Source organism: Tamandua tetradactyla, chromosome 19 (genome assembly GCF_023851605.1).
Source record: "Tamandua tetradactyla isolate mTamTet1 chromosome 19, mTamTet1.pri, whole genome shotgun sequence".
Lineage (NCBI taxonomy): Eukaryota > Metazoa > Chordata > Mammalia > Pilosa > Myrmecophagidae > Tamandua > Tamandua tetradactyla.
In genome coordinates this window covers 25,027,246-25,315,603 of record NC_135345.1, presented here as the reverse complement: position 1 = coordinate 25,315,603, position 288,358 = coordinate 25,027,246, and the positions used below count along the sequence as shown (strand labels likewise).

Genomic DNA, 288,358 nt, shown 5'->3' with positions numbered 1-288,358 from the left:
GGTTGGCAGTTTTTCTCTTTTAATAATTTAAATATATCATCCCACTGTCTTCTTGCCTCCATGGTTTCTGCTGAGAGATCTGCACATAGTCTTATTGGGCTTCCCTTGTATATGATGGATTGTTTTTCTCTTGCTGCTTTCAAGATTCTCTCTTTCTCTTTGACCTCTGACATTCTGATCAGTAAATGTCTTGGAGTACGTCTATTTGGATCTATTCTCTTTGTGGTACGCTGCACTTCTTGGATCTGTAATTTTAAGTCTTTCATAAGAGTTGGGAAATTTTCAGTGATAATTTCCTCCGTTAGTTTTTCTCCTCCTTTTCCCTTCTCTTCTCCTTCTGGGATACCCACAACACGTATATTTGTGTGCTTCATATTGTCTTTCAATTCCCTTAGTCCCTGCTCATATTTTTCCATTTTTTCCCCTGTATTTTCTTTTTCTTGCCAGATTTCAGATGTTCCATCCTCCAGTTCACTAATCCTATGTTCTGTCTCTCAAAATCTACCATTGTAGGTTTCCATTGTTTTTTTTCATCTCTTCTATCTTGCCTTTCATTCCCATAAGTTCTGTGATTTGTTTTTTCAGACTTTCAATTTCTTCTTTTTGTTCATTCCTTGCCTTCTTTATGTTCTCCCTCAATTCACTGATTTGGTTTTTGATGAGGTTTTACATGTCTGTTCGTATATTCTGAATTTATTGTTTCAGCTCCTGTATTTCATTTGAATTGTTGGTTTGTTCCTTTGACTGGGCCATATCTTCAATTTTCCTAGTATCATTTGTTATTTTTTGCTGGCGTCTAGGCATTTAATTACCTTAATTAGTTTATTCTGGAGATTGTTTTCACTTCTTTTACCTAGGGTTTTCTTGCTGGATGAATTTGTTGTCTATCTGTTCTTTGACATTCAGTTCGGTTTTATCTGGACCTCTAGCTTAAGTTTTGTTTAACAGAGGAGAATTTTTCAGTTCCTGGTTTCTTTGGGAACTCACGGTTCTGTGGGGGCTTATAGCCAGTCCAGCTGGTCCAGACTAGGGTATGCTGTGTGTCTGTTCACTGATGTGGCCCCAGGAGCTGTTCTGTACTGTTTCTGATTATTTAGTAGTTGTTCTGGAGGATGAACTAAAATGCATACATTGTTAAGCTGCCATCTTGACCCCTATATATATATTTTTATTTTGTAAAATAGGAGAAAGATGATTATGAAAATGCAGAGGGGAAAGTACAACCTCAATTGCAGGCTCCTTCTCAGGCTACCCAGTTTTAGAAAAGAATATAGAGGTTGTTAGCCTAAAAATTTATTCCTTCAAACTATCTGTGTCTGTATGCCCTAGAGATTTTTTTCAAGTCCCTCTAGGGTTCTCATTTTAAAATCCCCTGGGTTAAGATTTCCTATGAGGATCCATCATCTTTTTTGGGGAAGGAAGAGTAAGAGACTCCTGAAAAACCTTAAGCCCATGTTTCTCAGGTAGCTTACACATTACCTGCATCAGCATCACCTGAAGCACTTGTAAAAACCCATGCCAGTTTCTAGTCCACCATAGGCCATTTTGTTCTGAGGGCCTAGATCTTTATTTTAAATCTTTGGAGGTATTTTTTGTGCACTCTGAAGTTTGAGAACTACTGTGCGAAGCAATGGGTGGTCCCTAGAATAATTTACAACATGTTTATTTTTTGAAATACCTGTATGGTTGTAACAAAGAAGTTAGGGTTTTAAAAATGATTGTGATTACTGAATCATTATATAAACATTTCTCTTTGCTTTCTAGTATGTTAGAATAGCCATAAGGAAATACCTGAACTTACTGAAATGTAATCCAGCTCCTCTGATCTTTGATAATGACTGTATAAAATATATTGCCTTTATCTTATGATTGTAAAAACCTGTGACTGACCCTCATTTGTATCCCCTTATCCTGCTTTTCAGCTTTGGATTCTTAAGACAGGCAGTCCCTAATGTTTATTAGTGAAAGGCTTAAGTCAGCCCAGAACTAGCCTACTCCAGTAGGCTATCTTAATAAAAGCTAGCTTAATAGATGCCCATCATCATATTAAGGCCTCCATTTTCTTACATATGTTCTATGACTAAGTATGTAAGTAGTCTGTGCAGGCTAAATAATTAGATCATTCTCTAACCTTGTCATCTTGAGCCATTGTGCTAGAATCTGCCCATCTTTAGATACTGTAAAACTATCAGAATTACTGTAGTGTGGAGATACAGATTTTTTAGGCCTGTAGGTTATCTGATCTCCTGGTTTGTGTGTAGCAATAAACTCTTTCTCTTTGGAACCCAGTGTCTCAAGAATTGGTCATTTGAGCATACTGGGCAGAGAACCCACCACTTTTGATCAATATCAATTTTGTGACCAAGTATAGTCATGACCAGACTTGGAAATGTACTGCTTTTTTGTATATATGTTATATTTCACAATTTAAAATATAAAGAAAAAGTCATCATAAAAATAGGACTAGAACTAGACTTTGTCACTGCATTTTTTCAGCTGTACTTCCTTTTTTATTCCTTCTATTGGACCAAGTATGGAGCATGAAGAGACCAAGATTCCTGAGGATTCCAACTGCCTGAAGTTCTGGAGCACCAGTGGGATTGGTGAGCATGGTAATCGAGCCTCTTGCGGCAGCTAGACTCAGTCTAGAGATTTGGCAAGTGGGTTTTTCTGTTTTGTAGGCACTCCAGGACCTCAGTGCCTTAAAAAACTTCAAAGAAAGAAACCATTCCCAATTCCAAGTCTAGACATCAGACTGAGTGAGTGTGTCATCAAGGTAAAAGTGGGTTGAGAAGTTAATACAGAGGTTCAAGTCCTGTGGACCTGGGGCTGAGGCCCAGATTCCACTTCCAGAACGATCCCCCTTTGCTCTGCCCTCTACTCCTTTCTGTTGAGTGTATTCATGGAAAATAAGTAATCCAACAATTAATTGATATATAATGAAGTTAAATACGTGTATGATGCATGTTTAACTGTTAATTGGTGTATTACTTAGATATAGTCAGTGTTCTAATGTCTGTTTAATTGTTAATTGATGTATTTGGTCTAGTTAATTGGTGTGTTACTTAAATATATAGTATTTATTTAAGTGTTAAGTGTCTGTTTAAATTTTTTAATTGGTGTGTTACTGCATTTGTGTTGTTCAAGTATTCTAATTGGTTACTGATGAAAGAAATTCTTTCATATGGGAAATTCTAATTCTAATGGTATTCCTGAATATAGACCTGTGGGCTATATTTTGACAAATTGGGAAACTTTAAGTTATAAGCCTATGGAAAAAAATATTTTATTTCTGTAACGTAGTCTGGCCTCAAAATGATTTAGAATGAGGAAAGAAATGGCCTGAAAATGGTTCTATGGAAAAAGACACTGTATTCAGTTGGACTTCTGCAAAAGAGCAGAAATGGGATGAGATAATGTATGTTCAGTCCTTTATTTGTCTCTCTCAAATGTATATTTGTGTGTTTCTGGGTTTTTTTTTTGTGTGTGTGACCAACTTTTAATTTGTCTGTGTGCTTATTCAATGTATATTTTCATACCTTCAGATGGCAATAGCAAATTAACCAAAAATTCTTAAAGAGTTGTATTCTAATTACATAAAGATAAATAAGTGCATAAATATATATTAGTACTCCTGGAGTCCCAGAAAAAAAGGAAAAAAAAAAAACCTTCTAGGCATCAGGGTTTAAGGCATTAGTATTTGCAATTACTGTAAACAAACTGAGACATTGAAAAGAAACCACAGCCTGAAATTTCCAGAAGACAGCAGAGTGCTGCTTCAGTAAAGGACAAAAACTTTCCCAGTTGTCCAGGTCACAGCTTTAGCTGAAATACATCTAATAATTGAAACAAAAGAAGGAGTAAGACCTCTTGTCAATACTAAGGCTACCTTAGGGGTCTTAAACCATGTTTGTTCTGAAATAATTCCCCAACTAAAATTATATTTTTCCAAAAATACATTTGCAACAGAAACTGTAATATAGAAATTTTATTAAAATATAAATAGCCTTGGGATAAGGGTAATTGAATAAGATGGAATTGCCAAATTTCAGAAAGTAAAAGGAAATGTCCTCAAGAGCTATGGAAAAGTTTTTCTGGATTTATGCTTGGGTCAAATTAAACAATTGTAGCATATTTTCCAGAGCTTGATAGTCAATATGCTTTTGAGGTTGTTCATAATTTTAGGATATTATGAAAACAAGATACTTTTAAATTCTCCAGTAGAAGGAATAAAAAAGGGAGTACAGCTGAAAAACTGCAGTGACAAAGTCTACTCCTAGTCCTATTTTTGTGATGACTTTTTTCTTTATATTTTAAATTGTGAAATATAACATATATACAAAAAAGCAACACATTTCCAAGTACATTTTGACAAGTTATTATAAAACAAATTTTAAAATTTGGTATGGGTTACAGTTCTATGATATTTTTGCTTTTTTTCTAGCTGCTTGAAGACACTGGAGACAAACAGAAATATCAATATAATGATTCAGCAGTCATACTCATTTAATTCTATATTCTCTGTTATACCTCTATTAATCTAGTTATCAATCCTATCTTCTCTGTTATACCCCTCCTTCTCTTTAAATAACATTTATACATAAAAGCAATAAATTTCAATGTACAATGCAACAATTAGCTGTAGAACAGATTTCAGAGTTTGGTATGCGTTACAATTCCCCAATTTTAGGTTTTGATTTCTAGCTTCTCTAAGGTAGTAGAGGCTAAAAGAAATATCAGGGGACTTCCTGGAAGACGGCGGCTTAGTAAGACGCGCGGATCTTAGTTTCTTCTCCAGGACACCTACTAGGGGAGTAGAAACGATACAGAAAGCGCCCAAAGCCACAACAGAGATAAAAAAGACAGCGTACCCCATCCTGGAACGGCTGGCTGGCTGAGAGAAGCAGCTCGGGTGAGATCGCCGAGGTGCGCGGGCCTTACCGGGCGGGGTGGCAAGCGGCCGGAGTTACTCCCTTCCCCCTTCCCGGGCCGGCTGGGAGAATTGGAGAGGCGGTCCCCTGAAACCGCCGCGGCGGGCGCCCACACCACGCGCAGCCCCCGGACCAACTGAGAGAATTGGATCGGAAACCCCCAGGCCGCGGAGAACGGTGACGGGTGGGGGAGGCCCCTTCCAAACCCGTGACTTCCGGGGAACGTGCACTCTCCCGGGCGGGCTGCTGCCGCTGGCGCCCTCCCGCCACGCTTGTTGCCCAGGGCCGACTAGGAAATTCGGACGGGCTCTTTCCCTGGCTGCGACGACCAGCAACCCTCCCTGCGCTCGGACCCCGGCCGGCTCAAGCCGCTTTGGCTAGCGAACCCCCAGGACGGTGAGAGTTTTCCAAAGTTTAAGGTCCCACAGCACCTTTTACTGGTGGGACCCTCAGACAAACGTGTGCCACGAGTGCCACCTACTGGGCAGGATAAGAAAAACAGAACCCAGAGATTTCACAGAAAAATATTACAACCTTGCTGGGTCCAACACCAAGAGAAATCTGAATAAATGCCCAGACGCCAGCAGCAGAAGATAACTGTCCACGCTCAAAAGATTGAGAATATGGCTCAGTCAAAGGAACAAACCAATAGCTCAAATGAGACACAAGAGCTGAGACAACTAATGCTGAATATACGAACAGAAATGGAAAACCTCTTCAAAAATGAAATCGATAAATTGAGGGAGGACATGAAGAGGACATGGGCTGAACATAAAGAAGAAATAGAAAAACTGAAAAAACAAATCGCAGAACTTATGGAAGTGAAGGATAAAGTAGCAAACATAGAAAAAATAATGGATAGCTACAATGATAGATTTAAAGAGACAGAAGATAGAATTAGTGATTTGGAGGATGGAACATCTGAATTCCAAAAAGAAACAGAAACTATCGGGAAAAGAATGGAAAAATTTGAACAGGGTATCAGGGAACTCAAGGACAATATGAACCGCACAAATATACGTGTTGTGGGTGTCCCAGAAGGAGAAGAGAAGGAAAAAGGAGGAGAAAAACTAATGGAAGAAATTATCACTGAAAATTTCCCAACTCTTATGAAAGACCTAAAATTACAGATCCAAGAAGTGCAGCGCACCCCAAAGAGATTAGACCCAAATAGGCGTTCTCCAAGACACTTACTAGTTAGAATGTCAGAGGTCAAAGAGAAAGAGAAGATCTTGAAAGCAGCAAGAGAAAAACAATCCATTACATACAAGGGAAACCCAATAAGACTTTGTGTAGATTTCTCAGCAGAAACCATGGAAGCTAGAAGACAGTGGGATGATATATTTAAAATACTAAAAGAGAAAAACTGCCAACCAAGACTCCTATATCCAGCAAAATTGTCCTTCAAAAATGAGGGAGAAATTAAAACATTCTCAGACAAAAAGTCACTGAGAGAATTTGTGACCAAGAGACCAGCTCTGCAAGAAATACTAAAGGGAGCACTAGAGTCAGATACAAAAAGACAGAAGAGAGAGATATGGAAAAGAGTGTAGAAAGAAGGAAAATCAGATATGATATATATAATACAAAAGGCAAAATGTTAGAGGAAAATATTATCCAAACAGTAATAACACTAAATGTCAATGGACTGAATTCCCCAATCAAAAGACATAGATTGGCAGAATGGATTAAAAAACAGGATCCTTCTATATGCTGTCTACAGGAAACACATCTTAGACCCAAAGATAAACATAGGTTGAAAGTGAAAGGTTGGGAAAAGATATTTCATGCAAATAACAACCAGAAAAGAGCAGGAGTGGCTATACTAATATCCAACAAATTAGACTTCAAATGTAAAACAGTTAAAAGAGACAAAGAAGGACACTATATACTAATAAAAGGAACAATTAAACAAGAAGACATAACAATCATAAATATTTACGCACCGAATCAGAATGCCCCAAAATACGTGAGGAATATACTGCAAACACTGAAAAGGGAAATAGACTCATATACCATAATAGTTGGAGACTTCAACTCACCACTCTCATCAAGGGACAGAACATCTAGACAGAGGATCAACAAAGAAATAGAGAATCTGAATATTACTATAAATGAACTAGACTTAATAGACATTTATAGGACATTACATCCCACAACAGCAGGATACACCTTTTTCTCAAGTGCTCATGGATCATTCTCAAAGATAGACCATATGCTGGGTCACAAAGCAAGTCTTAACAAATTTAAAAAGATTGAAATCTTACACAACACTTTCTCGGACCATAAAGGAATGATGTTGGAAATCAATAATAGGCAGAGTGCCAGAAAATTCACAAATACGTGGAGGCTCAACAACACACTCCTAAACAACGACTGGGTCAAAGAAGAAATTGCAAGAGAAATTAGCAAATACCTCGAGGCGAATGAAAATGAAAACACAACATATCAAAACTTATGGGACACAGCAAAGGCAGTGCTAAGAGGGAAATTTATTGCTCTAAATGCCTATATCAGAAAAGAAGAAAAGGCAAAAATTCAGGAATTAACTATCCATTTGGAAGAAATGGAGAAAGAACAGCAAGCTAACCCCAAAGCAAGCAAAAGGAAAGAAATAACAAAGATTAGAGCAGAAATAAATGAAATTGAAAACATGAAAACAATAGAGAAAATCAATAAGGCCAGAAGTTGGTTCTATGAGAAAATCAATAAGATTGATGGGCCCTTAGCAAGATTGACAAAAAGAAGAAGAGAGAGGATGCAAATAAATAAGATCAGAAATGGAAGAGGAGACATAACTACTGACCTCACAGAAATAAAGGAGGTAATAACAGGATACTATGAACAACTTTACGCTAATAAATACAACAATTTAGAGGAAATGGACGGGTTCCTGGAAAGACATGAACAACCAACTTTGACTCAAGAAGACATAGATGACCTCAACAAACCAATCACAAGTAAAGAAATTGAATTGAGTCATTCAAAAGCTTCCTAAAAAGAAAAGTCCAGGACCAGATGGCTTCACATGTGAATTCTACCAAACGTTCCAGAAAGAATTAGTACCAATTCTCTTCAAACTCTTCAAAAAATCGAAGTGGAGGGAAAACTACCTAATTCATTCTATGAAGCCAACATCACCCTCATACCAAAACCAGGCAAAGATATTACAAAAAAAGAAAACTACAGACCAATCTCTCTAATGAATACAGATGCAAAAATCCTCAATAAAATTCTAGCAAATCGTATCCAACAACACATTAAAAGAATTATACATCATGACCAAGTAGGATTCATCCCAGGTATGCAAGGATGGTTCAACATAAGAAAATCAATTAATGTAATACACCATATCAACAAATCAAAGCAGAAAAATCACATGATCATCTCAATTGATGCAGAGAAGGCATTCGACAAGATTCAACATCCTTTCCTGTTGAAAACACTTCAAAAGATAGGAATACAAGGGAACTTCCTTAAAATGATAGAGGGAATATATGAAAAACCCACAGCTAATATCATCCTCAATGGGGAAAAATTGAAAACTTTCCCCCTAAGATCAGGAACAAGACAAGGATGTCCACTATCACCACTATTATTCAACATTGTGTTGGAGGTTCTAGCCAGAGCAATTAGACAAGAAAAAGAAATACAAGGCATCAAAATTGGAAAGGAAGAAGTAAAACTATCACTGTTTGCAGACGATATGATACTATACGTCGAAAACCCGGAAAAATCCACAACAAAACTACTAGAGCTAATAAATGAGTACAGCAAAGTAGCAGGTTACAAGATCAACATTCAAAAATCTGTAGCATTTCTATACACTAGTAATGAACAAGCGGAGGGGGAAATCAAGAAACGAATCCCATTTACAATTGCAACTAAAAGAATAAAATACCTAGGAATAAATTTAACTAAAGAGACAAAAAACCTATATAAAGAAAACTACAAAAAACTGCTAAAAGAAATCACAGAAGACCTAAATAGATGGAAGGGCATACCGTGTTCATGGATTGGAAGACTAAATATAGTTAAGATGTCAATCCTACCTAAATTGATTTACAGATTCAATGCAATACCAATCAAAATCCCAACAACTTATTTTTCAGAAATAGAAAAACCAATAAGCAAATTTATCTGGAAGGGCAGGGTGCCCCGAATTGCTAAAAACATCTTGAGGAAAAAAAACGAAGCTGGAGGTCTCGCGCTGCCTGACTGTAAGGCATATTATGAAGCCACAGTGGTCAAAACAGCATGGTATTGGCATAAAGATAGATATATCGACCAATGGAATCGAATAGAGTGCTCAGATATAGACCCTCTCATCTATGGACATTTGATCTTTGATAAGGCAGTCAAGCCAACTCACCTGGGACAGAACAGTCTCTTCAATAAATGGTGCCTAGAGAACTGGATATCCATATGCAAAAGAATGAAAGAGGACCCATCTCTCACACCCTATACAAAAGTTAACTCAAAATGGATCAAAGATCTAAACATTAGGTCTAAGACCATAAAACAGTTAGAGGAAAATGTTGGGAGATATCTTATGGATCTTACAACTGGAGGCGGTTTTATGGACCTTAAACCTAAAGCAAGAGCACTGAAGAAGGAAATAAATAAATGGGAACTCCTCAAAATTAAACACTTTTGTGCATCAAAGAACTTCATCAAGAAAGTAGAAAGACAGCCTTCACAATGGGAGACAATATTTGGAAATGATATATCAGATAAAGGTCTAGTATCCAGAATTTATAAAGAGATTGTTCATCTCAACAACAAAAAGACAGCCAACCCAATTACAAAATGGGAAAAAGACTTGAACAGACACCTCTCAGAAGAGGAAATACGGATGGCCAAGAGGCACATGAAGAGATGCTCAATGTCCCTGGCCATTAGAGAAATGCAAATCAAAACCACAATGAGATATCATCTCACACCCACCAGAATGGCCATTATCAACAAAACAGAAAATGACAAGTGCTGGAGAGGATGCGGAGAAAGAGGCACACTTATCCACTGTTGGTGGGAATGTCAAAGGGTGCAACCACTGTGGAAGGCAGTTTGGCGGTTCCTCAAAAAGCTGAATATAGAATTGCCATACGACCCAGCAATACCATTGCTAGGTATCTACTCAAAGGACTTAAGGGCAAAGACACAAACGGACATTTGCACACCAATGTTTATAGCAGCATTATTTACAATTGCAAAGAGACGGAAACAGCCAAAATCTCCATCAACAGAAGAGTGGCTAAACAAACTGTGGTATATACATACGATGGAATATTATGCAGCTTTAAGACAAGATAAACTTATGAACCATGTAATAACATGGATGGACCTAGAGAATATTATGCTGAGTGAATCCAGCCAAAAACTAAAGGACAAATACTGTATGGTCCCACTGATGTGAACGGTCATTCGAGAATAAACTTGAAATATGTCATTGGTAACAGAGTTCAGCAGGAGTTAGAAACAGGGTAAGACAATGGGTAATTGAAGCTGAAGGGATACAGACTGTGCAACAGGACTAGATACAAAAACTCAGAAATGGACAGCACAATAATACCTAATTGTAAAGTAATCATGTTAAAACACTGAATGAAGCTGCATCTGAGCTATAGGTTTTTGTTTTGTTTTGTTTTGTTTTGTTTTGATTTTACTATTATTACTTTTATTTTTTTCTCTATATTAACATTCTATATCTTTTTCGGTTATGTTGCTAGTTCTTCTAAACCAATGCAAATGTACTAAGAAATGATGATCATGCATCTATGTGATGATGTTAAGAATTAATGATTGCATGTGTAGAATGGTATGATCTCTAAATGTTGGGTTAATTTCTTTTTTTTCAGTTAATTAAAAAAAAAAGAAAAAAGAGAAGGGATAATTGGAGATGAAGGGATACAGACTGTACAACGGGACTGGATATAAAAACTCAGAAATGGACAGCACAATACTACCCAATTGTAATGCAATTATGTTAAAACACTGAATGAAGCTGCATGTGAGGTATAGGTTTTTTGTTTTTGTTTTTTTTTCTTTCTATTATTGTTTTAATTCTTATTCTGTTGTCTTTTTATTTCTTTTTCTAAATCGATGCAAATGTACTAAGAAATGATGAATATGCAACTATGTGATGTTATTAAGAATTACTGATTGTACATGTAGATTGGAATGATTTCTAATTGTTTTGTTAATTCTTTTTTTAATTAATAAAAAAAAGAAATATCAGTATAATTATTCAACAATCATACTTCATTTGTTAAACCCAACCTTCTCTGCATAACTCCACTATCACCTTTGACATTTCTCCCACTCTTTAGGGGTATTTGGGCCATGCCCATTCTAAATTTTTCATGTTGGAAAGGGCTATCAATAATATGGGCTAGGGGAATGAAACTAGTTGATACTCTGGAAAGGTTGAACCCCTGCATTTCAGGACTTATCTGGTCTAGGGACCTACTTGGAGGTTATAGGTTTTGGAAAGTTACCCTAGAGAATAGAACCTTTGTAGAATCTTATATAATGCCCTAGGTATTATTTAGGATTGGCGAGAACAGTTTGGTTGGGGTTTGGCAAGTTATGATAGGTAGCAATGTCTAACTAAAGCACGAGTAAGAGGGAATTCCAGCATAGTCTCTCAACTCTACCATAACTCTCTGAGCTACTGATACATTATTTGTTATACTTCTTTTCCCCCTTTTGGTCAGGATGACATTGTTAATCCCACAGTGCCAGGGCCAGACTCATCCTTAGGAGTCATCTCCCACATTGCCTGGGAGACTTTCATCCTTGAATGTCATGTCCCACGTGGCGGGGGGGGCAATGATTTCACTTGCAGCATTGGGCTTGGAGAGAGAGAGGCCACATCTGAGCAACAAAAGAGGTCCTCTGGACATGACTATTAAGCATATTTATAGGTGGGCTAAACTTCAAGATCAAGGGCTTGGCCTATTGATTTGGGTATTCTTAATGTTTGACACAGTGTCTGAGGTTTCCCTGGTGTAAAGTTTAATAGTTTCATAATTTTTCTCCCATCCCTCAAGGGACTTTGCCAATACTTTTTTATTATCTGATTAATATACTCTGGTATGTATCCTGGCATTACATTAATTAATTATACAGGATTAAAGGCTTTCATTCTTATCCTGAGTTCCCTGTGTTTGGGTTGTTTAAATGATCTATCCAGACAGGTTGAGTTAGACTATGTGCTAGAGAAAATTTAGTTTCTAGACATAATAAAACTTTCTTCCTTTGGTCTCAAAGAATAGGTTAAGTTCTAAAATACAGGTAATGTCTTCCTTACCCCTGTATTAGGAATTACCTTTTATAATGACTTTTAAATCAAACAAATATGATTTTATTCTACTTAAGTATGTTCTTCCTAAATATATACAAGTTTATTGATGTCAGGAACCAACTCAAGGAGTGGCCACTCTGGTCTGGTAGCAAACTGAAAGAAAGCACAAGGAGCTGCTGATAGAGTAGTCATCTTTAATTATTCCCCTCTGCTTTGATGCTTACAGAGCAGTAGTCCCTTATATACTAAACTACACAAAAGTGGCATTTTACCAACAGGTGACATCATTCATAGCATATGTGATTGGATACATGTATGTTACATCATTGGTTATATAACAGGTGCTAATTCATGGTTATAGGCTATGCTGTATCATGATCCCCTGGAACTTCAGACCTGAATGCACTTATGGAGGCCATCTTAGCAGGCTGTTTATAATGATTTCTTGGGCCCCACAACTGATAAAATAAGCTAGCATTACATCTTTTATATCTTTATTATAAAAAAATGTAAGTTTATGTTTAATGAAATTAAGTTATTTTAAAAATTGTGTTTTGTAAAATGTTTAAAGGCAGATCAAAGATCTTTCTGGTAACTTAAAGTATGCAGATAGGGAAATTTACAAGATGTGTTTTGTTGAAGAAAAATATGTAGTTTTATTCTTGAGAATGTGTAGGACAAAGCCGGAGTGAATATGGAAGGTTTCAAAGGTTTATGACAGTGAATTTTATTTGTTGCAGTCATTGTTGACTGGAAGTCCTGAATGAATATGGAATACTGTGGAGGTTTGTGAAAGTAAATTTTATTTATTGCATTCAATGCTGCCTAATAAGCTTGATAAGCTTGTTTAAAGGAGTATTGTTTTCCCTAAAGTAAAATACCTAATTTTATCATGTAATAAAAAGACCTTAAAAAAAAAAAAAGACCTTAATGGATATGGAAAGTTGTAGAAAGTCTTTGAAAGTGAATTCGGTCTGGCATAGTCAATGCTGACCAAAATGATAGGCTTGTTTATATTATTTTTAAAGAACTTTTATGTCAAACTGTATTTATACCAAACTAGAGTTTAGTTTTTCCTCTCTTAAAATAATGTGGATTGTCTCCTCTTAATGAAAGGTTATAAAAGCTTTTCTTAGCCATCTAGGTACTCTGTCTAGTAGATGAGGATATTATATTATATGAGAATGATATCCTAGTTGATCTTTATGTTGAACTTATCCTTTATTTCAGAAGATAAGTCTTCTTACTTTTATAGGAAAACTGTTGCAATAAATTTGTTCTTTCACCTTATAAAAGTGAAGTGCTAAAATAGTTTAACATATTGCATAAATAGTGTTTGGGAAGTATTACAATAATTAAAAGGATTTCCTATCCTTCTGTTGGCTAAATTTGTATGGGTAAAATATTATTCATATATTTAAAGATTGCAAAAATTCTTAAAGACCTGACAATGTTCTCACTGTCCATGTTATATCCTGATTATTGATCTGTATGGTTGTAGACAACAGTATGATATTGTTAGTCATGATTTTAGTTATTCTTAAAAGAGGGTTACAGACTTATTTGTCAGTTATACTATTTTGCTCTAATGCTGTTCTAAAAGTACATATAAGTCAGAATATCATCTTAAACAAAAAGGGACTTTAAAAGAGAAGTAAGGCAAGTATATAAATTATGTTCAACCTGTTAATTAACATAACCTGGCATGCTGGTTTGAAATTGCCATGTGCCCCAGAAAAGCCTTGGTGTTTAATCTTCATTCAATATTACTGGGTGAAATCTATTTGATTGTTCCATGGAGATATGACCCACCGAATTGTGGGTCCATTTTGGAAAAAGCTTCAATGCTGACAGAGCCCACACAGCCAGAGATCTTTGTAGATGCAGAAGGAAAATACCCCTGGGGAATCCTTATGAAGTGAGAAGCCAGGAGAGAAAGCTTGCAGACGTTGCCATGTACCTTCTGAGCTGACAGGTGTCCAGAAGCCAAAGACCCCAACAGATGCCAGCCACATGCCTTTCCAACTAACAGTGATGTTCCAGAAAGCATCAGCCTTTCTTGAGTCCAGGTAATCTCTTGCTGGTGCCTTAATTTGGACATTTTCATGGCCTTAGAACTGTAAACTTGCAACTTAATTAAATCCCTTTTAAAAGCAATTCTGTTTCTGGTATATTGCATTCTGACAGCTTTAGCAAAATAAAGCACCTGGTAAATATGTAAAGTTAAGACAGGAAAAAACTGCTGCTATGGTTTGTGGTTGATGACTTGAATATAAGCCAATGTCCAATGTTTTTATTTCTGTAAATAACTTCATTTGAAAATGCTTATAAGAAAATTAGGGCCTAGATTGTAAGCTTTTACAATAATCATATTTACTCCTGAGCTTTAACTATTATTTCTAAATTCTGAGATGCTTTTCTCTTTGCGTATAACCGGTAGTTTCCTAGACCTATGGCTCTCTGTATGACACCTGAGACTCAGAGTTAGACTTCTCCAGCACTGAAAATCAGCATAGTTCCATACAGAAATTGTTAAAGAAACAACTGTTTTTTAATCCTTATTCAATAATGTAGGTTGGAAACTAGATTAGGTTATCTCCATGGAGATGTGACTCACCCATTTGTAGGTATCAACCTTTCATTAGAGGGAGATGTGACTCAACATATTCTGGGTGGGTCTTGATTAGTTTACTGAAAACCTTTTAAAAAGGAAGGATTTTAGAGAAAACTTCAGAACAACAGGAGAGCAGCATAGCAGAGTCACAAGAATGATGAGAGCCAGATCCCTTGTAACCAGAGACCTTTGGAGATAAAGAAAGGATACGCCCCTGGGAGAGCTTCATGAGATAAGAAGCTGGAAGAGAAATCTAGCAGATGCTGCCATGTTTGCCATGTGCTTTTCCAGTTGAGAGAGAAATTGTGAACATCATTGGCCTTCTTGAACCAAGGTATTTTTACCTAGATGCCTTAGATTGGACATTTCTATAGCTAGGAAATTTTCATGGGTTCAGAACTGTAAACTTGCAACTTATTAAATTCCCTCTTTTTAGAAGCCATTCTTTTTCTGGTATAGTGCATTTCAGTAGCTAGAAAACTAGGACACAGGGTATGTGGTTTGGAACTATTACATATCCCAGAAAAGCCTATGTTTTCTAATCCAATCTTATGGGTGCAGACCTATTGTTGGGTGGGACCTTTTGATTAGTTTGTTTTCATGGAGATGTAACTGTACTCATTCAAGGTGGTTCTTAATTCCTTTGCTGGAGTCCTTAATGAGAGGATAAATAGCAGAGACATTTTGGAGTGAGCTCAGAGAAAGAAAAGTCCCAGAGATACAAGTAAGGAGCTGAGAGAAGCTGAGAGAAAGAAATCCTCTGGGAGGAACAAGCAAGGACACACAGAAGCACAGAGGCATTTTGGAGAGAAGGGCCAGCAGATGATGCCATGTGCCTTCTCATGTGACAGAGGAAACCCAGATGCCATCAGCCTTTCTTCAAATTCAAGATATCTTTCTCTGGATGCCTTAATTTGGACATTTTCATGGCCTTAGAACTGTAAACTTGAAACCTAATAAATCCGTTTTGTAAAATCCAATCCATTTCTGGTATAAGACATTCTGGCAGCTTTAGCAAACTGAAACACAGGGTAAAAGGTGATACTGTTTGTATTTTAAAACTTTACATTCTATGTGAGACTATAGGAAGAGATGTTTATTTTGTCCAAAATTTAAATTTCCTGTAGCACACTATCTAATTTAATCCATCTGGTCAGTTTTTAAAGCAATCTAATTACATGCAACATAGAATAGGGAATGAGATCTTGATATTCTGTACAGATGAAGGTAATACCCTGATGCATTTCAGAGTATTTTAGGCAGATATTGAAAATGTATTTCCAAAGTCCCTGAAGGGACTGGAGAACAAAAATTGTGGAACCTATTACATTTCCCCCACCTGACGAATTCCCACTATTATTTTAAGCAATAGAGGCACCCAATTTAATAAGCCAAGCCCTTGATCTTGAGGCTTATGACACTTATTTCTGTAATATGAAGCTAAGTCTCCTTATAATTATGCTTAAGAGTCACTCACAGAGAACCGTTTTTGTTTCTTAGATATGACCTCTCTCTCTAAGCCAATCTCTGCAAATAAACTCACTATCTTTCCCCTTATGTGGTGCATGACTTCCAAGGGTATAAGTGTCCCTGGCAATGTAGGGCTTGCTCAGGGATGAGCCCAGCCTTGGCCTCATGGGCTTGGAAATGTGTTCTTGATCAAAAGGGGGAAAGAACTAAAACAAAATAAAGCTTCAGTGGCTAATAGAGTTCAAATAGAGTCGAGGGGTAATTCTGCAGTTACTCTTCCTCTTTTTTTTCTGATTTAATGACAATACATTTATTCAGGAAAGAGTGAGGTAATTGGGATGCTCCAGTTGTAACATCACATTGGAATACAAGAGTTTGTGAAAAATTAATGCAGAAAAAAACAGGCAAATTGGACTTCTGTATACTTAAAAAACTTTTATACCTCTGCAGGTATTTTCAAGACAACCTACAGAACAGGATAAAATAAATGGAAATCATATATCCAACAAACACTTACCATCCAGAATATATAAAGAATTTCTACAATGCAACAAGATAAATAACCCAATTAAAAAATGGGCAGAGGACTTGAATAGACATTTTTCCAAAGAAGTACATAAATGGCCAATAAGCATATCAAAAGGTGCTCAACATGACCAAATATTAGGGAAGTGCAAATTAAAACCACAATTAAATGACACCTCCCATTCTACAAGAATAGCTATTATTAAAAAATGGAAAATAAGTGCTGATGAGGATGTGAGAAACAGGACATTGTTGGTAGGAATGTAAAATAGTGCAGCTGTCATGCAAAATAGTTTTGCACCTCCTCAGAAAGTTAAGCATAGAATTTTCTAGGTATATACCCAAAAGAATTGAAAGCAGGACCCAAACAAACATTTATACACCAATGTTCATAGCAGCATTATTCAAAATAGCCAAAGGGTGGAAGCTAACCAAGTATCCATGAGCAGAAGAATGGAAAACAAAATGTGGCATATCCGTATAATCAACTAGTACTCAGCCATCACGTAGATTGAAATAAGTCAGATACAAAGGGACAGGTACCGCATGATTCCACTTGTATGACATATCTAGAATATGCAAACACAAAGAGACAGAAGGTAAAATACAAGTTGCCAGGGGCGGGGTCCAGGGAAAATGAGGAGTTAACACGGAATGGGTATAGGTATTCTGTTTAGGGTGATGGGAAGTTCTGGTAATGGATGGTGATGAGGGCACTGCAGAATTGTGAATGCGAATAATCCCATTGAATCTTATGCTGGTAATGGTTGAGATGGGGAAGTTTATGTTGTATATATATTTTCACAATCTACATTTACTCTTTTGCAAGTTTGAGCCAGATATTGCCAACTGCCACAGTATATCAAGTCCCAATCAACAGTGTTCCTGAAAACCCTAAAGAATAACCTGGGCTCTAAAACCTTATAAAATTTTTACCTGTTAAGTTTATTTTTCAGCAACTTAAATCCTCTGGAGGTACCAGTCTCCCCTCCCTGAGAACAACCAATTTCATCCCTTTACCAATAATATTGATGCCCCTTTGTAGCATGCAGAAGTTAGAATGGTCATTGTCCAGATATCCTTCAAGACTGAGAAAGTGATAAAATGAGAGGGAGGAGTTGTAACCAAGAAGTTAGGATTTTAAAAATGATTATAATTCCTGAATCATTATATAGATTTTTCTCTTTATTTTCTAGATATTAGAGTAGCCAGGGGGAAATACCTTAAGTGATTTAAGGGAAGAGAAGACATGCCTGCAGTAACAGTGCCTACCATTTACAGAGAATCTGCCACACAGCAGGCACTGCACATTGCCTCTATCTTTACACCATCATCCTCATTGTACATATGAGGAAACTGAAGCTCAGAGAAGTTGAATAGAACATTCATGTTCACATTGTTCATAAGTAAAAGAAATGGAATTTGAACCCAGGTTCTTAGTATCCAGAGCCCATGATTATTTTGCCTTTACAGTATTATATCCCATCACCTCATATAACTTAAATTTTCTTAGACACTTATAAGTGCTACTGGTCCTTGTAAATATGCATAATTCTATTACTTTTCTCTATGCTCATTCTGCCCTGGCTGGCTGGCTAATTAATTTGTCATACTGTGTGAAAGAAGTCACTATGCTAAAAGGAGGATTTTCTTCCATTTAACTAATATTTGTTGACCACAGACTGTGTATCAGGATGTTTGCCAGTCACTGAAGATACAAAAATCAGTTAAAATATTCCAGTCAAAGATATTACAGTTGGGCTCAGAGGTTGGAGAGGAGAAGGGAGTACACAGAGAGGCACATTTATACAAATATATATACAATATGATTCATGAAGAATTATGTAGTAAAATGGAAACACACAAAGCCAGTATCAGAAAGAACAGCTGTACTTTCTGTCTGGAGTGGGCTTTAACTCTGATTTTATTCAGGGAGTTGCCCAATCCCAGGGAAGAAATCATGACTAACCCTAACTAATTATGGGACTCCCATTTCCCTCTGTCAGAGTCTTACTTTTCCATTCTCCTTTGTCATTTTCACTGTGGCCATGTGACCCAGCTATAAGATGAAAGGAAAATTCTGCTGGGGTTTCTGGGAAATATTTTCCTTCTGGATAGTAGAAAGTTCCCCTTTCTTCCACTTCCTTCTTTACTGCATGGGAAGTGGATGTGAAGATGTGATGCTCGGAGTTTCAGCAGTCTTTTTTTTCAGTGAAGAGCAAGTAAAACCATGTCATTAACCAAGTTTACAGTCTTATGGAAAGAGAGACAGGAAACTAATGATTATGCAAATAATTCTTAAATTAGGATTTTTTAAATAAGTGCCATGAAGGAAAAACGTGGTGTGTTGTGAGAATGCATAAGACTAGGACCTGTCCAGAAGTGACCAGGGAGGTCTTTCTTGAAGAGGGCTTATGTAGGTGCAAAAGGGGGACAAGACTTTCAGGTAGAGAGAGAGAAAGTAAGTAAGCAGCCATTTGGAACAAAGTAAGTTAGAAGTGTGACATGAGGTAAGAATGGAGAAATAATGCAGGGACCAAATCTCAACTGATTATAGGAAAGATCTTGGGCTTTTTCCTAACAGCAATAGGAAAAACTGGTGATATAGGATTCTACTACTGGGAATGAGATGGTTGTGAGGGTTTGTATCAGTTTCCTAGGGCTCCTGAAACAAATTACCATGACCAGATGGCTTAAAATGACAGATGGTTATTGTCTTACAGTTCCGGAGGCTAAAGTCCGAAATCAAGGAGGCAGCAGGGCCATATTCCCCGTGTAACCTGTAGGAGAGAGTCTTTTCTTGCCTCTTCTAGCTTCTGGTGTTTATTAGCAATGCTTGGCTTTCCTTGACTTGTAGATGTATTACGCGCTCTCTGCTTCCATCTTTACATGACTTGCTCCCATGTGTGTCTATGTCTCTATGTCTCTTTTCCTCTTCTTATAAGGACACTAGTCGTATTACATTAAGGGCCAACCCTACCACAATCATTTTATAACTAATTATATCAGCAATGATACTACTTCCAAATAATGTACATTTGGAAGGGCTGTGAGTTAGAACTTCAATATATCTTTTTGGGAAACACAGTTCAACCCACAACAGGGTTGAAGAGCGAATAGTTCCGAGTGGCAACAAATGATTGAAGATGGGAAGGAAGTAGAGTTATGATGTTCTCTGCCACCTGACTGGGACAACTGTTACTAATTGGTTACTCTGTATAAGGGAATCTTACATAACCCTACTGAGGGAAATGATTAACTTGGAGTATATACACTGGGAATATATACATTGAGAATATCCAACACAATAAGAATAGATTACCTTAAAGCCAAATTCTAATACCAGGATATAGGATTGGCCACTGAAACAGAATTAATTAAACAGTGGATTAAATGAGAGGGAAGCTTGTTTTTTCCTTTAAAGTCTAAGGTGCAAGGTGTCTCTGCTTTGCAATGTCAGAGACCCAGGCTGCTTCTCTTTTTGTTCTGGCCTCTTTATGGTTGCTTTGGTCGGCTGTTATAACATGACTGATCAGCCATTCACACTGCACCCAGAGGAAGATGGGGTGATTCAGGAGAAGACTCTCCACTTCTGCTCACAGAAAGACCAGGAAGTTATAGACCTTAAATTCAATTGGCCACAACTTAATCATATGGCCATGGGGAGGACTGGGAAATAAGGAAACTGAGACTCAAAGAATCTAAATAACTCATCATGTTCCCATTGCTCATAAATAGAAGTAATGGAATTTGAAACCAGGCTTCTTAGTGTCACTGTCTGAGAGGCCAAGCATCAAGCTAAAAGCTCCACTACCTAGATGAGGGGGGAAATGGATAACAGGTGGACAATGATGAGTTTCTGCCATTGAGCCTCATATTTTTTGGTCTTTTAGATCCTGAGCATCAGCTCTGAAAAGAGCAATTGTTACCATATCACATGGATGCTGGGATAGCATAGAATGTTTCCTGTTTCATGCAACTTGAATTCTTAATTGATGAGGATATCCTTGTGTGGAGAAATGACGAAGGTGACATGTAGTGTCAGTGAGGCTTGAGAGCCTTGTAGGGGATGACTGCCTGCTTAAAATAAATCTGTACATCCTCTCTGCCATGATGGACCCTCTAGCAATCATCACAACTTCCAGTTGAGAAGCAGAGCTTCTGAAGGATAGAATGCACCTCAGGAAGAAAAAAGGAAGAGAGGTGGTCAGCCCTTTGGTCCAAAATGAGCATATAGAACAGAAGCCTAGTTCCTCAAGACCACCTCAGAAGTGAGTCAGGAAAAGGGTTGCCAGATGTCCTCTTCCAAAATTCTGGTCTAAGATAGCGATGGGTTGGTTCATGGGATGCAAGGCTGTTGTGGTGATAAAAACTGTATGCTTTTAATTAAAATTTTCTAAAATTCTCTATAGATGTTTGGTTTGCTAAAACTGCCAGAATGGAATATACCACAAGTGGATATTTTAAAATTTTTATTGTATAATATAAAGTATATACAAAGCAAAGGAAGAAAAAAGCAATAGTTTCAAAGCACTCCTCAACAAGTAGTTATAGAACAGGTCCCAGAATTTGTCATGGGCTCCCATACATTATTTCAGATTTTTCCTTCTAGCTGCTCCATAACATAGGAGGCTAGAAGGAATATATATATTTTTATCATCACAATCGACTTTTATTTTCTTTTTTGTGAAAAATAACATATAAACAAAAACAATAAATTTCACAGCACATTGCACAATTAGTTGTAGAACAGATTTCAGAGTTTACTATGGGTTACAATTCCATAATTTTAGGTTTTTACTTCTAGTTGTCCTAAGATTTTGGAGACTAAAAGAAACATCAATTTAATGATTCACCAAACATATTCATTTGCTAAATCCTACCTTCTCTGTATAACTCCACCATCACTTTGATTTTTCTATCCTACTCTTTAGGGGTATTTGGGCTATGGCCATTCCAACTTTTTCATGTTGGAAAGGGATATCAATAATATGGGGTAGGGAGATGAAACTAGCTGATTCTCTAGAGAGTCTTGGCTCTCTAGGTTTCAGGACTTATCTGGTCTAGGGACCCATCTGGAGATTGTAGGTTTCTGGAAAGTTACCCTAGTGCATGGAAACTTTGTAGAATCTTATATAATGCCCTAGATGCTCTTTAGGATTGGCTGGAACGGTTTTGGTTGGGGTTTGGCAAGTTATGATAGATAGCAATGTCTAACTGAAGCTTGCGAAAGAGTGACCTTCAGACTACCCTCTCGACTCTATTTGAACTCTCTCAGCTACTGATACTTCATTAGTTACACTTCTTTTCCCCCTTTTGATCAATATGGCATTGTTGATCCCACAGTGCCAGGGTCAGACTTATCCCTGGAAGTCGTCTCTCATGCCACCAGGGAGACTTTATCCCTGGATGTCATGCCCCACATAGGAAGGAAGGCAATGATTTCCTTTGCAGAGTTGGGCTTAGAGAGAGTGAGGCCACATCTGAGCAAAAGAAGTCCTCCAGATGTAACTCTTAGGCATACTATAGGTAGGCTAAGTTTCTCTGCTACCTACATAAGCTTCACAACGGTAAGCCTCAAGATCAAGGGCTTGGCCTATTGATTTGGGTGGCCCTAAGTCGGCTACTATATCAGGGCTTTCCCCAGTGGTAAAGTTTAATAGTTGCATATTTTTTCTCCCAGCCCTCAAGGGACTTTGCCAATACTTTTGATTATTTGCTTAATATATTCGAGGATATATCCAGCCATTATATTAAGCTATATAGGATTAAAGGCCCTTATTCTTATTCTGGGCTTGCTGTGTTTCAATTTGTTCAATGATTTATTCGGACAGGTTGAGTTAGATTATGTGCTACAGAAAAGTTAGGTTCTGGACAAAATAAACTTTTCTTCCTTTGGTTTCAAAGAGTTCGTGTGGTTTTAAAATACAGACAATGTCCTCCTTACCCCTGTGTTCTGAATTACATTAATCCTGACATGAGCAGCCTCATTCTAATCTCTAAACATCAGGTTATATATATATATATATATATATATATATATATAAAACTGCATCTCAAAATCCAGAAATATTAATTACCACTCCGGACTAATTACCACGTGTCTGCTACAAGAGCTTACAATCTAGGCCATGTTTTCTTATAAGCATTTTTAAAGGAGTTCATACAATAATTGTTCTTTCATTTCTGGCTTGTTTTGCCACATCAAATGTTCCACAGGCTCATTCACATCGTTGCATGCCTCACTACTTCATTCCTTTTTGTAGCCGCACAATATCCAATTGTAAGTATACACCATCATTCACCAACCTACTTCTCAGTCAGTGCATCCTTCAGCCATCTGCATTCATTAGGCATCATGTATAATGCCCAAAGTCCACAGTCCCACAACACTGTCAATTTTAGATAATTTCATTGTCCCCAAGGGAAAGAAAACCAATAAACACACCCTCACCAAATAGGGAATTTAAACCTTCCCTTAACTTTTGTCCCTCTGCCTATTATTTATCCCTGGTGATGCTGCGGTACTGCTGATGTTTTCCTGTTAAACATAGCCCATAGCATCCAATAGCAGTATTCCCCCTGTACCCTGAACTTAAGCACTCTTTGTACACAAATCATACCTTTGAAGTAGTTCTTGCAACTAAATATAAATATAAATATTTATATTTCTAGTATTAATCAGTGGGACACATAGGTCTGTATAACCCCTTTCAACATGTTTATCTTCAATATGCTATTACTTATACACCCACTAGAGAACAACCTTCACTTCTATCTATTCCCTTACATTTGAGTGCAACCTCATTAGCTAACTGTTCACCCATTTCTAGTTTCTGTGTACTTCGAGACTCTGTATTTTGCATTATAAGCCTCCAATTTTACCTTTACCGTGGTCATAAAATTGGAATCACACAGTATCCTTTTGTGTCTGGCTTATTTCACTCAGCATTATGTCCTAAGGGTTCATCCATCTTGTCATGTGCTTCAGGATGTCATTTTGTCTTACAGCTCCATAATATTCCATCGTATGTATATACCACATTTTGTTGATTCACTCGTCTGTTGATGGACATTTGGATTGTTTCCATCTTTTGGCAATTGGGAATAATACTGCTATGAACATCAGTGTGAAAATGTCTGTTCGTGTTACTGGTTTCAGCTCTTCAGGGTATATGCCAAGTAGTACTATTGCTAGGTCATAAGATAACTGGATATTTAGTCTCCTAAGGAACCACCAAACAGTCTTCCATAGTAGCTGTACAATTATACATTTCCACCAGCAGTGCATAAGTGTCCCAGTTTCTCCACATCCTCTCCAACATTTGTAGTTTCCTGTTTGTTTACTAGCAGCCATTCTTAGAGGTGTGAGGTAGTATCTCATTGTAGTCTTGCTCTGCATTTCCCTTATAGCTAATGAAAATGAGCATCTCTTCATGTGCTTTTGAGCCATCTGTATTTGCTCTTCAGAAAAATGCCTAGTCATATCTTTAGCCCATTTTATAACTGGGTTCTTTGTTATTTTTTTGTTGCATTGTAAGATTTTGCATATATAGGATATTAAACCTTTGTCTGATGTGTTATTTCCAAATACTTTCTCCCATTGAGTTGGCTGCCTCTTCACCTTTTTCACAAAGTCTTTTGAGATGCAGAAACATTTGATTTTGAGGAGTTCTCATTTGCCTATTTTTTCTTTTGTTGCTTATACTTTGGGTGTAAAGTTTAGGAAGCTACTTCCTGTTACTAGGTCTTGAAGACGTTTCCCTACATTTTCTTCTAGCAGCTTTATGGTGCTAGTTCTTATATTTAGGTGTTTGATCCACTTTAATTTTTGTGTAGGGTATAAGATAGGGGTTCTCCTTCATTCTCTTGGCTATTGTTATCCAGTTCTTCCATGCCCAATTATTGAAAAGGCTATTTTGTCCCAGTTCAGTGGATTTGAGGACCTTGTCAAAAATCAGTTGACCATAGATTTGGTGGTCTATTTCTGCACTTCTCAATTCAATTCCATTGGTCAATACTTCTATCTTTGTGCCAGTACCATGCTATTTTGACCACTGTGGCTTTATAATAAATTTTTAATTCAGAAAGTATTAATCCTCCCATTTTGTTTTTCTTTGGGATGCTTTTAGCTATTTGGGGTCTCTTTCCCTTCCAGATGAATTTGGTAACTAGTATTTCCAAGTCCTCAAAGGAGGTTGTTGGAATTTTGATTGGTACTCATACATCCCATACCCTTCACCCCTCCCTCTCATTGACCACTAGATTTTAATCTACCCAATTTTTTAAGGATCACCGATTCAATCCATGATTTAGGCCTATATAATATATATTTTTTGTATTCCCTACTTAGGTTTTTTATATTCCCTACTTTATTGTATTTCCTACTTAGGTTTATTTATCTTAGTGGATTGTTCAGCAAAATATGAAGATAACAGCTTGTTTATTCTGCTCCTACCATATGTCAGCCACTATGCTTGTGACGTAACACTCATTTTCTGTGATTCTTTTAACAAACCTATAGAGGCAGGAATCATTTACCTAATTTTACATAGATGGGAATTTAGACTTAGAGAGGTTATGTAACTTACCCACGCTCCTAGAACTAGTTAAGCAGGAATTTTAAATCATCATGTGAATTTGATTTTTACTAAAACAATATAAACATTTTATAAGTCTAATTATGTCTACTGAAAATTATGAGTACAACAGACTTAATTTTCACTGATAGTTACAACCATAAAATTATACATCTTCCTTTAAAAATGATCCTTAGTAAATTCCATTTGAATTTATTTGAAACTATATTTGAACTTGAATGATTTATGTATATATTTTTCTCAGGACACACAGCTCTGGAGTTTCTCAGACTTCAAGATGGCCATGTTAACTACAGAGAGGTATTGAGCTTGCTTTTTCTTTTATTTTGTGTGCATTAACTTCCTTCCATGGGGCAAAGAAAAGTCTTAGCAGACATTTAAACATATTCAAAGAATTATCTTAAGAGTCACTTTGATGCCTCTACAAAACATTAATATTAATCATATTTAATAATATTAGTTATATTAATATTGATATTTTGGGTTAAAAGATGTATATCTGGGAGAATGGCTTCCCCCAACAAGCTAGTTGAACGTGATATGCATTACACACACACACACTTTCATCTAAATAACACCATTTAAATATTTTAATAATATGAATCAATTTTGAAAAAAATTCTCAAAGGTAGTATATATATTTTTTTATTAATTAAAAAGAAAGAAAAGAAATTAACACAACATTTTGAAATCATTCCATTCTACATATGCACTCAGTAATTCTTAGTATCATCACATAGATGTATGATCATCATTTCTTAGTACATTTGCATCGATTTAGGAAAAGAACTAGCAAAACAGCAGAAAAAGATATAGAATGTTAATACAGAGAAGAAAATTAAAGTAATAATAATAATAAAAAAATATATATATAAAAATAGGAAAAAGGAAAAACAAAAACAAAAGATACAAACAAACAAACAAAAAAACTACAGTTCAGGTGCAGCTTCATTCAGTGTTTTGACATAGTTACAGTACAGTTAGGTATTATTGTGCTGTCCATTTTTGAGTTTTTGTATCTAGTCCTGTTGCACAGTCTGTATCCCTTCAGCTCCAATTACCCATTATCTTACCCTGTTTCTAACTCCTGCTGGTCTCTGTTACCAATGATATATTCCAAGTTGATTCTCGAATGTCGGTTCACATCAGTGGGACCATACAGTATTTGTCCTTTAGTTTTTGGCTAGACTTACTCAGCATAATGTTCTCTAGGTCCATCCATGTTATTACATGCTTCATAAGTTTAGTCTGTCTTAAAGCTGCATAATATTCTATCGTAGGTATACACCACAGTTTGTTTAGCCACTCGTCTGTTGATGGGCATTTTGGCTGTTTCCATCTCTTTGAAGTTGTAGATAATGCTGCTATAAACACTGGTGTGCAAATGTCCGTCTGTGTCTTTGCCCTTAAGTCCTTTGAGTAGATACCTAGCAGTGGTATTGCTGGGTCGTAATCCATTCTGCCAGTCTATGTCTTTTGATTGGGGAATTCAGTCCATTAACATTTAGTGTTATTACTCTTTGGATAATATTTTCCTCTACCATTTTGCCTTTCGTATTATATCTATCATATCTGATTTTTCTTCTTTCTACACTTTACTGCATACCTCTGTCTTCTTTCTTTTCGTATCTGACTCTAGTGCTCCCTTTAGTGTTTCTTGCAGAGCTGGTCTCTTGGTCACAAATTCTCTCAGTGACTTTTTGTCTATAAATATTTTAATTTCTCCTTCATTTTTGAAGGACAATTTTGCTGGATATAGAACTCTTGGTTGGCAGTTTTTCTCTTTTAATAATTTAAATATATCATCCCACTGTCTTCTAGCTTCCATGGTTTCTGCTGAGAAATCTACACATAGTCTTATTGGGTTTCCCTTGTATGTGACAGATTGTTTTTCTCTTGCTGCTTTCAAGATCCTCTCTTTCTCTTTGACCTCTGACATTCTAACTAGTAAGTGTCTTGGAGAATGCCTATTTGGGTCTATTCTCTTTGGGGTGCGCTGCACTTCTTGGATCTGTAATTTTAGGTCTTTCATAAGAGTTGGAAAATTTTCAGTGATAATTTCTTCCATTAGTTTTTCTCCTCCTTTTCCCTTCTCTTCTCCTTCTGGGACACCCACAGCACGTATATTTGTACGCTTCATATTGTCCTTCAGTTCCCTGATCCCCTGCTCAAGTTTTTCCATTCTTTTCCCTATAGTTTCTGTTTCTTTTTGGAATTCAGATGTTCTATCCTCCAGTTCACTAATTCTAGCTTCTGTCTCTTTAAATCTACCATTGTAGGTATCCATTGTTTTTTCCATCTTTTCTACTTTGTCCTTCACTCCCATAAGTTCTGTGATTTGTTTTTTCAGATTTTCTATTTCTTCTTTTTGTTCAGCCCATGTCTTCTTCATGTCCTCCCTCAATTTATTGATTTTGGTTTTTGAAGAGGTTTTCCATTTCTGTTCGTATATTCAGCATTAGTTGTCTCAGCTCCTGTATCTCATTTGAACTATTGGTTTGTTCCTTTGACTAGGTCATATCTTCAATTTTCTGAGCATGATCCGTTATTTTCTGCTGGCGTCTGGGCATTTGATCAGATTTCCCTGGGTGTGGGACCTGGCTGGTTGAAAGGTTTTTCTGTGAAATCTGTGGGCTCTGTTTTTCTTTTCCTGCCCAGTAGGTGGCGCTTGTGGCGCTCGTCTGTCTGCGGGTCCCACCAGTAAAAGATGCTGTGGCTCCTTTAACTTGCCAATCCGAATCTCGCAGTCGGCCCCGGAAACCGCGTGTGGAGGGGGGGTCGCCGGCCACCGCGGCTTGGGGGAGTGCCGGTCCAAATTGCCCAGCTGGCCCGAGATGCCAAGCATGGTGGGAGGGCCCCGCTATCCAACGTTCTCAGTCGGACCAGGAAGCCACGTGTGTGGAAGGGACCCTGGTCGCCAGCCGCCCCGGCCCGGGAAAGCATGCGCCCCTCGGGTATCTCACCGCAGCTGATTCTCCCTGCCCGTTCAGCCGTTCCAGAATGGGGTACACTGTCTTTTTGGTCTCTGTCTTGGCTCTGGGAGCTGTTTCGTATTGTTTCTGTTTCTTTAGTTGCTCTTCTGGAGGAGGAACCCAGTCAGGTAAGTTCTTGTACCAAATCTCCGCTTAAATCAGCTCAGCTTCAGGTTTCCTTCATCTTCCCATGCAGCTCTGTTCCAAGGGAGACCTGGCTCTGGAGCTCCTGAGGGCGCCTTCTTTCCCAGGATCAGGTCCCTGCCTCGCAGACGCCAGCGCACTGCTGCTTCTCCTCCGCCCACCAGAATGTTGAATTTTGTTGAATGCTTTTTCAGCATCAATTGAGATGATCATGTGATATTTCCTTTCAAGTTGTTAATGTGGTGTGTTACATTTATTGTTACAGTTATTGATTTTCTTATGGGGAACCATCCTTGCATTCCTGATATAAACCCCACTTGGTCGTGATGTTTAAATCTTTTAATGTCTTGCTGGATTCATTCTGCTAGTACTTCATTGAGAATTTTTGCATCTATGTTCATTATGGAGATTGGCCTGTAGTTTTCTTTTTTTATAGAATTTTTGCCCTGTTTTACTACTAGAATAATTTTTGTTTCATAAAATGATATGGTAGTTTTCTTTTCCTCAATTTTTTAGAAAAGTTTGAGCAGGATTGGTGTTAGTTCTTTTTGGAATGTTTGATAAAATTGCCCTGTGAAGCCATCTGCCCCTGGGCTTTTCTTTGTAGGAAGATTGTTGATGACTGATTGAATCTCTTTACTTCTGATTGGTTTGTTGAGATCTTCTATTTCTTCCTGAGTTAGTGTAGCTTGTTTGTGTGTTTCCAGGAATTTGTCCATTTCATTTAAGTTGTCTAGTTTCTTGGCATATTGTTCATAGTATCCTCTTATGATTTCATTTATTTCTTCAGGGTCTGTGGTAATGCAGCCCTTCTCATTTCTGATTTTGTTTATTTGCATCCTCTCTCTTTTTTTCTTTGTCAGCATGAGAGTGGCCCATCAATTTTATTGATTTTCTCAAAGAACCAACTTTTGGTTTTGTTCTTTTATTCCTCATCTGTGCTCTAATCTTTGTTATTTCTCTTATATTTGCTTTGGGAATAGTTTGTTGTTCTTTATCAAGTTCCTCCAGGTGAGTAGTTCAGTCCTTGACTTTGTCCCAGTTCAGAGGACTTGGGGCCTTTGTCAAAAATCAATTGACCATAGATTTGGTGGTCTATATCTGCACTGTCAATTCAATTCCATTGGTCAATGCTTCTATCTTTGTGCCAGTACCATGCTGTTTTGACCCTGTGGCTTTATAATAGGTTTTAAAGTCAGGGAGTGTTTATCCTCCCACTTCATTCTTCTTTCTTAGGATGCTTTTAGCTATTTGGGGTCTCTTTCCCTTCCAGATGAATTTGGTAATTAGCTTTTCAAAATCTTCAAAGTAGATTGTTGGAATTTTGATTGGTACTGTATTTAATCTGTAGGTCAATTTTGGGAGAATTGTCATTTTAACTATATTTAGCCTTCCTATCCATGAGCAGAGAATGTCTTTCCACCTACTTAGATCTCCTTTGATCTCTTTTAGCAATATTACATAGTTTTCTGAGTACAAGTCCTTTATGTCCCTAGTTAAGTTCATTCCTAAGTACTTGATTCTTTTACTTGGTATTTTGAATGGAATTTTTTCCTTAATTGACTCCTCAGTTAAGGTGAAGTTGCTTGTGTATAGAAATGTTACTGATTTTGCACATTAATTTTACATCCTGCCACCTTGCTGATTTTATTAGCTCAAGTAACTTGGCCTTAGATTTCTCAGGATCTTCCAAGTGTAGTTCATATCATCTGCAAATAGTGAGAGGTTTACTTCTTCCTTCCCAATTTGGATGTTTTATTTCTTCATCCTGCCTGATTACTCTAGCTAGAACTTCTAGTACAATGTTGAATAATAGTGGTGACAGTGAGCATCCTTGTCTCATTCCCGGTCTTAGGGGAAAGTTTTCAGTCTCTCTCCATTGATTACAATGCTGGCTATTGGTTTTTCATATAGTCCCTTTATCATATTGAGGTAATTACCTTTGATTCCTATCTTTTGGAGTGTTTTTTATCAGAAAAGGTTGCTGAATTTTGTCAAATGCTTTCCCAACATCAATCTAGATGATCATGTGATTTTTCCCTTTCAATTTGTTAATGTGTTCTATTACATTAATTGATTTTCTTGTGTTGAACCGTCCTTGTATTCCTGGCATAAACTCCACTTGGTCATGTTGTATTCTTTCAATGTGCCATTAGATTCGATTTGCTAATATTTTGTTGAGAATTTCTGCATGCATGTTCATTAGGGAGATTGTCCTTTAGTTTTCCTTTCTTATAGCATCCTTACCTGGCTTTGGTATTAAAATTATGTTAGCATCATAAAATGAGTTAGGTAGTGTTCCTTTTTTCTCAATTTTTTGGAAAAGTTTGAGCATGATCAGTGTTAGTTCTTTTTGGCATGTTTGATAAAATTGCCCTTGTGAAGCCATCTGGCCCTGGGCTTTGCTTTGTAGGAAGATTTTTGATGACTGATTTAATCTCTTTACTTCTGATTGATTTGTTGAGATCTTCTATTTCTTCTTGAGTCAGTGTAACTTGTTTGTGTGTTTCCAGGAATTTTTCCATTTCATCCAAGTTGAATAGTTTGTTGGCATATAGTTGTTCATAGCATCCTCTTATGATTTCATTTATTTCTTCAGGGTCTGTGGTAATGCACCCCTTCTCATTTCAGACTTTGTTTATTTGCATTCTCTCCCTTTTTTTTCCTTTGTCAGTCTTGCTAGTGACTTATCAACTTTATTGATTTTCTCAAAGAACCAACTTTTGGTTTTGCTTCTTTCTATTGTTCTTTTGTTCTCCCATTCATGTAATCTCTGCCTTAATCTTTGTCATTTCTCTTCATCTATTTGCTTTGGGGTAAGTTTACTGTTCTTTCTCAAGTTCCTCCAGGTGTGCTGGTAAGTCCTCAATTTTTGCTCTTTCTTGTTTTTTATTATAGGCATTTAGGGCAATAAATTTTCTTCTCACCACAAGCTTTGCTGCAACCTGTGAGTTCTGAAAAGTTGTATTCTCATTTTCATTCATCCCCAGATAGCTATTGATTTCTCTAGAAATTTCTTCTTTGACCCACTGGCTGTTTAAAAGTGCATTATTTAATTTTTCTATTTATTTTTTCAAATTTCTTTTTATGCTCTTCTACTGTCTTCTTGATATCCTTTATGTCATTTGCCATCCCACTTATTTTATTTAGTAGAGCTATATGAACATCTTTGATTAGCTGTTCCAATGTCTGTGTCTCCTTTTTTATTTTAATTTTGCTGTTAGGCAGGGCTATATCTGTCTGCATCATGATATGCTTAGTGATCTTCTACTGTCTTCTTGGCATGTAAATACCTTGATTGGTTTACTGTGGAAGTTGATTTCCTTTAATAGTCTAAAAGCTTTTTATTTGTGGGATGGCTGTGGAGCAGGATGCGGGGCCTGGAGTGGGGCACAACAGTGTGGTGATGCGTTGCATAGCACATATAGGTACAGGTTGGGTATGCTACACTGGTGCCTCTGAGTGTGGGTGCCCAGCAGAGGTAGAATGTGGTTTTGCAGGTACACAGGTCTGGGGGTTGGGTCCCTGTTGTGTGCTGGTCTAGGGTGCACATGCTCAGAGCTCAAGGCAATGAGTCAACAATTGGGGGAGGATATGGCCTGGTTGTGCAGGTCAGCACTTGCCCATAGCTGGGGGTCATGCCTGGGGCCATGCTCATGTACAGATATGGGAGTACTGTAAACTCATGTACACATGCGCAGAGTTCAGAGGGAATGGGTGGAGTTCCACAACTGTATGGGCTGGGGGCAGGTATGGCCTGGATATGGCGGTAAACACTTGTAGACTTTAGCCCTGGCGACTGCCTGCAGGGGGTAAGTAGGGGGACGTAGGGATCAGACGCCGCAGGGTGAGACTGTGCCTGCACAGGAAAGGTGGATTGGAGCAGGTGTGCACAGGCTTGGGTTGGGGGTGTGGGTGTGGGTATGTGTGCAGGGCCATTGGCAGGGCGGGGCCACTTGGAGTATGGAGAGGGGGATTGGATGATGGGGTTCAGGTACATGGGGTATGAGGTGAGTTGTGGGTTGTAGGGCTTCACCAGTGAGGGCAGGGCATTCAAGGAACATGGCTTGGCTTACCTCCTAGTTCCCGTCTTCCCATCCATGTACTCGTGAGTCCTCCAGGCTTCTGAGTTAGGCTGTTTGCACCAGCAGGGCGGTCTCTGCTTCTCTGTTTCTCAGTTCCTCAGGTTTTCCAACCAGGGCCTGTCTACGTCATACAGAAGACCCTCCCAGGTCACTTACACCCTGGAATCGCCATCTCAGTCACCCTTCCATCTCTTCTCTAGGAGATTTATTAGGTTACAAATTTACAGTTCTAATGCCGTGAAAATATCTAAATTAAGATATCAACAAAATGATACCTGGATTCTGAAGAAAGGCTCCCAGCATCTGGAACACCTCTGTCAGCTGAAAAGGCACATGGTCAGAGTCGGCTGGTCCTTGCTCTTGGTTCGTTGCTTTCAGCTTCTGATTTCAGTGGCTCTCTCACTCTATCCTGTAAGTTTTCTCTTAACCTCTCTGGGGTATTTTTCTCTCTAAGCCTTTATTGGGTCCTCTTTTAGCTTCTCTGGGGCAAACTCTGGATTTTTTTCTTAGTTTTGCATCTCCCAGGGTGTTTTCTGTCTCCAAGTATCAGTGCTTTCCCCAAAACGTCTCTCTCTTAAAGGACTGCATGTATTAGTCAGGATTCTCTAGAGAAACAGAACCAACAGTAGATATCTGTGAATCTGAGATTTATAAAAGTGTCTTATACAATGATGGTGATGCAAGAGTCCAAAATCTGTAGGGCAGGCCAGATGGCTGGCAACTCTGATGAAGGGTCTTGATAAACTCCACAGGAGAAGTAGAGAAGTGAAAATTCTCTCTTCTCCCTTGATAAGTCTGCAACTGATTGTATCAAATCCAACTGATTTGATCCTCTCATTTGTAGAAGACAACATTAATTGCTTGTAGATGTAATCAGCCATAGATGCAATCAACCGACTCATGATTTAATCAAGCAGTCTTCTGGCTTGTTAATTAGGTACAAAATATCCTTGCAGTAATTATTGGGCCAGTGCTTGCTTGACCAGACAACTGGACACCATCACCTGGCAAAGTTGTCACGTGAAGCTAACCACCACATTCCAATAAGCAGGTTAAGACCCACCTTGAATGGGCAAGGTCACATCTCCATGGAAACAACCTAATCAAAATGTTCCACCCAACAATAGGTCTGTACTCATTAGATTGGATTAAAAGAGCATGGCTTTTCAGGGGGTATATAAGTTGCATGCAGACCAGCACAGTACAAGTATATATTTCTTCCCTCCTAATTGGACTCCCAGGGATGTAAATCTCTCTAGCCATGTGGGACAGAACTCCTGGGATGAGCTGGGACCTGGTATCTTGGGATTGAGAAAGACTTATTGACCAAAAGGGGAAAGAGAGAAATGAGACAAAATAAAGTTTCAGTGGCTGAGAGATTTCATAGTCAATAGTTATCCTGAAGGTTATTCTTATACATTATGTAGATACCCCTTTTTAGTTTATGGTGTATTGGGTGGCTTGTGGGAAGTATCTGAAACTGTTGAGCTGTACTCCAGTAGCCTAGAGTCTTGAAGACAATTGTAGAACTTATAACTTTTACAGTGTGACTGTGTGATTGTGAAAACATTGTGTCTGATGTTCCTTTTATCCAGGGTATGGACAAATGAGTAAAAAAATTGAATAATGGGGGGAAGAGTAAAAAATTGGATAGATTCAAATACTAGTGGCCAATGAGAGGGATGGGTAAGGGATATGGGATGTATGACTTTTTCTTTTTATTTCTTTTTCTGGAGTGACACAGATATTCTCTGATGAATGAATACACAATTATGTGATGATATTGTGAGCCATTGATTTTAAACCATGTATGGACTATTATGTGTGTGAAGATTTGTCAATAAAAATATTTTTTAGAAAGTATATGCTTCAATTTTTGTTTGATTTTCATCTTAACACACAAAATGCTAAAATACTCAGAAAGCAATTTAATTTCAGGTGCTTGAAAATTCTAGTCAGTAACTAGAGGGCAGGGAGTACAGTTTAACAAGTTTGATAACTTTGTAATTTCCCTAGCATTCTTATTCTGGAGTTGCTTGTCTGCTTGCTTGCAGAAATTAGTAAAAAAGGAATTAAACTAAATAAAAGACTGAGATTGTCTGCAGGAAAGTGGGGAGTTGGGAAAATTTTGCAACACTTGTTACTGAGCTTGAGTGTGACCAAGGAAAAGAGAAGGGGTGATGGGCACAAGCTGACAGAAGTGGAAAATAGGCCAAACTCTTAAAACCCAGGCAGAGAAAGAAATATGGTACAGAACAGGTCTAGGACTGCAGAGAGACCTGAGTTCAGTCCCTTAAAACTTGTATTAGTTTCTTAGGACTGCCATAACAAACTATCACAAATGCTTCTCTACCAAACTGATCTCACATTTCTGGAGGCTAGAAGTCCAAAATCAAGGTTTCACCAAAGCCAAACCCACTCTGAAGGCTCTAGGAGAGAATACTTTCTTGCCTTTTCTTAGCTTATGGTGGTTCCCAACAATCCTTGACTTATAGATGTATCACTTCAATCTCTGCCTCTTCATGTTCCCTTCTGTTCTGTGTTCTTCATGTCCTCTTCTTTAAAAGGACAACAGTCATTGAATTAGGGCCCACTCCTACTCCATTCTGGCCTCCTCTTAAGCTAACTAATAACACCAAAAAGACCACATTTTTAAATCAAATCACATTCTTATGTTCCAGGTGGAAATGAATTTTTGAGGGAAACTATTTAACCCACTATGAGACTCCAACACACTAGCTATTATTTTCAGATGGAAGGTCCCCATCAAAACATCAGTGTGTCTATTAGCATACCTCTTACAGAATTTGTGACTATTGCAGAGAGAACAGCTGAACAAAGCTAGGTAGTAGGTACAATAAAGTTGTAATAAACATAAGGAACACCACGTCCCATATGTGACAAGATTTATGCTCTAATGTGGATGAAGAGAACAGGATCCAAAATTTCAGACAGCAAAAGCTCTTTTTTTTTAAGAAAACCTGCCAGATCACCTGTCTATGAAACAGCACATCTCTAACTCATTTCACTAATGCTTCAGCATGGCTTGAATGTGCTCTGAGGATCAGCACAATCCATTCTCTAACGGTTTGTGAAGGTCTAGGTCCAATGCGAGGGAGAGAAGAGGATGTTCATACTTATAAACATAACCAAACCTATCCAGGGCACTGTGTAAGATGCCTAGCTACAAAAAAAGATATCAGAGGACTCCCTTATGAGCTTATTCCTCTGTATTCTTTCTCATCAAGCTGGTCTCAGGGTAAAAGAAAAATGCAATTTGTTCAAGGAAGCTGTGCAATTTGAAAGGGAGCAATTATCATTTTTAGGTCTGTGCACAGTTTTCTCTGAGGAAACACTTGAAAGCTCCTACACAGTGGTTTCTGCTCCTTGAGTTAGATTATAGACTCTGACATATATACTATAAAAATTACATGCTGATACTATTTTTAGCTTCTATCTCATTAGTATTGTTGGCCAATGAATAAAATACAAAAGTACATCAGAAGCATAATTATGATGATTCATAATTATGATTATGATTATCATAATTATGATTCTCTTGAATTCATCCACTTCTCTTTCTTTCCAACACTACCACCCTAGTCCAAACCAGAATTATCTCCAGCTTGAATACTGTAATAGCTTCCTAATTAGAATCACACTTCCACTCCAACCTCCCAAATAGTCTGTCATGGGCAGCAGAGCCAGAAACCACAATTCAAACTGGCTTAAAAAAAAAGTTGGTATCATACACAAGAAGAAGGTTCACGATAGGACAAGTGTAAAAGCAGGTTGACTCAGTGGCTATCATTATCATTAGGAATCTGGATTCTATCTTTTAGCTCAGCAATGTTTAATTTGTCAGCTTTATTCTTAGGTTTCCATCCCCATGAGAAAAAATGGCTACAGCAGTTGCCAGTGAGATCACATCCAAACATGGCCATATCCACATATGTCTAGAATCAGAAAGGTACCATCTTCTAGTGTATTCCTACATTTGAGGACACCTTTCCTAGAAGCTTTGCACAATAGACCTCCTCTCATAACTCAATGGCCAAAAGTAGGTTCACATATCCACTAACAAAAGGAATGGGACTACCTGCACTGACTTAGACCATCAGGATCTACCCCTGGATTTAGGAACATAATCCAATTTTTCTGAGCCACCTGGGGAAGAAATGGACACAAAATAAAATGATAATTCTTCCCACTATGGGGAAGGAGGAAAAGATATTGGGGAATCAAAACTGCAAATTAACTCATTGCCTTTCTCCTACATGGGACATGACTTCCAGGAGTGTAAGTCTCCCTGCCACATGGGACATGACTCCCAGGGATGAGCCTGGCCCTGGCATCATGGGATTGACAATGCCTACCTGACCAACTGGGGGAAAAGAAACATAACAAAATAAAGTACCAGTGTGGCTAAGAGATTTTAAATACTCTAGAGGCTATTCTGGAGGTTGCTCTTATGCAAGTTTCAGCTGATATTGCTAATTGCCACAATACACCAAGCCCCAACCATCAGTATTACTGAAAACCCTAAGGAATACCCAGGATTTTATAAGTTTATTTTCCAGAAACTTAAAAATTCCATATTGTTTCTATACGAGATAAGCCCTGAAATCCAGAGACACCAATCGCTCCAAGAACATCTAGTTGTACTCCCTTACCCCATAGAGTCAAGACCCCTTTTCAATATGAAGAAGTTGCCCAAATATTCCTGAAGATTGGGAAAGTGATAAAATGAGAGGGAGAAGTTGTAACAGAGAAGATAGGATTTAACAAATGATTGTGACTTCTGAATCATTATTATATTTCTTGTCAATCTTCAGTATATTAGAATAGCCAGAAGCAAATACCTGAAACTGTTGAACCGTAACTCATACCATACTTTGAAATTTGCTCTATAATTCCTTGTTAAACTCTGTATTTTGAAATGTATCATTTTTCTGCATGCATATTGTATTTCATAATAAAAAGTGTTAAAATTTTCTAAATCCTATCAATAAAATATTCAGGTCAATATATTTATAATTGCAAATAACAAACATTTTTATACTTTCATTAAGTCCACACAGCCCTCATTGTCCTATCCTGAAACCTGGTCAAACAAATGCCTCAGTTTTTTTTTTTTTCCAGTCCACCTTGGTCATAAGCAATTATTGACAATGGGCATTTACAAAGATACTATAAAATCACTTTGAAAAAAAATCACTTTGATAACATTCAAACTACATATTCAGAAGTGACATTTTGAAGTGTTTTTTCAATAAATGAATATGGTATGTCTGTCCATTTAAAAAAAATGATATTGGGCAAGCAACAAAAGGTGTCAGCCAGCTCCCCTGCCCCAAATCTGTTTTTTGCACAACAGCCAGAGATTTTCCCAAAATATACTTCCAGTCATGTTATTTATCTGCCTAAAGCTTCAGAGGCTTCCCAGAACAGATAGAATATAATCCAAAAGCCATGTTTGGGCTTACAATTCCCTGCAAATTCTGAACACCGGCCTCCTCACTAAATGTAAGACAGTCCTTCTGGCTTCGTCTGCATCTTGGGGCTGAGATCTATGCTTGCATTGTAACACTCAGGGTTCTCCAGAGAAACATAATCACCATAACCAAAAGGGCATATATATATATATATATACACACATGTATATATACAGGGAACAATTGCAAATATAAAATTTATGAATGTGTCTCACGTGACCGTAGAAACGCAGAGCCCAAAATCCACAGGGCAGACTGCGAAGCCGATGACTCCAATGGATAGCCTGGACGAACTCCACAGGAGAGGCTCACCAGCCAAAGCAGGAATGAAACCTGTCTCCTCTGAGTCCTCCTTAAAAAGCTTCCCATGATTGGATTTAGCATCATCATATATATATATGATCTATTTTAAGGAACTGACTCATACGATTGTGGGGACTAGCAAGTCTGAAATTTATAAGACAAGCCAACAAGCTGGAAACTCAGGCAGAAGTTGATGCCCCAGTCTTGAGGCAAAATTCCTTTTTCTCCAGGAAACCTGTTAGTTGCATGTTTTACATCCCAGTACTTGCCATGCATGTAGAGGCAGCTCACAGAACTCTCTTACAAAACACTGTAGAACAGTCAAATGCCACTGCCTGGGGTAAAGGATTGCTGGTGTGAGACATACAAGGTAATACTTTACCATGATGAAACTCTATTTCTTAGGAGAAAGAGAACATGTGGATCTGTGTTAACAGGGAAATTCTTGCCCAAAGCAAGATGCATGCTCAAAAAAGATAGATGATTTTGCATCAGGAAGTTCTCTAAACTTACTGTTAGGATAGCCAAGCTCTGAAAGAGAATACATGCAAATGCCAATTGCCAAAGACTGAGAAAGGTGATTCTTTGGTTGTCATTTTTTTTGTCAGCTCCTGGTATTCAGGGAAATCTCTGTCATAATAGCTGGATCAAAGCTTAAGGAACAGATAGTTCAGAGTCTAAATTCCAGACATAGCACTTAAAATATCAAATGTGCACAGTATAACAAATGATTATGAAACATACAAAGAAACAGAAAATGATGGGTCATGCAAAGGAGAAGGGTAACGCATTAGAAACCATTGATGAGGAAGGCAATATCTTTGATATACCAAACAAAAACTTTCAAAAATTGCTCCTAAATATGCTCAAAGAGCTAAAGGAAATCATGGACAAAGAACTAAAATAAATCAGGAAACAATAGATGAACACAAATAAAATATTAATAGAGAGATGGAAGTTATGAAAAGAATCAAATAGAGCTAAAGACCGTAGTAATAGAAATTAAAAATTTCCTGGGTGGGGAGTCAGAGGCAGATTGGACATGGCAGAAGAAAGAATCAGTAAAATTTAAGATAAAACAATTGAAATCATTCAGTCTGAGGAATAGAAAGAATAAAGAATGAAGACAAATGAACAGAAATTGACAAACCTGTGGGATGCCATCAAGTTCACCAATATGTGCACTTTGAGTTGCAGAAGAAAAGAAGGAGAGAAAGGGGCAGAGAGAAAATTAGAGATAATTGCCAAGAACTTCCCCGATTTAATGAAAGACATGGATATACCCAGTCAAGATGCTCAAGGACCTCTAGATAGGATAAGCCCAAGTAGACCTACACTGATACATATTATAATAAAGCTTTTGAATGCCAAAGATAAAGAGAATTCTGAAATCCACAAGAGAAAGCCTTGTATCATTTACTCTTTTTTTTTTATTTTTTATTTTTTATTTTTTTATTTTTTTATTAACGGAAAGAAAAAAGAAAAAAAATAAAAATAAAAAAGAAATTAACACAACATTTAGAAATCATAACGTTCTACATATGCACTCAGTAATTCTTAACATCATCACATAGATGCATGATCATCGTTTCTTAGTACATTTGCATCGGTTTAGAGGAACTAGCAACACAACAGAAAAAGATATAAAATGTTAATATAGAGAAAAGAAATAAAAGTAGTAATGATAGTAAAAAACAACAACAAAAAACCCTATAGCTCAGATGCAGCTTCATTCAGTGTTTTAACATGATTACTTTACAATTAGGTATTATTGTGCTGTCCATTTTTGAGTTTTTGTATCTAGTCCTGTTGCACAGTCTGTATCCCTTCCGCTCTGATTACCCATTATCTTACCCTGTTTCTAACTCCTGCTGGACTCTGTTACCAATGACATATTTCAAGTTTATTCTCGAATGTCCGTTCACATCAGTGGGACCATACAGTATTTGTCCTTTAGTTTTTGGCTGGACTCACTCAGCATAATATTCTCTAGGTCATCCATGTTATTACATGCTACCTAAGTTTATCTTGTCTTAAAGCTGCATAATATTCCATCGTACGTATATACCACAGTTTATTTAGCCATTCTTCTGTTGATGGACATTTTGGCTGTTTCCATCTCTTTGCAATTCTAAATAATGCTGCTATAAACATTGGTGTGCAAATGTCCATTTGTGTCTTTGCCCTTAAGTCCTTTGAGTAGATACCTAGCATTGCTGGGTCGTATGGCAATTCTATATTCAGCTTTTTGAGGAACCGCCAAATTGCCTTCCACAGTGGTTGCACCTTTTGACATTCCCACCAACAGTGGATAAGTGTGCCTCTTTCTCCGCATCCTCTCCAGCACTTGTCATTTTCTGTTTTGTTGATAATGGCCATTCTGGTGGGTGTGAGATGATATCTCATTGTGGTTTTGATTTGCATTTCTCTAATGACCAGGGACATTGAGCATCTCTTCATGTGCCTCTTGGCCATCCGTATTTCCTCCTCTGAGAGGTGTCTGTTCAAGTCTTTTTCCCATTTTGTAATTGGGTTGGCTGTCTTTTTGTTGTTGAGTTGAACAATCTCTTTATATATTCTGGATACTAGACCTTTATCTGATATGTCATTTCCAAATATTGTCTCCCATTGTGTAGGCTGTCTTTCTACTTTCTTGATGAAGTTCTTTGATGCACAAAAGTGTTTAATTTTGAGGAGCTCCCATTTATTTATTTATTTATTCAGTGCTCTTGCTTTAGGTTTAAGGTCCATAAAAACACCTCCAGTTGTAAGATTCATAAGATATCTCCCTACATTTTCCTCTGTTTTATGGTCTTAGACCTAATGTTTAGATTTTTGATCCATTTTGAATTAACTTTTGTGTAAGGTGTGAGATGCGGGTCTTCTTTCATTCTTTTACATATGGATATCCAGTTCTCTAGGCACCATTTATTGAAGAGATTGTTCTGTCCCAGGTGAGTTGGCTTGACTGCCTTATCAAAGATCAAATGTCCATAGATGAGAGGGTCTATATCTGAGCACTCTATTCGATTCCATTGGTCGATATATCTATCTTTATGCCAATACCATGCTGTTTTGACCACTGTGGCTTCATAATATGCCTTAAAGTCAGGCAGCGCGAGACCTCCAGCTTCGTTTTTTTTCCTAAAGATGTTTTTAGCAATTCGGGACACCCTGCCCTTCCAGATAAATTTGCTTATTGGTTTTTCTATTTCTGAAAAATAAGTTGTTGGGATTTTGATTGGTATTGCATTGAATCTGTAGATCAGTTTAGGTAGGATTGACATCTTAATTATATTTAGTCTTCCAATCCATGAACACGGTATGCCCTTCAATCTATTTAGGTCTTCTGTGATTTCTTTTAGCAGTTTTGTAGTTTTCTTTATATAGGTTTTTTGTCTCTTTGGTTAAATTTATTCCTAGGTATTTTATTCTTTTAGTTGTGATTGTAAATGGGATTCGTTTCTTGATTTCCCCCTCAGCTTGTTCATTACTAGTTGTCATAGTTAGGGACAGGTGTCAACTTGGCCAAGTTGTGGTACCTTATCATCTAATTGGTCAAGCACTGGCCTGTCTGTTGCAATGAGGACATTTCATAGGATTAGGTCATGATCACGTCAGCTACATCCACAGCTGATTCCATTTGTAATCAGCCAAAGGGGAGTGTCTTCTGCAATTAGTGATGCTAAATCCAATCATGGGAAGTCTTTTAAGGAGGATTCAGAGGAGACAGGTTTCCATTCCTGCTTTGGCTGGTGAGCCTCTCCTGTGGAGTTCGTCCAGGCTATCCATTGGAGTCATCGGCTTCGCAGTCTGCCCTGTGGATTTTGGACTCTGCGTTTCTACAGTCACGTGAGACACTTTCATAAATTTTATATTTGCAAGTGTTCCCTGTTGATTCTGTTTCTCTAGAGAACCCTAACTAATACACTAGTGTATAGAAAAGCTACAGATTTTTGAATGTTGATTTTGTAACCTGCTACTTTGCTGTACTCATTTATTAGCTCTAGTAGTTTTGTTGTGGATTTTTCTGGGTTTTCGACGTATAGTATCATATCGTCTGCAAACAGTGATAGTTTTACTTCTTCCTTTCCAATTTTGATACCTTGTATTTCTTTTTCTTGTCTAACTGCTCTGGCTAGAACCTCCAACACAATGTTGAATAATAGTGGTGATAGTGGACATCCTTGTCTTGTTCCTGATCTTAGGGGGAAAGTTTTCAATTTTTCCCCATTGAGGATGATATTAGCTGTGGGTTTTTCATATATTCCCTCTATCATTTTAAAGAAGTTCCCTTGTATTCCTATCTTTTGAAGTGTTTTCAGCAGGAAAGGATGTTGAATCTTGTCAAATGCCTTCTCTGCATTGATTGAGATGATCATGTGATTTTTCTGCTTTGATTTGTTGATATGGTGTAGTACATTAATTGATTTTCTTATGTTGAACCATCCTTGCATACCTGGGATGAATCCTACTTGGTCATGATGTATAATTCTTTTAATGTGTTGTTGGATACGATTTGCTAGAATTTTATTGAGGATTTTTGCATCTGTATTCATTAGAGAGATTGGTCTGTAGTTTTCTTTTTTTGTAATATCTTTGCCTGGTTTTGGTATGAGGGTGATGTTGGCTTCATAGAATGAATTAGGTAGTTTTCCCTCCACTTCGATTATTTTGAAGAGTTTGAGGAGAGTTGGTACTAATTCTTTCTGGAATGTTTGATAGAATTCACATGTGAAGCCATCTGGTCCTGAACTTTTCTTTTTAGGGAGCTTTTGAATGACTCAATTCAATTTCTTTACTTGTGATTGGTTTGTTGAGGTCATCTGTTTCTTCTTGAGTCAAAGTTGGGTGTTCATGCCTTTCCAGGAACCCGTCCATTTCCTCTAAATTGTTGTATTTATTAGTGTAAAGTTGTTCATAGTATCCTGTTATTACCTCCTTTATTTCTGTGAGGTCAGTAGTTATGTCTCCTCTTCCATTTCTGATCTTATTTATTTGCATCCTCTCTCTTCTTCTTTTTGTCAATCTTGCTAAGGGCCCATCAATCTTATTGATTTTCTCATAGAACGAACTTCTGGTCTTATTGATTTTCTCTATTGTTTTCATGTTTTCAATTTCACTTATTTCTGCTCTAATCTTTGTTATTTCTTTTCTTTTGCTTGCTTTGGGATTAGTTTGCTGTTCTTTCTCCAGTTCTTCCAAGTGGACAGTTAATTCCTGCATTTTTGCCTTTTCTTCTTTTCTGATAAAAGCATTTAGGGCAATAAATTTCCCTCTTAGCACTGCCTTTGCTGCGTCCCATAGGTTTTGATATGTTGTGTTTTCGTTTTCATTCGCCTCTAGGTATTTACTAATTTCTCTTGCAATTTCTTCTTTGACCCACTTGTTGTTTAAGAGTGTGTTGTTGAGCCTCCATGTATTTGTGAATTTTCTGGCACTCCGCCTATTATTGATTTCCAACTTCATTTCTTTATGATCCGAGAAAGTGTTGTGTATGATTTCAATCTTTTTAAATTTGTTGAGACTTGCTTTGTGACCCAGCATATGGTCTATCTTTGAGAATGATCCATGAGCACTTGAAAAAAAGGTGTATCTTGCTGTTGTGGGATGTAATGTCCTATAGATGTCTGTTAAGTCTAGCTCATTATAGTAATATTCAGATTCTCTATTTCTTTATTGATCCTCTGTCTAAATGTTCTGTCCATTGATGAGAGTGGTGAAGTCTCCAACTGTTATGGTACATGTGTCTTTTTCCCTTTTCAGTGTTTGCAGTGTATTCCTCACGTATTTTTGGGGCATTCTGGTTCGGTGCATAAATATTTATGATTGTTATGTCTTCTTGCTTAATTGTTCCTTTTATTAGTATATAGTGTCCTTCTTTGTCTCTTTTAACTGTTTTACATTTGAAGTCTAATTTGTTGGATATTAGTATAGCCACTCCTGCTCTTTTCTGGTTGTTATTTGCATGAAATATCTTTTCCCAACCTCTCACTTTCAACCTATATTTATCTTTAGGTCTAAGATGCGTTTCCTGTAGACAGCATATAGATGGATCCTGTCTTTTAATCCATTCTGCCAGTCTATGTCTTTTGATTGGGGAATTCAGTCCATTAACATTTAGAGTTATTACTGTTTGGATAATATTTTCCTCTACCATTTTGCCTTTTGTATTATATATATCATATCTAACTTTCCTTCTTTCTACACTCTTCTCCATATCTCTCTCTTCTGTCTTTTTGTATCTGACTCTAGTGCTCCCTTTAGTATTTCTTGCAGAGCTGGTCTCTTGGTCACAAATTCTCTCAGTGACTTTTTGTCTGAGAATGTTTTAATTTCTCCCTCATTTTTGAAGGACAATTTTGCTGGATATAGAAGTCTTGGTTGGCATTTTTTCTCTTTTAGTAACTTAAATATATCATCCCACTGTCTTCTAGCTTCCATGGTTTCTGCTGAGAAATCTACACATAGTCTTATTGGGTTTCCCTTGTATGTAATGGATTGCTTCTCTCTCGCTGCTTTCAAGATCCTCTCTTTCTCTTTGACCTCTGACATTCTAACTAGTAAGTGTCTTGGAGAACGCCTATTTGGGTCTATTCTCTTTGGGGTGCGCTGCATTTCTTGGAACTGTAATTTTTGGTCTTTCATAAGAGTTGGGAAATTTTCAGGGATAATTTCTTCCATTAGTTTTTCTCCTCCTTTTCCCTTCTCTTCTCCTTCTGGGACACCCACAACACGTATATTTGTGCGGTTCATAGTGTCCTTGAGTTCCCTGATACCCTGTTCGAACTTTTCCATTCTTTTCCAGATAGTTTCTGTTTCTTTTTAGAATTCAGATGTTTCATCCTCCAAATCACTAATTCTATCTTCTGTCTCTTAAAATCTATCATTGTAGGTATCCATTTTTTTCCCCATCTTTTCTACTTTATCCTTCACTTCCATAAGCTCTGTGATTTGTTTTTTCAGTTTTTCTGTTTCTTCTTTATGTTCAGCCCATATCTTCTTCATGTCCTCCCTCAATTTATCGATTTGGTTTTTGAAGAGGTTTTCCATTTCTGTTTTTTGGTTTTTGAAGAGGTTTTCCATTTCTGTTCGTATATTCAGCATTAGTTTTTTCAACTCCTGTATCTCATTCAAACTATTGGTTTGTTCCTTTGACTGGGCCATACTTTCAATTTTCTGAGCGTGATCCTTTATCTTCTGCTGGCGTCTGGGCATTTAGTCAGATTTCCCTGAGTGTTGGACCCCACAGGTTGTAAGATTTTTCTGTGAAATCTCTGGGTTCTGTTTTTCTTATCCTGTCCAGTAGGTGGCGCTCGTGGCACACTTTTGTCTACGGTATCCACCAGTAAATGTTGCTGTGGGTCCTTTAACTCTGGAAAACTCTCGCCGTAGGGGAGGTTTGGCAGCCGAAGCATCTTGGAAGAGTGCCAGCTGGCCCGGGGGTCCAAACGCGGGGAGGGTTGCCGGCTGCCGCAGCACTTGAGAGCGTCTGACCAAATTTCCTACTTGGCCCGGGGCGCCAAGCGTGGCGGAAGGGCATCAGCTGTTGCAGCCTGGGAGAGTGCACTGTTCCCAGGCGGACCGGGGAGTCACATGTTTGGAAGGGACCCCCTGGTCACCGTTCTCCGCAGTCTGGGGATTTCTGACCCAACTCTTTCAGTTGGTCTGGGGGGCCTCGCATGGTGGGGACGCCAGCCGCCGCAGCCTGAGGGGACCGCCTGCCCAGTTCTGCCAGCTGGCCTGGGAAGGAGGAAGGGACGGACTCCGGCCAGTTGCCGTCCCGCCCAGGAAAGCCCGCGTCCCTCGGTGTTCTCACCGGAGCTGGTTCTTCCAGACAGTCAGCAGTTCCAGGATGGGGTACACTGTCCTTTTGATCTCCGTCTTGGCTCCGGGAGCTGCTCTGTATTGTCTCCACTCCCCCAGTAGCTGTTCTGGATGAGGAAAGGTGAGGGCAGCAAGGCTGTCGAGGCTGGTGGCGGAGGAGCCGGTGAAGGCGGGGGAAGAGGGCACCGTGGTGGTTGGAGAGCCGCCAGAGCAGGAGGGGGAAGACCCGTGGCGGCGTGGGCGCCGCGGGGCGTGGGCGCCGCGCTGCGGGCCGGCGGAGAAAGAGAGGGGAGAAGGAGGGCGGGCGGGTCAGCTGCTGCGGGGCGTGGGTGCCGCGCGGTGAGCCGGCGGAGAGAGGGGAGAAGGAGGGCGGGCGGGTCGGCTGCTGCGGGGCGTGTATCATTTATTCTTAATATCAAGTGCTGATTTCTCATCAGAATCCATGGAAGAAAGAAAGGAATGGAATGACCTACTTAAGTGCTAAAAGAAAAAAAATTGCAATAATTCTGTATCTGGCAAAACTATCTTTAAAATTGAGGGAGAGATTAAGGTAAACAAAGATAAGCAAGATTCAAGATAAGCACAGCTGAGGGGTTTGTCCCACTACATCAACCCTATAAGAAATGCAAAGGGAGTTCTTCAGGTTGAAAGGAAAGAACACCAGACAATAGGTAAAGGGCACATAAAGAAATAAAGACCTCCAGTAATGGTAATGACATGGGTAAAAATAAATTCCAGTACTATTGTGTGCTGGCCTGAAACTGTTACGTACCCCAGAAAAGCCATGTTCTTTAATCCTGCTTCAATACTATATGGTGGGATTTCTTGATTAGGTTGTTTCCATAGAGATGTGGCATACCTAGTCATGGGTGTGGCCTTTTGATTAGATGGAGCTAAGTAGATGTTGATCAGCTTACTGGAGTCCTTAAAAGAGCCAACACAGGGAAACATGTTAGAGGAAGCTCAGATGCAGACATCTGGAGATGCTTGGAATGCTGACAGAGATGCAGATGTAGACACAGACGTTTGGAAATGCAAAATTCCAGGGAGACACAAGGAACTGAGAGAGCTGTCAGAAGCTAGACAGGAACCAGAACCAACAAAGACAGAGACATTTAAAGATGCAGAAAGAAAACTTCCACAGGGAAGCTGTTTGAAACCAGAAGCCAAAGGATGAGCAGATGCCAGCCATGTGCCTTCCCAGCTGACAGAGATGTTCTGGATGCCATCGGCCTTTCCTGAGTAAAGGTATCTTTCTCTGAATGCCCTAGTTTGGACATTTTTATGGACATTTTTATGGCTTTAGAACTGTAAACTTGTAACTTAATAAATCCCCTTTATAAAAGCCAACCCATTTCTGGTATATTGCCTTTCTGACAACATTAGCAAGCGAAAGCATACTGTATTTTTGGTTTGTAACTGTGTTTTTACTTCCTACAGGATCTACAATGCAAATAAATAAAAAGAATAAAAATGTAATTTCTAGCAAGAGGTGAGGGTATAGAGGGATTATAAACAGTCTGTGTATGCTATTGAAGTTAAATTGCCATGAAATCAAATAGTCTTGTTAGAGATGTAGGATGTTAACCTTAAGCCCCATGGTAATCACAAATAAAATACCATAAAATTATGAGTAGAGATTCTAAAGACTTCACTATAAAAGATCAACTAAATAAAAATGTAGGCAATAATGGAAGAATTGAGGGCAAAAAGGATATAAGACTTACAGAAGCCAAAGAGCAAATTGACAAATACTGCATGATCAGTAATTAATTCAAATGTAAATGGATTAAACTCTCAAGTCAAAAGGCAGAGACTGGCAGAATGGATGTCAGTGTAACCCAATTATATGCTGTTTACAAGAAACTCACCTAAAATTAAAAATACAAGTAGGTTGAAAGTGAAAGGATGAAAAAAAATAGTAAGCAACAGAATTTGGAGGTGGTTTATACTAATGCCAGACAAAATAAACTTCAAGCCCTGCTGAAAGGGACAAAAAAAGGGTACTATACATTGGTAAAAGGATCATTTAACAAAGAAGATATGATAGTTATAAGCATATAACTAAAACAGATCTCCAAAATTTATGTAATGAACAAAGATTTGTAGGGACAAATATACGGTTTTACATTAATTTAGAAGACTTGAAGACACCACATTCAATAATGGGTAAAACATCTAGAAAGAAGATCAGTAAGCAAACAGAGGACTTGAACAATAACATAAACCAACTAGTCCTAACAGAGCTATATATAGAACATTTCATCCAACAATAGCAGAATATACATTTTTTTCAAGTGCACAGTGATTATTCTCTAGGATGAACCATATGTTAGGGACAAAAGAAGTCTCAATAAATTTAAAAAGACTGAAATTATGGGAGGGCCACAGTGGCTCAGGGGCAGAATTCTTGCCTGCCATTCCAGAGACCTGGGTTTGATCCCCGGTGCCTGCCCAAGTGAAAGAAAAAAAAAGATTGAAATTATAGAAACTATCTCTCTGGTCATAATAGAATCAAGGTAGGAAAACTTTTGTCAATTTCTACTTCTCCAAACAATTTAAATGCCCCTCCTTGTGCTTCCAGTGCATTCTGTACTCTGTACTTAATCCTAACATTACACTATTTATGTAATAGACTGTTAACCTGTCCATACCACCAACTAAAACATCAGTTTGAAGTTGAAGCTCACTGTTTTGTTTTGGTTTTTTTTTTTTTTTTTGCTCACTGTTGCGGCCCCATCACCTAGCATAGAACTTTCCACATTTTGGCATTCAATAAATGCACACCAAGTGAATTCATCTAGTATAACCAAGCTTTCACAGTTGAAGTAATAGGTTTAGAGGTAGTAAGCCTTTTTTCATGACTACCCTATAAATCAGTAGCTGATTTATGGCTTCAGACTAGAGCTCCAGGATCCTTCCTGCTTTGCTGTTATTCTTTGTGCCTGAAGGTTAAGATCTCTAGATGTGGGGTGAGGTTTACTTTCCAGGGTGTCTATGTATTTTGTGTTTGTGTGTGCATACCAGTGTGTATGTGTGTGTGTGTGTGTTCAGTTCTTTTGAATGAAAAAGAGAGGTCCACACACGTTACCTCAAGTAATAGGGTTTGTTTTTTTGAAGTATCCTGATAAAGAAGACAGAAAACCCATTTGACAGAAACTACCATCTGGCTAGGACCGAAGGCACTGTGAACACAGTCCACTCCTTGCCCCTTGGCAGCAAGGGCTCACCAATCTCCTGCCACTGAGCTGACTCAGCTTTGCCCTATCTCTTCTTCCTGCTACCACTCACCAACTACTCACCCTCTGTATATGCCTTCTTGATCTCAAGGTTACTGCTTATCAGTACAAGGGCTCACTCATGGCTTTTCTTTGCAGCATCTCTTCCTGTTGTCCAATTGAAATTCTTTTCATTTTTTCTAAATATAATTTCTGATTGAGACACTAGTGGTTGGCTTCCTGCATTACTATCTTTCCTGTTTGATAGATCTCTTCATGCCTGGCCACTTTATAGGTCAGACCAGGAACTGAATGCTTTTAGGTCCAATCAGCTGTGACGGGAAGGTCAGAAATTGGATATGTGGAAATGAGCATGGTTTCCTGGAAGACGCTATGGTTGAGGTATTTTTTTTTCTTTTCAAGTAACTGAAAGTGAGGCAGTCATCATCATCAGTTTGTTCAGTTCAGCAGAAAAAGATAACCATAGTTTTGGAGAAGAGTCTTAAGTGTTATCTTATAATAAGGTACAGTAGTAATTTTGAGACTCAGGCTCCCTGATTTCTGTGAAATTTTTTCACAGGAAATTTCTAGATTTTCCTTTCCAGGTAAGAGGATGGGGGTAAAACATGCTGGATGTGGTTGTGGAGAAGAAAATGGGAATAAGTAAAATAACCCTGAGATTATAACATTATTGGACTTCGACAATAACAAGTGAATTTAAATGCAGCTAGATCTCAATGTGATTTCTATGAAAACAGACAACTAGTTTCATTTTTCTTTCTTTCTATCTTGATTTTTAAGATTTTAATTTAATCTGGTAGAAGTGGGAGAAAATAACTCAACATTCTGAAAATAAATTTCCCAGAGGAGGCCATTAAGGCAGCCTTTTGTTTCCTGTCATATTTTGAATCAGTTACAAGGACAAACTCTATTTGCTTGGGTACATTAATTTTGTTCAATGGCCTTTCTATAAAATGAGCATCAAATTGATGGGACTGGACTTCAATAAAGATGAAGTTCCAATTTTCCCTGGATGGATTGTTCTGGACGTGCTGTGGAAAATTATTATTAATAGCAATTCATGTTCACTATCCAGTGAGCACGAAAGGAAGATGGAATTTAGAAATGCAGCTGTATCCAATGAAGCACTAAACACCAAAGGACAAATTACCAGGGAGTGACACCCCACAATATTTAGTGCCCGTATGGTTAGATTATTTGGCTCACTTTGGGTGTGTTGGAACATAAGGTTTTTCTGGCTGTGGTTTGGTTCAGGAAATTCAAGGAAGCAAGAGATTGTGTTTTTTTGTTTTGTTTTGTTTTTTTAAATATTTTTATTGACAAATCTTCATACATGTATAGTCCATAATGGTGTACAATCAATTGCCCAAAATATCATCACAAGTTGTGTATTCATCACCATGACCATTTTTAGAAAATTTGTATTACTCTAGAAAAACAAATAAAAAGAAAAAAGAAAAAACTCATACATCCCATACCTCTTACCCCTCCCTCTCATTGACCAGTATTTCCATCTACCCGATTTATGTTAACCCTTATTATTTATAATCTTTCATCCATTTTTTTTTTACTCATCTGTCCATACCCTGGATAAAAGGAGAATCAGACACAAGGTTTCACAATCACACAGTCACATTATAAAAGCTATATCATTAGACAATTGTTTTCAAGGATCAAGGCTACTGGAACACAACTCAACAGCTTCTGTTACTTCCCTCCAGCCACTCCAATACACCATAAACTAAAAAGGGATATCTATATAATGCATTAGAATAATCTCCAGAATAACCTTTTGTCTTATTTCTCTCTTGCTTCTTTTGGTCAAGAAGGCTTTCTCAATCCCATGATGCTGGATCCTGGTGAGTCTCAGGATTTCTGTCTCACAAGCAAGAAGTTTTTGATATGTTCTAGTCATTTGGGTTGTCTTCTTTTAGGTACAGTATGGTGCTGATATCCTGGATACATTCATAAGTTTATTTTCAATCATTCAACTGGGTAAACGTTGAGGGTGAGCAAACATACTCCTTACCCTAATGGAGCTTATATTCTAGTGCTGGTCTGATTCCTAGGTTTTCCTGATTCTGACTTAGCTCTTCAAAGGTCAAACCACACAAAGGCATATTCTGTTCTCTTTCTCCTGGAGCTTACTCAGAGCCCAGCTTAATCTCTTAGTTGGAGTGTTATGGAGAATTGTTAACATCCTCATTCTCCATAATGTAAATAACTTTACCATTTGCATTCTGCAAGCTAAGCTTATGCCTGAATCCATTTCTCTTTCTATTCTTATCATTTTATGCAGGTTTCTTCAGCTATGTTAACTTTTATATCTTTTGTCTTAAGCATATTTCTAAATAATCAACTCTGCAACATTTATGGTACATCTTCAAAAAACCTTCGATTAAACAATAATGTCTGTTCAATGAATAAAACATTTAAAAAACTGAGATAAGCAAAAAGAAATGTAATTTCATAATGTCCCACCAACTATATTCCTGCTAACAATTTGCTGCATGCTTTTTCTTTGCATATTTACGTATCACTATAATCCCATAGAAATTTATATACTCATAATTCTCTTATCAATAGTTATCAGTGTGTTTCTCCCATTGAGGGTTTTCAAAGATGGGGAATATTTCTTATTTAATCATTTAGTCTCTGAAATTTACACCATGCATTGAATGTGGTGATATGTTCAATAAAGATTAATAAATATTAATTAAAATTAATAAATTAATTATTAAATTGAATGAATCAAAATTCAATTTATTTTGCACCATATGAAGTTATCTTCTATGTAAATTCAGAAATGATCAAATAATGGCAATTTCATGTGGTTAAATCTAATGGATGGATGGGTGGGTGGATGGATGGATGGATGGGCAGAGGGATGAAGGATAATGCCCTGACTATTGTCAATTCTATTCCACAGAACTACTGATTTAAGCATCAAAATTCTGAATAAAAGCACTATGGCCTTTTGAGAATGTTTGGGAAAATTCTGACTTCTCTCAAATTAGCTATTTCTTCCATCTTTCTATCACTTTTAATTAGCTAATTACTGAATAGCAGTGTCAATCTTTTTATCCATATGTGTATTCAAATTTTTTTAATAAAACTTCACTCAGCCTGTTATAAGTAGATGGATCATTTTTATTTTTCAATTATTTGAGCTTCAGCTTAGTGCTTGGGGTAATGGTTTTGCAAGACATTGATTAGAGAATTCTTCTTTCCTGATAAGAAATATGTATTGCATCTTCACTCCAGCAATGTTTTATTTGTATCTAGCTATTGTGGATTTAAATATATGCGGATTTAAATATGGTGATGTGTTACATACTATATTATTGGAATTTTTCAAATAACAAAATAGTTTAAAAATTATTTCAAAAGGTTGTTATTTGTCAGACTAAGGCTTCTTGAAGTAAATCTTAAGTAAAGTGAATTGTTTTCAGTACAACACTGTAACAACAAATCATTGTTCCCAGCTCCTATTCAATATAGACATACCCTAGAGATATTGTGGATTCATTTCCAGTCCACTGCAATAAAGCAAATATTGCAATAAAATAAGTCACACAATTTTTTTGGTTTTCCAGTCCCTATAAAAGTTATGTTTATGCAATACTGTAGCCTATTAAGTGTGCAATAGCATTATCTTGAAAAAAGTACAGACTTAATTTAAAAATATTTTATTGCTAAAAAAATGCTAAACATCATCTAAGCCTTCAGTAATTTGTAATCTTTTTGCTTGTGGAGGGTCTTGCCTCGATGTCGATGGCTGCTTACTGATCAGGGTGGTGGTTGCTGAAGGTTGGGGGGTGCTGTGGCAATTTCTTTACATAAGACAACAATGAAATCTATTGCCTCGGTGGACTCTTCGTTTCATGAAAGATATCTCTGCAGCATGTGATACTGTTTGATAGCATTTTACCCACAACAGAACTTCTTTCAAAATTGGAATCCTCTAAAACCTGCCACTGCTTTATCAATTAAATTGATTTGATATTCTAAACCCTTTGCTATCCTTTCAACAATGTTCACAGCATTTTCACCATGAGTAGATTGCATTTAAAGAAACAAATTTCTTTGCTCACTCATAAGAAGCAACACTTCTTCATTCAAGTTTTATTATGAAATTGCAGCAATTCAGTTACATCGTCAGACTTTACTTCTTATTCTAGCTCTCTTGCTATTTCTGCTACTTCTGCAGTTACTTCCTACACTGAAGTCTTAAACCCCTCAAAATCATCCATAAGGATTGAATTCACTTCTTTCAAACTCCTTTTAATGTTGATATTTTGACCTTCCATGAATCGCAAATGTTCTTAATGGCATCAAGACTGGTGAATCTTTTCCAGAAAGTTTTCAGTTGACTTTTCCCAGATCCAAATCACTATCTATGGTAGCTGTGCCAGTTTGAAAGGATTTATGTGCCTAGAAAAGCCATATTTTAATCCTAATCAATCTTGTGGGAGCAACGGTTTCTTCTAATCCCTATTCAGTACTATAGGTTGGAAACTTGATCAGGTTATTCCATGGAGATGTGACTCAATCAATTGTGAGTATTAAAATAGATTGGAAGGAGATGTGTCTCCACTCATTCTATGTGGGCTTGATTAGTTTAGTGGACTCCTATAAAAGAGGAAACCAACATGAGAATGAGAAGATTCTGAGAAAGCACAGAATGCCTCAGAACCACAAAGCAGAGTCCACCAGCTAGTGACTTTTGGAGATGAAGGAGGAAATCTCCTCCTGGGGAGCCTCATGAAACAAGAGTCCTGGAGAGAAAGCCAGCAGATGCTGCCATGTTCACCCTGTGCCTTTCAACTTCAGAGAGAAACACTGAACATCATCAGCCTTCTTGAACCAAGGTATCCTTCCTTGGATGCCTTAGATTGGACATTTTAATAGACTTGTTTTAATTGGGGCATTTTCTCAGCCTTAGAACTGTAAACTAGCAATTTATTAAATTCCCCTTTTTAAAAGTCATTCCATTTCTGGTATATTGCATTCAGCACCTAGTAAACTAGAATAGTAGCTATATCCTTACAAATGTATTTCTCAAATAATATGACTTGAAAGTTGAAATGACTCCTTGATCCATGGGCTGCAGATGGACGCAGTGTTAGCAGGCATGAAAGCAACATTAACCTCATTGTACATCTCCATCATAGCTCTTGGGTGGCCAGGTGCATTCTCAAAGAGCAGCCATATTTTGAAAGGGATCTTTTTTCCTGAGCTGTCTCAACTGTGGGCTTAAACTATTCAGTAAACCATGTTATAAACAGATTTGCTGTTATCCAGGCTTTCTTATTCATTTATAGAGCACAGGCAGAGTAGATTTAGTGTAATTCTTAAAGGCCCAAGGATTTGCAGAATGGTAAATTAGCACTGGGTTCAAATTAAAGTCATAAGCGGCACTTGCCCCTCAGGAGAGAGTCAGCCTGTCTTTTGAAGCTTTGAAGCCAGGCATTGCCTTCTCTCCATGTATGAAAGTCCTAGATGGTCTTTTCTTCCAATAAAAGGCTGTACATTTAATTGAAAATCTGCTATTTAGTGTAGCCACCTTCAACAGTGATCTTAGCTATATTTCTGGCAACTTGGTACAATTTCTACATCAGCAATTGCTGCTTCACCATGTAATTTTATGTTAGGAGATGGTTTTTTTCCTTAAAACTCATGAACCAACCTCTGCTAGCTTCAAACTTTTCTTCTGCAGCTTCCCACTTTTATAGCACTTCACAGAATTGCAGAGAGTTGAGGCCTTGCTCTGTAATAGGCTTTAGCTTAAGGGAATGTTGTGGCTGGTTTGATCTTCTATCCAGACTATTCAAACTTTCTCCACAGCAATAAGTCTGTTTTGCTTTCTTATCATTTGTGTGTTCACTGGAATAGCACTTTTAATTTCCTTCAAGAACTTTTCCTTTGCATTCACAACTTGGCCACCTGTTTGGTGCAAGAGGTCTAGCATTAGCCTTTCTTGGCTTTCAACGTGCCTTCCTCACTAAACTTAATTATTTCTAACTTTAGATTTAAACTGAGAGAGCTGCAACTCTTCTTTTCACTCGAACCCTGTAATAACAATTATAAGGTTATTAACTGGCCTATTTTCAAAATTGTTGTGTGTTGGGTAGCTGATGGCTGGTTAGGTGAGGGCTGGGGGTAAGTGGCTGTACTGAGTCAGTCACACAGACACAGGGCACACAACACACGACTCAGGAGACAACCCTCAGGGGTGAGTGGAAGGCGACCGCTTTATTGAGGAAGTGCACAGGCTTATATAGGCTGGGAGCATGCAGGGACATGTGTCAGGCTGGGATTGGTCACTGTTGTTGCTTGGGTGGAGGGCAGATTTCTGGGATTGGTCACCGTTGTTGCTAGGGTGGAGGGCAGATTTCTGGGATTGGTCACCGTTGTTGCTAGGGCAGAGGGCAGATTTCAGGTCAGCCACTTTGTGTTGCCTTGCATCAGCCACGGCAGCCATGTTGGTGATATTTTATGGCTTCTCCAACAGTTGTGTCTGAGGGAATAGGGAGGCCTGAGGAGAGAGAGATGGAACAACTGCTTGTTGGAGCTATCAGAACACATACAACATTCATCGATTAAATTTGCCATGTTATACAAGTGCAGTCCGTGGTGCCCAAAACAGTTATAATATTAATGTCAAAGATCACTAATTACAGATCTTTATGACAGATATAATAATAATGAACAGTTTGAAATATTGTGAGAATTACAGAAATATGATAAAGAGACATCAGTGCCATTGGAAAAGTGGCACCATAGACTTGCCTGATGCAGGCAATCCTTCAATTTGTAAAAAATGCAATATCAGCAAATAAAGTGAAATATGGTATGCCTGTATTCCACCTATTGTAATATCTGCATAAAGTATCTACAGAGGAATTGTCACATAAATTGTATCTGCTGTCCTTAGGACTTGGGTTTTTTTTTTGCATGGGCAGGCAAAGGAAGGACTTGGTCTCCAATCAAACTTTACAGTTGGTAGTTCAACATGGTGGGTTGGAAGGCATATTCTGCGGTCCTGACTTTCCTCTCCTCCAGCTCTGTCTCTTATGGGTTCTCCAACTTAGGCAAGTTACCTGCCTCCTTGTAGCTCAGTTGCCTCCTGTGTAAAATGGCGACAATATATCTAATGGGAAATAATCATTCAATATACATTTACTTATGTGTCAGGCCCTATCCTAGGTAGTACTATTGAGTGTGCATCCCATGTACAATACCACCACATTGCTTTTGTTAAAGAAAAAAATTGCAGTTGACAATGATAAACAGGCAAAGAAGACTTTAGGCAAAACTAGATGCAATAGAGAAGAGAGACTGGAAGAATATTGTAAGGGGTGGTGTGGAGACTAGAAGATTTATCACAAAAGGGAAGAGAGAGGGCTCAACTCCCCTGAAGCAGAGGGATTAAGGTCAAGGATGAGCTAGTATAAGAAGACTGGAGGGAGAGGTCAGTCAATCGGGTATGACAATTACAAGATGTTATCTCCTGACTTTACTGCTGAGGCCAGGCAGAATACGTTCTGTATGGATTTTGTAAAGGGGCAATATGAGGGAGGTCAGTGGCCTAACAACAAGGAGAAGCTTGTCTGGCTAAGAAGGAGTTAAGGCTGTCTCGGTCAGTAACACGACAGGTGGTTTGTAGGTTTATTAATCTATGCTCTTTTCCAAGATCACAGGGTTCAGGTAAAATTAAACATGGTCACTTTTTAGGTTGAAATAATGGGGAATGAGAGAGGCAAGTCTTTCTAAAATTTTCTGTTCTAGTGAAATATCATTGGCAACTCAAAGATATGTCCAATATCAGCATGTTCTAGTTAGAGCAAGGGATACTTGAGTTCAAGCCTGCCATTGAGTTTGGGAAACCATTTTATGTCCCTTCTTAATTTCCTCCTTGGTAAAATGTAAATGATGAGTTCTGCTTCATTTACCTCATAGAATTGTCTAGGCAGTTACTACTGATGAAATTTTAAGTACATTATCTTAGTTAAATGAAATCATCACTGTAGATTATCTCCACAAGTGCCCTTTGTAAACTGTAAATATGCACACTACTGTTAAAATTTCTTTAAAAAAAAATCAGGTTGGTTTGAGAAATGCAGGGTTTTTGTTTATTTAGTTGGAGCTAAATTATCCCAGAGATTTTTGGAACTCTTTCCTTCCTTTGGCCTAGGAAGTTTATCCACAGCATTGGCCTAAGGCATCACTCTCCACCTCGCTCATTAGCATTAACTGGGAAGCATCTGAAAAACTACCCATGCATGGGCCTCACCCAAAAAAACTGAATGAAATTTCAAGGGGTGAGGCACTCGCATTGGCATTTTAAAAATTGCCCCAAATGATTTTAATGTGCAGCCTGAGCTGAGCAGAACAGCCCCCATGTAATGCTTTTCTAATCTAATACCTGTGGTTTTGCTAGAAACACTTAAGCATTAAACTTGTTCTCTGTGGGTGGGTAGTCAGCCTTCCTCCCACTTGTGGGAAGGTAGTGGGTACTGCAGTAAAACTTGAAAGGTTTGGCAGTTGAATAAAAGATTTCCTACCCTCTGCCAATACAAAATGGCATTGCTAGCATTTAATATGTTTTACAGTAGTAATAAAATCACCTTTATAATTGAAGTGTTTCACAGATTACAGAGTGCTTTCAAATGCATCATCTCATTGAAATAAATTTATTACTTTTTCCCCTATAAAGAAGCATATGATTCTATAGGAGATTACTGAAAAAGCTGAAAGACATTCAAAAACTCCCAAATCCTATTACTCAAAGACAACCATTGTTAATATTTTATAAATTTCTTTCTAGTTATTTTCAACAAATTAGTTAAATTTTTATCATAAAAATATGTAGGTTCATTGTAAAAAAAAAAATCAGATACAGACTTATAAAGCAGAAAATGAAAGTCCCAGTTCTCTCCCCACTCCCCCACTCCAATGCAGCCCCCACTCCTACCTGGCCAAATCATACCTTTCAGGGTGAGACACTGCTAATGGTTTTTACATACACGTTCACTTTTTCTTTTTATATGCATAAGTTTTGAAACTTTTGTTTTACATGGCTGTATTCTTAAAGTACTCAATTTCTATTTAGTTTTATATCATGAGGTTTCTGGGCATAATTTTTAATGGCATGCTAAATATTGAATATTCTGTTGAATATATGTATTATAATTTGCTTAATTATATGCAATTGAATAATTAGGTTGTTCAGCTTTTCACTATTATAAATTCTATAGTGACTATCTTTTTTGTACCAGTTAAGGAATTTTCTGTAGAAATGTAAAAAGATAGTCACTAGACTTCTACAATTTTAAGTTTTTCCTTCTAGACACTAGAGATAAAAGAAATATCAATATAATGATCCAGCAGTCATATTCATTTGTTAAAGCCTATCTTCTCTGTTTAACTCCTCCTTCTCTTTTGATCTTGCTCCCAATCTTTAGGGATATTTAGGCAATGCCTATTCTAAGTTTTTCATGTTGGAAGGGGCTTTTGATAATATGGGATAGGGGGATGGAGTTAGTTAATGTTCTGGAGAGGCTGGCCCCTCTGGGTTTACTGGAGTTATCTGGCCTAGGAACCCGTCTGGAGGTTGTAGGTTTCTGGAAAGAAATCATAGTATGTGCAAGTTTTATAGAATCTCAGATAGCATCCTACGTGTTCTTTAGGGTTGGCAGGAATGGTTTTGCTTGGGTTTGGCAAACCATGGTAAATAGCAGTATCTAGCTGATACTGTAGCAATGTTGTGTTAGAGTAGCCTCCAGAATAACCTCTCAACTCTATTTGTTTGACCTCCTTTTTAAAACACAAAACAAGTATGGTATCATGTCATCTGCAAATAATGAAAAATTTACTTTTTCCTTTCCTATTTGCATACTTTTTTTTTTTTTTTTTTAAAGAGAGAGGGAGGAAAGGAAGGAAAGAAAGACAGAGAAGGAAGGAAGGATGGAAGGAAGGAAGGGAGGAAGAAAGGGAAACATTTTCTTATTTTATTATATTTTGTTTGTTTGTTTGTTTTTTACATGGGCTGGGGCCGGGAATCGAACCGGGGTCCTCCGGCATGGCAGGCAAGCGCTCTTGCCCGCTGAGCCACCGCGGCCCGCCCCTCTATTTGCATACTTTTATTTCTTTCTACTGTCTACTCGCTCCAGCTATGACTTCTAATACAATATTGAATAATAGCAGTGACAATGGGCATCCTTGTCTTGTTACTGATCTTAGGGGGAATGCTTTTAGTTTCCCAAATTAAGTATGATGCTGGCTATGGGTTTTTCATATATGCCCTTTATGATATTGAGAAAGTTTCCATTGATGCCTAACTTTTGAAGTGTTTTTATCAGGAAAGGATATTGGATTTTGTCGAATGCTTTTTTAGCATCAATCAATATATCATGTGATTTTAGGTGGTTAAAATTTTCATATGTTAATTGTAAAAACATTTGTATGTTTATATTTTCCTGAAATCAGGAAAATGTTTAGTAACATAGATCATTACCGTAGCAACGTTGATATTTGTAGTAACTTTCTACTTGATATTCTGAGAACATTCAGTTTTGACAGCTGATCAAATGGTTAAGTTAAAGTGCTTAACATTTAGGATTTAAGAAAACTCTGCTATCTGGATTTGTAGATTTTTTCATTTTTGCCTTAATTTTAAATTGGCTTATGAAATTTACTGTGCAAACACAGATTTTACAATGATTATTTGAAATACTTGTATTTAAATATGCCTACAGATAAGTGAAATAAGAAATCCATTTTTGGTAGTTCTGGGTGTATTCTTTCTTTTCTTAAATAAAAAATATTAAAAAAATACACAAAACAAAACTTTTTTTTTTTTTGCATGGGCAGGCATCAGGAACCAAACCCGGGTCTCCAGCATGGCAGCTGAGAACTCTGGCTGCTGAGCCACCGTGGGCCTCCCACAAAACATTTTTGACCTTTAAAAAATTGATACATAACATATATGTACATGTAAGATGTACATATATTAAGCATACAGTTCAGAGAAATTTTTACATATGTAACTACATATAACCGTCACTCAGATCAAGACATAGAACATTTCCTTCACCCCAGAAGATTTCCTCATGCCCCTTTCCCATCAATAACCATCTGATCTGTCCACAGGTAATCACTGACTTCTAGCACTATGAATTCATTTTTCCTGTTCTTGAATTTCATTTAATGGCATCAAATAGTATGTATTCTTGTGTGTATGGCATCTCTTGTGCAACATAATATCTGAAGTTATGTTGAGTAATAAAAGTTTTTTGAAAAATATTGTGTAGAAATTTAATGTATGCATATACCAATATTTATTTATCTATTCTTCAGGTGATGGACATTCGAATTGTTTCAGTTTGGGAAAGCTGTTCTGAACACTTTTGTTTGTGTATGTGGTAGATACATACATTCTTTTCTCTTGGATATAAACCTAGGAGTGGTACTGATGGGTAATAGGATAGATGAATATTAGCTTTGGTAGATATTTCCTTTATCTTCTATGAAGACGAGTTTCAAAAAGCTAAAATCATTCATTGATTCATTCAATAAATGTTTGTGAATTGCCTACTATGCTTGTGGGGGATTTGGAGGAAATGTTCCGGGATTAGTAAACTGAGAGACTCAAAGATGTCATTCAGCACCATTTCCCTTTTCATTCTCTTTAGAGTGTTTCAGAGTACTTCTTTTCATCCTCAGGTTTGTACTCTCATAGTCTCAAGATGGCTGCTGAAGCTCCAGGTTTCATATCCTTATGATGTCTCATTCAAAAACACAAAGAAGGGGAAAGGAGTTCTTGCATGTATGTGTATTTTATTATTTCTTTCTAATTAGTAAGGAAAACTTTTCCTCAACCCCTTAGCAGACTTTCCCTCAGGCCCAACTGGCTAGGTTGGGTCATTTGCTAACACCCTCACTGCAAAGAAGTCTGGGAAAAAAAGCTTCTAGCATTTTCAGTTTATAATGAAAAACATGTCCATCCAGCAATGTAGAAGAAGAAAAATGGATATGAACAGGCAACCAACAGTTGCCATCTTTTAACTGGTTAGCTTTGGGCAAGTGACTTATCCTCTTAGGATTTCTCATCAGTATGATGAGTGTGTAACACCTGTTTTAAAGTTGAAATAAAATTACATGTGATTTGATGGGCACATAGTAGGTGCCAAATAAATGTGAATCCTCTCCCTTTATACTTTTTCTTAAGCCCATGAGTGCTCAATGTTTGTGGAGACTTCAATAGGAATTGTTAAAAGGAAAGACCAACTTTAAAAAGTGAGGGGAAGAAAAGAGAATATATTTCGTGTTATGTCTATAAAATTTACAAATTATGTGACTAGAGAAATTGTAGAATCAGTTACAGGGAGATATATTGCGGCCAACCAAATTTTGTTGCTCCACAAATACATGAAAATATATGATCATTTGAAAGATACTGGATACCAAATGGGCTTTATTTTTAAGTGTTTGTTTTAATAGCTCATGAAAATATGGTGGTGCTTTTTATGGCTGTAATGAATTTTAGGAATATGAGACTTCATTGCAGCTTTGTAGCTTTATATTTTTTTGTTGAGGAGATGAGACAATGTTTCCCCTTTTATCTTGGCGGCCAATTCCTTCTTCTGCTGCTATTCATACTTTTCTGAAAATTGCAGGGTGTGGGTATGAGTAGAACAGGTGATAATTTCAGGAATTGGTACCCAGAATATTGCTAGAATCCCCCATGAGTTTCATTCTACCTTTCTTAGGTTGATTCTCAGTTATTAAATACAAATCTTTCTCCCTTTCTTGGAGGAAAACCATGGACCAATGTAGTCCATTTTTTTTAAGCCAACCCATTGCATACCATTTGTTTTAGCAGTTGGGAAGCTAAAACAAATAAGTGTGCCTTATTTTTTCTTTTATCATAAAAGCATATACAGTTCATCTATAAATTATAAGAAAATTTACACATATATCCATTCTTTAAATTTTGGGAAGTCAAAACTACAATTCCTCTTAAATATCACTTACAATGAAGATCTTTTGAGTTGCTGAGGAGATAGTATTTCTGGCAGTGCAGCCATTTTCTTAAAATCCAGAGCTGCTACCCTCCTCCCAAAATCCAGGGCAGCCTCAAAATGGATTCTGCATTGAAAGCAATCCAGAGACATCTGAGAATTTAGCCCTAGACTACTCTTCAGAACTTTTTCCTTCCTAGAGACTTGAAAACCAAGGGCGATCTTCCTAAGTTAGATAAGGTAGAGGAGTATTTAGGGAAATTAACCAAAGTAAAGGACTGAGCCACCAGCCCTGAATGACTGCCTCAAAGCCTCTTCCTTTCTCGTATATCACGCTGCCTCTCATACAGGCTTAATTTTACATCCAGGATCAGCAAAGAAGAAATGGCCTCAGATTCCTGACAGAACTTCTACATTTTACTTTCAACCGTTACTCTATTTTTTCTCCTCAAAAAGGAAAAAAATTTAAAACAGTATTATTTAATGAGCATCACCTGGAGTGACTATTCAGAAAGGAACAGGATGACCTCACTCACTTGTCTGGTTTCTTGGAAAGGACCGCTGGAGGGACAAGGCTTAACTGGGCCTTGTCAGCTGTAGGCCTTATGCAAATCATCCCCAGCATGGTGGTCTCAGATTAGTCAGACTTCTTACATGGCAATTTAGGGCCCCCAGGGAATGCTCCAAGAACCAGGAAGAGGATGCTTTCTGTCCTAAACCCATAAACAGGCATTAAGTGAGATTCTGCCATACCCTATTGATTAAAGCAGTCCACACAGTACACCTAAATTCAAAGGGAGGGTACAGAGACACCGTCTATTGATGAGAAAAGTACTAAAGAATTCTTGGCTGTTTAAAATTTGTTTGTACCATTTAAATCAGAGGAGGCTAACAAATACAATGACTCAAGTAGAGAAGAGTCTAAATTTCATAGCAATCAGGTCTGGGAGGGTTAAATTACTAACATAGTTCTAGGCAGAGCAAAGATTGAGGTCCCAAGGAGTTAGTATTATCTAAATCTAGAAAGTGAAAGAGAGAGTAATAGATTCAACTGAACAAATATTAAAACATTTGAATAGAAAAAATAAACAACATGCAAGAGGAAATCATAACATGTTAAAGAGATAAAGGGTTACTATTCTTTTTTTTTTTTTTTTTTTTTTGGCATGGGCAAGCCCCGGTAATTGAACCTGGGTCTTCAGCATGACAGGTGAGAATTCTGCCTGCTGAGCCACCGTGGCCCACCCATACTATTCTTTACAAAGAAAGAAATCTTAAAATTATTAGTAGATGGCAAATGATGGTACATATATATGATCGAATATTGTGCTGCTATAAGAGGAATGAAGTTGTGAGCTATGCAATGTTGTGAGTGAACCTGTGGGATATTTGGTGCGGCAAAATAAGCCAGAAACAAAAGAGCAAATATTGTATGGTCTCATTTAGAAAATGCTTATAAGAAAGCAGGGACCTAGATTGTAAGCTCTTATAACAGTCACATTTAGTCTGGAGCAGTAGTTGTTATTCCTGGATCTTGAGAGGCTTTTTTATATATGTATAACCTGGTAATTAGAGCTAAGAACAAAACCAATCAGTTTGGGATTAAGGTAATTCAGAATACAGGGATAAGGAAGACACTGTCTGTATTTTAGAACTTCATCTACTCTTTGAGACCAAAGGAAGAAAGGTTTATTCTGTCCAGAACCAAAATTTTTGTAGCACATAATCTAACTCAACCTGTCTGGATAGGGAGCCCAGAATAGGAATGAGGGCCTTTAATTCAATCCTGTGCATCTTAATGTAATGCCTGGATACATCCTAGAATATTATTAAGCAGATAATCAAAAAGTATTGGCAAAGTTCCTTGAGGGATGGGAGAAAAATATGGAACTCTTAAACCTTACCACTGGGGAAAATCCTGATACTGTGTCAAACATTAGCGATACTCAAATCAATAGGCTAGCTCTTGTGAAACTTATGTATATAGTGATAAAGCTTAGCCTACCTATAGATATGCCTAAGAGTAACTTCTGGAGAACCTCTTTCATTGCTCAGATGTGGTCTCTCTTTCAGCCCAACTCTGTAAGTGAAATCAATGCTCTCTCCGCTACCTGAGACATGACATGCAGCAGTGAAAGTCTCCTTGGCAGCATGGGAGATGATTCCTAGTGATGAGCCTGGCCCTGGCACCATGAAATCAACAATGCCATACTGACCAAAAAGGGGAAAAGAAGTGTAATATATAAGCTATCAATGACTGAGAGAGTTCAAACAGAGGTAGGAGGCTACTCTGGAGGTCACTCTTATGCAAGCTTCAGTTAGATATTACTACATATTACAGCTTACCAAACCCCAAACAAAACCATTCCAGCCAATCCTAAAGAACACCTAGAATATTATATAAGATTCTACAAATGTTCTATGCACTATTGTAATATTCTGAAACCTACAACCTCCAGATGGCTCCCTGGACCAGAGAACTCCTAAAATGCAGAGGGAACAGCCTATCCAGAACATCTGTTAGTTCCATGCCCCTCATTCCATATTATCAACAACCCCTTTCAACATGAAAAATTTAGAGTGGGCATAGCTAAAATACCCCTAAAGAATGGGAGAGAGATCAAAGATGATAGTGGAGTTATACAGAGAAGTTCAGGTATAACAAAGGAGTATGATTACCGAATTGTTATATTGACATTTCTTTTAGTCTCCAGTATCTTAGAACAGTTAGAAGTAAAAACCTAAAACTCTGAAATCTGTTCTACAACTAATTGTTGCGTTGTGCCTTGAAATTTATTGTTTTTTAATATATATGTCATTTTTCACAAAAAAGAAAATAAAAGTCAATTGTATGATGAAATATTTGTAGAACATAAAATAAAATTTAAATTAAAAAATAATAGTAGAAAAATTCTTGTGGAAATGTAAGGGACCCAAAATCACTAATACAATCCCCCAGAAAGAAGACGAAAGTTGGCAGACTCAACCCTCCCGATTTCAAAAATGACTATACTCAATATACAAAAGTTAATTACATTTCTATTCATTTACAATGACCAATCTGAAAATGAAATTAAGAAAACAATTTTATTCACAATAACATTAAAATGAATAAAATACTCAGGAATAAGTTTAACACAACAAGGGCAAAACTTATACTCTGAAAACAACAAAACACTGTTGAAAGAAATTAAAGAACTAAATAAATGGGAAAACATTCTGTGCTCAGATTGAAAGAGATATTTCAAGAGACTCAAAATAATCCTAAAAATCCTGAAAAAGAAGAATAAAGTAGGAGGATTAATATTTCCTGATCTCAAAATGTACCACCAAACAACAATAATCAATACAGTGTGCTACTGACATAAAGATAAATATACATATCAATGGAATAGAATGGTGAATCAGAAATAAACCCATGCATCTCTGGTCAGTTGATTTTTGACAAGTGTAAAGACCATTCAATGGGAAAAGAATAATCTTTTCAATGAAAGGAACTGAGACCGTACACACGAAAATGAATCAGAGACCTAAATTATAAATTCTTAGAAGAAAACATAAGGGCAAATATTTATGACCTTGGATTAGATAATGGTTTTTAGATATGGCACCTAAAGCATGAACAACCAAATAAAAAAAGTATCTAAGATGGACTTCATGAAATTTAAAAACTTTTATTCTTTGAAGGACACCATCAAGAAATTGAAAAAACAAACCACAGAAACAGAATGGGAGAAATATTTACAAATCATATATCTGATAAGGAACTAGTATTCAGAATAGATAAAGAAATCGTACAAATCAATAAGAAAATGACAAATAATCTGATTAAAAAATGGACAAAGTATTCGAATAGACATTTATCCAAAGAAGATATATCAATGTCCGTTAAACACATGAAAAAAATGTTCAACATTATTATCTATCAGGGAAATTTCAATCAAAGCCACAGGAAACACCATTTCATATGAACTAAGATGGCTTTTTAAAAAAGGTGGAAAATATTAAGTGCTTATGGGGATATGGAGAAATTGGAATCTTCAATCATTATTGGTAAAATGAGGGAAAAATAATGCAGTTGCTTTGGAAAACAGTCTGGAAGTTCTTCAAAAAAGTTAAATAGAGTTACTCTAAGACCCAGCAATTCTCCTAGGAATACCCAAGAGATCTGAAAACATATCTTCACATAAAAGTTGTATATGAAATTTCATAGCAGCATTATTCATAGTAGCCAAAAAGCACAAACAACCCAAATGTCCATCAATTGATGAACGGATAAACAAAATGTGGTATACCCATACAATGTAATGCTGTTCAGTCCCCAAAAGGAATGAAGTGCTGATACCTGCTACAACATGGATGAACCTTGAACCATAAGTGAATAAAGGTAAACAAAAAAAGGCCACATATTGCATGATTCAATTAATATAAAATATCCAGAAGAAGTAAATTCAAGAGACAGAAAGTAATTTAGTGGTTGCTAGGGGCAGTGGGGAGTGGGAAGTGGGGAGGTGGAATGGCGAATGACTGCTAAGGGTTCAGGGTTTCTTTTGGGTATGAAGAAAATATTCTGGAATCAGAGAGTGGTGATGGTTGCACATCTGTGGGTATATTAAAAACCTTTGAACTATGCACTTTAAAAGAACAAATTTTATGGCATTCTTTTAATAGTTGAATTGAAGCCCAATAGAAAAATGGATTAAAGTCATGACAGATAATTTACAAAAGAAGAAATGAAAATGGATGATATATATATGATACAAAGTTTATCCTTACTACTAAAGTAATATAACATTATTAAGGCACTGTTTTTAACCTATCACATTGACAAAGAATGATAAGTGGCAAATGGGCTGGGAAATGGTCATTCTCATATAATATTGATGGGAATAATTGGTACAGTATTTCTGGAGAGCAGATTACAAATTTTTATCACCACTTTAAATTTACATACGCTTTGACCCATAAATTCCACCTCTGGGAATATACTCGAAGGAAATTATATTCAGGTAAGACTGCAAAATATATGTACAAGTTGTTCACTGAAGTATTGCTTAGTAAAATTGGAAATAACAAAAAAAAATCTACCAATGTCATTGATGATAATACATTTTCTATTAAAATACTATATGAATATGATAGCTGAAAAATATACTTATCCTAGCTGAGCTTAGCAATCTACTCTTTGTACTTAGTTCCCAAGATATTAACTAAAATTTCTCAGTTCTGCTTACAGAAATAAAATAAGAGAATACCATCAAAATACACTGTAGCCCTGTGAATCAATGACTTCCTCCACAAAAGACAAAAGGTTGGCATTCCTGAGTATTTTAGTTGCTAAATGCTGGAATGCAATATACCAGAAATATATTGACTATTATAAAGGGGATTTATGAAGTTATAAGTTTACAGTTTGTTCTAGTTTGCTAGCTGCTGGAATGCAATATACCAGAAACAGAATGGCTTTTAACAAGGGGAATTTAATGAGTAGCTTGTTTACAGTTCTAAGGCCGAGAAAATGTCCCAATTAAAACAAGTTTATTGAAATGTCCAATCTAAGACATCCAGGGAAAGATACCTTGGTTCAAAAAGGCTGATGAAGTTCAGGGTTTCTCTCTCAAATGAAAAGGCACATGACAAACACAGTCGTCAGGGCTTCTCTCTTGGCTGGAAGGGCATGTGGTGAATACAACGTCATCTGCTAGCTTTCTCTCCTGGCTTCCAGTTTCATGAAGTTCCCCAGGAGGTGTTTTCTTTCTTCATCTCCAAAGGTCGCTGGCTGCTGGACTCTCTGCTTCGTAGTGTTGCTCTCTCTGAATCTCTTTCTCCAAAATGTTCCCTCTTCTATAGGACTCTAGTAAACCTATCAAGACCCACTCAAATGGGTGGAGACATGTCATCCCCTAATCCAGTTTAACAACCATTCTTGACTAAATCACATCAACAAAGGAGATGATCTTATTACAGTTTCAAATATACAGTATTGAATAGGGATTATTCTACCTTTAAGAAATGGGATTTATATCAAAACATGGCTTTTCTTAGGGGCCATACTTCCTTTCAAACCAGCACACAGTTCTAAGGCCATAAAAATGTTCAAACGAAGGCATCCATAGAAAGATACCTTGACTTCAAAGAACAGCTGATGTCTGTCACATGGTAAGGCATATGGCTGGCATCTGCTAGTTCTTGTTCCCGGCTCTGTTGCTTCCAGCTTCTGATTTCCAGTGGCTTCCTCTGTAAGTATCTGGTGGATCCACACTTAGCTGCTCTCTGTCAAAACTTTGAGTCAACTTTTAGGGTAGCACTTCCCAGGGCTGGAAGTTTCTTTACTTCAAGTTCTGGCTATTTCTGTGAGTCCTTGCCTAGCACCCAGTCTATTTCTGTCTCAATCTCCAAATGTCTGCATGTATGTTTTTTCTGAGCTTTCTCCAAAATGCTCCCCCTTTTGTAAGATTCCAGTCAACTACTCAAGACACACCTTGAATGGACAGTCGCATCTCCATCTAATCAAAAGGCCACACCCACAATTGGGTATGTCACATCTCCATGGAAACAACCTAATCAAAAAATCCCACCTTACAATATTGAACAGGATTAAGGAACTTGGCTTTTCTGAGGTACATAACAATTTCAAACCAGCACACTGAGATCAGCTAAGGAAAGAGTCAGGAAGACCCTGCACGCAAGAGTTTGCACATCAATATTTAAAGCAAATCACTGAAGCTGAAACAACTACATGTGCTTGAGACAATACAGGATTAAGAAATTGCCTGTGCCCTCTTCACAAAGATCCAACATCATCGCTGGCCAGTGAAGAATTTATCATGAGGACATTACTTAGTTTTGACCCCTACCTACTTCCCATTACCTATAAAATCCCTAACTCACATCCGCACTTTGAATTGGTTTGGGTAAGATTCCTCCAGTTCCTTGCAAAGTGCATGTTCAATAAATCACATTCACAATGAGAGATGTGTTTCTTCTTTGTAGTGCCAGGTCAGGTGGACCCTTCTATTGGAAAGAGCCATGCTCGCAAGTATCAAAGGATATTGTGTGTTGCTGGGCCTATGTCCCTTTTTATCCCATGATTTTTCCCTTTTTTTGTGGAGATGGAATGGACAGACTGGAACAAACATCTATTTTTCTTAAACTTCTCTGCACCCAATTTCCAGGAGTTGGCCCACATATTGGAAACAATGGAGGAGAGTTTGTGATGTTTGCAAATTCTTGTCTTTTTTTTTTCAACAGTTGCTTTTTGTTGGTATTTATGCTGAGTTGCTTTCTATGTTTCTATTTGAGAAGTGGAAGAAAGATGCCCCTCAGTGTCTCGAATGAAAGAAGAGACTTGTGATTGGGAGTGATCAAAGCTTCTTATAAATAAGATCTTAGAAGTTGTTATTTGTTATGGTGAAGTCAAACTAAACCAGGATATCCCTTGATTCAAAAAGACTGGAGTACTTATAAGCAGAAGAAATTTGGACAAGGAGTAGGAGACAGAAAGAAACAGAAGGAGGCAGAGATTGGGTTATGGGTTGCCAGCATGCCACGACCAGAACACTATGGACTTCAGAGAATGCATGGCTCTGCCAACATCTTTGATGTTGGACTTCTGGCCACTGAAATTGTGAGAAAATAAATTCTTGTTGTTTAAGTCAACTAGTCTGTTGTCCTTTGTTACAGGAACCCTGGCAAACTAGGACAGTCAGGTACATATTACTGACAGGTGGACTCTGGAGCATGACCAGTCAAAGATGACACGTGGAAAAGCATACAACACAAGGGTGACTCCAGATTGCAGGGCAGAGGGTGTGCACTTTCAATCTCACTTTCTAGTCCTTCCTAGATACTGGTGGTCATTTCTCCACCCATGTTATGTGGAGGTTAAAGGGATATCAGAAATCAGTCTGCTAAATGGCGGATGTTGTCTCTTTTTTTTTTTTGTGCCTTACTTCAGAATACCTTTCTTCAATAAATATACCATAAGAAAAACCTTAACAAATAAGCTGTCTCTTTATGATTTTTCATTGTTATACTTTTAATATTAGAATGATGACAGGCAGTATAAAGAGAGAAAACATATAATGCCTTGATGAAATATTTTTTATATGAAACATAAATATTGTCACAGAATTTTGTGTCTTGGTTGATCTGTGTAAATATAAAGATACTTTTAAAATTTAGTAATTACAGTTTGTTTTTCAATTGGTAAAGGAATGATAGTTATTGTTTTCCTAACAGTTTGGATGTAACTACACAACCACATCCAATTGCAAATAGATTTCTTTGATATTTTTTGGTTGTGAATTCATTCATTTCAACACATATTTATTGCTACTGAAGATAAATCATATTTTAAATATACTATAGAACTATTTGGTCCCCTTACTTTTGGTTTCATAGGTTTAGAATATTTGTAAAATGCTGTTCTGTACTAATTTGGGTACAAAATTATTTTTACTTTTAAAGTCATACTTATAAGAAAGTACTTTTCAAACATAATAAGGAAACGCTGGCCAAAATAAATGTAAAGGTAATAACATCATTTATCCACCGCTTATTGTTCACTAAGTGTTTTGATATATAGTAACTCATTTATATTCTTTTTTTCATGAATGCACTCTATCTTACATTTTATTTTATTTTACTAATTAAAAAGAACAAAAGAAATTAACACAATTAGAAATCATTCCATTCTCATATGCAATCAGTAATTCTTAACATCATCACATGGATGTATGATCATCATTTCTTAGTACATTTGCATTGATTTAGGAAAAGAACTAGCAAAACAACAGAAAAAGATATAGAATGTTAATATAGAGAAAAAAATAAAAATAATAATCATAAAAAATAAAAATATATATAAAAAAAGGAAAAAGAAAAAACAAAAGACACAAACAAACAAAAAAACTATGGCTCAGATACAGCTTCATTCAGTGTTTTAACGTAATTACATTACACTTAGGTATTATTGTGCTGTCCATTTCTGAGTTTTTGTATCTAGTCCGGTTGCACAGTCTGTATCTCTTCAGCTCCAATTACCCATTATCTTACCCTGTTTCTAACTCCTGCTGTTCTCTGATACCAATGATATATTCCAAGTTTATTCGTGAATGTCAGTTCACATCAGTGGGACCATACAGTATTTGTACTTTACTTTTTGGCTAGACTCACTCAGCATAATGTTCTCTAGGTCCATCCATATTATTACATGCTTCATAAGTTTATTCTGTCTTAAAGCTGCATAATATTCCATCATATGTATATACCACAGTTTGTTTAGCCACTTGTCTGTTGATGGACATTTTGGCTGTTTCCATCTCTTTTTAATTCTAAATAATGCTGCTATAAACATTGGTGTGCAAATGTCCGTTTGTGTCTTTGCCCTTAAGTCCTTTGAGTAGATACCTAGCAATGGTATTGCTGGGTCGTATGGCAATTCCACATTCAGTTTTTTGAGGAACCACCAAACTGCCTTCCACAGTGGTTGCACCATTTGACATTCCCACCAACAGTGGATAAGTGTGCCTCTTTCACCACATCCTCTCCAGTACTTGTCATTTTCTGTTTTGTTGATAATGGCCATTCTGGTGGGTGTGAGATGATATCTCGTTGTGGTTTTGATTTGCATTTCTCTAATGGCCAGGGACATTGAGCATCTCTTCATGTGCCTTTTGGCCATTTGTATTTCCTCTTCTGAGAGGTGTCTATTCAAGTTTTTTTCCCATTTTGTAATTGGGTTGGCTGTCTTTTTGTTGTTGAGTTGAACAATCTCTTTATAAATTCTGGATACTAGACCTTTATCTGATACGTCATTTCCAAATATTGATTCTCATTGTGTAGGCTGTCTTTCTACTTTCTTGATGAAGTTCTTTGATGCACAAAAGTGTTTAATTTTGAGGAGTTCCCATTTATTTATTTCCTTCTTCAGTGCTCTTGCTTTAGGTTTAAGGTCTATAAAACCGCCTCCAGTTGTAAGTTTCATAAGATATTTCCCTACATTTTCCTCTAACTGTTTTATGGTCTTAGACCTAATGTTTAGATCTTTGATCCATTTTGAGTTAACTTTTGTATAGGGTGTGAGATACGGGTCCTCTTTCATTCTTTTGCATATGGATATCCAGTTTCTAGGCACCATTTTTTGAAGAGACTGTTCTGTCCCAGGTGAGTTGGCTTGACTGCCTTATCAAAGTTCAAATGTCCATAGATGAGAGGGTCTATATCTGAGCACTCTATTCGATTCCATTGGTCGATATATCTATCTTTATGCCAATACCATGCTGTTTTGACCACTGTGGCTTCATAATATGCCTTAAAGTCCAGCAGCATGAGACCTCCAGCTTCGTTTTTTTTCCTCAAGATACTTTTAGCAATTCGGGGCACCCTGCCCTTCCAGATAAATTTGCTTATTGGTTTTTCTATTTCTGAAAAATAAGTTGTTGGGATTTTGATTGGTATTGCGTTGAATCTGTAAATCAATTTAGGTAGGATTGACATCTTAACTATATTTAGTCTTCCAATCCATGAACACGGCATGCCCTTCCATCTATTTAGGTCTTCTGTGATTTCTTTTAACAGTTTTTTGTAGTTTTCTTTGTATAGGTTTTTTGTCTCTTTAGTTAAATTTATTCCTAGGTATTTTATTCTTTTAGTTGCAATTGTAAATGGGATTCGTTTCTTGATTTCCCCCCCAGCTTGATCATTGCTCGTGTATAGAAATGCTACAGATTTTTGAACATTGATCTTATAACCTGCTACTTTGCTGTACTCATTTATTTTTTTTTTATTATTTTTTTTTTTATTAACGGAAAGAAAAAAAAGAAATTAACACAACATTTAGAAATCATACCATTCTACATATGCACTCAGTAATTCTTAACATCATCACATAGATGCATGATCATTGTTTCTTAGTACATTTGCATCAGTTTAGAGGAACTAGCAACACAACAGAAAAAGATATAAAATGTTAATATAAAGAAAAGAAATAAAAGTAGTAGTAATAGTAAAAAACAACAACAACAAACAAACCAACAAGCAAACAAAAACAAAAAAAAACCCTATAGCTCAGATGCAGCTTCATTCAGTATTTTAACATGATTACTTTACAATTAGGTATTATTGTGCTGTCCATTTTTGAGTTTTTGTATCTAGTCCTGTTGCACAATCTGTATCCCTTCAGCTTCAATTACCCATTGTCTTACCCTGTTTCTAACTCCTGCTGAACTCTGTTACCAATGACATATTTCAAGTTTATTCTCGAATGTCCGTTCACAACAGTGGGACCATACAGTATTTGTCCTTTAGTTTTTGGCTGGATTCACTCAGCATAATATTCTCTAGGTCCATCCATGTTATTACATGGTTCACAAGTTTATCTTGTCTTAAAGCTGCATAATATTCCATCGTATGTATATACCACAGTTTGTTTAGCCACTCTTCTGTTGATGGAGATTTTGGCTGTTTCCATCTCTTTGCAATTGTAAATAACGCTGCTATAAACATTGGTGTGCAAATGTCCGTTTGTGTCTTTGCCCTTAAGTCCTTTGAGTAGATACCTAGCAATGGTATTGCTGGGTCGTATGGCAATTCTATATTCAGCTTTTTGAGGAACCGCCAAACTGCCTTCCACAGTGGTTGCACCCTTTGACATTCCCACCAACAGTGAATAAGTGTGCCTCTTTCTCCGCATCCTCTCCAGCACTTGTCGTTTTCTGTTTTGTTGATAATGGCCATTCTGGTGGGTGTGAGATGATATCTCATTGTGGTTTTGATTTGCATTTCTCTAATGGCCAGGGACATTGAGCATCTCTTCATGTGCCTCTTGGCCATCCGTATTTCTTCTTCTGGTAGGTGTCTGTTTAAGTCTTTTTCCCATTTTGTAATTGGGTTGGCTGTCTTTTTGTTGTTGAGTTGAATAATCTCTTTATAAATTCTGGATACTAGACCCTTATCTGATATGTCATTTCCAAATATTGTCTCCCATTGTGTAGGCTGTCTTTCTACTTTCTTGATGAAGTTCTCTGATGCACAAAAGTGTTTAATTTTGAGAAGCTCCCATTTATTTATTTCCTTCTTCAGTGTTCTTGCTTTAGGTTTAAGGTCCATAAAACCACCTCCAGTTGTAAGATCCATAAGATATCTCCCAACATTTTCCTCTAACTGTTTTATGGTCTTAGACCTAATGTTTAGATCTTTGATCCATTTTGAGTTAACTTTTGTATAGGGTGTGAGATACGGGTCCTCTTTCATTCTTTTGCATATGGATATCCAGTTCTCTAGGCACCATTTATTGAAGAGACTGTTCTGTCCCAGGTGAGTTGGCTTGACTGCCTTATCAAAGATCAAATGTCCATAGATGAGAGGGTCTATATCTGAGCACTCTATTCGATTCCATTGGTCGATATATCTATCTTTATGCCAATACCATGCTGTTTTGACCACTGTGGCTTCATAATATGCCTTAAAGTCCGGCAGCATGAGACCTCCAGCTTCGTTTTTTCTCCTCAAGATACTTTTAGCAATTCGGGGCACCCTGCCCTTCCAGATAAATTTGCTTATTGGTTTTTCTATTTCTGAAAAATAAGTTGTTGGGATTTTGATTGGTATTGCGTTGAATCTGTAAATCAATTTAGGTAGGATTGACATCTTAACTATATTTAGTCTTCCAATCCATGAACACGGCATGCCCTTCCATCTATTTAGGTCTTCTGTGATTTCTTTTAACAGTTTTTTGTAGTTTTCTTTGTATAGGTTTTTTGTCTCTTTAGTTAAATTTATTCCTAGGTATTTTATTCTTTTAGTTGCAATTGTAAATGGGATTCGTTTCTTGATTTCCCCCCCAGCTTGATCATTGCTCGTGTATAGAAATGCTACAGATTTTTGAACATTGATCTTATAACCTGCTACTTTGCTGTACTCATTTATTTTTTTTTTATTATTTTTTTTTTTATTAACGGAAAGAAAAAAAAGAAATTAACACAACATTTAGAAATCATACCATTCTACATATGTACTCAGTAATTCTTAACATCATCACATAGATGCATGATCATTGTTTCTTAGTACATTTGCATCAGTTTAGAGGAACTAGCAACACAACAGAAAAAGATATAAAATGTTAATATAAAGAAAAGAAATAAAAGTAGTAGTAATAGTAAAAAACAACAACAACAAACAAACCAACAAGCAAACAAAAACAAAAAAAAACCCTATAGCTCAGATGCAGCTTCATTCAGTATTTTAACATGATTACTTTACAATTAGGTATTATTGTGCTGTCCATTTTTGAGTTTTTGTATCTAGTCCTGTTGCACAATCTGTATCCCTTCAGCTTCAATTACCCATTGTCTTACCCTGTTTCTAACTCCTGCTGAACTCTGTTACCAATGACATATTTCAAGTTTATTCTCGAATGTCCGTTCACAACAGTGGGACCATACAGTATTTGTCCTTTAGTTTTTGGCTGGATTCACTCAGCATAATATTCTCTAGGTCCATCCATGTTATTACATGGTTCACAAGTTTATCTTGTCTTAAAGCTGCATAATATTCCATCGTATGTATATACCACAGTTTGTTTAGCCACTCTTCTGTTGATGGAGATTTTGGCTGTTTCCATCTCTTTGCAATTGTAAATAACGCTGCTATAAACATTGGTGTGCAAATGTCCGTTTGTGTCTTTGCCCTTAAGTCCTTTGAGTAGATACCTAGCAATGGTATTGCTGGGTCGTATGGCAATTCTATATTCAGCTTTTTGAGGAACCGCCAAACTGCCTTCCACAGTGGTTGCACCCTTTGACATTCCCACCAACAGTGAATAAGTGTGCCTCTTTCTCCGCATCCTCTCCAGCACTTGTCGTTTTCTGTTTTGTTGATAATGGCCATTCTGGTGGGTGTGAGATGATATCTCATTGTGGTTTTGATTTGCATTTCTCTAATGGCCAGGGACATTGAGCATCTCTTCATGTGCCTCTTGGCCATCCGTATTTCTTCTTCTGGTAGGTGTCTGTTTAAGTCTTTTTCCCATTTTGTAATTGGGTTGGCTGTCTTTTTGTTGTTGAGTTGAATAATCTCTTTATAAATTCTGGATACTAGACCCTTATCTGATATGTCATTTCCAAATATTGTCTCCCATTGTGTAGGCTGTCTTTCTACTTTCTTGATGAAGTTCTCTGATGCACAAAAGTGTTTAATTTTGAGAAGCTCCCATTTATTTATTTCCTTCTTCAGTGTTCTTGCTTTAGGTTTAAGGTCCATAAAACCACCTCCAGTTGTAAGATCCATAAGATATCTCCCAACATTTTCCTCTAACTGTTTTATGGTCTTAGACCTAATGTTTAGATCTTTGATCCATTTTGAGTTAACTTTTGTATAGGGTGTGAGATACGGGTCCTCTTTCATTCTTTTGCATATGGATATCCAGTTCTCTAGGCACCATTTATTGAAGAGACTGTTCTGTCCCAGGTGAGTTGGCTTGACTGCCTTATCAAAGATCAAATGTCCATAGATGAGAGGGTCTATATCTGAGCACTCTATTCGATTCCATTGGTCGATATATCTATCTTTATGCCAATACCATGCTGTTTTGACCACTGTGGCTTCATAATATGCCTTAAAGTCCGGCAGCATGAGACCTCCAGCTTCGTTTTTTCTCCTCAAGATACTTTTAGCAATTCGGGGCACCCTGCCCTTCCAGATAAATTTGCTTATTGGTTTTTCTATTTCTGAAAAATAAGTTGTTGGGATTTTGATTGGTATTGCGTTGAATCTGTAAATCAATTTAGGTAGGATTGACATCTTAACTATATTTAGTCTTCCAATCCATGAACACGGCATGCCCTTCCATCTATTTAGGTCTTCTGTGATTTCTTTTAACAGTTTTTTGTAGTTTTCTTTGTATAGGTTTTTTGTCTCTTTAGTTAAATTTATTCCTAGGTATTTTATTCTTTTAGTTGCAATTGTAAATGGGATTCGTTTCTTGATTTCCCCCCCAGCTTGATCATTGCTCGTGTATAGAAATGCTACAGATTTTTGAACATTGATCTTATAACCTGCTACTTTGCTGTACTCATTTATTTTTTTTTTATTATTTTTTTTTTTATTAACGGAAAGAAAAAAAAGAAATTAACACAACATTTAGAAATCATACCATTCTACATATGTACTCAGTAATTCTTAACATCATCACATAGATGCATGATCATTGTTTCTTAGTACATTTGCATCAGTTTAGAGGAACTAGCAACACAACAGAAAAAGATATAAAATGTTAATATAAAGAAAAGAAATAAAAGTAGTAGTAATAGTAAAAAACAACAACAACAAACAAACCAACAAGCAAACAAAAACAAAAAAAAACCCTATAGCTCAGATGCAGCTTCATTCAGTATTTTAACATGATTACTTTACAATTAGGTATTATTGTGCTGTCCATTTTTGAGTTTTTGTATCTAGTCCTGTTGCACAATCTGTATCCCTTCAGCTTCAATTACCCATTGTCTTACCCTGTTTCTAACTCCTGCTGAACTCTGTTACCAATGACATATTTCAAGTTTATTCTCGAATGTCCGTTCACAACAGTGGGACCATACAGTATTTGTCCTTTAGTTTTTGGCTGGATTCACTCAGCATAATATTCTCTAGGTCCATCCATGTTATTACATGGTTCACAAGTTTATCTTGTCTTAAAGCTGCATAATATTCCATCGTATGTATATACCACAGTTTGTTTAGCCACTCTTCTGTTGATGGAGATTTTGGCTGTTTCCATCTCTTTGCAATTGTAAATAACGCTGCTATAAACATTGGTGTGCAAATGTCCGTTTGTGTCTTTGCCCTTAAGTCCTTTGAGTAGATACCTAGCAATGGTATTGCTGGGTCGTATGGCAATTCTATATTCAGCTTTTTGAGGAACCGCCAAACTGCCTTCCACAGTGGTTGCACCCTTTGACATTCCCACCAACAGTGAATAAGTGTGCCTCTTTCTCCGCATCCTCTCCAGCACTTGTCGTTTTCTGTTTTGTTGATAATGGCCATTCTGGTGGGTGTGAGATGATATCTCATTGTGGTTTTGATTTGCATTTCTCTAATGGCCAGGGACATTGAGCATCTCTTCATGTGCCTCTTGGCCATCCGTATTTCTTCTTCTGGTAGGTGTCTGTTTAAGTCTTTTTCCCATTTTGTAATTGGGTTGGCTGTCTTTTTGTTGTTGAGTTGAATAATCTCTTTATAAATTCTGGATACTAGACCCTTATCTGATATGTCATTTCCAAATATTGTCTCCCATTGTGTAGGCTGTCTTTCTACTTTCTTGATGGAGTTCTCTGATGCACAAAAGTGTTTAATTTTGAGAAGCTCCCATTTATTTATTTCCTTCTTCAGTGTTCTTGCTTTAGGTTTAAGGTCCATAAAACCACCTCCAGTTGTAAGATCCATAAGATATCTCCCAACATTTTCCTCTAACTGTTTTATGGTCTTAGACCTAATGTTTAGATCTTTGATCCATTTTGAGTTAACTTTTGTATAGGGTGTGAGAGATGGGTCTTCTTTCATTCTTTTGCATATGGATATCCAGTTCTCTAGGCACCATTTATTGAAGAGACTGTTCTGTCCCAGGTGAGTTGGCTTGACTGCCTTATCAAAGATCAAATGTCCATAGATGAGAGGGTCTATATCTGAGCACTCTATTCGATTCCATTGGTCGATATATCTATCTTTATGCCAATACCATGCTGTTTTGACCACTGTGGCTTCATAATATGCCTTAAAGTCAGGCAGCGCGAGACCTCCAGCTTCGTTTTTTTTCCTCAAGATGTTTTTAGCAATTCGGGGTACCCTGCCCTTCCAGATAAATTTGCTTATTGGTTTTTCTATTTCTGAAAAATATGTTGTTGGGATTTTGATTGGTATTGCATTGAATCTGTAAATCAATTTAGGTAGGATTGGCATCTTAACTATATTTAGTCTTCCAATCCATGAACACGGTACGCCCTTCCATCTATTTAGGTCTTCTGTGATTTCTTTTAACAGTTTTTTGTAGTTTTCTTTATATAGGTTTTTTGTCTCTTTGGTTAAATTTATTCCTAGGTATTTTATTCTTTTAGTTGCGATTGTAAATGGGATTCGTTTCTTGATTTCTACCTCAGCTTGTTCATTACTAGTGTATAGAAAAGCTACAGATTTTTGAATGTTGATCTTGTAGCCTGCTACTTTGCTGTACTCATTTATTAGCTCTAGTAGTTTTGTTGTGAATTTTTCCGGGTTTTCAACATATAATATCATATCGTCGGCAAATAGTGATAGTCTTACTTGCCCTTTCCAATTTTGATGCCTTGTATTTCTTTTTCTTGTCTAATTGCTCTGGCTAGAACCTCCAACACGATGTTGAATAATACTGGTGATAGTGGACATCCTTGTCTTGTTCCTGATCTTAGTGGGAAAGTTTTCAATTTTTCCCCATTGAGGATGATATTATCTGTGGGTTTTTCATATATTCCCTCTATCATTTTAAGGAAGTTTTCTTGTATTCCTATCCTTTGAAGTGTTTTCAATAGGAAAGGATGTTGAATCTTGTCAAATGCCTTCTCTGCATCAATTGAGATGATCATGTGATTTTTCTGCTTTGATTTGTTGATATGGTGTATTACATTAATTGATTTTCTTATGTTGAACCATCCTTGCATACCCGGGATGAATCCTACTTGGTCATTATGTATAATTCTCTTAATGTGTTGTTGGATTCGATTTTCTAGAATTTTGTTGTGGATTTTTGCATCTATATTCATTAGAGATATTGGTCTGTAGTTTTCTTTTTTGTAATATGTTTGCCTGGTTTTGGTATGAGGGTGATGTTGGCTTCATAGAATGAATTAGTTAGCTTTCCCTCCTCTTCAATTTTTTTGAACAGTTTGAGGAAAGTTGGTACTAATTCTTTCTGGAATGTTTGGTAGAATTCACATGTGAAGCCGTCTGGTCCTGGACTTTTCTTTTTAGGAAGCTTTTGAATGACTGATTCAATTTCTTTACTTGTGATCGGTTTGTTGAGGTCATCTATTTCTTCTTGAGTCAAAGTTGGTTGTTCATGCCTTTCCAGGAACCTGTCCGTTTCTTCTAAATTGTTGTATTTATTAGCGTAAAGTTGTTCATAGTATCCTGTTATTACCTCCTTTATTTCTGTGAGGTCAGTAGTTATGTCTCCTCTTCCGTTTCTGATCTTATTTGTTTGCATCCTCTCTCTTCTTCTTTTTGTCAATCTTGCTAAGGGCCCATCAATCTTATTGATTTTCTCATAGAACCAACTTCTGGTCTTATTGATTTTCTCTATTGTTTTCATGTTTTCAATTTCATTTATTTCTGCTCTAATCTTTGTTATTTCTTTCCTTTTGCTTGCTTTGGGGTTAGTTTGCTGTTCTTTCTCCAGTTCTTCCAAGTGGACAGTTAATTCCTGCATTTTTGCTTTTCTTCTTTTCTGATATAGACATTTAGGGCAATAAATTTTCCTCTTAGCACTGCCTTTGCTGCGTCCCATAGGTTTTGATATGTTGTGTTTTCATTTTCATTCGCTTCGAGATATTTACTAATTTCTCTTGCAATTTCTTCCTTGACCCTCTCGTTGTTTAAGAGTGTGTTGTTGAGCTTCCACGTATTTGTGAATTTTCTGGCACTCCGCCTATTATTGATTTCCAACTTCATTCCTTTATGATCCGAGAAAGTGTTGTGTATGATTTCAATCTGTTTAAATTTGTTGAGACTTGCTTTGTGACCCAGCATATGGTCTACCTTTGAGAATGATCCATGAGGACTTGAGAAAGAGATGTATCCTGCTGTTGTGGGATGTAATGTCCTATAAATGTCTGTTAAGTCTAGCTCATTTATAGTAATATTCAGATTCTCTATTTCTTTATTGATCCTCTGTCTAGATGTTCTGTCCTTTGATGAGAGTGGTGAATTGAAGTCTCCAACTATTATGGTATATGTGTCTATTTCCCTTTTCAGTGTTTGCAGTGTATTCCTCACGTATTTTGGGGCATTCCGGTTCGGTGCATAAATATTTATGATTGTTATGTCTTCTTGTTTAATTGTTCCTTTTATTAGTATATAGTGTCCTTCTTTGTCTCTTTTAACTGTTTTACATTTGAAGTCTAACTTGTTGGATATTAGTATAGTTACTCCTGCTCTTTTCTGGTTGTTATTTACATGAAATATCTTTTCCCAACCTTTCACTTTCAACCTATGTTTATCTTTAGGTCTAAGATGTGTTTCCTGTAGACAGCATTTAGAAGGATTCTGTTTTTTAATCCATTCTGCCAGTCTATGTCTTTTGATTGGGAAATTCAGTCCATTAACATTTAGTGTTATTACTGTTTGGATAATATTTTCCTCTACCATTTTGCGTTTTGTATTATATATATCATATCTGACTTTCCTTCTTTCTACACTCTTCTACATACCTCTCTCTTCTGTCTTTTTGTATCTGACTCTAGTGCTCCCTTTAGTATTTCTTGCAGAGCTGGTCTCTTGGTCACAAATTCTCTCAGTGACTTTTTGTCTGAGAATGTTTTAATTTCTCCCTCATTTTTGAAGGACAATTTTGCTGGATATAGGAGTCTTGGTTGGCAGTTTTTCTCTTTTAGTAATTTAAATATATCATCCCACTGTCTTCTAGCTTCCATGGTTTCTGCTGAGAAATCTACACATAGTCTTATTGGGTTTCCCTTGTATGTGATGGATTGCTTCTCTCTCGCTGCTTTCAAGATCCTCTCTTTCTCTTTGACCTCTGACATTCTAACTAGTAAGTGTCTTGGAGAACGCCTATTTGGGTCTATTCTCTTTGGGGTGCGCTGCACTTCTTGGATCTGTAATTTTAGGTCTTTCATAAGAGTTTGGAAATTTTCAGTGATAATTTCTTCCATTAGTTTTTCTCCTCCTTTTCCTTTCTCTTCTCCTTCTGGGACACCCACAACACGTATATTTGTGCCCTTCATGTTGTCATTCAATTCCCTGATCCCCTGTTCAAATTTTTCCATTCTTTTCCCGATAGTTTCTGTTTCTTTTTGGAATTCAGAAGTTCCATCCTCCAATTCACTAATTCTAGCTTCTCTCTCTTTAAATCTACCATTGTAGGTATCCATTGTTTTTTCCATCTTTTCTACTTTGTCCTTCACTCCCATAAGTTCTGTGATTTGTTTTTTCAGTTTTTCTCTTTCTTCTTTTTGTTCAGCCCATATCTTCTTCATGTCCTCCCTCAATTTATCGATTTCGTTTTTCACTAGATCATTCTCTATTACACACCTGGATCACTCAAAAAACATAGATACTGACAAACCGAATTCTTCAGAGGGAGCATAAGAATAAGGTGACACATTCTAGAGCAGTATTTTTTGTTTTTATACCCTTTAGGTAGCAAGACAGTACCAGCACATAGTAAACAGAGATCCACAATACAACATACAGCCTCTCTCCACCCAATGCCATCTCCATCATTTGGACTAACAAACGGCAATCCTAAAACATGGTTATAGTGAACAATTGGCATTTCCTTATCTTCCCAGTCAGTAAAACAGAGAAAACAGTTTTTTTCCATGCCTTCCTTAGTCAGCAAATATCTCCAGTTCTTAGCACAAAACCTAGCTTAGTTCACTTATTCCATTCTCTCTTCAGGATCAGCATTGTCTCTATCATGGCGCAATGGTGAGGAACCTGGTGAGTTTTAAAATCTATAAGAAAATCGACTTCTGTTCTTGAACCCCAAACATCAGGTGTGCTGGCTTGTAAATATTTTTGTACCCTAGAAAAGCCGTATTTTAATCTTTATCTACTGGGAGCAATGGTTTCTTCTAATCCTTATTCAGTACTATAGGTTGGAAACTTGATTAGGTTATCTCCATGGAGATGTGTCTCAACCAATTGTGGGTATTAAACTTAATGGAGATGTGTCTCCACCTAGTCTATGTGGGTCTTGATTAGTTTACTGGAGTCCTATAAAAGAGGAGACATTGTGGAGAGAGTTCTTTTGAGAATGAGGAGAGGACGGCAGAACCATGACAGAATGACGAGAGAACCACAGAGTCCACCAGCCAGTGATCTTTGGAGATGAAGAAGGAAAACGCCTTCTGGAGACCTCCATGAAGCAAGAGTCTTGTAGAGAAGGCTAGCAGACATCGTCTTATTTGCCACAGGCCTTCCCAGTTGAGAGAGAAATGCTGAACTCATTGGCCTTTTTTAGTAAAGGCAACCTCTTTGTGCCTTGGTTTGGACATTTTTATAGACTTGCTTTAATTTTCAGATATTCATGGCCTTAGAACTATAAACGTGTAACTTACTAAATTCCTCTTTTTAAAAGCCATTCTCTTTCTGGTATATTGCGTTTCATCAGCTAGCAAACTAGAACATCAGGCAACAGGGATAGAGCAAGGCTTACAGCATTTAAATAATTTCATGGAATTTGGATGGGGGTTGTATGGCTCCAGATAGGTTGGCTCCCACCAGTTGTTATTCATAAATGGGTAGTCCCAGGCAAGTTGCCTGTCCAATTGTCAGTACAAATATTAATGCATCTCCTAGTTCATGAACAATAACCATCCATACAGCCTTTAATTCAGCCCATTGGCTGCTTTGCATAGTTCCAGTTTTCTACCATATAGTGTTCATTCATGCATCTTTGTGCTTAAAGGGCTGTTATTGACCACAATTCAGCTTCTTTCTAGAGCTGAGCCCAAAAGTCAATGGAAACTCACTTTTCCTGTTACCTTTGCCACAAGCCTAACCCAAAACCAATATCAGTACTGGCCACATCTGGATCCATTCCCCGTAAAGCCCAATAGAGTATGATAGCCCATTTGGCTTTTTCAAAAGCAGACTGCTGGGAGGTATCCCATTTCCAGGGATAGCTTTTCCTAATCAAAACATACACTGGTTTTTAACATTTGGGCTAAGTGAAGAATGAAAAGTTTCTAATACTCCAACAATCCCAAGAATTTGACGGCACAGCCAAAGCGTTTCAATTTATTCAATTACCCATCCCAGACTCCGAAGTTGAAACAACAATGAGCCTGAGGCTTCTTTTACTGTGGCAGATGATCAGGCCATACAAATACCCTCATGAGAGCATAATGAAAATCCTTTATTCTTTTCCAAGGTGAAGATCAAAACAAGCTGACTGTCCTTATTTAAGGGAATACTAGAGAATTAAATATGAATTCCATGCAGTAAAGAAGTAACCTTTGGGATCGCTGCACACAAAGAGGGCATCACTCCACCCCTTACCTCTCAAACTCCTATTTTCTTTCCTCATTTTTTGGTCAGAATCTACATCCTACTCTAGTGACCTGGTTTCAAGCTTAGTAAACCTCTGTTCGTTTGGAATATGACTGCCCATCAGTATCCTCAATTTTAGTTCCAGCAGCTATTAGATTTGTCCACATTTCTTTTCATAACAAGCAGTTCAGAACATCACATCCGCTTGGGGGGTGACCCATAGTTCCAGCTCCAACTTCCTTTCATCTTAGGCAATCTTATGCAGTCATTTAGGCAACCTGTGAGATGGGAAGTCCTATAAGTGGGCTGAGAATGAGCACCATAGTCCCATACTACTGATTGTAAGTAGTATATAGATTTATCTCATTTATTCTGCAGTATAATTACACTATCTAGCCCAACAGCACCCAGAGAGTATATTGCATGCTTCATCCCTAACCCCCTTAATACATCTTGTAGTTCATCAGTGGTATTCTGATAGGGAACTTGATGGGGCAAATTCCCCCTATTTGGCCCACACCTCCTTATACTGGAATATGAGCCAACTAAGCAGCAAATTTGTTCCTGTTTTAAGGGCTTACAAATATATGTGTTGATGCAAAGAAATTTACTCATCTCATACCCTGAGAGCAGTATACCATCTGTATCAGTATCCCACAATCACACACAGTAGCAAATTTGATAAAAGTTCTTTGTTTTTATCACATATTGAGTCCCAGTCTCTTGCCATTCAGAGGCAGTAAAATCTCTTACTGTAACATGTATTCTTTGCTCAATGGGTGTGGCTGGGGCTCTGACTTAGTCTTACTTTGGACCAAATGGTGAAAAGATATACATCCTTCATCTCCCTCCTCCCTGTCAGACTGGGAATCATCATATGAAGAAAAATCCACTGGGTCCCAGACTTTGGGATCCCAGTCAGGGGAAATTAAAATATATCTTACTTGAGCCTTAGGTAACTTCTGCCTTCTTATCCTAGAGAAATGACAAGCTAATGTTTGCAAATTTTCATCTACTCAGTGCAGCCTCTCACTTAAAGTATATTTCCATTCCTCTTGGGCTACCTGCATATCCCTCTCTAATTTAAGTTCCTTCTCTAGGTGGCAAACTGCCACTTTAGCCTTCAGGACCTCAACCCTACCTGATCACACAGCTTCCGAAAGCAGCCAAGCCACAGCTGTAGCAGCTTGGCAGTTTTCCTGTTCTTATGAAATGCTAACTTTCCTGTAGTCTGTTGCAGGAAGGCTACTAGTCCAGCCAAGGAGTTATAAGGATTTCCACCCTCCCTAGGTGGTCCCTATTCATCTAAGAGAGTAGCCACCACCCCAACACAGATGTTGCAGGCCACCCCTTTCCTAGTACTCATGCCTTTTACAGCTGGAGCTCTTTGGTTCCCTGGCTGGCTGTCCAAGTGTTCCAGACCAGCTCAAGCTGGAGACCAAATAACACACCAGGCAGAAGTTCCCCATGAGTTTAATTTGGGACTTTCTTACAGCAGATGACTCTTTCTCAATGGTAGTCAGTAGGGAAATAGAAATCAGTGACCCACAAAAAACAAGAGGAATGAGAGTGCATTCCATATAAGAGCCTCACAAGACCTGGCCACAAAGAAGTCTCAGCTGAGTCTTATGAAAGTTGATTATCAACAGTGATTAGGCTCAGTGACTTTCAAATCTGTGTTCTGGTCACTCAGGCTGCTGCGTGTTCAAGGCTCTACCCTTTTACCTAAGGGAGGAAGGTCCCAACCCCTGGCCTGCCACAATGATCAACTTTGCTGCTTGTAAATTTTTTACTTCAAGTCTATTTTTTTTCTGATATTAGTGTGGCCTTCCCACCTCTCTTTTTTTACTGCTTGTCTGGTATGTTTTTTCCCCCATCCCTTCACTCTCAACTTAGGTTTATCTTTGGATTTAAGGTGAATCTCTTGCAGACAGCATATAGTTGGGTCATGCTTTTTTTTATCCATTCTGCCAACCTCTGCCTTTTGACTGGAAAATTTAGTCCATTTACATTTAAAGTCACTACTGATAATGCAGAACTTTATTCTACTATTTTGCTATTTATCTTTTGTAAATCTTATGCCTTTTTTGTCCACACGTCTGTTAATGCCTACCATTATATGTATATGCTTTTTTGGATGGTACCGTATTGAGTGCCTTATCATTTCTGTCTGGATATATTTTTTCATCTGTTTTCCTTGTGGTTACCATGGGGTTAAAATTTAGCATCCTAAATATATATCATATTTGGTTTGATACCAATTTAACTTCAATAGCATGCACAAATACTTTTCCTATATATATTTTTGCACTTGTTACCACTTATATCTTTGTATACTCTATGTCTAAAAACCTAGATTTATCGTTACTTTTTATGCATTTGTATTTCAGTACCTGTGGAAATAAGAAATGGAGTTACATCTGAAGTAATATAATAATTCTGGCATTTATAATTACCTAAGTAGTTGCCTTTACTACAGGTCTTTATTTCTTTATTCTTCTTTGAACCACTGTCTAATTTCCTTTCCTTTCAGTCTGAAGTACTCCCTTAATTCTAGGACAGGTCTAATGGTGATGAACTCACTCAGCTTTTATTTTTCTGTCAATGTCTTCATCTCTCCCTCATTTTCTTTTTTTTTTTTTTTTACATAGACAGGCACTGGGAAACAAACCCAGGCTTCCAGCATGGCAGGCAAGAACTCTGCCGCTGAGCTACCATGGCCCACCCTCTCCCTCATTTTTGAAAGAGAGTCTTTCTGGATATAAAATTCTTACCTGACAGTTGTTTTCCTTCAGCATTTTATGTATTTCAACCTTCTTACCTCCATGGTTTCTGATGAGAAATCACGCTCAATCTACCTGGATCTCCTTTGTATGTAGCATGTTGTTCTTCCTCTTGCAACTTTAGAACTGTGTCCCTTGTCCCTTGCATTTGATAGTGAAATCAATATATGACAGGGTGTGCTTTCTTCATGTTTTTATCCTGTTTGGTATTCTCTGAGCTTCTTGGGTGTGCATAGTCACATCTTTTGCTAAGTTTGGGTTGTTCTCTGTCATTGTTTCTTTGACTATTCCTTCTGCCCCTTTCTCTTTTCCTTCTCCTGCTGGGACTCCCATAATGCCTATATTGGTGTCCCATAGCTGTCTTAGACTATTTTCACTTTTAATATTTTCATTTTTTCTTCTGCTCCTCAACCATACTGATTTCAAGTGTTTTGTCTTCAATTTCACTGGTTGTTTTTCTTAACAGCTACAATCTGCTCTTGAACTCTACTGGTCATTTTTTGTTTCAGTTATTGTGGTCCTAAATTCCAGTAGTTCCATTTGATTCATTTTAAAAACTTCTATCTCTTTACTTAGACTCTCATATTGTCCACTCATTGTTTTCTGTTATCCTTTATTTCTTTCTGTTTTTTCTTCATCTCTTTGAGTATTTTTAAGATCAATTTTTTTGAAATGTTTAAAATGTTCACATTCTCCTCTTCTTCAATGCTGTTTTCTGCATTTTTATCCTCTTCCTTTGGATGGGCCATCATTTTATTTTTCTTTGCTTTGTATTCTTTTACTGCACACTGTACATTTTAAAACTTTATAATGTTAACTTTGGGATTTATCCCCTGGGTTGTCTGTTTCTTGGTCTTATAACCAGCTGTTGATAAAACAGAGATTTCATTGAACTTCAGCCTTCCTATTAGGAAGGTCTGCCCAAAGTAAATGCAGTGTGCTGAGTTTTTCCTCTTTCTGGGCTTCTGTCATGTCCTGGGTTTTTGCTTATTAGCTGTTTTGGAGTTCCCCTACATACAGGATTTTGGTTGTCCCCCGTTTCCCAGAGACAAACCTCCCTCTCCTGGATATTTGAAGCCAGCTGGTCCAGACTATCCAACTCTGTGGTTTTTTACACTCTTGTTGTCTTACATGTCTTTTGCCTGGAGAACAAATTCTGGGAGATGGGTTGCCCCAGAGAGGGCTTTCTCAAATTAGTCTTTCCCAGCTGAAACAGGATGAGGAGCCCATGAAGAAGGCCCCATCTAGTTTCAAAGAGCCCTGGGGAGGGGATCAGGTAGGGCACCAAGAACTTCTTTGATGGCTCCCCAAAGCTGAGTTTTCCTGGACTGCCCAGCAAATGCAGCCCTTCCACTAACTGTTCATCTGAAGCCCTGAGGAGGTTTTGCATCTTTACATTTCTACTGCTTCTATCCCTTTCTGGGGGTTGGGGGGCATTGAAACAGTGTTTGCAGTTGCCTTTGTCTGGGGAAGTGTTGAAATAATGGCTGCTGCCTCCTTTGTCCAGGGTGGGTTAAAACATAACTGCCCTCAGAGCCAGGACCCAGTGATACGAATTCACTAATCAAAAGTAGTGATTGGTGATTAGCTGTGTCCACTCCTGTTTTTGGTCAGAGGGTTTTTATGTCCCTTTCTGTTACCAGCAGCTGGCCAGGGACTGAACCCCATGGCTGTCTGCTGTGAGAGTTGGGGATGGACACCAGTAACTACTGTGCAGAGAGAGCAACCTACAGCTCTTTACTGTAATGCATCAGCCATTTCCTCCCGCTCTTCTCTGAATGCTGTACAGTGTTCTTCTTGCCCTTCAAGTTTCAACATAGTTGTTTCACAGACAATCCCTGTTTATTTAATAGCTGTTTTGGTGAAAGGACTGAGTCCTGCAGTTCTCTACTCTTCCATCTTCTCTGGAAGTTCCCTAGGACTGTTTTGTTAGTCTTTGTCTAGTATGGCCCAGGTCTAGTCCTCCTCATTGATGGTTTCTAATGCTCTACTCTTTTCTATGCTTGGGCCATTGTACCTCTTTCTTTGTATGTTTTGTAATCTTTTGTTGAAACCTGGATATTTTGATATAATGTGTTATCACTAGAATTTATACTCGGAAGTGTCTATTCCTTAAGCCTGTATCCAGCTAGTGTTATGACAGAGCTTCCCTTAAATGACAAGTGCTAAAGAGAGAGAGAGAGAGAAAAGAACACCTCTTTCCCAGTCTTTTGAGATTGACTTGAGCAAGTGCACTTCTTCAGGGGTTATCTATACAATGAGATTAAAGAATAGCTTGAGGCCGAAGCTTAGGGGCATCCCCAGTCCTTTTTGCACATCTATCTGGTCTTGAGTATGCATGCAGCCCTAGGAATTCCTCCATTTATATGGTATTGTGGTTTGTAGTTGTTATGTACCCCAGAAAAGGTCATGTTCCTTTTTTTTTTAACGTTTTTTATTGTTAAATATAACATTTATACAAAGAAAAGAAAGAGAAAGCATTGATTTTCAAAGTACACTTCGACAAGATTTCAGTTTGTTTTGTGTTATCATTCCACTATTTCAGATTTTTCCTTCTGGCTGCTCTGATACACTGGAGGCTAGAATGACTTTTTTTTTTTTCTTTTTTGTATAGATACAAAAAAGCAATAAATTTCAAAGTAAATTTTTTTTTTACTTTGTAAAATTAGTTGTAGAACAGATTTGGGAGAGTTTGGTATGAGTTACAATTCCACAATTTTAGGTTTTTACTTCTAACTGCTCTAAGATACTGGAGACTAAAAGAAATATCAATATAATGTTTCAGCAATCATATTCATTTGTTAAACTCTAACTTCTCTATATAAGTCTATCACTTTTGATCTTTCTCCCACTCTTTAGGGATATTTAGGCTATGACCATTCTAACTTTTTCTCGTTGGAAGGGGCTGTCAATAATTAGAAAGGGGATAGAACTAGTTGAAGTTCTGGAGAGGCTGGGCCCTCTGCATTTCAGGACTTATCTGGTCCAGGGACCATCTGGAGGTTGTAGATATCTGGAAAGTTGCACTAGTGCATGGAAACTTTGTAGAATTTTTTATATGGCTCTTGGTGTTCTTTAGGATTAGCAGGAATGGTTTTGGTTGGGGTTTGGCAAGTTATGGTAGGTAGCAGTATCTAACTGAAGCTTGTGTTTAAGAGTGAACTTCTGAGTAGACTCTTGACTCTATTTTAACTCTTTCAACCACTGATACCTTATTTGTTATACTTCTTTCCCCACTTTTGATCAGGATGACATTGTTAAATCCACAGTGCCAGGGCCAGACTCATCCCTGGGAGTCATCTCCCATGCCACCAGGGAGATTTTCACCCCTGGATATCATGTCCTACATGGGGGAGGACAATGATTTCCCTTGCAGAGTTGGACTTAGAGAGAGATCAAATCTGAGCAGCAAAAAAGGTCCTCTGGAAGTTACTCTTAGCTATGACTGTAGGTAGGTTAAACTTCTCTATTACATACATAAGCTTCACAAGAGCAAGCATCATGACAAGGATCCGGCCTATTGATTTGGGTATACCTAATGTTTGACACAGTATCAAGGTTTTCCCCGGTATTAAGGTTTAATAGTTCCATAATTTTTCTCCCATCCCTCAAGGGACTTTGTCAATACTTTTTGATTATCTTCTTAACATACTCTGTGATGTATCTAGGCATTACATTAAACTGTACAGGATTAAAGGCCTTCATTTTTATTCTGGACTCCCTGTGTTTGGATTGTTAAAATGATCTAGCCAGACAGGTTGTTAGATTATGTGCTACAGAAAATTTACGTTCTGGACAAAATAAACCTTTATTCCTTTGGTCTCAAGTGAGGTTCTAAAATATAGACAATGTCTTCCTTACCCTTGTGTTTTGAATTACCTTAATCCCAACTGATTGACTTCATTCTTATCTCTAAATACCAGATTATACACATATAAAACAGCCTCTCAAAATCCAGAAATAACAATTACCAGACTAAATATGACTGCTATAAGAGATTACAATCTAGGCCCTAGTGTTCTTATAAGAGCCATGTTCTTTTAATCTATTTCTGTGGGTGCTGGCCTATTGTAGGTGGAACTTTTTGATTAGATTGTTTCAATTGAGATGTGTCATACCACATTCAATATTTTTTTTACATGGGTAGGCATCAGGAATCGAACCTGGATCTCTGGCATGATAGACGAGAACTTTGCCTGATGAGCTTCCACGGCCCGCCCTCAAGATAGATATTTATCCCTTTACGGGAGTCCTTTATGAAAGGATAAAAGATAAAGAAATATCTTTGAGAAGCTGAGAGACAAGGACGCACCCATAGAAGCTGAGCGAGCCACTGAAGTCAGAAACTGAATGCTTTGAAACCCAGGAGAGAAGGACCAGCAGATGCTAGCCAGGTGCCTTCATACATGACAGGGTATCCCACATGCTTTTCTTCAGAAAAGTCATCCTCCTACTGATGTCTTAATTGGGACATTTTCACAGCCGTAGAATTGTGACTTGTAAAATAATGATTCCCCAATAAATGCCAGTCCATTTCTGGTATATTGCATTTCTGCAGCTTTAACAAATTGAAACACATGAATATGAATGCTTCTTCTTCCCTAGGTAATAGTTTTTTCATGGTCCCAGGTACTGCTCTATATGTGCAAGTCTTTGCCCCATGTAGCCAAACTTGACGGTTCTCCCCCAGTATTCTGTAGGAGTACTCTATGAATGGTGTTTCACATGTAGGGTAAGTTCTAGAATGGCAACCCTGCAACCATAGTTGTGGTAGTGGGCAGTCCTAGCACAGCATGCCTCCTTTCCTTGGGACCCACAGATACATCCTCTGCTCAGGACCATGTGTCAGCCTGGCAGGATAAAACACAATTCCCTATGTATGTATTTGCTGGAGACATATGTATATATTTGCTGGAGACAGGCTAACTTGTTGGGCATGTTTTACCCCAATATCTGTCTTTCATGGGGAAGGAGCAGAAGTTCTTCCACTGTGACAACACATGAACACAAGACAAGTGCTGTGCATAGAATTCTCCCTGTGTCACCTGCTGGCTATGGGAAACCAGCACCCATTAGTGAAGCTAACCTTGCTCTGTCTCTTCTCTGTGTGAGTAAAACATCAGAGTCTGGCATGAATCATGTGTTTGCTAACAACCCCAACACCTGTATTAGAGTGGGCTGACTTCTCTTTAGGTGTCTCTCCATCTGACTAGTAAGTGTACTGGTTCAGTCCCTTAGTCCACCACCAGACATATGAGGCCAGATATACATGTTCCCAGTACCTGCTAAAGGGTTATTCTGCTCCCTGTAGAACCGGCACTGTGGACCTGCACTGGGAGTATGGGCCAGCTTCATGCTGAGCTGGTAAGGGGATGGGGAAAGGGCCAACCAGGGCTAGAAATCCTATCACTTTTAAATGGCCTTTTTCTTGATTTAGCACTCACCCTATTACTGCAATCTTTAACTGTTTTCTGGAATTTGAGAACTATGTTTCTGCAAGTTCTCATTCTGCCATCTTGATCAAGGCTGTTCTTTTCATTTTTGAGTCTGAATAATATTGGAGATATCTGTTTTGACTTCCCCAAAGATAACAAATCTTTTCTAAGATAATATCATTCCCATACATTATTCAGAAACAATGAGGCATTCAAATGTCCATGACAACTTTTCAGAGTGAATAAATTGCTGATGCAGTATTAAAAAACAAAGCCAGAGGCACATACAGATAAGTATCATTCCAACCAGTTCTGAATAAGCCATTCTTACCTAATTTGTTATGACATTGCGTATACACTCATTCAAATGCATTTGGTAAGTACTTACTGTGCACCTACCTAGCGAGTGCCAGGCATTTTACTAGATGCTAAAGGGTCAAAGATGAATCACATATTGTGCATATGATGGGGCAGGGAAACTCAAGTAGGGGGAACTCCTAACCCAGGTGGAAGGAAGAGGGGGCAATGTGGCCCAGGCTGAATCTTGAAGGGTTGGCTAGCTGGATTGAAGGCTGAGACACATTCCCAGAGGAAGAAGCAGGTAGGCACATAGAGTTCTGGGAAATCAGAGTCAGTATGTCTGAATTGGAGAATTATATTGTGGAAAAGCTGGAGAAGCAAACAGGGACATGATGGTACAGGGTCTTGGTAAGGGATCTGAATTTTATCAATAATACAATGATGAACCATACATATGTTACTGAGAGATATGAGCAGATTGCTGTTTAGAAACAGTAACCTACTGATGTGTGGATGCTGGATCAGAATGGGGCAGGGATAATCAGGGAAACCACATAAGAGGTTGTGGCTGTCATGCAGCCATTATGAAAACCCCACAGTGGCAACAGAGATGAAAAGGAGGAAAAAGTCGGCAGAGGGTAATAAGTGGGTAGTCCTTGGGACTAGATCTGGGAGTGGGGAAGGGAAAAGTAGCCTTCCAGCAAGACTCTCCGTAGTTTGTGAGCTCCTGAAAGGTTAGTACTGTCATTACATTCATGTCAGTGCCGGCCCAGCCACTTGTACAAAATAAGTCCTCAATTTGTTAGTGACTGAATCAAATTTCCCAATTTTCTATTAGAAACAGAGATTCCAGGTACTTCACACAGGGACTCCTGGAATACCCTTCACTTTCAAGTATATAAAGCTGTTATGAGAGATAATTTACAGCTCTCAGAAGGGCTTCTGTTTTCGTTAGACTGCCCATTTAGCAGCTTCTTACTGGATTAATGGCCTGGTGCATGTATCACTGTGACTGTTCACGTGGAGTTAGTTGCTGACAGGAGATTTCTGGGTGAGAGTCTCTGATGCCACCTTGAGCCCCAGGCAAAGGTCAGCCATGTTTGAAGACCTCCCTCCCCCCTTTCCCAGGTCTGTCATAAGCATTGGTAACATATATATTCGTTCTGTGGAAAAGCATCCCATTCAAGTCCCTCTAGCAACAATCTGTAAGGAAATTCCTACAACACCGCTGATTGAAGCTTTTTAAAACCTTCAGACAATAGTCTGACTAAGCAAACAGTTTTCTGTGCTCATTTAATACGGATACAACAGAATAGCATACTTGCTTACTAAAATTAGGATGCCTTCCTTGTGCTTCTACAGACAGGCTTTTACACCAAGAAGATGAGAAAACAAGGGAATATAGGACTGAAAGCTGAAGCACCAACGGAGGTAGTAATGGCAGTAGTCATTCAAGAAGAAGCAGTAACTTGGGGAGAGAAAGCTTCACAGAGGAGAGGAATTGAGATGGGCCTCTAAAGATGGTTAGGATTTAGCCAAAGTTTTAAGGTGTGTACTACTGTAACAGAGTGCTAACAAATATAATCATAGTTACTGAATCATAATCTAAATGCTTTCTAACTTTCTGATACATTATAGTGTAGCCAGAAGCAAATATCTCTAACTCTTGTAACTTACTGACCTGTAACCTAGGTGCCTTGTTTCTTTAATGTGGATGCTTTGTTTTGAAACTGTATCATCTTTACCCTGTAATTGTATAGTAACAAGACAACTTGTGACTGGCTCTGCTTGTATCCCCTTATCTTGTTTTGCAGCCTTAAAGTCAAATGCCCTTGCTTGTAGCCCCCATAATGATTATTAATGAAGTAACATAAGTCAGTCCAGAACTGACCATGTTGCTCATTATCCTAAGTCTTTCTGCCTTTGTTTGAATGCTATAAAACACTGAAAGTTTCTCCAGTTCAGGGAGACAGATTTGAGGAATTATTTATCCTCTGGTCTCTGCAAGCTAGCTTTTCCTAAATAAAATTTTTCTCTTCTCAAAATCCTGGTGTCTACCTGATTAACTCTGTGTGCATCAGGCAAGAATTCACTTTTGAGCCATAACACTGGTCATTTTGGGCAGGACATTCATTGTATGAGTGTACTCCAGGCATCACATGATGTACTTTCCTGGATGATGAAACACTGCTGGATAGCAAAGAAGAATCTGGGAGGTGTTTCAAATGGAGGACATGTAGGTGTGGAGGAGTCACACCTGAGCCTCATTCATAGTCCACTGAGAGGACACCCTGAGTGTGGTGGAAGATGGGACAGGAAAGCAATGTCTAGAACAATGCAGAAATGAGCTTTATCATTAAATGCCAGCAATAAGATGTTCAGATGACTGAAAAAGACCATGGTAAACACTAACATCAGTTTCAATGAAGAAGTCAAAGGCCTGTAAGGGATACCATATTACCTTCAAACTCAAGCCAAAATTGAATACCAGTTTATTGCTTACTGATGTTACTTTGAGTAAGTTATGTTTTCTCAGCCTGCTTTGTCGTCTTCAAAATGAAGATCATAATTCCTCAAAGAGTTCCCTATTTGTATTAACATTAATTCAGGATCTTACAAGTTACAGGAACATGAGAAAGTGAGCAGAAAGACTATAAATCATTCAGTGAATCAACAAAATCTAAGCGGAGTTTTATTATTATTGTGCTATCATCATTTGATCAATATCCATTTGTTCAGTATAGCATGTGGGCTAATAATTTAGTCAATCCCAACTTGCCAAGGTAGCCTTTATTATATTCATTTTGCAAATGAGGAATATGATACACGGAGAGGTTAAATAAGTTGCCTAGTATAGAAACATGTGAACCACACAAACTCCTACCTCACACTGCACACAAATAGTAATCTGGGGTGGATAATAGAACAAAAGATAAAAGCTGTAACTATAGAACTTCTAAAATATAACATAAGAGAATATCTTTGTAACCTTGGGGTAAGATTTCTTAGAAAGAGCACAGAAAGCACTGACTTTAAAAGAAAAGGATTGACATATTGGACTATCAAAATTAAAAAGTTCTGCTCATCAAGTAACACGTTTAAGGAAATATTTTTTTTCAGAAAGGACACAAAAAGCACTAACCATTAAAGAAATACCTAATATATTTAACTTCATAAATATTATACACTCTAGATCAATTATTTAGTGCTAAAGGAATGCATAATTGCAACAGGACTGATTGTGATAATTAAAGATGGGTAGCACAATTTCCTAATATAACTTATGCAGACAATTTAATTGAGCACCATAAGTACATGGAACATTCAGTAGGGTATCAGAGTTTGTAGGTTTGTCCAGAGTGATACCCTGATAGATCCCACAGTGATTTGAACAGTGAATAAAAAAGTATTTGCAAAGTCCCCTTGGGGGAATAACAAGAAAGGGGGAACATTCAACTTCCCCATGTGGAGAATTCCAGATATTCTCACAAGCAGTGGGGACAACCAAAGCAATGGGCCCAGCTCTCAATTTGGGGGTTTGCTCATATGAAACTTATCCCTGCAAAGGATAGGCTAAGCCTGCTTAAAATTAGGCCTAAGAGTCACCCCCAGAGAACCTCTTATGTTGCTCAGATGTGGCCTCTCTCTCTCAGCCAACATGACAAGCAAACTCACTGCCCTCCCTCTTTCTACATGGGACATGACTCCCAGAGGTGTAAACCTTCCTGGCCATGTGGGACAGAAATCCTAGATGCTGGTACTCAGCATCAAGGGATTGAGAAAACCTTCTAGACCAAAAAGGAGAAGAGAGAAATGAGACAAAATAAAGTTTTAATGGCTGAGAGATTTCAAACAGAGTCAAGAGGTTATCCTGGAGGTTATTCTTACTCATTATATAGATAGCACCTTTTTAGTTAAGTTATTTGGGAGAGGCTGAAGGAAAGTGCCTGAAAATGTAGAGCTGTATTCCAGTAGCCATGTTTCCTGAAGATGATTGTATAATGATATAACTTTCACAATGTGGCTGTGTGATTGTGAAAACCTTGTGTCTGATACTCCTTTTATCTACAGTATGGACAGATGAGTAAACATATGGATTAAAAATAAATAATATGGGGAACAAATTTTAAAATAAATTTAGTAGATTGAAATGCTTAAAAAAAAAGGATAGCACAGTAGGACTTCTGGGAAGATGGCTGAATAGAGTAGCTCAAGATTAGCCCTGCTCCATGTAAAAGTTAGAAAAGGGACAGGAGGGCGACTGAGGTCGCGATTCAGGAGTGCAGTTGACCTGGGGGGGCCTTCTGCACCACATGGGGCAGCGCGAGTTGCAGAGACCAAGGAGCTGAGAGGTGGAAGGCTGGAACCTAGTACGGAGGCATGGAACCATGGAGCATTCAGGAGTGCATGGACAGGAGCTCGGGACTGGGAAGTAAGCCAGGCCATGTTCCTTGGGTGTGCTACCCTCACCAGCACAGCTCCAAGACGGGTGACTCACTCCACACCCCACATACCTGAACCCCATCACCCTCTCCCTTTCCTTGCATTGCAGGTGCCCCCACCCCACCAGGCTACATTACACATACATGCTCCACACCTCCACCCCAAGTGCAGCCCAGACCACCTCTCCTGCATCCCTCCCAAGCACTGCCTCCCCCTCCCTGTTCCCTGAAGTTTGTTGCCAGCGCATAAAGGCTGTAGGCACTGACTTCCACACCTAGGCTACCCCTGCCTCCTGCCCACAGTGTCACACAACTTCATTCCGCCCCCACCCCCCTGAGCTCTGTGCATCCATTTATGGCACTTCCAGGCTCACAGATATGCATGAGCCTCCAATCACATCATTCAGCTCTGGGAACCGCACTTTACAGCAGTCCTAGAACCACACATGCACAAAGCCCTCAGCCACATTTCCCAGCTCTGAGAAAGTGCAGACCTGCACAGCCAGGTCACATCCACCCCCAGTATACAAAGGCATAAGGCCGATCTGCTGCCACAGCTCTACGCATGTGCGCAAAGGGACCCATGCCTTAGACCAGCACACACTAGGGTTACGACCCCCAGACTGGTGCATCCACACAGCTACATCCTCCCTGGCAGTTGAGCACCCATGTTCACAAGCATCAGTGTAGCATCCCCAACCTGTGCCCATACCTGCCCTAGGGTATCACTACACTGAGTACTCCACCCCATGCCTTGCTCCCTGCTTTACAACCATCCCACACACACAAGGCCTTACACTACTGAAAGAAATTAACTCCCAAAGTAAATCAATCAAGATATTTACATGCCACAGAGACAGCAGAAGATCACTAACCATACCACAATTCAGACAGATATAGCCCTGCATAATGACTAGTTAAAACACTAGAGGAGATGCAGACATTGGGACAACTAATCAAAGATATTCATTCAACTCTACTTAATAAAATAAGTCGGGTAGCAAATGACATAAAGGAGATCAAGAAGACAGTAGGGGGAATTTGAGAGAATAAATAGAAAAATAGCAGATATCACAGAGATTAAAGACTCTGTTGACCAAATAAAAAACATACTAGAGCACACAACACCAGATTTAAGGTGACACAGGAAAGAATAAGTGATATAGAAGACAGAATAATTGACTTTGAAGACTCAAAACAACAAATGGCAAAAAAAGATGGAAAAAATTGAATCGGAACTCAGGGAAATGATAGACAAAACAAAGAACACAAATATAAGAATCATTGCTGTCCCATAAGGAGAAGAGAAGAGTAAGGGCTAGGAAGAGTAGTTGTGAATATAATGGGGGAAAACTTCCCAACCCTCAAAAAGGACATAAATATACTAGTCAAAGAAGCCACCAAACTCCAAACAGAATAAATCCAAATAGGCCTTCCCCAAGGCATATATTAATCAGACTGTCAAAAGTTGACTAGAAGCAGAAAGTCCTGAAAGCAGCAAGAGAAATGCAATCTACTACATACAAGGGAAGCCAAATAAGACTGAGTTCAGGCTACTCAACTAGTACCCTGGAAGCAAGAAGGCAGTGGTATGATATATTCAAGATCCTGAAAGGGAAAGATTTCCAGCTAAGAATTCTGTACCCAGGCAAAATATCCTTCAAAACTGAGGAAAGATTAAAGTTTTCACAGACAAAGAATTCCTGAAAGAATTTGTCAACAAGAGACTGGCCCTATAAGAAATAACAAAAGGAATTCTGCTGGCTAAAAAAAAAAAAAAAGACAAGAAGGGAAGGTCTGGAGGGGGGCACAGAATTGAAGAGTACGACTAAGGGTAGTTAAAAGAACACAAAGAGAAAGAGGGAAAAGAATATATAGATCTGACAAATCTATATATTTAATCTAAAGATTAAAGCAGAGATAAATGAATGGGAGAACAACAGAAAGAATCAATAAAACCAAAAGTTGTTTTTTTGAGAAAATCAATAAAGTCGATAGGCCACTAGCAAGACTGACAAAGAAAAAAAGAGAGAGGATACAAATAAATAAAATCAGAAATGAGAAGCTGTGTATTACCATATACCCTGAAGAAATAAAAGAAATCATAAGAGGATACTATGAACAACTATATGCCAACAAACTAGACAACTTAGATGAAATGGACAAATTCCTGGAGACACACAAAGAAGCTACACTGACTCAGGAAGAAATAAAAGATCTCAACAAACCACTCACAAGTAAAGAGGTTCAATTAGTCATCAAAAATCTTCCTACAAAGAAAAGCCCAGGGCCAGATGGCTTCACAGGGGAATTTTATCAAACATTCCATAGAGAACTAACACCAATCCTGCTCAAACTTTTCAAAAAAATTGAGGAAAAAAGAACTCTACCTGACTCATTTTATGAAGCTAATATCACTTTAATACCAAAACCACATATAGATGCTATAAGAAAGGGAAACTACAGGCCCATCTCCCTAATGAACATACATGCAAAAATTCTCAACAAAATATTAGCAAATAAAATCCAAAAGCACGTTAAAAGGATTATACACTATGCTCAAGTGGGGTTTATACCAGGAATATAAGGATGGTTCCATACAAGAAAATCAATTAATGTAATACAGCACATTAACAAATCAAAAGGGAAAAAATCACATGATTATCTCAATTGATGCTGAAAAAACATTAGACAAAATTCAGCATTGTTTTCTGATAAAAACACTCCAAAAGATAGGAATCAAAGGTAACTACCTCAATATGATAAAGGAATTATATAAAAAACTGATAGCCAGCATCATACTCAATGTAGAGAGACTGAATGCCTTCCCCCTAAGATCAGGTGCAAGACAAAAATGCCCACTGTCACCACTATTATTCAACATTGTGCTAGAAGTTCAAGCTAGAGCAATCAGACAGGGCAAAAATATAAAAGACATCCAAATTGGAAATGAAGTAGTAAAACTCTCATTATTTGCAGATGATATGATAGTGTGTTTGGAAGATCCTGAGCAATCTACAGCCAAGTTACTTGAGCTAATAAAAAAATTCAGCAAGGTGGTGGGATATAAAATTAATGTGCAAAAATCATTAATGTTTCTATACACAAGCAATGACCTAACTGAAGAGTCAATTAAGGAAAAAATTCTATTCAAAATAGCAACTAAAATAATCAAGTACTTAGGAATAAACTTAACTAGGGAGATAAAGGACTTGTACACAGAAAACTTCATAACATTGTTGAAAGAAATCAAAGCAGATCTAAATAGGTGGAAAGACATTCCCTGCTCATGGATAGAAAGGCTAAATGTAGTTAATATGTCAATTCTCACTAAATTGATCTACAGATTCAACAAAGTACCAATCAAAATTCTAATAACCTACTTTGAAAATTTGGAAAAGCTAACTACCAAATTCATCTGGAAGGGAAAGAGACCCCAAATAGCTAAAAGCATCCTAAAGAAGAAGAATGAAGTGGTAAGATTAAACTCCCTGACTTTAAAACTTATTATAAAGCCACAGTGGTCAAAACAGCATGGTACTGGCACAAAGATAGAAACACTGACCAATGGAATTGAATCTAGAGTGCAGAAATATCCCATGAAATCTATGATCAACTAATTTTTGACAAGGCCCCCAAATCCTCTGAACTGGGATAAAACAGTCTTTTCAATAACTGGGCATGGAAGAACTGGATATCAATAGCCAAAAAAGAAAAAGAAATGGACCCCTATCTTACACCTTACACAAAAATTAACTCAAAGTGGATCAAACACCTAAATATAAGAACTAGCACCATAAAACTGCTAGAAGAAAATGTAGGGAAACATCTTCAAGACCTAGTAATAGGAAGTAGCTTCCTAAACTTTACACCCAAAGCACAAGCAACAAAAGAAAAAAATAGATATATGGGAACTTCTCAAAATCAAATGCTTCTGCACCTCAAAAAACTTTGTGAAAAAGGTGAAGAGGTAGCAAACTCAATGGGAGAAAATATTTGGAAATCACGCATAGGAAAAAGGTTTTATGTCCTGTATATAGAAAGAAGTCATACAACTCAACAACAAGAGAACAAATGACCCAATTATAAAATGGGTTAAAGATATGAACAGGCATCTTTTCTGAAGAGTAAATACAGATGGTTCAAAAGCACATGAAGAGGTGCTCATTTTTATTGTCTATAAAGGAAATACAGATCAAGACTACAATGAGATACCACCTCACACCTCTAAGAATGGTTGCTATTAAGCAGACAGGAAACTATAAATATTGCAGAGGATGTGGAGAAACTGGGACACTTATACATTGCTGGTGGGAATGTATAATGGTGCAGCCACTACGGAAGACTGTTTGGCAGTTACTTAGAGAACTAAATATCGAGTTGTCCTATGACCCAGCAATAGCACTACTTGGTATACACCCAGAGGAGCTGAAAGCAATGACACAGACACCTGCACACTGATGTTCATAGCAGCATTATTCAAATCACCAAAAGATGGAAACAAACCAAATGCCCATCAACAGACAAGTGGATCAACAAAATGTGGTATATACATACAATGGAATATTATGCAGCAGTAAGACAAAATGACATCCTGAAACACATGACAAAATGGATGAGCCTGGAGGACATAATGCTGAGTGAAGTTACCCATATACAAAAGCAAAGATACTGTATGATTCCACTTTTATGACCAGCATAAAGGTATAATCAGAGTCTTATAATACAGAATATAGGGGACTTAGAGATACAGAGAAGTTAGAAATGGGTGAACCATTAGCTAATGAGGTTGAACTCCAATGTAAGGGAATAGGTAGGAGAGAAGGTGGTTCCCTAGTGGGTGTAGAAGTAATATTACCAAATTAAAGATTTGGCAATATGTGGCCATAAATATCAGGTTATATATATAAAATGCATGTGAACTTCATGTGTTGCTGATTACATCTGCGGTCACTAGGAGGTGTGCCTACTGCAACGAATGATGTTTGATTTAATTGGTTGTTGCTTAAATGAGAGAGCTCAACATAGCACAGCCCAAGCAGCTCAGCATACCTCATCTCAGCATTTGCAGCTCAGCCCAGGCCTTTGGAGAAACAGAAAGGAATCACCCCTGGGGAAGTTCTTGGAACCCAGAGACCTGGAGAGAAGGCCAGCAGAGATCACCCTGTGCCTTCCCGTATAAGAAAGAACCTCAGGTGAAAGTTAGCTGCCTTTCCTTTGAAGAACTAATGAAATAAATCCCCTTTTATTGAAACCCCATCCATCTCTGGTGTGTTGCATTCCTGCAGCTAGCAAACTAGAACACAAGATTGAAAGGGGTTTTATAGACCTGTCCCACTGACTCACACTAGAAATATGAATAAGTTCTTGTAAGAATTACTTCAAAGATACAATTCTTCTATAAAGAGTGTTTAAGTCAAGGGTACAGGAGAAAACTGCTGTTACCTGCTATGAGCTATGTTCAAAAGGAAACCATCAGCGCTACCACAGCAACAGCAGAGGTAAATAATGGGGGGAAGGACAAGAGTAAAGAAGGTGGGCCACGGTGGCTCAGCAGGCAGAGTTCTTGCCTGTGATGCCAGAGACCTGGATTTGATTCCAGGTCCCTGCCCATGCAAAAAAAAATAATAAAATAAGAGAGTTAAGAGGAATTTTAGATCTCCTATTTAATGAGGTTGTGTTTACTGGTTTTCTTTCTCTTGGAAACAATGAAATTATCCAAAATTGAGAATATTGATGGACTGTGGATGTTTGGTACTCTAAATGATGTCTATGAATGCAGGTGGCTGAAGGATGCACTGATGGAGAAGCAGACTGGTGAACGATGATGTATACTTATGACTGAAGGTTGTGGTGCTGCAAAAGGTAACAAAGTCTTGAGGCAGGCAATGATATGAATGAATATGTGGGACATTTGGTGAGACAAAATAAGGCAGAAAGAAAAGAACAAGAATGGTATGGTCACCTTTAGAAAATGTTTATAAGAAAACAGGGGCAATGAAACCAAGACCGCCCTTGGGAAATGAAGGGTTAATATCACTGAGAGGAGTAGTCCTCCTGATCGCCTAGAGAAGCCACACCTAGCAAGGAAGACAGTGATCTGGTCTGTGGTTACCTGGGTGTGTTCACCTTGTGCTATAAGGTTGGGCTGTACCCGTTTCTACATGTATCTTTTTTAAACAAAAGTATGTAACTATAAAAAAGAGAGAGAGAGAAAAAAACAGGGGCCTAGATTGTAACCTTTTAGAGCAGACACATTAAATCCGGAATGGTGATTATTATTTCTGGATTTTGAGAGACTGTTTTATATATATAACCTGATATTTAGAGATGAGAATGAAGCAGAAGAGATTGGGGTTTAAGTAATTCAGAACATAGGGGAAAGGAAGACAGTGTCTATATTTTACAACCATACATACTTTTTGAGACCAATGGAAGAAAGGTTTATTTGGCCTGGAACTGAAATTTTCTGTAGTGCCTAATCTAATTCAACCTATCTGTATAGCTCATTTGAACAATTGAAACCCAGGGACCCCAGAATAAGAAAAGGTCCTTTAATCCTATATAGATTATTGTAATGCCTGGATACACCCTAGAGTATATTAACCAGATAATCAAAGAGTATTAGCAGAGTCCCCTGAGGGATGAGAGAAAAATAGGGAAGTATTAAACCTTGCCATCAGGGAATCCTCTGATAATGTGTCAAACTTTAGGGACAGCCAAATCAATAGGCCATACCCTTGATCTTCAGGCTTCTTGTGAAGCTTGTGTAGGTAGCAGAAAAGTTTAGACTTCCTATAGGCATGCCTAAGAGTTACTTCTGGAGGACCTCTTTTGCAGCTCAGATGTGGCCTCAGTCTCCATATGTCCAACTCTGCAAGTGAAATCATTGCCCTCCCCGCTAAGTGGGACGTGACATCCAGGGTGAAAGTCTCCCTGGTGATGTGGGAGGTGACTCCCAGGGATGAATCCAGACCTGGCACTGTGGGATCAACAATTCCATCCTGACCAAAAGGGGGAAATAAATGTAATTAATAAAGTATCAGTGGCAGAGAGAGTTCAAATAGAGTCAAGAGGCTACTCTGGAGGTTGTTGTCTTGCAAATTTCAGTTAGACCTTGCTGTCTATCATAACCTGCCAAACCCCAACCAGGACCATTCCAGCCAATCCTAAAGAACACCTAGGGCAATAGATAAGATTCCACAAAGGTACAATGCACTAGAGTAACTTTTCAGAGACCTACAACCTCCAGATGTCTCCCTGGTCCACATAAGTCCTAAAACCTATCCCAGCCTCTCCAGAACATCAGATAGTTCCATCTCCTTACCCCATATTAGTGACAGACCCTTCCAATATGAAAAATTTAGAATTGCCATAGCCCAAACACCCCTAAAGAGGGGGATGGAAAGATCAAAGGTGATGGTGGAGTTATACAGAGAAGATAGGATTTAATGAATGAATATGAATGCTGAATCATTAAATTGATATCTCTTTTAGTCTCCAATGTTTTAGAGCAGCTAGAAGTAAAAACCTAAAATTGTGAAATTGCAACCCCTATTAAATTCTGAAATGTGTTCTACAACTAATTGTGGTGCTGTGCTTTGAAATTTATAGCTTTTTTGTGTATATGTTATTTTTCACAAAAAAGAAGGAAAAAAAGTCTATTGTGATGATAAAAAATAATAATAATTAAGCCCTCTAGCCTCCTACATTCTGGAACAGCTAGAAGGAAAAATCTGAGAGGATTGTATGGTAGCCCATGACAAACTCTGGGGATCTGTCCTGTAACTGCTTGTTGAAGAGTGCTTTGAAAACAACTGCTTTTTTATTTCTTTGCTTTGTTATACTATATAACAAATATATTTTCTTTGTATGTTATACTATACAATAAAAAAAGTTTAAAAAATGGATAGCACAATACTATCTGATAGTAGCACAATAATATAAGTAAACTGATTGAAGCTGAATGTGAGTATGATTGAGGGAGGGGGTGGGGGGGCATGTGCCTCAGCAGAAGGAACGATAGAGAATAGAGACTGAGATGGTATAACTTAGGAATGCCTAGAGTGGACAATGATGGTGATTAAATGTACAAATATAAGGATGTTTTTGCAGGAGGGAGAACAAATGAATGTCAATATTGCAAGGTGTTGAAAATGGGATGGTATACAGGAAAAAATACAATCAATGCAAACTAGGGAGTATAGTCAATAGTAACATAGTGATATGCTTCCACTGAAAGTAACAAAGTCATTATGCCAAAACAAAATGCCAGCAAGAGAGGGATATGGAGGAGAGATATGGATTCTTTGCAAAAGAAAAGGAAATGACTTCATATAGATTATGGTGGTAAAAGCATAGCTATTTATTTAGGTTGGATTGTATGATGTGCAAATAAAACTAAAAATGAACAGAGAGAAACAAGTGCTGGAGAAAATGTGGAGAAAGAAATGTAACTATTCATTGGTGGTAGGGAACCTGAGAGTTGCAGCCCCTCTGGAGGGTAGTGTGGTGGTTCCACAGAATGTTAAGGGTAGGGTTGTCTGATGATCCTGCAACCCTGTTGCTGGGTATATACCTGTAGAACTGAAAGTGGTAACACAAATGGATATTTGCACACTGATGTTTATGGTGACAGTGTTCAGATTTGTAATGGATGGAGGTAGCCTAAGGTACAACAACTGAGAAATGGAAGGGGAGTCTGTGATATTTATATACAATGGACTACTGAGTGGCTACAAGAAGGAATGAAATTATGAGGCATGCAGCTAGGTGATTGAAACTTGAGAACAGGATGTTGAAAGAAATGTCAGAAACAAAATGACAAATATTATCATGCTTCATTCATATGGACTAACTATAATATATAAACTCAGAAAATTGAAGTTGAGAGCATGGGTTATCAGGTTGGGGCCTACTGTAAAGAACTTTCCTAGGTTGTAAACCCTTAACAGCAGTTACATATATTCAGGAGTTTTAACTGTTATTTCTATTCTGAGATTCTGTTATTTCTATTCTATCTGTATATAACTTGGTCGTTCCCTGAAACTTCAGGTATTCATGTGATACCTGAAACTCAGAGTTACAGCACTGAAGTTGTGTAAGTCAGCATTACCCCATACAGCAACTGTTCAAAAAGTTGATAAAGTGATCAGACTTTGACTAGAGATGTGAATAAAGCTGATCTGGAAAGGACTAATCAGAATACAGGGTAAAGGATGATATGGCCTATATTTTAAATTTTCAACTTGTGTATGAGACAAAAGGGAGAAATGTTTAGTTGGTACAAAATTTATCTTTTGGGTAGTCCATTATCTAACTTAATATGTATGCTTAGTTTATTTGAACACCATAATTACATGGAATCTTGACTAGGGCGTGAGATCTTGTTAGTTTGTATAGATTGGTGTGATGCCCTGATCCATCTCAAAAAAATTTAGGCAGAGAATAAAGAAGTAATTACAAAGTCCTCTTGGGGGACTGGGGAGAAAGAAGGAAATATTCAACTTCCCCATCTGGGGAATTCCTAATATACTTGCAAGCAGTGGGAACAACCAATTCAATAGGCTGAGCCCTCGATCTGGGGGTTTGCCCCTATGAAAGTTATTCCTGTAAAGGAGAAGCTAAAGCTACTTATAATTATGCCTAAGAGTCACCCCTAGAGAACCTCTATTTTTTTTTTTCGTATGCTGTATGGTGAGGTCACATTTCATTATTTTTCCGTGTGAGCATACCATTATTGCAGCACCGTTTGTTGAATTTTTATTTGTTGTATTTTGTTTGTTTGTTTTGCTAGTTTGTGTTTGGGGAAGTGAATGGACTGGAAATTGAATCTGGGTCTCCTACATGCAGGTGAGTATTCTACCACTGAACTAACCTGGCACACCCAGAGAACCTCTTTTGTTGCTTAGATGTAGCCACTCTCTCTAAGCCAATTCAGCAGATGAACTTAATACCTTCCCCTGCTATGTGGGACATGGCTCCCAGGGGTGTATCCCTGGGTCCTGGGATGAGCCGGGACCCAGCATCATGGGATTAGAGAGGCTTCTTGACCAAAACAGGGAAGAGAAAAATGAGACAAAATAAAGTTTCAGTGGCTGAGATTTCAAACAGAGTTGGGAGGTTATCCTGGAGGTTGTTCTTATGAATTACATAGATATCCCTTACTAGTGTATTGGTGTGGCTAGAGGGAAGTATCTGAAATTGTTAAACTGCATTCCAGTAGCCTTGATTCTTGAAGATGATTGTATAACTATATAGCTTTTACAATGTGACCATATGATTGTGAAAAACTTGTGTCTGATGTCCAAGCTATGGACAGATGAGTTAATAAACAAAAAGGATAAAAAAATAAATAAATAATGGGGAGGAGATGGGGTAAAAAGAATTGGATAGCTTGAAATACTACTGGTCAATGAAAGGGAGGAGTAAGGAGAATAGATGTATGAGTTTTTTCTTTTTTCTTTTTATTTCTTTTTCTGGAGTGATGCAAATGTTCTAAAAATGATCATGGTGATGAATACACAACTATGTGATGATATTGTGAGCCATCGATTCTATACTTTGGATGGACCATATGTGTGTGAATATATTTCAATAAAAATATTAAAAAACAAACCCAAAAAATATTATACACTCTGCTCTTTGAAAGGCACCAATAAAAATATGAAAAGGCAAGTCATAGATTAGGAGAAAATATTTGTAAAACATATAACTGACAAAGGGCTTTTATTCAGAATATCTAAAGATCTGCTATAATCAATATTTAAAAAAAATTAATGAACATATAGGAAAAAATGTTAGTTCACAAAAGAAGATATACAAATGGCAAAAATTCAACAAAGCCATAATGCAGTGCCATTTTATACCCACTAAAATAGCTAAAATGAAAAGACTGACAACACAGATGTTTATGAGAATGTTGAGCAATTGGAACTTTCATACATTGCTGGTGGTTCTATAAAATGACAGACCCACTTTAGAAAATTTATTGGCAACTTCTTATAACGGTACACTTAATCTCTGAACCAGTAGTTCTATTCGTAGGTATTTACCCAGGAGAAATGAAAGCATCTGCCTACAAAAAAAGACATGCACCAGAATATTTAGATCAGCATTATTCATAATAGCCAGAAAGCTAAAAACAACCCAATGGCTATCATTAGGGAAATGGATAAATTGTGGTCAATTCATAGAATGGAATACTACTCAATATTAAATAGTAATAATAATTGTTATTAACAAAAACTACTACATAGTAAAGAATTTAACCTTGCCCAAAGAGAGGTCTGGCTTTTGCCCTTTGCTCCTGGAAGGCAATCTCTAAACCCTTGGAATTCCCTGGCTGTTAAAGGTATCTTTGTTTACCTGGGGCTGTGGTTCATGCCAAAAAATCTAACAATGTGATTAATAGTGACGGTTTTGAGACATGCAGAATCACCTCAGCCTCAAGAAGAGCTGGAGACTGAGGTCAGTCACCTGAGCAGTCAATCATATCTACATGATGGAGCCCCAATAAAGACTCTGGACCCCAAAACCTGAGTAAGTTCCCTGGTTGGCAGTATCTATGTGCATTCCTTAACTCCCCTGGAAGTTCCGTGTTTGGAATTTTGCTGGACTCTGCCCTCTGTATCTCTTCCCCTGGCTAATTTTAATCTGTAATCTTTAATTATATATAATTGTAATGAGGAGTATAACAGCTTTCATTGAGTTCTGTGAATCCTTTTAGTGAATTAGCAAAACTGAGGGTGGGCTCAGGGATTCCCTAGACTTGCAATTTGTGTCAGAAATGAGGGCAATCTTGGGTACTCAGCCCAATACTGCAGCTGGGGTCAGAAATGAGCATGCTCTTGTGGAGACTGACCCCTACCATTGCCACTACTCATACATGCGACAATATGGATGAATCTCATAATATTGAGGTAAAGAAGTCAAATTCAAAAGAGTTCATACTATATGATTCCATTTATATTGTTTAAGGAATAGGCACTAGAAATCAGAACACAGGTTACCTATGGGAGTGGGAATTAACTGGAAAGGCAAGTGAGGAAGTTTGGGGAGTAATGGAATGTTCTGTACTTTTGGGGGTGTGGTCTACATGGCATATACATTTGTTAAAACTCTGTGAGGAATATACTTATAATCTTTGCATTTCACTGTACATAAATTTTACCTCAAAGAAGTAAATCAGTAAATAAACTGGATGGGTTTGGCAGACCTCCCCCTTGTACTTCCAGCTTCTTCCATAGCCTCATTTTCAAGTCACGATATGCACATGCAGCAAAGAGAGCTCCTACCTTAAGTTTGAACAATAATCTATAATTATCCATCTCTATTTCTTTCCCTTTCTAGAATTGCAAAGTGTGTATTTAATGAAAATTAAGCACCAAATATCTGTTTCTCAAGAAAATTGATGATCACGATATACTTGCAGTTAATGTTTGTTGGCATTCACCATCATTATGAGGGCTGAAATGATATCCCTAATCATGTGAATAGTGTCACATTTGTGAAGAAGTCTCGATCCCCAATTTAGAAATTATTTTATCATAAATACGGATAGCTGCAGAAAGTGGATTTATTCATCACCCTGTGAGGCATGGTGCATTAGTTAGGGTTCTCTAGAGAAACAGAGTCAGCAGGGAACACTTGTAAATATAAAATTTATAAAAATGTCTCACGTAACCATGGGAATGCAGAGTCCAAAATCCGCAGGGCAGGCAGTGAAGCTGATGATTCCGATGGAGGGTCTGGAAGAACTCCACAGGTGAGGATCGCCAGCCGAAGCAGGAAGAGAGCCTGTCTCTTCTGTATCCCCCTTAAAAGGCTTTCAGTGATTAGATTAAGCATCACTCATTGCAGAAGACAATCCCCCTGGCTGATTACAAATGGAATCAGCTGTGGATGCAGCTGATGTGCTCATGATTGAATTCCGTGAAATGCCCTCATCACAACAGACAGGCCAGCAATTGCCCAACCAGTTATCACCACTTGGCCAAGTTGACACATGAACCTGACCATTGACACAGGGCTTTTCATTTAGGTTAAACACCATATGGTAAATGCTTTTGTTCATTTTTTCTCCATGTTTCCCTGTGTATATAAAAGAAGTGAAGTGTTAGCAGTAATAATGTGTGGCTCCAGTAAAGAAGAAATATTTCACAAGCTGTTAAATTGTACCAGTTTTATATCACTGTCATCAGGTGCCTCATATAGAAAACAAATTTAGTGCAAAAATTGTTCAATTTTTTTTTCATCCAGTTCACAGAATCAAAGCTTTTTGGAGTTCATCCTGTTAAAGGTGAACTATATAAAATTATTATGTCTGTTATGGTATATCCAGTTAAAAATTTCAACACTGAAGGAAAAATGATTAGTTTTTGTGGTGATAATATAAATACAATTTTTAATAAAATCCACATACTTGGTGAAATCAGGTAACACCAATATGGATTGTATGTGTGTGAAGATTTGCCAATAAAAATATTTTTAAAAAAGAATATAGCTTCCGGAGAAGATGGCGGCTTAGTAAGATGCGCAGGTCTTAGTTCCTCCTCCAGAACAGCTACTAGAGAAGTAGAAATGACTCAGAACAGGTCCCGGAGCCACGAAAGAGACCAAGGAGATGGTGTACCCCATTCTGGAATGGCTGACTGGCTGGGAGAACCCGCTCCAGTGAGATCGCTGAGGGGCACGTGCTTCCCCGGGCCGGGCTGGCAGGCAGCCGGAGTCCCTCCCTCCCTCCTTCCCGGGCCGGCTGGGAGAATTGGACAGGCGGTCCCCTCAAGCCGCGGCGGCTGGCGGCCCCCCCCACACGCAGTCCCCTGGACCAGCTGGGAGAATTGAATCGGAGATCCCCAAGCCGCGGAGAACAGCGACTGGGGGAATGGTGGATAGACACTTCCCCAAGCCGCGGCGGCTGGCGTCCCCCTGCCACACTTGGTGCCCCAGGCCGGCTGGGAAATTTGGATAGGCGTTCCCCCAAACCGTGGAGACCGGCGACCCTCCCCATGCGTGGATCCCCGGGCCGGCTGAGAGATTCGGATTGGCACTACCCCAAGCCACTTAGGCTGGCGAACCCCCCCACAGCGAGAGTTTTCCAAAGTTAAAGGGGCCACAGCATCTTTTACTGGTGGGACCCGCAGACAGATGAGCGCCACGAGCGCCTCCTATTGGACAGGACAAGAAAAACAGAGCCCAGAAATTTCACAGAAAAATATTTCAACCTGCAGGGTCTTACACCCAGGGAAATCTGATTAAATGCCCAGACGCCAGCAGAAGATAACGGATCACGCTCAGAAAATTGAAAATATGGCCCAGTCAAAGGAACAAACCAATAGTTCAAATGAGATACAGAAGCTGAAACAACTAATGCTGAATATACGAACAGAAATGGAAAACCTCTTCAAAAACGAAATCGATAAATTGAGGGAGGACATGAAGAAGACATGGGCTGAACAAAAAGAAGAAAGAGAAAAACTGAAAAAACAAATCACAGAACTTATGGGAGTGAAGGACAAAGTAGAAAAGATGGAAAAAACAATGGATACCTACAATGGTAGATTTAAAGAGACAGAAGCTAGAATTAGTGAATTGGAGGATGGAACATCTGAATTCCAAAAACAAACAGAAACTATAGGGAAAAGAATGGAAAAAATTGAACAGGGGATCAGGGAATTGAATGACAACATGAAGGGCACAAATATACGTGTTGTGGGTGTCCCAGAAGGAGAAGAGAAGGGAAAAGGAGGAGAAAAACTAATGGAAGAAATTATCACTGAAAATTTCCCAACTCTTATGAAAGACCTAAAATTACAGATCCAAGAAGTGCAGCGCACCCCAAAGAGAATAGACCCAAATAGGCATTCTCCAAGACACTTACTAGTTAGAATGTCAGATGTCAAAGGGAAAGAGAGGATCTTGAAAACAGCGAGAGAGAAGCAATCCATCACATACAAGGGAAACCCAATAAGACTATGTGTAGATTTCTCAGCAGAAACCATGGAAGCTAGAAGACAGTGGGATGATATATTTAAATTACTAAAAGAGAAAAACTGCCAACCAAGACTCCTATATCCAGCAAAATTGTCCTTCAAAAATGAGGGAGAAATTAAAACATTCTCAGACAAAAAGTCACTGAGAGAATTTGTGACCAAGAGACCAGCTCTGCAAGAAATACTAAAGGGAGCACTAGAGTCAGAACCAAAAAGAGAGAAGAGAGAGGTATGGAGAAGAGTGTAGAAAGAAGGAAAGTCAGATATGATATATATAATACAAAAGGCAAAATGGCAGAGGAAAATATTATCCAAACAGTAATAACACTAAATGTTAATGGACTGAATTCCCCAATCAAAAGACATAGACTGGCAGAATGGATTAAAAAACAGGATCCTTCTATATGCTGTCTACAGGAAACACATCTTAGACCCAAAGATAAACATAGGTTGAAAGTGAAAGGTTGGGAAAAGATATTTCATGTAAATAACAACCAGAAAAGAGCAAGAGTAACTATACTAATATCCAACAAGTTAGACTTCAAATGTAAAACAGTTAAAAGAGACAAAGAAGGACACTATATACTAATAAAAGGAACAATTAAACAAGAAGACATAACAATCATAAATATTTATGCACCGAACCGGAATGCCCCAAAATACGTGAGGAATACACTGCAAACACTGAAAAGGGAAATAGACACATATACCATAATAGTTGGAGACTTCAATTCACCACTCTCATCAAAGGACAGAACATCTAGACAGAGGATCAATAAAGAAATAGAGAATCTGAATATTACTATAAATGAGCTAGACTTAACAGACATTTATAGGACATTACATCCCACAACAGCAGGATACATCTTTTTCTCAAGTCCTCATGGATCATTCTCAAAGGTAGACCATATGCTGGGTCACAAAGCAAGTCTCAACAAATTTAAACAGATTGAAATCATACACAACACTTTCTCGGATCATAAAGGAATGAAGTTGGAAATCAATAATAGGCGGAGTGCCAGAAAATTCACAAATACGTGGAGGCTCAACAACACACTCTTAAACAACGAGAGAGTCAAGGAAGAAATTGCAAGAGAAATTAGTAAATATCTCGAAGCGAATGAAAATGAAAACACAACATATCAAAACCTATGGGACGCAGCAAAGGCAGTGCTAAGAGGGAAATTTATTGCCCTAAATGTCTATATCAGAAAAGAAGAAAAGCAAAAATGCAGGAATTAACTGTCCACTTGGAAGAACTGGAGAAAGAACAGCAAACTAACCCCAAAGCAAGCAAAAGGAAAGAAATAACAAAGATTAGAGCAGAAATAAATGAAATTGAAAACATGAAAACAATAGAGAAAATCAATAAGACCAGAAGTTGGTTCTATGAGAAAATCAATAAGATTGATGGGCCCTTAGCAAGATTGACAAAAAGAAGAAGAGAGAGGATGCAAACAAATAAGATCAGAAACGGAAGAGGAGACATAACTACTGACCTCACAGAAATAAAGGAGGTAATAACAGGATACTATGAACAACTTTACGCTAATAAATACAACAATTTAGAAGAAACGGACAGGTTCCTGGAAAGGCATGAACAACCAACTTTGACTCAAGAAGAAATAGATGACCTCAACAAACCAATCACAAGTAAAGAAATTGAATCAGTCATTCAAAAGCTTCCTAAAAAGAAAAGTCCAGGACCAGACGGCTTCACATGTGAATTCTACCAAACATTCCAGAAAGAATTAGTACCAACTTTCCTCAAACTGTTCAAAAAAATTGAAGAGGAGGGAAAGCTACCTAATTCATACTATGAAGCCAACATCACCCTCATACCAAAACCAGGCAAAGATATTACAAAAAAGAAAACTACAGACCAATCTCTCTAATGAATATAGATGCAAAAATCTTCAACAAAATTCTAGCAAATCGAATCCAACAACACATTAAAAGAATTATACATCATGACCAAATAGGATTCATCCCGGGTATGCAAGGATGATTCAACATAAGAAAATCAATTAATGTAATACACCATATCAACAAATCAAAGCAGAAAAATCACATGATCATCTCAATTGATGCAGAGAAGGCGTTTGACAAGATTCAACATCCTTTCCTATTGAAAACACTTCAAAAGATAGGAATACGAGGGAACTTACTTAAAATGATAGAGGGAATATATGAAAAACCCACAGCAAATATCATCCTCAATGGGGAAAAATGGAAAACTTTCCCCCGAAGATCAGGAACAAGACAAGGATGTCCATTATCACATCGTGTTGGAGGTTCTAGCCAGAGCAATTAGACAAGAAAAATAAATAAAAGGCATCAAAATTGGAAAGGAAAAGTAAAACTATCACTGTTTGCAGACGATATGATACTATACGTCGAAAACCCAGAAAAATCCACAGCAAAACTACTAGAGCTAATAAATGAGTACAGCAAAGTAGCAGGTTACAAGATCAACATTCAAAATCTGTAGCATTTCTATACACTAGTAATGAACAAGCTGAGGGGGAAATCAAGAAACGAATCCCATTTACAATTGCAACTAAAAGAATAAAATACCTATTAATAAATTTAACTAAAGAGACAAAAAACCTATATAAAGAAAACTACAAAAAACTGCTAAAAGAAATCACAGAAGACCTAAATAGATGGAAGGGCATACCGTGTTCAAGACTAAATATAGTTAAGATGTCAATCCTACCTAAATTGATTTACAGATCAACCCAATACCAATCAAAATCCCAACAACTTACTTTTCAGAAATAGAAAAACCAATAAGCAAATTTATCTGGAAGGGCAGGGTGCCCCGAATTGCTAAAAGTATCTTGAGGAAAAAAAACGAAGCTGGAGTTCTCACGCTACCGGACTTTAAAGCATATTATGAAGCCACAGTGGTCAAAACAGCATGGTATTGGCATAAAGATAGATATATCGACCAATGGAATCGAATACAGTGCTCAGATATAGACCCTCTCATCTGTGGACATTTGATCTTTGATAAGGCAGTCAAGCCAACTCACCTGGGACAGAACAGTCTCTTCAATAAATGGTGCCTAGAGAACTGGATATCCATATGCAAAAGAATGAAAGAAGACCCGTATCTCACACCCTATACAAAAGTTAACTCAAAATGGATCAAAGATCTAAACATTAGGTCTAAGACCATAAAACAGTTAGAGGAAAATGTAGGGAAATATCTTATGAAACTTACAATTGGAGGCGGTTTTATAGACCTTAAACCTAAAGCAAGAGCACTGAAGAAAGAAAGAAATAAATGGGAGCTCCTCAAAATTAAACACTTTTGTGCATCAAAGAACTTCATCAAGAAAGTAGAAAGACAGCCTACACAATGGGAGACAATATTTGGAAACGACACATCAGATAAAGGTCTAGTATCCCGAATTTATAAAGAGATTGTCCAACTCAACAACAAAAAGACAGCCAATCCAATTACAAAATGGGAAAAAGACTTGAACAGACACCTACCAGAAGAGAAAATACAAATGGCCAAAAGGCACATGAAGAGATGCTCAATGTCCCTGGCCATTAGAGAAATGCAAATCAAAACCACAATGAGATATCATCTCACACCCACCAGAATGGCTATTATCAACAAAACAGAAAATGACATGTGCTGGAGAGGATGCGGAGAAAGAGGCACACTTATCCACTGTTGGTCGGAATGTCAAATGGTGCAACCACTGTGGAAGGCAGTTTGGCGGTTCCTCAAAAAACTGAATATAGAATTGCCATAAGACCCAGCAATACCATTGCTAGGTATCTACTCAAAGGACTTAAGGGCAAAGACACAAACGGACATTTGCACACCAATGTTTATAGCAGCATTATTTACAATTGCAAAGAGATGGAAACAGCCAAAATGTCCATCAGCAGAAGAATGGCTAAACAAACTGTGGTATATACATACGATGGAATATTATGCAGCTAAGACAGAATAAACTTATGAAGCATGTAATAATATGGATGGACCTTGAGAACATTATGCTGCGTGAGTCTAGCCAAAAACTAAAGGACAAATACTGTATGTTCCCACTGATGTGAACCGACATTCGAGAATAAACTTGAAATATGTCATTGGTAACAGAGACCAGCAGGAATTAGAAACAGGGTAAGATAATGGGTAATTGGAGCTGAACGGATACAGACTGTGCAACAGGACTAGATACAAAAACTCAAAAATGGACAGAACAATAATACCTAATTGTAAAGTAATCATGTTAAAACACTGAATGAAGCTGCATGTGAGCTATAGGTTTTTTTTGTTTGTCTGTTTGTTTGTTTGTGTCTTTTTTTACTATTATTATTATTTTTATTTTTTCTCTAATATTAACATTCTATATCTTTTTCTGTTGTTTTGCTAGTTCTTTTCCTAAATCGATGCAAATGTACTAAGAAATGAGGATCATGCATCTATGTGATGATGTTAAGAATTACTGATTGCATATGTAGAATGGAATGATTTCTAAATATTGTGTTAATTTCTTTTTTTCTTTAATTAATAAAAAAATGCTTATAAAAAAAATGAGGAGGAGATCAAGAAATTCCCAGATAAACAAATCTGAGGGAGTTTGTCACTATTAGACTGGCTCCACCAGAGATGCTAAAGGGAGTTCTGCATGTTGCTAGGAAAGGACATTAGACAGTAGATCAAAGCTGCATAAGAAATAAAAGTAAGGGCAGCAGTATGGGTAAATATGTATGACAATACCATTGAATTTTTAGTTTGGAACTCTATCTTTACTTCCTACAGGATCTAAAAGGCAAATTCATACAATGTAATGATAAATCAGTGGTTTTGGACCAAGTGTTTATTTTGTATCATTGAAAAAAAGTCTTTGGGCTAATCAATTCAAATACATGATGGCTGAGAAGTGCCCAGACGGTTGTAGGGTCACATCATCCCCAATCACGACTCCCTGGACAAGTGGTGGACCCTGCACTCATGAGGGCTTTGACAGCACTGCATTTGCTTGTCTTGTGCCCAGAAATATACTATTTCCTGGTTATCAAAAAAAAAAATTCTTTGTTTTATATGTCTATAGTCTGCTCTTCGTTGATGGTTTCTGAATTTTATACTGTTCCTTTGGATGGATGTTTGATTAGAATCTTTTGACACACACACTGTATATTTTAATATTTTTAAGTGTTAACTCAGGGATTTAGTTCCTGAGCTGCTTGTTCCTTAAGTTTGTATCCAGATTGTGATGTGACAAGAGATTTCCTTGAGTGCCAGGAGGTAATATAAAAGCAAGCAAACCCATGCAAATAATTTTTTTCAAATTGGTTCTGTGTCGGCAACTGCTATCCAGAGTTCAGCCCCACCTATCAAAAAGAACAACCTGAGGTAATTAAGAAATGCAGGGTCCTATCTGTCTTTTCTTATTCTATGTTTGAGTCTGTGTCATCTTTGTGCTTTCAAGTTCCCTTAGGAATCTCCCCATTTACAGTCGAATACTCCCTCTACTCCTTATGAAATAGACTTTCTCTCTTTCTTGGGTGCTCAATGGTATGACTTGAAGCTGGTAAGTCTTTGCCCCAGGCTGCTTTGACTTGTTTCTTATACTACTTTGGCAGTGATCACGGATCCTACCACACAGCCCTTGATTTTGGAGGAGTAGCTCTTTATATCACACCCTGGCACCAGCCGCTACTCCAGTGGACCCCATTGTTGCCTGCCATGATGCTATGGGATGAGAGATAGTAGCTGCTGCATAGAAGGTGAAATCATGAGTATTTACTGCAATTTACCAGCTTTCTCCTCCTGCTCTTCCTAGGATGCTAACCAGTATTTCACTAGACACCAGAGTTTTAAAATAATCGATTCAGACAGTTCCTACTAGTTTAGTAGTTTTGAAGGTGGGGCTGATTTCCGAAACTTTCTACTTGGCTATCTTCTCCAAATCCCCCCACTCATAATGTATAAACATGTAATTTGTTTAAAGAACTGCGTAAAGGTAGGGGATGGAGAGGTATAGGAACATAGTTTGTGTATATTATTGACGTTAAATTGGTTTTAAAACAAAGGAGGTTTTTAAATTGATTTAGGATGTTAAATTTAAGCCCCATGATAACTACAAAGAAAGTATGGGAAAATATGCAAGCCCACAGAGACAGAAATTGGAATACATGTAGCAAGGGGCAGAGGGAGTAGACAGGAGGAATGGGGAGTTAATGAATAATGGGAGTAAGTTTTCCATTTTAGGGAGATAGGAAAGTTTTAGTAATGGAAGGTGATGAGGGTATTGCAACACTGTCAAAGTAATTACTCCCCCTGATTGATATGCGTGGGAAAGGTTGAGATGGGAAAGTTTATATTATATATATGTTTCCACAATTAAAAAAAAAGAGCAACTAAAGAGACAATGACAATTAAGTGCATGACATGATCCTGGTTAGGCTCTAATAAGGGAGGAGAGGAGCCCAAAACGACATTTTCGAGCATATGAAAAAATTGGAATATCTTCTGTTTCTTATAAGACCACTTGTCACTGGAATTAGGGCCCATCCAGATAGCCCAGGATGATCTTATGTTGAGAGCCTTAACTTAATCACAGCTGCAAAGATCTGTTTTCCAAATAAGGTCACATTCACAGGTTCTAGGGATTTACAGTGTGGACATGTTTGGGGGAGAGAGAGATGACACAATTCAACCCACTAAAATTGTAAATAATAATTTTAAACACGTTCATAAAAGCCACTGTGATGGAATTCCAGTAGGTTATATGATTATTTCACTTTAATTATAAATAGCTATTTTGAAATGTTTGAAAGGTTTTTACCTTTTAAAGGAGGCTGCAACTGGGTGAATAAATGAATATTAAATGGTAGTGCCATCTACTGGTTGCTAAAATTTACAACTGGCTGGGCTCAGAGGTAATAACAGTGAATGTAGAATGGCATATGGCAACACAGATAATGAACCTAAGTACGTGGTCCCTGTTAACATAATTGAAAATGTAAAATGACTATTCAAATACATTGGATATGTTGAGCCCAGTGAGAACACTTGGCAAATTTATTTTTCCCTTGTGTTTTTGACCCATGTGTTCAGAGGAATAAGCATAGGAGCCATTTTTCCCTTTCCCTGAATTACTGATATTCTGCATTCATTTAGGAAGAAGCAAGGACAGGCAGATTAACACTATCAGAATCCTTGAGCATCAATCCGAGTCCAATCAAAAAGGATCAAATACTATTATGCATCAAACAATATTATGCATCAAATAGTATTATGGTGTCATGAAATCAGTCAATTCATCTTGTCCTGGGGTTGTCATACCCCTGGACTAGATTTGGTCCACAGCCTATTTTTGTAAATAAAATTTACTGGAACAAAGCCATTTCCATTCATTTGCATATTATTTGTGGCTGCTTTTACACTACTCAGCAGAGTTAAGTATTTGCAATTTGTGATATATGGCATGCAAATCCAAAAATATATGCTGTCTGATCTTTTATAGGAAAAGTTTGCCAAACTCTGATTCTGGTAAATCAGTATTTAACAATTTTGAATACATACTATGTGCTAGATTGTATTGTGTTAGATGCACTGTTTTGGTTAATTCGTTTTATTCTCAAAGCTACATTATTAATTAGTTACTATTTATATTTTATAGATGAGGAAACCAAGGCTTATAGGAAATGTAACTTGTCCTAGATCACACGGCCCCTGAGTAACAGAAGTGGGACTTGAACTAATAGCCGTTTGATTACTGTACTAATGTTTTCATTCAACAAACAAACTGAACGCAAAATTAGTGCCTCTTAATGACCTAAATATTCACAGAGGAATCTTACACACTGAGGACCATAAGAAACACACTACGTATTGGTATATATTTGTTGTTACCTTTTTTCTCATATAAAAGTGCTTTTTAAGCCTTAATGCAACAATATTGAAAAATAAGCTAAAGAATTGTCTTAATTACAAAGAGGCAATGAATTGGCTTGTGAAGTGAGCCCCTTTTCCTTGGTTATAAGCACTATTAAAGGGAGTTCTCATTCAAAAACTATACATAGGATGGAATCTTGGCCAACAAACTTCATATAATATTGTGGTTCTTTTGGCAAGACTATCTTTGCAGTGGAGAAGAATGTTTCAAGTCATAGATCTGAGGACCACTTCTAAACCTTCCCCATTTGACTATGCTCACCTCAGTTCTGCCGTTAACAATCAACCTACTGATTATTCAGGGTCATTGCACTGCACAGTTGGGGGTGGGGGACAGATATCATTTACACTGCAGCCCCTTGAATGGCATCCCCAATGAATTCTGCAGTGCACAGCCTGTTCAACTGTATGCAGATGGCCCTTGGTAGCATGAACAAGTCTTGTCTACACCTATACTTTTAGTGAGAGTCATGTCACTCATGAAATAAATCAGCATTTTGCTTATCTGTATCGCTATCTGCAATTTTTTTTTTAAGTGCATGTTTCCATGAGAGCATTCTACCACTGAACCACCCATATACCCATAACAAAGGAAGGTTTTTGGTTTGTTTTTTATTTTTTTGCATATGCAGGCTCTGAGAATCGAACTCGGTCTTTGGCAAGACAGGCAAGAGCAGGCATGCCTCCTAGCCGACTGCGGATGTAATCAGCAACAGATGAGGTTCATGTACCATTGGCTCGTGTCCACAGCAACAGAACTAGGTGCCTTCACCTGGCCAAGTTGACAACTGAATCTGACTACCATAGAGGGGCAAATCTTTATCACTGTATCGTTATCTTATCTGTGAACCTGAATTAATGTGTGTTGACCACCGAGAGAGTGATCCATTTTCTATGGACTCCCACCATAATAGTTTTGGTTCTGGCAGACAGAGGATCGGTCCCTGGGGTGTTTCCAAGTTGCCCAGGAAATAGATGCCATATTATGAGGTCTGTTGGGAAAGAGCCATAGACTTCTTTGGCATTACCATGATTTAACCATACATCTTATCATTTGTGGAGGACATTTTGCTGTATCACTCAGATTCCACTTTGGCAGTGAAAAACTCTTTCCGCAGCTGCTGGAAGTGCTGCTGGTAGCCAGCCCTCAGCTGTCTAAGGGGAGTTTCTCAGCAAAAAGTGTTGCCTTGTCTTCTCTCCAATTGGGACAGCTCCAAAGGGTTGATTAATCTTCAGAACTTCCTGTAGTTGGCTAAAGCTTCTACTGAGGGGTTACAGTTCTACTTTTCCATCTGCCCAATCCTGCTTCCTTCCCTTCCTTCCACAGGTATGATAAACTTCCTACATGCTAATCTCCACCTCCAAGTCTATTTTCCTAGAGACCCAAACTGGGATACGTTAAGCATTTGCATTGCAGATCTACAACATCAGAGACTGGAAATTATAATGAAGAAATGTCTACTAATCTGACAAATATTTATTGAGCATCTATTATGATTCAAGTACCTTTCAGGCACTAAGAAGTAAAGCAGTGAATGAGAAAAATTTGTTTTTCTGGAGAATCTAGTGTGAGGGTGTTCTAGTTTGCTAGCTGCCGGAATGCAACACACCAGAGATGGACTGGCTTTTAATAAAAGGGGATTTATTTTGTTAGTTCTTCAGATGAAAGGCAGCTAACTTTCATCTGAGGTTCTTTCTTACGTGGGAAAAGGCTCAGGGTAATCTCTGCTGGCCTTCTCTCCAGGACTCTGGGTTTCAACAACTTTCCCAGGGGTGATTCCCTTCTGGATCTCCAAAGGCCTAGGCTGAGCTGCGAGTGCTGAGATGAGGTATGCCGAGCTGCTTGGGCTGTGCGACAATACACTCTCTCATTTAAGCACCAGCTAGTTAAATCAAACTTCATTCATTGCAGCAGGCACTCCTCCTAGCTGACTGCGGATGTAATCAGCAACAGATGAGGTTCCTGTATCATTGGCTCACGTCCACAGCAACAGAACTAGGTGCCTTCACCTGGCCAAGTTGACAACTGAATCTAACTACCACAGATGGGCAAACAAAAATAGATGGCTAATGCCAGGCAGAGAGATGGACTTGAAGAAAAATAAAACAGGGTGAGAGGTTAAAGAGTTCTAAAGTACAGATGGGCTGCTGTAGGGTAGTCAAGGAAGGTCTTTCTGAAGAGGAGACATTGAGCAGAGACAGACCCAAAGGACATGAAAAAGTGTGTATGGTAGATTGAATTATGTACCCCAACAGACACATTAATCTTAGTCTACATTCCTGTGGGTGTGAGTCCATTGTAAATAGACCTCTTGAAATGTTATTTTAGGTTAAGTTGTAGCCTGATTGCATGAGGGTGGGGTCATAACCCATATTACTGGAGGCCATAAGAAGCCAAAGCCAGTAGTTAGAGAAGGCCCTTTTATAAATTGGGTTGTGTCTTTTTATTGTTAGATTGTAGGACTTTTTTCAAATATATTCTGGATATTAACCCTTCATTGGATATGTGGCTTTCAAATATTTTCTCCCATTCTGTAGGCTATCTTTTTACTTTCATGATAAAGTCCTTTGCTATTTCTACTTTTGATGAGGTCTAATTAATATACTTTTTCTTTTGTTGCTTTTTTTGTGGTTGTAAAGTCAAAAAAACCATTGCCTAATTTAAGGTCCTGAGGCTGCTTCCCTGCTTTCTTCTAAGAATTTTATAGTTTTGGTTCTCACATACAGGTCTATGATCCATTCTGAGTTGATTGTTGTGTATGGTGTGAGGTAGGGGTCCACCTTCATTCTTTTACATATAGATAACCAGTTTTTACAACACTATTTTTTGAAGAGACTATTCTTTTTCAGTCGAGTGAAATCTTTGTAAAACAAGTTAGCCATATGAACCCTCAATCTTGGGGTTTGTTCATATGAAACTTATCCCTACAAAGGATAGGATAAGCCTACTTAAAATTAGGCCTAAGAGTCACCCCCAGAGAACCTCTTTTGTTGCTCAGATGTGGCCAAATGCTCTCTGTCAACATGGCAAGCAAACTCACTGTCCTCCCCCTCTCTATGTGGAACATAACTCCCAAGGATGTAAAACTTGTTGACAATGTGGGACAGAAATACTACAGTGAGCTGGGACTCGGCGTCAAAGGGATTGAGAAAACTTTCTTGACCAAAAGAGGGAAGAGAGAAATGACACAAAATAAAGTATCAGTGGCTGAATGATTTCAAGCAGAGTGGAGAGGTTATCCTGGAGGTTATTCTTATGCATTATATAGATATCCCCTTTTTAGTTTAAGGTGTATTAGAGAGGCTATAGGGAAGTGCCTGAAATTGTAGAGCTATGTTCCAATAGCCATGTTTCTTGAAGATGATTATATAATGATATAGCTTTCACAAAGTGATTGTGAAAACCTTGTGTCTGATACTCCTTTTATCTGTGGTATGGACAAATGGGTAAAACATATGGATTAACAATAAATAAATAAATAAATAAATAAATAGGGGGAACAAATGTTAAAATAAATTGAGTAGACTGAAATACTAGTGATCAATGAAAGGGAGTGGTAAGGGGTATTGAAAAAAATAGGGGAAACAAAAGTTAAAATATATTGGGTGGATGGAAATACTGGCAGTTGACGAGAAGGAGGGGTAAGGGGTAAAGTATGTATGAGTTTTTTCTTTTTTCTGTTATTTCTTTTTCTAAAGTGATGCAAATGTGAGAAATGATCATGGTGATGAATAGACACTATGTGATGGTATTGTGAGTCATTGATTATATACCAAGAATAGAATGTTCTTATGTTGAGAATGTTCGTGTTTGTATGTTGTTATGTTTTGTCAACAAAAAAAAAAGTTAGCCATAGATGTTAGGGTTTATTTCTGAACTCTCAATTTGATTTCATTAGCCTATATATCTGTCCTTGTGCCAGTACCATGTCATTTTGATTACTGTGGCTTTGTAACAAGTTTTAAAATTGGAATGTATGAGTCCTCCAACTTTCTTCATATTTTTCAGGATGGTATTGGCTATTGGGGCCCCTTATCCTATCAAATAAGTTTAATGATTGGATTTTCCACTTCTGCCAAGAAAATTGTTGGGATTTGATTGGTTTAACTCTAATGCTTAAGTCTTTGATCCACTATGAGTTGATTGTTTTATAGGGTGTGTGTTGATTTAATAATATTATGTACCCCAGAAAAGCCACGTTTTAATCCTGATTCAATCTTGTGGAGGCAACCATTTATTTTAATCCTAATTTAATAATGTAGGTTGGAATCTTTGATGAGATTATCTCCATGGAGATGTGACATGTCCGATTGTATTAACTTTTGATTAGATGGAGATGTGGCTCCACCCATTCCAGGTGGGTCTTGATTAGATTACTATAGTCTTTAAAAGGGGAAACATTTTGGAGAAGTGTCAGGAATGGCGAAGCCTAGAGAAATGACAGACGCCTCAAAGCTAGCAACAACTTCACAGCAGAGCTGATACAGATATGAACATGTGGAGAACAGGGACACAGATATTTGGAGATACTTGGAGCCCAGCAGATGTTGCCATGAAATGTTAAGCAAGCCAGAACCTGGACAGAGCAAAAGGAAGCCAAGAGATGAAAAGCAGCCCTGGAGAAGTGAGGAAACTTCACAGGAACAGAGGCTGAAAGCAACGGAGCCCAGGATCAAGAGACCAGTGTGCTCTTCCAGCTGAGAGAGGTGTTGCAGATGCATAGACCTTCCTTGAATTAAGGTATCTTTCCTTGGATGCCTCAGCTTGGAAATTTCCACAGGCTTAGAACTGTAACTTGTAACTTATTAAAATCCCCCTTATAAAAGCCATTCCAGTTCTGGTATATCACATTTCAGCGGCTTGCAAACTAACACAGGGTGTGAGATATGGATGCTCTTTCATTGTTTGGCATATGGATGTCCAGTTTTCCAAACACCATTTATTGAAGTGGGTGTTCTGTTTCAGGTGGGTTGACTTGACCGCTTTCTCAAAGATCGGTTGTCCACAGATGAGAGGTCTATTTCTGAACACTCAAATCAATTCCATTGGTCAGTATACCTTTTGTTAAGCCGGTATCATGCTGTTTAGCCACTGTAGCTTCATAATATGCTTTAAAGTCAAGTAGTGTGAGACCTCCCACTTCATTTTTCTTTGTTAAGATAATTTGAGCTATTTGGGGCACCCTACCCTCCCAAATAAATTTTGTTATTGGTTTTTCTACAAAGTAAGTTGTTGGGATTTTAATTGGTATTGCATTGAATCTATAAATCAACTGGGTAGAATTGACATCTTAACTATATTTAGTCTTCCAATCCACGAACACAGTGTGCCCTTCCATTTATTTAAGTCTTTCATGATTTCTTTTAGCAATTTCTTGTAGTTTTCTGTGCAGAAGTCTTTTGTATCCTTAAATTTATTCTTAAATATTTGATTCTTTTGGTTGCTATTGTAAGTGGATTTTTTTTTCTTGATTTCCTCCTCAGATTGCTCATCACCAGTGTATAGGAATACTACTGATTTTGGGGAGTTAATCTTGTACCCTGTCACTTTGCTGTACTCATTTATTAACTTTAGTAGCTTTGTGGTAGATCTTCTGGGATTTTTGACATATAATATCACATCATCAGCAAACAATGAGAGTTTCACTTCTTCCTTTCCAATTTGGATGCCTTTTATTTCTTTTTCTTGTCTAATTGCTCTGGCTAGAACTTCCAGCACAATGTTGAATAACATTTGTGATAGTGGGCATTCTTGTCTTGTTCGTGATCTTAGAGGGAAAGCTTTAGAAATTCTGACTGGGATGGCATTGAATTTGTAAATCACTTTGTGTAGAATTGACATCTTAGCAATATTTAGTCTTGCAATCCATGAACATGGAAAGTCCTTCCATTTATTTAGGTATTATTTGATTTCTTTAAGCAATGTTTTATAGTTTTCTATGTATAAGTCCTTGACATCCTTGGTTGGATTTATTCTAGATATTTGATTCTTTTAGTTGCTATTGTAAATGGATTTTTTCTTGATTTCTTCTTCATCTTGCTTATTATTAGTGTATAGAAATGCTACTTATTTTTGCATGTTGATCTTGTACCCCACCACTTTGCTGAATTCATTTATTAGATCTAGGAGATTTGTTGTGGATTTCTCAGGATTTTTTGCATCATGTCATCTTTAAATAGGGCAAATTTTACTCCTTCCTTAATGTACTGGTTTGAAAGATTATGTACCCTAGAAAAGCCATGTTTTAATCCTGATCTAATCTTGTGGGAGCAACTGTTTCTTTCAAACCCTATTCAGTACTGTATGTTGGTAACTTGATTAGGTTATCTCCACGGAGATGTGACTCACCTAACTGTGGATATGAACTTCTGAATAGAGGAAGGTGGGACTCTACCCATTCCAGGTGGTTTTTGATTAGTTTACTGGAGTCCTTTGAAACAGGATGCATTTTGGAGGAAGCATGAAAGCAGCAGAGCGATGAAACAGAGAGCCCATGCTGCCAGAGACCTTTGGAGATGAAGAAGGATTACTCCCCTGTGGGAGGTTCATGAAACAAAAGGCCTGGAGAGGAAGCTAGTAGACATTGCCATGTTTGCCATGTGCCTTTCCAATTGAGAGAGAAACCCTGAACTTCATCGACTTTTCTTGAGTGAAGATAACCTCTTGTTGGTGGCTTAATTTGGACATTTTTATAGACTTGCTTTAATTGGGACATTTTCTTGGCCTTAGAACTATAAATGAGCAACTTAATAAATTTTCCTTTTTAAAAGCCATTCCATTCCTGGTATATTGTATTCTGGCAGCTAGCAAACTAGAACAATTCCCAATATGGATGCTTTTTTATTTCTTTATCTTGCCTAATTATTCTGGCTAGAACTTTCAGCACAATGTTGAATAACAGTGATGATAGTGGACATTCTTCTCTTAGAGAGATTTTAGAGGGATAGCTTTTAGTCTTTTACCAGTGAGCAGGCCATCAGTTGTGGGTTATTCATATATACTGTTTATCATGTTGAGGAAGTTTCCTTCTATTCCTAGTTTTCTAAGTGTTTCTATCAAGAAGGGTGCTGAATTTTGTGAAATGCCTTTTCTGAATTAATTGAGATAAACTGAGATAATCATGTGTGGTTTTTTTCCCTTTCTCTATTAATGTGGTTTATTACATTAATTTATTTTCTATATTAAACAATCCTTGAAGGTCGGGAATAAATCCTAGTTGATTGTGGTGTAAAATTATTTTAATATGCTGTTGGGTTCAGATTGCTAGTGTTTCATTGAGGATGTTTGCATCTATATTCATGAGATATTGGTCTGTAGTTTTCTTTTCTTGTGGTATATTTTTCTGGTTTTAGTTTCAGGGTGAAGTTAACCTCTTAGAATTACTTAGGGAATTCTCCCTCCTCTTCAATTTTTTGGAAAATTTTTGCAGAATTGGTGTTAATTCTTCTTGAAATGTTTGGTATAATTCACCAGTGAAATCATCCTGGGCTTTTCTTTATTTGGAGGTTTATGATTATTGATTCAATCTCTTTATTAGCCATTGGTCTGTTGAGAGCTTCTATTTCTTCTTCAGTCAGTGTAGGTAGTTTGTGAATTTCTAGGTATTTGTCCATTTTATCTAGGTTATCTAATTTGTGAGTATACAGTTGTTCCTAGTATAGTATTATATTCCTTTTTATTTCTCTGGGGTTGGTGGTAATTTCTGTCCTTTCATTTCTGAGTATAGTTATTTGTATCCTCCTTCTTTTTTTGTCTTTGTCAGTCTAGCTGAAAGTTTATTCATTTTATTGATCATTTCCCAAAACCAATTTTTGGCTTTGTTGCTTTGCTCTATTGTTTTGTTTTGTTTTTAAGTTTTCTATTTCATTTATTTCTACTCCAACTTCTGTTATTTCCTCCCTTTTCATTTTGGATTTAGTTTGTGTTTCTTTTTCTGGATCCTCCAGCTGTGAGGTTAGGTGTCTTATTTGATAATTTTCTTCTTTTTTGGTGTAAGCCTTTAGAGCTATACATTATCTTCTCGTCACTGCCTTCGTTGCATCCCATAATTTTTGGTATGCTGTGTTTTCATTCCATTTGACTCAAGATAGTTCCTAATTTCTCCTGTGATTTCTTCTTTGACCCAGTGGTTATTTAAGAATACATTTTAAATTTCACATATTTGTGGATTTTCCATTTCTACCTCTTTTATTGATTTCTACGTTCATTCCTTAGTGGTTGGAGAAGATACACTGTATGATTTCAATATTTTAAAATTTATTCAGACTTGTTTTGTGACCCAACAAATGGTCTTTTCTGGAGAATGATGCATGTGCACTGGAGAAGAATGTGTATTCTGCTGGTGTTGGGTGAAATATTTTACATATATATCTGTTAGGTCTAATTGGTTTAAAGTACCATTGAAGTCTTGTATTTCCTTATTGATCTTCTGTCAATCTTTTATTGAAAGTGGGATATTTAAGTCTCCTAGTATAATGTAGAAATGTCGATATCCCCCTTGAAATCTGTCAAAATTTGCTTCACATATTTTGGGACTTTGCCAATAGGTACACATATGTTTATAATTGTCATCTCTTCTTGTTGACTTGACCTTTTTACAATATATAATGACCTTCTTTTTCTTGTAACAGTTTTTTAATTCATGCTTATTTTATCTGATATTAATATAACTATCCAAGTTCTCTTCTGGTTACTATTCACATGGCCTCTATTTTCCCCATCCTTTCACTTTCATTCACTTGGGTATTTAAAATTAAAGAGTCTCTTATTAATAGCAAATAATTAGGTCATGCTTCTTAATACATTCTGTCAATATCTGCTGTTTGACTGGAAAGTTTAGTCCATTTATATGTAAAGTAACCACTGACAATGCAGTACTTTCTTAGGCCATTTTGTTATTTTGTCTTTTTAAGTCATATCTTTTTTTACCTCAATTCTTCTGTTAATGTCTACTTTCATATTCATTTGTTTTTTTTGTTGTGCCATTTTAAGTTCCTTCTTATTTCTTTCTGAATATATTTCTCAAGTATTTTCTTTATGGTTAATTGATATCCTAAATTTATAACAATCACATTTGATTTGCTACCAATTTAACTTCAATACCATAAACATATGCTTTTCTTATACTCCTCCCTCCGCCCCCCACCTTTTTTTATACTTGTTATAAATGATATCTTTATAGATTTCATGCCCAACACCATAGATTTATCATTACTTTTATGTATTTGCATTTTAGAAACTGTGAAATAAAAAGTGTAGTTACATACCAAAAATATAAAATTATTTTTCCTGGCATTTGTTATTACCCATATGGGTTAACTTTACTAGAAGTCTTTATTTCTTTATGCCACTTATAGCCACTGTATAATTACTTTCTTTTCAGTCTGAAGAATTTCCTTTAGCTTTGCTGTAAGACCAGTGTAGTGGTGACAAATTCTTTCAGGTTTTCTTTATCTGGGAATATCTTAATTTCCCCCTTATTTTGAAAGAAAGTCCATCAGATATACAATTCTTGATTGGCAATTGTTTTCTTTCAGCATTTTAAACATTCAACCTTATCCTCAACTTCTTGGTTTTGCTGAGAGATTTTAGACTTTCAACTCTAGGCTAAATGGTCCCCCAAGTATATCTCATCTGTTTCACAGACTTTGTGGAATACTTAGCTTGTAATTTTCTATCAAATTATCAAAATGTTAACTATATATATATATATATATATATATATATATATATAAAACAAAGTATAATACCACCATTTGCAGTAGTTTGTTTTAGCTGCCTGAATGCAGTATATCAGAACTGGGATGGTTTTCAAAAAGGGAATTTATTAAGTTGCAAGTTTACAGTTCTAAGGCCGTAAAAATGTACAAATTAAGGTACCAACAAGAGTTTACCTTCACTCAAGAAAGGCTGATGCCATCTGGAACACCTCTGACAGCTGGGAAGGCATGTGACTGGCGTCTGCTAGGGTCTTTGGCTTTTAGACATCTCTGTGACCTTAGAAGGCACATGGCAATGTCTGCTAGCTTTCTCTCTTGGCTTCTTGTTTCATAAGGGTTCCTCAGGGATGTTTTCCTTTGACATCTCCAAAAGTCTCTGGCTGGGTGGGCCCAAAAACGTTTTCCAAAATAGTTCCCTCTTAAAAGGGGTCCAGTAAGCAACCCCACCTTGAGTGGTTAGAGACACATCTCCATGGAAATCATCTCATCAAAAGGTCCCACCCATAATTGGGTGGGTCACATCTTCATGGAAACAAATTAATCAAAGAGCTCTTACCTAACAATATTGAATGAGGATTAAATTGCAGTTTGCTTGTTTCTTTGGTTTTTTATTGGGGGGGGTGCATTGTCCGGGAATTGAACCCGGGTCTCCCATGAGTATTCTACCACTGAACCACCCACGCACCTGGAATGAAGATTAAAGAATATGGCTTTTCTAGGGTACACAACAGTTTCAAACATAAACAGTTTCAGCACACCAGCATTTCTTGAATTGTTCATCTTCCCTTCTCTTGAGATATATTTTTGACTTACTCTTTATTTCAGTTACTGAACTTCCATGAGTAATTTCCTTAATTACTTAGTTAATTATGGATTAATGCCACCAATGTTACAGATGAAAATATGGATGCCAATTTGGTACTTTTTCCTCTGTAAATAACACATTCTTTCTGCCTGCACATTTGTAGGTTTCCCTCTTTCTCGAAGGTGTTCAGAGACTTCCCCAGCATTTCATTTGTGTACATGGATGCTTTATTCCCCAATTTATCCAGCCTGAAAAAAAAGGACCTTTGAAAGTACTTTCAATCTGAAGTTGCAGGTCACTCTAGCTCAGTGAAGTTTCCTTTCATCATTTCCCTTACTATTATTTCTCCTTCTGTTTACCATTTTTCTTTTGGAAACTACAATAATTGTCAGTTACCTATACATGGAATATTTAAATCCTATAAGAAATCAGGTACTTAACTTAGGTCAATATCTGATAGAAGTATATTAGTTAAAAGTGGCTTAGTAGGTGCATATTTCATAGTCAAGTGTGAGAATTTTTCTGCATTTGAACTGAAATTAACTTAGAGTCTTCCTCAATCAAGAAATTAAATCTTGTCGGTTCTAAGTAAACCTAGTCATTTTTGGATTTTTAACTTGATCAATTCAGGATATAAACTCAGTCAAATCAAGGAAAGAAGAGAAGGGAATTCTATTTTTCAGCTACTGTCTCTTTTCTCTTTTCCTCAGGTTGGGAAGTAGAGTTGTAGAGTTTGTGAGTTCTGGGACTTTGTTGTCACTTTGGACTGGGGAAATAAGTCTGGTCAATGGCCCATGTCTATGCTAGTTTGAAACATGCAACCCTCAGTAGTCTTTTGATATTGGCATATTTGTTCCTGCTGAAATGTCCTTATCCTGCACGTTTTCTGGAGTATTTCTAGGTCCATATGGGTTACTCTGCATCCTCTCATCTTGCTATGAGGTCCTTCCATGTCCATCACATGCTCTTAGCAATTCCCTACCCTTCTCAGAGGTATGGTAAACTTATGGATGTTTTCCAATAACTCTCTGGCACTGTGAGAGATTTAGGCTTGGCTAATACATACTTGGCTTCCATTTCTAAATTAATGCTATAAAGCCTTGGAGATATGAGAAAGTTCTCCATGAGAAAATCAAGTACAAATCTTTGTATTTTGAAGACTTCCACAAACCCATATCTGAGGTTTCTAGCATCACCTTCAACTGTTACCATCAGAAGCTTGGTCTGAGGACAGAGGCAGAGTACTAGGTCCCCTTCAAGGATCCAGCAGCTAAATAATAGTTGCAATGCTTTATCTTCTCTCCCTTGTCCCATCTACTGATTTTGCTTTCATCTCTTTTCCAGCAAGAAAATTAGCCTTAAATCTTCAGGCATTCTTTCTCATTCTATACATTATTCTCTAATAACTTATATATAGAATAATCTCTGAATCCTCCAGACTGTAAGCTTTCTGAGGCTTAAAAAAGGTTTCTTCTACTTTTCAGGTCAAACCATCCCTGTAACAATCATTGAACTCTGATATTGTAGCATGAAAACAGCCATGGATAATATGTAAATGAATGGGCATGGCTCGGTTCCAGTACAACTTTATCATAACAGGCTGTGGGGCCAAGTTTGGCCCACTTACTATAGTTTGCCAACCCTGGGCTAGAGAGTAATTTTACTTTGAATTCACTTGTGATGTTTTAGAAAATACTGATTATCCATACAATGGAGGGTAGAATAATTTTGGAAAATGAATTGTGAATGAAGTTTCACTCTAGCTACACAGTTATTACTGGAGAAAGAAGCTTTGGAATCTACTAAGGAAAGGAGAGAGTCTGTGATCTTACCCAAAATGAGCTTTATGACTGGTGGAGCTGAGCAACAAGGATCTCTGAATGTGTGACTGGTAAACTTGGGCGTCTTTCCTACCCATGGGTTCAGAACCACCCCTTACTGGGACTAGGTCTCTTTTTTTTTTTTTAAGAAATAAAAAGACAATAGAAAAAGAAATAAAATGAACACAGGAAAGATAAAAAAAAAAAAAAAAGGATTATACCTACCATACCCCTTACCCCTTGCTTTCAGTGATCACTAGCATTTCAAACTAAATTTATTTTAGCATTTGTTCGCCCTATTATTTATTTTTATTCCATATGTTCTACTCCTTTGTTGACAAGGTAGATAAAAGGAGCATCAGACACAAGGTTTTCACAATCAGTCACATTTTGACAGTTGTATCATTAGTCAATCATCCTCAAGAAACATGGCTACTGGAACACAGCTCTACATTTTCAGGCAGTTCCCTCCAACCTTTCCATTACATCTTGAATAACAAGATGATATCTACTTGATGCATAAGAATAACCTCCAGGATAACCTCTTGACTCTGTTTGGAATCTCTCAGCCATTGACACTTGGTCTCATTTCCCTCTTCCCTCTTTTGGTTGAGAAGGTTTTCTCAATCCCTTGATGCTAAGTCTCAGCTCATTCTAGGGTTTTTCTCAATCCCTTGACGCTGAGTCTCTGTTGATTCCAAGATCTCTGTCCCACGTTGCCAGGAAGGTCCACACCCCTGGGAGTCATGTCCCACGTAGAGAGGGGTAGGGTGATGAGACTACTCATTGTGTTGGCTGGAGAGAGGGGCCACATCTGAGCAACAAGAGGTTCTCTTGGGGGTGACTCTTAGGCCTAAATATTAAGTAGACTTGACCTATCCTTTGCGTGGTCAAGTTTCATATGAACAACCCCCAAGACTGGGGGCTCTGCCTATAACTTTGGTTGTCCACACTGCTTGTGAGAATATCAAGGATTCAACTTGGGGAAGTTGAATTTCTCCCCGTTCTCACCACTCCCCGAAGGGGGCTTTGCAGATACTTTCCACTCACTGATCGAATCACTCTGGGATTCATCGGGGCATCACTCTGTACAAACCAGCAAAATCTCATCTCCTACCTGAGATTCCAAGTATTTATGTCCCCAGCCCTCTTCCCTCTATCATTCTCACATGCAGCTTCATTCAGTTTTAACATAATTACATTACAGTTAGGTAGTATTGTGCCGTCCATTTCTGAGTTTTTGTATCCAGTCCTGTTGCACAGTCTGTATCCCTTCAGCTCCAATTACCAAATATCTTACCCTATTTCTATCTCCTGATGGTCTCTGTTATGAACAAAATATTCCAAGTTTATTCACTAATGTCAGTTCATATTAATGAGACCATACAGTATTTGTCCTTTAGTTTTTGGCTAGTCTCACTCAGCATAATGTTCTCAAGGTCCATCCATGTTGTTACACACTTCATAAGTATACTGTGTCTTAAAGCGGCATAATATTCCATTGTATGTATATACCACAGTTTGTTTAGCCTCTCCTCTGTTGATGGACATTTTGGCTGTTTCCATCTCCTTGCAATTATAAGTAATGCTGCTATAAACATTGGTGTGCAAATGTCTGTTTGTGTCTTTGCCCTTATGTCCTCTGAGTAGATACCTAGCAATGGTATTGCTGGGTCATATGGCAATTCTATATTCAGCTTTTTGAGGAACCACCAAACTGCCTTCCACAGTGGTTGTGATATTCCCACCCACAGTGAATAAGTGAGCCTCTTTCTTCACATCCTCTCCAGCACTTGTCATTTTCTGTTTTGTTGATAATGGCCATTCTGGTGGGTGTGAGATGATATCTCATTGTGGTTTTGATTTGCATTTCTTTAATGGCCAGGGACGTTGAGCATCTCTTCATGTGTCTTTTGGCCTTTTGTATTTCCTCTTCTGAGAAGTATCCGTTCAAGTCTTTTTCCCATTTTGTAATTGGATTGGCTGTCTTTTTGTTGTTGAGTTGAACAATCTCTTTATAAATTCTGGATACTAAACCTTTATCTGATATGTCGTTTCCAAATATTGTCTCCCATTGTGTAGGCTGTCTTTCTACTTTCTTGATGAAGTTCTTTGATGCACAAAAGTGTTTAATTTTGAGGAGTTCCCATTTATTTTTTTCTTTCTTCAGTGCTCTTGCTTTAGGTGTAAGGTCTATAAAACCACCTCCAATCATAAGATTTATAAGATATTTCCCTACATTTTCCTCTGTTTTATGGTCTTAGACCTGATGTTTAGATCTTTGATCCATTTTGAGTTAACTTTTGCATAGGGTGTGAGATATGGGTCGTCTTTCATTCTTTTGCATATGGATATCCAGTTCTCTAGGCACCATTTATTAAAGAGACTGTTCTGTCCCACGTGAGTTGGCTTGACTGCCTTATCAAAGATCAAATGTCCACAGATGAGAGGGTCTATATCTGAACACTCTATTCGATTCCATTGGTCGATATATCTATCTTTATGCCAGTACCACGCTGTTTTGACCACTGTGGCTTCATAATATGCCTTAAAGTCAGGCAGCGTGAGACCTCCAGCTTCGTTTTTTCTCCTCAAGATACTTTTAGCAATTCGGGGCACCCTGCCCTTCCAGATAAATTTGCTTATTGGTTTTTCTATTTCTGAAAAGTAAGTTGTTGGGATTTTGATTGGTATTGTGTTGAATCTGTAAATCAATTTAGGTAGGATTGACATCTTAACTATATTTAGTCTTCCAATCCATGAACACGGTATGCCCTTCCATCTATTTAGGTCTTCTGTGATTTCTTTTAACAGTTTTTTGTAGTTTTCTTTGTACAGGTTTTTTTTCTCTTTAGTTAAATTTATTCCTAGGTATTTTATTCTTTTAGTTGCAATTGTAAATGGAATTCGTTTCTTGATTTCCCCCTCAGATTGTTCATTACTAGTGTATAGAAACACTACAGATTTTTGAATGTTGATCTTGTAACCTGCCACTTTGCTGTACTCGTTTATTAGCTCTAGTAGTTTTGTTGTGGATTTTTCAGGGTTTTCGACATATAGTATCATATCATCTGCAAACAGTGATATGATCTTCTTTTCCAATTTTGATGGCTTGTATTTCTTTTTCATCTTAGGGTCTATGTCTCTTTAAGATGAAAACAAGTCTTGCCTCTGCACCATGATCACTGGAACCACTTTTACAATTCTTTTCCACATCTCTGAAGTATTGTTCAATGTTACTTATACTTTTTCAGACATGGGAAAAAAGTTCATAGAGATTAACAAAGTAGCCTGATTCAGTCAAAGAGTCTCAATCTCTGGGCAATCATTTGTATCTCTGGCATACTGTCTCTCTGAGGGAGTTTTCTAGATCCTGTTTACTGTCAGATGAATTATGTTAGTGATGATTTTGCTCTTGAAAATATAGCTACCATTGTGTGTGTGGAATCTGAGGCTATTATTTCTGAGGGATAAATGTACCCTAGAAATCATGACATTCTGGGTGTTTTAGCCTTATAGAGGAGGTACAAGTGACCTGGTACATGGGCATCAGAATATTAATTATTTATGCTCCATTCCTTCAGAGATGAAGTGAGGGACTAAGGCAGCATAAAGAGACCTGACTATGTGGACTTTTGCACAAGGCAGAACTGGGTTCAAATTTCAACTCTGCAACTGACTGGCTGTATCACCTGAAACAAGGTGCTTCCCCACTCTGAACTTCAGTTTCTTCATCTACAAAGGTGGGCATTCATTCACACATTCCTTCATGTACTGAAACACAACTACTTGGGTACCCAATATGTGTGTGTTTGTGGCTCATGATGTAATAGTGAGCAAACACAAACATATTTCCTACAGATAATAATTCCTATTTCATAGGAGTGTTGTGAGATGGGATAATTCAATAAAGGGCTTAGTGCACTAGATATTGGTATTCTTATTATTAACCTTGAACTGTTTTTCTCCCAAGTGCCTAATTAGAGGGGCCTGCCTTGGAACTTGTCCTTATTTATAGAAAATCTTCAGCTTAAAAAAAAATACTTGTTGGTTCAAACTCTGTGCTATTCCCTCTGGCCTCCAGAAGACTACCACCTCATCTACTGGGTTAGCTCTTAAAAATATTAGTACTTAAAATTATTAAGTACTATGAATTTCAATGCATAAGAAAGGAAAGGGCCTGAAGATACACTTACCTTCCCCTTGTCCATTCCAGTATGAACTTCCCTTGGTCAGTGCATTGTAGAAGAGAGCATTCATTCTTTCAACATTATTGAACATCTTTTATACATTGGGTAATGTGATAAATATTGAGTACACAAAAACAATAAACTATGGTCCTTACCTTTAAGGAGCCAAGAATATTCCACATCCAAATTCTAAAAATGGCCCAGGCAGAACTCAGTGTCTCAAAGAGTAAAAAGAAGAGTACTCTTCATTGAATATTTGGGCCACTGTTTGGCAAAACATAGATCTTGTCATTTTTTTTCTTTTTTTTTATTAATTAAAAAAAGAATTAACAAAACAATTAGAAATCATTCCAATCTACATGTACAATCAGTAATTCTTAATAACATCACATAGTTGCATATTCATCATTTCTTAGTACATTTGCATCGATTTAGAAAAAGAAATAAAAAGACAACAGAATAAGAATTAAAACAATAATAGAAAGAAAAAAACAAAACAAAACAAAAAAACAAAAAACCTATACCTCACATGCAGCTTCATTCAGTGTTTTAACATAATTGCATTACAGTTGGGTAGTATTGTGCTGTCCATTTCTGAGTTTTTATATCCAGTCCCGTTGTACAGTCTGTATCCCTTCAGCTCCAATTATCCCTTCTCTTTTTTTTTTTTAATTAACGGAAAAAAAGAAATTAACCCAATGTTTAGAGATCATACCATTCTACATATGCAATCATTAATTCTTAACATCATCACATAGATGCATGATCATCATTTCTTAGTACATATGCATTGGTTTAGAAGAACTAGCAACATAACCGAAAAAGATATAGAATGTTAATATAGAGAAAAAAAAAAAGTAATAATAGTAAAATCAAAACAAAACAAAACAAAACAAAAACCTATAGCTCAGATGCAGCTTCATTCAGTGTTTTAACATGATTACTTTACAATTAGGTATTATTGTGCTGTCCATTTTTGAGTTTTTGTATCTAGTCCTGTTACACTGTCTGTATCTCTTCAACTCCAATTGGCCATTATCTTACCCTGTTTCTACCTCCTGCTGGACTCTGTTATCAAGGACATATTCCAAATTTATTCTCGAATGTCTGTTCACATCAGTGGGACCATACAGTATTTGTCCTTTAGTTTTTGGCTAGACTCACTCAGCATAATGTTCTCTAGGTCCATCCATGTTATTACATGCTTCATAAGTTTATCCTGTCTTAAAGCTGCATAGTATTCCATCGTATGTATATACCACAGTTTGTTTAGCCACTCTTCTGTTGATGGAGATTTCGGCTGTTTCCATCTCTTTGCAATTGTAAATAATGCTGCTATAAATTTGGTGTGCAAATGTCCGTTTGTGTCTTTGCCCTTAAGTCCTTTGAGTAGATACCTAGCAATGGTATTGCTGGGTCGTATGGCAATTCTATATTCAGTTTTTTGAGGAACCGCCAAACTGCCTTTCACAGTGGTTGCACCCTTTGACATTCCCACCAACAGTGGATAAGTGTGCCTCTTTCTCCGCATCCTCTCCAGCACTTGTCATTTTCTGTTTTGTTGATAATGGCCATTCTGGTGGGTGTGAGATGATATCTCATTGTGGTTTTGATTTGCATTTCACTAATGGCCAGGGACATTGAGCATCTTCTTCATGTGCCTCTTGGCCATCCGTATTTCCTCTTCTGAGAGGTGTCTGTTCAAGTTTTTTTCCCATTTTGTAATTGGGTTGGCTGTCTTTTTGTTGTTGAGATGAACAATCTCTTTATAAATTTTGGATACTAGACCTTTATTTGATATATCATTTCCAAATATTGTCTCCCATTGTGAAGGCTGTCTTTCTACTTTCTTGATGAAGTTCTTTGATGCACAAAAGTGTTTAATTTTGAGGAGTTCCCATTTATTTATTTCCTTCTTCAGTGCTCTTGCTTTAGGTTTAAGGTCCATAAAACCGCCTCCAGTTGTAAGATCCATAAGATATCTCCCAACATTTTCCTCTAACTGTTTTATGGTCTTAGACCTAATGTTTAGATCTTTGATCCATTTTGAGTTAACTTTTGTATAGGGTGTGAGAGCTGGGTCTTCTTTCATTCTTTTGCATATGGATATCCAGTTCTCTAGGCACCATTTATTGAAGAGACTGCTCTGTCCCAGGTGAGTTGGCTTGACTGCCTTATCAAAGATCAAATGTCCATAGATGAGAGGGTCTATATCTGAGCACTCTATTCGATTCCATTGGTCGATATATCTATCTTTATGCCAATACCATGCTGTTTTGACCACTGTGGCTTCATAATATGCCTTAAAGTCAGGCAGCGCGAGACCTCCAGCTTCGTTTTTTTTCCTCAAGGTGCTTTTAGCAATTCGGGGCACCCTGCCCTTCCAGATAAATTTGCTTATTGTTTTTTCTATTTCTGAAAAGTAAGTTGTTGGGATTTTGATTGGTATTGTGTTGAATCTGTAAATCAATTTAGGTAGGATTGACATCTTAACTATATTTAGTCTTCCAATCCATGAACACGGTATGCCCTTCCATCTATTTAGGTCTTCTGTGATTTCTTTTAGCAGTTTTTTGTAGTTTTCTTTATATAGTTTTTTTGTCTCTTTAGTTAAATTTATTCCTAGGTATTTTATTCTTTTAGTTGCAATTGTAAATGGGATTCGTTTCTTGATTTCCCCCTCCGCTTGTTCATTACTAGTGTATAGAAATGCTACAGATTTTTGAATGTTGATCTTGTAACCTGCTACTTTGCTGTACTCATTTATTAGCTCTAGTAGTTTTGTTGTGGATTTTTCCGGGTTTTCGACGTATAGTATCATATCGTCTGCAAACAGTGATAGTTTTACTTCTTCCTTTCCAATTTTGATGCCTTGTATTTCTTTTTCTTGTCTAATTGCTCTGGCTAGAACCTCCAACACAATGTTGAATAATAGTGGTGATAGTGGACATCCTTGTCTTGTTCCTGATCTTAGGGGGAAAGTTTTCAATTTTTCCCCATTGAGGATGATATTAGCTGTGGGTTTTTCATATATTCTCTCTATCATTTTAAGGAAGTTCCCTTGTATTCCTATCTTTTGAAGTGTTTTCAACAGGAAAGGATGTTGAATCTTATCGAATGCCTTCTCTGCATCAATTGAGATGATCATGTGATTTTTCTGCTTTGATTTGTTGATATGGTGTATTACATTAATTGATTTTCTTATGTTGAACCATCCTTGCATACCTGGGATGAATCCTACTTGGTCATGATGTATAATTCTTTTAATGTGTTGTTGGATACGATTTGCTAGAATTTTATTGAGGATTTTTGCATCTGTATTCATTAGAGAGATTGGTCTGTAGTTTTCTTTTTTTGTAATATCTTTGCCTGGTTTTGGTATGAGGGTGATGTTGGCTTCATAGAATGAATTAGGCAGTTTTCCCTCCACTTCGATTTTTTTGAAGAGTTTGAGGAGAATTGGTACTAATTCTTTCTGGAACGTTTGGTAGAATTCACATGTGAAGCCATCTGGTCCTGGACTTTTCTTTTTAGGAAGCTTTTGAATGACTAATTCAATTTCTTTACTTGTGATTGGTTTGTTGAGGTCATCTATGTCTTCTTGAGTCAAAGTTGGTTGCTCATGTCTTTCCAGGAACCCGTCCATTTCCTCTAAATTGTTGTATTTATTAGCGTAAAGTTGTTCATAGTATCTTGTTATTACCTCCTTTATTTCTGTGAGGTCAGTAGTTATGTCTCCTCTTCCATTTCTGATCTTATTTATTTGCATCCTCTCTCTTCTTCTTTTTGTCAATCTTGATAGGGGCCCATCAATCTTATTGATTTTCTCATAGAACCAACTTCTGGTCTTATTGATTTTCTCTACTGTTTTCATATTTTCAATTTCATTTATTTCTGCTCTGATCTTTGTTATTTCTTTCCTTTTGCTTGCTTTGGGATTAGTTTGCTGTTCTTTCTCCAGTTCTTCCAATTGAACAGTTAATTCCTGCATTTTTGCCTTTTCTTCTTTTCTGATATAGGCATTTAGGGCAATAAATTTCCCTCTTAGCACTGCCTTTGCTGCATCCCATAAGTTTTGATATGTTGTGTTTTCATTTTCATTTGCCTCGAGGTATTTACTAATTTCTCTTGCAATTTCTTCCTTGACCCACTCGTTGTTTAGGAGTGTGTTGTTGAGCCTCCAGGTATTTGTGAGTTTTCTGGCATTCCGCCTATTATTGATTTCCAACTTCATTCCTTTATGATCCGAGAAAGTGTTGTGTATGATTTCAATCTTTTTAAATTTGTTAAGACTTGCTTTGTGACCCAGCATATGGTCTATCTTTGAGAATGATCCATGAGCACTTGAGAAAAAGGTGTATCCTGCTGTTGTGGGATGTAATGTCCTATAAATGTCTGTTAAGTCTAGCTCCTTTATAGTAATATTCAGATTCTCTATTTCTTTATTGATCCTCTGTCTAGATGTTCTGTCCATTGATGAGAGTGGGGAATTGAAGTCTCCAACTATTATGGTATTTGTGTCTATTTCCCTTTTCAGTGTTTGCAGTGTATTCCTCACATATTTTGGGGCATTCCGGTTCGGTGCATAAATATTTATGATTGTTATGTCTTCTTATTTAATTGTTCCTTTTATTAGTATATAGTGTCCTTCTTTGTCTCTTTTAACTGTTTTACATTTGAAGTCTAACTTGTTGGATATTAGTATAGCCACTCCTGCTATTTTCTGGTTGTTATTTGCATGAAATATTTTTCCCAACCTTTCACTTTCAACCTATGTTTATCTTTGGGTCTAAGATGTGTTTCCTGTAGACAGCATTTAGAAGGATCCTGTTTTTTAATCCATTCTGCCTGTCTATGTCTTTTGATTGGGGAATTCAGTCCATTAACATTTAGTGTTATTACTGTTTGGATAATATTTTCCTCTGCCATTTTGCCTTTTGTATTATATATATCATATCTGACTTTCCTTCTTTCTACACTCTTCTCCATACCTCTCTCTTCTGTCTTTTCGGTTCTGACTCTAGTGCTCCCTTTAGTATTTCTTGCAGAGCTGGTCTCTTGGTCACAAATTCTCTCAGTGACTTTTTGTCTGAGAATGTTTTAATTTCTCCCTCATTTTTGAAGGACAATTTTGCTGGATATAGGAGTCTTGGTTGGCAGTTTTTCTCTTTTAGTAATTTAAATATATCATCCCACTGTCTTCTAGCTTCCATGGTTTCTGCTGAGAAATCTACACATAGTCTTATTGGGTTTCCCTTGTATGTGACGGATTGTTTTTCTCTTGCTGCTTTCAAGATCCTCTCTTTCTCTTTGACCTCTGACATTCTAACTAGTAAGTGTCTTGGAGAACGCCTATTTGGGTCTAATCTCTTTGGGGTACGCTGCACTTCTTGGATCTGTAATTTTAGGTCTTTCATAAGAGTTGGGAAATTTTCAGTGAAAATTTCTTCCATTAGTTTTTCTCCTCCTTTTCCCTTCTCTTCTCCTTCTGGGACACCCACAACACGTATATTTGTGCGGTTCATATTGTCCTTGAGTTCCCTGATACCCTGTTCAAATTTTTCCATTCTTTTCCCTATAGTTTCTGTTTGTTTTTGGAATTCAGATGTTCCATTTTCCAAATCACTAATTCTATCTTCTGTCTCTTTGAATCTATCATTGTAGGTATCCATTGTTTTTTCTATCTTTTCTACTTTGTCCTTCACTTCCATAAGTTCTGTGATTTGTTTTTTCAGTTTTTCTATTTCTTCTTTATGTTCAGCCCATGTCTTCTTCATGTCCTCCCTCAATTTATCGATTTCGTTTTTGAAGAGGTTTTCCATTTCTGTTCGTATATTTAGCATTAGTTGTCTCAGCTCCTGTATCTCATTTGAACTATTGGTTTGTTCCTTTGACTGGGCCATATTTTCAATGATTTGAGCGTGATCCGTTATCTTCTGTTGGCGTCTGCGCATTTAGACAGATTTCCCTGGGTATTGGATCCAAAAGTTTGGAAGATTTTCCTGTGAAATCTCTGGGTTCTGTTTTTCTTATCCTGCCCAGTAGGTGGCGCTCGTGGTACACGTTTGTCTGCGGGTCCCACCAGTAAAAGGTGCTGTGGGACCTTAAACTTTGGAAAACTCTCGCCGTCCGGGGGGTTCGCTAGCCGAAGCGGCTTTAGCCGGCCCGGGGTCCAAATGCAGGGAGGGTTGCTGGTCGCCGCAGCCCGGGAAAGAGCCCGTCCAAATTTCCTAGTCGGCTGGGGCGACAAGCATGGCGGGAGGGCGCCAGCGGCAGCAGCCCGCCCGGGAGAGTGCACGTTCCCCGGGAGTCACGGGTTTGGAAGGGGCCTCCCCCACCCGTCACCGTTCTCCGCGGCCTGGGGGTTTCCGATCCAATTCTCTCAGTTGGTCCGTGGGGCTGTGCGTGGTGTGGGTGCCTGCCGCCACGGTTTCAGGGGACCGCCTCTCCAATTTTCCCAGTCGGCCCGGGAAGGGGGAAGGGAGTGACTCCGGCCACTTGCCACCCCGCACGGTGAGGCCCGCGCGCCTCGGCGATCTCACCCGAGCTGCTTCTCTCAGCCAGCCAGCCGTTCCAGGATGGGGTACGCTGTCTTTTTTATCTCTGTTGTGGCTTTGGGCGCTTTCTGTATCGCTTCTACTCCCCTAGTAGCTGTCCTGGAGAAGAAACTAAGATCCGCGCGTCTTACTAAGCCGCCATCTTCCAGGAAGTCCGATCTTGTCATTTTTATAACTTCAAATGCCACATAGTGTCACATGGCATAGAGTTTTCCTTGACATCTTAATCATCTGCTAACCAGATTTGTGTTCACTTTTACTTCCACTGGACATCTTCTAACATCCTGAAAAGGAAATATTTCTAAGCTGCAAAGAACTTGGAATGCATTTTTTAAAAGTACATTTTCATCATTCCAGGAATTTCAGGAACTGTACCATTTGCCTAAGGGCAGAAGATTTAAAATATCTCTCTTGTGATAGCTTCAAATAAGTTGGTGATTGGAAAGCTGATGCATGAAAATAAGGCATTATTATTCTACATTGATGTTTCAGAGGAGGAAGCTAGTCAGGGGAATATTTTCCTCCCTAACATTTTATCCCTGCTGAAATAAGTCAAAATACCCAATGTTCTTTGTATTCGAAGGTGACACTGATGCCAGCATGACTGTCAGCTGCTGTCAATCCCCAGCCTTTGGAAGCAATGTCATGGTGCTTTTACTTGCTGTTCAGTTTGCTCAGCATGTCTTTGAAGCATCACCTCTACTAATCTCTTCTACAGCTCACTGTTCAGCCAAATTGTACTACTTCAGCAGGAAATCAGCTAAATCCTTAAAAGCCAATGGGCCAGCCTTCTGCCTTGGTAAGGATTTAAGGCTGTGTTTTGCAAAGAGTCAGGTGGCATCACTAGTCCCTGGGGTGCTTGTAACATTGCAGATTCCTCTACCTTGTCCCCTGACTGAATCAGTCAGGAGATCAGGTAATCTGCGTTTAAAAAAAAATGCTCCTGGTGATTCCTGTGCACTGGTGGTTAAGGCCTCTGAACTGGGGCTTCATTAGTCATCATGTTTTGGTTGGGCCACATGTGTGTCTTTATATACAGAGACACTGTATTAGTCAGAGTTCTCCAGGGAAAAGAACTGACAGTATATATAAAGTACTATGAGATTTATTATAGGAATTGGATTGGATTGGCTCCCTTGACTATGGGGATGGGTAAGTCCAACTTCTGTAGGAAAGGCTGCAATCTGGAAACTCTGATGAAGATTTTTAGTGAATACCCCAGGAGAAGCTGGCTGGCTGAAGTAGAGATGGAAATTCTCCCTTCTGACTGCTGAAATCATTACTTTTCCTTTGAAGGCCTCAACTGATTGGATAAGACTTCTCTCAATTGTTGAAGGCAAACTCCTTCCTCAGTTGATTGTAGATATAAACAGGCATAGATGCAGTCAACTGCATCTATGCATTTAATTCAACTGCATTTAATTCATTATGGATGAATTAAATCCACAAAATATCCTCACAGCAACAATCAGGCCAGTGCTTGCTTGACCCAACAACTGGACACCATCACCTGGTCAAGTTGACACATGAACACAGCCATCCCAGACATCAACAATTTGCAGAATCCTATTTTCAGAATGTATCTGGACATCTCCACAAAGGGCAGATCTATTATTATGATCCAAATCTTCCAAGAAAAGTTTGTGGCCCTTAAATATATTATGACATATTTGTAAAATGTCCCACTTGCAATTAAGGACATCTTTTTAAATGGCTATGTAAATCCTGAATAAAGACAGAAAACAAATCAAATTCCAAACATTAACATACCTTTAGGGCGGGCCACGGTGGCTCAGCAGGCAAGAATGCTTGCCTGTCATGCCAGAGGACCCAGGTTCTATTTCCGGTGCCTGCCCATGTTAAAAAAAAAAAAAAAACCTTGAAAGAAGAGGAGTTCAAATAGTGGGAGTAGAATTATAATCTTTAACAGGAAGGGAAAAGCCCTCAGCTTGGCTAATACACAGGGCACAATCTCTTTCAGCTATATTTTAAGAAAATTAAAAAAAAAGTGTCACCATCTTGGGGCTCCCGAAGGAAGGGAAGCTCCAGGCATGCTGCACTTCCTCCTTGGCTACCTAGATGCAGCCCACTGCTTAGAGCTCCACTTCTAGGTGCATTGCTTCTAAGACCACATACAGCAGTTTTGTTTCACTTTTTAGTTTGGAATAATTATAGATTTATAGGTAATTGCAAACAATGTACAGGGACGTCTTTTATACCCTGCATCCAGTTTCCCAAATGAAAACATCTTGCACAACTCCAGTATAATCAAAATAAGGAAAGTGACAGTGATACAATCCATAAAGCTTATTCAGATTTCACAAGTTTATCTATGCACGTGTATGTGCATAGTTTTATGCAATTTTTATCACAAATGTAGATTAGCGTAACCACTATCACATCTAAACTACAGAACTAGTCCATTCACCACACAGTTCCCTTGTACTATTCCTTCAAAGCCATGCCCACTCCCTGCTATCCCCATTCCTCACCCCTAGCAACCACCAATCTGTTCTCTGTCTCTGTAATTTCACTCAATTATTTTTAATAGCATTTTTAATAGCCCTTCAGGCAATCTCTAACCATGCTGAGCTTCCTGCCTGGACTGTCCAAGTTATCTCTCAAGGTACCAATTACTGATTTTATTAGTGCACTAGTTACAAATATCTATGAGTTTTTAGTGGCCTGACTATAGCCCTAATTTTCCTATAGACATTATTTTTAATGTACAATTTTGCTGAAATGTAGTTTTTCAGAAATATCTATTCTGTGTCACACCAGAAATATCTATAAAATGGCTCAAACATAACAGAAGTTTATTTTTTGCTCACAGAAGAGTCCAAGAAAGATATTCTGTTTGGCAAGCATCTATCCCCACATTGGCAATCAAGTCCACCCAGAAATCTTTTACTTTGTAACCCCTGCCATTCTCTAGAGCCATGTCATAGTTGCATCTATCTAGTGGAAGGGGACAGAGAAAATGGAAGGGGCACACTTGCTTCTTCAAGCTTCAACTAAGAAATAGCACACCTCACTTTCACTCATGTTCCACTGGCTAGAAATCAGTCAATGGCCACACCTAACTGCAACAGAGACCGAGAAAAGTTATATGGGCCTGTAAAAGAAGAAATGGAATCTTGGTGAACACTTGACTGCCACTCAATTGGAAATTTCCTTTGTCTGTCTGCTATTCCAAATTCTACACATTCCTTAAGGCAGTGCAGCCTCATTAATCGCTCTATCCATCCAGAACTTTTCTTTTCTTTGGGTTCCAGTTACATTCAGAATTAGGGCAAATGATTCTGCCCATCTATGCTGGTTTGTCACTGGAGTTTTTTTAAAATAGGATTTTATTTTTATATTTTCACTGGATCTCAAGTGACTGGGAAGTTTAGGATGAACGTGGAGAGACACCTGTGGGCTGACTTTGAGTCCAGGCTTTCTGTAATTTTCACAGAATTGTTAGGCAAAGTAGTTGGACCACTTAAGGCTGTGCTGACTACTACCCACCAATGTCACAGCTTCAGTCCAAGTGGTACTGACACATATAAAAGGCTTTAAACATCACTAATAGAGGACAGCCTTTCCAGGGGGGTATTTTCAGTTTTCAGGTGGTGGCAACTGACATGATCCTGAACATCTCATGCTATGAACACAATTGGGACATGTGGAAAGACTAATAGGATGAAGGAGGTACTCCGAGTAACAATTTCAGGAAACTGCTACCTCCAAAGGCTGTCTGCCCCCCTTCAGGGTTCAGGCTGCTCTGCAGAGCAGCTGATTTGAAATACAGGCGTGTCTGCCATACATCCAGGGATAGACTGCATAATATTTTTTATTGAATCATCTGTGAATAGAGGTTTTGCACGCAGTCCAGTTATAGGTGCAGCCCCACTTAGACATTTTAGCCATTTCAACATGACACTTTTCTATGTGTCATAACCTCCAATGCGAGGGATGGGGGAAGTGGTGGCAAACAGGAATTTTCCTCAGGTGTCTCTCATTTATTATCAATGAAGGGTATTCACAAAGTAGCTCCCCAGCAGACTTCTCACTTCATATCATTGGTCAGAGAGGTATCACATGACTACCTCTTTTCAGTTAGGCTCCCAAATGAATGAAAATAAATGATTATGAATAAGCCACATGCAGATAATTATGAGTTGACTCATAAGTGCATGTTTGTCCACTTGTTCAGACTGCAAATCAGGAGTAGGAGAGGGTCTTGGGGTTAATGGCCTTTCTCAACTCTACCACAGATTTTGGCCTTACATAGACTCTAGAGGTTTACAAATTTTTCTTAGTTCTCTTAAGGATACCAAGGTCTGTTAAACTCATTCATTATAACCAGACTTATGAAAGGCTTTAAAAAAAAAAAAACAAAAAAAACCCCAGACCAGCATGCTAATTTATTAGTGTTAAGGAAACTAAGTTAAGACAGGAAAGTTGGTTTATTCCCTGTTCCTTACAAAAAGGATTTGAGTCCCATTGAGAGGGAGCTGGCTATTTTTAAGAAATACAGTTACTAATGAGGCATGGTGAGTCATTCTCGATTAAAAGGCTAAATCTGTTAAGCTGATGGAGGACTCATATTGACTCACTGGCACTCTACCTCTCCTGGACAATGCTGGAGAAATTCTTTTCTCTCATCTCTCCATTTTCAATATTCTATGAGAATGTGAGGATTGGGTTTCACCTTGCCGTGAATTCTGCTCTCTCATCTCTGATTATTTCTTTCTCAGTATTATAGTTGCAGTTTGGGTAGCTATCACCATGGCATGGCAATGCCTTAGGCTTTGCTTATATAAGAACAGAGTAATCAGCCAGCCTTTCTGTAGGTGTGACTTATTTAGGAAAAAGAACAACACTACCAGGTGAAGTGAACAATTGTTTCCCTAAAAAAATATTTTCACTTACAAAAAAATGTGCTACATAATTGAGATTGTAAGAAATGCAAACGTCTAAAGGACTTAACGAAGGAAATAAAATCTTTACAAAAATCACTGGAAGGTCTGGAAGTGTAGTCTTGAAGCTGAGCTTCTAGAAATGACTCTCAGAGTAGCAGAACTTATGTACCAGAGGAGATACCACCTCTTTTTTTTTTTTTTAACTTTTTTTATTGTATAAGATAACATAATTTTTTTTTACTGAGAAATCTTCACACACATACATTCTATACATGATGTACAACCAATGTCTCACAACATCATCACATAGTTGTGTAGTCATCACCACGGTCATTTTTTAGAACATATGCATCACTCCAGAAAAAGAAATAAAAAGAAAAAAGAAAAAACTCATACATGCCATACATCTTACCCCTCCCTCTCATTGACCACTAATGTTTCCATCTACCCAATTTATTTTACCCTTTGTCACCCTATTATTTATTTATTTATTATCCATATTCTTTACTCATCTGTCCATACTGTGGATATAAGAAGCATCAGACACAAGGTTTTCACAATCACTGTGAAAACAGTTACACTGTAAACATAATATGTTTATACAGCCGTCTTCAAGAATTTAGGCTACTGGAACACAGTTTAACAATTTTAGGTACTTCCCTCTAGTCACTCCAACACAACATAAACTAAAAAAGGGATATCTATATAATGCATAAGAATAACCACAAGGATCACTTCTCAACTCTGTTTGTAATTTCTCAGCCACTGAAACTTTATTTTGTCTCTCATTTCTCTCTTCCCCTTTTTGGTCAAGAAGGCTTTCTCAATTTCTTGATGTCGGGTCCTGGATTATCCTAAGTTTTCTGTCCCATGTTGTCAGGGAGATTTACACCCCTGGGAGTCATGTCCCACAAAGGAGAGAGGACAGTGGGTTCACCTGCTGAGTTGGCTTAGAGTGAGAGACCACATCTGAGCAACAAAAGAGGTTCCCTGGGGGTGACTCTTAGGGCTAATTTTAAGTTGGCCAGCCTATCCTCTGCAGGAATTAGTGCCATAGGGTCAAACCCCAAGATTGAGGGCTCGGCCTATTGATTCAGTTGTCCCCACTGCTTGCGAGAGTATGAGAAATTCTCCAAATGGGGAAGTTGAATATATCCTCCTTTCTCCCAATCCCCCCCAAGGGAATTTGCAAATACTTTTTTATTCACTGTCCAAATTACTCTGGGATTTATCGGGGTATCACACTAATCTGGATAAACCAACAAAATCTCACACTCTTTTCAAGATTCCATGCACTTTATAGTGTTCATATAAACTGACCATACAAATTAAATTAGGAAATGCACTACCCAAAATACAGATTTTTCACTCAATAAACATCTCTCTCTGTAGTCTCACCCAGAAATTGAAGTTTTTAAAATGGGTGATATATTCCTTTACCCAGTCTTCTGATATATCTTAGTCCTATCCAGATCAGCTCTATTCATATTTCTACTCAGTGTCTGATCACTTTGTCAACTACTCACTTTCCTAGCTTCAGAGCTCTAACTCTGAGTCTCAGGTGTTATACAAATACTAGAAGTTTTTGGGAAAGACCATGCTATATGGAAACAGCTCAGTATCTCAGAATTTAGAATTAACAGTTATACTTCCTGAATATATGTGACTGCTATAAGAGCTTACAATCTAGGACCCTTTACAATAAGCCCCAACCTAATAACCCATGCTCTCGACTTTAGTCCACCTAATTTTTATATTATAGTTAGTCCATATGTTTGAGGCATGATAATATTTGTCTTTTTGTTCCTGACATTTCATTCAACATACAGCTCTTAAGGGTCATTGCGTGCCTCACATCTTCATTCCTTCTTGAGGTCACTCAGTAGTCCACTGTATGTATACACCATAGTTCCCCTTTCCATTACTCAATTGTTGTACCTTTAAACTACCTCCACTCATTGTGGATCAGAACACTGCTGCCAGAAATACTAGTGTGCAAATGTTCATTCATGTCCCCACACTCAGTTCCTCCAGGTATATACTGAGCAATGGGGTTTCAGGATCATATGGCAAACCCATCCTTAGCTTCCTGTGGAACCACCTCACTGCCCTCCAAGGGGTTGTGCCTCTCAATTTCTCTATCAACAGCGAATAGGTACATCTCTTTCTCCACATTTTCTCAAGGACTTGTTTCTCATATTCATTTTTTTCAACTTTTTTTTAATTGTATAATATAACATATATGCAAAACAAAGAAAGAAAAAGACAATAGTTTTCAAAGCACTCTTCAACAAATAGTTATAGGACAGATCCCAGAGTTTGTCATGTAGTATGATACCATCATTTCAGATGCATCCTTCTAGCTGCTCCAGAACACTGGAGGCTAGAAGGAATAAACATTTTTTATCATCACAATCGACTTTTATTTTCTTTTTGGTGAAAAATAACATATGCCGCTGATAGCTTCAGCCGGGCCGCGTGACCGGTACACTGGGTGGGTTTGGGGCGAGCTCGCAGGGAATTAACCTGGGTAAGCTGGAGCCGGCGCTTTCCCCAGCCGGCGGTCGCGAGAAAAGTCTTCACTGAGGCCAGATTCGGGTTAACGCTTTTATTGATACACACCGGGATGGGCCACCCGGGAACCCGAGGAGTGAGACGTCTGGGGTCCGAAGACCCCGGGGCTCGGACGACCCAGAGCTCAGAAAGCGCAGGGCTTAAGTACATTCGGGGAAGGGGTGGAGTTTCGGGCTCACACGTCAGGAGGTGACAGCCAATCACACAAGCTAGGAGGCAGTTGCTAAGCTTCAGGCAGGTGTAGAGCTAGAATTAGGGGTAGAGAAGGGAGGAGAAAAACAGGAAGGGTTGTGGGTTTGTGGCGAGCTACGGAAGTGGGCGGTCTACGACAAGAGGGGGAAGGGGGAACAGAGAGCTAGGTCACAGATAAGGGGGAAGGGGGTGAACATAGAGAAGGATTAAAATTTTTAAGTATGGCTAGGCTCCAGTCCCTGAGAAATATGCCACAATTCCTCTCCTTTTTCTTTTAAAAGAGCACACTTGTGTGACAAGTGGCGGGCATGAACCTTTGCTGGGAGGGGTAGGGATGAGATTCCCCTTGCACTTGAGGCTCAGAATTTCAGGGGAAGGGTGTGTGCTGAGCCGACCCTTATGCAAATCTCATGTGCCCCAGAAGAGCCAGAGGAGGCCTGATAGATTGGCCCTCTTCTGTGACTACTTTGTGTCGCACCCAGCGGTGCCCATCTGGTAGCCGTACGGCGGCCCCAGATGCACGTACTCTGGTAATGTGCAGCCCCCGTGGGGGAATGGAGAGGACACAGAAGTGGCGGAAACACACGGTAAGCATGGCCAGAGCTACAACAGCATGATGCAGGCTCCACAAGAGGACCAGTCCCGGGAGCAGCACCAAGACCCCAGGGTGGTCAGTCCTGGGGGTGAGCCACACTGGCCAGCCAAACCTGCGCCTGCCGACGGTTGTCCGCATTGGCGAAGGGATTTTGGAGTTTTAGAGCAGCCAAGGCGAGAAGTTGAGTTTGTTGATGTTGTTTAGAGAGACGCTGACATAGACATTTGAGTATGATGAAAAGGAGGATGATAGCTAGAAGCACTATACCATAGGAAATGAGATTGGAAGGATTGAAGAAAGAAGTAAACTTGGATAGAAGGTCATTTAAAAGAGAGGCAGAGAGTTTAGGGACCACCGTGCTTTGGAGATTTAGAATGTGAGCTTGAAGCTGGTGTGTATGATTTCAATAGGAGGCATTAAAGGCAGTGAAAATCCACTCACGCAGGTTAAGGCGGGGTTGGGAGTGATTGACAGGAACAGGAGTTACGTCTATTTGCTGCTGCAGATTGAAGACAGCTGCATGCAGAAGATGAATGATGTTTTCTTGGGCGCCGGCTACTTTGGCTGTCGTTTGGGATACGTTGAGAAGGACTTTAGCTGTGGTGGAGGTTTGAGTGAGAGCGATGGCTGCTACTGTACTGGCGGCGACTGCAGCGACGATGGCGGTGGCAATAGCAGCAGAAATGCCGAAGTCGCGTCTGGATCGGTGGTGGGTTTCTGTCCCTAGCGTATAAGGGGTGTAAGGAAGTTGGGGGGCCACCCAGGTGGTGGCGTTGACTGGAATCCACAGTAACCTAGGCTGAAGCACAATCAATGCATAGGGAAGAAATATGGGGGTCTGAGAAAAAGGTAGGTAGTTATATTGATGCATTGCTCAATTTTGGGCTCTGGTCGATGGCTGAAAGAGTAATTGAAAGTTTTATTACAGAGACTGCAGTCTTGAAGACAGACTAGAGGGCAGAGATTTAGACATGCATGTTTGCTGCAAGCGAGGTAGGAGGAGAATAGAGGGGTTCCGAAATAAACGTCAGCTGTGGGGCGAGGAGAAGAATGAGAGGCGTCAGACGGGAAATAAGCGCATAATAAGGTGTAACTTGGAGCGGCTTAGGACGATGGCATTTATGCCAGTGAAGTTTTAGAGGAAGCGACTTGGGTTTTTTGACTTTAGCTGGGTGAGGGGAACTACAAGGGGATCCGGGGGGAGAGGAAGGTGTGACATTAGGGGAGGTAGCGTTAGGAGGGACGGGCCACCAGGCGGATCTTAGAAAGATGCCCGGGAGGTTAGTATTGCTTGAGGTACCGTAATTGGAGGAATCTTTCATGTAAAGGTCAGAGCCATTATTAAAAGGAGGAGGACCGGCGGCGGGAGGAGGGGCGGAAGGAATGGGGGAGGGTTTAGGATGTTTTGCCTCCACACCCTTAGGGAGGGCGGGGTAAAGGTTGTGACTCTTTTCCGGTCTGGGTAGTGGGGAAGAAGGCGGAAGGGTGGAGTTGGTCTTTCCGCCATTAGCCTCTCCGCCATAGTCCTGTAAGGGCGGGTGCCTCTTGAGTCGCTCTTAGATGGGGCTGCCGTTAACTTAAGGGAGAGGCTTCCGCAGCGGCTGCATTTACAGGCTTGGATCGGCCGTCTGTGGGAGGCAATGAGCCTTGAAGGCAGGAACGGATGGTGATGAGGGTGGGGAGAAGCCCCGGAGGGAAACGCTTGCCCTCATGCTCCATTTTGTTTGTTACTCTGGCAATAAGTTGGTCATAAGTGGCGGGAGTCCATAAGGGACTCGTCAGCAGCCAGGGGTTAAAGGGCAGCAGAAGGTCCCAATATACTTGAAGCTGCCGGGCAGAAACTTTACATTTATGAGTATCCAACAGGGCGGCTAGGGCGTGAACCTGAGGGACTTGACTCTTAGAGAGGGTGTGACCCATGATAAAATTTGGAGGGGACTACTCACTGCTTGTAAAGACTAGGACTGCGTTTATTTAAGCAGGAGAGTCTAGTAGGCTTACCTTGGTTCAGAAGAGAGGTCCTAGTGTCTCCAGTGTCCAGTCGGGGATGGAAGGTCCCTGTTCGGGCGCCACTTGCCGCTGATAGCTTCAGCCGGGCCGCGCGACCGGTACACTGGGTGGGTTTGGAGCGAGCTTGCAGGGAATTAACCTGGGTAAGCTGGAGCCGGCGCTTTCCCCAGCCGGCGGTCGCGAGAAAAGTCTTCACTGAGGCCAGATTCGGGTTAACGCTTTTATTGATACACACCGGGATGGGCCACCCCGGGAACCCGAGGAGTGAGATGTCTGGGGTCGGAAGACCCCGGGGCTCGGACGACCCAGAGCTCAGAAAGCGCAGGGCTTAAGTACATTCGGGGAAGGGGTGGAGTTTCGGGCTCACACGTCAGGAGGTGACAGCCAATCACACAAGCTAGGAGGCAGTTGCTAAGCTTCAGGCAGGTGTAGAGCTAGAATTAGGGGTAGAGAAGGGAGGAGAAAAACAGGAAGGGTTGTGGGTTTGTGGCGAGCTACGGAAGTGGGCGGTCTACGACAAGAGGGGGAAGGGGGGAACAGAGAGCTAGGTCACAGATAAGGGGGAAGGGGGTGAACATAGAGAAGGATTAAAATTTTAAGTATGGCTAGGCTCCAGTCCCTGAGAAATATGCCACAAACATATATACAAAAAAGCAATAAATTTCAAAGCAGAGAGCAACACTTAGTTGTAGAACAGATTTCAGAGTTTCATATGTGTTACAATTCCAAACTATTTGGCTGCTCTGAGATAGTGGTAATTAAAAAGAAATATCAATTTAATGATTCAGCAATATATTCATTTGTTAAACTCTACCTTCTCTGTATAACTCCATTATCACTTTTTATCTTTCTCCCACTCTTTAGGGGTATTTGGGCTATGGCCATTATAACTCTTTCATGTTAGAAAGGACTGTCAATAATACGGGGTAAGGAGATGGAACTATCTGATGTCTGGAGAGCCTGGCCCCTCTAGGTTTCAGGACTTATCTGGTCCAGGGACCCATCTGGAGGTTGTAGGTTTCTGCAAAGTTACCCTACTGCATGGAACCTTTGTAGAATCTTATATATTTCCCTAGGTGTTCTTTAAGATTGGCTGGATTGGTTTTGGTTGGGGTTTGGCAAGTTATGATAGGTAGCAATGTCGAATTGAAGCTGTGTAAGAATGACCTTCAGAGTAGCCTCTCGACTCTATTTTAATTCTCCTAGCCCTGATTCTTCACTTGTTACATTTCTTTTCCCCCTTCTGATTAGGATGTCATTGTTGATCCCATGGTGCCAGAGCTGGATGCATCCCTGGGAGTTATCTCCCACACCACCAGGGAGACTTTCACCCCTGGATTTCATGTCCCATTTAGGGGGGAGGACAATGATTTCACTTGCAGAGTTGGGCTTCGAGAGTATGAGGCCACGTATGAGTAACAGAAGAGGTCCTCCAGAAGTAACTCTTAGGCATACCTATAGGTAAACTAAGCTTCCTCCCTACATACATAAGACTCACAAGAGCAAGCCTCAAGACGAAGAGCTTGGCCTATTCATTTGGGTGTCCCTAATGTTTGACATAGCATCAGGGGCTTCCCCAATGGTAAGGTTTAATGGTTCCATATTTTTTCTCCTATCCCTCAAGGGACTTTGCCAATACTTTTTGATTATCTGCTTAATATATTCTAGGATGTATCTAGGCATTACATTAAGCTATATAGGCCCTTATTCTTATTTTGGGGTCCCAGTGTTTCAATTGTTCATATGAGCTATCCAGACAGATTGAGTTAGATTATGTGCTGTAGAAAATTTAGGTTCTGGACAAAATAAACCTTTCTTTCTTTGGGCTCAAAGAGTAGGTGAGCTTCTAAAATATAAATAATGTCTTCCTTATCCCTGTATTCTGAATTACCTTAATCCCAATCTGATTGGCTTAGTTCCTATCTCTAAATGCCAGTTATATATATATATATAACAGTCTCTCAAAATCCAGAAATAATAACTATTACTCTGGGTTAAATGTGACTGCTACAAGAGCTCACAATCTAGGCCCTTGTTTTCTTATAAACATTTTCTAAGGGAGAGCATATAATAATTGTTCTTTCATTTCTGGCTTATTTTGCCTCACCAAATGTCCCATATGTTCATTCACAATCTTGCATGCCTCACAACTTTATTCCTTTTTTTAGCAGCACAATATTAGATCATATGTATACACCATCGTTTGCCAATCTACTGCTCAGTCAACACGTCTTTCAGCTATCACCTCTTTGGCTACTGATTTCAAAAACCCACTGTTGAGGCTGTGTTCCTGGTAGCAGGAAGCTGCAGTCAAGAAGCCACACTTCCACCTCACATTGCTTCCAGATACCCAGGAAGCCAGAAAATGAACACTGTAAGGCTATGGTGAAAAGTTTCTACTTCCTTGTTTGTCAATGACAATAATCAAAAGCAGTAGGAAGATGGTCTCCACTGCAACACCTTCCAAATCTCATGTGAGCATACCTAATTGGCCAAACTCAACTTAGCTTCTAAGGATGCTAGTTGGGAAGGAGCCTGGAGAATGTAGTTTATAGTTTTCCAGCCTCTGGCATATGGTAAGGCACATGAGAAGGTGGTTGAGTGAGCCAGACCATTCTGTGCCCCCCTAGGATCAAGAGATTCACCTACCTCCCATCTGTGCTACTGGTAGCAACAGCCATAAGGATCCCTGCTATTTCCTGAGTGCTCTTTCTGTGCCACATACTGTGCTGAGTGCGGGAGGAGGAAAAGAAGCCGGGTTTTGAACCCCATCTACCAGATTCCAGAGACCATACTCCCCACTACCACTTGACCACCCAAATACCTGCTGTTCTAAGTCAAAGGCTTCTGAAACTCTTCCTCACTCTGTGTTTCAAGTGTCAGTAAGCCCCAGGCTCAGGGGCTCCACAGACTCCTTACCAGTCTCCTGAAGTTTTTCTCTTGCTCCTGCTTTTATGGGGAATTGCAACTATCGCTGCAGTTTTAGTGCTCGGAGGAAGCTTTCTCTACCTACCATCCTCCCTCTGGAGAGAGAATTGCCTTACTCATCCCCAGGGAAGGTCTTAAATTAACTTCTGCTACTTCCATATCTACTTTTATGTCATCTCCCACCACTAGAAATAGAGAAGATGAAGTTGAGACCATACTGCCTGAATTCTCTTAAGTTCAACAAAATGCAATTACTGCATTTTGTTTTGTTTTGTTTTCTGATCACAGGAGACTTCTGGGAGCAAACCTAGTTACTGAGGCCACTGCTCCCTCACTCACCCTTTCCAGCTGCTCTTGGAAGCTTGGCTTTGATGTGGAAGTTATTTCATTAAATTGCTTAAGAAGCCTCATTAAGGAGTTTGGTGACAGCTAGATCCTGCCATGCCTCTTGACTCTTCATTTTCTCTTCCCCTGTATTTCAAAATACATGTGAATGGAATGTTAAACCCATGTGATCATTCCTTGTGTATTTCCATCTGTCACTGAAAAACAACTCTTCCTCAATTTAATATATTCTGATACCAGGAGGCTTCCTCTTTGTTCCTGGTCCCTGCTCTCTCCCCTATCTCCACATTTGGGTTCACTCAGCAACCACTCAAATGGTGTACAATCTTTGGGACTCAAACTTCTTATTTATTCATTTAACAAATGTTTAGTGAATGTTTATTATAGGAAGAATAGGTGAATTGCCAGAGACCCTGACTTCCAGAAGCCTTCAATTCAGGCATTAGATAAGTCATAAAAGCACTTGAACTGAATATATATGGCATTTAATTAAAACTAAGTTCCTATTTAGAAGGGTAGTGGAGGAAAGTTTCTCTGAGGAATTGACTATTGAAAGACAAATTGGAGTTGAGTTTGCAGATTATAGCATTTTATTTGGGATACCAAAAGTTGTGCTGCAGTAAGAAAGCCGGATCACTTGCAAAAATGAAGAGCTTTGAGCTTCTAAGGATGACAAGTAATTTTTATAGACATAAAAAGGAAGTTAGCTTGATTCCTATAGATTGGACAGGGGGTTGTCTATCTTATAGGGGAAGATTTAGGGCAGGTGGGCTTTATTTTGCTTGAGTCAAATGTAATGAACTGGTCAGGAGTATGCCTTGATGGGGATTTTAAATATCAAAAGTTATTAAGAGGAAACTCAGAAGGGACTTCAAAGAGGAATTATGATCTTTTTTTTTTTTTTTGCTCTGACTGGTCCCCAGGGCCTTTTCTATATAATTGTATCATGGCATTTTATGGAAGGTAAAGTAGGAATCAGCCATGCAAAATGAGGAGGGGAAGGAGGATGTATTGAAGGGTTTTAAGAAGTGATTACTTAAAGATAATTCTTACTGCTGAGTGGGGATGGGACTGGAATGAGGGGATGATAGCAAGAGCGGAAGCAGAGAGTCCATGGCAGTTGCCCAGTGGGAAACGACAGAGGCCTAGGCTAGGTGGTGGTGTGGGAGGTAGGGAGTAGGGAGAGGGGGTGAGGCATGAGACTTGCCAATAGATGAGATGTTAAGTGGCAGTGAAGTAGAGAAATCTATGATGCTTTGTTTTTTCTAATGCTGTTGAGGCTGTTCTAGTTGCTAGCTGCCGGAATGCAACACACCAGAGACGGATTGGCTTTTAATAAAAGGGGATTTATTTTGTCAGTTCTTCAGAGGAAAGGCAGTTAACTTTCATCTGAGGTTCTTTCTTACATGGGAAGCCTCAGTGTAATCTCTGCTAGCCTTCTCTCCAGGACTCTGGGTTCCAACAGCTTTCCCCAAGGTGATTCCTTTCTGCATCTCCAGAGGCCTGGGCTGAGCTGTGAGTGCTGAGATGAGATATGTCGAGCTGCTTGGGCTAAGCTCTCTCATTTAAGCACCAGCCAATTAAATCAAACGCCATTCATTGCAGCAGGCACACTTCCTAGCCAACTGAGGATGTAATCAGCAACAGATGAGGTACCATTGGCTCATGTCTACAGCAACAGAACTAGATGCCTTCACCTGGCCAAGCCGACAACTGAATTTAACTACCACATAGAGAACTCTATTCTGCTTTGTTTTTCCCAATGCTATTGAGGCTCTGCATCAAGAATCCTGCCACCAGTCTGGCTGGGAGCTTTCTTGTCCCTCGGGGGTTAATGGGCTTTGGGACTTAATAATATGCCTTCTGGCAACTGTCCTTTCTTCCCTTCTAGCTATATTCTTATTCCATTTGACTCCTGATGGATAGGCTACCTATCTAAAGCTTAGACCATGAAATGTCACCTGGCTCTGACAGTATGGGAGAGTGGTCAAGAGCACAGTCATTGAAGCAGAAGTCTGAGCCAAATCCTTGAAAGTTCCTGCTCTTAATCTGGCTTCTCTGAGGCACAGCTTCTTCTGTTGTAAAATGGGGTGCAGATACTAGTACCTACATCATAGGCTTGAGGGGAGGATTTGATGAGCCCCTGCAAGTAAAGTCCTTGGAACAACCTGGCACACAGGTACAGGGTTAGTTCTTATTAGGATAGATCAGGAAGACTAAGCACGTTTGAACTGCCTTTATTTTACTCTGCATTCACACTTAAAGCAGGATTTAGTGCTTTGAGGCATCCTTCAAATAGATTGAACTGCACAGTGTATTAAACAAGACTATTTTACTCTTACCCAGTATTTCATGAAACCATAGAGGATGGGGTTTTCCTCCAGAGTGCACAGCATTACATTTAAAATACTTTCAAAAGACTGATGTCTTTTTTCCCTCTCTAGCCACATGCTGCCAAGGCTGCCTCCCCTGTTGTTCCCCTTGCAGTCTCCCTATCCTCTGGGACAGTACTCTTCTCCCCACTTCATCCCTTAGTTTTTTTTTTACAGAAACCAATGATGGCTTTGTTGATTCTGCATTTCCCTTATTTTTGGTCTAACATTATTTCTTTCCTTCTATTTTGTTTGGGTTTAATTTCTGTTCTTTTGCTAACTCTAGATAAAATCTTAATTCATAAATGGTTAGCTTTCTTTTTTTAATTTTTTTTTTTTTACTTTTTATTATATAGTATAACATATATACAAAGCAAAGAAATAAAAAGCAATAATTTTCAAAGTACTCTTCAACAAGTAGTTACAGGACAGATCCCAGAGTTTGTCAAGGGGTTAGCTTTCTTTTTTATTTGTTTCTATTATAAGCTTTTAAAGTGATACATTTACCCCTAAGCATGGATTTAGTTGCTATCCATAAGTCTTAATACATGGTATTTTTATCATTTGGTTTGAAATACTTTCTAATATATATTATAATACTTTTGAAAAAAATACATTTTATTTATTTATTCATCAACTGATGTACACCTGAGTTGCTCCCATCTCTTGGCAATTGTGAATAATGTTGCTATAAACGTTAATATGAAAATATCTGCTTTCAATTCTCTTGGGTATATACCTAGCAGTGAGACTGCTGGGCCATATGGTAATTCTGTGTTTAACTTTCTGAGGAGCTGCCAACTTGTCTTCCACATTTCTTTAGAAGAATACTGATTAATTTCCAGGTATAGTTTGTTTGTGTTAATGATTTTTAGTTTAGCTGCAGTATGGTCAGAGGATGTATTTTGCATGATTTTACTTTAAAATTGCTTATGACTTGCTTTATGGTCCAGCATACAATCAATTCTACAAAATGTTCCATACGAGTTCAAAAAGAATGTGTGCTCTGTACCTGCTGGGTACAGCATTTTATGAATGTGTATTAGGCCAAGTTTGTTAAACACGGTGAACCTTGAATTGAAGGCATCATGTCAAGGGAAGTAAGCCAGGCACAAAAAGACAAATATTGTATGATCTCATTTATATGAAAAATTTAGAATATGCACATTCATAGAGATAGAAAGTAGAGTATAAGTTAAGAGGAGCCAAAGTGAGGGGATGAGGACGTATTCCTTAATGGATACAGAATTTCTTTTCAGAGTGTTGAAAAGTTTTGGTAATAGATAGTGTTGATGATAGCACAACATAGTGAATGCAATTAATACAACTAAATTGTATACTTGAAAGTAGTTAAAAATAGAAATTTTAAGTAGTATACATGTTTAGTATAATACAAATTTTTTAAAAAAATTGTTCTGCCAAGGTATTTTAGCTCAGGCAAAGGGGCTATTTCCCATTCTAATTTCTGCTTTTGAATTGGGTTTCCAATTTCAGATTTAATGGCACTGTCACTTTCGTGAATTCCCTAATGTTGTCTGAAAGTATTTTCTAGTCTTCTCTGAAAATGTCCTGTAGCTTTATCTTTTCTCGGCATGATTGGATTATGGCCCGATAAATTTTTTTTCGAAATGTTTTGGTGATGGTTTTTAGGAGACTTTGACTGTGGAAAGAGGGACCCTGTAGATCCCTTTCACCACCAGTCCAACCAGCTTTAAATTTTTTTTCAATTAGGGAAGTTGTACAGAAAAATCATGCATAAAATAAAGAGCTTTCATATCCCAACCTATTAACACATTGCATAACTGTAGTACATTTGTTAAAATTCATGAAAGATCATTTTTATAATTGAGCTATTAACTATAATAAAACTTTTACCACAGGGTTTACTATTTGTGTTCTACAGTCCTATGATTTCTTTTTTAAAATTTTATTCTAGTAGCATAGATACAACCCAAAATTTCCCCTTTTAAGAACACTCAGATATATAATTCAGTGCTGTTAATTATGTTCGCAATGTTATGCTACCATCATGACCATCCAAACCAAAATTTTTCCATAAACCCAAACAGAAACTCTATACAATTTAAGCACTAACTTTCCATTCCCTAACCCCAACCCAGCCCCCAGTAAGCTATATTCTAGTTTCTGACTTTATGAATTTGCTTATTCTAATTATATCATATCAGTGAAATCATAAAATATTTGCCCTTTTCTGTCTGGCTTATTTCACTCGACACTTCTTCAAGGTTCACCCATGTAGTTGTATGTATTAGAACTTCATTCATTTTTACGGCCAAGTACTATTCCATTGTATGTATATATCGCATTTTATTTATCTGTTCATCAACTGATGGACACTTGCATTGCTTCCATCTCTTGGTCATTGTGAATAATGTTGCTATAAACATCAATATGAAAATATCTGTTTGAGTCCCTACTTTCAATTCTCTTGTGTATATACCTAGTAGTGAGATTGCTGGGCCATATGGTAATTCTGTGTTTAACTTTCTGAGGAGCTGCCAACTTGTCTTCCACAGAGGCTGCACCATTTTATGTTCCCACCAACAACAAAAGAGTTTTCTTATTTTTCCACATCCTCTCCAACACTTGTAATTTTTCACTTTTTTAAGAGAAAATCTTTTTTTTAATTTTTTATATTTTTTCATGCATGTCTTCATTACTCATCTACCCATATACTGGATAAAGGAAGCGTCAGTCACATGGTTTTACAATCACATTGTCACACGATAAAAGCTATATATTTATATAATTGTTATCAAAGATCAAAACTACCGGATTACATTTAACAATTTCAGGTATTTCTTTTGGCCATTCTAACACAATAGAAACTAAAAAGAAATATCTATATAATAAGTCAGTAGTCATAATCATTTGTTAAATCCTAATTTTTCAGTTACCCCTCCTCTCTCTCATTTGACTGTTTTCTCAATCTTCAGGGATATCTGGGCAATGACCATTTTAGCTTCTTCTATTGGAAATGGGTATCGACCTTACGGGGTACAGGAAAGAAACTGGTTGATGTTCTTGTTAGAGACTAGTACCTCTGGGTTTCAGGGCTTATCTGGCTTAGGAACAATCCAGAGGTTTCTGAAAAAAATAAACCTACTAAGTAAAACATTTATAGAGTCTTAGACAGAGCCCAGGGTATTCTTTCAGGTTTTCAGGAGTACTGTTGGTTGGGGCTTGGCATACTGCGACAATTTGTAGTATCTGGCTGAAGCTTACATAAGAGTAACCTCCAGAATGAACTCTCAATTCTAATTGAAATCTCTTAGCCACTGAAAATCTATTTCATTTCTTTTGCCCCTTTTGGTCAAGAAGGCATTCTTAATCCCAAGATGTCCCATGTTGTCATGTTGCTTGTGTTTTGGATGTAAAGGCTAAGAAGCCATTGCCTAACACAAGGTCTTGAAGATGCTTTGCTGTTTTGATAAATGCCTTAGAAAAAAAAGGGAATAAGATCTTTCAAGTTCACTGTGTAGCAGTTGTGTACAATTAAAGATTGTATACAATAAAAGATTCTTTGGTCAAAGCTACTAAGTAATTTGGCCAACTTAAGCAAAAATGAAATGGTTTCACTTCCTGGTAAATCACCATCCTTGTGCTGCCATTGCTTCCCTGTATCCTACTCTCTCTCTTCCTCCTCATCCTCCCAACCTACCTGTTTCTGCACCACCCTCAACACTGCTGACTTCTTCAGTTTATGTAAACCCCTAACTTTTCCCAGTAGCTTTTCTATGACTCGCAAATGCCAGTTGCCTCTAAAGAATCATCTCTCCCATGAGCCAGGTATTAAGGCAATGAGAGAGTTTAAACATTGAACCTAAGATGCCCACTCCCCAGAGCAGAGTGCACAGCTGACCTATGTCCTCAGTGCCTCCCGGTGGCCCAAGGGCAATGCCAGGCTGGAGCATGTTCCAACAGCCCTCAGAGGCCTCTTCTACCCCCTTGTGACCATGAACCCCTGTGTGTAAGCTGCAGGAAAGTCATATATCCCACAGAGAAAGACTACCCAAATGAGAACAAATGGAGGCTATTTCTTCAGAACTTGCTATGACAAGGGAGCCAGGCACCTTCACTAGCATTTGAGCAATGTATTAGTTTGTCGAGGTGCTGGAATGCAATATATCAGAAATGGAATGGCTTTTATGATGGGAATTTATTAAGTTACAAGTTAACAGATCCAAGGCCATGAAAATGTCCCAACTAAGGCATTCAGAGAAAGCTACCTTGGCTCAACAAGGCCCATGGGTCTGGAACACCTCTGTGAGCTGGGAAGACACATGGCTGGTATCTGCTGGTTCCTTGCTCCTGTGCTCCATTGCTTTCAGCCTTTGTTTCCTGTGATTTCCTCTCTAAGTGTCTGTGGGCCTTTACTTAACTCCTCTGGGACACAACTCTGGGTACTGTCTTGCTCAGCATCTCATGGGAAGGCACATGGTGACGTCTGCTGCACCCTGAATCTGCAAAGATCTGGGTCTTGTGTTGGCTCTGTCAGCTCTAAAATAACTGTTCTCCACATGTCCTCATCTGCTCTCTCTGTCAGCAGTCCAAGCATCTAAGGTTTCTTTAAAATATTTCCCCCTTTAAAGGTCTTCAGTAAACTAATCAGGACATCTCCATCTACTCAAAAGGTCACACCCACAATTGGGCATGCCACATTTCTGTGAGTATCATCTAATCAAAAGATTCTGTCCTGAAATACTGAATCAGGATTAAAAGAAATGGCTGCCACACAAGTTTGGATCAGGATTAAAACATGGTTTTTCTTGGGTGCATAAATTTCAAACCAGCACAAGGAGAGACTCAAAGGCAGGCTTTTGAAGAAAAGCTTCAGGTGTGCTCTGATTGAATGTGTGGACATGGGAAGCTGAAGGCGGGCTAATCAGAAGGAAGACATTCTATATGATTCGTTTGGGGAGCATATTTGGTCCTCTAGGTTGGGTCTCAGCTGGCAACTGGAACAAAAAAAATCGAGAATCTGGCAGTCATTGACCAAGACCTACCATTTTGGAACAATTGCTGCAAAGGTTGTGGTTTGGCTTCCTGGCCTGATTGCTGCAGATTGTTGTGTGTCAGAAATCTATTGTCATATCTGGTCTGGCCATTATCTGTTTGTATATTCAGTCTCTCAAGAGGGAGGACAATTCATTGAGCAATTACTCTCATTTAATCACCATAACTGTCTTCTCATGTCTCTATTTAACAGACGAGGAAAACAAAGTTCTAGGAATATTAGTACATATCCGAGGTCATACAACTAGTGACACAAGCAGAATTCAAACCTACATGTCACACCTAAAGGACCATGTTCCTTTAACCATGTTTTACCCTTTAAAGACCAAAAAATTATTCTCTTCTTGCTCTGTTAAAAATTGGCTGCTCAATAAATACTTGTTGCTTGAGTGAATGGATGGATGAAAATAATTGTGGAACACTTCACTCTGAAGATTGCCTTCAGAGCCTGCATTAAAAAAAATGTCTTTGGTGAAGTCAAATCTTGATGACAGATTTACTTTTTGGAAAAAGACAAACATTTTTCTGAATTAAGGCTGTTGAATAATATGAGCGAAACAGTTGGCTCAAAACTTAGTGTTTTTATTTAGTAAGAAGATGGATCTTTGAATTTTTGCATCTTTGCATGTGATTGACGTGGCTTTGAAGGCATTTCCAAAGGATAATTTGCAAAAACAGTTGCATTTCAGGATAAGAACTCAGCCTTCCAAAAGCTTGAAGGATACTGCTGTTTTTAAAATAGTTTAAATTCCTGATATTTGTGATTTCTGTGTGATTTTCATAGTTTTCAAATTGTCTACATTATTCAACAGATATCCCTTTTCAACCAGACGCTCACAGTCTATTGAGGGAGATGGAAAATTAACAACTGTAATGCAATGTAACAAATGCCATGACTGATAAATGGTTGGATGCTCTGGGAACCAGTGGTAGGAGCAGTGGTGTGCTGGAAATATTTCATAAATGACCCTTGGGTCATTGGAGGAGGAAGGGCCTGATTTGTAGTGTCTGCTCATTTCCAAGGTACAAATATTCCCACCATGATGGATTTCAAGCTGCCAACATGACGCTACTGAATGGGGAGTTTGGAAAAGATGTACAGTAGTGGAATAGGATACATAGGAGCTTGCATTCTTTATTGGGATTTGGGTGAATAGATAAAAATTCTGCAGTGTAAAGGGAAAAAGGAGTTGGGGCATTGCTATTTTATATGGGGTTGTCAGGGAATAATAAATGCTGAAATTTATGAAGGTAAGGAAGAAAGGTTCTGGAATCTGACAAACATGGACTGGGTTGAGCTGGAGTAGTGCAGTAGGACACGACTATATTGTGTTTCATCATACAGACTCAATAGATGTAAATATCCCCTAGAGCACAGATGATAGTAAAATGTGGTAGTTAGGCATCAAGGGATTGAGAGAACCTTCTCGACCAAAAGGGGGAAGAGTGAAATGAGACTAAGTGTCAATAGCTGAGAGATTCCAAACAGAGTCAAGAGGTTATCCTGGAGGTTATTCTTATGCATTAAGGAGATATCACCTTGTTGTTCAAGATGTAGTGGAGAGGCTGGAGGAAACTGCCTGAAAACGTAGAGCTGTGTTTCAGTAGCAATGTTTCTTGATGATGATTGAACAATGACATAGCTTTCACAATGTGACTCTGTGATTCTGAAAACCTTGGGTCTGATGCTCCTTTTATCTACCATATCAACAGATGAGTAGAACATATGGAATAAAAATAAATAATAAGGGAAACAAATGTTAAAATAAATTTAGTTTAAATGCTAGTGATAAATGAAAGCAAGGGGTAAGGGGTACGGTATGTATAATCTTTTTTTTCTGTTATCGTTTTATTTCTTTTTCTGTTGTCTTTTTATTTCTTTTTCTAAATCGATGCAAATGTTCTAAGAAATGATGAATATGCAACTATGTGATGATATTAAGAATTACCGATTATATATGTAGAACGGAATGATGAAAAAAATGTGGTAGTTAGGGCATGAGGAATTTTGAGTATTTATTACCATTGTTTTTATTTTTTTTATTTTTTATTTTTTTATTAACGGAAAGAAAAAAAAAGAAATTAACACAACATTTAGAAATCATACCATTCTACATATGCACTCAGTAATTCTTAACATCATCACATAGATGCATGATCATTGTTTCTTAGTACATTTGCATCGGTTTAGAGGAACTAGCAACACAACAGAAAAAGATATAAAATGTTAATATAAAGAAAAGAAATAAAAGTAGTAATAATAGTAAAAAACAACAACAACAAACAAACCAACAAGCAAACAAAAACAAAAAAAAACCCTATAGCTCAGATGCAGCTTCATTCAGTATTTTAACATGATTACTTTACAATTAGGTATTATTGTGCTGTCCATTTTTGAGTTTTTGTATCTAGTCCTGTTGCACAGTCTGTATCCCTTCAGCTTCAATTACCCATTGTCTTACCCTGTTTCTAACTCCTGCTGAACTCTGTTACCAATGACATATTTCAAGTTTATTCTCGAATGTCCGTTCACATCAGTGGGACCATACAGTATTTGTCCTTTAGTTTTTGGCTGGATTCACTCAGCATAATATTCTCTAGGTCCATCCATGTTATTACATGGTTCATAAGTTTATCTTGTCTTAAAGCTGCATAATATTCCATCGTATGTATATACCACAGTTTGTTTAGCCACTCTTCTGTTGATGGAGATTTTGGCTGTTTCCGTCTCTTTGCAATTGTAAATAACGCTGCTATAAACATTGGTGTGCAAATGTCCGTTTGTGTCTTTGCCCTTAAGTCCTTTGAGTAGATACCTAGCAATGGTATTGCTGGGTCGTATGGCAATTCTATATTCAGCTTTTTGAGGAACCGCCAAACTGCCTTCCACAGTGGTTGCACCCTTTGACATTCCCACCAACAGTGGATAAGTGTGCCTCTTTCTCCGCATCCTCTCCAGCACTTGTCATTTTCTGTTTTGTTGATAATGGCCATTCTGGTGGGTGTGAGATGGTATCTCATTGTGGTTTTGATTTGCATTTCTCTAATGGCCAGGGACATTGAGCATCTCTTCATGTGCCTCTTGGCCATCCGTATTTCTTCTTCTGGTAGGTGTCTGTTTAAGTCTTTTTCCCATTTTGTAATTGGGTTGGCTGTCTTTTTGTTGTTGAGTTGAACAATCTCTTTATAAATTCTGGATACTAGACCTTTATCTGATATGTCGTTTCCAAATATTGTCTCCCATTGTGTAGGCTGTCTTTCTACTTTCTTGATGAAGTTCTTTGATGCACAAAAGTGTTTAATTTTGAGGAGCTCCCATTTATTTATTTCCTTCTTCAGTGTTCTTGCTTTAGGTTTAAGGTCCATAAAACCACCTCCAGTTGTAAGATCCATAAGATATCTCCCAACATTTTCCTCTAACTGTTTTATGGTCTTAGACCTAATGTTTAGATCTTTGATCCATTTTGAGTTAACTTTTGTATAGGGTGTGAGATACAGGTCCTCTTTCATTCTTTTGCATATGGATATCCAGTTCTCTAGGCACCATTTATTGAAGAGACTGTTCTGTCCCAGGTGAGTTGGCTTGACTGCCTTATCAAAGATCAAATGTCCATAGATGAGAGGGTCTATATCTGAGCACTCTATTCGATTCCATTGGTCGATATATCTATCTTTATGCCAATACCATGCTGTTTTGACCACTGTGGCTTCATAATATGCCTTAAAGTCAGGCAGCGCGAGACCTCCAGCTTCGTTTTTTTTCCTCAAGATGTTTTTAGCAATTCGGGGCACCCTGCCCTTCCAGATAAATTTGCTTATTGGTTTTTCTATTTCTGAAAAATAAGTTGTTGGGATTTTGATTGGTATTGCATTGAATCTGTAAATCAATTTAGGTAGGATTGACATCTTAACTATATTTAGTCTTCCAATCCATGAACACGGTATGCCCTTCCATCTATTTAGGTCTTCTGTGATTTCTTTTAGCAGTTTTTTGTAGTTTTCTTTATATAGGTTTTTTGTCTCTTTGGTTAAATTTATTCCTAGGTATTTTATTCTTTTAGTTGCGATTGTAAATGGGATTCGTTTCTTGATTTCCGCCTCAGCTTGTTCATTACTAGTGTATAGAAAAGCTACAGATTTTTGAATGTTGATCTTGTAGCCTGCTACTTTGCTGTACTCATTTATTAGCTCTAGTAATTTTGTTGTGGATTTTTCTGGGTTTTCTACATATAGTAACATATCGTCTGCAAACAGTGATAGTTTTACTTCTTCCTTTCCAATTTTGATGCCTTGTATTTCTTTTTCTTGCCTAATTGCTCTGGCTAGAACTTCCAACACAATGTTGAATAATAGTGGTGATAGTGGAGATCCTTGTCTTGTTCCTGATCTTAGGGGGAAAGTTTTCAATTTTTCCCCATTGAGGATGATATTAGCTGTGGGTTTTTCATATATTCCCTCTATCATTTTAAGGAAATTCCCTTGTATTCCTATCTTTCGAAGTGTTTTCAGCAGGAAAGGATGTTGAATCTTGTCAAATGCCTTCTCTGCATCAATTGAGATGATCATGTGATTTTTCTGCTTTGATTTGTTGATATGGTGTAGTACATTAATTGATTTTCTTATGTTGAACCATCCTTGCATACCTGGGATGAATCCTACTTGGTCATGATGTATAATTCTTTTAATGTGTTGTTGGATACGATTTGCTAGAATTTTATTGAGAATTTTTGCATCTGTATTCATTAGAGAGATTGGTCTGTAGCTTTCTTTTTTTGTAATATCTTTGCCTGGTTTTGGTATGAGGGTGATGTTGGCTTCATAGAATGAATTAGGTAGTTTTCCCTCCACTTCGATTATGTTGAACAGTTTGAGGAGAGTAGGTACTAATTCTTTCTGGAATGTTTGATAGAATTCACATGTGAAGCCGTCTGGTCCTGGACTTTTCTTTTTAGGGAGCTTTTGAATAACTAATTCAATCTCTTTACTTGTGATTGGTTTGTTGAGGTCGTCTATTTCCTCTTGAGTCAAAGTTGGTTGTTCATGTCTTTCCAGGAACCTGTCCATTTCTTCTAAATTGTTGTATTTATTAGCGTAAAGTTGTTCATAGTATCCTGTTCTTACCTCCTTTATTTCTGTGAGGTCAGTAGTTATGTCTCCTCTTTCATTTCTAATCTTATTTATTTGCATCCTCTCTCTTCTTCTTTTTGTCAATCTTGCTAAGGGCCCATCAATCTTGTTGATTTTCTCATAGAACCAACTTCTGGTCTTTTTGATTTTCTCTATTGTTTTCATGTTTTCAATTTCATTTATTTCTGCTCTAATCTTTGTTATTTCTTTCCTTTTGCTTGCTTTGGGATTAGTTTGCTGTTCTTTCTCCAGTTCTTCCAAGTGGACAGTTAATTCCTGCATTTTTGCCTTTTCTTCTTTTCTGATAAAGGCATTTAGGGCAATAAATTTCCCTCTTAGCACTGCCTTTGCTGTGTCCCATAAGTTTTGATATGTTGTGTTTTCATTTTCATTTGCCTCTAGGTATTTACTAATTTCTCTTGCAATTTCTTCTTTGACCCACTTGTTGTTTAAGAGTGTGTTGTTGAGCCTCCATGTATTTATGAATTTTCTGGCATTCCGCCTATTATTGATTTCCAACTTCATTCCTTTATGATCCGAGAAAGTGTTGTATATGATTTCAATATTTTTAAATTTGTTAAGACTTGCTTTGTGACCCAGCATATGGTCTATCTTTGAGAATGATCCATGAGCACTTGAAAAAAAAGGTGTATCCTGCTGTTGTGGGATGCAATGTCCTATAAATGTCTGTTAAGTCAAGCTCATTTATAGTAATATTCAGGTTCTCTATTTCTTTATTGATCCTCTGTGTAGATGTTCTGTCCATTGATGAGAGTGGTGAATTGAAGTCTCCAACTATTATGGTATATGTGTCTATTTCCCTTTTCAGTGTTTGCAGTGTATTCCTCACGTATTTTGGGGCATTCTGGTTCGGTGCATAAATATTTATGATTGCTATGTCTTCTTGCTTAATTGTTCCTTTTAATAGTATATAGTGTCCTTCTTTGTCTCTTTTAACTGTTTTACATTTGAAGTCTAACTTGTTGGATATTAGTATAGCCACTCCTGCTCTTTTCTGGTTGTTATTTGCATGAAATATCTTTTCCCAACCTTTCACTTTCAACCTATGTTTATCTTTGGGTCTAAGATGTGTTTCCTGTAAACAGCATATAGAAGGATCCTGTTTTTTAATCCATTCTGCCAGTCTATGTCTTTTAATTGAGGAATTCAGTCCATTGATATTTAGAGTTATTACTGTTTGGATAATATTTTCCTCTACCATTTTGCCTTTTGTATTATATATATCATATCTGACTTTCCTTCTTTCTACACTTTTCTCCATGTCTCTCTCTTCTGTCTTTTTGTATCTGACTCTAGTGCTTCCTTTAGTATTTCTTGCAGAGCTGGTCTCTTGGTCACAAATTCTCTTAGTGACTTTTTGTCTGAGAATGTTTTAATTTCTCCCTCATTTTTGAAGGACAATTTTGCTGGATATAGGAGTCTTGGCTGGCAGTTTTTCTCTTTTAGTAACTTAAATATATCATCCCACTGTCTTCTAGCTTCCATGGTTTCTGCTGAGAAATCTACACATAGTCTTATTGGGTTTCCCTTGTATGTGACGGATTGTTTTTCTCTCGCTGCTTTCAAGATCCTCTCTTTCTCTTTGACCTCTGACATTCTAACTAGGAAGTGTCTTGGGGAACATCTATTTGGGTCTAATCTCTTTGGGGTGCGCTGCACTTCTTGAATCTGTAATTTTAGGTCTTTCATAAGAGTTGGGAAATTTTCAGTGATAATTTCTTCCATTAGTTTTTCTCCTCCTTTTCCTTTCTCTTCTCCTTCTGGGATACCCACTACACGTATATTTGTACGGTTCACATTGTCCTTGAGTTCCCTGATACCCTGTTCAAATTTTTCCATTCTTTTCCGGATAGTTTCTGTTTCTTTTTGGAATTCAGATGTTTCATCCTCCAAGTCACTAATTCTATCTTCTGTTTCTTTAAATCTGTCGTTGTAGGTATCCATTGTTTTTTCCATCTTTTCTACTTTATCTTTCACTTCCATAAGTTCTGTGATTTGTTTTTTCAGTTTTTCTATTTCTTCTTTATGTTCAGCCCATGTCTTCTTCATGTCCTCCCTCAATTTATCGATTTCGTTTTTGAAGAGGTTTTCCATTTCTGTTCGTATATTCAGCATTAGTTGTTTCAGCTCCTGTATCTCATTTGAACTATTGGTTTCCTCGTTTGACTGGGCCATATGTTCAATTTTCTGAGCGTGATCCGTTATCTTCTGCTGGCGTCTGGGCATTTAGTCAGATTTCCGTGGGTGTTCGACCCCACAGATTGAAAGATTTTTCTGTGCAATCTCTGGGTTCTGTTTTTCTTATCCTGCCCAGTAGGTGGCGCTCGTGGCACACGTTTGTCTACGGGTTCCACCAGTGAAAGTTGCTGTGGGTCCTTTAACTCTGGAAAATTCTCGCCATAGGGGAGGTTCGGCAGCCGAAGCGTCTTGGAAGAATGCCAGCCAGCCTGGGGTTCCGAATGCGGGGAGGGTCGCCGGCCGCCGCAGCACGGGAGAGCGTCCGGCCGAATTAGCTAGTTGGCCCGGGGCACCAAGCGTGGCGGGAGGGCGCCAGCTGTCGCAGCCCGGGAGAGTGCACTATTCCCAGCCGACGGGGGAGTCACGCGTTTGGAAGGGATCCCCCGGTCACTGTTCTCCGCAGTCTGGGGATTTCCGACCCAACTATCTCAGTTGTTCCGGGGGGCCTCGTGCGGTGGGGGCACCAGCCGCCGCGGCCTAAGGGGACCGCCTGTCCAATTCTACCAGCTGGCCTGGGAAGGTGAAAGGGAGGGACTCCGGTCGCTTCCCGTCCCACCCAGGAAAGCCCGTGCCCCTTGGTGATCTCACCGGAGCTGGTTCTCTCAGATAGTCAGCCGTTCCAGGATGGGGTATGCCGTCCCTTTGATCTCCCTCGTGGCTCCGGGAGCTGCTCTGTATTATCTCCACTCCCCCAGTAGCTGTTCTGGAGGAGGAAAGGTGAGGGCGGCAAGGCTGTAGAGGCTGGTGGTGGAGGAGCCGGTGAAGGCGGGGGAAGAGGGCACGGTGGTGGTTGGAGAGCGGCCGGAGCAGGAGGGGGAGGAAGGGGGAGAAGGAGGGCAGGCGGGTCGGCTGCTGCGGGGCGTGGGCGCGGGCCAGGCGGAGAAAGCTTATTACCATTGTTTTTAATCTAGTTAATATAATAACAAACTTATATGATTTCATTTTTAATAGTGGCCATGTTTAAAAACTACCTCCCATAGTTCCTGACAATTTAACTGTCAGCTCTTGCTAGCTAGTCCAAGACAGTACAAGTGGACTCCAGCACACCACTAGGTAAGAGCAACGTCAGGAATTTTTGCTGGTTCTCCTGAAGTGAAGAATGCAAGAAAATGGAAGGCAGAGATTTTACCTTTTCATTTCTGAACCTCTGGCACCTAGTGCTAGGTTCTTGAATTGTCAAAGTAATTTATTCATTAACTATTTAACACTTTTTAAAAATTTTTTAGCTTCTGCTATAATCTGGCCACTGTTCTAGGCACTTAGGGATACCCAGCAAAAGCCACTAAGTGCCTGCCTTCAGGAAACTTGCATTCCTTTGGGGGTTTGTGGAAACGTCTGTCAAGGCAGGGGTTGCCTAACAAGTATTATGGATAAAAATTCTGCAGTGTAAAGGGGAAGAGGAGCTGGGGCATTGCTATTTTATATGGGGTTGTCAGGGGAAAATAAACGCTGACATGTATAAAGATATGGATGAAAGTTTCCGGAATCTGAATACACAGACGAGGTCGGGCTGGAGGTTAGACTCCGTGCAGATCTCAACTCTCCTACAGGATTTGAACACAGGAAAACTTAGGAACCTTACTTTCTTCACAGAAGCCCGTCCAACTTACATTTTCCTGCCTTCAGCCTCTGCATGCGTGCAAAGCTCTTGCTTCAAGTCCGTCTCAGGAACGCTAGGGTGTAAATCGACCAATCAGGTACAGTGAGGAGGGGCTGATTTTGGGGCCGCCTTTTCCTCTGGTGAGAGACGTTAAAGTCGCGGACTGCTTTACGCATGCGCAAATCGTGCCCTTTCCTCCCTTGCGCGCCACTTGAGGCGTCCTGCGCATGTGCGGGAGCGAGCCGCGGGTTCCTGTTCCCTGCCCCTGCTGTACCGCCCCGGCGGCGAGCTGCATCCTGGTCCGGTCGCCTTCGCGGTTCTTGCGGCCGGGTTCTCCCGCGTACACCCGGCTCGCCGCCGCTGTTGTCATGAACCGCGAGAGCCTCGCGGCGAGCGAGCGGCTGGTGTCGCCGGCTTACGTGCGGCAGGGCTATGAGGCCCGTCGCTCGCATGAGCACCTCGTACGGCTGCTTCTGGAGAAGGTACCGAGGAGTCGGTCCCCTCTCCGGCGGGCGCGGCCGCCTGTCTGCGGCGTCTGGTCTCCCTCGCTACTCAGGCAGGTGGAGACCTGGCCCCAGGGTCTTTTTTCCTCGGCTCGGCCAAAGCTCACCACTGAATGTTATTGGCGTGCGTGCGGAGGGGAGGTCTTGAGCCTAGATTTTTCTAACTTTAGCATGCGGAAGTAAGGGAAAGTCTCAATTGTTTTATCTTGTTTTGTTTGCCTGAAGAGCAAAGTTCGCACCAGTCCTTCATCACTCCCGAGGCCTCAGGAACACGTTTTATTTGTAAACCACGATAAATTAACTTGAACTAAGTGCAGCCGTAGTTTCACAGGTCTCGCCCCTGCCTATATTCCTGGAGTTTAATTTCACTAGTTTGACAATCCCTAGTTGCAACACCCTACTTGAAGAGTCTTCCTTGAAGATGCGGCTTATAGGTTTTCAGTTGCTTTAATTTACTGAGTACTTTAAAATCTGAATAAACCTCATCTCATGCATTTATCATCGCCCCCTGCATGTAATTACAGTAGATAACGAATTATCAAATGGAACACACGTTTTGCCTATGTGTATTCTCTTCACGGTGCTCGATTTGTGTATGAATTTTTGATAAGGAGCGTGGGAAAATACACATTAAAAATTTTAAAAAATTCATTGAGAAAGATTCTATGGGACAATCATTTTTCTTAAATATGAACTTTTTTTTGTTGTTTTTTTTTTTGAAGGGCAAGTGTCCGGAGGATGGTTGGGATGAAAGTACACTTGAACTCTTTTTACATGAACTTGCAATCATGGATAGCAACAATTTCCTGGGCAATTGTGGTGTAGGAGAACGGGAAGGGAGAGTGGCATCTGCTTTAGTTGCTCGCCGTCATTACAGGTTAGTTTTTTAAGTAGCATGTGAAAACATTTTTTCCTTTTTTTTTTTTTTGTTAAAACACTGAACAGTGCCGATCATATTAAATTAGAAAATGTCTGTTTGTAATCAAGTTCTTCCCAGTTCACCTGGGCATGTAAACCAACTACAGCAGGGAGATGGAAACAATTTATCCAAGCAGGGGTTTTTCAAAGACAATAAGGGTTAAGATTCTAGTAGGTAGTGGTTACCCTATAAGATTATAGTACCAGGTGGTTTGGTTTTTACATTTTGTTGAAATGTTTAACGTAATACCCCTGTTTGGTGATAAGAGTTTAAAGTGTTTTATGGACTCAGTTGTATTAATGTTGTATATAGTTTTCCATATTTCTTTTCTAGCATTGTGGGATTTTTTGGGAAAATTATTTATAGGGAGAACTTTAAAACATTGTTCATCTGCATCTAAACTGAATCCCACCTAAAATATACTTTGCTTTGTTGCAGATGTAGAAAAAGTATATTAAATTTAATTTTAGATTATCAAATCATTCTTTTATATTATTTCAGAAAGCTTCTCATCAATTCTGATAACATCCGTTTGATAACCATTTAATTGATAGGGGTTCCTATACATGGTTCTCATAACCATTTTATTGTTAGTGGTTCCAAATATGATAATTTTTTTCTCTGTCTTCCAACTTTTTTGTAAAATATGGGTAAACTCTTTTAGGAACTCCACGTCTTCTGTGATTTTAACTCATTGAATTCTTCTAGGGATAGTAGAATTTTATTTTAACCAAAACCTTTGCAATTTGGAAATGTTGCAGGGTTAGAATTAGGGCAGCGGCTGACTAAGCAAAGGACAAAGTCCAAAAAGCGGTTAGGTCTCAAAGAGAAAGATTATTTCTGAGAAATACAGCAACAGACAGCACCTTGGGGCCAGACTACCCCCCACCTGAGTAAGTCATCTGAGGAGAAGGGTAGAACCAACCTAACTACATAAATGGATTATCTACCACCAGGCACTATCCTGGAAAGAAAGGAGGGAAAGAGAAAGCCTGGAACAAGGAAGTGAAAAGGGGAATAAGTAAAGCTAATCTATAAAAGCAAATATTTCTTGGTACCTGCCCATGCAAAAAAAAACCAAATGGCCCCCCATTACCTATTGTCTCTTGTCACTATCATTTTGCGAGAGTGCCCACATATTCTCTTAGATGTGTATCTAATAAATTTCCAACGTACTTGCTCTAAAAGAAAAACAAGCCATTGCAATCAAAACTAATGATAGTATATAACTTGGATGAAAAATTCATGGTCAACAATGGGTTAACATAGTCAATAATATATGGAAAAGTGCTTTGTACATGTCAGATTTCAGTGGTAATGAAGTTCAGTGTTCTGCAATAATCCTAGGATACAGAATTTCTGATGATACATTAAAAGCTATTCAAATTACAAAAAAGAATTTTGAGTTTGAAGAGTATTCAGAGTTATCTTCAAATAGTGCATAGTATCATCAGATTTAAAATGATTGAATTTGAACAAAAAATTTCAAGGAGCATATAGTTCTTTTAAAATTGAGACAATCTTTAAACATCAACTCATTTCCATCGGAACTCTGCTATATTTTAACCCACTGCTCTGATTAGGGAAAAAGGAAAAAAAAATGGGAATTTAATGTTGAGTTGTTCCAGTTTTCTATTGATGCCTTCCAAACCACCCTAAAACTTATGGGCTTAAACCAACCATTCATGATTCTATAGGTTAACTGTGTTCAGCAGATTGATTCTTGCTTTGTTTTTCTGCAGTTGTAGTCAGATGTTGGCTGAGAGTTTAGTCATCTGCAGAGTCCAAAAGGATTTATTCACATGACTTGGATATCAGATGATATCTCCATGTGGCTTGAGCTTCCAGCATAGTAGCCAGATTCAAAGAGGGAGCACCCCAAGAGCAAGCCCTTTAAGAAGCTAGGTGGAAACTTTAAGGATTCTCACAGCCTAGCTTCAAAAGTTCTGTATCATCACTTCTGTTAGATTTCACCTGACCAAATCATTAAGGGCAGCCCAAATTCAGGTGGTGGGGGATTAAATTCCTCCTCCTAGTGTAGGAGGAGCAGATGGTGTAGGGTAGAAAGAAATTGATGGTGGCCATCTTTGGAAACTAATAGCTACCACCACATAATAGATGAGGTAATTTTGATTTAAGTAGGATATTTTCACATTGCTAATAGTTTATGGTGTATGTCTCTAACAGCCAAGTATTGCTTCTGGTGTTTTGGATTATGGTATTTGTATACTTATACATTGGATTATTTAGAATAGTGAATATATTTTTCCAGTTCTTGGCCCATTTTTTGCTTAGGTTCATTCATGGAATTGGAAGATCGGGTGATATTTCTGCTGTGCAACCAAAAGCTGCAGGTTCTAGCCTTTTGAACAAAATTACCAATTCTTTGGTCCTGGACATCATAAAGTTGGCTGGTATGTACCATATTAATCAATATTTTTGGCTGACCAGCCATATTCATCTTTGGCTAATTTCTTTTTTTAATGCCTCTTTCCAAAAAGAATATGAGCAGTTTTTGAAAGGCATATATATAAAAGATTTTTAGAATAAGATAGAAAATCCCAGCTTTAAGCTTATAGGATCAGTTTGGCAGTGATTCCTGAGAACCAGTGCAGAAAAAGAAGCATTAGGGCTACAACTCTTATATTTGAGATAAGAAGCGTATCATTCCTTCAAGAGGGATGCTACTTTTTCAACAGAATGACTGATTTCTGTTTTACTTCTTATTTATAGGTGTCCATACGGTGGCCAACTGCTTTGTAGTTCCTATGGCAACTGGTATGAGTCTAACCTTGTGTTTCTTGACATTACGACATAAGAGACCAAAGGCGAAGTATATTATATGGCCACGAATAGACCAGAAGTCTTGCTTTAAATCCATGATTACTGCAGGTAAAAGAATAGAAATGGCATGTGTAGTGTTTTAAATTTCATAGTTAGAAAAGTTGAACTTTTTATATAGAAATAGATCATTTAAAAAGAAACTAAACTTGTTCCCAGCTCTTTAAAATGGGGGATATTATTACAAGATTGGCTTGAGGTTTAAATGGATAATATGTGAAAATACCCTACAGCTATCGGTGGAAGATGAAAAGATGCTTCAAGGTTTGTTGAATATACATAAGTGGAGCATGTGTAAATTCTTGCTATGAATCAAAGTGCAAGGATACAGGCACTTAAAATGTACATGAGATAAAATTTTTAGATTGTTATTTCAGTACATTGTCCTGTGAAAGTCAACCTTAGGTTATACATTTAAGAATTTAAGGTTAGTTTTGAATGGCTTCAGTCTGTTGTATGAAATAAATTGTATTGGACTATAATTCAACTCCATAAAAAATCCTAAAGATATAAAGGAATTTATATTAAGGGCATATAGCAGAAATTGATAGACTCTTTTTCTTTTTTCACATGGGCAGGCACTGGGAAGTGAACCCGGGTCTCCGGCATGGCAGGCGAGAACTCTGCCAGTGAGCCACCGTGGCCCACCTAGAAATTGATAGACCTTTAAAATATATAATGTTCATTTTAAGTCACATGAAGTTGTCAAGTGTGTTACTTCATATCCTGTTAACCAAGAACTGATAATCAAACTCATGGAAAAGATAGAGATACTGATATTTGAACTGCAACTTAGATTATTTTTTTTAGGATAAACTGTATCTTTAGGAAGCAAGCAAAAAAACTTGTGTTTTAATCATTTGCAGCAAAACGGGATTGAGTCTAGACAATTTGAGAAATAATAGAAAATTAGCTGTTCTTAGGAATTTTTTTTATTGTAGTAACATATGCACAGCATAGCATTTCCCATTTTAACCACCTTGTCCTTCCCATATTTAATTTAAATGAAGTTTTGTTTGTTTTAATAGTTGTTTAAACATCTCTGAACCAGCATATTTGAGAAGGTAGCCAACAATTGATTTTATAGTGGTCAAGGTTTTACATTTCTGTAAATAGAATATACACAATTTGATTTGGATTCTTAAAACACCAAAGAAAACTAGTTGAACTTCACTTTGCTTTAACTTGTGTGACCTTTGGGAAACCATTAATCTGCCTGAATTTTTGTTTCCTTATCTTTGAAATAAGTGACTTGAATTAAATGGTTTACAGCTCATAAATCCATGAATCTAACCTGTTTCTTTGGTGTTTGGATTGTATGGACAGTGACAACATAAAAACTAAGTGCAATATTTCTCAAGTTTATTTCCTATCCAGTTTCTAAGACTTAAACCTTAAGATTTAACTTTAACCACTAAGTATTCTTAATTATTTGGTATACATATTGTTTTCTACAACCTTTAAGCTTATTGGATACCTAAATATTTACTGTAAAATAATACATAATTGTTATTTGGGGAGACCTTTGATTATATGCTAGTTAATGAACTCTTTAAACTGAAAATTTGAAAACAGTTTTTATATTTAAATCATCGAAGGCTCTTGCAAACTATGAGATGAGTCAATGATTCTCAGGCTACTTAAAGTCATTACATTTTTCTTCAGAGCTAAAACATTACGTTGGTGTTTGTGATTTGTTTCAGCATTTGAATTATACTTTTATTTATGTCTGTTTACAAAATAAAATGAACTTTAAAATAAAATGAGTGTAGCAAGAAAATGAGCAGATTTACTTTTTTATGAACTGAAATTGAATTGGGCTAAGCGATCCTTTTAGCCATTAACTATTACATGTATAGATATTTATTGAACTTTTTTTATAGATATTTATTGAACGATTGTTTTCTTTACATTCTAGAATTCTACTTTCCTGTAACATCAAGTGTTGAATTGATTTGTTTGACCTGCCTTTGACCAATACCAGTATTGACTGAGATCTTTATTTCAGGGGGAGGACTCATTGACTAAAATACATAGAGTTCTTGTGTAGAAAATAGCACTTGCTTCCTAGAGTCTGGGACATTCCGGTGTTCTGTTACCCACTGATGTTTTGATTTCTTATTGGCTTGGTTAGGTTTTGAGCCTGTGGTGATAGAGAACATTTTAGAAGGCGATGAGCTGCGCACAGACCTGAAAGCAGTGGAGGCTAAAGTCCAGGAACTGGGGCCTGATTACATTCTGTGTGTTCATTCTACTACATCCTGTTTTGCTCCAAGGGTGCCTGATAGGTAATTGATTTGTCACTATTGTCCTTTAGGAGTTCATCAGGCTTTTAAATAAAAAGCAGATCCTAATTTTCAAATATACTTAAATGTCATTTGATAGTAAATAAGTGAATTGAGTGTCCTAAGAGAATAAATTGACATTGTGGAGAACAGCATGAGCTTGAGAAAATAAATATTTGACGTAGAAGAAGGAAAAACAACTACTACCTTGCAGAGATCTGTTATTACTCATGGAAATGCAGAACATCTCTATTTTCTTTATCTTTAGCTTGTCTCTTAGCTCTTTTTTTTCCTCATTGTTTGATAGAGATTCCTTTCCTAAGCTAAATGTTGGATGTACTTTTCTTTGCTATTATCTCCACTTCTTTGATTTTACAATTACTTTTCATATGTGGGAGCTATCAGTAGTAACAGATTTCAAATAGAAAATTTTAGCATTATTCATATTACCTTGAATTTTTTGTTATTCCAAATTAATTGAGAAATTAACTGAGACGTACACAGTGAATTGTCTTGGCATTGTCCGCTTAGATGTACACAGTGGATTGTCTTGGCATTTTGAGAAAAATGGAAATATTTAATAATAAAAGCAAAAAGGAAAAAAACAACAGTTACTTTTCTAAATGATTGCTGCCACAAATTTTTATTCTGAAAAGTAATAGGCTTAGATCTAGTAATACAGATTTCTAGTTTTAACTTTTTTCTTTTTTTTTTCACTTTTAAGATTTTGAACAGAAGCGCTTATAATTTGTAAGAAATACATTGACTTTGGACTTTTCTTGTTGCATAAAGTTATACTTCAGTTTTAATTCATGAACTCACATAATTTGGCACTAATGAATTCATGTTAGCTTTTATTATTTTGTGATTTTAAGAAACAATTTTAAGCCATGCTTGGAAATTTACCTTGCCACATTCAGGAACCTAGAAATTCCGATTTAAGATAATATTGAATATGCATTTATAATTTAATCATTGCTTATCAATCAGATTTTTTTTAATATGTATTGAAATATTCAATTAAAAGTTCTATTCTTCTTTGATTTTGATATCTAGAAAAATTTTAATGTTTTAGAAATAAATCACATTTTGAAAAACAGCCTATGGGGTACATAACCAGTTCAGGGGTAGAATTCTTGCCTGCCATGAGGAAAGACCTGAATTCAATTAACTCCCCCCCGAAAAAAAACAGAAAAAACCAGCCTATGGATATCTGTATTTGTTAGACTATTTATTCTTGAGGATAGTTTTGTTTTTATTTATTTTGACTGACTTTTTTTAAATACAGTTTGCTTGGCACATGCTAAGTATTTACATTGCTATTTCCTTTGAAAAAGCTGTTTTCTCAGCAAAATTCTCATCTGTCACTTTTTTTTTTTTTTTTTTTTTTTTTTTTTTTTTTTTTAAAGACAGAGAGAAGGAAGGAAGGATAGAAGGAAGGAAGGAAGGAAGAAAGGGAAACATTTTTAAACATTTTCTTGTTTTATTGTATTCTGTTTCTCCGTTTTTGTTACATGGGCTGGGGCCGGGAATCGAACCGAGGTCCTCCGGCATAGCAGGCAAGCACTTTGCCCGCTGAGCCACCGCGGCCCGCCCCTCATCTGTCACTTTTTAATTGGTATTATGTAATGAATGTTTTTGATAAGGGTAAACTTTAGAAAAGTGATGCATAATTATTAGAAATATGTTTGAATTTCTGATTTTCATTAAATTAAAAGAAATATAATTGACTTTTTATATCAAGTTCATTTATAGTTTAAATTGAGTGGATAAAGAGCATATTTTGTTTTTATTAGTTAATTAACTAGAAAGAGAATTTTGTAGGGGAAAATCAGTCAAAGGAAAAGTTATAAAAGGAGAGTATCATTTCTTCTGACAAATACTTTAAATTGGCTTGTAAGTTAGAATACAGGTTCTTTCACATAGAAGATATTTTTTCTCTTCTTCCTTTTCATTTAATACCTTTTTACATATCCTAATTATTAGCAAATTTGAACAATTACAAGTGATTTTTTAAATTTATTTTTTCTTTTTAAAATAGTACTTTATGTTGTTATAGTTCCTTACCTTCATATTCTTTATTAAGAAATGCTTTCATTAGAAGACAAACGTAAAAAAGGTACCTTTTATCTAATGAAGAAAATACTTGTGTGTGTCTTACACGGCCTATTTTCTTAGAAACAATATCAGATTAGTTTCAGTAACAAAAAGGCATTTCTGTTTCGATTTGTGAGGTTTATAAAAATGAGTGTAAATGAGTTGGGTTTTTTTTTTTTTTTTCTTGCATGTGCAGTCTCTGGGAATTGAACTCATGTCTCCAGCTTGGCAGGCGAGAATTCTTGCCACTGAGCCACCATTGCACCACCTTATATGAGTTTTTAATACTTAAAACTTCAAGGAAACGTGAAAACTTCTGACAGAGGAACACAATAATGTTCTTAATTGTAATTTACTAGAAATAGAAAATGTAATATGTAAAACTGTGTAATAAAACTACATAACATATATTTGAAATATATCCTTTTGGAAAACAACTTTTATTGCATAAAATTGTTTCTTCCAAATTCTTAATATTGCAGAAAGAAAATTGAAAAAATTAATTTTCTCAAACTATAGATTTTTGTTTTAGTTTCATATCATGAAAACATTTCAGTTACAGATGACCTCACAGATGATGTCTGATTTTGGGGAAAAAAACATTTATTATGCACTAATAGAAATTTATTACCTTAAAAAGTTTACTTTCAAGTTATCTTAAAATGAGACATGTCAAATGACAATCTGAGTGGATTTAAAACTGGAAGCTGATTTTTCTCTTTAGTATCCAATTAACAAATTTGTTAAGTATTATTTTGATACTGAAACATTTAATATTCTGTATTTTTAGTAACATTAAAGTGTATTTGGAAGTGTATTTTTTATTTTATGTAATACGTTTTATGTGAGATTTTTAAAGATTTTGGATATGCTGATTTTTTCTTTTTAAACCTTATTCATTGTAGAATATAACATATATACAAAGCAAAGAAAGAAAAAAACAATAGTTTTCAAGGCACTCTTCAACAAGTATTTACAACACACATCCCAGAGTTTGTCATGGGCTACCATACCATCAATTCAGATTTTTCCTTCTAGCTGATCCAGAACATTGGAGGCTACAAGGGATAAATATTTTTTTATCATCACAATCAACTTCTTTGTGTGTGTGTGAAAAATAACATATATACTAAAAAGCAATAAATTTCAAAGCACAGCACAACAATTAGTTGTAGAACAGATTTCAGAGTTTGGTATGGGTTACAGTTCCACAATTTTAGGTTTTTACTTCTAGCTCCTCTAAGATACTGGAGATTAAAAGAAATATCAATTTAATGATTCAGCATTCATATTCATTTGTTAAACCCTACCTTCTCTTTATAACTCTACCATCACCTTTAATTTTTCTATCCTCCTCTTTAGGGTATTTGGGCTATGGCCATTCTAATGTTTTCATATTGTAAGGGGCTGTCAGTAATATGGTACAGGGAGATGGAACTAGCTGTTGTTCTGGAGAGGCTGGGCCCTCTAGGTTTCAGGACTTATCTGGTGCAGGAACCCATTTGAGGTTGTAGGTTTCTGAAAGTTACCCTAGTGCAGATATGCTGATTATTATACAGAAATTAGTTTTAGTGTGATAAGCAACCAAAAGCATTTAAAAATTAGCATATCACCTTGTGAAGGGGTCATCATAAAGAATCTGCTTGTTTTTTTGTATAGGAAATTTTAATATTGTTTAAAAGCTATTGTCTACTTAAGTTTTTATAATTTAATTGACAAAATTAATTTAAATGATGTTTAGACTTATTCTGAAGCACCTGCTATATACTTCCAAGCTGCCAAATTATATGCTAGAACAGTGCAGTAGAAATTTCACAGTCATTTTTTTTGCCTTGTATACATGAAGAATAACTATTACGTTTTTTAAAAAAGTTTTACACTGTAATTTATAAAGCACAATGAGTATGTCTTTGATTATTTATGTTTATAGATTAGAAGAACTGGCTGTGATTTGTGCTAATTATGGCATCCCACATATAGTCAACAATGCATATGGAGTGCAGTCTTCAAAGTGTATGCACCTAATTCAGCAGGTAAGAGAGTTTAAAAAGATGTCAATGGGGTATGAGGGTAGTTCAGTGATAGAATTCTCGCCTGCCGTGTGGGATACCTGAATTTGATACCCAGCCCATGTACTTCCCAAACAAAGAAACCACCAAAAACAAACAACAACCGCAAAATTCAGCAAGTGGTACTGCAATAACTATATACTCACATGGAAAAAGAATGAAATGTGACCCTGCCATACAGCATACAAAAAAAAAAAGACATCAAGAAAAAGCCGATTTTAACATTTTTTTAAGATTATTACTTTTTTTAAATCACCTTATATAGTAAAAACACTTTTCTGGCAGACTTGACTTCAGGGAGCATGAGAAACTTGCACAATACTCTGTGGTCATGTGATGCTAATTGGACCAATAGCTTTGGTTGTCCACATTAACAGAAATACTTCAGTGCTTAGTTTCTAACTTTCTCGGAATGTTTCATTGTTAGGATCCTTACATTTCTAATATACTGGATTATGGTATTTTAAAAGTTTATCAGTAATTTTATTCTGTATTTAATATTTAAGGAATCACTTTACCATATTATCCTACAATGCAAATGGCTAAATATCCTTACCTTTAACTATGAATTTGCAGTCTTATTCATTTATTTATCACCTAGATTGAGGTCATCTGTTTTAGATTCTAATTTTGAAACTATGCTTTTTCTTCCCATTCCACTCCGAGTAAGGTTAGAGCCATGCCCTGCAAGGCCTTGTGTACTCAAGCCTCTGCTGCTTCTCTGATTTCGTACCCTACTGCTCTCCCCCTTACCCGCATTCCTCCAGGCACACTCACCCTCTTTCTGTTCTTTCATCAAGCTACATGTGTACACACACTGGGCTTTTGTTCTTGCACATCCCTCTCTCTGGGAAACTCTTCATGAGTGTTGCATAGCTTTTTCCCTTTCTTTCTTTAGGTCAATGAGACTTTCAGACACTCTCTCTAAAATAAGACCTCTTCCCTGATGGCTTTCTCTGTCCCCCTTTCCCTGTTTTACCATATTCATCAATTTTAAGGTGCATATTATTCTACATATTAACATCTCTGAAATTAGATCTTATAATCCTGTAATGATATGTGATTTTATGATCTTATAATCAATAGTATTTTACAATATTAATTGGCAGAGTTTTTTCTTACTACTGATATGTAAAGTTATGCCTGTTAGAATTGATAATATATGGGATTTTTTCCATAGCACTTATTACCATGTGCTATAATATTTATTTGTTTATTGTCTAGATTATTGACAGTAGTTAAAATGAAGATTCCATTAGGGGAAAGGCTTTCTTTTCTTTACTAAAGAATAGTATCTGGTATATAATTGATACTCAATATGTAGTTTCTGAAAACATGAATGAATAAATGAACTATTATTTTAATTTGCAGCAATTAATTATACTCTATTAGGATATGAATAGATACTGTGTTCGATATGGGTTATGTACTTTGAGTGCATAATGGTGTCAATTCACATATTCAGGGTTAACATGCATGTAGTTTGTGTTATGTGGACATAAGTTATCTGTTGCTTTCTCCAGCGTGCTGAATGCCCAGTAGATCCTATCTAGTAAAACGTTTTGTATATTATCATCTTGAGTATGTTAGTATCACCTTTTATATAAACATAGTTAATGTAATCGCCGATTTGCTTAATTTACTTTCTCAAATGTTGTGCCGCTTAGAATATAATTGGCTGCAAGTAACAGAAACCAAACTCAAATTTGGCTTAAAGCAGTAAGGAAAAGAATAAATTTATGTAGCACAGGAAGTCTAGAGGTGGAGTGAGTTGTAGGCATGGTATGTCAGGGTTTAAGAAACCCCTAGAGGAGACTGTTTACTTTTTCCTAGATATCCTTTCCATTAATCCATAACTCTTCATCATAATCCTAGACTAGACTATGTCTAATGTAATTTGAATGGAAGCAGAGGAAGACTGTACAATTCTTTTCATGGGAAATCTTGAAAAACATTTAAATGATTTCATTTTTATTTCTTTTTCTTTTTTTAGTTTTTAATATTCTCAATTCTCTCAAAGATCAAATATGTCAACATTAGTTACCCTAGCAAATAGTCATAATTTGTCTATTCCTTTTTCTTTCAATATATGAACGTATTGTTTTTGTATAGTTGAATTACATTTAATATTAATTTTTAAACTTAATGTTCTGTTTCTGTATTTTCCACATACCCAAGTCTTCATAATTATTAATAGTTCTAAAAGTGCTCAGTGTTTTGGTGCTCATAGCTTTTGTTAATAAACTTTTAAATTTTGAAATAATTTCAAATTCACAGAATAATTGAAAAAATAATACAAACCCCATATACAGATTTCTCATATAACATACCCCCACATGCCAAGATACCCATATCCACCAGTTTTAACATTTTGCCACCTTTGCCATATCATTCTGTCTATCTGTCTGTCAATCCATTTTGGAGTATAGGTTGTATACTTTGTGCTCCTTGAACATTTAATTCTGTCATGTAACATATCCTAGGAACAAGGATATTCCTTTATGCAACCACCTTAAGTGCAGTTACCAAATTCAAGAAATTTTACATTGATAAAAAGCTTGCATTCTATGTTCTAATTTTTTCTTATGTCCCATTAATATCCTTTTTTTTTTTTTTTTTTTTTTTAGAGAGAGGGAGGAAGGGAAGGAAAGACAGAGAGAAGGAAGGAAGGAAGGAAGGAAGGAAGAAAGGGAAACATCTTTAAACATTTTCTTGTTTTATTGTATTTTGTTTGCTTGTTTGTTTTTTACATGGGCTGGGGCCGGGAATCGAACCGAGGTCCTCCGGCATGGCAGGCAAGCACTTTGCCCGCTGAGCCACCGCGGCCCGCCCCCATTAATATCCTTTTGAGCCTCTTCTCCTCTTCTTAGATCTGATATCATATATTGCATTTAATTGTCATTATATCTTTAGTTTTCTTTCCGTTTATCTCTCTTATGAAAACATAGATTCAACATGAATCTCTTTTCAAGCGCACCATTCAGTGGTAGTAATCACATTCACATTGTTGCAGTACCCTCACCTCTGTCCATTACTTTGTCTCTCGCTTTACCCTAAACAAAAATCCCGCACTCATTTTGCTTTAACTCCCCATTGCCCTTTTCCTCCAATCCTGGTAGCCTGTACTCTACTTTTTGTCCAGGAGTTGACATATTCTCCGATTTTTTCTTTGTAGTTACCAAGGACTTGAATTTAATGTCCTAAATCTATAGCAATCTCATTTGCTTTGATGCCAACTTAACTTCAATAATAATAATACTGTATTCCTATATATCTTGTCCCCCACCTTCATGTAGTTCTTGTAACAAATTGCATGTTTATACATTGAGTCCAAAACCACTGGTTATCGTTACATATTTAGATCCTTTAGGAAGTAAAAAGTGGAGTTACAAACCAGAGATACAGTAGTACTTGTGTTTATATTTACCCATGTTAGTATCTTCACTGGAGATCTTTCTTCATGTGGCTTCAGTCAGTTGTATAGTGTACTTTCAGTCTGCAGCACTCCCTTCAGCATTTCTCACAGGTCCAGTGCAGAGGTGACAGTCTCCCTCAGCTCTTGTTTATGTCTTACTCTCTCCTTTTTTTTTTTGCATGGACAGGCACTGGGAATTGAGCCTGGGTCTTTGGCATGGCAGGCAAGAACTCTGCCTGCTGAGCCACTGTGGCCTGCCCTCTCCCTCATTTTTGAAAGACAGTTTTGCTGGATATAGACTTAGTCGACAGTTATGTTGCTTTCAGCACTTTAAATGTGTCTTCCAACTACCTTCTTGTCTCCATGATTTCTGAGGAGAAATCGACACTTTATCTTACTGGGCTCCCTTGTATTTGGCAGGTTGCTTCTCTCTTACAGCTTTCAGAATTCTCTTTATCTTTGACAATTGACAGTTTGATTATAATGTCTCGTGGTATGGGTCTACTTGGGTTTATCCTATTTGAAGTTCATTGAGCATCTTGGATGTATATATCCATGTCTTTCATTAAATTTGGGAAGATTTCAGACATTTTTTCTTTGAATATTCTCTTTACTCCTTTCTTTCTCCTCCTTCCAGATTCCTCAGTGTGTATTTTGGTATGTTTGATAGTATCCCATAGGTTCCTCAGGCTCGATTCACTTTTCTTCATTCTTCTTTCTACTACTTAGACTGGATGATTTAAATTGTCTTATTTGTAAGTTCATTGATTCATTCTTTTTCTAACTCCAATCTGCTGTTGAACCCCTGTAAGAAACTTGAAATTTTTATTATGTGATCTTCAGCTTTGTTTTGTTCCTTTTCCTAATTTCCGTCTTTCTATTGGTATCCTCTTTGTGTTCATCGGTTTCCTAATTTCCTTTAGTTCTTTGTCCATGTTTCCCTTTTTGAGCATTTTTTGTACTTCTTTTTTTAAGTCTTTGTCTGGGATACCCCAGGTATGATCCTCCTAATTGATGGCTTCTAACGTTTTATTTTTCTCTTTTGCTTGCACCATTGTTTCTTGTTTTTGTATGTTTTATAATCTTTTGTTGGAACCTAGAAATTTAAAAACAATTTTTTTAACTTTTTATTTTGAAATAATTTCAACCTTGCAAAAATAATACAAACCCTATACAGAGAACTCCAACATACATTCACACTGACCCCCATGCCCATATCTACCAATTTTAACATTTCACCACTTTTGCCATATCATTCTATCAATCATCTATCTTTCTGTCTGTCTATATGCCTGCTTATCTATTTTCTGAATATGTGAGAGCAGGTTGTGCACAGTGTACTCCTTGAACATATAATTCTTCCATGTACAATTCCTAAAAACAAAGATATTCACTTATGTAATCACCTTAAGTGCATTTATCAAGTTCAAGAACTTTAACATCAGTATACAACTTTTTAATATGTTATTGTTGAAACTTAAACTCTGAAGTATCTTCTCCATGAGCTTTTATCCAGCCAGTGTTATGAAGAGCTTTCCTTAAATGCCAGGAGCTAACAAAAAAACAAGAGGGAAAAAAAAAGAAAACGGCTTTCCTAGTCTTTGTAGGTCTAGGGAGACCTGTGAGTGTTCTCCTTAGAGTTTGTCCATGCAGTGAGTTTAGGGAATTGCTCAAGCCAAAGCTTAGGCTGATCCTTTCTGTGAATGCCCCTTGTCTTGGGTATGCTCATGTGACCCTAGTAATTCCCCTGTTTATAGGAATAAGAATGTCCCCTCTTCCTTAAGAAACAGTTTCCCCTCAGTCCTGGGCACTGCATTATATTTTCTACAACCAGCTGTCCCTTGTCCCAGGCAGCACAACTTGACTTCTTGTCCAGAGCATTCTGCAGGAGAGCTCTATGTCCCTCCTTCTATATGCAGAAGGAGTTTTAGTATGGTGAGTCTGTCAGGCCACCGCCAGACAGGTTGGGCCTGACATATGTGCTCCCACCGTTTGCGCAGGGGTTACTTTGCTCCCTCCAGAACCAGGACCAGAATCCAGTTTGGAAGTGCTAGCTGGTTCCATGCCAGGTGAATGGGGGAGGGGCCAGTCAGTGCCAACATGAGATTCTCACACTTTTAAGTAGGCTTTCTCTTGATTCAGTGCTCACTAGGTTACTGCAGTCCTTTAACTGTTTTCTGGAGCTTTGAGAAAGATGTTTTTGTCAGTTCTTATTGGCCATTCAGAACTTCTATGGGAGGATGGAGCCCTGAAGCTTCATACACCGAAATCTTGATTGGGACCTCATGACATTTTTAAATGCAAGAAAACTTGGTGGTATACTTGAAGAGATTCACCAAAAGGAAATATACTTCAGGATATGATATGAAACGTGCCCTTGGGCTTATGTATCATAGATACCCTGCTTTGTCACCTCTGTGCATTTGTGAGGTACTGTTACTGAAGTTTTAACTGGAAAAGTAACACTTTAAGGTGAGTTTTTTTTAAATACAGATAATGTATTTTTGCAGAAATGGAATTACCTTCTAAAATTGACATTTCTTAAAAAAAGAAAAAAACAGTACATACACATTTCTGTTTTTCTCAGAATTTGAAGAGGTTGTAGTGCTGTTGTTTTAAATGAAATAAAGATGGGATCTTGTTGAGTGCTAATTGCTATTTCATGACTTTGTAAAAATGAAAATTAGCCTTAATTCATCTCAGTGAGTAATAAATACCATTTACTGAGTACCCATCACGTGTCACACACCCTGCTAATTTCTTCAAGTTTATTAATTTAATTCTGACAACGAAGTTATACTTTTTATGGTTCCAGTTCTACATCTGAAGTAACAGAAACTCAGCGGGATTAAGCAGCTTGCCCAAGGTCCCCTACCTACAGAAGGGCCCATCTTGTTCAGTGTGACTCCAGAGCACCATGTTTTTCTTAAAAACAAACAAACAAAAAACCCCAACGACAAGTACTCAAGCCCTGAGTCCTTTCTTGAGAAAATAGTACAACAATAATTAAGCAAACAATGAAGAGCTATAATTAAAACATATTGAATTTTTAAATTCTTTATTTTTCTTTTGAAGATGCCCTAGAATGGCAATGCTGAGCATGTTGAATATTCTGATACACACATGGAGAGCCAAGGAAAGTTAGCTTTGGAGAACCCACACGTCTGTTTATGTACTAAAATGATTTGTTTAGGAGGCTCATGGAGTATGGATGTTATAGCAGATTAATTGAGAGGGAGGTAGTTGAGTCACAAATGTATATAGGATTAAATATTTTAGAGTCAGAAGATGTTTAGAGTCAGAGTTGTGAAGATCCAAAGTATGGGAAACAGCAGCTTCGTTTATTAAGAATTTAAGAGAAGTAAGTGTTGTGACTACTTATTAACACTCCTAATTGTCAGTTCATTTAACAAATATTTATTGGGTTCCCACTTGTGTGCTAGGCACCAGAGTAGGTACTGAAAATACAGAATAGAAAATAACAAAATCCTTACCTTCTTAGAGTGTACTGTTTTTGCAGGAAAACTGACAATAAACATCGAAGACAAGTCTTGATAAATTCTCTGGTATTTGGGGGAGGGAAGGTTAGAGTAGATGGAGTGATTGGGGCATGGGGTGGTGTGGCTCTTCAAGAAATAAGATTGGGACAAAGTGCCACGTGACATAAAGGAGTGAGCCATGCAGCTCCCTGGAGAAATTTCAAACAGAAGGTAACTGCAAGTGCCAAGACTCTAAGGCAGGAGTGTGCTTGGAACGTGTGAGGAAAAGCAAGGAGGCCAGTATGGCTGGAACAGAGTGAGGGAAACAATGGTAGTACATTAAGTCAGATTTGAGATGCATTAAAAACTTGGTATTTTATTCTTGGTTTGGTTGTCAGCCACCAGAGGGTTTTGAGCCGGAGAGGGACATGCGATTTACATTTTTACCATGCTCTGGCTGCTCTGGAGAATAGACTGGAGGGAGACAGGTGTATGCAGATGTCTCTTGTAGCAGCCCAGGTGAGGTGTGTTGATGGCTTGGGCCAGGTGGTAGCTGTGAAGGTGGTAAAAAATGGTTGAATTCAGATGTATTTTTGAGAGGAGCTTATAAGATATCCTAGTTTATAAGATATAGGGTTTGAAAAAATAAGAATTCAGGGACTTCAACCCATTTGGCTTGAGTAGCTGGTTTAGTGCCATAGGAATAATGCTTTATCTTTTAAACATAGGCTCTTCACCCATACTTCTAGATTCTAAACTCTACTGTGACACTCATTGCCTGGGTGACCTTTGGCAGGGTACTTTAACTGGCTGGATTTGAATCCCAGTTGTGCTATTAACCTCCTGTCAGAGCTTGGGCAGGTTTCTTTAATACTGTTGTGCCTTCATTTTCTCATCTTTAAAATAGGTATTATAGTAACATCTACTTCAAATTGTTGTTAAGGTTAAATGAATTATAAGTGTTAAGTGCTCAGAGTAGTACTGAGCATATTGTAAGTGTTCAGTAAATTCTGACAATAATTATTAGATGAACAATTATCTATTTTATTCACTGCTGCTATCCCCAGAACCTGGAATATTTTTCAGATTATTGGTGTTCAATGAATAAATGAGTAAGTGAATAAACTGATCAGTGTTCTACTTCATAGAACATGCTACTATATTAATAGTTTATTTAGGCTCCCCCATTGTTCTAGTCTTGTTTTTGTTGTTGTGTTGTTTTGTTTACTTCCTCATGAGTAACCTCTGACTTTAGTGGGTGCAGTGAGGTCTGCATACTAGCTCTTAGATTGTGTTCGTCCTGTTTGTTTTGCTTTCTTGCCACAGGGTCTACAGCCCTTTGAATGCTTTCTGTATTTCACTGAAGAATAAGTTCTAGCAAAGTCTTGTGTAGTGATTCTCTCTTAGTACTCCTACTCCTGATTTGGTTTGTGTTTCTCTCAGGAAGCCTTAGACTGTATTTCAATGATAATCAAAGGACAACTCTGTTCCACTTTATTTTTAAGTGCTGCTACTTTGTATGCTTTTCCATTATTTATTCCGTTAGCCTTATTTGCTTCTCTCTGTTTTCTTATGATATGGCGAGATTTTCTCTGATCATAATTTATTAGGAAATTAGAAATAGGAGTAACAGAGGAAGGTTAAGATTTAAACAATGATGCAGTAACCTTTAAAGTAATCGTTCTCCTTCCTAGTTCTTGCTTCTTCCACCTTTTGCCTGGTCTGGTCTCTTAGATTAGGCCAGCTATCTGCACCTCCTTTTCTTTCTGAGATATGGATGTGCAGAGAGGGTATGTGAAGATGAAGGTCAAATGTGGTTATAATATTAATAAGAATGTAGATTGTGAATACAGATTGAAAATCTGTGGCTACAGATAAAGAGAAAAACTATCTTAGTTGAAATTTAGATAGTATCGTATTTTTAAGAGGAGAAGATCAGAAGTACATTAAACAGAAGGTCATAGACTCTGTTGGATGGGAACCAGAACTAAGTTTTACATTTCTGGTAGTTAAGCATTCAGTTTTTCACCAGAATATTAGATTTCACTTGAAGTTTATGTGCAATTGAATGAGATCATCAAAGATTATAGCATTAGGGAACATGAATGCAAAAACATTGCTTTTCAAATTGCCAAGAGTATACAAATAAAATTTACATTAGTTGGTTAAGAAAGAAATTTTGCTTATCTCTTTTGTTACGTGAGTCATGGTAGGAGTAGAGCTTCTTGCTTAAAGTGGTGTCCCATGCAGGTGTCAGATTGTCCAGGCAGCAAAGAGAGGTGATTAAATGTATAACAACTGATTAGCAACTCTGGTAGCTGGACTCCCTTAGATTATAGGTGACTGCTCTTGAACTCAAGGAGGATGTTTAAAACTACTTGATGGTTACAGGACCCTGTTGACATGTATTGTCAAATAGAGTATCACAAATGAGAGGCATAGGTGGAATCCACTCTTTGTTACCTAATTGTTTTGGTTTGATAAAACTGCCGAAATGCAATATACCAGAAATGGACTGGCATTAACAATATTAGCTTACAAATTTACAGTTCTAAGGCCACAAAAATGTCCCAATTAAGGCATCATCAAGATGGCACCTTCTCTGAAGACAATTAGCTGGCATCCAGAATACCTCTATCATGTGGAAAGGCACGACTGGCGTCTGCTGATCCTCTTCCAGGTTTTGTTGCTTTCAGCTGCTGGTTCCATTGGCGGTGTCTCTGAACTTCTCTGAGGCTGTTTTTTATGAGCTTCTCTTAAATTCATCTCTAGCTTCTCTGAGCTCTCTGGGGTTTTTCTGTGTCCTTTAAGCTCTTATAAATGATTCTGGTAAGAGGATTAAGATCCATCTTGAATGGGGTAGGACACATCTCAATTGGAATAATCTAATCAAAAGGTCCCACCTACAGTAATTTCTGCACCCACAGGAATGGATTAAAAGAACATGAACTTTTTTGGGTTACAGTAAATGTCAAACCATGACATTAATTTTTAAAAATTTTTTATTGGGAAATATCCCTGCACATACAGTCCAACTATATTTTATAATCAGTGACTCACTATATCATCACATAGTTGTGTATTCTTCACCATGATAATTTTTAGAACATTTGAATCACTCCAGATAAAGAAATAAAAAGAAAAAAAAAACTGATATATCCCATACCCCTTAACCCTTCCCTCTCATTGACCACTAATATTTTAGTCTACCCAATTTTTATTCTTTATCTCCAGCTATTATTTATTTGTTTTTTATCCTTATTTCTTTTTACTCGTCTGTCCATACCATGGGTAAAAGGCACATCAGACACAGTTTTCACAATCACACAGTCACGTTGTAAAAGCTATATAGTTATACAGTCCTCTTCAAGAGTCAGAGCTACTAGATCACAGTTCAGCAGTTTCAGGCTCCCTCCACCCACTCCAATACATCATAAACTAAAATGAATATCTATATAATGTATACGGGTAACCTTTAGCATAACCTCCAAACGTCTTTGAAATCTCTCGGCCACTGAAACTTTATTCATTTCTTTTTTCCCCCTTTTGGTCAAAGAAGGCTTTCTCAATCCCTTGATGCCAGGTCCTGGCTCATCTCGGGATTTCTGTCCCATGATGCCAGGGAGATTTACACCCTGGGAGTCATGTCCCATGTAGAGGGAGGAGGGCAGTGAGTTTACCTGCCAAGTTGGCTTAGAGAGAGAGGCCAGATCTGAGCAACAAAAAAGGTTCTCCAGGGATGACTCTTCGGCATAATTATAAGGCTTAGCCTTTCTTTTGCAGGAATAAGTTTCATAGGGGCAAGCCCCAAGATCAAGGGCTTAGCCTACTGATTGGTTGTCCCCACTGCTTGTGAATATTAGGAATTCCCCAGATGGAGAAGTGAAATATTTCCTCGTTTCTCCCCAGTTCTCCAGTGGGACTTTGCAAATACTTTTTTATTCTCTGCCCAAATTACTCAGGGATATATCAGGGTACAAACCCACAAGATCTCTGCCCTATTCAAGATTCCATGTAATTATGGTGTTCAAATAAATTGACCATACAAGTTAAATTAGTTAATGTGCTACCCAAATATAAATTTTGCACTAAATAAACATCTCTCCCTTTGATGACATTAACTTTAAGGTAAAACTCTGTTTCAGTACAGTTCCCTCTTGAACTTCATATGGTAGTTGTAAGGATTAAATGACTTATGTGTGAAAGCAGGTTGTGAACTGTAAAGTGCTTTTCTAAATATGAGGCACCATTTAAAAACTCAGTTTAATACTAAAAACATTTTATTAACACCGTTACAAAGAAAATAACATTTTTGATCTGTTTTTTATTTCTATGAATTGTGTTAATACAAATAATTGTATTTATTTGTTAATAGTAGTTGCAAATCTGGTGTTTTCCTGGTAACTATTATGTTTTCTACATGTTGCTTGATTCTAGGGGGCTCGGATTGGTAGAATAGATGCTTTCGTTCAGAGCTTGGACAAAAATTTTATGGTTCCAGTAGGTGGTGCTATAATTGCTGGCTTTAATGATTCCTTCATTCAGGAAATCAGCAAGATGTATCCAGGTAGGTAAATCAGTTGCACTTCAGTAAACATAATTATCAAACTAAAGCCCATTTGTACATAGGCTACTATGATAAATCTTAACTTCAAAAGCGCTTATTCTCCCTGAACGTAGTTTGTTCATCTTTATTTCAGGAAGAGCTTCAGCGTCACCTTCTTTAGATGTCCTTATTACTTTATTATCACTTGGGGCAAGAGGCTATAAGAAGCTATTAAAAGAAAGAAAGGTAAGTTTTCCCTTTAGATATAAAATAACACTCTTGACTAGAACAGTGCTCCAAATCATTGGTATTTTTACCTACTGGTTTTTATATCAGGAGCATAGATATTTAGTACAGTCCTAGGAAATTTACTTGGATCTGGAACCACCCTAGGTGGTTTTCAGTTAGTCATTGCCATCCTTATCTATCCAATTATCCTGAGGAATCTTGGAGAAATTATTTTGCTTTTTTTTTTTTTTTTTTTTTTTTTTATGGGAAACACCTGCATCAGGGATACTTATTGGTTCAGTAAAATTCAGTTCATCTATTATTTCAAGATAGAATCTCCTGAAAGACAAATGGACGTCTTTTCTTTTTAGTTTTTGGAAGCCTGAAGACTTTTCTTGGGTATGAGATGTCAGCCACAGGAGAAAGAACCAGGTGCAGAGTTAGACAGCTTTTCATTCTAAAATGATCAGTCTATCTCTTGCTATTATTGGAATGCTGAGTGTGTTGGTCCTGTTGACTATGAAAAGAAAATGACGTTTTATGCTTAAAGATTGGGCTCTGTCTCCAACACTGAAAACTAGCTTAATTCAGGAAAACTCCAAAATTTTAGACAAAGATGGTACTGGCAGGGCAGGGCAGAATAAATTGTTTCATTCATCTTCAATAAGATCTAACAATAGTCACTTAGATTTATAGTAATACTTAGCATATTTAAAACCATTTTAATATTTATTATTGTAAGATCTTCACAACCGCCTAATGATAAATACTTAACTGAAGCTTAAAAAGATTTGTGTCCTTTTATACCCTGCAGTTCACCCTCCCCCACTTAATTCAGCCCGTGGGAAAATAATTCTATAATTTTTATTGTAAGGCCATTTCTTTCTTTCTTTGTTTTTTTTTTTTAATATTTTTATTGACAAATCTTCACACCCCTACAGCATACAGTCCATACATGGTGTACAAACAGTAGCTCACAATATCATTACATAGTTGTGTATTCATCACCATGATCATTTTTAGAACATTTGCATCACTCCAGAAAAACAAATAGAAAGGAAAGTTAAAAACTCATACATCCCATACCCCTTACCCCTCCCTCTCATTGACCACTAGTGTTTCAATCTACCCAATTTACTTTACCCCTTATCCCCATTATTTATTTATTTTTTATGCATGTTTTTTACTCATCTGCCCATTCCCTGAATAAAAAGAAAATCAGACACAAAGTTTTTACAACTATACAGTCACATTGTAAACGTTTTATCTTTATACACTTATCTTCAAGAATCAAGGCTACTGGAACACAGTGCAACAGTTTCAGATACTTCTACTTCCCTTCAGCCACTCCAATATACCATAAACTAAAATGTCTATGTAATGCATAAGGATAATCTCCAGGATAATCTCTCAGCTCTGTTTGAAATCTCTCAGCCAACAAAACTTTATTTTGTCTTATTTCTCTCTTCCCCCTTTTGGTCAAGAAGGCTGTCTCAGTCCCATGATGCTGGGCCCTGGCCAGTCTTTGGAGTTCTCTCCCACATTGCCAGGGAGCTTTACACCCCTGGGAGTCGTGTCCCACATGGCGGCGGGGAGGGGCAGGGCAGTGAGTTCACCTGCTGAATTGGCTGAGCAAGAGAAGCCACATCTGAGCAACAAAAGAGGTTCTCTGGGGGGTATAATTTTAAGTGGGCTTAGCCTGTCCTTTGCAGGAATACTTTTTGGGCAAAACCCAAGATCGAGGGCTCAACTTTTTGATTTGGTTGTTCCCACTACTTATGAGAATATCAGAAATTCTCCAAATGGGAAAATTGAATATTTCCTGATTTCTCCCAAGTCCCCCATGGGGACTTTGCAAATTCTTCTTTATTAACTGCCCAAATTACTCTGGGACATATCGGAGCATCACACAAACATGTACAAAATTCTAAGGCCATTTCTTTAAGATTTATGTGATATATGAAAAGATAGTCACATCATTATCATTAGGAAAATGCAAATTAAAACCACTGTGGGTTACCACTACTCAGCTATTCAGATGGCTGACTTTAAAAACAAAACAGAAATTAAAAAATTAATTAAAAAAAAAAGAAAAGAAATTCTAGTGATCAGTGAAAGGAAAGGGTAAGAGGTATGGTACGTATGATTTTTTTTTTCTGTTGTCTTTTTATTTCTTTTTCTGAATTGATACAAATGTTCTAAGAAATTATGATGATGAATATGCAACTATGTGATGATATTGTGAATTATTGATTATATATGTATACTGGAATGATCATAAGTTAACAATGTTTGTGTTTGTTATATTTTTAAAAAAATAAAAAAATTAATTTAAAAAAAACAGACACTGACAGTACTAAATGCTAGCAGAGATCTCAACAAACTAGAACTCTCATACATTACTAGTGCAAAGTTTCAGAAACTTTGGAAAATAGTTTTGCAGTATCTTATCAAGTTAAACATATACTTGCCATTTAAACCAGCAGTCTGACTTCTACATATTTACTCTAGAGAAATGAAAATTTGTGTCTGCACAAAAACCTGTAATGACTGTTTGTAGTGGTTTTGTTCATAATTGCCCAAACCTGGAAACAACCCCCATCAACTGGTGAATATACAAACAAACTGTGGTACATCCATACTTGGTGTAAAAAAAATGAGCTAGAGAAGTTTCCAGGTAAGATGGGAAAGTAGGGAGCTTCAAGTCATAGTTCATCTTCCAGGGCAGGTAGTATACAGTCAGAAAATGTTGAAACAACTTTTCAGGGATCTCTGGAGACCACAACATTACTGTAAACCATCCAGGGAAGAGCAGAAGGAATAGTTGATAATCTGAGTTGAACAGCCGTGAATAAAACTCAGAGGCCACCCTGGGATTCAGTCCCTAACTGGAAATTTCAAGTCCTCTTCTCCAAGAACCTGGGAGGGGAGAGTGGGGGGTTCGGGGAGGACATAGTCAGGCACTGACCATGGATTTTTTTTTTTTTGGCATGGGCAGGCTCTGGAATTGAACCTGGGTCTCTGGTGTGGCAGGGGAGAATCCTGCCACTGAGCCACCATTGCACTGCCCTGACTATGGCTTTTGATTAGTGAATTTGGAACTCTGGGTCTGGCTCTGAAGGCAACTACAGTTTCAACCAGCAAGGACAAAAAACAGCTACTAGCCTCTGTTTCACCCCCATCCTAGATAAATGTGAAAGGGGGTAATTTAGAGACCTCCCTGGGGCTGGGGAGTTTTGCTGAAGGGTGGCTCTTCCCCAAAAATGGGGGAAGTACAGCCGAGCACCAATCATGGCTTTTATTGAGAAGGAAATTTATAGCTCTAAATGCTTACATTAAAAAAAAAAAATGAAAAAAGAGTGACAGATGTGACCTCATTCTCTAAGACCACTTGGTAGGTGAACTCATCGCCCTCCCTCCTATGTGGGACATGACTCCCAAGGGTATAAATCTCCCTGGCAACATGGGACAGAAAGCCTGGGATGAGCCAGGATCTGGCATCAAGGGATTGAGAAAACCTTCTTGACCAAAGTGGGGAAGAAATGAGACAAAGTTTCAGTGACTGAGAGATTTCAGATAGAGTCGAAATATTATACATTATATAGATATGTATAAGGTTATTCTTATACATTAGATATCCCTTTTTAGTTTATGGTGTATTGGAGTGGCTGGAGGGAAGTACCTGAAACTGTTGCACTGTGTTCCAGTAGCCTTGATTCTTGAAGATGATTGTATAAACATACAGTGTTTACAGTGTGACTATGTGAGTATGAAAACCTTGTGTCTGATGCTCCTTTTTTCCAAATTATGGGAAGATAATTTTTAAAAATGGATTAAAAAAATAATGGGTAAAATAAATTGAGTAGGTGAAAATACTAGTGGTCAATGAGAGGGAAGGGTTTGTATGGTATGTATGAGTTTTTTCTTTTTTATTTCTTTTTCTAAAGTGATGCAAATGTTCTAATAAATTATCATGATGATGAATACACAACTATGTGATAATATTGTGAGTCATTGATTGCACACCATGTCTGGAATGTACGTGTGTGAAGATTTCTCAATAAAAATATAAGAAAAACCAAAGAGCTGAAATCAAAGATGTAACTGTGTACCTGGAGGAACTTGAAAAAGAACAGCAAACTAATCCCAAAGGAATCAGAGGCAAAAAAAATAATAAAGATTAGAGGAGAAATAAATGAAGTTGAGAATAAAAAAACACTAGAAAGAACCAACAGAAACAAAAGTGGACTCAGCTCTTTGAGAAGATCAATAAAATTGATCTAGCTAGACTGACAAAAGATACAAATAAAATCAGAAATGAAAGGGGAGACGTTAACACTGATGCCACAGAAATAAAAAGGATCATGAGAGGATGCTATGAACAACCATATGCCAACAACTTAGACAGTTTTAGATGAAATATCCACATTCCTGGAAAGGCAGGAACAACCTACACTGACTCTGGAAGAAATGGAAGATTGAACAGACCAATTAATTATAAGAGATTGAGTCAGTCATCAAAACCTGCCAACAAAATAAAGCCCAGGACCAGTTGGCTTCATACATGGATTCTACCAGACCTTCCAAGATTAATAGCAGTCCTGCTCAAACTCTTCCAAAAAATTGAAGAGGAGGGAACACTACTTAACTCATTCCATGAGGATCACTCTAATACCAAAGCCAGATGAAGGTATTGTAAGAAAAGAAAATTAAAGATTAATTTCTTTCATGAATATAGATCTAAAAATTCCCTCCCAGATTCTTACAAATCAAATTCAACAGTACATTAAAAGAACTATACACCATGATCAAGTGGATTTTATCCCAGGTATGCAAGGTATTATTTTACACATACTAGAATGACCACTATTGAAAAAACAGAAAACTTTGTCGGAGAGATTATGGAGAAATAGGAATACTCATTCCCTACTGGCAGGAATGCAAAAAGTGCAGCTGCTGAGGAAGGTGGTTCAGTGGTTCCTCAGACAGCTACACATACAGGGGGTGCAAGGGTAGTTCAGTGGTAAAATTCTCGCCTGCCACATGGGAGACCTGGGTTAAATTCCTGGCTCATGCGCTTCCCCAAAACAAGCAAACAAACTAAATTTTTACAAGTGGTACTGCAATAACAGGATACTCACAGGAAAAAGAATGAAATATGACCCCTGTCCAGCAGCATACAAATTTTAAAAAAGCTAAATATAGAGCTCCATATAATAACAACAATCCTGCTAATAGCTGTATATCCGGAAGAACTGAAAGCAGGAACATGAAAAGACATTTGTGCACTGATGTTCATAGTGGCATGATTAACAATTGCCAAAAGACGGAAGCAACACAAGTGTCTCTCAATCGATGAATACATAAATAAAATGTGATATATACATATTAATGAGATATTTTTCAGCTGTAAGAAGGGTTGAAGTCCTGAAAACATGTAACAAAATGGATAAACCTTGAGAACATTGAAGGAAATAAGCCAGATATAAAAGGATAAATATTGTATGAGCTCAGGAATATGATCTAATTATAATTAAACTCAGTTTAAATCTGAAATATAGGTTACCAGGAGATAGAATGAGGGTAGAGTATGGGGAGCTGATGCTCAGTTTGTGCAGAATTTTTAATTAGGTTGGTTGTAAATGTTTTGAGATGGGTAGGGGTAGTGGTAACACTTTATTGAGAGTAATTAACAGCGTTAACAGTGATTGTGTTTCAAGGTGAAGTGTAGGGTTGTGTATATCACTAGAAGGAGAGCTAGAGGACAAAACGTGGGACTGTATAACATTGAACCTTGTTGTGGATGATGACTGGAGTTAGAAGAAGTATAAGAATGTCCTTTCATCAACTAAAACAATGTACATCACTATTACAAGGTGTTAAAAATGGGGTTGTTTATGGGTAAAACATACATCTAATGTAACTATGGGCCATAATTAACAGTGATATTTTAATGTTCTGTCATTGGTAACAAAGGTACCATGCCAGTGCTATGTGTCAGTAATAAGGGGATATAGGGGGCATTATGTTTTTCTTTTATGAGTAATGAGATGTTCTAAATTTTGGTGATGAATACACAATTCATTATACTATTAACTATGTACATGAATATACTGCAAGCCTTGGATTGTACACTTTGGATAGATTTTATGGTGTGTGAATATATCACAATAAAACTTTTAATAGAAGGTAGAGTAAAAAAAAATGGGGCGGGCCATGGTGGCTCAGCATTCAGAATTCTCACCTCCCATGCCAGGGACCCGGGTTTGATTCCCGGTACCTGCCCTTCCAAAAAATAAATTAAAGTAAAAAAAAAAATGAATTATTGAGTGATAGAATACTGTAGATAGATCCTTTTTTTAAAAAAAATTTTATTGACAAATCTTCACACATCCCATGTATGGTGTACAATCAGTGGACCACGATATCATCACATACTTGTATATTCATCACCAGGATCATTTTTTAGAACAGTTGAATCACTCCAGAAAAAGAAAAAACTCATACATTTCATATCCCTTATCCCTCCCTCTCATTGACCACTAGTATTTCAGTCTATCCAATTTATTTTATCCCTTATGCCCACTATTTATTTTTATCCATATTTTTTTACTAATCTGTACATTCCTTGGATAAAAGGAACATCAGACTCATGTTTTTCAGAATCACACAGCCATATTGTAAACATTGTATGTTTATACAATCAACTTCAAGAATCAAGGCCACTGGAACACAGTTCAACAGTTTCAGATACTTCCCTCCAGCCACTCCAATACACTATAAACAAAAAAGGGACGTCTATATAATGCATAAAAAAGTAACGTCCTGGATAACCTCTCGACTGTGTTTGAAATCACTCAGCCACTGACTCATTTCTCTCTTCCCCCTTTTGGTCAAGAAAACTTTCTCAAGCCCTTGAAGCCAGGTCCTGGCTCATCACAATTCTGTCCCACGTTGCCAGGGAGATTTACACCCGTGGGAATCAGGTCCCATGTAGGAGGAAGGGCAGTGATGCACCCGCAGAGTTGGCTTAGAGAGAGAGAGGCCACATCTGAGCAAAAAAAGAGATTCTCTGGGGATGAATCTTAGGCTGTTTTAGTCTGCCAGAGCTGCCACAATGCAACACACCAGAGATGGATTGGCTTTTAATAAAAGGGATTTATTTACTTAAAAACTATAGAGTAGAAAAATCTCTGGCCACGAGGGAGAAGATGGCGGCTTAGTAAGATGCACGGATTTTAGTTTCTCCTCCAGGACAGCTACTAGGGGAGTAGAAACGATACAGAACAGCTCCCAAAGCCACGACAGAGATAAAAAAGACAGCGTACCCTATCCTGGAACGGCTGGCTGACTGAGAGAAGCCGCTCTGGTGAGATCGCTGAGGGGCGCGGGCTTCACCGGGTGGGGCAGCCGCTGGCACCCACACCACGCGCGGCCCCCCGACCAACTGAGAGAATTGGATCGGAAATCCCCAGGCCGCTGAGAACGGCGACGGGGGGGGGGCCCTTCCAAACCCGTGACTCCCCGGGAACGTGCACTCTCCCGGGCGGGCTGCTGCGGCTGGCGCCCTCCCGCCAAGCTTGGCGCCCCGGGCCGACTAGGAAATTCGGACGGGTGCTTTCCCGGGCTGCGGCGGCCAGCGACCCTCCCCGTGTTCGGACCCCGGGCCGGCTGGCACTCTTCCAAGCCGCTTCGGCTAGCGAACCTCCCGGACGGCGAGAGTTTTCCAAAGTTAAAGGACCCACAGCACCTTTTACTGGTGGGACCCGCAGACAAACGTGTGCCACGAGCGCCACCTACTGGGCAGGATAAGAAAAACAGAACACAGAGATTTCACAGAAAAATCTTACAACCTTTGTTGGGTCCGACACCCAGGGAAATCTGACTAAATGCCCAGACGCCAGCAACAGAAGATAATGGTCCACGCTCAGAAGATTGAGAATATGGCCCAGTCAAAGGAACAAACCAATAGTTCAAATGAGATATAAGAGCTGAGACAACTAATGCTGAATATACGAACAGAAATGGAAAACCTCTTCAAAAATGAAATCGATAAATTGAGGGAGGACATGAAGAGGACATGGGCTGAACATAAAGAAGAAATAGAAAAACTGAAAAAACAAATCACAGAACTTATGGAAGTGAAGGATAAAGTAGAAAAGATGGAAAAAACAATGGATACCTACAATGATAGATTTAAAGAGACAGAAGATAGAATTAGTGATTTGGAGGATGGAACATCTGAATTCCAAAAAGAAACAGAAACTATCGGGAAAAGAATGGAAAAATTTGAACAGGGTATCAGGGAACTCAAGGACAATATGAACCGCACAAATATACGTGTTGTGGGTGTCCCAGAAGGAGAAGAGAAGGGAAAAGGAGGAGAAAAACTAATGGAAGAAATTTTCACTGAAAATTTCCCAACTCTTATGAAAGACCTAAAATTACAGATCCAAGAAGTGCAGCGCACCCCAAAGAGATTAGACCCAAATAGGCGTTCTCCAAGACACTTACTAGTTAGAATGTCAGAGGTCAAAGAGAAAGAGAGGATCTTGAAAGCAGCAAGAGAAAAACAATCCATCACATACAAGGGAAACCCAATAAGACTATGTGTAGATTTCTCAGCAGAGACCATGGAAGCTAGAAGACAGTGGGATGATATATTTAAATTACTAAAAGAGAAAAACTGCCAACCAAGACTCCTATATCCAGCAAAATTATCCTTCAAAAATGAGGGAGAAATTAAAACATTCTCAGACAAAAAGTCACTGAGAGAATTTGTGACCAAGAGACCAGCTCTGCAAGAAATACTAAAGGGAGCACTAGAGACAGATACAAAAAGACAGAAGAGAGAGGTATGGAGAAGAGTGTAGAAAGAAGGAAAATCAGATATGATATATATAATACAAAAAACTATAGAGTGGTGCAGCAGGCAGAATTCTCACCTGCCATGCCAGAGACCCAAATTCAATTCCCGGTGCCTGTCCGTGCGAAAAAAAAGAAAAACAGCTTTATATGTTATAGTTCCTCAGAGGAAAGGCAGCTAACTTTCATTTGAGATTCTCTTACATGGGAAGACACAGGGCAATGTCTGCTGGCCTTCTGTCCCTGTTTCTGAGTTCCAACAGCTTTCCGCAGCATGGGTCCTTTCTTCATCTCCAAAATCTCTGAGCTGTGAGTGCTGAGATGAGGTATTCTGAGCTGCTTGGGCTGTGCTACATTGAGCTCTCTCTTTTAAGTCTCTAGCAAATTAAATTAAACATCACTCATTGCGGAAGGCACTCCCTTTAGTCGACTGCAAATGTAATTAACTGTAGATGAGTTTCACATGCTAATGATTCAAGTCCACAGCAACAGAACTAGACACCATCACCTGGCCAAGTTGACACCTTAACCTAACTCCCACATAGGCATAATTATAAGTAAGCCTAGCCTTTGCAGGAATAAGTTTCATAGGGGTGAACTCCAGGATTAAGGGTTTAGCCTATTGATTTGATTGTCCCCACTACTTGCGAGAATATTAGTAATTCTTCAAATGGGGAAGTTGAATATTTCCTCCTTTCTCCCCAGTCCCCCAAGGGGACTTTGCAAATACTTCTTTATTCATTGCCCAAATTACTCTGGGATATATAGATGGGCGTTAAATGCATTATGGTGAATGAAAGAAGCCAGACTGAACAAGTGACACACTTTATGATTTGATTTACATGCCATTCTGGAAAAGGCAATAAAATATAGAAACAGAAAAAAGATCAGTGGTTGCCAGAGGCTAGAGATAGGGGAGGAGGCTTTTTGGGGTGTTGGAGTATTCTGTCTTGATTGTGAAAGTAGTTTCGTGGCTGGGTTGTTTGTCAAAATTGATACCTGAAAGTGGACAACTGAGAATTTTGCTGCATGTAAATTGTTCCTCAAGGAAACTTAACAAATGTACATGATAAGAATAAAACTCCCATTTTCATAAATTCCCTGAAGTTATCATCGTGGTCATAGATTATCATAGCCAAGAGAAGAGACCTCAGCAAATCTTTCAAGGAACCTCCATGTAACAAATAAAGACCTTATTTATAGATAAGGAAAATCTGTTACCTGTTCATATGAAGGTTTAGTTGAATTAGGAGCTACTGGATATTAGCTCTCCTATAAATAATCTTACCATGGAAAAATTGGACTCTCATAGTCTTTCAGTGCAGGCTTTGTGTTGTTTACATAAATACTATATATATATATGGAATAATAATACCTAATACTGAGCACTTATGTGTGGCAGGTACTCTTCTAAGCGTTTTTCATGTATTCGTAATATTAATTGGCTTTCTTGGTGTAATCATAAACAAATTGATGGCTGGCATAATTGTAGAACTCTTAAAAGGTATTTTTATACTGAGGCTATGGAAAAAAGTACTGTGGTTATTGAAGAGTTTATATTTTAGAACACATCTTCAGATTAATGTGGTGGTTTCCTTTAGAGTAGATTCAGATTCAGCAGGTCTGAAGCAGGTGGGGCACAGACAACTGTATTTTTTTAAAAAATTCCCCTGATTTATGTGAGAAACACCAAAATTTGAGACCTGCTGTTTGGGGGTGCACAGGTCATTAATATCTATAACAAAAACTTGGTAAGGAAGCATAATATCATATATTATGTTTAAAAATATCATAGTATTTTATTACTTATAAATAGGTATTTAAGATTTTATGGGGTTTGAGATGGACTGGATAAATATATCCAAATATCAGAGTTTAAAAATATAACTTATTTGTTTATATTTGTTTCTGATCTTTTTTAGTTGTTGGAGTTGCAGTCTTTGTTCTTATATTGCCGCAGTTCTTTTTCTTATATTCTTCACTTTTGCGGATTTGGCTAAAATTCATTTTTAAATGGAATATATAATAGCTATAACAAAATACCATTACACAAAATTTTAAAGTTAATCGTTTTGATTAAAATGTGTGCTTTATTATGTGGATAGAAATTTTTAAAAGAATTTTGTATGCTCTTATAGCACCAAATAAGGATACTATTTACTATTTCCTGCTTTTGTTCTTTTTTTGTATAAAACTATAAGTGACAGTTAATAGATATTAATAAAGTAACACAGCTTGAGTAATTTAGGATTAAATTTATTTCATTAGAAAATTACACTGATTATTTGAGAATATGGTGCCCCCAAAATACCATGACTTGTTTAAAATGAAACTTTGATCCTTAATTATGGCCAGTCTGGTAGAATATTGCCCACCTTGAAGTTTCCCATTCATCTTTCTATTCTTAGCATCTAGTGCTTGAGAGATAATAATAGATGCTTATTAAATTAACAAATTCCCCTGAATATAGTTTTACAGTTTCATGTATTTCCTTCTAGCCGTTATAATACACTAACAACTAAAAAGAGATATCTCTATAATACATAAGAATAATCTCCAAGAATGACCTCTCAACTCTATTTAAAATCTCTCAGCCACTGAAACTTTGTTTCATTTCTTTTCCCCCTTTTGGTCAAGAAGGCTTTCTCAATCCCATGATGCCAGCTTCAGGCTCATCCCTAGGAGTCATGACCTACATTGCTAGGGAGATTTACACCCCTGTGAGTCACACCCCATATAGAGGGGAGGACACTTGAATTTACCTCAGAGTTGGCTTATAGAAGCCACATCTGAGCAACGCAAGACATTCCCTGGGGGTGATTTTTGGACATAATTATTAGTGGGCTTAGCTTTTTCTTTGCAGGAATAAGTTTCATAAGGGCAAGCCTTAAGATGGAAGACTTGGCCTATTAAATTGATAGATCCCAATGATGGAAGACTTGGCCTATTAAATTGATAGATCCCAATGCTTGCAAGAATATCAGGAATTCCCCAGGTGGAGAAGTTTAGTACTTCCATTTTGCTCCCCAGTCCCTCAGGGGGACTTTACAAATACATTTTTATTTTCTGCCCATATTCCTCTGGGATGTATCGAGGCATCACACTAACCTGTACAAATGAACAAAATCTCACTCCCTATTCAAGGTTCCATGTCATTATGGTATTCGGATAAACTGATCATACATGTTAAATTAGATAATGTGCTACCCAAAATATAAATTTTGCCCCAAATAAACATCTATTCCTTTGGTCTCACACAGAAGTTTAAATTTTTAAAGCCAGTCAATATCATCCTTTACCCTTTAGACTGATTTACCTTAGTCCTAACTAGATCACCTTCATTCATATCTCTAACTAAAGTCCGATCTCTTTTTTGGCTTTTTAAATAGTTGCTGTGTGGGGTAATGCTGACTTTCACTGTGCCAGAACTCTAGCTCTGAAACTCAGGTGTCACACAAATAACCAAAGTTCCAGAAGGCAACCAGTTATACAGAGCTCAGCATCTCAGAATTTAGAAATAACACTGACAACTTCAGAATAGTTGTGACTGCTGTAAGAGCTTACAATCTAGGAACCTTTACAATAAGCATCCCCTTGATAACCTGTGCTCTCAAATTTAGTTCTCAGAGTTCACATGTTATAGTTAGTCCATATTAGTGAAGCATTACAGTATTTGTCTTTTCATTTCTGGCTTATTTCACTCAACACCATGTCCTCACAGCTCATTCATCTAGTTGCATACCTCACAACTTCATTTCTTCTTGCAGCTGTTCAATATTCCATTGTATGTGTACATCACAGTTTACCCTTTGGTTCATGAATCGATGTACCCTTAGGTCACCTCCCTCCATTCCAAATGTAAGTACTGCTGCCATAAACACCAGTGTGCAAATGTCCATTCAGTGTCCCTGCTTCAGTTCTTCCAAATATATACCTAATAACAGGGTTGCAGGATCATATGGCAGCCTTATACTTAGCCTACTTTTGAACCAACATACTGCCCTCCAGCGGGGCCACACCATTCTACTTCCCTACCAACAGTGCATAGGTACATCTCTCTCCTCATTTTCTCCAGCACTTGTATCTTAAAATGTTAAAGTTTTTAAACATTTTTATTCACACACCATACAAATCCATCCTAAGTAAAGAACCAGTACTTCCCAGTATAATCACATAGTTATGCATTCATCGCCACAATCTACATTAGGACATTTCCATTTCTTCTGCAAAGTAAAAGAAGAAACGAATGAAGAATAAAAAATAAAATAAAAAGGAGAAACAGTAATACCACCACCAAGAATCCTATACCTCTCCTTTTTTACCCCCTCTTACTGACATTTAGCTTTGTACATTGCTTCTGTTACATTTATGGTAGTGTATTACAATATTAACTATAGACCCTAGTTTGCATTGATTGTATTTTTTCCATACATTCTCCCATTTTCCACACTTTGCAATGTTGACATTCATGTGTTTTTCCCCATTTAAAAACATTCCTATATTTGTATGTTTAATCACCATCATTGTTCACTCTAGGTTTTGCTAAGTTATACAGTCCCAATCTTTATCTTCTATCTTTCCTATTGGTGTCATATATGTCCTTAGCCTTCCTCTTTCAACCATACTCACACTCAGGTTGTTCAGTGTACTTATAATGTGATGCTACCACCAGCTTGTATTATTGTTTACATTTCTGGATCCTTACAATCAATCCTTTTGAACATTCTGTACTCCTGCAGCATCAAATGCCCAACTTCTGCCTGCTTTCTGTCTCCTCATAATGTTCTCAACTTTAACTTTCAAAGTTGGCTCATTAATGTTAGTTCATCTTAGTGAAACCACACAGTATTTGTCCTTTTGTTTCAGCTAATTTCACTCAGTGTAATGTCCTTAAGGTTCATCCATGTTATTGCATGTGTCATGACTTAATTCTCTACCCTTACTAATAGTCTTCATTTCTACACTCTTCTCCAAAACTTCTCCTGTCTTTTCTTATCTGCCTATAGTGCTCTCTTAAGTATTTCTCGTAGAGCAGGTCTCATGTTCACAAACTCCCTCAGTGTTTGTCTGAAAATATTTTAAAATCTCATTTTTGAAACACAGTTTTGCTGGATATCAAATTCAGCATCTTAAATATATCATGCCACTGCCTTCTCGTCTCCATGCTTTCTACTGAGAAATCCACACATAGTCTTACCAAGAGTCCCTTGTATGTGATGGATCATTTTCTCTTGCTGCTTTCATAATTCTCTCTTTGTCTTTGACATTTGACAGTCTATTTAGTAAGTGTCAGAATAAATTCAGATCTGTTACGTTTGGGGTATGCTGCGTTTCTTGAATCTGTAATTTTATGTCTTTCATAAGAGATGCGAAATTTTCAGTGATTATTTCCTTAATTATTCTCTCTGCCCCCTTTCCATTTTTTTCTCCTTCTGAGACACCCACGACATGTGTATTTGTGCACTTCATATTGTCATTCAGTTCCCTGATACCCTGCTCATATTTCTCCTTTATTTTCTCTAGCTGTTCTTTTGTATGTAGTATTTCAGATATCCTGTCCTCTAGTTCATTAATCCTTTCTTCTGCCTCTTCAGAGCTGCTATTGTAAGTCTCCATTGCGTTTTTCATCTCTTCTATTGTGCCTTTCATTCCCATAAATTCTGCTATCTGTTTTTTCAAGATTTCAAGTTCTTATGGTCACCCAATGTCTTCTTTACATCCATCTCTTTGCCCTATCACTCAATTTGTTGTTTTTATTTTTTAATTTGATTTAACATGCTTGTTTGAACATCTTTAATTAATTGTTTGAACTCTTTGTTTTGTTGGAAACTATTAGTTTGTTCCTTTGACTGGGCTACATCTTTACTTTTCCTAGTATGGCTCCTAATGTTTCCCTATTTAAAAACATTCCTATATTTGTACATTTAATCACCTGATTTCCTTGATTAGTTTATTCTGGAGATGATTTTCACTTTCCCTAGGATTTTCTTATTGGTTGGCTTTGTTCTGTAACTTCTTGGCATTCAATTCAGCTTATTCTCGAGTTCTAGCGTAGCTTCTGCTTAACTGGTTAGAATTTTTCAGTTCTGGTTCTTGCCTTGCCTATATGGAATCTTTTTTTTTGAGGAGGGTCCCCACAGGTATGATTGATACAGTCATATTTTCCAAGACCACAGAATCTTGGGTCTTAGGAGGAGGGTGTAATCAGTATCAAGTTTCCCTAAGAATGAGACCCAGCAGATTGTCAGACTTTTCTTGTGATGCCTCTTGGCTCTGTGTTTTTCCAGTTCTGCCCAGCAGGTAGTGCTTGTCAGCCCACAGCTCCCCACCAGCCTAAGGTGGTGTGGTACCTTTAATTCTCAGCTGACCTTGTCTCTGCCAGGGGCATGGTTGAGACACAGGCTGAGGGAGAAGGCAGGTTTTAACTGCTTTTCTTTTCTAGCCCCTGGGGCCTGGGTTCTCTGAATGAGAGCTGCCACTTAAGCTGGGCCCTGCCTCCCACTCCATTTTTGGGAGGAGGGGGAAAATATGCCCTTTAGGGAATTATCACCTTCACCAGACAAGTTACTTTGTCTCTCAGACCTATGTTAACTTCACCCTTGCTTGGGTCAGTGCTGACAATTGAAAATGCCTGAGGCTTTCTCTAATCAGTTTCTTAGAATAACTAAAAAAAAAAAAAAAGAGAGACAGAAATACCTTTTCAGAACCAGTCCCCAGCCCCTAAAATTTGCCAGTCAAGAGCTGGAGTCGGTACCTTGCTGTCTGTGCCCCATTTCTTCAAACACAGTCCTTTTTCCATATTCTGAGCTTGGCCAACTCCAAAAGTTCCCCCCCCACACCCCTTTTTTATCAGCCTGCCTCCTTTCTGCTAGGAGAGGCCTCAGGGGTACTCTCTTGCTTGCTCTGGATTTACCTATGCTTGATTTATCTGTATTCAGCAATCCAGATTTGTTAATTAAAACCATAATTGGGGAGGGGAAAGAAGTGTAACAAGTTATCAGTGGCTGAGAGAGTTCAAATAAAATTAAGAGGGTACTCTGGAGGTTGTTCTTACACAACCTTGACAAATCCCAACCAAAACCAATCCAGCCAATCCTAAAGAACACCTAGGGCAATATATAAGATTTTACAAAGGATCCATGCACTAGTGTAACTTTCCAGAAACCTACAACCTCCAGATGTGTCTCTGGACCAGATAAGTCCTAAAACCTAGAGGACCCTGCCTTTCCAGAACATCAGTTGGTTCCATCTCCATACTCCTTGTTATTGGCAGCCCTTCCAACATAAGGAAGGTGGAATGGACATGGCCCAAATACCCCTAAAGGGTCAGAGAAAGATCAAAGGTGGTATTGGAATTATACAGAGAAGGTAGGGTTTAACAAACAAGTATGATTGCTGAATCATTATATTGATATTTCTTTTAGTTTCCAGTATCTTAGAGCAGCTAGAAGTAAAAACCTAAAATTGTGAACTTGTAACTCATACCAAACTCTGAAATCTGTTCTACAACTAATTATTGTGCTGTGCTTTGAAATTTGTTGCTTTTTTGTATTATGTTATTTTTCACAAAAGAGGGGAAAAAAAAGTGATGTTAAAATACATATATATATATATTCCTTCTAGTCTCCACTGTTCTGGAGCAGCTAGAAGGAAAAATTTGAGATGATAGTATGATGGCCCATGACAAACTCTGGGATTGTCCTGTAACTACTTGTTGAAGAGTGCTTTGAAAACTATTGCTTTTTTTCTTTCTGTGCTTTGTATATATGTTATACAATAAAAAGAGTTAAAAAGAAAAATAAACACACATAATTGGCGCTTGATTGAGCTACCTTACCTTGCTCCTGGTCAAGACTGCTTTTTTTCCCCCTAGCAAAGTGTCTCCAACATAGCCTGCCATGTCAGTGGGTGAGGGGTGCCAGCCTCTGCGCTATGGGGGCTTAACTTATAATTCTGTGATCTGGCCCTTCCACCTGTTCCATACTCATGTACAGTAATGTTTCCAGTCACGTATGTCCACCAAACAGTTTTTCCAGACAGTTGCTGGCTGTACTAGCTGTTTAGAGGACTAACTAAATTCCACACCTCCCTATGCCACCACCTTGCCCTGCCTTCCTAATACTATTTTTTTTTATTAATTAAAAAAAGAATTAACAAAACAATTAGAAATCATTCCAATCTACATGTACAATCAGTAATTCTTAATAACATCACATAGTTGCATATTCATCATTTCTTAGTACATTTGCATCGATTTAGAAAAAGAAATAAAAAGACAACAGAATAAGAATTAAAACAATAATAGAAAGAAAAAAACAAAACAAAACAAAAAAACAAAAAACCTATACCTCACATGCAGCTTCATTCAGTGTTTTAACATAATTGCATTACAATTGGGTAGTATTGTGCTGTCCATTTCTGAGTTTTTATATCCGTTGTACAGTCTGTATCCCTTCAGCTCCAATTACCCGTTCTCTTTTTTTTTTTTTAATTAATGGAAAAAAAGAAATTAACCCAACATTTAGAGATCATACCATTCTACATATGCAATCATTAATTCTTAACATCATCACATAGATGCATGATCATCATTTCTTAGTATATTTGCATTGGTTTAGAAGAACTAGCAGCATAACCGAAAAAGATATAGAATGTTAATATAGAGAAAAAAATAAAAGTAATAATAGTAAAATCAAAACAAAACAAAACAAAACAAAACAAAAACCTATAGCTCAGATGCAGCTTCATTCAGTGTTTTAACCTGATTACTTTACAATTAGGTATTATTGTGCTGTCCATTTTTGAGTTTTTGTATCTAGTCCTGTTACACCGTCTGTATCCCTTCAACTCCAATTGCCCATTATCTTACCCTGTTTCTACCTCCTGCTGGACTCTGATATCAAGGACATATTCCAAATTTATTCTCGAATGTCCGTTCACATCAGTGGGACCATACAGTATTTGTCCTTTAGTTTTTGGCTAGACTCACTCAGCATAATGTTCTCTAGGTCCATCCATGTTATTACATGCTTCATAAGTTTATCCTGTCTTAAAGCTGCATAGTATTCCATCGTATGTATATACCACAGTTTGTTTAGCCACTCTTCTGTTGATGGAGATTTCGGCTGTTTCCATCTCTTTGCAATTGTAAATAACGCTGCTATAAACATTGGTGTGCAAATGTCCGTTTGTGTCTTTGCCCTTAAGTCCTTTGAGTATATTCCCAGCAATGGTATTGCTGGGTCGTATGGCAATTCTATATTCAGCTTTTTGAGGAACCGCCAAACTGCCTTCCACAGTGGTTGCACCATTTGACATTCCCACCAACAGTGGATAAGTGTGCCTCTTTCTCCGCATCCTCTCCAGCACTTGTCATTTTCTGTTTTGTTGATAATGGCCATTCTGGTGGGTGTGAGATGATATCTCATTGTGGTTTTGATTTGCATTTCTCTAATGGCCAGGGACATTGAGCATCTCTTCATGTGCCTTTTGGCCATTTGTATTTCCTCTTCTGATAGGTGTCTGTTCAAGTCTTTTTCCCATTTTGTAATTGGGTTGGCTGTCTTTTTGTTGTTGAGATGAACAATCTCTTTATAAATTCTGGATACTAGACCTTTATCTGATATATCATTTCCAAATATTGTCTCCCATTGTGTAGGCTGTCTTTCTACTTTCTTGATGAAGTTCTTTGATGCACAAAAGTGTTTAATTTTGAGGAGCTCCCATTTATTTATTTCCTTCTTCAGTGTTCTTGCTTTAGGTTTAAGGTCCATAAAACCGCCTCCAGTTGTAAGATCCATAAGATATCTCCCAACATTTTCCTCTAACTGTTTTATGGTCTTAGACCTAATGTTTAGATCTTTGATCCATTTTGAGTTAACTTTTGTATAGGGTGTGAGAGCTGGGTCTTCTTTCATTCTTTTGCATATGGATATCCAGTTCTCTAGGCACCATTTATTGAAGAGACTGCTCTGTCCCAGGTGAGTTGGCTTGACTGCCTTATCAAAGATCAAATGTCCATAGATGAGAGGGTCTATATCTGAGCACTGTATTCGATTCCATTGGTCGATATATCTATCTTTATGCCAATACCATGCTGTTTTGACCACTGTGGCTTCATAATATGCCTTAAAGTCAGGTAGTGCGAGACCTCCAGCTTCGTTTTTTTTCCTCAAGATGTTTTTAGCAATTCGGGGCACCCTGCCCTTCCAGATAAATTTGCTTATTGGTTTTTCTATTTCTGAAAAATAAGTTGTTGGGATTTTGATTGGTATTGCATTGAATCTGTAAATCAATTTAGGTAGGATTGACATCTTAACTATATTTAGTCTTCCAATCCATGAACACGGTATGCCCTTCCATCTATTTAGGTCTTCTGTGATTTCTTTTAGCAGTTTTTTGTAGTTTTCTTTATATAGGTTTTTTGTCTCTTTAGTTAAATTTATTCCTAGGTATTTTATTCTTTTAGTTGCAATTGTAAATGGGATTCGTTTCTTGATTTCCCCCTCCGCTTGTTCATTACTAGTGTATAGAAATGCTACAGATTTTTGAATGTTGATCTTGTAACCTGCTACTTTGCTGTACTCATTTATTAGCTCTAGTAGTTTTGTTGTGGATTTTTCTGGGTTTTCGACGTATAGTATCATATCGTCTGCAAACAGTGATAGTTTTACTTCTTCCTTTCCAATTTTGATGCCTTGTATTTCTTTTTCTTGTCTAATTGCTCTGGCTAGAACCTCCAACACAATGTTGAATAATAGTGGTGATAGTGGACATCCTTGTCTTGTTCCTGATCTTAGGGGGAAAGTTTTCAATTTTTCCCCATTGAGGATGATATTAGCTGTGGGTTTTTCATATATTCCCTCTATCATTTTAAGGAAGTTCCCTTGTATTCCTATCTTTTGAAGTGTTTTCAACAGGAAAGGATGTTGAATCTTGTCAAATGCCTTCTCTGCATCAATTGAGATGATCATGTGATTTTTCTGCTTTGATTTGTTGATATGGTGCATTACATTAATTGATTTTCTTATGTTGAACCATCCTTGCATACCTGGGATGAATCCTACTTGGTCATGATGTATAATTCTTTTAATGTGTTGTTGGATACGATTTGCTAGAATTTTGTTGAGGATTTTTGCATCTGTATTCATTAGAGAGATTGGTCTGTAGTTTTCTTTTTTTGTAATATCTTTGCCTGGTTTTGGTATGAGGGTGATGTTGGCTTCATAGAATGAATTAGGCAGTTTTCCCTCCACTTCGATTTTTTTGAAGAGTTTGAGGAGAATTGGTACTAATTCTTTCTGGAACGTTTGGTAGAATTCACATGTGAAGCCATCTGGTCCTAGACTTTTCTTTTTAGGAAGCTTTTGAATGACTAATTCAATTTCTTTACTTGTGATTGGTTTGTTGAGGTCATCTATGTCTTCTTGAGTCAAAGTTGGTTGTTCATGTCTTTCCAGGAACCCGTCCATTTCATCTAAATTGTTGTATTTATTAGCATAAAGTTGTTCATAGTATCCTGTTATTACCTCCTTTATTTCTGTGAGGTCAGTAGTTATGTCTCCTCTTCCGTTTCTGATCTTATTTATTTGCATCCTCTCTCTTCTTCTTTTTGTCAATCTTGATAAGGCCCCATCAATCTTATTGATTTTCTCATAGAACCAACTTCTGGTCTTATTGATTTTCTCTACTGTTTTCATATTTTCAATTTCATTTATTTCTGCTCTGATCTTTGTTATTTCTTTCCTTTTGCTTGCTTTGGGATTAGTTTGCTGTTCTTTCTCCAGTTCTTCCAATTGAACAGTTAATTCCTGCATTTTTGCCTTTTCTTCTTTTCTGATATAGGCATTTAGGGCAATAAATTTCCCTTTTAGCACTGCCTTTGCTGCATCCCATAAGTTTTGATATGTTGTGTTTTCATTTTCATTTGCCTCGAGGTATTTACTAATTTCTCTTGCAATTTCTTCTTTGACCCACTCGTTGTTTAAGAGTGTGTTGTTGAGCCTCCAGGTATTTGTGAATTTTCTGGCATTCCGCGTATTATTGATTTCCAACTTCATTCCTTTATGATCCGAGAAAGTGTTGTGTATGATTTCAATCTTTTTAAATTTGTTAAGACTTGCTTTGTGGCCCAGCATATGGTCTATCTTTGAGAATGATCCATGAGCACTTGAGAAAAAGGTGTATCCTGCTGTTGTGGGATTTAATGTCCTATATATGTCTGTTAAGTCTAGCTCCTTTATAGTAATATTCAGATTCTCTATTTCTTTATTGATCCTCTGTCTAGATGTTCTGTCCATTGATGAGAGTGGGGAATTGAAGTCTCCAACTATTATGGTTATTTGTGTCTATTTCCCTTTTCAGTGTTTGCAGTGTATTCCTCACGTATTTTGGGGCATTCTGGTTCGGTGCGTAAATATTTATGATTGTTATGTCTTCTTGTTTAATTGTTCCTTTTATTAGTATATAGTGTCCTTCTTTGTCTCTTTTAACTGTTTTACATTTGAAGTCTAACTTGTTGGATATTAGTATAGCCACTCCTGCTATTTTCTGGTTGTTATTTGCATGAAATATCTTTTCCCAACCTTTCACTTTCAACCTATGTTTATCTTTGGGTCTAAGATGTGTTTCCTGTAGACAGCATATAGAAGGATCCTGTTTTTTAATCCATTCTGCTAATCTATGTCTTTTGATTGGGGAATTCAGTCCATTAACATTTAGTGTTATTACTGTTTGGATAATATTTTCTTCTGCCATTTTGCCTTTTTATTATATATATCATATCTGACTTTCCTTTTTCTACACTCTTCTCCATACCCCTCTCTTCTGTCTTTTCGGTTCTGACTCTAGTGCTCCCTTTAGTATTTCTTGCAGAGCTGGTCTCTTGGTCACAAATTCTCTCAGTGACTTTTTGTCTGAGAGTGTTTTAATTTCTCCCTCATTTTTGAAGGACAATTTTGCTGGATATAGGAGTCTTGGTTGGCAGTATTTCTCTTTTAGTAATTTAAATATATCATCCCACTGTCTTCTAGCCTCCATGGTTTCTGCTGAGAAATCTACACATAGTCTTATTGGGTTTCCCTTGTATGTGATGGATTGTTTTTCTCTTGCTGCTTTCAAGATCCTCTCTTTCTCTTTGACCTCTGACATTCTAACTAGTAAGTGTCTTGGAGAACGCCTATTTGGGTCTAATCTCTTTGGGGTGCGCTGCACTTCTTGGATCTGTAATTTTAGGTCTTTCATAAGAGTTGGGAAATTTTCAGTGAAAATTTCTTCCATTAGTTTTTCTCCTCCTTTTCCCTTCTCTTCTCCTTCTGGGACACCCACAACACGTATATTTGTGTGCTTCATATTGTCCTTGAGTTCCCTGATACCCTGTTCGAATTTTTCCATTCTTTTCCAGATAGTTTCTGTTTGTTTTTGGAATTCAGATGTTTCATCCTCCAAATCACTAATTCTATCTTCTGTCTCTTTGAATCTATCATTGTAGGTATCCATTGTTTTTTCTATCTTTTCTACTTTGTCCTTCACTTCCATAAGTTCTGTGATTTGTTTTTTCAGTTTTTCTATTTCTTCTTTATGTTCAGCCCATGTCTTCTTCATGTCCTCCCTCAATTTATCGATTTCATTTTTGAAGAGGTTTTCCATTTCTGTTCGTATATTCAGCATTAGTTGTCTCAGCTCCTGTATCTCATTTGAATTATTGGTTTGTTCCTTTGACTGGGCCATATTCTCAATCTTCTGAGCGTGATCCATTATCTTCTGTTGGCGTCTGCGCATTTAGACAGATTTCCCTGGGTATTGGATCCAAAAGTTTGGAAGATTTTTCTGTGAAATCTCTGTGTTCTGTTTTTCTTACCCTGCCCAGTAGGTGGCGCTCGTGGCACACGTTTGTCTGCGGGTCCCACCAGTAAAAGGTGCTGTGGGACCTTTAACTTTGGAAAACTCTCGCCGTCCGGGAGGTTCGCTAGCCGAAGCGGCTTGAGCCTGCCCGGGGTCCGAACGCAGGGAGGGTTGCTGGCCGCCGCAGCCCGGGAAAGAGCCCGTCCGAATTTCCTAGTCGGCCCGGGGCGACAAGCGTGGAGGGAGGGCGCCAACGGCATCGGCCCTCCCGGGAGAGTGCACGTTCCCGGGGAGTCACGGGTTTGGAAGGGGCCTCCCCCACCCGTCACCGTTCTCTGCGGCCTGGGGATTTCCGATCCAATTCTCTCAGTTGGTCCGGGGGGCCGCGCGTGGTGTGGGCGCCAGCCGCCTTGGTTTCAGGGGACCGCCTCTCCAATTCTCCCAGCCGGCCCGGGAAGGGGGAAGGGAGTGACTCCGGCCGCTTGCCGCCCCACCCGGTGAGGCCTGCGCGCCTCGGTGATCTCACCCGAGCTGCTTCTCTCAGCCAGCCAGCTGTTCCAGGATGGGGTACGCTGTCTTTTTTATCTTTGTTGTGACTTTGGGTGCTTTCTGTATCGTTTCTACTCCCCTAGTAGCTGTCCTGGGGAAGAAACTAAGATCCGTGCGTCTTACTAAGCCGCCATCTTCTCCGGAAGTCCTAACACTTTTTTTTAATTAAAAAAAATTTTTATTAGAGAAGTTGTCAGTTTATAAAACAATTATAAATAAAGTTTAGGATTCCGATATACACCAACACCTTGCATTTGTTACAGGTGTGGAACATTTGTTACATTTGATGACAGCACTTTTTATACTGATACTATTTTTTTAACAGTGATTACCTTTTTTACAATTGATGAAAGATTATTAAAATCATACAGTTATCTATAATAATTTACATTAGGTGTATTTTTCCCCATATACCACCCTATTAATAACACCTTGTATTAGTATCATTATAATTTATGAAAGAACATTCTTGTACTATTAACAATAACCCATCATTTACAATAAGGTTTACTGTTTTCTGTAGTCCTATATCGTATCTTTTAATTTTTATTATAGTAGTATATACATCCAAACCTTTCCGTTTTTCACCACATTCACCTCTGTAGATCAGTTTTCTTGAATCATCTCACAATAACATGCTGCCATCACCATCATCCATGTCCAAACCTTTATCATCAACTAAAGAAAAATCCTGTACAAGTTAAGCAACAACTCACCATTCTCTAATTCTGCTCTACCTCCTGGTTACCTATATTCTAGACTCTAGCTCAATTAATTTGCTTGTTCTAATTATTTCATATCAGTGAGATCTTAAAATATTTGCCCTTTTGTGACTGGCTTATTTCAGTCAACATGATGACTTCAAGGTTTATTCTCTTTTAATGGTTGAATAATATTCCTTTGATGTGTCTACCATATTTTATCTATCCACTAATTGACTGATGGACGCTTGGATTGTTTCCATCTTTTGGCAGTTGTGACTAATGCCGCAGTGAACATTGGTGTACTGTTCAAGTCCCTATTTTCAGTTTTTCTAGGTGTGTATCTAGTGGAGGGATTGCTGGATCATGTGGTAATTCTATACTTTGCTTCCTGATGATCTACCAAACTCTCTTCCAGAGCAGTTGTAACCATTTTACATTCCCACCAACAATGAATGAGTGTTTCTATTTCTCTACACTTCTCTAACATTTGTAGTTTACTGTTCTTTTTAATAGTGGCCATTCTAGTGAGTGTAAAGTCATATCTCATTGTGGTTTTGATTTTCATTTCCCTAATAGATAGTGATGAGCATCTTCTCGTGTACTTTTTCACATTTGTATTTCTTCTTTGGAAAAATACCTGTTCAAGTTTTTTGGCCATTTTTGAATTGGGTCATTGGATTTTTTTATCATGGGGTTGTAAGATTTCTTTATATATTTTGGATTTTATACCCTTATCAGATATGTGGTTTCCAAATATTGTCTTCCATTGAATAGTTTTTCTCACTTTCATGAAAAAGTTCTTTGATACACAAAAATTTTTAATTTTGAAGAGATACCATTTATTTATTTATTTTATTTTGTTGTTTGTGCTTTGGGTGTAAAGTGTAAGAAACCATTGCCTACCAGAAGATGTTGTTGTTGCTTCCCTCAGTTTTTTTCTAGAAGTTTTATAATCTTGGTTGTTTTACATTGGTCTTTGATAACATTTTGAGTTAAAATTTTTAATGCAATTTTATTGTGATACATTCATATATCATACAAACCATCAAAGTATACAATCACTGGCTCCCAGAGTTGTGCATACATTGCCATGATCAAATTTAGAACAGGTTCATTACTCCAGAAAAGAAATAATGAAAAAGAAAACCCAAATCCCTCTATACCCATTACCTGCCCCCCATTATCGATCCATAGTCTTCCTGTGGTACATTTATTACTGTTGATGAAAGAATATTAAAATGTTACTGTTAACTATAGTCCATAGTTTCCAATAGGTACATGTTTTCCCGTATACCCCACTATTGTTAAGTACTAGTTTTAGTGTTGTGCATTTGCTCTACTTCAGGAAATAATATTGTTACATTTGCACAGTCAATAATGGACATTGTCCACCATAAGATTCTCTGTGTTATACATTCCAATGTTTTAACCTTCACCTTTTCTTCTGGTGACATACATGACTAAACTTTATTCTTAGTCCGCATTCAAACATCATTCAGCACTGTTAATTGTTCTCACAATAACATGCTACTGTTCACCTCAGTTCATTTCCAAATGTTTAAGATTGAACTAGTTAAACAGTCTGCACACATTAAGCAACTGCTCTCCATTCTTAGCCTCATTCTATATCCTGGTAAACCTATATTCTATATTTTATGTCTCTGAGTTAACCAATTATATTATAATTTGTTCATATCAGTGAGATCATACAATATTTGCCATTCTGTATCTGATATATTTCACTTAAGATAATATCTACCACATTTTATCTACCCTTCTGTATTAGTTAGGGTTCTCTAGAGAAACAGAATCAATAGGAAACACTCGCAAATATAAAATTTATAAAAGTGTCTTACGTGACCGCAGGAATGCAAACCCAGAATCTGCAGGGCAGGCTGTGAAACTGATGACTCCGATGGAGGGTCTGGATGAACTCCACAGGAGAGGCTCACCAGCTGAAGCAGGAAAAGAGTCTATCTCTTCTGAATCTTCCTTAAAAGGCTTCCCGTGATTAGATTAAGCATCACTCATTGCAGAAGACACTCCCCTTTAGTTGATTACAAATGGAATCAGCTGTGGATGCAGCCGACGTGATCATGATCTAATTCTATGAAATGTCATCATTGCAACAGACAGGCCAACACTTGCCCAACCAGGCAAACAGGTAGCACCAGTTGGCCAAGTTGACACATGAACCTGACCATGACACCTTCTGTATCTGGTATATTTCACTTAACATAGTATCTACCACATTTAATATCCTGAAGGTTCATCCATGGTGTCATATGCTTCAGAATTTTGTTCCTTCTTATTGCTGGAAATATTCCATCGTATGTATATACCATATTTTGTTTATTTTTGTTGATCGACACTGGATTGTTTGCATTTTTTGGCCATTGTGAATAATGCTGCTATGAACATCAGTGTGCAGATGTCTATTCGTGTCCTTAATTTCAGATCTCCTGGGTATATCCTATGTAGCAGAATTGCAAGTTTGTAAGGGAACTCTCTCTGTAGCTTCCCAAGGAGCTGCCAAACCATCCTCCACAGCAGCTGTGCCATTTTACATTCCCACCAGCAGTGAATAAGTGTTCCTATTTCTCCTCATCTTCTCCAATACATGTAATTTCCTATTTGTGTAGTAGCAGCCATTCTAGTAGGTTTTGGATGATAGCTCATGGTGGTTTTGATTTGCATTGTCATAATAGTGAAGCTGAGCATTTTTCATGTGCTTTTTAGCCATCTATATTTCCTCTTTGGAAAAATGTCTGTTCATGTCTTTTGCCCATTTTTTTTTTTTGTTTTTTAAACTTTTTTTTATTGTAAAATATAACATATACAGCAAAGAAAGAAAAAAGCAATAATTTTCAAAGCACACTTAAGCAAGTAGTTACAGAACAGATCCCAGAGTTTGTCCAGGGCTACCATTCCACCATCTCAGATTTTTCCTTCTAGCTGTTCCAAAACACTGGAGGCTGAAAGGAATATTAATATAGTGATTCAGCAGCCATATTCGTTTGTTAAATTTCATTTTCTCTGTTATGCCTCCTCCTTCACCTTTAATACTTCTCCCAATTTATGTGGGTCTTTGGACACTGCCCCTTTTGATGTTTTGATCTTGAGAAGGGGTGTCCACACTAAGGGATAGGAAGATGAAATTAATTGATAATCTTGGAGAGGCTGGTCCCTGAGAGTTTCAGAATTTATGTGACCTTAGGAACCCTCCGAGAATTATATGTTCCAGGAAGGCAAACCTAGTGCATGAAACCTTTATACTCAGTTCAAGCCCTATCAATGTTTTTAAAGGAGTTAACAAGAGTGATATTGAGTTTTAGCAAATCATGGCAATTAGCACTATTGAACTGAAGCTTGTGTAAGAGTAGCCTCCAGAATAGCTTCTTGGCTCCATTTGATCTCTCTAGTCCACTGATGCCTTATTTTATTACACTTCTTTCCCCCATTTTGGTCAGGAAGGCATTGTTGATCACATAGTGCCAGAGCTAGACTCATCCCTGGGACCCACACCCACATTGTCAGAGTGTTTTGCCCATTTTTAAATTGGTTTATTTGCCCTTTTATTGTTGAGTTTAGGATTTCTTTATATATTCTGGATAGCAAACCCTTATCAGATGTGTGGTTTCCAAGTATTTTCTTCTGTTGAGACAGTTGGCTTTTCATCCTTTTGAAAAAGTCTTTTGAAGCACAGAAGTATTTGAATTTGTGGAGTTTCCATTTATCTTTTTTTTCTTTAATTTCTTGTGCTTTGACATAAAGTCTAAGAAAATACGACCTATCACTAGATCTTAAAGATGGTTCTCTGTGTTTTCCTGTAGGAGTTTTATAGTAGCGGTTCTCATATTTAGGTCTTTGATCCATTTTGAGTTAATTTTATATATGGAGTGAGAATGGGGGTCCTTTTTTTATCTTTTCCACATAGATATCCAGTTTCCCCAACACCATTTGTTGAAGAGATCATTCCTTCCCAGTAGAGTTGACTTGGCAGTCTTGTCAGAAGTTACTGCTTGGCCATAGACGTGAGGTGAGGGTCTATCTGTTTCTGAAATAACCAATTTACTTACATTTGTCGTTAATATGTCTTTATGCCAGTACCATTCTGTTTTGACTTTTGTAGCGTATTATTATGTTTTAAAGTCAGAAAGTGTGAGTTCTCCACCCTCCACTTCTTTTTCAAGATGTTTTTGGCTATTCAGGACCTCTTACTCTTCCAAACAAACTTGGTTATTGGCTTTTTCATTCTTCAAAGTAGGTTGTTGGGATTTTGATTTAGAGTCCTTTCCAGCTTGTATTCTTTTTATTTCTTTCTTTTGCCTAACTGCTCTGGCTAGAATTTCTAGTAAAATGTTGATTAACAGTGGTGACAGTGGGTATTCTTGCCTTGTTCCAGATCTTAGAGGGAAAGCTTTCGGTCTTCCACCATTGAGTATGAAGTTAACTGTGGATTTTTCATAGATGCCCTTTTTCATGTTGAGGTAGTTTCCTCTTATTCCTATTTTTCTAAGTGTTTTTTTTTTAAATCAAGAAAGGATGTTCAATTTTGTCACGTCTTTTGTTCATTAATTGAGATGATCATGTGGTTGTTTCCCTTCATTTTGTTAATGTGATATATTACACTAACTTCTATATATTTGTGAATTTTCCAGTTCTGCACCTGTTACTGATTTCCATTTCCATTCCATTATGATCAGAGAAAATAATTTGTATGATTTCAGGCTTTTTAAATTTAGTGAGGCTTGTGTTGTGACCCAGCATGGGCTGGATCCTAGAGAATGATATTTGTTCACTTGAGTAGAATGTATGCCCTGCTGTTTGGAGTGCAATGCTCTCTATATATCTCTTAGATCTAGTTCATTTATCTTATTCAAATTCTCTGTTTCCTCTGTTTAGATGTTCTATCTATTGGTGAGAGTACTGTATTGAAGTTTACAGCTATTATTATAGAGATGTCCATTTCTCCCTTCAGTTTTGCCAGTGTTTGCTTCATGTGTTTGGGCACTATGGTTGAGTGCATAAAATTTTTATTGCTATTTCTTCTTGGTATATTGCCCCTTTTATTGATATATAATGTCCTTCTATGTCTCTTATAACAGTTTTGATTTAAAGTCTGTTTTGTCTTTATATTATATTAGAATAACTACCCTAGCTCTTTTTGGCTACTGTTTACATGGAATATGTTTTCCCAACTTTTCACTTTCATCCTATTTGTGTCTTTGTGTCTAAGGTGAGTCTCTTGTAAACAACATAGTTGGGTCATGCTTTTTCATCCATTCTACCAATATGTATCTTTTGGTTGAGGAGTTTAATCCATTAACATTCAGTGTTATTATTATAAAGGCAATACAGTCTTCACCCATTTTATCCTTTGATTTTTATATGTCATATCTTATTTTTGTCTCTCTTTTTACCCTTTTTGTTACCCTTACTGATAATCCTCATTTCTTCACAGTACTCCAAGCCATTTTCTACTGTAGTATTCCTTCAACCTTCAGAACTACCTTGAGTATTTTGTGTAGGACAGGTTTCTTGTTTACAAACTCAGTTTCTATTTATTGTGGATATTTTAAACTCTCTCTCATTTTTGAAAGACGGTTTTGCCAGATAAAGAATTTTTGGCTGGCAGTTTTTCTCTTTCAGTACCTTAAATATATCTTCACTACCTTGTTGCCTACATGGTTTCTGATAGGGAAATTGGCACTTACTTAGTCTTACTGAGTTTCCCTTGTGTGTGACAAATCACTTTTCTCTTGCTGCTTTCCTTATTCTCTCTTTACCTTTGCCATTTGATATTCTGATTAGTATGTCTTAGAAAAAGTCTATTAGGATTTATTCTGTTTGGTGTGTGTTATGCTTCTTCAACATGTATATACTTTCGTTTTTCATAAGAGTTGGGAAATTTTTGACCGTTGTTTGCTCACATATTCTTTTTGTCTCTTTTTCCTTCTCATCTCCTTTTGGGACACTCATGATGTGCATGTTTGTGTGCTTTACGCTGTCACTCAAATCCCTTAAACACTGCTCAATTTTTTCTATTCTTTTCTCTCTCTGTTCTTCTGTGTTTAAGATTGCAACTGCCCTGTCTTCTAGCTTCTGATTCTTTCTTTTGCTTCTTCAGATCTGTTGTTGTATGCCTCTAGTGTAGTTTTAATATCTTCTATTATGTCTTTCATTCCTATCATTTCTGTTATGTTTCTTTTTATGTTTTCAGATTCTTTATTGTGCTCATACAGTACCCTTGATCTCTTTAGCAATATTTTCCTTCATCTCCTTGAATTGATTTGGGAGATTTATTTGAACTTCTTTGTTTTTCAAATTCTGCATCTTCTCTGAAGTTTTAATTTGTTACCTTTACTGGGCCGTATCTTCCAATTTCTTGGTAGGACTTGTAATTTTTTGCTGGTATCTAGGCATCCTATTATCTTGAGTTTCCTCTAAGTGTCAGTTTCTCTCTCTTTCCTAGGGTTTTATTGTTGATTGGCTTTGTGTTTAGGCTCTTCTTTGATACTCAGTTTGTCTTATTCTAGATCTTTAGAATGGACTGTGTTTAACTGGTCTGATTTTTATACCTCTTCTTCATCTGATTCTTGCCCTGGATATGTGATATAGTTTTTGGTATTGTACTTTTTGTGCAGTTCTTTCACCTCCAGGAGAAAGCTTCTTTTCCTCTGTTCTTTCTCTGAATTTCTGTTTGTTTTTGTGCAGAATTTTCTCCCCAGTTCCTATGATTTGTTTAAATTATCTCTCTCACTCAGTGCCCTCTTTCTTTACTCTTCAGTTCTAGAAATCTCCAGTCTTACTGCAGTTTAATTTTAAACTACCTTCCCCATCTTTATTCTCTCCCTGAGGCTTTTCTGCCCCATTTTCTTCCCAGTATTCCATCCTGGGGGCCAGGTAAGGTCAATCTGGAAAGCTGAGTCACTCCAGAAAAGTTTGTTTGGTGTTTAGGTGGTCCAGCCAATCAAAGTGAATTGAGTTTGTATAATGCTTTATAGCATGACTTCTCCATCTGCCCCTGGTGGGTGCTTTATGCATGTGGCACACCCAAGTGGCTCGTATTCCACCCTGCGTCCCTGCAGACTTGGGACCCAGTGCCTGAATAGGCGTGTGGTTTTAGCACATTCCTGCAAGTGGCTCTAAAGTCTGTGATTGCAGTAAAAGAGATCCTGGTGTTTGGGTTTGCTAAAGCTGCCAGAATGCGATATACCGAAACAGATTGCCTTTTATAAAAGGCATTTACTAAGTTACAAGTTACATTTCTAAGGCTGTGAAAGTGTCCATAGTAAAGCACCAACAAGAGGATACCTTCTCTGAAGAAAGGCCAGTTACTTCTGGGGTTTCTGTCAGGTGGGAAGGCACTGTCTGGTATTTCCTGGTCCTTTGCTCACTGGTGGTGTTGCTTTCAGCTTCTAATTCCACTGCCCCTCCAAGTGTCTGTGTCTGTCTGTTGTCTGTATTAGCTCTGAGCTCTTTCTCCATGAGCTTTTTAAAGGACTCCGGTAAGCTATTAAGACCCACCTTGAATAGGTGGAATCACATCTGCATATAAATAACGTAAAAAAAGGTCCCACACACAATATGTCTGCCCTCACAGGACTGAATTGAAAGAACATAGGTACATAACAGCTTCCAACCAGGACACATGACCTCTTTCTCAATGAGGGACTCCCATGCTTTGAGGGACGGAATGATGGGAGGGAGTGGGACCAGCATTCCAGGACAGCAGTTTCCTACCTGGTACTTTTCTTTTTCTTCAGTGTTTGTGGAGTTCTTTTCCAATCTGTACTGTCCGCCAGAGTTTTTCGTTTTGTTTTTTAATGAAAACTGATTTAAAGTACTTGAAGAATAGTCATAGTGAAAAGAAATTATATTCTTTAGGGCTCTACACACAAATAATAATTAGGACCAGAAGGTAGGGAAGCAAATATTAGGTCAGTATAAGAAAGTCTTTTTTTTTTTTTTTTTTTGACATGGGTGGGCACCGGGAACCAAACCCAAGTCTCCGGCCTGGCAGGCAAGAGCTCTGCCTGCTGAGCCACCATGACCTGCCCAAGACTTTTCTTTTTAAGACTCTGTTTATCAAAGTAATACATACACATAATTTAAAGAGGCAAATAATGCTACAAATGATATATTAAAAACTGCAATTGCCCTCTCCCTCCGTACCCTATTTGTTCCCCAGAGATAATCTCTAGGAAGTATTTTCATGTATTTTTCTGGTATTTCCTTCTTTTTTGGGGGGGGGGGGTGCATGGTCTGGGAATCAAACCCAGGTCTCCCACATGAAAGGTGGGCATTCTAACCACTGAACTACCTGTGCACCCTATTACCTTCTATTTTGTTTTAAAAATGAAATCTAATGACATACTACAGAAAGTGAGAATTTAGTTCTCTATCACCCTTTCCCCTAATATATTAAGTAACTTTTTTTATTAAGTCAGCATCCAGGGTATACATTATATAAATAGTTCATGACTGAACCACACAATCTACTATGATTATATTTTGTCTGGTACAACTTTTTTTTTTTCCTTGGAATTAATGAGTGTCCTATTTTTTTGTTTGCTCCCCTGCACACACACCCCTATCTGCCCAAGGACTTTCTGCTAATCCCTCTCCAAACTCTGAGCTGCAAGTCTTCAGTCAGTATAGTATAGTATAGTATAGTATAACACCATTTTTCCTTAGTAAAATTCTCTCTGGAGACAGGATCCCAAGCTTCATTTTGATGCAGATGTCCTTATAATTTTCTTTACCTCTCTTTTTAAACCATTCAGTATCCTTTTTCTTGTTCTATTCCTCTTTCTTTTTTTCTTTATATTTTTACTGATAAAACTTAACATACAAAACTACAAGCATTCTTAACATACGGACATTTTTCATTTTTTTATTTTTTACATGGGCAGGCACCGGGAATTGAACCCGGGTCCTCGGGCATGGCAGGCAAGCACTCTTACCTGCTGAGCCACCGTGGCCCACCCCGGACATTTTTCATACATGGTATACAGTCACTGCCTCACAATATCATCACACAGTTGTTTATTCATCACCATGATCATTTTTTCTTGAATATTTGCATCACTCCAAAAAAAGAAAAAACTCATACGTACCATACCTGTTCTAGTTTGCTAGCTGCCGGAATGCAGTATACCAGAAACAGAATGGCTTTTGAAAGAGGAATTTAATAAGTTGCTAGTTTACAGTTCTAAGGCTGAGAAAAAGTCCCAGTTAAAACTAGTCAATAGAAGTGTCCAATCTAAGGCATCCAAGAAAAGATACCTTGGTTCAAGAAGGCCGATGAAGTTCAGGGTTTCTCTCTCAAGTGAGAAGGCACATGGCGAACACAGTCAGAGTTTCTCTCTCATCTGAAAAGGCACATGGTGTACACGATCAGGGTTCCTCTCTCATCTGAAAGGGCACATGGCGAACATGGCATCATCTGCTAGCTTTTTCTCTTGGCTTCTGTTTCATGAAGCTCCCTGGGAGACATTTTCCTTCTTCATCTCCAAAGGTCTCTGGTTGGAGAAGTCTACTTCTCATGCTGTGTCATTCTGCTCTATTCTCCCTGAATCTCTTTCTTTCTCCAAAGTATTTCCTCTGTTATAGGACTCCAGAAACTTACCAAGACCCACCCAGATGGGTGGAGACATGTTGTCACCTAATCCAGCTTAACAGCCCCTCTTGATTAAATCACATCATCCAGGGAGATGATCTGATTACAGTTTCAAGTATACTGTATTGAATAGGGATTATTCTGCCTTTATGAAATGAGATTTAGATTAAAACATGGCTTTTCTAGGGGACATACATCCTTCCAAACCAGCATAATACCCCTTACCATCCCTCTCATTGACCAGTAGTATTTCCATGTACTCAATTTATTTTTTTGGAATTTTTTATTAATGTTTTTTTTTTTTATTTTTTTAAAATTTTTTTTTTACATGTACAATCAGTAATTCTTAATAACATCACATAGTTGCATATTCATCATTTCTTAGTACATTTGCATCGATTTAGAAAAAGAAATAAAAAGACAACAGAATAAGAATTAAAACAATAATAGAAAGAAAAAAACAAAACAAAACAAAAAAACAAAAAACCTATACCTCACATGCAGCTTCATTCAGTGTTTTAACATAATTGCATTACAATTGGGTAGTATTGTGCTGTCCATTTCTGAGTTTTTATATCCAGTCCCGTTGTACAGTCTGTATCCCTTCAGCTCCAATTATCCCTTCTCTTTTTTTTTTTTTTAATTAACGGAAAAAAAGAAATTAACCCAACATTTAGAGATCATACCATTCTACATATGCAATCAGTAATTCTTAACATCATCACATAGATGCATGATCATCATTTCTTAGTACATTTGCATTGGTTTAGAAGAACTAGCAACATAACCGAAAAAGATATAGAATGTTAATATAGAGAAAAAAATAAAAGTAATAATAGTAAAATCAAAACAAAACAAAACAAAACAAAACAAAAACCTATAGCTCAGATGCAGCTTCATTCAGTGTTTTAACATGATTACTTTACAATTAGGTATTATTGTGCTGTCCATTTTTGAGTTTTTGTATCTAGTCCTGTTGCACAGTCTGTATCCCTTCAGCTTCAATTACCCATTGTCTTACCCTGTTTCTAACTCCTGCTGAACTCTGTTACCAATGACATATTTCAAGTTTATTCTCGAATGTCCGTTCACATCAGTGGGACCATACAGTATTTGTCCTTTAGTTTTTGGCTGGATTCACTCAGCATAATATTCTCTAGGTCCATCCATGTTATTACATGGTTCATAAGTTTATCTTGTCTTAAAGCTGCATAATATTCCATCGTATGTATATACCACAGTTTGTTTAGCCACTCTTCTGTTGATGGAGATTTTGGCTGTTTCCATCTCTTTGCAATTGTAAATAATGCTGCTATAAACATTGGTGTGCAAATGTCCGTTTGTGTCTTTGCCCTTAAGTCCTTTGAGTAGATACCTAGCAATGGTATTGCTGGGTCGTATGGCAGTTCTATATTCAGCTTTTTGAGGAACTGCCAAACTGCCTTCCACAGTGGTTGCACCATTTGACATTCCCACCAACAGTGGATAAGTGTGCCTCTTTCTCCGCATCCTCTCCAGCACTTGTCATTTTCTGTTTTGTTGATAATGGCCATTCTGGTGGGTGTGAGATGATATCTCATTGTGGTTTTGATTTGCATTTCTCTAATGGCCAGGGACATTGAGCATCTCTTCATGTGCCTCTTGGCCATCCGTATTTCCTCTTCTGAGAGGTGTCTGTTCAAGTCTTTTTCCCATTTTGTAATTGGGTTGGCTGTCTTTTTGTTGTTGAGATGAACAATCTCTTTATAAATTCTGGATACTAGACCTTTATCTGATATATCATTTCCAAATATTGTCTCCCATTGTGAAGGCTGTCTTTCTACTTTCTTGATGAAGTTCTTTGATGCACAAAAGTGTTTAATTTTGAGGAGTTCCCATTTATTTATTTCCTTCTTCAGTGCTCTTGCTTTAGGTTTAAGGTCCATAAAACCGCCTCCAGTTGTAAGATCCATAAGATATCTCCCAACATTTTCCTCTAACTGTTTTATGGTCTTAGACCTAATGTTTAGATCTTTGATCCATTTTGAGTTAACTTTTGTATAGGGTGTGAGAGCTGGGTCTTCTTTCATTCTTTTGCATATGGATATCCAGTTCTCTAGGCACCATTTATTGAAGAGACTGCTCTGTCCCAGGTGAGTTGGCTTGACTGCCTTATCAAAGATCAAATGTCCATAGATGAGAGGGTCTATATCTGAGCACTCTATTCGATTCCATTGGTCGATATATCTATCTTTATGCCAATACCATGCTGTTTTGACCACTGTGGCTTCATAATATGCCTTAAAGTCAGGCAGCGCGAGACCTCCAGCTTCGTTTTTTTTCCTCAAGATGTTTTTAGCAATTCGGGGCACCCTGCCCTTCCAGATAAATTTGCTTATTGGTTTTTCTATTTCTGAAAAATAAGTTGTTGGGATTTTGATTGGTATTGCATTGAATCTGTAAATCAATTTAGGTAGGATTGACATCTTAACTATATTTAGTCTTCCAATCCATGAACACGGTATGCCCTTCCATCTATTTAGGTCTTCTGTGATTTCTTTTAGCAGTTTTTTGTAGTTTTCTTTATATAGGTTTTTTGTCTCTTTAGTTAAATTTATTCCTAGGTATTTTATTCTTTTAGTTGCAATTGTAAATGGGATTCGTTTCTTGATTTCCCCCTCCGCTTGTTCATTACTAGTGTATAGAAATGCTACAGATTTTTGAATGTTGATCTTGTAACCTGCTACTTTGCTGTACTCATTTATTAGCTCTAGTAGTTTTGTTGTGGATTTTTCTGGGTTTTCGACGTATAGTATCATATCGTCTGCAAACAGTGATAGTTTTACTTCTTCCTTTCCAATTTTGATGCCTTGTATTTCTTTTTCTTGTCTAATTGCTCTGGCTAGAACCTCCAACACAATGTTGAATAATAGTGGTGATAGTGGACATCCTTGTCTTGTTCCTGATCTTAGGGGGAACGTTTTCAATTTTTCCCCATTGAGGATGATATTAGCTGTGGGTTTTTCATATATTCCCTCTATCATTTTAAGGAAGTTCCCTTGTATTCCTATCTTTTGAAGTGTTTTCAACAGGAAAGAATGTTGAATCTTGTCGAATGCCTTCTCTGCATCAATTGAGATGATCATGTGATTTTTCTGCTTCTATTTGTTGATATGGTGTATTACATTAATTGATTTTCTTATGTTGAACCATCCTTGCATACCTGGGATGAATCCTACTTGGTCATGATGTATAATTCTTTTAATGTGTTGTTGGATACGATTTGCTAGAATTTTATTGAGGATTTTTGCATCTGTATTCATTAGAGAGATTGGTCTGTAGTTTTCTTTTTTTGTAATATCTTTGCCTGGTTTTGGTATGAGGGTGATGTTGGCTTCATAGAATGAATTAGGTAGTTTTCCCTCCACTTCGATTTTTTTGAAGAGTTTGAAGAGAATTGGTACTAATTCTTTCTGGAATGTTTGGTAGAATTCACATGTGAAGCCATCTGGTCCTGGACTTTTCTTTTTAGGAAGCTTTTGAATGACTAATTCAATTTCTTTACTTGTGATTGGTTTGTTGAGGTCATCTATGTCTTCTTGAGTCAAAGTTGGTTGTTCATGTCTTTCCAGGAACCCGTCCATTTCCTCTAAATTGTTGTATTTATTAGCGTAAAGTTGTTCATAGTATCCTGTTATTACCTCCTTTATTTCTGTGAGGTCAGTAGTTATGTCTCCTCTTCCGTTTCTGATCTTATTTATTTGCATCCTCTCTCTTCTTCTTTTTGTCAATCTTGATAAGGGCCCATCAATCTTATTGATTTTCTCATAGAACCAACTTCTGGTCTTATTGATTTTCTCTACTGTTTTCATATTTTCAATTTCATTTATTTCTGCTCTGATCTTTGTTATTTCTTTCCTTTTGCTTGCTTTGGGATTAGTTTGCTGTTCTTTCTCCAGTTCTTCCAATTGAACAGTTAATTCCTGCATTTTTGCCTTTTCTTCTTTTCTGATATAGGCATTTAGGGCAATAAATTTCCCTCTTAGCACTGCCTTTGCTGCATCCCATAAGTTTTGATATGTTGTGTTTTCATTTTCATTTGCCTCGAGGTATTTACTAATTTCTCTTGCAATTTCTTCCTTGATCCACTCGTTGTTTAAGAGTGTGTTGTTGAGCCTCCAGGTATTTGTGAATTTTCTGGCATTCTGCCTATTATTGATTTCCAACTTCATTCTTTTATGATCCGAGAAAGTGTTGTGTATGGTTTCAATCTTTTTAAATTTGTTAAGACTTGCTTTGTGACCCAGCATATGGTCTACCTTTGAGAATGATCCATGAGCACTTGAGAAAAAGGTGTATCCTGCTGTTGTGGGATGTAATGTCCTATAAATGTCTGTTAAGTCTAGCTCCTTTATAGTAATATTCAGATTCTCTATTTCTTTATTGATCCTCTGTCTAGATGTTCTGTCCATTGATGAGAGTGGGGAATTGAAGTCTCCAACTATTATGGTATTTGTGTCTATTTCCCTTTTCAGTGTTTGCAGTGTATTCCTCACGTATTTTGGGGCATTCTGGTTCGGTGCGTAAATATTTATGATTGTTATGTCTTCTTGTTTAATTGTTCCTTTTATTAGTATATAGTGTCCTTCTTTGTCTCTTTTAACTGTTTTACATTTGAAGTCTAACTTGTTGGATATTAGTATAGCCACTCCTGCTATTTTCTGGTTGTTATTTGCATGAAATATCTTTTCCCAACCTTTCACTTTCAACCTATGTTTATCTTTGGGTCTAAGATGTGTTTCCTGTAGACAGCATATAGAAGGATCCTGTTTTTTAATCCATTCTGCCAATCTATGTCTTTTGATTGGGGAATTCAGTCCATTGATATTTAGTGTTATTACTGTTTGGATAATATTTTCCTCTGCCATTTTGCCTTTTGTATTATATATATATCATATCTGACTTTCCTTCTTTCTACACTCTTCTCCATACCTCTCTCTTCTGTCTTTTTGTATCTGACTCTAGTGCTCCCTTTAGTATTTCTTGCAGAGCTGGTCTCTTGGTCACAAATTCTCTCAGTGACTTTTTGTCTGAGAATGTTTTAATTTCTCCCTCATTTTTGAAGGACAATTTTGCTGGATATAGGAGTCTCGGTTGGCAATTTTTCTCTTTTAGTAGTTTAAATATATCATCCCACTGTCTTCTAGCCTCTATGGTTTCTGCTGAGAAGTCTACACATAGTCTTAATAGGTTTCCCTTGTATGTGATGGATTGTTTTTCTCTTGCTGCTTTCAAGATCCTCTCTTTCTCTTTGACCTCTGACATTCTAACTAGTAAGTGTCTTGGAGAACGCCTATTTGGGTCTAATCTCTTTGGGGTGCGCTGCACTTCTTGGATCTGTAATTTTAGGTCTTTCATAAGAGTTGGGAAATTTTCAGTGAAAATTTCTTCCATTAGTTTTTCTCCTCCTTTTCCCTTCTCTTCTCCTTCTGGGACACCCACAACACGTATATTTGTGTGGTTCATATTGTCCTTGAGTTCCCTGATACCCTGTTCAAATTTTTCCATTCTTTTCCCGATAGTTTCTGTTTCTTTTTGGAATTCAGATGTTCCATCCTCCAAATCACTAATTCTATCTTCTGTCTCTTTAAATCTATCATTGTAGGTATCCATTGTTTTTTCTATCTTTTCTACTTTGTCCTTCACTTCCATAAGTTCTGTGATTTGCTTTTTCAGTTTTTCTATTTCTTCTTTATGTTCAGCCCATGTCTTCTTCATGTCCTCCCTCAATTTATCGATTTCGTTTTTGAAGAGGTTTTCCATTTCTGTTCGTATATTTAGCATTAGTTGTCTCAGCTCCTGTATCTCATTTGAACTATTGGTTTGTTCCTTTGACTGGGTCATATTTTCAATTATTTGAGCGTGATCCGTTATCTTCTGTTGGCGTCTGCGCATTTAGACATATTTCCCTGGGTATTGGATCCAAAAGTTTGGAAGATTTTTCTGTGAAATCTCTGTGTTCTGTTTTTCTTATCCTGCCCAGTAGGTGGCGCTCGTGGCACACGTTTGTCTGCGCGTCCCACCAGTAAAAGGTGCTGTGGGACCTTAAACTTTGGAAAACTCTCGCCGTCCTGGGGGTTCGCTAGCCGAAGCGGCTTGAGCCGGCCCGCGGTCCGAACGCAGGGAGGGTTGCTGGTCGCCGCAGCCAGGGAAAGAGCCCGTCCGAATTTCCTAGTCCTCCCTGGGCAACAAGCGTGGCGGGAGGGCGCCAGCGGCAGCGGCCCGCCCGAGAGAGTGCACGTTCCCCGGGAGTCACGGGTTTGGAAGGGGCCTCCCCCACCCGTCACTGTTCTCCGCGGCCTGGGGGTTTCCGATCCAATTCTCTCAGTTGGTCCGGGGGCTGCGCGTGGTGTGGGCGCCAGCCGCCTTGGTTTCAGGGGACCGCCTCTCCAATTCTCCCAGCCGGCCCGGGAAGGGGGAAGGGAGTGACTCCGGCCGCTTGCCACCCCGCCCGGTAAGGCCCGCGCGCCTCGGCGATCTCACCCGAGTTGCTTCTCTCAGCCAGCCAGCCGTTCCAGGATGGGGTACGCTGTCTTTTTTATCTCTGTTGTTGCTTTGGGCGCTTTCTGTATCGTTTCTACTCCCCTAGTAGGTGTCCTGGAGAAGAAACTAAGATCCGCGCGTCTTACTAAGCCGCCATCTTCCAGGAAGTCCCTTATTAATGTTTTTAAAAATATAATAAACACAAACATTCTTAACATACGATCATTCCATTCTACATATATGATCAGTAATTCACAATATCATCACATACTTGCATATTCATCATCATGATCATTTCTTAGAGCATGTGTATCAATTCAGAAAAAGAAACAAAAAGACAACAGAAAAAATTCATACATACCATACCCCTTAACCCTCCCTTTTATTGATCACTAGCATTTCAATCTAAATTTAATATTTGTTCCCCCTATTTATTTTAATTCCGTATGTTTTACTCGTCTTTTGATAAGGTAGATAAAAGGACTGTGAAAAACACAAGGTTTTCACAATCATAGAGTCACATTGTGAAAGCTGTACCATTATACAATCATCTTTAAGAAACATGGCTTGGAATACAGCTCTGCATTTTCAAGCAGTTCTCTCCAGCCTCTCCATTACATCTTGACTAACAAGGCGATGTCTATTTAATGCATAAGAATAACCTCCAGGATAACCTCTTGACTCTGTTTGGAATCTCTCAGCCATTGACACTTTATTTTGTCTCATTTTGCTCTTCCCCCTTTTGGTTGAGAAGGTTTTCTCAATCCCTTGATGCTGAATCTACCCCATTTATTTTAACCTTTGTTTCCCCTATTATTTATTTATCTATATTTTTTTACTCATCTGTCCATACCCTAGATAAAAGGAGCATCAGACACAAGGTTTTCACAATCACACAGCCACACTGTAAGAGCTATATCATTATACATTCATCTTCAAGAAACAAGTCTACTAGAACACAGCTCTATAGCTTCATGTACTTCCCTATAGCCACTCCAATCACATAAACTAAAATTGGATTATCTATATAATGTGTAAGAATAACCTCCAAGATAACCTCGTGACTGTTTGAAATCTCTCAGCCACTGACACTTTATTTTGTCTCATTTCTCTCTTCCCTTTTGGTCAAGGAGGTTTTCTCAATCCCTTGATACCGGTTCCCGGCTCATCCTGGGATTTCTGTCCCATGTTGCCGGAGAGATTTACACCCCTGGGAGTCCTGTCCCACATAGATGGAGGAGGGCTGTGAGTTTATTTGCCATGTTGACTTAGAGAGAGAGTGAGTCCACATCTGAGCAACAGAAGAGGTTCTCTGGGGGTGACTGTTAGGCCTAATTTTAAGTAGACTTAGCCTATCTTTTGCAGGAATAAGTTTCAAAAGGGGTGAACCCCAACATCGAGGGCTCGGCCTATTGATTTGGTTGTCCCCACTGCTTGTGAGAATATCAGAAATTCTCCAAATGGAGAAGTTGAATATTTCTCCTTGTATCCCCATCCGCCCAAGGGTGCTTTGCAAATACTTCTTTATTCACTGTCCAAATCACTCTGACATTTTTCGGGGCATCTCAGTAACCCATACAAACCAACAAAATTTCATGCCCTAGTGAAGATTCCTTGTACTTATGGTGTTTGGCTAAACTGACCATACAAGTTAAATTAGGAAATGTACTACCCAAAATAAAAATTTTGCACCAAATAAATATCCTTTTAGTCTTACACAGAAGTTGAAGTTTTAAAATATGGACAATATCATCCTTTACCCAGTCTTCTGATATACCTTAGTCCTATCCAGCTCAGCTCCATTCATATCTCTACTCGATGTCTGCTCACTTATTCAACTTTTTAAGCAGTTTCTGCATGTGGTACTGCTGACTTTCATAGCGTCAGAGCTCTAACTCTGAATCTTAGGTATCACATAAATACCCGAAGTTTCTGGGAACGACCATGTTGTATACAAACAGCTCAATATCTCAGAATTTACAATATAAGTTATACTTCCTGAGTGTATGTGACTGCTGTAAGAGTTTATAATCTAGGAACCTTTACAATAAGCCACAACCTGATAACCTATGCTCTCGACTGTAGTTCACTGCATTTTTATATTATAGTTAGTCTACATGATTGAGCCGGGATAATACTTGTCTTTTTGTACCTGACATTCCATTCAAGTTAACTCCTCTTAAGTTTCATTCATTTAGTTGCATGTCTCAAATTCATTCCTTCTTGCAGTAGGAATTTGTATGTATACACCATAGTTCCCCCGACCATTCCTCAGTCTTTGTACCCTTAGGCCACCTCCATTCATTGTGGATCATGAACACTAGGCCAGAAACACCAGTGTGCAAATGTCCATTCATGTTCCCAACTCAGTTCCTCCAGATATAAACTGAGCAATGAGGCTTCAGGATCATATGACACCCCCACATCTAGCCTCCTGTAGAACCACTACCCAGTCCTCTAAGAGGCTGCACCTCTCATTTCCCTGCTGACAGTGAAGATGTACATCTCTTTCTCTGCATTTTCTCTAGCACTTGTTTCTCGCTTTTCATTTTTAAATAGTTTGATCCACACATCATACAATCCAGCCTAAGTGTATAGACATGCCTTCACCACCATAATCTATCTGAAGACATTTCCTTTTCTTCCACAAATAATCCATACCCCTTTCCCAATTCCCCACCTGTTGACATTTAGTTTTGGCATAATGCCTTTGTTACATTCAATGAAAGCATATTACAGTGTTACTGTTGACTATAGACCCTAGCTTACATTGATTGTACTTTTTCCCCATACACCATCTATTTTCAGCACCCCGCAATACTGACATTCCTTTGTTCTTTGTCAGCAAAAACATTTTTTAATTTGTACATTTAATCACCATCATTATGCACTCTAGGCATTCCTAAATTATAGCATGTCAGTCTTTATCCTCTATCTTTCCTTCTGGTTTTATTGGTGCCCCCAGCCCTTCTCCCTCTATCATACTCACATTCAGCTTCATTCAGTATACTTATTACTGTGCTACAATTAGGTGGTATTGGGCTATCTCTTTCTGAATTTTTATAATTAGTCTTGGTACACAATCTGTATTCCTTCAGCACCAAATACCCAAATCTCTGCCCTGTTTCTATCTCCTGAAAACCTGTGTTCTTCCTCCAGAGTTTTAAGCAAATGTGATTTGTCTTTTTATTCATTCAGTCTCTGGGGAAGTTTTTCAGCAGAAATTTTTCATTGCTGAGTTGATGTCCCTATTAAATAACGTTTTGATACCTGTTTTTACAGAAACATTTCCTTGTATGGATATAGTGGAAAACTTGTGAAAAGAAGCTAGTTAAAATGATGATTACCTGTTATATGTAGCAGATACTGTACTTCAGGGTGTAATGCATCTTTCCCAATAATTTCTTATCTTGTAAAGCACTTTTCTTACTTTAAGATTTTGGAATTGTTGATTTTAGGAGTAAAGATGACAGAGTAATCCTAAATCTAAGAATTTGTTATGACTTGTTTCTTCTGACTTTTGACATTTGTAACTACTTGCAGTTGATTTCAAAGACCCATGCATGTGTGCGTTTCTACTCAGCATGAATGAAAATCCACCTGTTTTGAGAATGACCTGCAGGAATATGTAGCTTAGCTGCTGAATTAATCTGTCAGGCAGCCCAGCTCTGCCTTTCATTGGGACTTTGTTCTGTAGTGATCACCGGGTAAACCCTTTATGGGAGAAATTTTAAGTTTTAGTGGTATTCATGAATTGGATGCTTCCTTTTCAGATGTTAAGAGTTAACTCTTTTTTTTAACATCCATAACTTTGTTGTTTTCCCTTTTTTCTCTAGATACCAAGAATAGAGTAGAATGAACAGTGTGACAGGACAGGACAAGAACAGGATTATAGCTGCAGTGCATTAGCTTGTGTCTGTGAGAGTCCTGCTAGCTATGCTAGTTATTCTAACCTGAAAACTCTTTTAGGCTGAGGAAGAAGGTAGGTGGATGAGGAACTCACAGTTTTATGAATATCTGCTGTAGTCCAGGAACTGTACTATGTCTTTATGTTCATTGTTTCATGTAACACTCAGAACAAGTTTATGAGGTAGGTATATTCCCATTTTACGGATAAAATTGAGGCACAGAATAAAGCACATATAAAAGCACCAAAACTGCTGTTGAAACCTAGGTGTGTATGATGCTTAAAGCTCCTGCACTTTCTGTTTTACCACTGACTTCTTACTGCTTCCAATCACTCATTACACACTGAAGTATCACCTGCTCTGTACTAGGCATTTGAGTCTTAGAAATGGTTACCTTGTGACTCTTACTCTATCTAGTGGGGATATGTAAAACCTGAAAGCTCTAATGTAGTAATTGGTTTTATTTTAAATTCTGTATATAGAATTTTCCTAGAACAGGTAATGTCTATTATAATAAGTCTCATAGTATTAAAATGTTCATTTGAGAGTTCTGTTATTGACAATGAATAAAAGTTTGCTCTTTAACAACTTCATTCAGATCTTTTCATTGAAAAATGTGGATGTCCTCCATAAACCATAATTGCCCAAATGTAGCATAAATATTGTCTTTTTTATTAGATTTGTTGCAGAAGTAAGGGCGTCTTTTGTTTAAATGGATTTGCCTTTGAACTCTAAAAATTTAATCGTGATAGTTTATTAGTTTAGCTCTGGAGAAGCTGAGGCAAAGCTATTATGCTTCAGCCAGAGCTATTTATATACCATCACTCAGAACTCCTTTTTATATTATTGGTGCTATTGCTTACTAAAAAAAGGAGTGTTAAAAGAAAATTTAGGATTAAAAAGAATTCTGTGCCCTTTTTCACCACAATGATATTTTTAGAGGTTATTTCATCTGGCTGTATCTCGTCAGAAAAGGCTTTATCTTTTTCACAGTGGAGGCAGACAAGGACTCAGCTTGAAGCTGTCCCTCCTCAAGCCTTCTTTTTTGATGGGTTAAAGGATCAGAGAGAGCAGAATTCTGTGTATGAATTGGGCTTCTTTACCCTTAGTACCTTCACGATCAACACATCTGCTTCATTGAGGGAAGAAATGACCATGAATTCAACTAAGGAAGTCTTAGGAAAAGGGGTTTAAATATAAGAACAGGTTTCTTTGAATCTGTCTATGCAAAAAGGATGATTAGTCCTAGAGGTTTATCCTCACTTCTGTTTTGCTTCCAGAGAAGACCATTATTCTACTTAGCTTTCCTTTTACAAGCATACTCTTCTGACCAGAGCAGACATATAATCCTTTCTTATGGCATGTATTGGCTGTTGGACCAGTGCAGAAGAGAAATAACAGCAGGATGGCTGCTCCAATGGCTAGAAACTTGTGAGCTGAAGCTTGGAGGATGAGTATGTTCTAAAAGAAATCAGAAACACAACTTCAAGCAATGTTGCATAACAGAGCTTATCTACTGGAAACATAGATTTTCAGCCCTAAAATGTAGTTGAATCTGAACAAAGACTATAGATTTCAGGCATGGATATGGGGCCTCAAGAGTAGATGAGCTTCAAAGCAGTGCTTTAACCTCTGATGCAAAAATAGCCATATATGTATGGATCCCCCAATCATAGATAGCAGCAAATCATATTTAGTACTGTTATCCCTAAATATAGGTATTGGTGTGTGTGTGAAAATGTACCTGCAGTCTGTTGTCCATCCATTCATTCATGTCATCTTTGAAATATTAAACTAGTTATGTTTCTCTTTTGATTTATTATCCATGCACCTTATGAGATACACCATAATATGTTTTGTTTTTGTCTTATCCTATAACATGAGACGGTATGTTTCAAAGACATGATTATATAAGATGCTTGTCTTTAAAATTTAGTGAATTATGCATGTCTTTGTGTTGTTTAGGGAAGGACTAGGCTAGATGTTAAGCATCATGGTTGCAAATCGATTTATAAACAGCCATACAGAAGATAATGCTTAATATAATTCAACTTCTCTTCCATTAACATCTTGAACTATGGGGTAAGGCTTTGTACTTTTATTTTAGAAATATAGCTGACATTAGCATTCAGGTATACAGTTCAGTTTATCTCTAGTGAAAAGTCTTTTAAAATTAAGTTAAGTATAGCACAAAGGGCATAGAAAATCAATAATATTTCATTTATTTCAAGTAAGATCTTTCTATATACATTTGCTTGGGGTGCTTATAAATTTCTCTCTTTACAGAAGTATTTTATAATAAATGTCAGTTATAGATTCAACCATAACAAAAAATAGTTCGGGTTCTGTAGTACCTTTAATATATCAGATAAAAATTTGCTTCGCTAAGTACTTGTATAGGAAATAGTGGTGCTCTCTACCAAACAGTATTTTTTAAATGTAGTGATATTAATGGGAGAGCATTTTAGGACCTTCGTGTGTGAAATGTTGTAGAATTCAGTATAAATTGCACTTTTAAGATATTTAAAGCTTCCTTACCTACCATAACCTCTTAACACAGAATAGGGGCACTGTAAGTATTTGCAGTTGAATGTGAATTTGACTCACAAATATTTTTCCTTTTTTTTGTCCAATTACTCACATATTAGTGATAGATGAGGTATAGTTATCTTGATATTTTTTTTTTTAGTCTGGAGATTTTTATCCTAATGTTAGCTACAGTTAAAACTGAATTCTAGTGTCATTAGCAGATGATTCATGGGATGGGGTAACACCAATTCACTTAAGTATTAGAAGTTTAACATTCAACAGCTCACTTTTTAAATTGTCGTATATGCATCAATAAGTTTAAAAACACCCTCTAGGGGTGTTACTAAGGAGACATTCCTTCTTTTTCAGAAATAAATAAGTCAGTTAAGTACAAACTAGCTACTCATCAGGTTCCTCAGATTGTGCAAATCTGACCACATTGATGATTATTGTGACAACCAAAGTAGAATAATATTTTAGATTAGCCCTCATCACTGAAATAGGTAAAATGAAGAAACCTTTGCTTCATTAACATATACTGAAGGATAGATGAAGGATGGTTGTGATTTTTATTGTCATTAAGGGGAAAATACAAGGGCTCTATAGAAGGCATTTCCTGGCTTTCATATTTGTTTCTGCTTATGATGAGTTGGTGAATTTGAGAGTAAGAAAGAATTGAATTGACAGATGGAGGTTGAGACTTGGGTGAATAATATAGATGAAAAAATCAGCAGTTAATATCTAAATGAAAATATGTGACTGCTTTTTAAATCAATTCAGAGCATTTAATTAAGTGACCTAGTTACTTTATAGCAATTGAAAATATACAAAGGAAACCTGTGAATGGTAATTTTGTTAACACTGGTGTGGTAATTAAAAGATTATGAATTCTTCTAGGTTCTGAAAAAACTGTTAGTTTCTTTGTTATATTTACTTATCTTATTCTTTCACTTTCTGAAGCAAAGGTAGAAATATTTGGTTTTCAGGGGGCAGGAAATCTTTATATGATCTGGGAAAAGATGCCTACAACAAATTTTTTTCCATTTTTGTAAATGGTGTTGAAATTTGCCCCCTTAAATAATTCTTTATTAATAACAAAATTGACTTATCATGTGTAATAATAACATTTAGTGATAGCTTCATTAGATACAACAAATGTGAATGTGTTAACTTTTTGATTATAAAAAGAACATATTTATTTTAGTGATTTGTCTAGGATTTCATAATTCTGGCACCCTGAGAATTAATTTTATAAGATGTCCTAAAAATTAGAAACAGCAGCACAATTGAAGGCAAGATGGCAGCCTAGCAAGGTGTGGGATTTAGTTCATCCTCCAGAGCAGCTAGTAGATAGCCAGGAACAGTACAGAACAACTGCTGGGTCCACGTCAGTGACCGGACACACAGTGTACCCCAGTCTGGACCAGATGGATCAGCTCCAAGCTCCCCCCAGAACCCTGCAAGGCTTCTCGGGCTCTACTGCCCCAGGCATAGGCAGAATTGAGCTTGTTTGAGAGCTTGTTTGGAGCCAGTGCCTTCCCCAGGAGAGGGGTAGGGCCCAGCTCAGGTGAAATCCCTCCCTCAAGGAATTCAGATCGAAGAATCGGGATAAGTGAAGTGATTAAAGCCAGCCTACAGCCTCTCCTCTGTCTCCACTGTGCCCCCAGTAGGGAGAGTCTGCTGAAGTTAAAGGTACCACATCACCTTATGCTGGTGGGACCTGCAGGCTGAAAAGCACACATAATGGGTAGGATAGGAAAAATGCAAAGTCCAGAGACTTCATAGGAAAGCCTTTTTATCTTCTGGGTTTCACCCTCAGAGAAAACTGATGCATGTGACTCATTTCTCCTGAGAGGAGACCAGTTTGGTCTGTGAAAATCTGACTGAGGTCTAAAATACCTAAGTAGACCCTTCTAAGGGGTGGGGGAAAGGCACCATACAGGCAGGGCAAGAAACAAAAAACCAAGAACTGAAAAATTCTGATCTATTAAACAAAACCTAAGCTAGAGTTTAGAGGTCCATAATAAGCTGAACTGAATGTCAAAGAACAGATAGACAACAAAGTCATCCAGCAAGAAAATCCTAGGAAAAGACAAAGTGAAAACAATCTCCAGAATAAACTAATTAAGGTAATTAAATGCCTATTGCCAGCAGAAAATAACGAATCATACTAGGAAAATTATAGAAATGACCCAGTCAAAGAAACAAATCAACGATTAAAATGAGATACAGGAGTTGAAACAATTAATTCACAGTGTTCAAACAGATGTGGAAAACCTCATCAAAAATCAAATCAGTGAATTGAGGGAGGATATAAAGAAGGCAAAGAATGAACAAAAATAAGAAATCAAAAGTCTGATAAAGCAAGTCACAGAATTTATGGGAATGAAAGGCACTGTAGAAGAGATGAAAAAAATAATGGAAACCTACAATGTCAGATTTCAAGAGGCAGTAGATAGGATTAGTGAACTGGAGGACGGGACATCTGAAATCTGACAAGCAAAAAAATATATAGGGAAAAGAATGGAAAAATATGAGCAGGGACTCAGGGAATTAAATAAGAACATGAAGCGCACAAATATACGTGTTGTGGGTGACCCAGAAGGAAAAGAGAAAGGAAAAGGAGGAGAAAAAGTAATGGAGGAAATTATCACTGAAAATTTTTCAACTCTTATGAAAGACTTAAAATTACAGATCCAAGAAGTACAGCATACCCCAAATAGAATAGATCCAAATAGACGTACTACAAGACACTTACTAATCAGAATGTCAGATGACAAAGAGAAAGAGAGAATCTTGAAAATAGCAAGAGAAAAGCAATCCATCACATACAAGGCAAGCCCAATAAGACTATGTGTAGATTTGTCAGCAGAAACCAGGGAGATGAGAAGACAGTGGTATAATATATTTAAGATACTAAAAGAGAAAAACTGCCAACCAAGAATTCTTTATCCAGGAAAATTGTCCTTTAAAAATGTGGGGGAAATTAAAACATTTGCAGAGAAAAATTCAGTGAGAGAATTTGTGACCAAGAGACTGGCTCTGCAAGAAATACTAAAGGGAGCACTAGAGACAGATAGGAAAAGACACACGAGAGAGGTGTGGAGAAGAGTATAGAAATGAAGACTATCAGTAAAGGTAAAAAGAAGGAAAATTCAATATTACATATGAAATCCAAAAGGCAAAATGGTAGAAGAAAGTACTGCTCATACAGTAATAACACTAAATGTTAATGGATTAAACTCCCCAATCAAAAGACATAGACTGGCAGATGGATTAAAAAACAGGACCCATCTATATGCTGTCTACGGGAAATGCGTCTTAGACCCAAGGATAAACATAGGTTGAAAGTGAAAGGTTGGGAAAAGATTTTCCATGTAAACAACAATCAGAAAAGAGCAGGAGTAGCTATACTAATATCCAACAAATAAGACTTCAAATGTAAAACAGTTAAAAGAGACAAAGAAGGACACTATGTATTAATAAAAGGAACAGTTCAGCAAGAAAACATAGCTATCATAAATATTTATGCACTGAGCCAGAATGCTTCAAAATACGAGGCAAACACTGAAAAGAGAAATAGACACATCTACAGTAATAGTTGGGGGTTTCAATCCCCTACTTTCATCAATGGACAGAACATCTACAGAGGATCAATAGAGAAACAGAGAATTTGAATAATATAATAAATGAGCTAGACTTAACAGACATGTATAGAACATTACACCTCACAACAGCAGGATACACCTTTTTCTGAAGTGCTCATGGATTATTCTCAAGGATAGACCAATGCTGGGTCATGAAGCAAGTCTCAATAAATTTAAAAAGATTGAAATCATACAGAACACTTTCTCAGATCATAAGGGAATGAAGGTGGAAATCAATAATAGCCAGAGTACGAGAAAATTCACAAATCTGTGAAGGTTCAGCAACACACTCTTAAACAACCAGTGGGTCAAGGAAGAAGTTACAAGAGAAATCAGTAAATATCTTGAGGCAAATGAAACAAAAACAGAACATACCAAAATTTATGGGATGCAGCAAAGGCAGTGCTAAGAGGGAAATTTATTGCCCTAAATGCCTGTATCAAAAAAGAAGAAAGAGCAAAAATGGAGGAATTAACTGTCCACTTGGAAGAACTAGAGAAAGAACAGCAAACTAACCCCAAAGCAAGCAAAAGGAAAGAAATAACAAAGATTAGAGCAGAAATAAATGAAATTGAGAGCATGGAAACAATCGAGAAAATCAACAAAACCAGAAGTTGCTTCTATGAGAAAATCAATAAGATTGATGGACCCTTAGCAAGGTTGACAAAAAGAAGAAGAGAGAGGATGCAAATAAATAAAATCAGAAACGGAAGAGGAGACATAACCGCTGACCCCCCAGAAATAAAGGAAGTAATGAGAGGATACTATGAACAACTTTATGGTAATAAACTAGGCAATGTAGATGAAATGGACAACTTCCTAGAAAGACATGAACAACCAGCATTGACTCAAGAAGAAATAGATGACCTCAACAAACCAATCACAAGCAAAGAAATGGAATTAGTCATTAAGAAGCTCCCCAAAAAGAAAAGTGCAGGATCAGACGGCTTCACATGTGAATTCTACCAAACATTCAAGAAAGAATTAATTCCAATCATGCTCAAACTCTTCAGAAAAATTGAAGAAGATGGAAAGTTACCTAACTCATTCTACAAAACCAACATCACCCTCATACCAAAGCCAGACAAAGATATTACAAGAAGAGAAAACTACAGACCAATCTCTCTAACGAATATAGATGCAAAAATCCTCCACAAAATTCTAGCAAATAAAATCCAGCAGCGCATTAAAAGAATTATGCACCATGACCAAGTAGGATTCATCCCAGGTATGCAAGGATGGTTCAACATAAGAAAATCAATTAATGTAATACACCATATCAACAGATCAAAGCAGAAAAACCACATGATCATCTTGATTGCTGCAGAAAAGGCATTTGACAAAATTCAACATCCTTTCCTGTTGAAAACACTTCAAAGGATGGGCATAGAAGGGAACTTCCTCAGTGTAATAAAGGGAATATATGAAAAACCCACAGCTAACATCATCCTCAATGGGGAAAAGCTGAAAACTTTCCCCCTAAGATAAGGAACAAGACAAGAATGTCCACTATCACCATTGTTGTTCAACATCATGTTGGAAGTTCTGGCCAGAACAATTAGACAAGAAAAAGAAATACAAGGCATCAAAATTGAAAAGGAAGAAGTAAAACTCTCATTGTTTGCAGATGATATGATACTATATGTAGAAAAACCTGAAAAATCCACAGCAAAACTACTAGAGCTAATAAATGAGTACAGCAACGTGGCAGGTTACAAAATCAACACTCAAAAATCTGTAGTGTTTCTATACACTAATAATGAACAATCTGAGGGGGAAATCAAAAAAAAATTCCATTTACAATTGCAGCCAAAAGAATAAAATATTTAGGAATAAATTTAACTAAAGAGACAAAAGACCTATACAAAGAAAACTACAAGAAATTGTTAAAAGAAATCACAGAAGACCTACATAGATGAAAGGGCATACCGTGTTCATGGATTGGAAGACTAAATATAGTTAAGATGTCAATTCTACCTAAATTGATTTACAGATTCAATGCAATACCAATTAAAATCCAAAAAACTTACTTTTCAGAAATAGAAAATCCAATAACCAAATTTATGTGGAAGGGCAGGTTGCCCTAAATAGCTAAAAATATCCTGAGAAAGAAAAATGAAGTTGGAGGCTTCACACTACCTGACTTTAAGGCATATTATGAAGCTACAGTGGTCAAAGCAGCATTGTTTTTTACCTTTATGTCAAAACATAAAGACAGATATACTGATCAGTGGAATCAAATAGAGTGTTCGGATATAGACCCTCTCATCTATGGACAATTGATCTTTGATAAGTCCGTCAAGCCAACTCACCTGGGACAGAACAGTCTCTTCAATAAATGGTGTCTAGAGAACTGGATATTCACATGCAAAAGAATGAAATGGATCCATATCTTACACCCTATACCAAAGTGAACTCAAAATGGATCAAAAGCCTAAACATTAAATCTAAAACCATAAAACTTTTAGAAGAAAATGCAGGGAAATATCTTATCAATCTTATAATAGGAGGCGGTTTCCTAGACCTTACACCAAAGCATGAGCACTGAAGAAAGAAAGAAAGAAAGAAATGGGAGCTCCTCAAAATTAAACACTTTTGTGCATCAAAGATCTTTGTCAAGAAAGTGAAAAGACGGCCTACACAATGGGAGACAATATTTGGAAATGATATATCAGATAAAGGTCTAGTATCCATAATATATAAAGAGACTGTTCAACTCAACAACAAAAAAGACGACCCAATTACAAAATGGGAAAAAGACATGAACAGACACTTTTCAGAAGAGGAAATACAGATGCCCAAAAGGCACATGAAAAGATGCTCAACTTCCCTGGCTATTAGGGAAATGCAAATCAAAACCACGATGAGATATCATCTCACACCCACCAGAATGGCCATTATCAATGAAACAGAAAATGACAAGTGTTGGAGAGGATGTACAGAAAGAGGCACACTTATCCACTGTTGGTGGGAATGTCAAATGGTACAACCGCTGTGGAAGGCAATGTGGCGATTCCTCAGGAAGCCAAGTATAGAATTGCATATGATCTGGCAGTACCATTGCTAGGTATTTACTCAGAGGACATGAGGGCAAGAACACAAATGGACATTTGCACACCAATGTTCATAGCAGCATTATTTATAATTGCCAAGAGATGGAAACAGCCAAGATGTCCATCAACAGACAAATGGCTAAGCAAGCTGTGGTATATACATACACTGGAATATTATGCAGCTGTAAGACAGAATAAAGTTATGAAGCATGTAACAACGTGGCTGGACCTTAAGGACATTAAGCTGAGTGAAATTAGCCAGAAACAAAAGGATAAATACTGTATGGTCTCACTGATATGAACTGACATTAGCAAAAGAACTTGGAGAATTTCGATTGGTAACAGAGACCATAAGGAGATAGAAATAAGGTAGATATTGGGTAATTGGAGCTGATTATGCAACAGGACTGATTGTAAAAATTCAGAAATGGATAGCACAATACTATCTAACTGTAATACAATAATGTTAGTACACTAAATGGAGCTGGATGTGAGAATGATAGAAGGAGGAGGACTGAGGGCACAAATAAAATCAAAAGAAAAATAGATGATAAAGACTGAGATGGTATAATCTAGGAATGTCTAGAGTGTATAATGATAGTGACTTAATGTGCAAATTTAAAAATATTTTTGCATCAGAAAGAACAAAGGAATATCAATAATGCAGGGTGTTGAAAATAGATGGTAATTAATATTTTAAAACTTCAACACATGTGTGAAACAAGCAAAAAATGTTTACTTCGTGCAAAATTTATATTTTGACTAGTACATTTCCTAATATAACTTATGTGGACAGCTTAATTGAACACCATAGTACTTGGAACCTTGCGTAGGGCATGAGATTTTGTAGGTTTGTCCAGAGTGATGCCCAGATAAGTCCCAGAGCAATGAACAGTGAATAGGGAAGTATTTGCAGAGTCCTCTAGGGGGAATGGTGATAAAGGGGGACAATTCAACTTCCCCAAGTGGAGAATTCTTGATATTCTCACAGGCAGTGGGGACAGCCAAAGCAATAGGCCAAGCCTCCAATCTTGGGGTTTGTTCATATGAAACTTAATCCCACAAAGGATAGGCTAAGCCTGCTTAAAATTAGGTCTAAGAGTCACCTCCAGGAGAACCTCTTTTGTTGCTCAGATGTGGCCTCTCTCGGCCAACACAGGAAGCAAACTCACTGCACTCCCCCTCTCTACATGGGACATGACTCCCAGGGTTGTGGACCTTCCTGGCAACAAGGGACAGAAATCCTAGAATGAGCTGGAACTCAGCATCAAGGGGTTGAGAAAATCTTCTCAACCAAAAGGGGGAAGAGCAAAATGAGACAAAATAAAGAGTCAGTGGCTGAGATTCCAAAAAGAGTAGAGAGGTTATCCTGGAGGTTATTCTTAACGCATTAAATAGATACCACCTGTTTAGTTAAGGTATAATGGATAGGCTGGAAGGAACTGCCTGAAAATGTGGAGCTGTGCTCCGGTGGCCATGTTTCTTGAAGATAATTGTATGATGATTTGGCTGCCGCAGTGTGACTGTGTAGTTGTGAGATCCTTGTGTCTGATGCTCCTTTTGTCTACCTTATCAACGGATAAACCATGTGGATTAAAAATAAGTAAATAATAGAGGGAACAAATGTTAAAATAAATTTAGTAGATTGAAATGCTGGTTATTGGTGAAGGGTAAGGGTAAGGGGTAAGGTATGTATGAATTTTTTTTCTATTTTCTTTTTACTGCTTTTTCTGAATTGATGTAGATGTTCTAAGAAATGATCATGATAATGAATATATAACTATGTGATGATAGTGTGAGTTATTGATTATATAACAAGAACGGAATGATCATATGATAAGGATGTTTGTGTTTGTATGTGGTTATACATCATAAATAAAAAATTAATAAAAATAGATGTCCTAAAAATTTACAGATAATAATTAGATTTTAAATTTTTAGGTCAGAATATAAACGATACTATCTTGATAAGGATAAAAAAAAGTGGGGGGTGTCAAGTAGATTCATTAATAATTCATAAACTTGGTAGGAATTTTCCTGTTCTCATAAACTTTAACAAAAGAAGGAATTGTCTATATGCTTCAGGCATGAAAAGGCTACCCTGGGATCTAGTGTGGAATCAAAGTATCCAGCCCTTTTCTTACTAAGAAAACTGACACAGGTTTTGGGGCCTTTGAATTGGAGAAGTATTGTTTCTTGCTATCTCTGCTTGAGTACTCTGTTAGTCCTTGGCTATTTGTTGTATCTATAGAGTTTATATGGCTTGAGAAGGTCAGTAGAAATGTATTCATTCAGCTGAAGACTTAACCATGTTATATTAAAGGCTTAAGAGGAAAGGGAAGCATAATTTCAGGTCAAATGATTACTACCTTAATATTTATTTGTAGCTTTATTAAACTATCACTTAATATATACATATGCCTATGAAATTTTATGCTTGTAAAATATATTTTTATTGCATTTCCTGCTATTGGGTATATGTTATTTTTCAGATTGGGATCAAGAATACAGTTTTTAGTTTTTAGTTTCTTTATTCTTTTAATTGTTTAGGAATTTGCTACTTTTAAGTTTATGTGACTGAAAGGAAATACCATTTTAAATGACCTCTTCCATAAGTTACTTCGTTACTAGCAATCTGACACATTCTTCTTGGTATTAGGGAAATAGTGATGAGGGAGACATAGTTCCTGCTTCAAGGAGTCTTCAACTCTAGGGGTAGTGATAGTAAGTATTCATTTAAACAAATAAATGAGATAATTTCAGATTGTGATAAGTATAATGAAGGAAAATATGTCATGGTTTTGGAGGGAGATGGTGAGGGCTGTGGGCTGGACAGGAGAGCTACTTTAATGAGGAGGTAATAAAGGAAAGTCTCCTTGGAAGGTGATGAGAAAATGCTAGTTAGAAAATGTTCTCGGAGAAGAGCTTTCTGCAGACAGGGGAAGCAAGATCCTGGCACTAGAATGAGGTTGACATGTTCAGGCTTTGGAAACGTGGCCAATGTGGCAGGAGCATAGTGTGTATGGGGAGTGGCAGTTGCTGAGCTGGCTGTGTGGGCTGGACTAGACCACATGGGGCCTTATAGTTAAAACGTTTGGTTTGCTTTGATAATTTCAGAAGGAAGTCACTGGTGGGTTTAAGCAGGGACAGGACATGATCTGATTTATGTTTTTGAAAGACCACTCTGGTCTCTGTGAGGAAGGGCAAGAGAAAAGGCAGAGAAATCAGAATCTGTTTCTGTTGTCCAGGGAAGAGGTTAATGGCTCCTTGGACTGGAGTGGTAGCACTCAAGCTTATGAGAAGAGGATGGATTTGTGATAGATGTATAAAAGTCCCAGAGCAGTAGATGTGTTGATTCTGTGGTTGGTTCTTCTTCTGTATCCAAGTCCTGTGCCTTCTGATGATTGTGGCAGTTTTAAATCTCAGTATACTGAGGCAAAGGAGAGACTTGTCCTAGACCACATGGATAAGTTAATTTACAGCACAGACTTCAAACCAATTAGATTTTGTCTTACTGTTGTGGTTTTTTTGTTAGATTTGTGGTTTTTATTAGATTTGTTTTAAATGTGACATTTTGTTGTTGCAGGAAATGTTTTCTTATTTGTCCAAGGAGCTAAAGAAGCTATCAGAAACCTACAATGAAAGACTGTTGCATACACCTCACAATCCCATATCTTTAGGTAATTATTTTTCCTTAAAAAAAAATCTATTTTTCTGGACCATCACCAAAGGAAGTTGGTACTTTTAAAAACAGAATAAACTTTTTGTAATTACAGTGTTTCTGAATTCATTAATTATAGTACTAATCTGTAAATTGAGGCATCTTAACCTTTAAAAATGATTCAGTATACTTCTAAAATATGATCTAATACTGAAAAAAAATCAGAAACAATATTAAGTATTATAATGATTATACAGAAAATAATACTTAAAATAAGACATTTTAATAATACTTAAAACAATTTGATCACTAGTGAGAACTCTGTCAGCAATTAAAAGTTTCTACCAGTTAACAAAACACCAAAAATCAGAAATTAATGCTTTTCTTGGTTTGTTTTTAATAATATTATTGCTTATTATCTTGCACTTTTGCACATTAGAGACATCTGTATTTGTGGTAATTTCATTTGTATAAGGAATATGCATTTTTGTTATGTGTAAGAGCTACTAGAAAGGATAATATGAATATTGACTTTTATGGTATTAAATAACTTTTAAACTTCATAATTATCCCTTGTAACATGTGAATATATGTAGTATAATATGTTTCATATTTCACATGTATGTGAGCAAAGTAATGAAAATGAATCATTTGTAGGAAGCATTTTTCAAGAATGGGCTAACATGGAAAATCATTTGGGCACCAGTATATCATAAAAACCACTCTAATCAGTGCTTTGCAGGCTTATAATCTATGTAGACATGGTATGGTATGATTTGAATCCCAATTTTGCCAGGTATTAACTTCTGTCTTCCTTTCTCCTATCTATCCCTTATTTGCAATATTTTTAAAAGACTGATTGAATTATGTTTGTAAAGTTCTTTACATGGTAAGTCAGTCAGTCCTCAGTAAATGGTAATAAAGTAGTGGTGGCAGGGATGAAGGTAATTTCCATATGCAGAATTTGATCTTAATCATATATATTCTGAAATAATATTCTACATTCTCATTTTGGAAGTTCTGAATTTGAATAAACTGCCATACTGGTCATGCCATTCTTCCATCTATTTAATTAGAAAATTCAGTGTCTGAGAGGGTGATATAGAAATGCTATTTCAGGTACTGAGCAAGTTAATTTCCATTAAAATGTTTTTGTCTGGTATCCCTGCCGTAATTTATTAAGTGCATTCAAGTGAAATCTTGTTTTTTTGACAATGACTATAAAATAATGACTATCAAGTTTGTCTTTTTAATGATTTTTATGTCAGGAAACCAAGGCTTATTGGAATATGTTCTTCCTTTTCAGCTGTGACACTTAAGACACTAGATGAGCACTGTGATAAAGCTGTTACTCAGCTTGGCTCAATGCTTTTCACCAGACAGGTTTCTGGAGCTAGGTGAGTATTTTTAAAAGAGGTTTGGGTTTATTTGACTTTTCAACATTAATAAAGTACCTTTCTTCAACAGTAGCCCCCCAGGTGGAAGTGTAATTCATCCTAGGATAAAAGGATGTGGAAGTTGAGACTCTCTAAGGCTTTTATACACCATGTGGACTGCCTACACTTGAAATAGTCACAGAAAGATATGAATCTTGCTTGTTTAATAAACACAAAGTTTCATTACCTCTCTGCCCAGATCTTCTTCTTTACTTTTCCTTTGTTAGATAATCTTCAGAGGTGCCAGTATTAGAAATAATTCATTTTTATTACTAAATTACTTAATATTGTCACAGAAGAATCTGTTTCCTAAACTAAAAAGGTTATCCAATTTTTGCCTAAAGTACTACTGTTGAAAAATGTAGTTTTTCCTCTTATATAAACATGGCTTGAAAATCCGTTTCATTTTTCATTTTATGTTTGATGAAGTCAGAAAAAAAATGACTTGAAAAGAAATATCTTACACTGAATACTCTTTTTTTACCAACTTCTATTAAAAAGTTTCTCTCTGATTTCAAGCAGAGTCAAGAGGTTGTCTTGGAGATTGTTCTTATGCATTATTTAGATGTCCCCTTTTTGGTTTATGGTGTATTAAAGCTGCTGGGGAGAAGTGCCTTAGACTGTGGAGCTATGTTCCAGCGGCCTTATTTCTTGAAGATGGTTGTATGATGATACGACTTTTTTAATGTGACGTGATTGTGAGGACCTTGTGTCTGATGCTCCTTTTGTCTAGGGTTTAGAGAGATGAGTAAAAGGTATGGATGGAAAATAAACAGGTAGTAGAGGAAACAGAAGTTGAGATGGATTGAGTAGATTGAAATACTGGTGACAGTGAGAGGGAGGGGTAGGGGGTATGGTATATATGAGTTTTTAATTTTTTTAGTTTTTATTTCTTTTTCTAGAGTGATGCAAATGTTCAAAAAAATGATCATGGTGGTGAATACTCAACTGTTTGATGATATTATGAGCCATTGATTATATACCGTGTATGGAATGTTTGTATGTCCAGAATGTTTGTTTGTTAAGGTTTTACAATAAAAATGTTTTTTAAGGAAAAAAAATTTTCTCTCTGACTACCAAAGGTTAGGGATTTAACAATAAGGTACAGCTTTTTTTGAGAAAAATCTTAGATTAATTTTCAGTTTTGCCATGATGAGCTATATGTGTACAAGCCTAGTTATGATACTTCCAGACTGCTTTTCTTTTTCTTTTTCTACAAATATTTTTATTGACAAATCTTCACACACATACAGTCTATATACGTGGTGTACAATCAGTGGCTTATAGTATCATCACATAGTTGTGTATTCTACACCATGATCATTTTTAGAACATTTGCATCACTCTGGAAAAAGAAATTAAAAGAAAAAAGAAAAAACTCATGCATCCCATGCCCCTTACCCCTCCCTCTCATTGACCATTAATGTTTCAATCTACCCAATTCATTTTACCCCATCACCCCTATTGTTTATTTATTTTTATCCCTATTTTTTTTACCCATCTGTCCATAACCTGGATAAAAGGAGTATCAGACACAAGGTTTTCAGAATCACACAGTCATATTGTAAAAGCTACATCATTATGCAGTCATCTTCAAGAATCAAAGGCAGTAGAATACAGCTCAAAGTTTTCAGGACTCCCTCCAGCCACTCCAATACACCACAAACTAAAAAGGGACATCTATGTAATGCATAAGAGCAGCCTCCAGGATAACCTCTCCACTCTGTTTGAAATCTCTCAACCACTGAAACTCCGTTTTGTCTCATTTCTCTCTCCCCCCTTTTGGTCAAGAAATCTTTCTCAATCCCATGATTCTGGGTCCTGGCAAATACTGGGAGTTCTGTCCCATGTTGCCAGGGAGATCCACACCCTAGGAGTCATGTCCCACATAGCAGGGAAGGCAGACCACTCTTCTTGACCTTGCTTTTAGTGTTGCCACTATTTGTCTTTTTGTTTTGGTTGCTTTTCTTAATTGGCTTTTTTTTTAAGTGTCCTAAGCTTGCCAGTGTTATCAAGCTTAAAAAAATGCATGTTATCAGTGCTGAACCCCACTATAAACAGTCACATAATTTCTTCGGGGTTCTTGCTTTAATATCATCCATTTCATAGCATGAATTGCATAGATAGAGTTTTAGTTAATATTGTTTGTTGATTATATTAAGGCAACACTTAATATAAATATAAAGCTTAAAAAGCTTTGACTTATGCATTTTAGTGTTATAGGGAAGTGAGTATATATTGAAGTCTGGTTCCAGATTTAGCACAAAAACAGAAATAAGTTTTCTTTTTATCTCTGAAAATGTAAAGGTATTTAAGATTCAGAGAGGTTGTAGCTCTTTAAAAGATGGAAGTAAAAGATAGTCCCCAGGCAGGACCTTTTCTATGTACAATAGTAGTTTATTATATAATTTTAAGGGTGACTCAGTCTATTTGCGTAGGCCATGATTTCTGGCTGTTTTTAAACTTCTTAATAAGTAGATGTAAGCTTTTGTTTATGGGTGCCATTCTGTTACATCACCAGACATATTAAATTGGTAAATCTTTTCTGTTTCAGGGTTGTGCCTCTTGGGTCTGTGCAGACTGTAAGTGGATACACTTTCAGAGGTTTTATGTCACACACAAATAATTACCCTTGTGCTTATCTCAATGCTGCATCAGCCATCGGAATGAAGATGCAGGATGTGGACTTGTTCATAAAGAGACTTGACAAGTGTTTAAAAACAGTAAGAAAAGAACAAAATAAAGAAGGTGATGTATCTGGAATTGACAGTTTTAGCAAAACTGTACATGTGGATATTGGAGAAATGGCTTTAAAACTTGATAATGTACTTTCTGACACATACCAGGATGCTTCTTCATGACATGCAAAGGGTTTGGAAGGAAGAAATGATGAGGCTAGTATTAAAGAAGCAAGTATTAAGGAAAAGACTCAAGGCTTTTTGAATTGATAATTTTATGTGGATTATTCAGTCAAGAAATAGACTACGGTCTGAGCTAGCCATTGGTGATTGTTATAGCTTTGATTTTTAGACAGCCTTAATCTTTATGATCCTTAAAGATTGATTATTAATCTTTATTGGTGATTAAAAAAATATATAGTTAGCATTTTTGTAATTGTTATATTATTTTAAATCAAGCCCTATGATTCAGGTAATTCTCATTAATATAATGGCAGTAAAATGACCTCTAATGGTCTTTGAAATGTATAGTTGCATCCTCCTGACCGTTCTCCATCACTCAGAATTTACTTCTGATTCTGATCACAGAGAGTAAAGAAAGATCTCTAATGCTACTAATTACTAGATGATTATTAAGTGTCTAAGTCACAGTATGCCTGTAAAATAAACATTCCTTGGGGAAGCAGAGTCAAGGAGTCAAGGTGGAAGCTTTAATTTTCACTCCAAAGCTATGGTTCTCAACTGGAGGGTAATTTTACTTATATCTAAGCAACATTTGTGGACATTTTTGGTTTTCACACCTGGGGGGATACTATTGACATTCAGTGGGTAGAGCCCTGGAGTACAGCTAAACATCCTACAATGCACAATACAGCCTTCTACAGCAAAGAATTATCTAGCCCAAATTTTCAGTGCTGCTGGGGATGAGAAACACTGCCCTAAACTAAATGAATTCATCATGTAAAGTGAAGTTTTCCTTAGCAAACTGTAATTATTTAGGAGTACTTATAGTGCCATTCCCATTCAGGTTCAGATTAGAAAACTTTAAACAGGACTTGACAACCTTGGAAGTCTAGACTGTTGAGATAAAGCATGTACATAATTATAAAGATTGTGAAGGTTATTTTAAAATTTATATCTTTAACGTTCAAACATTTTGAATTTCAGCTTTTTTTAAATAGCATAACAATTAATTTTAAAAGAGCAAATCCTGGACTAAAAAGTTGGACAATGTTTTTGGTGTCAGTTTGGGGCTGAATTGTATACCAGTAAAGCTGAAGTGTCACAGCTGAACCTCTGAGTTTAATATAGGAAATTAAGTGATGTTGCAAATGTAAATGCTGGCAGTGCAACTTATATATATGTAAGCCAAAATTGTTTTATAGAACGAGTGATCTATATTGTGTGATCATCATTTGGCTTAAGAAAGGCCAGAGCTGAGAGACTAGCAAATGTTTTCTCATCTGCTGTGTATCAGCAATTCTTGGGCTTCAGCTGCTGAATGGATAATAATTCTAATTGAAGATAAATTACATGAACTCACATGTGAATGATAGATACATTACAGCATTTTGTTTCTGAAGCATAAAATCAACTGCAGTTTTTATTTATTAACCCTTCCTTTTACAGAGGCTTTGGAATTCCTACTCTGTTCCTGCTAGCTTAAAATTTGACCTTGAGGTCATAGAATTCATAAGAATGTTTTTGAATGGATGTTGTAGATTTTGTATACTCTAGCATTCCATGTGCTCTCCCAGTGTCTTTTTTGCTCTCTTTCCCTATATAAATCTAAAGTAAAACAAAAATATTTACCTTAAACTGTTAGTATAATTGCTAGGTCTCATAATTGGCTTTAGCTGTCCTTGAACTTCACAGAGAGGCAAGGGATGGTACATTTTCTAATCTTTGCCTAACATGGCCTCTTCTATCTTTATAATCGAGCTACCTTTGTTAAGGCTATCAGGTAAAATTTTGGAGTTTGTTCTATAAAATCATTGGAGGTAGTAGTCTGCCTAGAAAAGAAGATTAACACAAAATATTCTTTAGGTCACCCCATAATGTGTGACTTATACATACAGCAGGGAAAGGAATTTTAAATCGAACTCACAATTTGGCTCTTAACTTTTCTGCTGATGAATTTTCACTATCAAGGAATGGTATGTGATAGCAGCCTTAGTGTCGATCTTTCTATTTGGCTTTTTGTATTAGTTGAATGGAGTTATAGAAAACAAGTTATTAAGATATTTAATTATTTAAAATTAAATACAATTCTGTTCAGCCAATAGGTGCTTGATATACAGGATGGTAAAATACCAATTAAATTTTCTCTAATATTTTGACCTAGCACATAATTCTACTGTGGTTTTGTTTCTTTCACAACCCTATAATAAGGATTGTCAATGAAGCTTAAGCTACAGAATATGCTTTTATCTTCAGGCTGTGCCTGTGGCTTCTATAGATTTTAGTAACATTTAAATTACAGGTATATATGAATATATATAACCATAATACCATCGATGTTACTTTAATATTGAATTTAGAAGCTCATCCTGAGAGTCAAATTCTTCTGTCCTTTCATAGAAAAGAATAGCCAACAGTTAACAGCAATAACAAAACCCTATTAGTCTTATTTGTGTTACACTCAGAGAAATCTTTTGGAATACATGTAAATTTAGTGCATACAAAAGTTGAATTTTCTTTTTCCAATTGCTTAGATGTACTGATTTTTGCCTGGTCATTGCATGGTTTTATGTTTTGCATTTATGGGGCTGACCTTATTTTGTAATTGGGAAAGAATCCATAGTTGGGTACACAAAAGTTTTGTCATTTCAGAAATTTCATAAACCTCTGAATAATTTGTTAAGAACAATTGAATATGCGGTTAAAATAGTAAACAGTCTCTTAAGCCCACTTTTAGTGTTGGTCTAAGACCCACTACATTCTTTTTTGCCTTGCTTTTTACTAACTTACATGCTCCTTTTGGCCATTTTGGTATGTAAACATTTAAAATGGAGAGTCTATGTATTTTTGTCATTTTCCTCCTGATATTTTTCAATAGTTCAGACTAAGGCCAGAGGAAAATCTGGAAATGTTTGTACATTTGTTTCTGTCAAGTGGCAGCATCTTTAACTTCTGGAGAAATGCGAAGAAAGCCTATGTTTACCTTATAACTGTGGGGAACTCTAGTTCTGGTTATTGGAATGTGAGGCTCATGTCATGTCAGGCTGCTAACCTATGTTTTACCGAAAGAAGAAGATTTTTCCAAAAATATTTTTGTTGTAGACTGTTTGAAAAGAAAACTGAATTGTGTAATTTATTGCATCAAATAAATCATTAATGATAGTGCATCATTTTATCTCATCATTGTTATGGATAAAACCTGAAAGTACAAATATCTGACATTAAATTACTTGCCCTTTTTTTTAATTCATCATCAGTATAAACTTGCCCAGAAATCAATAGGAAAAGGCATATCTATAATGAGACTCATGAGTCATGGGGGTAACTTAAAAAAAAAAACTCTTTTGGCAACCATTTTGCAATTGGTGGGCTGGCAACAGAAAATTGGGTACTTAGAAGTATTTCATCTTTTCCTGAAAGAAACACTCCATCTTTTATTTGAAACAAAAAGGATTGTTACTTCCTTCTTCAGCAGATTTTACTTCTTAATTGTGCTACTTGGATTTTGTAGTTGCCATTTGATTTGAAGTTAGATCTGTGCCCTTGTATTTATTAACTGTGTTAATAAGTTAATAAGTGCTTTTCAAATGGGCACAGCCTTACAGAATTGTGAGGATTAAATGAGATAATATATGTGAAATGATCAACCCAGTGCCAGAAACAGCACACTGTTAGTGACTGCTATTCGAGTCTGCATAAAACTATCCTGTACTGAGTTGTAGTCTATTTATATTAAAATATATTCATTATTCTCTAGTTTATTCAGAACTTTTCTTGAGAAGAAGTCTTCGATGAATTGGAAATTATGTTTCAAGTATAAAATTGATTTTAGAAAACCATCTTTTCTTGATGTTTAGGGTTTTTATTTGGCTTCTGTTTGGTTTCTATGGGTCATCATTTGCATTTACATTTGAGAATTTAAAGAAAAATCTTTTTAAACACTTTGAATGCATTAACTATTCTATTCATATGAAATCTCAAATCACAGCCCAGAGGTTCAGAAACATTCATGCCGCAATGACCTCCATATCAGTTATGTTAACTGACCCATGCAGGTGTAATCCGGGATCTGGCAGATTTGTATGGAGCAAGAGGGAAGCGGGTGGAGGTAAATGAGACTGGGAAGGTTGTAGACCACCTAATGGGCTTGAGGTGGTATAGGGTGGATTCTCCAGGAGGCAGATGCTGAGACAAAGTTCAGGGAAAAACAGGCTGGGGCTGGGGAAGCCACCAGACTGGAATGTAGCCCTGCAGCCTTTGTCAGCCTAGTGGGGAGCTCTGAAGCAAAGCCCAGAGAGAGTCCCACATTGGGTGGAAATGGCTAGGTCCTTGCAGCATTGCCTTGCTCAGAAATTGGCCAATGTGTCCCATGAAGAGTATGACCTTGCCTCAGAAGCTGAAGTGGGCCTTGAAGGAGCTAACGGCAGGGAGGCTGTCAGCCAAGCACACTGCTCGCAGCTCAGCCGTGAGTCTTACCTTGAAGGGAGATTGGAGCAGCATGTTTCCATGTCTGCCCCATCAAGTAAAACTTTTGGAGCTTTATTCTAAGAGTAATGGAAAACCACTGGATAGTTTTAGATGTGATGGGATTTTATACATAGTTGTATGAAATATTTAGTACCTATTAAAAAATTCATATAACAAATATTTAAGTGTCTGTCATGTACCAGGTGCTATTTAGGTACTTGAGCTACATGAACAAACAAAGCAAAGATCCTGGCTCTGATGGAGCTTAAGTTCTAGCCAGAGGGGGAAAGACTATCAGTATGTAGATAAATTACAAAATATAAAATATATAATATGTAATATATAAATCATAATTATAATTATAGACTTTATTCTCAGCGTGTGGTCCACAGACCAACAATGTCAGTATCGGAGCCTCAGGCCTTATCCCAGATCTACTGAATTAGAGTCTGCATTTTCACAAAAACTCTAAGTGATTCTTAGGCATACTAAAATTAAGGCCCCCTCCCCCATCCTCAATTTTAAGAGAATTGTTAGGCAGTGCTAAGGTGGGGGGATAGTTGCAGTATTAAAAAGGGTTGTCAGGGCAGAGCTCATTGAGAAGGGAAACTTTGATTATAGAGATGAAGGAGAAGAGAGAGTTAGCCAAGCATCAGATTCAGAGAGGTTCCCAGGCAGAGCACAGTTAGATCTAAAGCTCCAAGGCCATAGTGTACCTTTGAGGAATGATGGCTTGTTTGGCCTGGAGCTGAGGGGGTGAGAGAAATGGCAGATGAGTTCACACTTGTGTATAATAATATAGTTTCAACCCCAACTTCTTAAGATGAGTCTCAGTGTTGGAATCCCAAATTTAGGCCTAGGAGGCAGTGGAAGAAATCATTCTAGCTATATAAAGGTAAACTTTTTTCTAAATAAATGTACAGAAGGCAAATCAAGGCTCCTGCCAACCAGATTTAATGAGCAATGGAAGACAGGAAGAGTGCCATCACAAAACCAGTTTTTAGAGGAAGAGGAGGCAGGAAGACACCCCTGGATGGAGCAGAGAAGCAGAGTTCCAGTGTTCCTGGTGGGAAGAGTCTGCCCCATGTGCTTCCTTGGTCACATTAGAGACACAGCTATTTTAGGAAGTACTTGGAGCTTCTGACCAGATAAAAAACTGAGAAAGTATTTCTTCCATGTTTCCCCTTCCAGAAAACTTTGGTCATAAGCAATAATTGGGCCCTTTATGCAATGAAGGCAGAGGAAATTTTTAGTTAAGAAGCTGTCTGCAAAAAAAAAAAATCTCTCCTTGGAGAAGTTAACCTGGAAGGTGCAGTCCAAGGGTTCCTAGGAATACATTGGTTGCATGAAACTCCCCATTTTAAGCTTTCCTATATAAAAAAAACAGGTTTCAAGAATGACAGCCTAATGCTGCATAGCTAATTAGGGTCATCAATGAGGCAGGTCTTAGAGGCTGGACCCAACATTGGGCCCATGGCAGGGACAGGGGCAGGTCTGAAAGAGATGGAAAAACACTTTGGAAAATAAAATGTTGTTTCAGAAAACCTTCACATGGTTTTGGGATGTAGTTTCTGTTTCCCTGTAAAAACACCTTGATTTCTCTTTGTTCCTTCTCTTTACTCTGCCTGCCACCACCACATCCAACTTACTCTTTAACCGCCATTGGCTAGTGACAAACCTTCCTGGGGGTGTGCGCAGGAGTCCTTGGCACAGTTACCGCAGCTAATTTTTCCTCAGTGCCGGTAATAATACTCTTCCAGTTTTATCTAAATAATTAGAAGCTAATGGACCTTTTAACATTAGGAATTTCAGCATTTTTTTGTTTGCATTTAGGATCATTGCCCATTTTCTATTTATTCTCTTCTCTTTGTGATAAGTGTATTCCAGGGCCAACTTGGTTTATGCTGTTTCCAGGGGAAAAAAAAAAAAACAACCAAACAAACAAAAAAGCAACCAAACTGCTTATATAGCCATCCCCGTGGAGCCTGGAGCTTCCTAGGCATGAAATTGACTGACGCACATAAAGGCAGCAGGTGCGGGTCCACATGCCACTCGCCGCCTTTTTTTTTTTAGTGTGTGTTTATAATCAGTAAATGGCTGTGGATGTTTAAATGGTTCCCTAATACTGATGGAGAGCGGATGCCGTTATAACTTGAACTTGTATTGCCATGCAGATGGTGGAAATAAACATCCAATTCTGCACACAGTTTTGTTTGTCTCACTTTTAAAAGATCAGCTGAGTGTCAGGCTTCCACGGTGCCAGCAGGGTGGCTTGGGGGCAGAGCAGAGAGGAGCTGCTGGCAGGTTCCAGATTGGCTTCTGTGTTGAGAGCAGAGGACAGCAGGTTTCCCAGTAAGTGGGAGGGGGATCATTGCAGCCGTGGACTCCACCCCGGAGTTACCAGACAGCAGCTCCAAAAATTCCTTCCCAGCATTGAAATGTGCTTCTGTGAAACTTAGCTCTCAGGTTCCACTGTCTCTAGCCCTTTTCTATTAGAAAACAATTCCATGCTGCCTGAAACTCCTGCTGTGCCTTCCTCTCCAACTTTCATTTTCTAAGACACCTTGAAAAATGAGCTCATTTCAACACAGTGGCTTGATTCAATGCCAGATTTGATTTTGTCCCCTTACCTGCCCTGCCTGTCCCTTGAATTGCCTCCTTTTGGGGGGCCTTGTTGCTCTCCTTTTCCCCTACTTTTCCTGAGCACATTTGTAGGCTCAGAATAAATATTTGTTGAACAAATGATTGACTAATTTATTCATAATATTTAAATAATGGGTAGGGCTTATTGTTAATCTATTCCAAGAATATTTGCAGTTTGGAAGGTTTGGTATAAAGATAGAAACAAAATCTCTGATATTTTGCAAATCAGGGAGCAGAAAGAGCAGAGTGTGTTTTGGGGCAGGGAAATCTTCCTGCTGTATTTAGATTACACAGGAAGGAAGTCCAGACCTCAGGAAGAAGGTCCAACTTGGAACTGCCCTGCAAGGCCTTTCTTTTGAGCGAGGGGTATGGGGTTTATGACAAACGCCGTTCCTAGCTGATTTGGTCTGTTTTAGTCCTGCAGGAGGCTCCTGTGTCCTTCTTCTACACACCCCCACCTCACCTACCCCCAGCGCCCCACCACTTATTTCCCTCAAACTAACTTCCTGTCTCTGAATCACATAATACACTACCCCCTCACATTTCTATAGAGTGCTTTCAGAATTACAAAATGCTTTCACATGCATTATTTTGTTTTCATCTTCTGATGATCTTTGAAGCTGCGCAGGGCATGATGAGTAGCCTTATTTTGCAGTCAAGCCCCATCAAGGCTGGGCAACTTAGCTGGCTCATCTGGCATCAATTCCAAGGGCTGGAACTGGAAACCCTGGGCTCCGGGCTCTAATGCCAGCCTTGGGGTCCTCGTGGTGACGTTGGAATCAGAGTTAAGAACCTGTGCTTTAGAGCAGGGCTCAGCAAACTTTTTTTTTTTTTTTTCTGTAAAGGGCCAGGTAGTAAATAGATTTTGTGCTTGACTTTCCATTGTAGTGCAAAAGTAGCCATAGATCACACCTAAATGAATGAACCTGGCTGTGTTCTAATAAAACTTTATGTATGGATGCTTAAATTTGAATTTCTTTTCATTTCCATGAGACACAAGGTAATTTTTTTTCTTTTCAATCATTTAAAAATGTAGAAACCCTTCCTGGCCTTACAAAAATAAGTACTAGTTTGGAATTTCACCTGTGGGCCAGTTGTCCATCCTACTTAGAACTCACTTCCTGGATCCAAATCCCTGTTTTGCCATTTATTGGGTTTGTAATAATGGGCAGGCTGCCTAGATAAGCCCCAGTGATCTCAACTACAAGATGGGTGAAAGTCATGAGAATGTCTACCCTATAGGGCTGGAAGATGAAACATAATGATTATAAAGTGTTTAGGGTCATACCTGCTGTATAATCAGCCTTCAGTAGATGGCAGGTGCCATTATTGTGTGACACTAAGTCCCAATGAGTTGCTTTTCCTCCCACAATGTACTGAGAGAGGATTCTGGTCTCTTGATAACAATCTGGGACTTTTAGCACCCGGAGTGATGAAAAACATATTGTGAGAGGAACTCTGTATTTGCCCATAGGACAGGGTGATTTTTTTTTTTTAACCAAACCTAAGCCTTTTAAAAATAATTTCTCAGTGATGAGAGTTGTCCAGATGAAATGAAGACAGGCTGTGTTCAATCTGTGGATACAAGTCAGGTAAGGGACTTCCCCACTCTGAACCTCAGTTTCCTCATCTATAAAATGAGATGTTCAGATTCAGTCTTCTGCCAGCTCCAACATTCTGCCACTCCCAGGTGGTAACTGAGGGACCCAGAGCCAGAATTCAAGCTTGCAGCACTCTTGCCAGGCTGGCAAGTCCTGTGATCTAGGGGAGGCCACACTTTCTCTAGACCTTCTACTGTGTTCCACATGGTAATTGTTAGGGTTTCCTGGTAGGCGGAGTCCCTGGGCAACCCAACCTCTCCACACCTTAGTTTCCTCATCTGTAAAATAGGAATCATAACAGTGTCTACTTGATAGTATTGAGGAAGAGATGAAGGATAATAGATGTAAAGTGCCTAGTCTGCTGCTTAGTGTGTGATAGGAGCAGAGGAAGAACTCAATATTGGGTCCCTCACCCCTCTCCACCTCCATGCTTAGGTTCTGAAGAGTCAATTGGTGGTGATTGCGATGGTGGTAGGGAGTTGTTAGCCAAAAACACACTCCCCCTCGCCCCCGAGGACTAAGGAGACAATGAACTAGAGACCCTTTACTCCTAACACCCAGAGCTTTCAGCCCCAAGCCAGGGGCTCTTACAGTCCTCTAGAGGAAGCTGAGCTGGAGAGAGGACAAAAGTGGCTGTGAGCACAGAAAGCTACTGTGCAACTGAGTCCAGGTAAAGGTCCTGGGTCTGTCTGCTCAGCTTGTATGAACTTGGCCTAGATTTACCCAAATCTGGCTCCCTGCTCTTCCCTTTCAGAAGCACAAGCTTGTGCCTTGGCACATGTTTCTGGAACCTACTAGAGCCCGACTTTCTCAAAAGATGCCATAGTCTTAAGCTGGGGAGGATGGAGTGCACGGCTTTTGGGACCCAAGTTCCTGAGCAGGGTGCTTAGCCTCTCTGGTCTGAAACTTTCCTGTTCATCAGCTGGAATCTTTGCACCTGCCCAGGAGGACTGCCGACACTCCCACTGGCCATGCTGTCAAGAAGACATTTTGCGTGCTGTTGGAGTGAAATGATGAGAATCACCTAGTAGCCAGTGGATGAAGTCCACAAATGGGAGGAAATGTCCTGCCACTCCATCCGACAGCCTCATTGTAGATTAGTCACCCCTTACCCAGGCCAGGGGCTGCCTTTGCAGAGTCTGCTCAGTCAGTGATTTGGGGGGTCTTTGCTTACGAGGAAAAGAATGCCCGCCAAGAACAGAGAGCAGCTCCTTCTGCTTTACCTCTCTCCTGAACCAACCTCCAATTGTTTGATTTCCATTCTAGTAGGAAGTACCAGGCAGTATTGACAGCCTGATAGAGACAAAGCTGGCACAGAATTACAGGTGCAGGAGGACTCCCCGAGGCATTGTCAGAAAGGGCTGAGGCCGGCTGAACCATTTATCCATCTGGCTGAGATTTACCGGGCACTGGCCAGAGACTGCTAGTTTCTTCTTAATATTTCCCCTTTCCCTTACATCCTCAATTTTTAACTGGGAATAATGCTACCTTTCTAATTGTTTACATTTCCCAGCTTGCGTGGAATTAGATGTAGCCATGTAACTAAGGTGAGGTCAATGAGATGTAAGCAGAGTTGCTGGGGGATGATGGGAAAGTTTTCTTAAAAGGGAAGCAGTGCACTTTTGTACTTCCACATTCCTCACACAGAATTCAGAAATGATGGCTGGAGCTCAAGCAGTCATCTTGGACCATGTGGTAGGCAGACCAAGCCTGGTGGGGAAGCAAGGTAGAAGGAGCTGGGCCTCTGATGTTAACAGTGCCACAGCACTATCCCTGGGCTGCCACCTTAAGACATTTTTCAAGAAAGGAACTACTCTTTGGGATTTATCTGTTTCATATAGCCAAACCTGATTCTCAACTAGTACAAGTCCTTTCTGGGTGGTACATGAGGACAGTTTACCTGGTACCAGATCTGCACACTCACCTTCTTATAGAGAAAAAGCTATAAATGAGTAAACTCTATAATTCAGGAAATAATTGGGGCCATGAAATACAGACAAAGTAATATGAGTCAACATTTATCGAGTTAAGACACAGTTGTAGGTCTGACATACTAACTAATTTAATTCTCATATCAGTTTTGTGAATAGGCACTATTATTGTCCCCATTTTACAGATAAGGAAAATGGAGATGCAGAAAGCTAAAGTCGCTTGCCCAATGACACACAGCCAGTGAGTGGGTGAAGTGGTGCTGGTAGCAGCTGCATAGGCTCTTCTGACCCAGTCTTAGAGGTCATGCTGCCTCCCCTACTCTGCATCTTATTAGTTACAAACAAGTCACAAAAGTTGGCCCAAATTCAGGGGAAGGGAATACCACCCCCCACCTTTTTCTGCAGGAGTGACCAATAACCAGCAGGCGTGTTTTAAAACCACTACACATATCAGTAAGGCAGGTGCTCTCCCAACAGCAGGTGTTGTGCTCTGGTTTCTCTGGTTGTGGAGGCCCCTGGGAAGCAAGCAGAGCACAGCAGAGTACTCCATGTTCCATAGAGAGACATCAGAGCTGGGAGCATGACACAGACACAGAGGCTTCAGGTTTGGGTCTTTCTAGACCTAAACTAACACAGCTAGCTTCTGGGGTCCCAGGAAGCTGAGGAGGACTTGTATTGCCCTGAGCATCCTCACCGGGGATCACTGCCAGCTGTGTTCCCTCCTTGATCCTGAGGAGGCCTGAGGATTCTGTGGGAAGGCCAGCATTGCCCCAGTGCTGATGCATCAGACATGAGTATCTGTCCTGGGGATCCGCCAGCCCTGGAGGTCCAGGGGCCCTCAGAGAGGCACCACCTCTCTGGGTCCCACCTGCTCCCTGCTGACTTGATAGAAGCATCAATGGACTGATCTTGGAAGAGGAGATTCTGAGGTCAACCTACCTTTACAGGAATTGGCCCCGAATCCAGAGCCACCTTCTAAGGGGAATCTCTGGAAGTCCCAGAAACTGTGGAATTGCCCGAGGTTTGGGAAATATGAACCAGAGCAAAAGACTGTGGTTTTGTTCCAACGTTCTTCTGAATCCTAACCCCCACCCCCACCCCTCCATCACCTCCATCCTCACACCACATAGGAAGAGAGTAGGCTGCCGCTCCCAAGAACTGTCAACAAATGTTTCATGAAACAGCAGACATAAGAGTATGTATTATTTTGTTTAATCTTCATGACAACCCTGCAAGGGAATATTATGCCCTTTTACAGAGGGGAGGACAAAATTAAAAAAGATAGAAGCTATGTGGCCAATGTCACAAGGCAAGTGGCAAGGACAGGACTGACAGTCAACCTGCCTGGCTTTGAATCCTATGTTCTCTTCTCTGCCCTATGCTAACCCTCCTCCTGGGAAGAGATGGAGAGAGCAGGGCTTGGGCAAAGTTTTTGGGATTTTTGAATGACTGCAGAGATAACCCTGCAGGGACCTCAAGTAGTTTGTGAATAAACCCAGCTAAGTTCAAGGACAATCCTACAGGAGAGGAGCAGTTTCAATGCCTAGGAGGTCCCGGGTGCTGCCCTGAGGGCCCCGTGGGGGATCCACTCAAATACTGCCAGGCCATCTGCAGCTAGGAACAGCTGGGCTCTGAGCAGCTGGGAACATGCCTGTAAAACTATTTCCCAGAAAAGGAGAACAATGGAAAATGTAGTTTACTAAGGGAGAAAAGATGGGAGGGGCCTAGAGCCAAAGAAAGGACTTGTTTTTCAAGGAGTCTTCTCTCTCTGTCTCTCATTCTTCAACTTTCATTTCTTGAGAAAAAGTACTGTCTTTTAAGATGTTGAGCAAATTGTCCTCAATATTTCTTTGGAACCCCTGCTCCCAAACTCACCCTAGCTGTAACTTTAGAACACTATGGCAGAAATATAATTTATTAGAAATGGCAAGTACAAGTGGGGATTTCTCTCTTTCAGCTTGGCTTTGTTTTTTTGCATGGGCAGGCACCGGGAATTGAACCCGAGTCTCTGGCATGGCAGGTGCGAATTCTGCCACTGAGCCACCATCACACCTCTCTCTTTCAGTTTGGCTTTTGTTCCAGCAGTCCCATTATAGAGCCATGCTCCCTTAACGTTATTCCAAAATCCAAAAACCTCTGAAAACTTAAGGTTTAGAAAATCTGACCTGACTTGAATCATGGAAGGCTCTTTTTAAGTTTTTGTTTATCCCACTTCGTATGACTATTTACACATTTTGCTGCAGAAATATCAACATGGTTGTGTAAGGGATGCCACCCCGTATGGGTTATGTCTTATATTAATCTGTGTTAAAATCCCCCAAAATTGTGAATATGGAAACATATCTGGTCCCCAGGGTTTCAGACAAGGAATCATGAAACTGTATCAGAAAAGTAGCTGAGCATTATTCTTGTCTTTCTCTCATTCTTTATTTGTCCTCCTTCTCTGAACACTTTTCTCACCCTTTTCATTACCCTCTTCTTTTTAATATCCTGCTTCTTCTTTTCTTCCCCTTCCAACTTTTTTACCTTAGTTCTTTGACTCTTCCTCCCGTGCATGAATGCATTCATCCATGTATCCTTCCATCCCTGCATCCATCCATTCATCCATCCATTGACCCTTCTATCCTTCTATTCATTCATCATTCCATCCATCCATTCAGCCACCTACCTATTGAACAAATATGTACTGAGTGCTCACTGTGGGCCAGTCAGGTGACTTGGAACTGCAGACACAATGATGATAGGGTGGATGTGGTCCTGATGCTTGTGGAGAGTTTAGTCTAGTGGGAGAGCAGACAAATGAAAAGATGATGGCCAGGCTGTGTAATAAAAGTGAAGACAGGAGAAGCATATAAGTACATAGGAGGAACACTTCGCCCAGACTTGGGGGACATGATGTAGCCAAGTGGGGGTCTGATAGGTGGCTTTATTATCTCCCAGTTTTACAATCCTTCCACCCAAAGGCACTATGAGCTACTAGCATGCTGGCTGTGTAACCACCTCAACCCCACCCCTCATCCCTTCCACCAGCCTGTGCTCCCTCTTCTGCAAGACCACCAGCAGGGACATGGGAAAGGCTTCCTAAAAGAGGGCCATCTAACTGAAGAGTCAGAGGATTTTATTATCTAGGATTTCCTTCTTTCATCTTTGCTTTTAGATATCCAAGTCATTTCCAATAGATGGTGCTTCCAGGAAAAAGAATTCCGTCCATATAATCTGGTTTAGTCTGCCCCATGGCACCTAAAAGGGCCAGTGAAGAAGGCGTTAGGAGGCAGATAAGGAGTCTGATTAGCTTTCCTGGTGCAGAATGGAAAAGGGAAGAATTTATGTCTGTGATGAGCTGACATGGCAAAAGCAGAAGAAAGGAACTCTTAAACAGGAGAAGTGCATCCTACCTGGGGAATGGTGAGTTGGAGACTCTGGTTCCCTAAAGGCTGGGGGACCAATCAGTTCTGCTAAAGCCACTGAAAAGGAATGAAAACAAGTATACAACTGATGCAAAAAAAATTTAACGGAAAATCATCTCTAATTTCATCACCCATCAAAATAGGCTTTTCAAGCTAAATTCAGAAAAAGTGACAAAGAATGTACAGATCAGTGAAACACCGTGGTTTAACACATGAGTTTGAATGCCAGCTCTGCCACTTATTAGCTGTGCGACCTTGGCAAAGTTACTTGCCCTTTCTGTGCACCAGTTTTCTCATCTGCAAGAGAGGGATAATAGCTGCACCTACTTCATAGAGTTGTTACAAGAATCACTTGAGTCTGTAAAGTAAAGACCTTGGAACAACGTCTGGCACATTGTATACTCTTCGGTAAACATGGCTGCTACTATTTAGAGTGTGAACATATGCTGAAGCTCAAAACACACTGCCACACACTTAGTTTGCTTCTAGCTTCTTCTGAGAGACTTACCTTTAAACAGCTGTTCAGAGAACACGTCAACAGATTCTTAAAACCAAGAGGATAGTGAAAGGAAATTTAGCTAGTTTAAAGAATATCGTCTGTAAGGTTCAGCTAAATTGCACTCCAAGACACTGAAAAACTTGCTGACATGCCACAGAACTGCTGTCAGTGTTCCTTGAGGAGTCACAAGTTAGGAGAGGGGTGGAAAAAAGCCAGGGACAGGCAGAGTTTTCTAGTTCTTTTTTTTTTATTTAAGAGAAAAAAGGTGAAGGGTAGAAACTCAAGACTGGTGTGATAACAATGCCATATGAAATCATCAGAAAGTTTGTGCATAGTTGTAGAAAAAAAGGTATCATCACCTTTGAACAAGTTATGCAAACCAGCCTCATCTCTTTTGGGCATGAGGTTTGATACAGATTTGGGAAATGCTGAAGAACAGGTAGACCTTGATCTTAAGTCCTGGTGGACCTAAGATATTTGTCAGAGACCCCAGTAGCCTTTTGGACAAGAAGGAGAAGTGTGGTTTTGCTTTGTAGATCAGATAGGTTGATTATGCTATGGTTATAGCCAAGGAATGTTGAATAGTGATCAGTTTGAGAGGAAGGTCTTAAATGCTGAGTTCTAGGTCCCAATGTCTCTCTGTCACCTTTTAGAAATAGATACCATCCTCCCCCAGCGCTGGACTTATTCTCTTTTTTTCCCACTCTGACTATAGTTTTAAAGATTTTGTTTGCTTGTTTGTAGAAGGACATTAAAGTACTAATAGCATTTTAGTAGAATATTTAGTAGAATACAAAAGCAATTTATATTGCTTTTTAAAAAATAGCTTTTCCCCCAATGGCCCAAAGTTTCATCAAAATTCAAGCAGTTCAGTAATCATGTCATGTTTCATATAATTCTGAAATCCCTATGGGGTCTTGCTGTTGAAGAAGGAAACTAGCTGACCAACCAGCCTTCTCTTTTGCTTCTGTTCTTTCAAAAAATATCTGCTTAAACCTAACTAGGTGCCAGGCACTGTGCTAGACACCAGGAGATCACAGCATCAGAAAAACAGAAGGAACCTGGAGGTTTTTGAGAACAAAGGCAAAAGGTGTTTTCCTGATAACATAGAAGTTACGGAAGCATTACAAGGAAAGCCTTTGTTATACAGCCATCCACAAAAGGTTTGCGAACTTCTTTACCCTTTTGCTGGGCTTTTATTTTGTAAATAAAAGCTGATCTTATGGGAGATAACATAAAGGCAAAACTGCAGTCCAGGCATTATTTTTAAAACAAGGAAGCATGTTCAGAAAGGAAATCCTGAATAATAATATTTGGCCTACTTCTGGAAAACAAAAACAAAACACAGAAAAACCCAACACCACTAAAAAAAAAAAAACCCATAGTCCCCAGATATGGTGTGCTGATTTCTGCCCTGCCTTAGCTTGTCCTTTTCTGGGTTCTGCTGTGGTATGTGTATGGTGGGACCAGCTGTGCACAATGTACCCTGCACATTTACAGGGAAATTTGTGCTTATAAGTGGAGTGGAACACAATATCGATCATGGTAGTGACACGTCAGGAGTCAACACCCCCTAGGGTTTTCTACTGCAGCTGCTTTTTGTTACTTCCTAGCACTATACAGTGAGTTTTAAAAAATGACAAGCCAAATAAAAAAGAGAAATGAGCATTCCACTCTTTTCATCTATCCCAGTTCCTACCTCCCCTTCCAGCCTTCAAATCAGATTGCTGTTCTATCAGTCTGGAATTGTGTAAGGAATTCATCTGGAGGTGTCCATTGAAATTCCTGAGCTATGGGGAGTTCGGGAGGTCAGCATCAGGTGGTTGGTTTTGTGCCAACAGCTGAAATTTGGAACTTCATCGCGCATGGCTTCCTGCAGCAGTTCTGGACCCTGGCTGTCCATTAGGATAATCTATGGAGCTTTGTAAAAATACCAATACTTGGGTGCCACCTCAGACCAACTGACCCAAGTTTCTATGAGTTGGCCTGGATTTCTGTCATTTTTAAAAAGCTTCACAGGTGACTCTAAACCAAGTGGCAAGACTCAGAATTCAAAGTCAAAGAGGTTAGGGTTCAAAACCTGACTTTGCTGACTTTTGAGGGAACCTCTGAAGAAGATATCTAACTTTATTATTTGAGGCTTTCTTGACTATAAAATTGGGGTAATAGGAACCATTTTTCAAAGTTGAGAAGATTAAATAAGAAGTAATTACTAGTGCTTGATGCACAGGTCATTGTTAATATTAATGGAGTTTTTTATCATTGCCAGATCGCATGGCTTACACTCTGTATCCCAGTGGTCTCCTCTCTGTGCTGTGGGCTGTGTTTAGAGTTACCAGGACACATATTTGCTCTGGCCACTGAACATCTCAAACTTCATGAGGACATTAGTTCAACCCCATTACTTCTCATATTCATGGTAAGAATAGAAGAGTGAAAATTCAGCAGCAAACTCAAGCTCAGAATGTACACTTGGCTCCAGTGGTATGAGCCCATTCTTGACCAATCACTAAGGCAACATGAGTGTGAGGGTTTAATTGGTGTAGGACTGGGTCATGTGGTCCATCTCTAAGCTAATTGCAAAGTGCAAACTGAAGAGGATGGGCTGGAAGTTGAGGAGGGTGTGGTTACCCCAGAGAGAAACCAAGGTGGCGGCGGGGGGGGGGGGGGGTGCGGCAGTAACAGATGCTAGGGGCAGAGTAAGAGTAGATACCTGCCTCCCACAAACTGCTTTGTCCATACTTAACTATAACTATACAAAGAAATAAGAAAGACAAGAGTGAACAGGAAGGTGGACTGGGACAAGAAAGGACTCTTTGAAAACTCTGTGCTGTAGCTGGGCCTGCTCTCTAGTTGTTATGCATCAATTGGGTACAATGGACTGTGTCTACTCTGTTGGCTCCCCTATTGCTTGTTTAATACTTTCAATATTTCCTTTGTCCACAACTATGATGGATTCCTGGATGACCCTGAATGGATTCCAATCTCCCTCTTTGCTCATCTTCTATCTACCACTATATGCACCTATCCCAGTCCTATCCACCTCTTGAGATCCCAGCTCAAATATCCCTCCTGCAAAAGCCTTCTGTAAGTTCCTTGCTCCCTCTATAGTCAAAGGAAATGCATTCAGCTCTCTAGCACTATTATCTGTGTCTCTTTTACAGCAAGCATCTCTTTCTATATTGTACTATTATTCCAGCACATAACATTGCTTCCCTTACCCGCCTGTGAGCTACTTGAGGGCTGGGTTTATTCAACTCAGTGCTCTCCTTACCTAACAGGGTGCCTGACAAAAACTAGGAGATCGGGCGGGCCACGGTGGCTCAGCAGGCAAGAATGCTTGCCTGCCATGCCCAAGGACCCAGGTTCGATTCCCGGTTCCTGCCTATGTTAAAAAAAAAACAAAAATAACTAGGAGATCGGTAAGTATTTGTGAATAAGTGAGTGAATGAATGAAACCCACACACCCATTGGGTGACTACATATCTTGTCTTGGAATTATGTATGAAAACATGTTTTACAAAGGGCCAACCTCTACACAAATGTTTGTTGTTACAATTTTTACTTCTCCCTCCACTGTAACCACCACCATTGTGGCTACTGGTTCTAGGACTCATGCCAATGCAGGCCTTAAAGTCTGCAGCTCTTGCCCTCATGGGTCACCAGCTGCTTTCTTCCATGTAACCACCCCCACCCTCTTTCCCCGACTGCCTCATCCTCAGTTGATCAGTCAGCATTTAGTTTCCAGCCTCCTCCCACAGTTGGGTCATGATGATTGAAGTTGTACCTGAATTTGATGGAAGGAAGCCAGGGAGAGAGGGTATTCACTGTCCTCTTCTCTTTTTCATAAGTCATGAAGAAGGAGAAGAGCTGAGTGACGTTAGCAGATGGAGGGGGGTCTTTTTCACTAGTGTTTCTGGTGGTAAGAGAAAGGCAAAACTCTGAACTCATGATGTTACCAAGGCACGTTCCTTTACTGAAAAGCCTTTGTTGAATGAGGCCAGTTTCTGAAACCAATGAGAAGCCCCAGATGAGAAATGGCCACAATTTATTGTAAGTCCAAACAGCTTGGCTCAGGCAAGGGGGCTGGCATCACTTTTGAAGAACAGCTGTGAGATCAATTTGGTTATGGGGTTATTAGCCACGAGTCGGGTTTGGAAGGGTGTCTTTGGGGAAAAGGGGTCTTGTGCAGAGGACCTAAGCTACTGTGAACAATCCTGACAGCCACATGCATTGCTGGTGAAGATTTAACTGCCTCAGCTGTGCCTTGTCAGTCGGCCAGACAGTGGAGCCTCGGCAGATTAGAAACAACAACCCAGGCCCAGGGCCAGCTGGTGGAATCCCAGTGCACCATTGCGCCTGGATTGATTTGACTTGTCCGATGGCAGCTCCAGTCTCTTAGCATCTCATGGTGGGAAGAGGCAAAGAGAGGTTGTGGAGTCTAACAGCGGTCAGACTAGAGGAGATGGTGAGTCTTTCTGGGGTGAGAATGTTTCACCTCAGAATACAGAAGGGGTTGGGGGTCATCAGCTACAACTAATCACAAATGGTTATAGGATACCTACAGTGTGCCAGCCCCATTCCCTGTCCACCATGAGTTCAAATCCTTGGGGGGCAGATAATCATTGAAGGCTGAGTGAGGAAGTACCAGGTCTTCTATAAAGGCTGTTTGGCCTTCCCAGGCAATCAATTCCTGTGTCGGGCTTTGATAATATTTTGCTCTTTCCTCATCCTTGTGTTCATTCATTTATTCAGTCATTCACTTATTCATTCATTCTGTTTAGAAAGATAATATTTGTGCTCTGTTTATATGTTCTCATAGAAAATTTAAATGACACAGAAGGGTAGAAAGAAGAATGTAAAATTCTCTATCAACCACAGTAAAATCCTCTATACATTGTGATATTTGATAGTGAACAGTTTTTGACTCCTCTCTCAGTGTATATACTCAGGTAGACATTTGTGTGTAATTCTACATAAAGAGAATTTTCCTGTTCCTCAACTTGCTTTTTTTTTTAATTTGACAATGTCACAGAGATCTTCCTCTAATAAGGACTATAGATTATCAATATTTCATATGGTTGTATGGTATTCTGTTCCACTGCTATAGCAAAATGTACTTACTTGGTCATGCATGATGAACATTTATGTTGCTTCTGGCTTTTTTGATCTTATAAACCCCACCAAAGTGAGCCTCTTTGGACTCAGCTACACTCTGATGTCTCCCTGCCTGTTTGATTAACACTTGGTGCCCAGGGCCTAACACCATAAAGGTTCTCAGTAAATGTTTAGGGAATAACCTGAACAAACAGCTTTATGTCCTTCTTTGAGTATCTCCATAGGAAGAGTTCTTAGAACTAGAATTTCTTCATCAAAGCTAATGCACATTTTGATTTCAGTCACATTTTGCAACTTGCCTCTGGAATGGTCCTATCAATTTATACTCCTATACACATGGTCTGAGCTGGGTATTTTCCTTGCTTTCCATCTTTGTCAGTCTGTTAGGTTCCAAGCTGTATGCTTTAGTCTAAGTGGCATTTATTGATTTGGGTTATAATTATTTGTCTACCTTCTCTCTTCCCCTGTCAAGCAGCTTGCAAGGGCCTGAAATGAAGTTAAGTACTTAGATATGTAATGCAGTTACTCAAGAATATTTTCAAAACCCATCACCACGCTAGGTACCCAGGGACATAAAGAGGAATACATCATGATTTCTGCTGCTGCTCACATGGAAACCCAACTTGTGGTGAGGAGTGGCTGGTGCCCACCTTTGCAGAGAAACAAGCGACACTGTGTATATTAGTTAGGGTTCTCTAGAGAAACAGAATCAATGGGGAACACTTGCAAATATAAAATTTATAAAAGTGTCTCATGTGACCATGGGAACACAGAGTCCAAAATCTGCAGGGCAGGCTATGAAGCCAACAATTCTGATGGAGGATCTGGACAAACTCCATAGGAGAGGCTCGCCAGCAGAAGCAAGAAGAGAGCCTGTCTCTTATGAATCCTCCTTAAAAGGCTTCCAGTGATTAGATTGAGCATCACTCATTGCAGAAGATACCCCCTTGGCTGATTACAAATGGAATCAGCTGTGGATGCAGCTGACATGATCATGATTTAATTCTATGAAATATCCTCATTGCAACAGTACTTGCCCAACCAGACAAACAGGTACCACCACTTGGCCAAGTTGACACATGAACCTGACCATGACAGTCCACCCCTTGTCAACTTGGCAGCTATATGTATCACCATAAACCATACCTAATTTCTAAATAAAAAACATTAAAACACACATTTTTTTTCTTTTACCTAACAATACTCAACTGTCCTGCATATAACTGGAAACACATTCACTCTCTCCAGAATAGGGTACAAATCCTTGGGTAATATTCATTCTTAAACTTGACATCTTACAACTTAAATAGTATAACAGGAACAAAACAGCATCACAGTCCTCATTTCTGTAACTGATCACATGGTTGTAGTTCATATTTATCACTACTTTCTTCCACTTCCCATTCCATGTTCCCTTTACCCTCAGCAAGCACTTCAGCTGGCCATGGTTCTTTGCCTGGTGGGTTGACCCACACCTTCATTCCTGAAGTTTCATAGCCATTGGTAGTCCTGCCTGGATTGGGCTGTGCAGTTTTCCATTGATTTTAATCACAGGGCATGGTAGTACTAAAAGATGCCTTAGGGGATTTCATATTCCAAGAAAACTCTTCTTTACCTCCATTGTGTAGTTGCAGTCCTATTTCCCCCTGATAATCAGGGTCAATCACCCCAGACAATAATGCAAGCCCCCTCTTGGCTTGTTGATCCAAGGGTATGAGTAGCCCAAAGTGACCAGGTGGCAGTGTTAGATTCCAGTTCAATGGAATTATTATTGTTTCTCCTGGTGGAAGCACTCCCCCTTTTGGAACTAAAACCTGTAGACCAACAGAGCTCAGGGCCACAGGGACACGAAGCAAAAATTTTCCTAGTGGATCACTAGGGGTAATAGTGAGTGGTGCCACTCCCATTTCCACCCCTTGGTTCTTGGATCCATGGATCCTGGCTATGGGAGAAATATCACCATACAGCAGACACTGATTCAGCGCATATACAGCTTCCTGGAGAACATTACCCCAGCCTTTCAAGATATTGCCACCTAGTTGGCACCGTAATTGAGTTTTCAAAAGGCCATTCCACTGTTCTATCAATCCAACTGCTTCTGAATGATGGGGAACATGGTAAGACCAGAATATCCCATGAGCATGCACCCATTCTTGCACTTCAATTGCTGTGAAGTGTGTTCCTTGATCCGAAGCAATGCTATGTGGAATACCAGAACGATGGATAAGGCATTCTATAAGTCCACGGATAGTAGTTTTGGAAGAAGCATTGCATGCAGGGAAAGCAACCCCATATCCAAAGTATGTGTCTGTTCCAATTAGAACAAATTGTTGCCCCTTCCATGAAGGGAGTGGCCCAATGTAATCAACCTGCCACCATGTAGCTGGCTGGTCACCTCAGGGAATGGTGCCATATCAGGGGCAGAGTGTGGGTCTCTGCTGCTGGCAGATTGGGCACTCAGCAGGGGCTATAGCCAAGTCAGCCTTGATGAGTGGAAGTCCATGTTGCTGAGCCCATGCATAACCTCCATCCCTACCACCATGACCACTTTGTTCATGAGCCCATTGGGCAATGACCGGAGTTGCTGGGGAAAGAGGCTGACTGGTATCCACAGAACAGGTCACCTTATCCACTTGATTATTAAAACCTTCCTCTGCTGAAGTTACCCTCTGGTGTGAATTCACATGGGACACAAATATGTTCATGTTTTTAGCCCATTCAGAAAGGTGGGCTTTTTTCCACTTCTTTCCCAGACCTCTTTGTCACCAACTTTCCAATTATGGTCTTTCCGAGTCCCTGATCATCCAGCCAAACCATTAGCAACAGCCCATGAGTCAGTATACAAATGCACCCCTGGCCAGTTTTCCTTCCAAGCAAAATGAACAACCAGGTGCACTGCTCGAAGTTCTGCCCACTGGCAGAATTTCCCCTCACCACTGTCCTTCTAGGACACCCCAGAAAGGGGTTGTAATGCTGCAGCTGTCCACTTTCAGGTGGTACCTGCATATTGTGCTGAACCATGTGTAAACCAGGCCTGAGTTTTCTCTTCCTCGGTCAATTCACTGTAAGGAACTCCCCAAGAGGCCATAGCTCTGGTCAGGGAAAGAGAAGGTAATGTGGCAGGAGTGGAGACTTCTTCATGTAACTTACTTGTGCCTTCAGGACCTGCTCAGGCCCTATTGTGTATATACTATTTCCATTTTACAATAGAGTGCTGCTGCGCACACCCAACTTTATGGCTTGGAGGGTCAGACAACCATGAAAGATATGATAGGCAACTCAGGTCTCATGGTAACTTGGTGGCCCATGGTTAAGCGTTCAGTCTCTACTAAGGCCCAGTAACAGGCCAAAAGCTGTTTCTCAAAAGGAGAGTAGTTATCTGCAGCAAATGGTAAGGCTTTGCTCCAAAAACTTAAGGGTCTGTGTTGTGATTCTTCTATAGGAGCCTGCCAAAGGCTCCAGACAGCATCTCTATTTGCCACTGACACTTCCAGCACCATTGGATCTGCTGGATCATATGGCCCAAGTGGCAGAGCAGTTTGTACAGCAGCCTGGACCTGCCACAGAGCCTCATCTTGTTCAGGTTCCCACTCAAAATTAGCAGCTTTTCTGGGCTGGAGTAACACACCCAAATGAGAAATATGTTGTCGCCAAAATCCAAAGAGACCAACTAGGCATTGTGCCTCTCTTTTGGTTGTAGGAGGGGCTAGATGCAGCAACTTATCCCTCAGCTTAGAAGGGATATCTTGACATGCCCCACACCACTGGACACCTAGAAATTTCACTGAGGTGGAAGTCCCCTGTATTTTTGTTGGATTTATTTTCCATCCTCTGACACGCAAATGCCTTACCTGTAAGTCTAGAGTAGTTGCTACTTCTTACTAGGTCCAATCAACATGATATCATCAATATAATGGACCAGTGTGATGTCTGTGGGAGGGAGAAACGATCAAGGTCCCTGCGGACAAGATTATGACATAGGGATGGAGAGTTGATATACCCTTGAGGTAGGACAGTGAATGTATATTGCTGACCTTGCCAGCTAAACGCAAACTGTTTCTGGTGGTCCTTACTAATAGCTATTGAGAAAAAAGCATTTGCCAGATCAATAGCTGCATACCTGGTACCAGGGGATGTATTGATTTGCTCAATGATACCACATCTGGAACAGCAGCTGCAATTGGAATTACCACCTGGTTGAGCTTCTGATAGTCTACTGTCATCCTCCAAGACCCATCTGTTTTCTGCACAGGCCAAATAGGAGAGTTGAATGGGGATGTGGTGGGAATCACCACCCCTGCATCCTTCAAGTCCTTGAGAGTGGCAATAATCTCAGCAATCCCTCTAGGAATGTGGTATAGCTTCTGACTTACTATTTTGCTCAGTAGGGGCAGTACTAGTGGCTTTCACTTGGCCTTTTCCACCATAATAGCCCTCACTGCATGAGTTACAGAGCCAATGTGGGGATTCTGCCAGTTGCTCAGCATGTCTATACCAACTATACATTCTGGAACTGGGGAAATAACTACAGAATTGGTGCGGGGGCCCATTGTGTGATGGACCTGAGCTAAAACTCCATTGATCACCTGGCCTCCATAAGCCCCCACCCTGACTGGTGGACCAGAGTGACATTTTGGGTCCCCTGGAATTAATGTCACTTCTGAACCAGTGTCTAATAATCCCTGAAATATCTGATCATTTCCTTTTCCCCAATTCACAGTTACCCTGAAAAAGGTCATCATTCTCCTTGGGAAAGTCTTGGAGGAAGATTAACTGTGTAAATTTGTGGCGGTGTAACAGGGTTCTCCCCCAGAGGGACCTGGCCTCCCTTCATTCAAGGGGCTCTGGGTCTGTAAACTTTTTCAAGTCTGGAAATTGATTAAGGGGCCATGACTCTGTGTTTTTGTAATTCAGGTTAGACTTCTGTTCACTTGATCTAGAACTCTCTTGTTTATACACCTCGAACAAGAATTTAGTAGACTGCCCTTCTATCGTATTTCTAGGCACCCCATGATTTACTAGCCAATGCCACAAATCTCTGCGAGTCATATAATTTTGACACCTGCTTTGAGTTTGCTATTATAATAGCCATGCCCCTACCCTGTCTTTAGCAATTAAGTGCTGCCACCTGGCTTCTGCCAGCTCGGGATCCCATCATTCCCACTGTGTTTAAGGATTCCAGCTCAGTGACAGCAGTTCCTACAGTAATATGTGACCTACAGAGAAGTGCAACTACAGAGCTCTTCAGGGATGATGGTGCTAGTCTCACAAATTTATTTTTCACTGTTCTGGTAAAAGGTGCATCCTCTGGACATTCCTGGGGTGTAAGAGCAGACTTTGCATGATAAATCCACTCTAATATTCCAATCTCTCTAAGCCTCTGGATCCCCTCATCTACATTATACCAGGGCTGTTCTGGCATTTCAACCTCAGGTAATGTTGGCTACCTTTTGATCCATGTTTCAACCAATCATCCAAACAAACTGTTAATACTCTTTCTAACCCCTTGAGCTACAACATTGAATGCAGAATCTCTGCTTAGTGGGCCCATATCAATAAATTCAACCTGATCCAGCCTTATATTCCTCCCACCATTATCCTACACACTTAAAATCCATTGCCACACATTTCTGCTGATTTCTGTCTGTATAAATTGGAAAACTCACACAGTTCTTTTGGAGTATAACATACCTCCTCATGTGTGATATTTTCTACCTCACTTTTTAGGGGTCTGTTGGGACTTTAGTCTAGTTATAGGCTTGGAAGAAATGAGGGGTGGTAGGGGTGGGTCATGAAAAGAATTAGAAATATCTTCCAAGCCATTTGCTTCAGGGCATTCATTTGCAGTTTCATTTGGTGAAACAGGATTAATCACTCTAGGGCTAATCCCTTTAGGAGGAGGTTGAGTGGCCAACTCCTCAAGGCAGGCTGGAGGTGGGGTGGCTGTGTCCTCAGGGCAAACTATTACAGGGTTATCTAGAGAAGACTCAGCATGACCTAGGGTTTCAACCTCATCTCCGACATCATTATCAATCCATATGCCACCATCCCATTTCTCAGGGTCCCCCTCCTTTCCAATCAATGCCCTCACTTTAATGGCAAACACCATGCAATATTGAGATTTCAGTTTATGTTGTAAAGTTGCTACTCTAACAATAAGATTTTGAGTCTCATTTTCAGAGATTTCAAGTCTACGGCCACAGGAAATAAGATTTTCCTTCAGGATATTCATAGAAACTTCTACATCTGTCAGATGGTGCTTAAGCTTCTCGTTTGAAGTGTTAAGCCCATCCCTTTCACTCCTTAATGTAGCCACTGTATCTAACATCAACCAACCAATATCTCTATACCTCTTATTTCCACAAAACTCTGTACAGGTGTCAAAAACATTATCCCCCGGAGCCTGGCTTCGTACAAGCAAAGCATTAGGAGAATCGAATGGTGATATTTTGACTATCTCTTTTGCCAACTCACTTCATGGATTGGGAGTGTCATTCTGATTATGGGAATCAGAGTCTTTAGTGTCTTTGAGTCCAGTCAGAGTAGGAAACCATTTATAAAAACCTATTTTTAAGATTCTGTTTCTTAAGAGCCACTCCTGGTACCAAGATATATTAGTTAGGGTTCTCTAGAGAAACAGAATCAACAGGGAACACTCACAAATATAAAATTTATAAAAGTGTCTCATGTGACCGAGTGAACGCAGAGTCCAAAATCTGCAGGGCAGGCTGTGAAGCTGATGATTCCAATGGAGGGTCTGGATGAACTCCACAGGAAAGGCTCACTAGCCGAAGCAGGAAGAGAGCCTGTCTCTTCTGAATCCTCCTAAAAAGGCTTCCCGTGATTAGATTAAGCATCACTCATTGCAGAAGACACTCCCTTTGGCTGATTACAGATGGAATCAGCAGTGGATGTAGCTGATGTGATCATGATCTAATTCTATGAAATGTCCTCATTGCAACAGACAGGCCAGCACTTGCCCAACCAGACAAACAGGTACCACCACTTGGCCAAGTTGGCACATGAACCTGACCATGACACTGTGCAAGGGAAAATGAAGGAAGGTGAGAGTCATCCAAAGGGCCATAGAGCAGGATCAAAGAGGATGCATCTAGGAGCAAAGCCTCGGAATGTGCATACGATGTCTAAGGGTGGAAAAGAAGAAAGCTCTGAGCAGTAAGACCTTCCAGTTGTAAGGGAAACTTGCCCCAGCCACATTCCCAACTTGAGATCCACAGCCCTCATAGGGAGAGTGAAGGATGGAGCTAGGGATTGTGTGTGGTGGTCACATTTCTTAGACTACAGCCAAGAACTAACTACTACAGAATTCCATATGGTGCTGGCCAAGAAGGCATTTTCCTGGGTTCACCTCAGAGCCATGGAATCAGAATCTCTAAGGGTTGGACAGGTCTCCACACACCCAAACTCAGAGCTATACCTAGTAGATGACAGGGTGAAATACTCAGTAAAGAGGAACAGTATTCAGGGTTTACACCAAAGCAAATAACCAGTTCGTCTGCCCCCCTCCCTCAACTTCCATACACTTGCATGGGTCCTGTGGTATCAAACAGACACAGCTACCAGAAAGGAAATCTCTCTTCCATGCTAGTTCTTGGGCAACCTTGCAGTGGGCAAACATTCTGTCTCCTGAGGATATTTAGAGAACAGGCTAAGCATGAAAGCTGATGTTGGCTGTGTGAATGCTGGTGCGTCTTCCCCCCAACCACACTTGCCCTCACACTCTTGTCTGTGTGGCTAAGTTGTCAACCAAATGGGAAACTCTCAGGGCTTCTCAGGATACTCAGATAAGGCCTTCCATGCACCTCTTGCTTAGTCAGAAAGAACACACTCTCATTATTTATCTGTCTCTCCCCAGAGTGAAGTTTCCCTCTCCTGGGTGTGGGTAAATTCCCCCAGGGGAGTTGACCAGAGTAGGGCATGGGGAGTGGGGGAGTGTGGCAATAGCAGGTGCTGGAACCTTCCCGGTAGCTGCCTATAGAACTGAGAAATGATCCTCCCAAATTAGCATACTGTGGAAAATTCAATTTCTGCTTGTTGCCTCCCGCAGCCCTCTGCAGAGGTAAAGCTGGGAAGAGCTATGGAACTGTCAGAAAGCAATTGATGCAGCTAAATCACAGCTGTCATAGCCACAGCGGCCACACACCCTGATCTTACTTTACCAAGAATCCTGGCTTGGGACCCCTCTCCTGATGAAGGACCGGGTGGGGATGAGGGATGCCGGGGGAGCTGTGATTTCAAAGAGGCAGCCAGATGGTGGTGCGAGTTCCCATGCAGACATGTCATACGGACTGACAGCCTCGGAAATTATGCAGATGGAGCAGGAGCCCTTTAGCTACCGTGGATGGTGTTTATGCCATCCATTGAATGTCTACACGGGGAGCAATGCACCTTGAAAACTGACCATAAACTCTTACTAAAGCTTTGATTTGCCCAGGCAGGGGCGTCTTTTCCAGAGGCAGTGAGGGCTGGTACAGTCAGCATATCGGGATAATGTTCACTGGAACCAGCTTTCCCTGGAACCAAATAAAGCAATTGCTCTTTCAAATTTGCTGACTTAAGGCCAGATGGGTGAGGAAGAGAAAAGGGCCAATGGCTTCAGCCCCGGTGACCTGCAGCCCCAGAACAGGGACCTCCTCCTCCTCCTCATTTTAACATTTTAACATCCTCTCTTTTAAATAATCACCGCCTTCCAGAAGCCGACCTGGATATACTCAGCCCAAACAGCCAAACCAGGCTTTCCCAATGATGTACTTTTTTTTTTTTTTAATGAATCGAACCTGGGTCTCTGGCACAGCAGGCTAGAATTGTGCCACTGAGCTACCAGTGCACCACCCCTCCCTAGAATGTACTTTTAAAATCAGGTAGTCTAGAATGCTAGCACCTGTCTGATGGCATAGCCTTGGTAAATCTCTCAGGGTTGCTGGGAAGGTGGAAGGCGCTAATCCATGAAGACCATAGAGCTGTGCCTGGAATGAAGGAAGTGCTCAATATGAGTACCATATACATATAACACATAACATGCAATGTGCATATATTCTGCAATAATAATATTACACATATAATATGAATTATTATTACTAGTTCAACACATTTTCATTTAGCATCTACTAAGTGCCAAGCATGGTGCTGGGCACTGGAAATGGGGTAAGAGGAAGAAAAGAGGAGTGAGACCACATGCAACTTGCTCTAACGCAAAACTAAACAAAATACTTTCTAAGCAGAGGGGCTGGGACTGGGATACAGGACGTGATCCAAGGAAGAAAGCAGAGACAAGCCAAGTCATCTGACTGTGGAGAGGAATGGAAGGTTATCCTGGAAAATATCAGTGTGTGCTAGACCCTGAAGTAAAGCTTGTGGGGGAGAGCCAGTTTTTGTGCACATGGCCGTGGGAAGGAGGGAGGGGACGGGAACAGGCTGAGGGAACAGGGTGGGGGAAGGGAGCAAAGGCATTTATTTATCCAAAGAGCATTCAGTGAGTACCCACTGTATGCCAGGCACAGCACAGGGCCCTGGAAATAGAGCTGTGACTAATACGCATCATCAGATCTTAGCTGGAGTTAGTAAGAAGAAGGACATCAGAGCAGATGGGGAAATCTCTCTCCTTGCCCTTCTGCCCCCAAGGGATTATGGGAGAAATATGCCAGTGGGGGGAGATTGAGAAGGTCATGTACCAGGATCGTATTTTTCCATTCCCTCCAGGGCCCTGGTGGAGTGGGTAGATTTAGAAATATCCAGATAGGCATGGAGAAGTTTGGGACCTTTTTCCCTGGGTGGTCATGGTTTAGGGGAGTTGGCAGACCCCAAGGGAACCCCAACCCTCAACTCATATCTACAAACAACATGGCTCTTGAGCAATGGCCCAGAGGCAGGAGTGGGAAGCAGGTAGCTCGATAAGCCTGAGGCTGTGCTCTCGGCTTCCTGGGCTGGGATCTTCTCGTTTTTCTTAATAAGACACCAGTATCACAAAGCCAGACACTCTTGAGAGAGGAATGTTCTAAATTCCTTGATTTTCTCCTTCAATATAGGCAGGCCAGAAAACAGGCAGCAGCAGGCAGAAAGGGAGCGTCCCCTAAAGGCCACTAGAGGCCTGAGGCTCTCTTCTGAGGGCGAAATCCAATTCTAGCCACAATGACTCACATCATTTGCCCGGGCATGTGTGAAGAGACTGAGCTTGGAAGAAAGACAGGTCTCCTAAACTGGCCAGAAGGAGAAACCTCAGCCAGGAGTATGGAAGCCAAGGCCAGCTGGAGAGGCCCAGGAAGCCAGAGGACATGACCTCAGGCTTGTCTAGTTACCTGAATGCTTAGTCCTAGGAGGTCCAGGTCTGGTTTTTGTAGTCCTTTCTGCTGGCTTGTATGTGTGGGACCCAAAGTTTCCAGCAAACCTTTGATAAGAGGATTTGGAAGGGAGCTGAATTGAGCACCAGATGATCTGCCATTAGATCTGCCATGGGATAAGACAGACAGCTACGGCCAAGGGCTGAACAGCAGTGATGTACACTCATACTACCTTCCCCTTTCCTTCTGAGAATGGAGCTCTGAGCTTATTTTAAATGGCAGGTGGAATCCTAAAGGTGGACTCATGATTGACTTTAATTTGTGGTAATCCCATCCTCCTTTGGTAGATATTAAATTTACCAGCCTCCCTTGCAGCCAGGAGTGACCATTGCCCTAGTTTTGGTCAATGAAATGTAGAGGGAAATCTATTGGGGAAATTTTAGGAATTTTCTTCTCTGATTAAAATGAAGAGGGGGGAGAAGTTTTAAGAAGTTCATTTTAACTACCCTGGTTTTCTATGTTCTGCCTTTGAATGTGGCCATGATGTCTGGAGCTGTAGCTGCCATATTGGTACCATGAAGTGACAAGCATAAGTTGAAAAGACAACTCCTCAAAAATGGCAGAGTGAGTAGAACCCGAGCCCTTTGGTTATTGTTGAGAAACTAAGCCAGCCTTCAGACCGTCCACATCTATACCTTTTCTTGAGTAAACCATAAATGTACTTATAGTTTAATCCAATAATAATTGGATTAAATTATTCTGATAATTGCAGCAAGAGAGAATATTTTAGCTGATTCACTAAATCCTGTCATCAGAGTTAGTCAAGAAAACAGAAAATACATCAGTTATTTTAACAAAGATAAATTTAATAGAGGGAATTAATTATATTGGAAAGTATATTGAGAAGGCAAAAAATGAACACAAGAGTAACAAAGAGGTAGTAACTGATAGAAGTAGCTACCACCTCTAGGGCTGAGTGCCAGTTTGAAGCTATTATGTACCTCAGAAAAGCCATGTACTTTAATCCTCATTCAATATTCTTGGCTGGAATCTTTTTTATTGTTTCCATGGAAATATGACCCACACAATTGTGGGT

General features: G+C 38.2%; 1 protein-coding gene and 1 long non-coding RNA gene across 3 annotated transcripts; one reads left to right on the top strand and one right to left on the bottom strand.

The window, feature by feature from the left end:
• Nucleotides 1–154,481: 154,481 nt before the first annotated feature.
• LOC143663093 (uncharacterized) lies at nucleotides 154,482–173,984 on the bottom strand. Its single transcript, XR_013165798.1, has 4 exons — nucleotides 173,728–173,984; nucleotides 172,706–172,820; nucleotides 157,317–157,448; nucleotides 154,482–154,593 (listed from the first exon to the last, which is right to left on the bottom strand). It is a non-coding gene; the product is annotated as an uncharacterized LOC143663093 (long non-coding RNA).
• Nucleotides 173,962–262,130, top strand: SEPSECS (Sep (O-phosphoserine) tRNA:Sec (selenocysteine) tRNA synthase). 2 transcript variants are annotated; one of them, XM_077136521.1, is made up of 11 exons: nucleotides 173,962–174,277; nucleotides 174,943–175,097; nucleotides 177,435–177,553; nucleotides 177,873–178,031; nucleotides 180,115–180,268; nucleotides 184,293–184,395; nucleotides 195,763–195,892; nucleotides 196,026–196,117; nucleotides 252,930–253,023; nucleotides 254,311–254,401; nucleotides 256,995–262,130. In XM_077136521.1, the coding sequence occupies exons 1-11, from the start codon at nucleotides 174,086–174,088 to the stop codon at nucleotides 257,299–257,301; spliced, it is 1,596 nt and encodes a 531-aa protein (XP_076992636.1). In that variant the 5' UTR covers nucleotides 173,962–174,085; the 3' UTR covers nucleotides 257,302–262,130. The 2 variants fall into 2 exon arrangements, with proteins under 2 accessions (XP_076992636.1, XP_076992637.1); XM_077136522.1 differs by having other exon boundaries at nucleotides 173,962–174,199; nucleotides 256,995–262,109.
• Nucleotides 262,131–288,358: the final 26,228 nt, after the last annotated feature.

What these genes read in the sequence shown, in the direction of transcription:
- SEPSECS (XM_077136521.1), top strand. Translation starts at nt 174,086, where the DNA reads ATGAACCGCGAGAGCCTCGCGGCGAGCGAGCGGCTGGTGTCGCCGGCT. An exon ending in GTTGCTCGCCGTCATTACAG is followed by an intron (nt 175,098 to 177,434) that starts GTTAGTTTTTTA and finishes TTTTTTGCTTAG; the next exon opens with GTTCATTCATGGAATTGGAA. An exon ending in TCACAATCCCATATCTTTAG is followed by an intron (nt 253,024 to 254,310) that starts GTAATTATTTTT and finishes CTTCCTTTTCAG; the next exon opens with CTGTGACACTTAAGACACTA.